Here is a 288,358-nt window from a genome sequence, read left to right on the forward strand (position 1 = left end):
TCTTTTGTGTTCAGACCAAAATCTGGGAGGTCATTTCCAAGAAGACAATCAACGGGAGGTCCTGTCTATCACCCTCTGGCAACTAAGGGACCCAGCTATCTCTAAGGGTACTAAGGCCACAGGCCTAACAGTACGCTTACCCTGGACAACCCTTACTCTCCTAGTCTCTCATGGCAAATACTGGTCTAGGGATACCAACTTGTCATGCACAATGGTGTGACTGGCACAAGTATGCCTCGGGAAACAGCACTAATAACGCGGTCAATGCAACGATATGCATTGACCACGCTGCCATTATCACGCATATGCGTTTACTATGCATGTGTTTGAGCAGTCGGATGGCAGGAAGGAGCAACGATCAGAGGAGAGAGGTAAGTGGGCCATGGGTTGGGGAGGGAGGGTTGTGGTTGTTTTCAGGACAGGGTGGGGGTTCGGGTAGGTTTTAGGACAGGGCAGGGTAGGTTTTAGGGTTAAGGGCGAGGCGGTGGGATGTGGTAGTTTTTAGGACAGGGCGGGGTAAGTTTTAGGACCGGGTAGGTTTTAGGATTTAGGGTGAAGGCGGGGGTCAGGTAGTTTTGAGGACAGGGTGGGGTAGGTTTTAGGACAGGGTAGGTTTTAGGGTTTAGAGCAGGGGTTGGGTAGTTTTTAGGACAGAACGGGGTAGGTTTTAGGACAGGGCAGGGTAGGTTTTAGGGGTAGGGTGAAGGCAGAGGTCGGGTAGTTTTTAGGACAGGGTGAGGTAGGTTTTAGGACAGGAGTAGAGTAGGTTTTAGGGTGAAGGCGGTGTCAGGTTAGTTTTTAGGACAGGGTTAGGTTGGTTTTAGGAAAGGGCCGGTGTTAGGGTTTAGAGTGGAGGTCGGGTAGTTGTTAGGACAGAGCTTGGTAGGTTTTAGGACGAGGGAGGGTAGTTTTTAGGGTGTAGGGCGGGGCAGTGGGATGGGGTAGTTTTTGGGACAGGGTGGGGTAGGTTTTAGGACAAGGTAGGTGTTAGGGTTTATAGAAGAGGTCGGGTCATTTTTAGGACAGAACTGGGTAGGTTTTAGGACAGGGCAGGGTAGGTTTTAGGGTTTAGGGTGAAGGCGGGGGACGGGGTAGATTTTAGGACATGGTGGGGTAGGCTTTAGGATTCAGGGTGGGGGACGGGGTAGTTTTTGGGACAAGGAGGGTAGGTTTTAGGACAGGGTGGGTGGGTTCTACGATTCAGGGTGGGGTGGGGATGGGGTAGGTTTTAGGACAGGGAGGGGTAGGTTTTAGGAAAGTTCAGATTTTAGGGTTTAGAGCGGGCTAGGGTAGTTTTTAGGACATCGCAGGTATGTTTTAGGGTGGGGTGGGGTGGGGTGGGCGCGGGGTAGTTTTTAGGACAGGACAGTGTAGGTTTTAGGGTTTAGGGCTGGGGGTCGGGTAGTTTTTAGGACAGGTGGGGTAGGTTTTAGGACAGGGTAGGTTTCAGGGCAGGGGGTCAGGTTCGTTTTTAGAACAGCACGGGGTAGGTTTTAAGACAGGAGTAGGGTAGGTTTTAGGGTGAAAGCGGGGGTCGGGTAGTTGTTAGGACAGGGTGGGGTAGGTTTTAGGATAGGGTAGGTTTTAGGGTTTAGAGCCAGGGTTGGTAGTTTTTAGGACAAAGCGGAGTAGGTTTTAGGACAGGGGAAGGGTAGGTTTTAGGGTTAAGGGTGAAGGCGGGGGTCGGGTAGTTTTTAGGACAGGGTGGGTAGGTTTTAGGATTCAGGGTAGGGCTAGGGGGACGGGGTTGTTTTTAGGACAGGGCAAGGTAGGTTTTAGGACAGAGGAGGCTTTAGGGTTCAGAGCAGGGTTGGGTAGTTTTCAGGACAGAGTGGGGTACGTTTTAGGACAGGGCAGGGTAGGTGTAGGGTTTAGTGTGGGGCAGGGGGTTAGGGTAGTTTATAGGACAGGACAGAGTAGGTTTTAGGGTTTAGAACGGGGTTGGGTAGTTTTTAGGACAGAGCGGGGTACATTTTAGGACAGGGCAGGGTAGGTTGTAGGGTTTAGGGTGGGGCAGGGGGTTAGGGTAGTTTTTAGGACAGGACAGTGTATGTTTTAGGGTTTAGGCCTGGGGTTTCGGGTAGCTTTTAGGACAGGGTGTGGTAGGGTTTGGGACAGGGCAAAGGTAGCTTTTAGGGTTTAGGGCAAAGGCAGGGGATTGAGGTAGTTTTTAGGACAGGGCAGGGTAGGTTTAAGGGTTCAGGATGGGGGCTTGGCTAGTTTGTAGGAAAGGGTGGGGTAGTTTTTAGGAAAGGGTAGGTTTTATAGTTTTTATAGGTTTTAGGGCTTAGGGCAGGGGCTGGGTAGTTTTTAGGACAGGGCGGGGTAGGTTTTAGGACCGGGTAGCTTTGAGGGTTTGGGGCGGGGGAGGTGTAGTTTTTAGGACAGGGCAGGTTATGTTTTAGGGTTCAGGGCAGGGGGTCGGGTAGTTTCCAGGAAAGGGCGGGGTAGGTTTTAAGACAGGGAAGATTTTAGGGTTTAGGGCAGGGAGTCGGGGTACTTTTTAGGACAGGGCAGGGTAGGTTGTAGGTTTCGGGGTGAAGGTGGGAGTCGTTTTTAGGGCAGGGAAGGGTAGTTTTTAGGCCAGGGTAGGTTTTACTGTTTACAGTGGGGGTCGGTAGTTTTTAGGACAGGTGTGGTCGTTTTTAGGCCAGGGTAGGTTTTAGAGTTTAGGGCAGGGTGGGGGGTCGGGGTAGTTTTTAGTAAAGGTTGGGACAGGTTTTAGGACAGGGTAGGGTAGGCTGGAGGGTTAGGACTCTGGGCAGGGGTTGGAAGGGGTAGTTTTAAGGGCTTGGGCAGGTGGAGTATGATGTCAGGAAGACTTTACCATGCATGTTACTTTACCAAACATGCTTTTACAACTAAATTAGTTGTAAAGGCATGCGTGGTAAAGGCATGCATGGTAAACATGCGGTCGTTGTAAAGACTGCGTTGTAAAGGCATGCGTTGTAAATGCATTTGTTGTTCCATCATACATCAGTATGCCTCAGGGTAGTGGCTGGGATTCTATTCACCTGAATGTGTTGGGAGTGTCTGCTTCTCTCTGGAATCGTTATCTCACCTTCTGGCCCTACTTCCCAGTTGAAGTCTAAAAGGATGTGCTCATCCGAGGAGCACTCCTCCAAGGCTACACTGACAACCTCAGTGTCTACCTTTTTCTTGGGACAAGCTGAGTCCCCTTTGTAGTGCCAAACCTGCTGACAGCCAAAGCAGGGCCTACCTTCTAGGACTTGTTTGAGCTTAGGGTCTCCACTACTCTGCTTCCCACTGGATTTGGGTGGAATGCACTATCCTCTTTTTTAGGAACCTGGGTCCCTAAAATAACTTCTTTGGAGGACTTACCTCCCCCTTCTTTTCCCTTGAGTGGACCTAAACTTGCTTTATTGGGCTCTCCCGTCTGTTGCTTTTTGGGAATCCTAGTCCTAACCCATTCATCAGCTTTCTTAGCCAGTTCTCCGGGACTAGTAACCGGTGTATCTACTAGATGCTGATGTAACTTTTCTGATGTACAGTTTGGCAAAATGTGCTCCTTCATAATCAAATTATAGTGCCCTTCATAGTCCTACACTGTGTTACTTTTTTTAAAAAGGCCACCTAGTGCCTTGACTGAGAAGTCAACAAAATCTGCCCAGGTCTGATTCAAACTTTTTTGAGTCTCCCTCAACTTAGGGCCTGATTAATGAAAAGTCAGTGCAGCCGTTGTGTCATTTTTTGATGCAAAAGCAGCGCAAACTTACAAAACTGACGAAGCAGAAAACCACTTGGTTATGTCATCACCCTCAACATAGTTGGGGTCAATCGCTTTGGGAAGTTAAGGATCAAAAGCATCACCTGTCTCCCTATTTAAAATGTTGCTGCCACCGGAGATGGGCCCTAGGCCCACCTCAGTCCTTTCCTTTTCTATGGCCACGATTTTGGCATCAAGGGTTACTTTGTTGGCTAGTTTCTCGACCTCCAACTCTGGATCCTCTAGTCATTATCTGGGCCTGGCGGAGCCTGGCTTACCTCCAGGTACAGTTTTAGGGTAGAGGTTTGTACTGTTCTCCACTCCCTCTAGGGTACTGGAAGGGAAGTCTTCCCCACGAGTACAATTTCCAGTCTCATCTTCAGACTGGGTCATGCTCAGGATGGTCAGTGTTTTCTTGTAGTGCCTGGGCCATATCAAACTCAGCAAGCAACTCCTTGAGTTGTGTTTTGGTTGGTTGAGGCCCAGGTACAATCTTACAAGCCTTGCAGAGGTCATTTAGGTGCATCAAACTAAGAATCAGGTAAGGAGTGCGGTTGAGCTCCTCAATTCTGTCCTGCGAGGTTGACATATTTTAGATTCGTTTTTTAGAACCTACACAAACGTCTAAGCAGTTTTAAAGGCCTAATTATCTAGTAAACGTTTTTAATTTCTTACATAATAGGACTGGGGGCTTAAGACAAGGCCCCATCAGTTTAGATTAAAATTTGGAAATCATTTAAAATAAAATTGAAAATCGAAAAATATTGTTGGCAACTAAAGTCAATTGGGGAAAGTTTAGTAGAAACATTTCTTGACAGAGTGGTACAGCAAATTCAAAGCCTTGTATCCCACCGCTGTGCCACCTATGTAGGAAGCTGGCTATTTACATAGTGTACCAATGTAAGGGGATACTATTCAGATAGTCTAGGGCAACCCTTACTGACTGAAAGGAGTTAAAAGCTCTCTTTTGAGGTAGTGTGGGCGAACAGTTAAGCTTATTTGAGAACAGTGTTAAGAATGTATTGCACACACAGAGCCAGTAAGTGAGCTACACACTCATTAAAGCGTACAACAGCAATTTATAAAAATAACACTTGTTTGTATATGAATTTAGATACCAAGATCATCAGAATCAGGTAAGCACTTTTTGAGATATTAATGTTCATATGTTTCAAAAATTGACAGTGCAATTTCTGGATCTGTAATGTTATCCTATGGGGAAAAGACATATACTGCTTTCAGGCACTTAACAACAACTTACAGAACTGTTCTTCTGGAGTTAAGGTAAGCATGCTATCTACGGACATTATTCAGATAGTCTAGGGCAACCCTTACTGACTGATTGGGGTTAAAATAATAACCCTAAAAGCTCCCTTTTGGGGTAGTGTGGGTGAGCAGTTAAGCTTATTAGAGGACTGTGTTAAGCATTTATTGCACACACAGAGCCAGTAAGTGAGACACACACTCAATAAAGAAATACAACACCAATTTATAAAATTAACACTTATTTTTCTATGAATTTAAATAATAAGATCATCAAAATCAGGTAAGTACTTTTTGAGATATTAATTTTTACATGTTTCAAAAATTGACAGAGCAATTTCTGGATCTGTAATGTTATCCTATGGGGAAAAGACATATACTGCTTTCAGGCGACGACTTGCAGAGCTTTTCTTTAGGAGTTAAGGTAAGTATGGGGCACGGTCCACAGCAGCACAAACAGGTCACTTTTTGAGGCACGTAGGATTCTGGGTGCAGAGGTGCTTTACAGCCTCGGGTGCCGTAATGTTATCCTTTGGGAAAAAACAAACAGTACATACAGGTACTTGTCAACGACTTACAGGACTGTTCTTCTGGACCTGCGGTGGGTATGGGGCAAGGCCCAAGGTCACAGCAACAGGTCAGGTGCAGAGGTCTCTTACTGCATCGGTTGTCACATTCACTTTAATAGAGATTGGGCCGGTTAGAAAGTGGCTGCAAGCAGGGACTAAGGGCCAGTCCAAGTGAACCCACAGGGGGGCTCAGGTCTCACAAGGCTCAGGGATGTGGAGACACCTTTGGTTCTCTTTTCCTTGGGCCGGGGTGGCCAGGTACAGAACTGTCATGAGGTGACAGGTTTTTGGCACTGGAGGCACGAGCGGTAGAGGGGGCCTGCACAAAGAGGCTGCAGGCGGTTTTGGGAAGTCCACAGTTGGCAAATCCAAGGTGGCCTTTGGCTTTGGAAGGTCTGGGGACCACAATGGCACCATTGGCCCACTTCTACTCGGGTTACGGGGCATGGGTGCAGTGGTGCTGTTCAGTGTCGGGTTTTTGTGGTCCGGAGTCCTCACAGGCCTTCTTTGGTGCCTGCAGGGTGCAGGAAAGCAGCTCCGCTACACCACGGGAAATCCTGGTTACTTCTCAAAGTGCTGGCAGCCCTTCCAGGCTTTTGGAGGCAGAATCGGCTGCAGGACAAGTTGTCTTTAGCACAATTTAGCAGGCCGGCAGGGTTGGGGCCAAGTCAGTTGCTATGCCTCGGTTTTTGCTTTTCGCTGCTCTTCTGGACCCTCTTCGACTTTAGTCCAGCAAATCTGAAGTCCTGGTACCGACAGTTAAGGGGAGTGAAAAGTAGTAGCCAATGGGCGTTTTACCCCAGGGGTCACTACACCCCCAGATGACCACTTCATTTAGGGAGTGGCCATCACACTGTCCCAGAAATCCTAATTCCACCACACACAAAATGGTGGAATTCCTAATTTCGTGGTCACCAGGGGCGGCTGCTGACAGAAAAAGCTGGTGGGGCAATAATAAATTTAAAAAATTGAACTTACCTGCCCCCTCACCTCTAATGCTCCAGCTGCCTCGGTGTCTGCCTTCCTCCCCTCCCCACCCAATCCAGATATTTCTCTCATGCTGTTACACAGCATGAAAGAAGCACCAGGGTTGGCTTGAGCTGGCTGAAATGCCGCGCGGGGAGGGAGAGGGAGACTGTGTTTGGTCTCCACCTGGCTGTAAAATACAGTTCTGGTAGAGAGTTCCAAGTGTGCATGTCAGTTTGGCTGACCTCAGACAGCCGGCCATACTGACATGTGCACTTAGAGTGCACCACTACTCCTCCTCCCTGATGATGCGGAGGAGACTAGCACTACACCCCATTTGACTCTGCAGAAAAATAAAATGATAATTTATTATTGTTTAGTTTTTCTACTGCTTTTTAGCAGTGGGGCAACCATCCTCTGCCATAGCAGAGGGGCCGCCTCAGCTGGTCCTCCTAAAGGTGTGTTCAGTCTGGCAACACGCCACCTGCATAGCTAATTTTCCTGCCTTTCCTGATGCCAAATGGGCCTCAGGGCAGGGAGTTGCCTCTCCCAGGTCTGAGGGAAGCAGGGATCGCCTACAAAAGGTGGTAAGTACTTTGATGTTTCTGGCCTTGGTATGAAGATTTACTAGCCATCCTGCTGATGGAGGTGATAACACCTCCTGCCAGAACAGACATTGGTTCTGACCTCGGAGAGCAGAGGCTCTGACCTCCAGAAGGTCAAAAACTCAACTATGGTGGCAGGCTGGTTGAAACCAGTCCGCAAGCACACTAGAGGACTAGGTTTGAGGGGCACCTCTAAGGTGCTCTCTGGGTGCATGTCATAATAAATACAATACTAGCATCAATATGGATTTATTAAGATGAGGTTCTTGATGCCAAACACCACTATTTTCTGTGCGGCCATCATGAAGCTGGGACACCCGCAGGCACCAGTGTCCAGTACATGCTTTAAGATGGCTGCCCGGTCACTGGCAATGTCTAGGAATAAAAGTAAACATCACGAGGGCGTATCTGCTAATGCAGGTATATCCTCGTATGTATTATAATGCACCCTGCCTTAGGGCTGTTAAGGCCTACTGTAGGGGTCACTTACATTTAATACCTACAGTGACTTTGGCATTGCACACAATGATTGTGCCATGTTATGTTTTCACTCAGGGTTTGCACCCTAATACGCTGTCTACAATGACAAGCTGTGTGCAATTTGTGTGTGGGTCCATTAGGGTGAAATAAGTTATGCTGCAGCCCTTAGGGACTCTCTTTAGTATCCATGCCCTCAGTACCAGGGGTAGCATTTGCTAGGGACTTCCACGGGTGCCAAAGTCCTGTGCCAATTGTAAACATTTAGACATACCTTATTTTTAAGGAAGGAACACCAGCACTGAGGTCTGATTAGCAGGCCTGAGTACACTGTCAGAGTCGTAAATCATCATCTAGTAGTTCTAAAAGGGGGCAAAAAGTGGGGGGCTCTGCAAAGTAGCTCTGTTTCCTTCAAACAGGGTCCCTGAGGAAGATTGGGGACCTAGTCTCTGGGGGCACATTCCCCATGAAGGAAGGGATGCACACTTATCCCTAGGAAAAAGGAATAGGAAGAGATATCCACTCATGAGGGATGCGCTTATCACGAAACATGGTCTCACATCTGGGAAGTAGGGGCAGACGTTTAGGGACAGTCAGAAGTTACTCCAAAAGCCCTGGGTGGATTTTGTTGATTTCTTTTGCAAGACACTGGATGGTTGGTTTAAGGGCAGTGATGTAAGTGAATATAAAGGGCTGTACAATTTTGATTGCCAGAGAGCACGTGCTCAACTACTGTTTTACAGAGCTGCGCCAACACCTATTGGATAGTAAGCTTATGGATCCCAGGGAGCTCGTTAAAGAGGCAGACCACTGGGTTAGTACCTAGGTCCACAAGAAAGTACTAGGGAGTGACCCCAAGAAGGCTAGTTCAGGTTCCCACGAGCAGAGTGATGGGGAGATCCAGGAGACACAGATGGGTCCCAGAGCGTGGTGGGGTGAAAGGGTTCCCTTGCCCTTTCTGAGAAACGGGGGAATGTTCTGGTGGATGTGGTCCAGGGCATCCCATTTCCAACCCTGTTGCTTTGAGTGTTCCCAGTTAGTACACAAGCATGGGGGCTCTGTTTGTCCCAAGAAACCATCTATTTGTGGAAACTCTACAGGGGTACCAATTTTTCTTTAGGGGTAAGTAGCCCCTGGAGCAAAGGGTAGAACATGCCTTGATCTATCTCAGTTGGGAGATAGACTCAAAGGAAAGGCTTGTGATCCCTGAGGGTGAAAATCATTTCTTCCATCACATCACAATGAATGGGATGCCCGTCACCACTTTGAGGTATACTGATGCCAGCCAGACCTTTGTGGTTGAAAGATTGGTTTCCCCAGATCAATGCACTAGACAGGTGTTCAGGGTAAGCCAGGCACTCGGGTAGGACCTTTTGCAGCATGGTTCTGTTACCTCTAGAAGGGGGTGGGAAGTGGCCCTGAGGAGGGTCATAGTTAGCCCCAGATGCACATTGACTGCATTCTAGGAAATTAGTTACCATAGTGTTAGAAAAGCTGGGAGGGGCAGCCACCCAGGGTGCTCTGAAAGCTCAGGATTCTGGGAGTACCACTCCCAAACTGAGGACCTGAGAGCCCAGATGGAGGGGCAGGTGGTGGAAGGATTCCCATGTACCATGCTTAGGCTCAGGGTACAGACTATGAGCTGGAGAGCCAGTCACAGGCTACCACCTTTGACTGTTGGGAGGGAGAGTGGAAGGAGAGTGCCCATTATCCGGGTCAGTGGCCCCCAACTCTGAGTAACCTCAGAGGTCAGAGAACCCTCAGGAGCATCTAGGGGACTCTTTGTAAGCCCCAAACCTGGAAGTGAGTCCTACCGGCGGACCCCGCTTAGAGCCTCCACCTGGCAGTGGATCATCTGGGGCCTGGATCTTGACACTGACAGCTGTCAGTGGCCTCTTCTAATTGATGTCTTTATGGGCAGGGAACAGATGTCTGATCCAAGGGGTAGAATGGGCTACATCACTTATTTGGCCATGGTGGTACTGCCTGCCTTTTTAAGTGCATCTGTAAGCAAGGTAAGGTTAAGAGCTTCAGAGAGTAGGTCCACAGGTGAGGTGAAGGGTTCTCCGTGCATCAGCCCAGTGGCTCAGAAGAGTGTTAACAGAGGGATCCAACTGAGTTTACAGGGCCATAGAACTGACAAGTGGTACTGCAGAATGGAGCCCTTGCCCACGCTTTATTGCCTAAGCAGGTAAGCACATCAAGATATTGAATAGTCTACCTTGGCTTCTGGCTGGAGAGAGGTTGTGTTGGACTTGGCCTTCTCTGCATGGTGACCTCCCAAATGTTTGCCATCACTCATCCTCTCTCTGAACCCGGTTTTGTTGGCTTTTGAGTTCTGTGCACTTTACCACTACTAACCAGTGCTAAAGTGCTTATGTTCTCTTTTAAACATTGTAACATTGGATTACACCCAATTGGCACATTTAATGTACTTCTAATTCCCTGGTAAAGTCTTGCAACATGTACCCAGAGGTTATTGTGACACCCACTCGAGTAGCCCTTCAAGCCAAGTCTCATGAATGACACTGTAGTCTGTGTGCAGTTTTAAACTGCCAATTTGACCTGTCAAAATAACCTTTTGCCAGGCATAATCCTCCTGTTGTATTACATATAAGTGAAGGGTAGGCTAGGCTGTACTGTCTTTAAAAAGTTGTGCATGTACTTTTAAGTTTTATATGTCCTGGTAATGAAAAACTCCTAAATTTGTTTTCACTGTGGTGAGGCCTACCTCTCTCATAGGATAACATTTGGTTACCTTATAAAATTTAAAGAGGATAACTTTTGGTTGGGAAATTGTAGAAATATCATGTTTGGTCTCAAAAGAAATGCAATTTTGACATCTCTTTAAAGGTAAAGTCTGATTGTAAGATACCATTCTGAAAATGCCACTTTTAGGAAGTTGGCATTGTCTTGCCCTAACCATTTGGTGTCTGCAGCCTGTGTCCTGGGTCAAATGATTGTAATTAGAGTGACAGTTGGCCTTTGTGTACTCCTCCCAGACAAGTAAGACAAAGGGGGGCTAGGTACTGGCAGCATGGGTGATCCTACCAGGATTGGGGGCGGAGCTGTTTCCTGCCCCACTCACATTTCAAAGGGGCTGCTTAAGCACACTGATAAAGAACTTCACACTATTCTTTTGTCACCCCAGGCCACTTGGAGCCTGGACAGGGAGAAAGGAAATTCCAGAACCATCTGTGGGGTGAAACTCAAGAAGTTTCTTCTACCTCACAGCTTGCAACAGATATAAACCAGGTATCCAACGCCCTCTCTTCAGTACACTCCTGGACCTGTGGACATTACAGAACGACGGCTTAGTTTCCCAAGAGGACTGCCCTGCAGCTTGAGGCCTGTATTGTTCAAAAAGGTTTGCCCTTCTGCTTGTTGCTTGCCTTGTTCTTCAAATGACTGACCTGCTGCTTGATGCTGTAGGAGGCTGTCTCTCTACGTAGTATGCAAAGCTGGGCCCACTGTGCAGAGAGTCCGGGCAACTGAGTCTGTTTGCCCGGGCAAACACAATGGTTTACAGAGGTACAAACGAGACCACATAATACACTAATTTTTATGGTAGTTTGGTCGAGCAGTTAGGCTAATCTTGGCGAAGTGCAAAGCATTTGCTGTAATCACTGTATTTATAAATGAAGACACACACTAAAAGGAATAATTTGAGGCCAATTTACAAAAATACTTCAGATTTTTATAATTTTTTAATACCAAGATCAGCAAAATCGGATAAGTACTTTTTAAGTTAGGATTTTTCAAAGTTTAGCAAAAATAGTCTTTTGTGTGTAATTACACACCATAGGAATAAATGGGACAAAACTTTAAAAATGCATATAAAATCAGGCAATGAGTTTACTAATCTCTCCTTTTGTTCTTATGTCAAGGCCATTGAGAAGTCCTGTGGGCCAGCAGGAGGAGTTCAGGCAGTTCCTGATTTTAGCAGGAAGAGCTGCTGAAAAGTCCTTGGAGCTGGTGCAGGACCACTGCTGGGGACCACTTGGAAAAGCAATGCACAGATGGACTTCGAGGTAAGTCCGGTGGGTCCCCTTGGAGTGTAGAGGTCGCAGGGCCCAAGGAGGCCGGGTACAGAGCAGATAGATGAGCCAAGAGCTGTGCGCAAAGCAGGAGGTAGGTCACTTTGAGGGTCGCTTGCAAGACAGCAGGGCCACTCTGGTGGGTGGTTCTGGTGGTTTCTGAAATCCCTCGACTTGGGCTTCCTCCAGGTCCTTTTGGAATCCGGGGAGGACTTTCCTTCCTGGTGTCTGATGTTGAGTGACCAGTACCAGCTGCTATGGCACGGTTCAGCCATTGGAGGTCGCAGTGCCACCAAACTTGGCACACTTGCAGGTTTTGTCCTCACGGTCCGTCGGTTGAAATTTGGTTCATCTGCAGCGTTCCTTGGTCAGCAGCCGGTCAGTTAACTAAACTTCACTGGTCTTTTGGTCTTGGTTGCAAGAGACTGATGCTTTCACTCTGGAGGGAGATCTTCGGTGATTTTTAGAAGAGTGGAGGTCCTCTTGGAACTTTTAGAATCCGTCTGATGTTCGAGCAACCCCTAAGAGACGATTGTTGAGTCCTGGGTGCAGCAGGCAGCGTTTGGTCCCTTTTTCTTGATTCACCAGGACTTCAGTTCTCGAACCTTGTGTCTTCTTTGTTGCTGGTCTTTTTGTGTCCTTGGAATCAGAATCTCTGGTCTGGGGTGCCCACTAAATACTGTATTTAGTGGGTGTTTAGGGGTGTACCTATTAGTGACCAATGGGTCGTCTACCTTACTGTGGCTACACCCACTATGTGACCACTTCCTGTGGGCAGAGGTAATTTCCCTATCTCTAATAGGCTATCTTCCTACCATGCAAGATGAAGGAAAATGAAATAGATGAGTCACCTCGCATGCACCACCTTAGGGGTGGTGCAAGCTGGTGGTGGCTACTCCTCCTATCTTTTGTGTTTTCCCACCATTGCTCCTGCCAGAAGTGGGGGTTTGCAAATGGGTGTCCATCTGCAGCTAGCAGCAGACCTGGGGGTCGAGTTCCAAAGGCAGTAAGCCCTTTGAAGCTTTCTAGTAGGGCATGCACATTCCGGGGGGAGAAGGTGTAACACCTCCACCCAGGAAGGGCTTTGCCCCTGGACCTGGAGAGCAGAGGCTCTCACCACAGGGTTCCAGAATCTTGTCTGGTGGTGGCAGGCTAGCTGTGACCTGCCAGCAACCATGCTAGGGTCAGTTAGATGTGAAGGGGTCACCTCTAAGGTGGCCCCTGGGTACATTTTGCAATTAAACCAATACTGGGACCAGTTTGGATTTAGCATTCTGAGTTGTTTGATACCAAGCAACCCAGGGTTCAGAGTGGCCATCGGGTAGCTGGGAAACTCGTACTGACTAGTCACCAGCACACGCATTTGAAATTGCTTCTCTGTTCAATTACTATGTCCCAGGTTTGGCAAGGACACAGTAGGGGCATATTGCTAATGCATCTATGCTCACACATGCTTTATAGTGCACCCTACCTTAGGGCTGGAAGGCCTGCCAGAGAGGTGAACCATCTATATTGCCTGTAGTGTGCCATGTCAGGTTTGCATTTTAGGACTGCACCAGGATGCTCTGCCTGCATTGGCAGGGCTGGGTGCACTTCGATGCATGGACCCTGAAGGTGGCACAATCTGTACCGCTGCCCTCAGGGGCCTACCCTTAGTACCCCATGCCCTGGGTACCTAAGTACCTTTTACTAGGGACTTACAGTGGCAGCTAAAGGTGTTGCAAATTGTATCAATATATTTGCAATTTTAGGGAAAGAACATTGACACTGGGGACAGGGTTATAAGGATCCCAGTGCACTCCAGCCCACGCTGCATCCAGACCCCATGCAAAAAATGTGAGGGGTACTGCAACAGGATGCCAGTTTCCCACAGATGCCACTCTGCTCTCTGTGAAGGAAGAATGGACCTGCTCTCTTCGTACCATGCTAGCTTAAGTGTCTCCAAGGGTCAGTTGGCTGACCTCTCCTCTGAGCTACAGGGGCACAAGCTCCAGGGCCTCCCTGCAACTGCCCAGCTGCCTTTCTGCAACTAGTCTGCATGGACCTGGCTGGATCTGCAGTGGACCTGGCTGAGCCCTCCTGGCCTCTGCTGTAGTGAGTTCCTAATCCCCAAGACGTGCATTCCCGAGTCTTTGGCCTTTGTCTAGTATCAGTTGAGCTCCTCTTGTGAAATCATGAGGTTTTGAACTCTGCACGCCAAACTTTTGAAGGTAACTTTTTCAGCATGACTTATCTGGTCCCTGTATCTGGCTTGCATTCCATCGCAGTCAGCCTGAACTTGTGACTTTGTCCTGGTCTAGAGAGAACAGATACCCACAGTTAGCACTTTCTGCTTCTTTGCACTATTTTTACTTTAACCTTTAAAATTGCATAACTATGGTTCTACTCCTTGGATTTTCGTCATTTTGGTCTTATTTTATTATTTAAATTTCACTCTGTTTTATTTTAATTGGTGTGGCATATCTCTTGTGTTTTCACTTTATTACTGTGTGTGTGCTGAATACTTAACATAGTGCCCCTAAGGTAAGTCTGACACCTCTTGTGCCAAGCTGCCAGAGAGTTAGAAACAGGTTAATCTAATGACTTCCGTGGTTCACCCTGTCAAGGACTGTGGCTCTTGTTTCAGAAGGGTTTTACCCATTCTCAATCAAAAACCCAATTTCTTACAGGCACCAAAAACAAATCTTCTCCAAATGATGATCCCTCTCTCTGCTATTCCTTCCAATTAAAACTATATGAGCATCATTGCCTAAAGCCCTGATTTCCTCAGAGTGGCATTTTAATTGCAACAGGTATGCGCACGTCAGTTCTGTGATTGCTCTGCTACAGGATGCAAATGGTACCCTACTTTCGAGGCCCAAACCGGTCAGTGGTTGCTTGTGCTTCCATCCAGAGGGAATCTGGCCTACAGTTCGGGCTGGACTGTTCTATTTGCAATAGTACCACAGCTGATTTGCATATGGCTGGTTCATGTCTGAGATGGCCTGGTGGGCAAAAAAGGGATGGACTGGAGTGAGGTCCAGAATAAATACAAGATGCTGAGATTAACTCAAGCAATCAACCCATTACTTTTTGTTTCCTCAGTGCTAAGCCCTAAGTGCAAAGGGTATATGCCCAGGTATGTGTGTTGCACTCAAGTGCCTTAAGACTCCAGCTGCTGCTTACAGACAAGACCCAAATACGGCAAAACAGGTCTGGGGTTGCTTGTGTTTCAAATGAAAGGGGATCTGACTGGGTAGTTCAGGATGGACTGCTTCTACTGCAGCAGGACCAAATTGGATGTGCATAGATCTGCTTCCTGTCTGATGTGGCATGACTGGCAAAGAAATTATAAACTGGATTGTTCTGTCAAATACTACTATCTGTAGATGGAGAAATACCGACTCATTCTTAAGTCTTTGAACTAAAAGCAAGTGATGCATATCTAAATTATTTTTTGCCTGTGCCTGATAGTAGCCTTGTGGAAAAGATTTTGCTCAATACAATAGACCTGAATGGTTTATATTGCTGAACCAATGACAAAGGCTGTAAGCCTGATTGTTTCATTGGGAAAAGTTATGGCAGATAGGATAGGCATAGGGCCTGATTCTAACTTTGGAGGACGGTGTTAAACCGTCCCAAAAGTGGCGGATATACCACCTACCGTATTACGAGTCCATTATATCCTATGGAACTCGTAATACGGTAGGTGGTATATCCGCCACTTTTGGGACGGTTTAACACCGTCCTCCAAAGTTAGAATCAGGCCCATAATCTGTTTATGTCAGATGTGATAGCTACGATCTGTTTATTAAGAAAAGCAAGCCTTAGGCCTGACATTTATTGGAAAAATCATATTCTTTTAAAGCCAATAAGCCTTTTCGGGTGGATAACTATTTGTTGTGAAATGGTCTATATACAGGTATTTTGTTACACGGAGCCTCACAGATTACTATACTAAGTAAATCTTTTGTTGTTGGTAAGACCCCTGACAAACCCTCAGGGTAGAACTCCTGCAATGTTTTCTCAGGCAGTGCCACCACAACACTCTTTTTCAGCTCCTTTCACCTTCAGTTTGCCACATCCCAGGAAGATATTGCTTCTTTACTGTGAGGCCATTTTGCATGGCATTGTCCATAGCGCATCACTGTTTTACCGTTCCAAGATGACCACCAGGTTAAGAAGCAGAGCAGTACAAAATGATACACAATGCACAACACTTTTCCATGAGATTACCCAGAGTGATGTTTACTGAGAGGCCTTTGTGGAATGTGATTTTGCAGATTGCATCATTGTTTTACCGTTCAGAGACAGCTAGCGTGTGGCTTCTAAAAGCGGTGGCAAGTGGGAACTTTAAAAAAAAAAGTATTCCAAAATGGCACCCAGGTTTAGAAACATTGGCTGTAATGGATGTGGCACACTGCAGATGGAACTGTTGGCATTGAAAGATGGCCACCTTCTGCAATGCTTAATTGTATTTCATTATTGCAAGCATATGCCTTTAAAGTTTAAACAGCAGTATGTTTTCTTTTTTCTAATTTTATTTTCATTTATCTTGAATACGCTTGTTGAGTTTGCGAATGCAAGAATGAGTCACTGGGTGAATGGATGCATAAAGGCAAAGAATGGACGAACGTATGACGACTTGTCAAGTGCCTGAACTCACCAGTGACTGAAGAGGCACTTTCAGTGATTTACATTGCAAACCTGTTGATGTGTCGGCTTATGCGTTTACTCTGAAGGGCAAGGCATATCCCTTGGTGGGCTGTCTCTATAAAATTGCGTGCTTGCCCTTTATTACTTTCTGCCTTACCTGGGGGACCCCCCCCCCCCCCCCCCCCCCAAGGCGCAGGGGCAGCTCTTGCGCATAATTACAAGCCTTCCTACCGACGAGAATTCAGGAAGGAGTGTTGGCATTCCCAACTGGATGAACCAGTCGTGTCATCTGCCTGATGTTTACCCGACACCCAAAATGGCTTCCCCGTGGCGTGCTATCTCTGACTCCGGGCTTCTTGCATCTCATTAGGCCTCGGAAGCGCGACTCTCCAGGCCACCTGGAAACTGCAACCGCTTCCCGAGCTAGACCTCACAAGTGAACTCCCTAACAGGGCCACACGTAACCTTATCGGGCAGGTGAGGCTGCTAGCACTTGGCCGACGGTGGCCTGATCTTCCCCTCCCGTACGCAATCAGAAAGCTCTAAGTCCGGGCCCACGATGATGTGCCCTGGCCCTCAAGGGGCCCACTTGGTTAGAGAAGGCTGCAGCCATGTATGTAAACAACAGGAAACCGGGGAACAGGGGGCATGGGTGACTTCCCTACATATAGAGCACGGAGTACTGACAGAGCAATAAATACACTTTGAGCACAGCAGTATGTGAAAGGCAGAGTACACGAGGATCAGTTATACAGAACAGAGGAGACTACACATAAGAGTAAGCAAACGTTTGCACGCCTGGAGCACACAGTACTGGTAGAGCAACGAGCACATAGCGAGCGTAACAATGGGAGTAAAGCACGGCGCATGCGGAGAACACAAAATGGCAGAACGCACGAGCACACTCAGAACCCAGGGTGAAGTACACGATGACAACAAAGCAAAGTTCTTAACGCGCAGACAGTACATAAACGAAGAAAATAAACAAAGAACATAGTGCATAGACGACACACAGCACAAAGTAAACGTAAAGCAAAACAAAAAAACCCTCAAATACAGGCAGACCATAGTACATTAAGCTCAGAGTGTATGTTGAGCAGAATGCATGCGTGCACAGCACAGAGGAAGAATAGAAAACAGAATATGCACTGCACAGAAGTATACGTGGAGCGCTGCACGTGGCAATATGTTGTAAAACGTGTGCAGAGTAGAGTTTACCTAGGGCCCATTTGTTACAATACATGCTTAGTGCACGCAAAGTACGGGTAGAAAGGGTGCACGTAAAACACAGTAAACGTAGATCGGGGACGTAAGGGCACCGAGACCACAGAGTACGACAGACCACGAACTAGAAGAAAACACAAGGCGATGTGGAGCACAGAAAAGATGGCGAGCACAGAGTATACGCAGGGGGCTGCCAAGACGTACAGCAAGAGAGTACACAGAGTAAAGCACACAGTACAAGGTAAACTGAGCACATGGCACGTGTACAGCACCGAGGAACCAGAAAGCGTGAAAGAATTAGTGGGCGTGGAGTGAGTTAGCATGATGGGGTGTGAGGGAAAAGAGTGAGTGTGTCTGAGTGGGAGTTAGCTGGGGAAGAAGAGGGCGAGGAGGTGGTGTGGTTGGTGGAAGAGGGGTGAAGAGTAAAAGAGAGTGAAGGTGAGGGAGGGAATGGGCTCAGCTACGAAGGACGCGGTGAGGTGGAAAAAGAGGGCACGAACAATGAGGGAGGCGAGGATGGGGCGGGAAGAAAAAGGAGGGGATGAGTGCGCGTGGGAAGGAGCATGAGGGGCGTGGAAGTAAGGTGAGGACCCCGTGGGGGCTGTGGAGGCAGGTGGAACTCAATACAAGAATTGGCGTGGCGGGGGCAGATGAGTAAGAAAGGGAAGTGAGGGGGGGTGAGAAGAAAGGGGTGGAAGAGTTGGAATATATTTTCAGGGTAAGGGGTAGAAGTAAATATTGGGAGAAGTGAGGAGTGGTTTGGTGGAAGCGACGTGGGAGGCAGTGGAGTAACAAAGGCCCCCGGGGGGGGGGGGGGGGGGCTCTGCACAGTACAATGTGCACGAGGGTTCCGGGGGAGGGGGACCCCCTCCAGGTACTTTGCAGGGGCTCCCTTCAAGTTTCGTTACACCACTGGGAGAGGGGAAGTTAGGGGTTTGAACGTGGGCTAAGAAAGTATCTATGACCGTGTGGGGTGAGAGAAAGACTTGTGGGGCCGAGGGGCTGAATGGAGGAAAGGGAGGTCCGAGGTGGCCATTTCTGAGGGCGAGTTAGGATTGAGAGGGACATGAGTGGCCAGGAGGAATTAGGATGAAGGGAAGTCTATATATGAGTGAACGAGACGGGACTGATAGAGGAGGGAGTTTGCGGAAAGACAGAAAATGAGGAACGAGATGAGGAAAGGAGCTGCAGTAACAGAGAGTTAGAGGCAAATGAGAAAGAAAGGCGGGTGTAAAAGAGATTTGAAAGGAAGCGACGAGGGTAAAGGCGTATCGGGATAATAATTGAAGATGTAGAGGGAAATCAAATCGAGGAAAGAGGCGGAAGTGAGAGAATACGGATGGGAAACTTCTAAAAAAATAAATTGCGAGGAAGGGGAAATAATCAAGGCAAAAAAGGGGGTGCAACAGGAGGAAACCGAACAGGTGTCGACTGGGAAAAAAAGGGGGTGGGGGGGCTCATAAAAGGTATTGACCGAGAAAAGTTGAGGGCACACGGGCGGAGAAGGCGGGCGAGAGAAAGAAACTAAGTGGGATAAACACAGAGGAGATGGGGGGATGGGTGGGTGATGCGGAGTGAGAGACACAGAGGGCTAAAGAAGAGTGGGGATATTGAGAAGGGTATAGAAAAGAGAGGAAGCTGAGGAAGGAAGACAAAGAGTGGGGAGGTAGTTTCAAGGATGGAAGCGAAAAGGGTGGAGATCGAGGAGGGACAGGTTCAAAATGTGGAGGAGTGAGGTTGGGGGGAGGGGTAAAATGGGAGTCGATGAAGGGAAGAGGAAACGGTGGGGGGGGGTGAGTAAAGAGACAATGGAGAAATTATTGAAGGGGGTGTACAAATCGAGGGGAGAAAAGTGAGTGGAGCAAAGTGAGAACAGCGCGAAATAACAAGAGATTTTTTAAAGGGAGGAATCAGATGTGCAGAAGTGGTGAGGGGAGCAAATGGGAGGGAGAGAAACGGGCGACAACAAAAATAAAACGGGCGAAAATATTCGTCGGATTCCACCCGCGAGGGAGTGTGGCTCAAAAGAGGAGGGGTTGAGGGAGTGTAGGGGGGCCCGACAGGTGTCAGAGGCCGGTTGGGGGCACGAGGCAGGTGGGTGAGACCAGGGGAGAGGTTACTTTTTTTTGGGGTGGGTTGGCGGGGGGTGGGGGGGGGTCCTAACAAGAAGTTTGCGAGGGAGAGGGTTCTGAGGCAGGAGGCAGAGGTGAGTACTCATATGGTCTGGGGCAGAGGGCAGGAGGGTTGCTGGTGAGCCAGAGGGGAGAGTTTACAAAAGGTGGGGGTCACAAGTACAAGACTGGGGAGTGTGAGGTACGGTGGGGGCTGGTATGCTGCAAAAGGATGGGTCAGGGAAAAGGTTCCTGAAGAAAATAAGTGGAAGCGAGAAATGCAAAAGGAGCGGCTGGTGAGGGAGAACAGTGGGAGGGAAGAGTCCGACAAGGGAGGGTTGCATAGGAGGAGGCTAGCGAGGCGCAGGGGCTGAGGGAATAAGCAGAGGGAGAGGCTGGTATGGAGGACACTACGGGGGCAAGAGGAGGCTGGTGACAGCGCGCGGGGAGCCAGAGGAGGCATTTCAAGCAGCTCGGGCGGGGGTGGAGGGCACGGACCTGAGGGGGCAGGTGAGGGAGAGCTTATGAGGGCACAGGAAGACACACGAGGGGGCTGGCGAGAGAAGAAAGGGGCAAACAAGGAGCCTTTGGGGGTAGAAAGGAGATCAGGGCACAAGAGGAGGGAGGGCGCGTGAGTGGGTGGTGTGGAAGAGCTACGTGTGAGGGAGGGAGCGAGGTGGCTCTGAGGGAGAGCACGAAGATAAAGGTACAGGAGTGAGCTGCGAGGGAGGGCAGAGAAGGGCACGTGAGGTGGCTGGTGTGAAAGCAGCGGGGAGGGGGCAGAGAGGAGGCTCTGAGGGCGAGCAGGAGGGTGCTGGTGAGGGACAGTGAGAGAGTGCAGAAGAGGAAACGTGAGGAGGCTGGTGTGGAAGAGAGCGGGGGCAGCAAACGAGGAGTCTGAGGGGGAAACGAGTTAAAGATACAGCGGGAGGTTGGTGAGGGAGAGCAAGGGAGGGTAAAATAGGCTGTTGTGTAAGAGCAGTGGGGGAGGGGGCGCACCAGGAGGCTCTGAGGGAAGAGCGAGAAGGGAAAGGGTACAGTAGTGAGGGGAGGGTATGTGAGAAGGCTGGTGTGTAAGAGCAGTGGGCGGGGCATACGAGAAGGCACTGAGGTAGAGCAAGAAGGGAAAGGTACAGGGTGAGTGAGTGGGTGAGAGATTCAAGGGAGGGGGGTCGTGGGGAGATTGGTGTGGAAGAGCAGCGGGCAGAGAGTGGTGAGGGCGCAGAAGAATATTGAGGGGGTGCCCTCAAAAGGGATGGGGTCATGTGGCTAGAATCCCACGGTGAAGGGCACATGAAGAGGCAGGTGAGGGAGCGGAGGAGGGCATACTAGGAGGCGAAGAGAGGAAAAGGGGACATTTGAGGAGTGGGGTACCACAGGGCAAGAGAGAGAGTGCCAGGAGAAGGCTGGTGAGAGACGGCGGGGCAAAGGAGGGCACGTGAGGAGAGACGTGGGGGCAGGAGGCAGCTGAGGGAGAGGAGCAGAGCACGAGAAGGGGGTGCACGCCGTCCACGAGGCTGGAGAGGGAGATCAAGGGGAAAAGGGCAAAGGGGGCTATAGAGTAGAAGAGGGGCGGGGGGTGGGGGGGGGGGGGAAGGGCACCCGCAGAGTCTGATGAGGGGGAGGAGGGCATGCTCACATGCTGGTGAGAGAGAGCACAGGGAAGTGGAGGGGACAGTGGGCTGGGAAGGAGGGAGTTGCAGAGGCTGGTGAGGTAGTGGAGTGCATAGCAGGAAGCTGATGAGGAAGATCGTAGGGAGGGAATAGGAGGGCACAGCAGGAGACTGGTGAGAGAGAGGAGGGGGAGGGGAGAGGCTGATCACCAGCTCTGGTTGAAGGAGGAAGGTGGAGGAGGAGGGGAGAAGGAGGGGCAGGGTCCGGCCCCTCTCCCTGCAGCAGCCTGCCTCTCTCCACACCGCCAGCCTCATTGTGTGAGCAGGAGGCAGAGTGAGTCGGCACTCTCCCACCAGCGACTGCCCTTCCCTCCCCAGCCCTACCTGCACAAAGAGACCCGTGAAATCTGACACCGCCAAGCAGGAGAGGGAGCTCTCTCCAGCAAAGGGTGAGCCTGCGACCCTCACAGTTTGAGCTCAGGTCCCCACTATCAGGAACAAGCGCCGGAGCAGAGTGAGCACCCACCCTCAAAATAACGCCCCCTACCTCGGATGCTCCTTTTTCGCGGCGGATCCTGGAAGTAAGCGCTTTTAGATTTTTAACCATCTTTTTATATCTCAAGAGTGGTTCATAGCCCTCTTTTTTTTTGGACACCACTTTTCATTCTGCAGGGGGCTGGAGAACCCCAACCCCCACGGGGATATATCAGAATTTTTTTTTTTTTTTTATCTCCCCTCACGCCGTTTGCCTTTCTCCCTCACATGTGCAAACTTCACCTACTGCCCATTTTGTGCGGGGGCCCATGGACAGAGGCATCCCCCCCACCCCCGCCGAACTGAGAGAGGGCCATCTACGGCTTTTTAAAATTTAAATATCTCCCAAGTTCCACAACCTGGTGCAGCCACACGCCTCGTTGTTCCTGCTACCCTTGCACGTTTTTTTGAGGTAGGTTGATATCTGGTAGGCGCCCTGTATTTTTTTGGGAGCACGCAGGCGTGCCCTAGATGTCTCGAAGATAATGTGGGCAGATTGTTTTTTTTGTAGCTGTCACTTTGGCATTTATTGGTGGTGTGTGTTGTGGGGGGTGGGGGAGCTCTTGTGTTTTGCTCCTGCTAGTTATTTGAAAGGGGGGGGGGGCAAGTCTTGTAGCTAAATGTTGCCCTTGAAGGGTGGAAGGACCAGTGCTTGGTCATATTTTATCTGTTTCTGAATGTTTTTAGTGTTGGGGGGAGGGGTGAAAGTGAATGAGACACTTAATGTTGCTACTGTATATTTTTTTTTTGGGGGGGGGAGGCAGGGCAGGAACAATGTAGTCATGTGATGATTCTGGCTTTGCAGGTTTTTGCACGCTGAGGTGAATACATGGCAGTACTTTCATTGCAGTTTTTGTGTGGCAGGTGAGGTTGTTGGTTCGCCAGGTTTTCCCACTCGTGTGTGTGTGTGGATGTACGGCTGGCTGGCTAGGGGCCTTGTCTTCCAAGGGTGCAGGAAGTAGGCTAGGACTGGTTGAGACTTCCTTTGCGGGTTTAGTGTCAGACGAGAATCCTGGTTGGTGGCTGCCCTTTGCAAGTTTTTGTGAGGCGTACTAGGACTCTGGTTTACAGTTTTCTGAAACTGCAAAATAATTGCCACTTCTTCTGTTTTTAGTGGAAGTTGAGGACTTTGCTTGATACTGTCCCTGCAGGCTTTTTGTGTGCAGCTGACGACGACGCCATGCCTTCGGTGATGGAGAAGTCGGTGACCTCGGGAATCCTATCCCGAAGCCGGGCCAAGACGGTGAGCAATGGCTCGAACCCTCACTCGGAGGAGGACAGCAGCGAGGAGGAGCACTTCCAGGGTAAGTAGGCATTTCCTTGCAGTGTTCAGTCTGGCTGGAAGGCCTAGTGATGTCTTCCTGTTGCAGGGGGGTGTCCAGCTCGCTGATGCGGACAGTGCTACAGGGTGCTAGGGTGGGCATTTCCTCCTGTTGTACTATCTAGCAGGGGCTCTTAATAGTCCTTACTTTGAGGCTTGGGCGACTGTCTCCACCTTGAAGCCTCTCATCCTACTGGGGACCTAGAGTGACTGTCTAGTCCAAGGTTCTCTCTACCAGGTGGGGTTGGAGTTGGTGTTTTGTGTGGTCTGAAGTGGAACCTGAAAATAGTTGTCTGTGTCTGAAGATGCGGTGTTGTCTACTTTTAGCAATTAATTGATATTTGTGGGTGGCCTCAATTGATGGTCTCCACCTAGACCAGGGGGTCTTTTTTGTAGTAAAAGTGATCTGGAGTGTATTTCTCGTTCTGTGGGATGGTTAGGCCAGTCTATCGGTCCACTTCTTTGGGCTGTGGGAAGACTTCTTAGGGCTTTAGGAAGCATGCCAATTGACTTCTGTGTTGACTATGTCGGAATGAATCTCCTTTAAATAAGTCCCTCCATAGGGCCCCCCGGCTTTAGAAGAGAATGCCCGAGTACCAAAGATACTACTGCATTAACAGACACATGGGTGCTTTTGGGGGAGAGGGTTCCGCAAAGGTTCTGGGCTACATTCCTTTGGGTTTCAGAGGGCAATCTTTAGGCCTGTGATTGGCCTGACAAACACCTAATGAGCAGATGACAAAAGGTATACATGATGTGCAGAACTGCAACTTTTACTGGGCCCACACCGTAGCCAAGTCTGAATGGTGGCACATTTATGTTCTTTTCCATTCAATGCATTCTGACTACACTGACTATCTCTCCTAATCATGGTTTGGTGCATCCATATATACACGGTATAGGTGCAGTCGATTAGACCCAAGGCCAACAGCAGTTAACATGGATCTTGCGCCACACCTTGAAACGTGGCCTTGTCGGGTCAGTCTGGAACACAGGCTTTGTTCTCTTCAGCAGTTCGGCCCAAGGAACCACCAAGGAAGGCTCTGTAAGTAAGGCAAATCCTGTGGCTGTATCCCCACATCACCAGAAAAGTCTGTTGGGTTTTTACAAGTGCTTAGGTTGCTTTGCTGTATGCTAGAGCAGCTGTTATGGGTTGCAGTCACCACGTAGTGGTAACATCTCCAGTGTATTAGTTTGAACGTCAGCCTTAGATTAGTAGGTATGTGATGGAGTGGCTGCGTTGGACTGCCGTGGCTTGACTGCATCAGACCTAGCTGCCCAATTGCAGTGGGTTGTTTCTGAACTGGAAACCCCAACCTCTGGGAGGCCTGCCTTCTCTCCTTTTCTATGTAGACGGCTAAATTTTAGGAATCTGACCTTCACCTACAGAAAAGCTAATCAATTTAAGGAAGAACTTGAAGATCTTGTGGCAGGGTTTCATCATATTCACATAAGATTGCAGTGGAAGATCTGATGAACCTGAGTAGTCCTCGAAGTCAATACATTGTTCATCTTGGATAGGTAAACGACCTGTTTACTCATCCTACACAATGTCCCAGTCCAGTATCAACAAATCTGCCTCTTAACCCCTCTCTGTAGGGAGTGATCATAACACTGCAGTAAAACTAGTAGAACCAAACTGAATGACAGACTGGTACAAGTGCCATCCCAACATCTGCTTGGAGTGCAGGAAACAGGGGACCTCAGGCGAAGTGTTGCATGGAGTAGACACTGCATCACAGATTGTGTGGAGCACTTCAGAAGATGAGATCCCATATCTGTGATAATTTCTGCAAAGATGAAGCCAGCATAGCATTAGCTGTCGTTCTGGTAACAGCATTGCTGTACTTCTAATGGGTGCCAGGTGGCCTGATCCAGACCAGTTAGGCTGTGTTGCTTATCACTGGCACAAGGAGGTTGAAGGGAACTGGGCACATTTGCTCTCGTCTTGCAACAGATACCCACAGTTGAGATGGAACCAAGGGATTCTGGTCTCTCCTTAACTTGCCCGACTGCTAGCTGGACTTGTATGCCTGGAAACAGATTCTTGCATCTAAACTAATGATGATCAAGTAAAATTGCTGCAAAGGCTACAAAGTTGTCATTGCTTTTCTCTGGTGGCCATAACAGGCACGGCAACTCAGTGATTCACTACTAAGATGTGGTCGTGGTTTGCTGGGGCACTCAGAGGGTCAGGTCCATCTTAATGATGGGAGGTGAATCTGTCTCAAGGGCCCAGGTTTGTTTTAACTTGGGCTTTTGCACAGTAGTGACCCACTCCATTGTTGTTGGCACTCATGGCCACGTAAGCAAGCATCCACGGTTCTGTGACTGCTTACAAAGTTTGCCAGTTTTTACACCACATCTTATGCTTACTATAGGATATTCCTAATGCCTCTTTCTTATTTGTGGGGCTGCTTGAAATGTCCAGAGCTGGTCCCATAGCACAGTGGGTTCCATTCTCTGTGATTCGTCTTCTGATCATTTTTCTCTGATATACTGTTCCAGCGTGGCTGTTTGTCCAACGAGGATTTTGACCAGTTCATAGAGGTTGCTTCAGAGCCCTTCCTCTCAAGTGCTGTGTATTCTAGTAGGATACAAAGTCTATGTGAGCATTACTTGGTTGCAGCACACCTCTTCTGACCTCTCTTGAGACATCTAGCCCTTCACTCCATAGTCATGGCATGCTTTTGAACTGTATTGGATCCTGTGTTTTGCCAACAACTGAAATAACAGCGGTGACAACTACTCCACTGACTGGCGTGAGAACCATCAATTCTTTTCTCACTTCCCCGCCTTTAAATACCCCCTCATCTAGCTAGTGCTCATCTTAGACTCCTGAAGGATCGCTTGCCGGGTTTCAAGGTGGATGAAAGTGAATAAACCAAAGACAGAGATCAACACCTCTTGAGGTTACACTCAATAACGGCTTGTTTCTGGAGATCCATATCAACGTGTTGATATCATCTGCCGGCTAACATTTAAACATCTATTTGTAGATGTCATTCCTAGAGTTAAAATATGGGGCCTTAATCCCCAAAGGTATAATCGGAGCGAACCTAGATGGTTGCAAGGCCGTCTATGTGGGGAGGTTCTCTTCAAACATTCTGAAACTACAGGATCACAAGAGGAGTGCTGATGGGGACATACCCCAAAGGTGTTCTTGTCTCCCTAGATCTAATAGAAATGCCCTGATTCCTTCTTGAGGAAATAATCAACTTTAAACCAGCAACACAAGTTTATAAAGTTCTAGGCAGAACAATCCCTCAGTGTTTGTAAGAGACCATCTAGGCCTTTTAAGAGAGCTGAGATCTAGATGAAACAATAAAAAAGGCAAAGGACGTGAGCAGGTCCCAAACTTTTTCTTAGGAGTCTGTTGTCAGTACTACCGGATGCTCTGGTTACTGTACACCAAGCTGCCTAGTCTTGATCCAACTCCCTGCCCCTTCATTTCTGTCTCTTATCTCACTCTTTCAGGTTATTTTTCATCTAGGCTTTCCTTCTATGTCACTGTTTTCCTAGTTTGCTTTGTGTCAGTCTGACGGTGAAAATTAAGTACTGGTCCTCAAAAAATGAACGCAAACCCCTGTGCAAATGAATGTAAAGATGTAAGTCAGTACAAGGGGATTGCTGGGGCAGGTAGCCATCCACTAAGGACCCACTTATTCCAGGGTGTAAGTGTGGAGGTCAGGTGGCTGGGGACTGGAGAGGAAGCTTGTCCAGCGGAAACCCATAAATATTGCCGAAGGGAAGAGATGGGTGACCATATTGGCCAAAACGTGCATGCAGATACATTGCTAAAATGCTCAGCTTTTAGCTAGGTGGCAGGCGGTGGCTCAGAGGTAGCTGAGATTCTGCAGAGAGGTTTCCCAGCCGGGAGTGACACTTACCAGTTTAATAACTATGAATGGTAACCCGAAGCCACCACTTTCTATCCCACCCAGTTTCATCTGACTGTGTCAACTATGGCCCCCACCAACCACAAAGTGTTCTTTAGCTCCCTGTGGGGCTCAAGATTTTGCACTTCCTTTGACGTGGCCTGCTCCCCCTCTCACCAGTGGTTTCAGAGCAGTATGCATGGTGTTTGCCACCGGTGTCATAGGTCACCTGGTACTATTGCCTCCAAATGGCTAATCACCCGCATTTGGCTAAAACTGAGTAGCAAGTTGAGGCTTGTTTAAGAAGGTGTAGAGCATTGGAATTCATTTACTGCATGGCACGCTTAATCATACTGCTTACTGATATCTGGCCAGTTTCAGTTGCTTATAGTTAAACTAAATTTGTGCGCAGGTCTAGAAGTTTGTAGCACTTCTGTGACAGATAAGCTTGCAAACTCTACCACTGGGCAGTGTTCCAAAAGACTGGAGGAAGAACTGTCAAGACAAAGAATGCTACAGTGTATCACGTATGTAATTATATATATCTCTTCTCTGTACCATGGCCTTTTGGTATCACTGAATGTGAGGCTCAACGCTGGGTGATTTTTAGTGGCTTTCCAGCAAAATAAAATAGCTAGAAATCCCATAAACCCATAATCCCTACTGGTACAGGGATCTCACCCAAGTCCAAGAATGTTGCACGGACTGCCAAAAGACACTTTTCATGGTGTCTTGTTAAAGGGAATACCAGGGATCCGATAGTAAATAATTCTGCTGCTTTTAAGACAGAGTGCTACTTTGGTATAGGCACCCTTAAGCGCCCCAGTAGTACTAAGTTTTATGGGATCGTTACCCCAGAACTGTCAGGTTGTGGTCAGGTTTTTCGGTTCGCTTGGGCATCCACTAGACCCACCAGTTGAGAACTGGGATTTTCTATTGTGTGCCAACCTCACAGTTACTTGGAAGTAATATCTGAATGGTGAGGGTTAAAGAGACTTTCCAAATGGTCCCAGCATCGGAACAAGGTGTTGGATTCAACACAACACTTCCGCAAGGTCCGAGGGGACGAGGACAAGCCTCACTTCCTCCTGGGGCTGGAAGATAAATACAGGCTTGCCCTGTCTCAGTGGTAGTGTGCATCTTGGCAGGTTCTCAACCTCTGGTCACACTGATGCTTCATGATTGATCCTAGGCAGCTCTGCTTTAAGGTCCCTGTGGTTCTTGAGGCTCATACCCTACAAACAACATTCAAGGAGGCTTCATCCAAATGGCCCTTGCTGCTTACCCTCCCGAAGGGGCCAGCTTCTTCAGCTAACACCAGGTAGCTTTTAGGAGTGTTGGTCCGGAGGTATGACTCAACCGATGGGGATCCACCATCAAAACCTGAACTCTCCCCTCTCAGGGCACAAGGCACCTTTTCCGTTTTTATTGTTGCGGCTAGTAGCGCTGGACATGGTTTTGTGTTCTGACCCAAATGGGTACCAGACAGAATCACCTAAAGGGTTCTTAAGGGATACTTAGTATTTCATCGGATTGGAGGGTTGGCATGGGGGCACAGATCATGCGGTTGACATAGATGTTCAGCGTCCGAAACAAACATTTGAAGTTTCAGACATGGACAAAGGGATAATGTAAATGCAGGTTGTCACGTCAAGCTGAAAGGAAGACATATTTTTGTGCAAGCATGTATATGAATTTGTTGGGGACGCACATGTGTACAACTCAGGGTGCTCTCCCATCCTGGGTTTCAGGCTTGTGTTCCTGATACTGTAACTGGTTGTCGCAAGTTGTCAGGTACCCGTAGCCTGGTTGGGTTAGACCTAGTCGCCTTTATCCTGGACAGGGTTCTGCTATGTGTGCACTATCACTCTTTGCTTCACCGTGCATCTGGCAACGAAACTCGGCTTGTAAGAGGCCATGCAAGCGGCCACACTCGCTGGCAGCATGACTACACCCTTGCGCCGATACCAGTGGCCGTGAACTCGGTGAGGCTCTTCGGGCTTGATCTTTTTGTCACTGGCAGCTCTGAAGCATTGAAATTTGGTCGTAACTTTACTCAGCCCTATGGCGTCTCATGGGTGAAATAGGTGTACAGAGGGCCTGCCCTGAGATGGATTCCATGATGAGTAGGATTGGCGCCTAGCTGTGCCAGGGAAGATTGGAGGGAGAGTGCCCGTCATCATGGAGTGACTTTGTGTTTGATCTAAGCACCTTGGAGTGTTTTGACGGGGCCTATTCTGTCTCCCCTGGTCACCGAGGAGAACGGACGCCGGTACACCATACCTCGCTAAAGGCAGAGGAGATATGTAGCAGACTGTCAGACAACTCACCAAATGCTGCTAGAATACATTTAAATAGTACCTTTATTGTTCATTCGGAGAGTGTACGGTCACAGTACTGGATCTCAAGGGAGAACCCCTGAGCACTGCAGATGTGCAGGGGGGCCCTGGGGGCGGTCTGAAAACGAGGCTCCAGAGGACACATCTCTAGCATTCAAACACCCAGGCGGGGAGGAGGGGCAGAAGGCCAGCTGCCGGGGCCTCCCACCCCCGCCATCACAAAGGCCTCCTTGCACTACCAGCTTCAGGGGCCTGTCGGCTCACCCCTCCCATGCCCTGCACACAGCCGCTCTGTGCAACGCCATCCCTGGAGATGCAGTGCTCACAGTGGCCCGCGCCCCCTCCCTGCAGTGTCTGCTCCAGTGTGCCCTCTGCTCGCACCGACCTGCTCACCCCTCCCCGCAGTGCTAGCTCCGGGAGGATCTGGGCTGAAAGCCGCATGCACCCCTCCCTGCAGTGCTAGCTCCAGACGGCCATGTGCTCTCGGCGGTCTAACCCCCTCCCTCCCCGTGGCACCGGCCCCAGGGGGTACTCTGCTCACACAGCCTCCCCTTCCTCCCCCGCCACGGTGCCGGCCACAAAGGGTGCTGGGCTGAAGCAGCCATGCCTTCTCTTGGTAGTACCGGCTCCGGGGGTGCTGTGCGTAGGCACCCTCCCTCCTCTATCGGCCGGAGAAGGTAGTGTGCTGTAACCGCCCTGCCCCCCCCCCCCCCCGGTAGTACCGACCACAAAGGGTGCTGTGCTGAAAGGGGCCAAACCCTCCTGCAGAGCTAGCTTCATGCGGCCACGTGCTCTGTGCGACCGAACCCCTCCCTATTGTACCGGCCACTAGTGGCGTGATGCAAAATGGTGCCCCTTGCAGAATGTGATGGCCCCCGCGTCTCCCATATCGTACACAGAATTGTCTTTGTGCTGAATGCCTCCCCCAGGTGTTACACCGCCCCCCAATCCCGCCAACCACAAGAGGTTTGTGGAACCGCCCTGCCCCTCTTCATTTTAGTACTGGCCAGAAGAGGCAGTGTTGAGGGGCCCACTCATTCTCTGTTCTGAAAGAGACCCCCCTAACCCCCAAGATACCGGCTCCAGGAGGTGCAGTGTTCAGATCTCCCCCCCTGTCACCCCCCCCCCCATCACCGCCCCAGTACCGGTTTTAGCAGGTGCAGTGTTGAAAAAGACCGCCCACCCCGTAAAACCTGGATCCAGGAGGTGCAGTGTTAAAATGCCTAACCCCCCCCCCCCCCCCCCCCCCGCAGTACCGGTTCCAGGAGGTGCTGTTGAAAGCGCTGTATCTCTCCCTACTGTACCGCGCGCAGGAGGTGCTGTAATGATGTGAGCACTATTCCCTCCCCCCACCAGTTCCATGATATCTTGGGCTCACGTTGCCCCCCCCCCCCCCTCATTCTCTGTTCTGAAAGAGACCCCCCTGACCCCCAAGATACCCCCACCAGTTCCATGATATCTTGGGCTCACGTTGACCCCCCCCCCCCCCTCCGCCGCTGTACATTACACGGGAGTGGAGAGTTTGAAACGTCTTGCCCTCTCCCTGTAGCACCGGCCACGGGAGGTGCTGTGCTGACAGTCCCTCTTCCTCCCTATGTTACCGGCCACAGAGGGTGCTGCCCTTAAAGCGCTTTCTCTGCACCTTTCCTTATTTTGCCGGCCAAACGCTGCGCTCATGATCGGCCCACCCCCCTCCCTGTAGTACCGATGCCAAGTGGTGCTGTGTTGAAAGCGCTCTGCCCTTTCCATATGTCACCGGCCACATGGAGTGCTGTGTTGGGAGCGGCCTGCCCCCTCCCAATATCAGTCTCCAGGGAGGGTTGTGCTGACGCAGCCTGCCCCCTCCCTCTTGTATCGACCACGAGAGGTGCTGTGCTGACGGCGGCCTACCCATCTGTACAGCCTAATACTCGAGGAAGTGCTGTGGTGAAAGCGTCCTATTGCCTTCCGGCAGCACGGGTTCTAGGGCAGGCTACGTTCGCACAGCCTTCCCCTCGCTATTTTACCGGCTCCACGATGTACTGTGGCCACGGAATCTCCTGGTTGTACGGGTCACGGGTGGGTGCTGTACCGAAATCGCCCAGCTCCCTCACGGTTTTACCGGCACCGGGAAGTGGTGTGCTCAAGCAGCCACCCCTTAGCTTCTCTGTTGTGCCGGCCACAGAAGGCGCCGAGATGAAAGCCCCCCCCCCCCCTGACTCCAGGAGGCGCTGTTCTGAAAGCGCCTTGTCTTTGCCTCGTAGTACAGGCTCTAGGAAGCGCTGTGCTGAAAGCGCCCCGTCATCTCCCTGCATTACTGGCTCTAGAGGCGCTGTGCTGAAAGCGTCTTGCTTCGCCTAGTAGTACTGGCTCCAGGAGGCGCTGTGCCGAAAGCGGCTTGACCTCTCTCTATAGGAGGCACTGTGCTGAAAGCGCCCTGCCGCCCCCCCCCCCCCATACTGACTCCAGGAGGCGCTGTTCTGAAAGCGCCTTGTCTTTGCCTCGTAGTACAGGCTCTAGGAGGCGCTGTCCTGAAAGCGCCCTGTCATCTCCCTGCATTACTGGCTCTAGAGGCGCTGTGCTGAAAGCGTCTTGCTTCGCCTAGTAGTACTGGCTCCAGGAGGCGCTGTGCCGAAAGCGGCTTGACCTCTCTCTATAGGAGGCACTGTGCTGAAAGCGCCCTGCCGCCCCCCCCCCCCCATACTGACTCCAGGAGGCGCTGTTCTGAAAGCGCCTTGTCTTTGCCTCGTAGTACAGGCTCTAGGAGGCGCTGTCCTGAAAGCGCCCTGTCATCTCCCTGCATTACTGGCTCTAGAGGCGCTGTGCTGAAAGCGTCTTGCTTCGCCTAGTAGTACTGGCTCCAGGAGGCGCTGTGCCGAAAGCGGCTTGCCCTCTCTCTATAGGAGGCACTGTGCTGAAAGCGCCCTGCCGCCCCCCCCCCCCATACTGACTCCAGGAGGCGCTGTTCTGAAAGCGCCTTGTCTTTGCCTCGTAGTACAGGCTCTAGGAGGCGCTGTCCTGAAAGCGCCCTGTCATCTCCCTGCATTACTGGCTCTAGAGGCGCTGTGCTGAAAGCGTCTTGCTTCGCCTAGTAGTACTGGCTCCAGGAGGCGCTGTGCCGAAAGCGGCTTGCCCTCTCTCTATAGGAGGCACTGTGCTGAAAGCGCCCTGCCGCCCCCCCCCCCCCATACTGACTCCAGGAGGCGCTGTTCTGAAAGCGCCTTGTCTTTGCCTCGTAGTACAGGCTCTAGGAGGCGCTGTCCTGAAAGCGCCCTGTCATCTCCCTGCATTACTGGCTCTAGAGGCGCTGTGCTGAAAGCGTCTTGCTTCGCCTAGTAGTACTGGCTCCAGGAGGCGCTGTGCCGAAAGCGGCTTGCCCTCTCTCTATAGGAGGCACTGTGCTGAAAGCGCCCTGCCGCCCCCCCCCCCCATACTGACTCCAGGAGGCGCTGTTCTGAAAGCGCCTTGTCTTTGCCTCGTAGTACAGGCTCTAGGAGGCGCTGTCCTGAAAGCGCCCTGTCATCTCCCTGCATTACTGGCTCTAGAGGCGCTGTGCTGAAAGCGTCTTGCTTCGCCTAGTAGTACTGGCTCCAGGAGGCGCTGTGCCGAAAGCGGCTTGCCCTCTCTCTATAGGAGGCACTGTGCTGAAAGCGCCCTACCCCTCCCTGTAGTACTGGCTCCAGGAGGCGCTGTGCTGAACGTGTCCTGTCCTCTCCCTGTAGTACTGGCTCCAGACAATGCTGCAAGCGCGCTGTGCTGAAAGCGCCCTGTAGCTCTGGCTCCAGGAGGCGCTGTGCTCAAAGCCTTTCCCTTCCTTTTTTACGGCCACCGGCGGCGGTGTGCTGGTGGAGGCAGGACCCTCTCTGCAGACAATTTTGCCTCCGTGGGGCGCTGTTTTGAAAGCGTTCCGTTGCATGAGGTGTTGTACTCGAGCAGTGTACGCCCTCCTTGTTATACCGGACATAGAAGTCGCGGTGCTTCCTTATTTAACCGGCCACATAGGGTCCTGTACTGAAAGCTCTCGCATCCCCCCTCCTCCCCCGAGGTCAGGCCAAGGGAGTTGCGTTGCCGCACGCAGCCTACCCCCTCCCTCCCTGTTGTACGCGCCTCAAGAGGCGCTGTGCTTCTCCCGCCCCCCATATTTTTCAGGCCGCTTGAAGTGCTGTGCTCAAGCAGCCTGCTCTGCCTCCATGTATGTAGCACTACCGGTCCAGGGGGTGCAGTGCTGACGACTGAATACCCCACCCTGCGGTGCAGTACTCCGCCGCGAGGTGCTTTGCAGAAAGGGGCCTGCCCTTCCTGTGTTGCTCACTTCCAGAAGGTTCTCTGCTCAGTGGCAGCACCCTTCCCTGCAGTGCCAGCTCGGTACAACACAGACCTACGCCCCGTAGCCTGCAGATCCAGCCCTGTGCGGAGAGGAGACCGGCCAGCACGCCTCCTCCCGTGCCCGGTGCAGTGCCAGCTGCAGCGGCCCCAGGGTGCCCCCGCCATTCCTTGCGCTCCAGAACGCTGCGTCCTTCCTCAGTGGCCGGGCTCCCCCCTCACTCCCGCCTTTTCCCTGCAGTGGCAGCCCCAGAGGGCCCCGACCTCATGGCCGGATGTGAGCTTTGTCCTGTGAACAGATCAGGGGTTGTCCTGGGTTGGGGGGGCGGGGGCACTTAGCTGCCTCTTGCGGGCAGGTTGTGTCTTGTGATTCCCCAGTGAAGGGGACAGTGTTAGGGACAACAATGACAGATCACAGGACTTTTCGGAAACCCCAGGGAGTACTGCCTGAGGTAGGGCCTGAGCATACACATCAGACAGGCCCTTCCGCAGAAGGTCTTGTCAGAAGGAACCTCAGTATCACCTGCAGGGAGGAGGGATTGTAATGCCTCCTCAACCCTCGTTCCTGCCGAGGGAGGTAGATAGGCTTGTCTACATTAAGTCCAGGCCTTTTGTGCAAGAAAATACCTATCTTCAAACGCGGATCCCAGTTAGCAAAAGGGCTGGATCACGAGCCTTAGGCCTCCTGCAGATGGGCTTATCAGCAGGATGCCTGTGACCTCTGGGGGATCTGCATGAGCTGTCTCCTGCACAAGAATTGGTTATCCTGAACTTGACCTGTGTGCGGGGGCGGCTATATCATGTCAGGGCCTCCTATAATTACATTTTCATTGCCTCTTGCAGAGCAAGGGGAGCACTCAAATAATTTGGCCTCCTTGTATGTAGGGTGTCTAGGGGATGGGCCATATATCCCACGGCTCTTGCAGGAGGATCCCATGATCCTGAGCCTCTCCCACAGAAGCATGGCTTGACCGCAACCACAGGGCTCCCTCAGGAGAGGGCTTTGGGAACGTTGACTCTAGGGCTGCTGCTGGGGGAGGGCTTATCACGGACCCCGTGGCCTCTTCCAGAGGGGGATTATCGGCTGTAGCAGAATGTGCTTGGCTGGAGCGGACATTGGAAATGTGTGTGACAAGGGGGCGGGGCGTTGAGCGTGGGGAGGTGGCGCGATGGGGGAAACAGGGTCACCACCATTTTGGAGTGTGTGCCGCGAGCTCGGGCCAGGGGCCTCTCTGCCCACTAGCGAGGAGGGGCGAGTCGCGCCATTATTGTGTACCTCCTACCCATGGTTCCCCCTCCCCCCTCCCCCCCACGCCACCTCAACTGCAAGCGTGGACAAACATTGAGAACCGTGGGCACTTGCTTTATGTCGCGTTATTTTCGTCAGGTTCATGTTGTATTATGGGTAGATGTTTTATTTATTTATTTTTATATTTTTTTTATACAGCTCCTTGCTCAGTTTCCAGTTGCTTTTAGGCGCTTAGCTACTGTAAGGTAGTTCAAAATGAACATTCTCATATAGGATTGTATTTTACAATGCTGGGCTTCGTGCATTTTGATCCTGTTACACGCCTCTCCATTTTGGGTCACCCACTCAATCGGCATGCTCTCAACGACCAACAGCGACAAGGGACTGTTCCTGAGTGCATTAGTTTTTGTTAAATGCTGACAGTGTCTGACTGGGACAGAAAATCCACAGTAAAAACCTGCCCAGCAGACGATAAACAGGCCCACAAACAGCCCAAAAAAACGGCCACGCTGACCTGGGAGAACTGCGCATCGCCCTAAATGCTGACCGGGGCACACAAATCTTACAGCCCAGTAAAACCCGAATAACCGCCAAGGCCACGGTCACCATATCACTGTACAAAAACAATTAAGTGCCTTGGTTGGATTGTGGGTTAAAACAAACTGATATTTTTCAGCAAGCGGTAACGACCCGTATAATTGGTTTTCTTTAAGGGAACTTCAACTATGCATACTTCACGCCCGTGGAAAACCACATAATTTTAGACTTTCTACTGCCCAGACTGAACTGCAATCAGGAACTGGGACAACACTTAACGGGAAACGAAATCGATGTTTAATTTGTCTCGAACTTCTCCTCGTGCCTATGCCCCTGTGCGGGTAGGGATGGGCGGGCCCACATAAACAGATGGTGGTAATGTAAACTGCCGCTTTCTTAACCCGTCTATGACCCACCGAAGGTGCCACAATACTACTCCGTCAACCCTGCTGGGGAAAACTATTCTCATTGTACGCACATACTGGGGTGTGTGCCCCCGTTGGTGGTATTAAAGAACGCTTACACTACGTTGTCACTTCTGTTACAGTGGAAGTTAGCACACGCCGGACCACATTTGGAGGACACCCCAAAAGTCAGCCTACCGTCAATTACTTGCCACGACCTGCAATGTACATGAAAATATAAATTTTGTTCTGTTTAGTGCAATTGAATCACAGGCTGGTAGAGTTTAGTTGTTTACAGATCCACTGTTACTAGTGCATAAGTATTTTTTCTAGCTATCACGTCAAGAATTTTCAATTCTATTGAGGAGAGGGAGGAGAGGATTATAGTTCTCTTTCTTTACTGAGAAATAAACAGCAGCCAGTCGAAAACGTATCAACACTAAACTACTTTTCCCAAGATCCAGAGTAGTCCATACTGCTATCCAATCATAGGTCTGCTCCATGTATATATGTTTCTGAAAGCACAGTCATTCCTCTTTTCTTTGCAAACAATAGAGAATATATCAACATGAGTCCTTAGAAACTGGAATCCAAACTAAGTTCTGTCACGGAGAACTCTAAACCACCAACTGGCCTAGAAGCGTCAACGCAAAGCTGTTCTACCTAGACCCCCCAAGGTCATTCATGTACCCTTGCTGTCCAAACCTAAGGAAAGCATGCAAATAATAGCAACGCAAATCAAATAATTTAAACAGGCGGGTATGTTTTATATCATTATGCATACACATCATCATCTAGAAATTGGAGTTATACCAAAATTCGCCTTACGGGTGGGATAATACTTGTTTCCGTGTCCTTAATAGAATTGAAAATTCTTGATGCAATAGCTATAAATAGCTAAGTTTTGTTCTATGTCAGTACTGAAGGCTTCACATTATGCTAGTTTAAAGCTGATCCACTGCCGTAGACACCACATCAACAATGGGTTTATGATAAAATACCTTGAAGGTAGAATTCAAAGACCAGTCTGCCGCAGGCATGTCCTCTAGACAAGAACCTGTACAAAAAGCTTTAGATGCCTTGGCTCCACGAACAGAATGTGCACCAAATTTAGAAATGTCTACCCCAGCTTCCCCCAACAATCACTTGACCTATCTGGCCAGAGTAGCCGCAGGTACCAGACCAAAGGGACTTTGTAAAGAAATGATCAGTTGCCCGTGGGCATCTTTACGAGTGCAATCTTCATAAGCATTCAAACACTTAATCATACATAATTTGTGATTATGAGGAAAGGCTGGATAGGAAATGCAACACAATGCAGTCTTTGTACATCTAGAAACAGTGAAAGAAACTCCTGAAGGAGTAAATACTCTAACCACTAAGTCTAGAGCATGTACATCCGAAATACATCAGCATGATATGATACAAAGGAGAAGTGTGAGCTTTGCTGACAACTGGTTGTGTGAAAGATCCTTGTTACAAGGCCAGGCTCTCAATAAGCGTAACACAACGTCTACATCCCATAATGAAGAATATCTAGGCTATGGGGGTTTGACCATCCTGATATCCAGCAGGAGCTTACAAACTAGCAGATGTTCTACTGGTCTGCCTTCCAGATCAGGGTGACCCTCAGAAACAGCGGACCTGAAATTATTAATGGTTCTCTAAGCCAAACGCTGGGATGCCAATTCAGAAAGAAAGAAAATTGACAATCACCCTGATTTTTGCTCCCAGGGGATCAACACGCTGTTCACACCAACAAACCCATCTCCTCCAGGAAGTCTGATAGTGTTTATGCGTGGAGGCGGCCCAAGATTGGGATAGGAAAACATTTTGTTCTCTGAAACTCCCCGCATTTGCCAATTTCACTGGAAAGTCTCCATGCCGTCAGTGACAACTGCCCTGCTATTATCAATGGATGAGGCAGTCCTGCCGGATCCAGAAGCAAGGATGGGCAGAATGGGATTCAAATTGGCAGAGCACATGACAGTAACATTACCACCGGAAACCATGAATGAGCCTTCCAGAGAGGCGTCACCAAGATGATCTCCGCTGTCTGCCTCGTCACCCGAGAGTGCCCCTTGAATCATGGAGAAAGATGGAAATGCAGAGTAGACCCGAAGTCCATGTTTGAAGGAAGGCATCTGATCCTGCTGCTGATCTGGTCTCCAAGTGAAAAACCATGGAAGCTGGGGTTTCATTCTCTTTGCAAAGAGGTCTATCGAACACTGATCCCACCAGCGCTCCAGACTGTGAAACACTTGTGGATTGAGTTTTCTTTCGCTGCCATCCCTCAAGAGGCGAAAGTTCCAGTCCGCCACTATGTTGGAACGTTCCAAAATATACTTCACCGTCACTGAAATATGGTGCTGGAGACAAAAATGCTAACAATCCTTGGCAGTCTCCAGTAGAACTTGCAACCCGGTCCCTCCTTGGCAATTTGTGTACCAGACTGCTGAGATGTTGTCCATGTGAAGCAGGATGCAACAGCTCGCTTTGCAGGGAGAGAGAGATCTAATCACAAAGGCACCTATTTAGAAGCTCCAGGCAATTGATATGGAGGTTCAGCTCCTCCGAGTTCCATTGCCCCCCACCCCCAGTCACCAATGATCCGCAACGAGCACCCCAGCCCCATCGGATGGCATCTGATTCTATCACTATCTCCAGGGCAGATGCGAAAATGGTCCTGCCGTTCCACGCATCCATATGATCCAACCACCAGGTTATCTCTGCCCTGACCTTGCCTGACAACAGTAACTGTTGAGTCCGAAATAGGACAGCCCCATGCAAAGATGCAAGATTTTTAAATGCTGAAGGGCTCAATAGTGAAGAGAACCTGAAAAATCTCTTGGATCAAGGAAGCCAACAGACCCACCAGTCATGCAAGAGTCTCCAATGATATAGCTGGTGAGGCAAGGGCTCTCCTTAACTCTTTCTTGATAGAGCTCTGTTTCGCCAAGGGTAACAGAAGCTGGGCTCTGATAGAATCTACATGTGAGCTTAAAAATTCTATTGTTTGAGATGGAGTCATGATCGATTTTGTCTGGTTTTATCAGAAAACCCAGATCTTGTAGAATCTGTATGGTCCAGAACAGACAGATGCATCAAGACTAACTCTTCGCTTTGAGCCATGATCAGAATATTGTCAAGATAAAGAATGAGGCAGATGCCTCTTTCCCTGAGGAAATGCACTACCGGCCGCAAGAGCTTGTTGAAACACTAAAGGGCGGAAGAAAAACTAAAGGGGAGGACGGTAAATTTATACCATCGGTCTCGCCAACAGAATTGAAGATACAGACAGTGAGGGACATAAATGGGAACAGTTAGATAACCGTCCTTGAGATCCAGACGCACCAGATAGTTGCCCTCTTGCAAGAGATCACTTAAAAGATGAATACTCTTTGTCTTGCGGTACATTATCCAAGAGTTGAAAGCCTTCAAATTGAGAACTAAGCGGGAGACCCCTGCTTTTTTTTTCTGCACCAAAAAGAGTGTTCTGTCATACCCTTAGGGATGGGAGCTCGTCCTAGTTATCACATGTTTGCAAAGAAGTGAGCCAATTTCTTCATCTATGAAACTGCTCTCTGTTTGTGGAAAAATGAATGGGATATGGAGGAGATCTCTGCTGCAGGGAGGAGTAAAACTCTAGTCTGTACCCCCTATCTATCTGTAAGATCCATGGGTCTTGAGAAACGTGTTCCCAGGCTGGGAGATGCTCATTATTTCACCCCCACCAGAACAAACTCTGAAATGGGGATTCCTCTCATCTGATGGGGCACCTTTTGCTGCGTTGAAACCGCCTTAGTTACTGTTTCTGAAGCCACAAACCCGATTTCCCCAGGGACCAGGTAGGGTAGAATCTGGACATAACGTAGTTGTTACTTCGTCCCCCGTTAGGGGTATCCTCCTGAGGCCTGGTAGAATCCACGACCTGGCACTCGGCCTCTATAGTATCCTGCCCTTGCAAAAAGGCCTCCACTGAACATCCTTTTCATGGGTGACTGGGCCTTGTCTAACAGGGAGAAATCGGTTATCTACTTTCCTAAATCTTTCACATATTTGTCCCCAAATAACAGACCATTCACTAGAGTGCCAGCCTTAGTCGGGGTCAGTTCTGCCTACTTCTGGTCGATTCGCATCAAGAAATACTTTCTGCGTTTGGTGGACAAAGCACAGCTGGCATTACCCAAGTGACATATGTCTTTTTGAGCCCATTCTAACACTGTTTTGGGGACACGTTGGGAATTGGAATATTGCTTGCATAGCGAGTTCCAGGATCTTCGTAATATGACCAGAAATGGCCAGGAGCTTGTCCTGACATCCTTTCCATTCCCGGTTCAGGTCATTCTTAGGGTCCTTAGCAAAACCTTTTATTAACGTTGCCATGTTGGGATCTAATTCAGGCGTGTCCTCCACCTTGCCTAGGAGAGGGGGCGAGGATATTCCCAATGCAAGGTGTTTCATACGTCCCAGCCAAAACCTTTCCTTAACCTGTCTTGCACATAGTGTGCTACTTTCATTCATGGCACCCACTTGGTAGAGCGTGGGTGTATAATACTCTTTGGGTCAAATAACAAGGTGCATTGGACCTGAGCGTCTTTGTTTAGATTGCAAGTTTTACGCTTACCCTTAGGATTGGGTTCATCCTGCGCCCGATCAGAGTTGGAAGAATGAGATGAGGTAGAGAGAGGTGCCTCTGCCGTTTGTGTAGAGGGCAGAGAAAAGGACCCAGAGGAACCTGGTGATGCGAGCGCCCATACTCATGATCTTTAAGAACTGATGCTGCCATTGCGCAAGGATTTCGGCCGATGAGGCAGGTCCCAATGTAGCTCTCTGGGCAATGCCCAAATCAGATGTCTTGTCTCTGACCGAAGTCTAGGGAGGGGTACTTCCTCACAATTCTCAATGTCAAAACCTCCCCCTAAGAGGTTGAGTAAAAGGCTTCAGGCATTTAATGAGAGCTTGGTTTACGGAGTCCTGAACATGGCTCCCTAGGGCCTCCACTAAAATCTCATCCATTTGATGTTCGTGGGGTACATCAGGTAGCTCCTAATTTTATTTGTCCTTTTCGGCATAGTACGCGATGGCTAATAAACAGGAAGTATGAAGGAGTTTTGCTTTGCTGGGGGGGGTAAAGTGATAAAGTTGTGAGACAAACAGCCTCTGTCAGCCAAATTAGATGTAGGGGAGCAGCTGCAAATGAATCCCTACGACAGAGCCCTACAATGTGTAAGCGCCCCGTCGGGCGTTCTATGGGATTAGTTATTCATGGAGGATCGTCAGCACAGCACTCGGGCCGATCCGAATATCGTCAGCACAGCACTCAGGCCGATCCGAATGCTCAGACATGGAGAAACGGCACCGCACGCATGTGCGATGATGGAAACAGCTAGAGTACAACAGTCTTCTACACCCAGCGGTCGCATATAGGGCACCCGCTCAGTCTGTGGTGCACTGTTTAACAAGGGCAGAGCCCTTGGCGTTTATGTGCCCTGTCGAGCATTCGTCAATAGACAATGCAAGAGTAAACTGTTGGCAGCAAGACTATAGCGCAAGTCAATCATCCACACACTACGGATCAGTCTCACGCATGCATGACACATCTGGAAATGGCACTGCAACTGGCTGGGCATTAAACAGGCTCCTGCTCCACGGCTGACTTTAAAAATGTGGTATTCGTTGGAAATCCCAGAGAGAGCAAATGTCACATTGAAACAATAATCACAACAATCGTATTATTTTATGTATTGATCGCAATAATAAGAATATGGGGTTCTACTTATCTCTGGCTGCAAGCTTCAAAGAAAGAGGAAGGACTGTGCTTTCAGACATGGAGCAGACATATGATTGGATAACAGTATGGACTACCAGGGATCTTGGGAAAAGTAGTTTTGTGTTTAAATCTTTTTGATTGGCTTCTGTTTACTTCTCAGTAAAGAAAGAGAAGCATAATCCGAAGTCTTCGGTCCTGACATAGAATCTTTAAAGTTTCCAAAGGCTGTCGTGTGACATTATTAGTCTATTCAGAAGGTTAAAGTGACTGGTGCAGTCCGAGGGTCTGTGACTACACCTGAGAGAATTTGTTTTTCTTTAAGTTCATTGTAGGCTGTACCAAATCCCAGGTCAAATCGAATACTTCCAATATTTACCTACAATGTACTGCAGTAAAATAGAAGGAAAGGAAGAATGCATACTACAACGACCCACGGAGTCCTGTGAAATTGGGTCCAGCAACCAAAATTGCTCGCCTGGACATGGGGCATGAGTAATCATGTCACACGTCTTGTGATTTGAACAAGAATGGCAGAGGTCACCCTCGAAGGGGGCATTGGAGGCTGTGCTGGGGCCCAAATAAACCAGTGCTGGCCACCATAGCGTGTCAATGAACAAATGGACATCTTGATAATACACCTGGGCTGCAACAGACTCGCACAGCTCTGCAGCATCGGGCTGAGGCTAATAGAAGCAGCCAGTTTCTTCAACAGCACCACCATCATATGGTCAGATCATCCCCAGACTAACATGGTGAGGGGCCCTGCTAAACGGGGGAGTGGATTACTCCAGAAGAAAATTAAATATTGCAATCAGCAAGTATTGTAAGGTGAATAGCTTTGAGAGAATTAGGCTTGGCCTGATCAACCCAAGATGCCTATAATTAAATGCAATGGATGAGGTACACCTGTCGCAGGAAGGAATAACAGTGTTCTGGGCCAACCTGTGGGCAGCAATGGCAGGCTGTGCCTTACTAAAGATCAAGAAAACCCGAAGAGGGGAGGAGCCACCTGGGGAAGTGAGCCCCACAGGCAGTGTGGTGGATAAAGGGATACATTTGTTGGTAAAGGGGGCACACTGGCAAGGCAATGTGCTGGAGGAAGGACACTTACCTGGGGATGCTTTACCACAGGGGGAGTGGGCCAGTGGTGGGGAGTAAGCAGAGCATAGCACTCGCAGCCCAGACCCACTGGACGGCAGGGCACAAAAATGGACAAGGTAGTGTTTGGGGCCTAACTGCACTGAGAGGCTACTCCCCCCTTGCGATCAGAGAATAAAGCCAGCAAGAAACTGTATAACCCCAAGAAAATGGCATGTATGATTGCCTCAGCAGCAATAAAGTGTCATAACCATGACAAGCAAGTTACAGGACTTGATTGATATATGGCACATGTGATTTATGATCCTGTCAGAAATGATTTATGACAGAATGATTTACAACACTGTAATGATGATTTATGGCCCTGTCATCTTGATTTGACAGGCCCCTGTAATTATGAGGCAATGCCATAAATATAGATCATTCATGTTAATAAAACAGTGGCCAAGAATTACCCAAAAAAAACAACACATGGCTAGTGGAATTTGTATTCACAATTGCAAATGTGGGATTTAAACTGGTTGGAGAGAGAAGTGCGGTGTTATGGTAGTGGCCGAACTCGAAGGGGGTAATATGAGTTGGCGCAATAATATCTGCCGGGGCCCAGATAAATCAGTTCTGGCTGCCACAGAATGCGAGTGAACTAAGGGGCAGTGACATCCTTTACCCTACCACCGAGGATCAGGAAAAGCGTGCTAAACTTGGTGCAAAAACGCCGGGCCAGTGGTGGCCCAGGTAATCATTTGAACCCCTCTATTAGGGGGCACCGCTATACCTCAGCCGGGGAGAGGGAGGGAGAAGGGTTGAAAAGGTAGCACTGCCCCTGGAAAGGATCTATTGGTGGAGCAAGGGCAATATGCCAGGATCTGCAAAACTCATCTGCACCTTTAGCAGCAGCATTGTCACAGTGCTGGAAGGCAGAGAGGCGAATAAAGGGATACAATTGTGGTAAAGGAAGCATACCAGCAGGGCGGTGTGCCGGAGGAAGGCCACTTACCTGGGGATGCCTTACGATGGGGTGAGTAGGCCAATGGGGAGGAGTAAGGCACTCGCAGCCCAGACCTGCCGGACAGCAGGGCACTAAAATGGACAGACAAGGTAGCGAGTTGAGTCTAACAGCAGTGAGAGACATTTCTCCCCCCCCCCCCACCCCCCCTCTGCAATCAGAGCATAAAGGCAACAAGAAACTATATGACCACAAAAAAACGGAAAGGATGATTGCCTCAGCAACAATAAGGTATCATAAACACGACAAGCAAGTGACAGGACTTGATTGATACATGCCGGACGTGATTTATGACCTATCAACGTTTATAATTTATGATCCTGTCAGAAATGATGTATGATACTCTAAATGATTCATGACACCATAATTATGATTTATGTCCCTGTCATCTTGATTTAACTGGCCTCTGTAATTATGAGGCAATGATGTAAATATAGATCATACATGTTAATAAAACTGCGGCCAAGAATTCCCTTGAGAAAAACACAAACATGGCTGGTGTAACATATATATATATATAATAAAATTATTCTCTCCCTCTTGCCAAGTGAAGATGTTGTCACCCTATCAGTCCATATTCAGGCCTATCTGAATTGCCAGTTTCAGGTCCCGTTCTGAATAGCTGGAAGGGTGGCCCATCTGTTTGCTGTAACTTCCTCTTCAATAGCGTTTTAGCCAATAAGAATCGGTCCATGTGTTGGAGCCATATTGCTTGTCTACCAATCAAAATTGCTTGGGCCTCCCTGAACCGCGTATTGCCATGCAGGAGAAACATGTGCAGCCTGAACACAAAGTGCATCTGTTTTCAGGCATAAAAGATGCCCTATTCACCTGCCTGCCAGAAGATCAGATTTTGGCAGTTCTCCAAAACAAATTCTCTGCAGGCAGACTACAAAAAAGTATGGATTTTTGCTCTGTTCACATTTTAGCCAGTGTTTTTTCTCCACCTTTATACGCGGTCTGTCTGGTTGTCCAGTTATTGCTTTCAGGTGGATGGAGCTTGGTGCTCCTTTGGTTTGAGCAAATTAGTTGCATGTTTACTAACAACTTGTCTCTGACTAGTCCCAGAGGTGAAAGAATGGATTGACCAATAGACACTGTCTGTATAATATTTATACTATGTGTACTACAGAGATGTGACCATACATCTGCAGTTTACGTAAAGTTACCATCTCCAAAGGAAATCCATTTTTTTTATCCTCTTTCACCAACCTACACCTCATATGAGAGGTGAACCCTTCAAAGTTCAACCCTTAAGCTTTATACATTTGGTGCAGCTTTATTGAAGGGATTAAAAGTTAAAAGAAGGGGGTCCCAAAATAGGTCACTTTTCGATCTAACGTGGAACTTAACTGCTGATGACCGTCACTGTGCAAAGCTCAATAACAGCTAAAAAGGTCATTTTTAATGTGGGGTGGCCTTTTCTCTACGCGGTGCCTTTGTCTTGGTTTGGCCAGTCTTCATCCAGCCCTTTTTGGAGTTAAGAAAAAACTAACTGTCCGGTGCACAGCATGCATCATTGCTGCACATTGTCCTCAGCAGAAAAATAGAGATAATCCTTTTCAAACAATGGAAATGGACACACATCTTGCAAAGGATGAGGCAGGGAGTGCAGTTTATCGATCTGCCGGCTTGAACAAGTGTGGTAGCCACTAGAAAAGAAAGCTGGGATGGTCATAACACTCCCAGTGCTGTCAATTGACTTGGCGCTAGAGACGTTTTCAAAGCTCCTTGAGCCGCAAAATTCCGTGGAAATGTTCGAACCCTACGCAGATAACTGCTGACGTGGTCTCAAACAGGGCCTCCATTTTTCGAGGGCGAAGGAGGGCTGGGAGAGATGGCAGCAATTGCAACCAAGGTGAGTGAGGTTAAGAAAGAAAGAAAAAAACAAACAAACAAAACGTGCAGTTAGCTGACTGGTGCCGTTCTAAAGTGGCTATTATGAATGGGGTGAGGTAAGTGTTGTTGGAAAAAAAATATATAAAGATTAAAAAAAATTCGCCCGTCAGGTGCCCCATCACCTTGGGATTCACCTTAACTTCTCTTTAACTGTAGTTTTTTTATTTTTTTTATTTTTTATCAGCCAGATGAGCAATAGCTCAAGTGTAAACTATGATTATGTTGAAGTTGCGTAGAAAACAAGTTTTATGAGGTCTTAACAATTTATAACCCGTTAGGCCCACCTGTTAAAAAAATGTTCCGAAGCTGATTGTCTCACATCTTTTGAATTTTTTCCTCCAAAAATCTTTTGAATTTCTGTCCAAAACGAGGCACAGTTAAACGGGTTGATTACAAAGGTACATTTTGTCACAAGTTGTAGAAATCCACAGCAATGCCTGGCAAAAACTGCGAGAAATAAATGACACCAATATTCGCCCTAAAAGAGGGTGTGGTGTAAATCTTGTTCTCTTTGATTTAACATGTTTTTTGGGGTTCGGTGTAGATTTGTAGAGTCATTTTCAAGCAATTCAAACAGTGAACATCAGAAACCTAAGAAACTACCAGTACCAACTGTACTATTGGGGTTTTCCTGTGCATTTGAACCTCTTTTAACAAAAGCTTTAATGTATTCATATTTGACAATCAACCGCGTCTTAATGACTCAAGAATGAGATTTTTTACTTGGTCACCAATATGTGGTTACTGGAATCACAGCCAATCTCACTCCACAAAAATGTAGAAGCAATGTGAGGCTTCATCGTGAACATGCTTCAACTATAGAGGGTATGATGGCAAGCCACAGATGAGTCACACATATTGTCCTTCCACTGTTTCCTCAAAGCTAAATCAAAGCTAATACTAGTTTCAAGAAGTCGCTGGCCATGATTCAAGAACCAAAGCCTGTTTAGTATAGGGAACCCAGTAAGTTTTTCATTGATACTTACTAATAGTATGTGTTTCACAAGGCAAACTTTATGATGCGAAAGCACAAGAAAAAGGATGAAAAAAAGGGTGAGGAAAAAATGTAAGATGAAAAAAATTGCAAGGCATACAACAAGATCCCTAAAACTCACTTTATATATTATATTAAATTAAATGGCTTACATTATAAAAACTAAAAACATCTAAAACTGTTTTTTTCTTATGGTCACCACTAGAGCATATAGCTCACTTACCGGCAAAATAGAAAACCGAAAGAAGCGTATATTTGGGGTGCAGTAGAATAGAGGTGTCAAAATAACCATAGTTACCAGGAGGGCGTGGAGATGGATTTTGAGACTCACCTCAAACATTTTAATATATGTTTATCTGGTGAGTGATATCTGTGATTCTGAAAATGCTTATATGAGGTTTCAAAGCCACAAAAGATCCAAAATGTGCCAGTGTAGGGACTTAAAATTGTGAACCTATGATTTAAGGAGATGCAGGTGATAGCACATTTGAGTTGCTTCAGTGGACCAACTTGTACATTTTGGGACTTTTTAACTTCAAAAGTTACCCCCTTTTAATCTCCTTCAGCATACACATCTTCAGGAGATGTGAAGAGTTTCTTGTACTGGTTTGGCCCAACATTCTTTTCAATAGGATTTTGGTCATTCTGTGGTCATAATTAAAGGAGTCTGGAAATAAGCAAATTTGAAAAAATCCACTTTAGCATTAGTAAGTTCTTTATTGTACAAGTTCAATGAAGACATCTGCAGTATGCTACAACAAACTTTCAAATTATAACCTGTAGCTCTTGCGTCTTTGCTTTAATTATTGTTGCTTCTTCACACAGTGAAATGAATGGAAAGTGATGGAATTGGCCTTTTTGCAGGATTATCCGCAGACATTTTGCCTCTGACCTGTTTTTTGATTATGTGCTGTATTTCGTTTCTGACGGCTTTAGGACACTGGGCACTGCTAAAGTGCTAGTGCTCTCCGTCTAAATTGTACTGGTGATTGGTTCATCCATGACTGGCATAGTTGCTTTGCTATTAAGTCCACTGTGTGTGCCTAGGGCCTGTAAATCAAACACCACTTGTGAGTCTGCAGCACTGATTTTGCCACCCACAAGAGTAGCCTTATAAACATGTCTCAGTCCTGCCACCTCAGTGTCTGTGTGTGCAGTTTTGAACTGCCAGTTCGACCTGGTAAGCCCAACTATTCCCTTTTACTACATGTAAGTCACCCTAAGGTACGCTTAATGCTGCCCCAGGGGCAAGGTGCAGTGTATTTAAAAGGTAGGGCATGTACTGGTGTGTTTTATATGTCATTTGTTAATCACTATTGGAAGGGCTATCTCTCCTATAGGGTAACATGGGGATTGCCTTGAAATATCTTTTGGGTATAATTTCCCATTGGGAGCAGATTGAGATTTGGAGTTTGGGGTCTCTGAACTCACAACTTAAAAATACATTATTTTGGTGAAGTTGGTTTTTAAATTGCAAGTTTAAAAATGCCACTTTCAGAAAGTGGACATTTTCTGTGCCTCTGCCTGGCTGTGGAGTACACGTCTGGGTCAGGATGACAGTTGTGAATTCACTCTAGACAGTCACACAAAGGGAGCTGAGGACTGCCCTGCATATCCTGTTGGGTCTTGGGCTAGAGTATTGGGAGGAGCTAACACTCGCTCCTGAAAAGGGCTGCGACTGTCCTTATACAAAGCAAACTCCAACACCCTGGAGGTGGTCTGGGCAGGAAAGGCAAGGTCTTGTGCACTACAAAAAACTTTCTTTTGAAGTCTGCCTACTTCAAAGGCAGAAATGAGTATGAGTGTTGGACCACTAGAATCACAACTTTAGAAGCCTCCTGGACTGAGAACATTCTGCCAAGAAGAAGAACTAGATGCTGTAGGAAGGGCTGCAACTCTGCATGTTGCATTGCTATTGCTGTGCTGGCTTTCTGCTTCTCTCCTGGGATTGAAAAGAACTGGACTTCGCTTTCTACATTCTGCTTCAAAATATTCTCCAAAGGCTTGGTCTGAGATTGCCTCCTGTTAGAACTCTCAGGGACATCAAAGACTGCATCTTCCAGCACCTGGGTTCTCTTGCTGAGAGCCCTGACTTGCCAAGTGGTACCAAATCCAGTTCCTGGGATCATGGGAGTGAGTTCTGGTGTTACTCAGAAGAAACCAAGTGCATCGACTCCAGAGCGACTTTGGAACCAGCACTGCTGTCCGACTCCACACCTCTGCCTGCACTGAAGCCGTGGTCCCCACTGAGTGAAGCGACCACAACTGATGCCGTCGGCCTGAAGCCGCCACAGCGCCTCCGAAGTCCCAACACAGAGTGAGTCGTGCAGGTCGTAGCCCGTGGCGTGATTGTGACACTGCAAAGTTGACACCTCACGTCTTGACCTTCTGGATTTATCGACCCCCGCTGAATCATAAGGAACCAACACCACATCACCTCACCTGCATCTGTAAGGAACCAACGCCTCACCTCCCCAGTAGCAGTAAGGAACTGATGCTGCACTGGCTCCAGTGACGCCTCACCTCCACGACTCCGTGCAACGTCTTTGTTTCATCATTTTCAAAGGTACTGTGCCAGGTGTCCGTGTGGCGTTGGATTGCTGGTAACGACTCGATCAAGATGTCGTGATAGCCCCAGTTTTAGCTGTTGAGTTTCTAAGCTCTTTACTAAGATTCCATCTTTAAGCAGTCATATCTTTGCTTGTTTATGTTGGATTTATTTTTTGTTTTACTCAGATAAATATTTGTGGTTTGTCTAATTTGGTATGGAGTACTTTTGAGATGTTTTCACTGTGTTCCTGTATGCGTACAAATATTTTACACATTGCCTCTGAGATAAGCCAAGCTACCAAGGGGGTGAGCGGGGTAATCTTAGCTGTGTGACTTCCTTACCCTTACTAGAGTGAGGGTCCCTACTTGGATGTGGTGCAAACCACTGCCAACTAGACTCCTTTCTAACAGAAAACAATTGTATAATCTAAAAACGTTTCACAAAGAAGGCCTCTCAAATAATATTAAAGAACCACATCTTATCCAGGCTGTCCAAGGACATTTCTTTCAAACAGTTAGGTAAACTCTCAGTTACCAGTGGTGCCCTGCTTTATCAATGAGCCACTTATCTAGGGCTGGAAGTGTTCCCACTTGCCAGGCCCAAACCTTCCCTTCTACTACATGTAAGTCACTCCTAAGGTAGGCCCTAGTTAGCCCTATGGGCAGGGGGCAGCGTATTTTAAAGGTAGGGCTTGTACTGATGTGTTTTACATGTCCTGATAGTGAAATACTGGCAAAATCGAGTTTCATTATTGCAAGGCCTAGCTCTCCCAAAGGTTCAGATGGGGACTGCCTTTTTGTCTATTTTTCTTTTTATTTAAGAAAAAGCAAAGGGCAATTATGGATACAAATTAAAATCAAAACACTGAAATTTGCAGGTTATGGTTAATATCCTAACCCATAACTTACACAATTACATTTTGCTTTTTGGTGCTTTTATTTATTGGCTACATATAGCGAGAGTTCGTAAGTGTTTCATGGCTATTATGCGAGTTATGTATTGTGGTCCTAACCATATCCTGCAAATATCAGTTTTTCTATGTTAACTCATAGCCAAAATTGCACTTTAACTATTTATAGGTGGTGTCTACTGCACAGGCCATATGTCTGGTTGCAAAGTCCTATTGTGTGCGAACTTACTAGGAACATCAAGGTGCTTGCAACTCAAACTTTACTTATCATTTGCTGTGTTGGTATCCATCTCATTTGCCTGCTTCTACATTTTTGTCTGTCCCATCCATGAAGCAATATCTATGTTTGATAGCATGTGTGGCTGTACATACACATGCTCTGCATACTTCTACCATCTAGTGTTGGGTCCGGATGTGTCCAATTTGTTTTTTCTCAGAAGAAGTCATCAGAGTCACTAGGTAAAGTGACCCCTCATCTCAGTGATACTGCGCTTGGGCATTGACTCCATTGTTAAGATTGTTTACTTCTCGTCAAGTTGGAATGTGTTCTTCGGTGCTCTGTTTCCAGACTGTTTCGGGCTCCCTTTTGGAACAACTTACAATCCCATACTCATTGGTATTGTTTTCATCCCATTCACATTCAGTGAACACAGGAAGCAAATCACCCTTCGGCAACTTTCGTTCCCAGCCTTCGGGCCTTGCCCGGTTGGGCCTCCATTATTTCATAGATCGGTACGCATAAGAAATCTGCTGCTGATGGAACGGAGACTTTTTGTTTTTGTCCAAGGTGTCACTCCAAATATCCCCACGCAGACCTCTAATCAGTTTGCAAACTCTGCTTATCGCCTGATAACAAGAAAAATTGTGAAGCTTGTCAATCGTTTCGATTGATGAAAACGTTGTGGGATTGTCGGGCTTGTTAGAACGAAATGCAGCAAAAAGAACTAGAAGAGACACCGGACATCTTTGGTCTCCGAGACGTCAAGCCGCAGGAAGAGAGTTCCATAAAGCTTCTGTGGCAGAAGGGGGAAGCCTTATCAATTCCAGACTCCGAATCGACTCTGACAATGAAACCAGCGTGCAGACACAAGAAGTTCCATCAGTGCAGCATGCAGTGAATACAAAGGCCCATATTACACCCACCAAAAAACGTTTGGCTTGACCAGACATAAACCGTCGAGATTAGCCAAGGATGCCCCGCCTTCTAGCTCGGCACTGAAGGCCAAGCCTAAAGACTCTGCCCATAAAGTGGCTCAAAGTTCCAGCATCGACCCAACCAAAGCTGCCTTTGGTTCCGACAATATCAGCACCGAAACTCAAGCCCTCTTCGACACTTGGATCGGGAATGACTGTTTCGGCATCAGATCATACCTTACAAACTATGGCAGAGAAGCTTGATCCGAAACAATTGAAATTCAACCAAATACTGGTTGGATCCTTGCAAAACCATCTCTTTCGAAACATCTGACTTAATTTGAGGAGGCTACAGATGTACAGACACCTCCTCACAAGATAAATAGAAAGGACGTGGCCACCTGTCCAGTACCTCCATCTTTACCACCCTCTCCTCTACCTACGTCACCACATCATTCACACTCTCAGCCTGGAGATCTAATAGGGGGAACTCCACTAGGATCTCCACAATCCTATTTTGAAGAATGGGAGGAGGGGGTGGGTCATGACAAACCGCAGCGTCCTTTAGACCGTTGGGACACATATGACAATGACCCACCATTGGATGCGGATCCAGATTTATACCCAGCTAAACCATCTCCACAGATGACACCACATCCTTCATTGAATTGGTAGCTAGGGCGGATGCATATCATCAGGTCCCATTACACAAGGACCCTATAGAAGGTGATTTCTTATTCAAAACCCTTTCCCCCACCACTAGGGCACCTCAGTATCCGCCCAAGTTAAAGGGTATGACATAGCACGCAGGCGAAATTGTTAAAGACCCTGTCTGTGCACAACTAATTAAGCCTAGAGTTGATGAAAAAAAAAAAAAAATACAAGGCAGCCTCTTTAGATCCTGCTTATATTATTCCTCCAGGCTCCCTGGTAGTTTCAAATGCTCGTAAATGCGCTAATTCTCAGACTTCCAGGGATGCACCTCCTCCAGACAAAGAGTCAAAACTTATTGATGCATAGGCAAAAGGGTGAAAGTTCAAGCAGTCAACCGGTGTACAATTGCCAACACCCAAGTACTGCTGGCATGATACAATAGAGCACACTGGGTTGAGATGGAAGATCTTATTCAACAACTCCCAGAAGAGTTTAAAAAGAAAGGACACCAGATTGTACAAGAGGGCAAGTTAATATCTAATAACTCTATTATATGTGCTCGTGACGCAGCAGATGGTGTTGCAAGGGGTATAAACACTAGTGTCTTATTATGATGACACGCCTGGTTGCGTATATCCGGTTTTAAACCTGGGGTTCAGCAAACACTTCTTAATTCCCCTTTTGATCAGAAACACCTTTTTGGTCCAGAGGTGTACCAAGTGTTAGAGAAAATGAAAAAGGACACTGATGTTTCAAAGTCTATGGAAGCCTTTCGAACTCCTGGTAATCGAGGCTCCTTTCGCAAACCTGCATTCAAACAAAGCAATAAACAGACAACATCAGACTCCTACCTCTTTCAGTCATCAACACTGTGCATCCCCTTCCAGAGGATTTTATAGAGGCTCATATAGGTGAAACGACTCCAAGGGTCGAAGAAGAGGTGTCTCCTCACGTACCTCCCCTTCCATTTCAAAGCAGTGACTCTCTTTTCATCCCCCTCACCCCCCTGATCACACAACGCCTATCGGGGAGCACCTATAACAATTTTTTTTCCCAACTGGCAAAACATAACAACAGACCAGTGGGTGTTGGATATTATCAGCATTGTTATTGCCTGGAGCTCAACACACCTCCAAACATACCACCCAGGAAGCACAAACTATCTGCAAAACATTTTAAACTGTTAAATTAAGAAGAACAAGCTCTCCTTCAGAAAGGAGCAATAGCGTTAGTTCCTAGTCATCAAAAAGGAAGAGGGGTATATTCCCTGTACATTCTTATTCCCAAAAAGGATGGCTCCTCCCACCCAAATGTAGATCTCAGACCACTAAACCAGTATATTCTGTCAGAATACTTCTAAATAGAAGTATTCATGTCTTCCCATATCTGGGTGATTGGCTTATCAAGTCCAATTTACTCCAGCAGTGTCTTCACCATACACAAACAACCATTCATCTCCTTCACCACTTAGGGTTTACCATCAACATACAAAAATCTCACCTCTAACCATCTCAAATACAGCCCTATCTAAAAGCTGTTCTAAACACTCAATTTGGGTTAGCCTAACCCAATGCTCTCACGATTCACAATATAACAACTCTTTCTTGAGTCAAATACTCCCCAGCCAGCAGATTCAGGTACGAACAGTTAAGAGAATTCTAGGGATGATGGCATCTTGTATTGCACTTGTGCCATATGAATGCCTACACATGCATCCACTGCAGGAGTGTCTGGTGACTCAGTGGTCATGGTAGTCAGCCGCACGCACTCTTCTCTGCAATGTTGGAACTCACAAAATCTGACAAAAGGGCGGCCATATCTAGGCCCTGCTCCCCAGATCACTCTCACAGCTGATGCATCCCTTACAAGTTGGGGTGCCCATCTACACAATCTCTCAATCAATACAAGTCTGTGGGACACCATACAAAGCTCTACACATCAATTACTTGGAGCTTCATCCAAATACATAAGGATAGGGTAGTCCTTCATACCAACCCAATATTTATTCCAAAGGTTGTTTCTACTTTTCACCTTACTCAATCAGTTGAGTTACCATTTTTCTTTTCTCAACCTTATTCAGTTGCAGACAGAGCTCTACATACTTAGGATGTTAAAAGAGCATTAATGTACGGCAGTGGTTCCCAACCTTTTGACTTCTGTGGACCCCCATTTTATCAATACTGGAGCCCGGGGACCCCCACTGAATCATTATTGGTACACGGGGACCCCCAAGGAGTCATTACTGATAGCTGGGACCTAATATTATTACATTTTTTAAGCAGCTGCGGACCCCCTGAGGAGGCTTCGCGGACCCCCAGGGGTCCCCGGCCCACAGGTTGGGAACCACTGATGTACGATATTGATAGGATCAAAGACTTTTCGTAAAACTAAACAACTCTTTGTTGCTTTCTCACCTCCACGTACTGGGAAGGCTAGTATATCAAGATGGATAATTTAATGTATCCAAATATGATATAATAAAGCTAAAAGAGTTCTACCAATACCTCATAGAGCACACTTAACTCGTATATTAGGTGCATCTATAGCTTTTTTTGGGATACATACCAATAGTTGACATCTGCAAAGCAGCCACATGGTCAAATCCACACACATTTACTAAACATTATTGTGTTTTTGCACGGCAACAAGCAAATGTTGGACAAGCTGTGCTCCGTACTCTTTTTCAGACCACTGCACACCCACCGGTTAGCCACCACTTTTGGGACGGCGCTACTTTACAGTCTATGCAGAGAATGTGTATTTACAGCCACACATGCCATCGAACTGATTATGTTACTTACCCTGTAACCTTGTTTGTGGTATGTAGTGCTGTAGATTCACATGCACCCGACCACCTTCCCAGACACCTGTGGCCGTGCAGTATTTTATTACACTTCATATGCATGAACATCGTTCTTAAAGTACATTTACACTCCTTTCTCAACCGACTGTGGGAAAACAATCTACCAGTAGACACATCTGGACCCAACACTAGATGCCAGAAGTATGCAGAGCATGTGAATCTACAGCACTACATGCCATGAACTGATGCTTATAGGGTAAGTAACAAAATCCTTACTTACGTTCCTCTACTGCTCACTTATAGGGAACCAAGTTTTTATTTTTTAATTAGGCACTCCACAAGAGTGCATGTGTTCTGTAGCTGTTTGGACTTTCCCCCCACCCCTTGCTACTCTGTCGCTGTCTTTAGCCCATATGCTTCTCCCTGGTCCCCAACCTCTTGATGCGCCCACCATTGTTTGCTTCTCTCCCCTGGCTGCTTTCTTGCTTTATGTGCCTCTCTCTCTCGCTCTCAGGTTTGCTTTTACCCACCCTGCACTCAACATTACTCTCTATTCTCCTTGTATTTCTCCACTACTCACCTCCCACTGTGTTGCTTCCCTCATCCGCTTTAAAAAAATAAAAAAAAGAAACCTTAAAAAAAATGATGGTAGAGTGAAGTTATTGTTAGTCTTAGTTATAGCACATTAACATTTGCTTCTTTCCAGCATCTTTTTAATCATATACCACATGCAAAAGTTCTTTGCATCCTGTGGATGCGCCCTTGTAACAACTGCCTATAGTCAGTCACCACCCACTGTGCATGGCCTTTACTATGTATAGTGGAGTTGGGATGCAACACTTGGCTTCTGGCAAGACCCAGCATAACTCTCCCCAGGAAGCTAGCTCCCCCTCTGCATACAGACTTGGGTCATCTACAGAGGGGGCAAGCCACATGCACCTGGCCTTTGGTCCAACTTGCAGAGTGCGCCATCACCCGCTTGCCCATTGGCCAAGTACAGCAGTAGTGCACTATCTTTTTCACCATTTATTTATTTTGGTCTCACGATAAGGATAGAATCACACTGCTCCTTTAGGCATTTTTTGTTTTTGTTTTTAATTTATCCAGCACAGTGCTTAGTGCACAGCGCTGGGTAATGGTGGCCACAATAGTAATTTTATTGTGACAGCCAGTTGTTCAGAATAAGGAGGATTCACAAATCATGCTGCGTATCCAAAAATCTGCAATGAGAGAGAAGGAAATATAATTCTTGAAATCCCAGTGGTGGGGAGTGCCAATTTGACCCAAATGTTTGCTCATTCCCTACTGTTAAAAATTGGGTTTTTATTTGACTGGGGTGAAAGTCCTGGCCAAGCAGCAGTCATAATCGTAAGTCAGGATAAGGCACAAGCAAACCCTAAATTAACCTGCATTCACCCTCTTGTAGATTGGCACCGAGCAGTTAGGTTTAACGTAGAGGCAATGCGTAAAGTATTTGTGCAACACTAAACAGTAAAAAAAAATCCACACCAGGTTAGAACAATAGATCTGAATTTAATAAAGGACATAAGACCAAGATGACAAAAATCCAATAAGTAGAACCGGAGAGATTGCGTTTCAAAGTTGTAAGTAAAAGTAGTGCCAAGAAGCAGAAAGTGGTATTAGGGATATAACTGGCCACACCGGACCGGGACAAGTCAGATGTTCAGGCTAACTGTAATGGAGTGGACTGGCTATATGGATCCAGTCAGGTCCACTGAACCAAAGTACCTAAATCTTGGGTGGAGTGGTGGACAGAACTGCAACGAAGATGCGTCACGCAGCTGAGGTGATGCATCGGTTCCGAGATACGGCAAAGCTGTGGTGGGATGTCCTGGTGTGTTGACGTTTATGATCCTGTCGATGGGGCCTTGCAGTGCAAAGGCCGGTGTTGAAGATGCATCGCGCAGTTGAGATGATGCATCTGTTCAGATGAATGGTGAAGGTGTGATGCAGAGTTTCGGCGTCCTCCTCGAGGCCCCTGTTGACAGGGGATGCGTGGAGCTTGCCCTAGGTATTAAGTTGCACAGTAGCGGTTCAGAAGGCGATGTGTCGAACCTAAGATGCGGATTGCAGTGGCAATGCGAGTCTGTTGTGATGGGTCCAATCCAGTGAGTCGGTTTTGCTCGAGGATGTGCTGCTCAGACAAGGAGATGCATCGGTTCTGCTCGGGGTGGCACTTGGTAGGGAATGCAACAGTTCTGCTATGAAGGCACCTTAGGCCAGCTTTCAAGGATTGAGAACTGCGGTGGCACCACTTTTCAGGATAGACTCGCAGATGGCAGAGTTCAGGTGCAGAAGCATGATGGTTGGAAGTCTTTTGTGTCCCTTAGACTTCAGCTCAGGAAGCCAGCCAGCTAGCCCTTGGAGTCACTCTGGGTTTAAGTGATGCAGGTCCAGTCTTTCTCACCCAGGCAGGGGAACATTAGGCAGCAGGGCAACACAGCAAGGTTGGAGTTCAGAAAAACAGCAGTTCAGCTGAGTGGCATTCCTTCAGCAGCACATCAGTCCTTCTTCCTGGCACAGTATTCATCTATCCCGAAGTGTACTGAAGTGGTGGTGTCAGAGGCCCAGTACTTGTACCCAGTTGGGCCTTAGAGGAGACTTCAGGGAACAGCGTTTGAAGTGCACACAGGTCCTGCCCTTCCTGTCTTGTCTCCAGACTCACTACAAGGGGGTATGGAGCCTTTTGAGTGGGGACGACAGGACATAGCCTATTCAGGTTTAAGTGAGGTTCGGCCCAGCTCCTCCCTCCCATCCTGCCAGGAGGACCCATCAAGTCACACCTAAGCTCCCATTGTGTGTGACTTTCTAGACGGAATACACCAAGCCTAGCTGTCCCCCACCCTAGACATATGCTCACAGACAGGCAGTAGGTACCAAATGGCTAAAGTAAGAAAATCTATCTAACCATAAGAGGGCCAGGGAGATTATATGATCCAGTGTACAGCCTCCCTACTAGTAATGCAAATCAAAAAGGTACACTGTTCACAAGAAAAGGCAAGGATCCACTAGGCACTTCTAAAAATAGAAGCAAGAGCCCACACACATCCATTGGATGTAGTGCTTCATCAAAGGGTTTGCTCCTGGTCAGACTGGTGCTGCAATATCTGATGGGCCCCACAAGGGGGCTCTTTGCCGGAGATCTTAAATTCTAGTGCGTGCCGTGGTGTAAGAATGTATGAGTGAATTTGAACCTACAGTTGGAGAGGAGCTGAAGAAAGAGAAACTAAAATTGGCTTGTGAACCTCAAAAACCTGTATTTTATTGATCATAAAGGATCTTGGTCAAGGGTAAAAACATAAGGGAGTGGAATGGAGATAATGTTCCGCCACTCTACCAACACAAAAGGGTGAAAGAAAAGTCTTCCTTCAACCACTAGGTCCACATGTTTCACGCCTAAGAAGTCCCTACGGATCAAATGGCGTTTCATTAGGACCCCAAAAAAAAGAACGTCTCCTAAGCTATACTGCATACCAAATTGTATAGGGGGATTTGTGAAAGAAATTTTGAGTTAACTTACTCAAAGAGCTATGCATAGAACAGTCTAGATAGATGAGGACCCTCCTCTGTTAGAGATGGGGCTCCATGGGAAAATGCTTACCAATGGATTATCGTCGCTTTATTTGAAGCAAAGGTCTGAACCCTGTGACCTACCTGGCGGCTGCATTCCCAAAAATGCAAACTTTCTAAAAGTGGGATTTTCAGAAGTGCAATTTAAAATCCGACTTCACCATAAGTTTGGATTTTAAATTTGTTTCCAGGGACACCAAACTTGAAGTCTCTCTTTTCACAATTGGGAATTACACTTATAAGATGTAATAAGATGGTAATCCCAATGTTATCCTATGGGAAAGATAGGCCTTGCAGTACTGAAAAAAGAGCTCTGGGAGTTTTTCACTACTGGGGCATGTAAAACGTAAAAGTATATGATGATTTTTTTTAACTACATCGCGCCCTGCCCTTATGCTTGTGAAGAGCCTATCGTGGGGGTGAGTTGTATGCATAAAAATGGAAGGCTTGGGCCTAGCAAAAGGGTCATTTTGCCAGGTCAACATGGCAGTATAAAACTGCACATGCATGCCTTGCAGTGGCAGGCCGGAGACATGGTTAAGGTGCCACCTATGTGCGTGGCATAATCAGTGCTGCAGGCCCACTAGTAGCATTTAATTTACAGGCCCTGTGTTCCCATAGTACTACTTTACTAGGGACATATAAGTTAATTAACTATGCCAATTGGGGATAACTCAATATTACCATGTTTATGGGAGAACACAAACACTCTATCACTGGTTAGCAGTTGTAAAGTGCACAGAGTTGTAATACCAGCAAAAATAAGGTAAGAAAAATGAGGCGGCAGGCAAAAAAGCTGTTGGGACTATCACCATCTTCTATTTCAGTTTCAGCTATTTTTTGTAAGATTCTCTGGTGATCATTATTCACATAATTGTACTGAGATTACTCGTGGAAGCCTAGCATTGCCCTGTTTCATAGTTACCTAGTTGCTAAGAGTGAAGACAGACAATAACTTTAGTGAAAACTCAAATGTTCCCTACTGGAGCACTCCATACACACTAACAAACAATTGGTCTGTCTGTAACATACAACAAGCATTTGCAATGCAATTGGTCTCGCAATTGTGAAAGTTGCAGCTCTTGGCGTGGGAAATAGGCATTTTTTCACTTTTATTTTCGTTTCTTGTATGCAGTGAAGTGATGATATGTGCATAACACTGTTACCATTCGTATGACCAGGCAGCACTGGAGAAACAGAAAATGGGAAATAGGTTATGAGGGAGGGATACAAGAGTAATATGCTGGCTGAGAAAAAAACACAAGAAGTAATATCCTGTAAAAAGCAAACGCTCTTAGAGAATGCAAGATTAAGTAAAGCATGTGAAATGTAAGCAGGAAAAACACGGTTACATTAACGCTTTTTCGCTTATAATATGCTGGCTAAAAAAAAAAAAACCTGCAACATTTAGGGGGTGATTCTAAGCTCCGCCCGCCAGGCGGGAACCGCCAGAAGACCGTACCGCGGTCAAAAGACCGCGGCGGTCATTCTGGGTTTCCCACTGGGCTGGCGGGCGACCGCCGAAAGTCCGCCCGCCAGCCCAGCGGGAAACACCCTTCCCACGAGGACGCCGGCTCAGAATGGAGCCAGCAGAGTGGGAAGGTGCGACGGGTGCAGTTGCACCCGTCTCGAATTTCAGTGTCTGCACAGCAGACACTGAAATTCTTTGTGGGGTCCTCTTACGGGGGCCCCTGCAGTGCCCATGCCATTGGGGCCCCACGGCACCCCATACCGCCATCCTGTTCCTGGCGGGCGAACCGCCAGGAACAGGATGGCGGTATGCGGTGTCAGAATCCCCATGGCGGCGCAGCAAGCTGCGCCGCCATGGCGGATTCCCATGGGCTGTACCGCCGCGGTCAGAATGCCCGGCGGTGCACCGCCAGCCTGTTGGCGGTGCTACCGCCAACCTCCGCCCTGGCGGTATTTACTGCCAGGGTCAGAATGACCCCCTTAATGTTCTAATATGCACGAAGCAGGGAAAGGGTGCAGTACCACATGCTGTCCCTATGTGTTCCTATGTGAAAAAAATAATGCAAAATTACTCAGACATAAATAATACTCCATATTATGGACGGCACCTCTGTGATTGGGGGGGCACTACTCACAAGAAACAGCATTGCAGATTGTATGAACCCATTTCTATGGATTTTTCTTATGCCGCTCATGTACTCCTCAGATCACGGCTTTGTACAATATCCATACCAGCATTATGTGGCATTGATGTGTGATCACCAGATCTTGCACTACAAGGGAAGAAGACTAACATTGAGTAGCATTCTTCACCTATGGGCAAAAAACTAATAATTGACACCTGATAAAAGATTGGCCTAACAGTCCTGGCACAGAAGAGGACTAAACTGTTGTGCAAGGACAGTAAAGTGTGTGTGTGTGTGTGTGTAACAGGTACTGAGACAGACCAAACACTGCCAAGAGACCAGACAAGGTGGTAGGATCAAAATACACTGCGTAGCCCGTTTGTACTTAGAAGCGTGCCTATGTCAGAGTTCTGCCTGCAGCGACCAGTGCGTTTGGGCATGCCCCCAGTGCTTAATTTGTAAATAAAAAGGTGCCGGTGCTCAAAGCCCTCCTCATCAACATGCGGCTGCTGCAATTAATTCTGCGAACACGGAATACTGAGGCAGCATAACCTCGATGCCATCTCTAACCTCCTCAATCCATTAAAGCCACTCCCTGCCCCTTCAGCTCACACCTGCTGCTTTCTGCTTTCTCTTGTCATGACCCTTTTTCGTTTTCTCTTCCTCCGCCTTTCCCAAACGTGTTTTTTGCTCGCAGCGAATGCTTGAGGCAGAAGTCTAAGCGCCGGCCCTCAAAAATAAGTGAGCACCGGAAACAACAAGCACAAATTAAGCACTGCATGCCCCAGAGCAGTTAGATGAGTTCGTGAGCTTGCAGTGGAGCTGTGACGGGAGAGGGTCATTGTGAGCACAAAGTGGTCGCCGGAGATGTAAGGGTACAGGCCTACGGTGCCTTTGATATTGTAAGTGAGGGTACGAGGCCTCATTTGACGGACAGCTGAGATTATTTTCCGTTGGGCTGCATGACACCTGCAGATTGTGCGGCATGCATATGTTTGTCAAATAAAAACTAAAAATTGACAAATCACATAAATAAATTAAACGAAATTAGAGATTAGCTTCACAGTCTTGGCACTGAAGGGGACTACATTGCAGTGCAAGGACAGTAAAGTGTGTGTGTAACAGGCACTGAGGACAGACAGAACACTCTCAAGAGACCAGGGAAGGCAGTGCCTAGCTGTCTGTACCTAGAAGCGTGCTTAAGCCAGCGTACAAAAGCGTTTCTCCATGATAAGAATCCAGGTTATATGAAGGATGCAAATGATAAGTGACTTGTCTCTTAGAACAGCAGTGACATTATTATCATCAGGGTGGGGGACACGAAAATAGCTACATAAATGTTAATAAACAACGACTTTCCATAGATGCCTTTCAACGATGTTGTCCTTAAGTCTGTTTTACGAAGGTGTCACTGAAATGTAATTGTTTTAATTTTAAAGCGACTATCATATTTTTATACAACGTTTGCTGCATGATTAAATCAGTTACGTGTCTGGACCCTTAGAGCCAAGCCAGAGTTTGGGTTGGCTCTGGTTCAACTCTCATGCTAATTTCTTCACTTGCCCACCTCTGGAGTAGAAGAGGCCATTCTACCAAGCAGGAGAGAGCAGTCGAAGGCCTGCTCCCCCACACCCGGGTTGTAGTGGTAAGTCACCCGGCTGCCCCCATCGCTTCCATGGCAGGCAGTGGATAGGCAGAAGCAGAAGGGGACAAGAAGTCTATCGATGGGCCGGCAGGGGCAGTCATGGTCCTTGCAGAAAACAAATGGACAGTCAGAGGACAGGCAGGCGAGGCTGCTGAGGCAACCAGAGGCCAGGCAGAGTACGAGCCATTGGGGTGAGGAACATTTAATGGAGGCAAAAGAGAGTTGGGGACAGCCAGAGGCTGGACAGGCAGAGCACCCACACGGAGCAGGCATATTCCAGGCCCTGCAGTCAGAGAGCAGGAATAGAACAAGCATTTGCAATGCAACGGGTCTCGCGTTTGCTCATGTTAGAGCTGATAGCGTTGTAAACTCCTAACCCGACTTTTCACCTATCGGGCAAAAGTGCTTTTATATACGTAACCGGAAAAAGTACAGTTAACTATGTAAAGCGCTCAACTTCTGCTAAGCGAGATCGCGCTCGTAAATTAGAGAAAAAGAAGTCCACAAGCCCGATGGAAAACAGCGAGCCTCGCATGTTTTCTGTACTTGGTCGCTGCGCTCGAGGAGGGCTTGACTTATGCGTGCCTTCGACTAATGAAAGCAAGCAGATTTTATTAGGCAAGCCCATGAACCAATAAAAAACACTGACGTGATGTTGACAGGGCTCCGAGCCCTTTTCTGAACACTAAAGAGTCTCGCTGCGATACGCATGCGCGAGCGCATGCAACGCAGGCTCGACCCTAAAAAGGGAAAATGTGTTGAAAAGGCGGACCCTAATTAGTTTTCTGTAAGGTACCGAGAGAGAGAGTGCCAATGTGGGCAGCCTCAACCGAAAGCGACGACTGTAAATACGTACATGCTCAGGGCCGCAGATCACATACTCGCTGCACCGTAGCTGGTAGATTTAGCCGTTTATTCGCAAATCTAGATGACAACCAACCTTTCTCAACAAATATAGTACACTACACGTGTGCCATTAATTTAGAAGTGGATTCCGAGAGAAAACTGGTTATGTTACCATTTTTATCTTGACAAATTATTTTCACTGTACCGTTTTTGTAATGAATTTTTTTCTTGCTCGGCCAAATAATTCTATAATTGAAAAACTGTTTGTTTTTCAAAGAGATATAAAGTTTAGTCTGACCTAATTGAATATTTTAATCCCTAAAGACAAGATGTAGACTATGGGGGGCTGCTCGCTTGAAACGGAAGAATGCTCACAGATTTAGCAACGCCTTTATTTGCATATTTCACCTTTTCTGTGCAATCTCTGACCTTCATCTGATCAAACTGCATTTTCCAGGACTCCTTTAAGTCCAATGTTACCTCGCAGCTGTCTTAACCATGCTGCCCAGGATCAAGAGTGAGAAGAGAGATTGTGGCACTTGATGTTTTGTGGGTAAAAGATTTTCGGTTGCAAATCTTTGTTCATCACCCTGCTCAGCAATTTTCCACCTTGAATCAGGTAGCGAAAGTCGAAAAGACGGATGCCTACAGGCCGTCATTGGTTGCCTACAGAAGCTCAGCTTCTAGAAACTTATGAGAAGTCAAGCAAACTCATTTAGAATGGTTGCTGTGGCTAATCTATGTCCCAGGGCATATATATCCACAGGCATTTGGTAAAACCATGAATCTAAGACTCATGCTGAGGCTGTTAACTCACTCCCTTTATCAACACCATTAACTAGTCCGTGAAACTCTGAATGTAGGCTTAAATCGGTTAGGTATGTTCTAGACTGAGGTTTAGCGAATAAAATTGGATTCCTGTAGCCATAAACGAAGCAGCTTTAACTCCCGAGATTCTTTCCCTGTACTTGGATTTCTTGTGAGCTTGATGCTGTTGACTTGGGAGGCATTCCAGAATATGTCTGATCCTTAGTAAGGAAACGGAAAGTTAAATTTTGGAAACGGATATATGTAGATCCTCTTTCTGTCCCAATGAGAGCGGCTATATTCTGTGCTGCTTGTATCCACTCAGCTGAAGGCCAGCCGGTGGGACCTGCAAGGAAGTTACTAGAAGGAGACCGGATACGAATGCTTGAGAAATACACTTCTGGGTTTATCTCCTGAAAAGACTCAATTTTTATCATTCATGGAAAAAAGGACTACTTTTTCCTGTCTTAGAACTGAAGTAAAGGGGTGTTCCACAGACTCCATTAGTGCCTAGTTTTAAACATGCCCCACAGACCTTTAGCTTGTTACCCTGTCTCTGGCAAGAAGGAAGATAAAATATCTCCCTTTGCCATAGGTCTCACAAGTTAAAGAAAAGAGTCCTTCAGATTTGGGTTTGGTGGAAGGTTTCAAGAAAGCGGCACCTTTTTATTTGTCTGAATGGTATTCCTGCTCCTCCAGCTAGAAGATAGTGTGTTGGTGGCTAGTGGGGAATTAATTTCAGATCACTTTGCAAAATAAATATTTGCACCTTGATGCTAGTGTAAAGTTTCCTGTGGGGGAGTTTTATTGCACTAGTCAGTATTAGTCTCTGATAGCTGTTATCAGAATCTTGAAAATGTAGAGCAACCCAGTAGATGACCAGCAGCGGAGGGTTATTTTTTCTGGCTTCTGGAGAGCTTTTGTTTTGGCTCTTGTTCTTTCTTTGGGGAATTAAACACTCCTATGTGGTCCTCTGAATCTGCACTGAGAAGGTGCTACAGGCATCCGCATATGAAGGTCTGGAAGGTATACAATCATGATCTTCCAAAAAAGGGTGTTTGGTTGAATCCCTTTTTGTATATTCTCATAGCAGTCTTAGCGGAAAACATTACTCTTTCTTGTCAATGGTGTAGTTGGTAAGCTCTTTACAGTTTTCTCCGTTTGCATCTAATCTATATGTGCCATCTCCGAATGGTTGCCAGTGTTTCATCTAAGTATTCTTTGGCTTTGACCAATGTTCTATGCATGAGTGCTGCTTCCGCGAGGTATGAGTCACGGAATATGACTTCTGTCTGTGTCACACGGTGTGACTAGGATTGCAGCTGTTGTAGTAGGATTTAGTCTTCATTCTAGCCGTAGTGATTTTTATCTTTCTGGAAGGTGAATCTGTAGTCTGCAGTGATTAGGCTTTTTTTTAAAATATATTTTATAAATTACAAGCAGTACCATTCTACCTTCAGAAGATGCCAGTCCACTTTGGAAGGATATTGTCGTGCCTTTATCAGCAGATGCTCAGAGCAGATGGCGTTGGGTGGAGGGCACCAACCTGTGATATCATCCAGATTACAGGATGTCTGGGATATAATAACTCGGAGGCTAATAAAATATTACTGCGATGGAACATTGTTCAGGACCCTCAGGTGACACTTGACTAAAATAAGTCAGGAAGCGCGTGAATCAGTGGAAAGAAGAATGTCTGGGTCAGAGAGGCTCTTGCCTTTACAATGCCTAGGTTTGGAAAGTCCTCCAGGTAGCCAGGCGTGTGATCAGGGTATAGAGAGAGGACATGAATGTATGGATTATGGTTCAGGCGGCCTGATTTCCATCCTCCGGTGTCTCACAGAAGGAAGATATCATTGGGTTTCCCCCATCTTTTTTGATCCATGTGCTTGTGGGGTTTTGGTGACAGCCGCTGTATCCATTAGGTGTTACTGAAATATGAACCCTCTGCAACAGGACAAGAAGGGTTCATTTCCAGTAATGCTAAGTGCCTTGGATAGTTTGCATTTCCCTAGTGCTGTTTGAGGCATCTCGCGGTCCTTCAAAGTTCTTTCCCGTTTCGCGTGGCTGGCATGTCCTCTTCCTGCCCCGGAAATGGTAGAGACTGCATTTTCCCGATCACTGTGCAGTGTACCGTTTTTACCCTTTGAAGCACAACACTAGATTCGGACTTCCTAATATATAACGATGTCCATTGAACCCTCTCCACGCAGGGCAAGGGCTGAAACTCCTGCTGGCAACTTCGTCCTCAAAGGATTGGGGACAGAGGTGGATTCTGTCAGAAACGAACTTCTCGTCTTTTCTAAAAACATAACGTGCGCCGTTCTCTCCTATCTCTTTCAACCATTGTCTCGTGGCTGGGTGCAGTGCTCCAAATGTGGCTTTCAGAGGTGCCCACATTGCTGCAGATGAGGCAGTAAAAACTGGACACAGTGCTCCGGTTGTGACCCCTTAAGTTAGATATAGTACACTAGCACATGACACAACTCTCTAGACAAGGACTCACCGGTAACCTAGGACCTTTTGCCTATTTATTGCCAGGACCACTGAAAAAAGCATGATTTTAGGGTCGTAACATTTTATTTCTGTGTAGTTAGTGGTTTACCGCACTTGCCACATATTCCACCCTCTGCTGCATACTTTTCTGGTTCCATATGCATTTCTCGCTCAGATTGATTCGAAGGTAATAAAACACTATAGATACATTTGACATGTGACACTGGCAAACATTTTGCAATGGCTAACTGGCCACCTTTCGAGATTCGGTTGTGATATTCCAGTATTCAGCAGATAAGAAGGTGTGATTTTAGGCCTAGTACCCATTTAATCGCCTGGAAATAGTTTTTTTCTAAAACGTAAAAACTTTGGCCCATGTTTATATGGGCCCAATTGTATTTTGTAAGTTTGCGCCGCTTTTGCGTCAAAAAATGACGCAAATGCACTGTTAAAAATATAAATATGGGCCTTGCTGTATTTCAAAATAGCTCTGACAGAGGAGGTGTACCGCTTCGTCATGACGTTTCACTTCCGTATTTGTGGATGTTAATGTCCTCATACACTGTTACCAAATCAGTTAGATTAGGAGTGTTCTCAGAGTACAGAAAAGTCCCATTTTACTTGTTAGTTCTAGTGTCTTGAATGTTAAAGTACCTCTGGCGAGTCGCTTGAATTGTACACGAGAAATGTAAACTGCTGTAGTACAAGGCTGTTTATTAATGGAAAGAGCGACTTCTAGAGGCCAGTAGTGTGCATTCAGGGCAAAACCAATACTGGACACTAGATCTACAATCTAACTGGGCTGCACAGAATATAGGAGGCATGCCTTTTGCTGCCTGAAGTATGCACGTGTAGCAACCACTATTTCTGCTGAGTACAATATGTTAGTTGCACAGAGCCTCACTCTGGGAGTGCTTAAAACTCTCAGCCCATTATCCTGTCTTCTTCTTTCAAGTAGAATACAGCCCTTATCAACACTTTAATGAAATAAACACCCTAAACACTTTATTCCGGTAAAGTCTAACTGCGGACACCCAGTGTTAGCCACCCTGTCACATTTACTCATGTACTTTTACGTTTTCTGTTCAACAACCAATTTTATTATTTCCTGATGTCGTACTAGATTGCATCATGTTGGAAATTGTTTTAATTAACATAAATAAATGACTTGCTTAGAAGGAATAATGGTAAAGTAATTATGTTCATGTGCTTTCGTGCATTATTTGGGAATAAATGTTTCAAAAGGATCTGGTAAATGTGTAGAGTTTCCTTAAAAACGCTCTCTTTGCGTAGATGCTGAATCCCTCTGGCATCAGCGTGTTCAAATAAAAATAGGGAAATGCTGAACACTTGAGTCGGCAGTGCCGCATAATTTGGTATTCCACTGCCCAATATTTCGTGTGCCTTGGTTCTTTTTCAGGCCTGTGCTACAGGCCATGTGTGTGGCAGGGAGCAGAGCATTTTCAGTGTTGGTACTGTTGTTTCTCCTCGGCGTTCCGTTGTTCTGTAGCCTGTTACTTGCAAGGTTTAGCCAGGATTCCCGTAGGTACCTTCACTGTGAGTGGCTGAACAGTCAAGGCTTATTTCAGGTCGTTGTTAGGGGCTTGGGCTCAGATGTAGCAGAACATATTAGTTAATCGCAAGTAAAGAAGATTAATTTGCCAGCAGAGACAGGACTTGGAAAAGGAGTGTCTGTGTATTATAACAGTAGAACAATGAGCAGCAAAGCACAATGATAAAACTCCAAAATGCCCTAGGTGAGTAGATGGTACCCCACCCATTTTATTGGCTGTTAATAGAGCCAAAATACAACTCAATGTAAGGCCATAGGGTTGCTATTTTAAGTAATTTTGGATGGTTTAGGACTTTTGTAATGCTACTAGGTTTAAGTTTCACGTCTTGTCCCTGAATTTCTACAGAAGAGCGAGCTTTGCTAGCCCAGCATACCATCAAAGTTCAGGTCCAACTCAATTCACAACAGCTCAGAGCATTTAAGGTCCCACAGATGAACACTAGAAAGAAGAACAGTTAGGTTCCCGGGAGGGAAAATTAATATTGGTGTGGGACAGTTAACGTTTCGAACTGGTCACAAGATAACCTTTTTCCAAGGTCAGCTGGTGCCCCAGAAACTCTCCCCACTCGCAGTTCATGGTTGAGCTGCTAGATTTACTTCAATGACAAGTTTTTAAAAAGTGTACAGCTGCAGTTGCCTTTATTTCATACCCCTATAGCCAGGACCACTGGATTTATGTGATTGTGCGGCCACAGCGTTTTTCACATGATAATAGATTTGCCCCATTTGCACATAATCCGTCATCTGCCGCAGAATATGCACATATTAACAAAATGTTTAAAGCTCAAACGCTAGAAAAGTTGCTGAAAATCCAGCGACGCATCATACAGCGCAGTGGTAGGCCCTCTGCCAAGGTGGACTGGTCACCAGTCTGTTGCTTATTGCTACATTTGGCTGTAAGACTGGTACTAAGGAGGTGCAACCAATGCCCAGACAGTGGTAACAAGTGTACATATGACAGAATAATGAAGTACTACTACTAAAAATGGGCTGCGTTATGCTGCATTATTTGCCGCCTTTTGATGCATAATTTAGTCAATCCTGCCGCATAATTTGGCTCTCCCCTGCCACATAATTCCAGTGGCTGTGCCCATAACACCGTACTTCTATGGAGCCATGGCTCAAAACGGGGGCTATTGCAGGCCAAATGTATTGGTGCCCACTGTTTTGCGTGTTGATGAATCTGTTGGTAGTGGTGATGGTAAAGGGGAACATTTAAATGACACTGCGCTACCCACGGGACAAAAAAGTTCTTCTTGGACTGTACACTTACAGCTTCTATTAAAAGCTTCCAGGGTAACATAACTTGACTCTGCCAAAAAGATTTGGGAGGATTCGATACAAGATGGGGTGCGGTCGAAGCTGCTGTTCTGGGGAGCCCCTGCGTTTCCATACTCTCAGAGCACACAAGGTGGTATCCGCACAAGACCACGATCCATTGAGGACACTAGTTCACCCTGGGGTTATCTCGGCTTTGTTGGTGTTGGAGAGGAAGCCTGTCGAACAGGATCATTACTCAATGACTGACTCACCCGCAGTTCTGTCTAGTTTCTCTCCGGGTTCACTGCATCAATTCCTCCACCATCACTTGTCCAACATTCAGGCAACGTCCGCAGTCCCAGGGGCGAAAATGGCCCCTTGACTAGCCCCTGAGATGGGGTTTGCTTCTGTATCACCAAGCTGTGAATTGGCAGAAGTTCCTTCGCTTTTAGGAACTTAAGCCTTTGATTCTTAATTCCTGCAAGAATAATACTTGGCAATCACCTAGAATTTCGAAGAGCCTTAAAACCGGTCTTTTCCAATCCATACTGTGTGATACACACAATAGAACAGAAGGGTAGGAATGCAAAACGGTGTTTATTCTCATACATTTAGCAACATATTTGCCATACCGTGTCTAAAGTAGAGTGACTCTCGCCCACATCCTCCCATAAAGGACAAATTACATCCAGCACCCTATCAACCACGCACACTCAAATGGCGCCTGGGAACTGGTGTTTTGTGGCCTTGAAGCGCTACACAAATAATTAAATAAAATCTCTTCAGAAGTCAGTTAAGCACCTAGACAGGACTTCAGCTAGAACTTTGTCCTAGCTGGAGGGTGACTGGCCACAAAGTGGTTCTGTGCAGAGAAGCACCAACACAATAGTCCAACAGACCAATGAATTGCAGGGCCATTCTACCCTTAATGCGGTCCGCTAGCTAGGGCCCACCTTCAACTGGGAACTTGGTTTCAACAGTTCTGGTGTATTTTATTGACTTGTAATGACGACAGATTTTTAAAGCTATTATAGTGATATTGTGGTCTATAATGCTGTGCCACGCATTAATAGGCTGCCCTTAAAAAAATGATTTGTTAGTTTTCGTTTCTTGCTGACAAAATAGATTGGTTGCAATCTGTTGATTCGGGGACACCCACCTGTGCGGGCTGTCTGGTAGCATCCCAGAGCTGGGACGTGGGTGGTCTCTGGTTCAGAGTTCACTGGATAAAATACTGAAAACTATGAAGCTCAAATTCGAAAATGCAACGAACAATAGAACTGGGACAGAAACAAATATTCTGTGTGAACTCCCCCTCCAACCCCCGCAAATAATACTGCCCACTGATAACATGAATATTTCGGAGGATTCCGAAACCCTCATAACTGAGTTGAGCAAAATTAACATGTTTCCTTTGAGTGCCAAGAGACAATGTTGCGTTTGGTGTGAGCTACTTATAAGAGGTCCGTATGATATTTTTGGCAATGCCTTCAAATGCTGCCTTCCTTCACCCCACACTGATTGTTCAGGTTGCCCTTGTGGATCCAGCACTTAATATAGTGCCCAATCTTACAGGTGACCCTTACAGGGAGTCTCAACTAGGCTTTTGCCTCAGAACTACATAGGATGTCGTTGATATCTACATAACCTATTCCTTTGTCCTCTTTGGGCAAACTATGTTTTTTCAGGACACTACTGGCAAGGCCGGTGGCTAGACAACCTCGAACATTTCTTAATGCTCATAAATCCTCGATCTCTCCGATTACATCCAACATTCAGAAAAACCCTCTTTATTGGAAAGCGCAAATGGCGTCCTTGTTGCTAGATCGCTAAACATTGCTACTCCTCAATACTGAAAATCAGAGTACACTGTTCCAAATAAAAACAACAGGGAAACCTAAATATTAGGAGCAAGAGCCCTCACACATCCGAACAGATGAAGCATGACATCCGTTCGGATGTGTGAGGGCTCTTGCTCCTAATATTTAGGTTTCCCTTTCGTTTTTATTTGGAACATTGTACTCTGGTTTTGAGACTGATAATACTTGGGAGACTGTACACTGGACCATTAATCTCCCTGAACCTCCTTTTTCAGTATACTCCTCAACTCTGCCAGTGTTTTTTTTTTTAACGGAGACCACTCCATCATGACACTGAGATTCTAAAGAGTCTGAAGAATTCTGCTCTTTCCCTACAGTGTGTAAACGTTAGGTTCCAAAGGAGAAGTTCAGGTGGTAAATCGCTGAAGCAGGCAACAACAAAGTATTTTTCCTTGAATCTCCTAGCACCCTGCTATGAAATGTCACAGTAAAAAAATAAAAGGCTTTAAAACTTTTTTCTATTTTTCTGGTAGAGGTTTTCCTCTGTTAAGTCCTCTTTCAAACTCAGTGGAGGATTCCATGACCTTAGATACTATAAAGATTTACTCGGACATGTTCTATCTAGCTTCTGCATTTTTGCAGGGAGGTGGGCAGCATTTCGGATTGTGTGTGGCTTTGAGAAACTAACAAAAAATCTGAGCAAAAATGGCAATAAATATGGTTTGTTCATCATAGTTAGCTCGAAGACCTTTCAAATTCCTGAACCAATAAATACAGTATGTCCCCAAAGAGATGGTGGAATGGTGGAATTCAACTACAAAATGTAGAATAATTCCTACAAAACTGGTGTGACTTCACTGATATTGCAAATTTTTCAGAGCCCATACTATTCAGCTCCAGTGGCAAGATTTAGAATTAACGGAATGATAAATCCCTTCCCAGTGTCATGGGGAACTCAACAGGGTTGCCCCCTCTCACCACTGCTATTTGCAGTGGCGAAAGAGCCTCTTGCCGTGCACTTGAGACCGCATCATAATCACAGGGGCTTGGCGTTTAGACAACGCCCGGTTGTGGTCTCTATGTATGCTGATGATGTTGCTTTATATGTACAGGATCCACAGCTTCACCTTGACATACTAATAGACAAGATCGTACGATTTGGTCAGTCCAAATCAGTGGTTCTGCCCCTGTCAGCTGCTACAACACTGTAGCGCTCAAAATACCCCTGAGCTGGGCTGATGGCCCGGTGCGCTACCTGGGTATATGGATCAGCAGGGAAGTGGATGAGTTGTGGTCGGTCAACTATGGCAAGGCCATACGTGGATAGAGGAAAAGGTAGCGGCTTGGCGCTCCCTTCCGCTCTCGCTGACTGGCCTTATAGCCATTGCTAAGATGGTAATCCTGCCAAAATTTCTCTCTGTTCACCAATATTCCTCTCACGCTTACGGCTAATTTCCTGAAGTGACTTAGGTTCTTACTTATAACACTGGTCTGGGCCGGTAAACAGCCCAGAATCGCATGGGAAATGCTAACACAAACATTCAAATTGGGCTGCCTGGCTGCTTCGGAGCTGGAACTCTATTATAACTGCGCACAGGTGCATTTTGTGCATTTCTGGATGCACCCCATTAAATATTTACCACATCTGGCTCCGGAATATGATTTTGTCTGGCCTGATGGACTTACTGGGGTGATCTATGGACCACCCAGATCAAGGACACGGAACGTTGACACAGTAACATGCACAGCGTGGGCCCGGCGGGTGCTCCTGCGGCGGGCTGGGACTGAGGAGCCATTTGCTCCCTCATTGCCGCTACGGGACTTTGTGAACCTGCGAACACTGGAGGGCGGACGGATATGCGAGCATCTGCGTGATTTGGGGATGACGACCCTGGGGTCCTGCTTTCCGGAGGATTCTTTTGTATCCCTAGAAGCTGTGCTCGGTGAACCACATGATACTGCGCTTTATCTGTTTACTTTTTTACGCATCAGGGTGCTTATGCAGGCTAAATACCCCGGCTTCCCTGAGGTGCCCCCGGTTAGCCGTACTCTGGAGCTGGCATACAGATCCCCTTCTCCCCGTGGCCTTATTGCAAGCTTTTATAGTTGCATGCAAACGATTGTGCCTTCGACACCTGGAGCCAGGGCGCAGTGGGAGGTAGATCTAGGGGAGACATTATCGGATGATGTGTGGCAATATTGCTTTGCACACATGTGCAAGCCTTCCCCCAATTATAGACTGCACCTAACACATTTTAAATTTCTGCATCGCTTGTATTATACGCCGAGGTGCCTTAAAAGGATGGGTGTCTGACTGGATGCTAGCTGCGACAGATGCTTAGCACCGGCGGCGGATTTTCTGCATCTGGTGTGGAGCCGTGAGACATTACAGAGATACTGGATGAATGTGCTGGGTGCACTGGAAGAAATAGTCAAATTAGAGTTGCCGGGGTCCCCCAGATTTGCACTCCTGGGATATGTCAAGGAGGTTCCCTCCGAACAGAGGACATTAGTGGGGCTGTTGTTGGTGCTGGTGAAGCACAGAGTGGCGATGTGTTGGGTTAGGGGACAGACACCCCGCTGTCAGGATTGGCTGTGTGATGCTGCGTACTGCCAGGAACAACTTACGGCCTACTGGGAATTAATGCTGTCTACCTCTCGGCCACAAGATATGGCCTCCCCTGCAGGCCTACCTTGAAGCCCAGCCGAGGTGGTGTGCAACTGTTACACGTATACAGAGCCAGATGCAACAGCAATGGCCCCCGATGTGCCAAGCCTACGCCCTATGTGTCCGAAGGTGGTTGTAATGGTAATTGCTTGGCTGCCCTCTTCACCATATTGCCACATCACTGAAGTGTTCATCTGTAGTAGTACTATTTGAAACACTACTTTTTACAGGACTTACTGTAGTTCTTACTCTACCTGTTACCAGTTCTGTTTCGATAAAAGACCATGCACAATAAATACTGTACAATTAAACTATTGCTCGCTAGTCCTCAGAGCACGTAGGTTCTTTTGACCATTAGCCCCTCATGAATCACTTTCCACCTCAGCATAGGACCCCATTCTAAGCTGGCACAAATAAATCTCACTGAATTCCATCAGATGCAGCCTTCCAGAAGCCCCTCCCTAGCCTCTTCCCACATGCAGTGTTCTACAGGGCTCCATGCTATCCCCAATAATCTTCAGTCTAAACATGGATCGCCCTGTAAACAAGGACTCACCATACTTCAATAGGCCAGCGAGACACTGCTCATGGTGTTGCTGGCCAAAGACATCTAACAACTAACTTCCTGAATCCTGCTTCTCTGTAGACGTGGGTGTCTGCCATCTGTCCCCCATAGAGACAACATGTTCAATCCCCAAGTGCAACTAACTCTTTCTGAACAGATTTTCCTTTGCTATCAGTTGCACACCCTGGGTCAAATTCCCTGGCTACCATATTGACTCTCAGCCTGCATTCAAAACGCACTGAGCAAAAAGGTACAAGTGGCTTGGCATCAACTTACCCTAAATGTACAAACGCTTCTCTTCCTGAACATAGAACGGGCAACTAGCCCAAGTGGGCTCGTGGTCTCCACCCTCATTCCCTTGTAAGCAGTCTTAATACAACTCACCCGATGAAGGTCCAAGAAAGCTAGGTCATGTCGCCCTTATTCGCGTCAAGCTCCGTGGCTTTCCCCAAAAGTCTTAACGCATTCCACTTGAAGAAGTTGCCACAAAGAAAGCAGACTACCTTGGAAAGGCACTCTCTGGCCAATCCTGTTAGCAGCACTTGTGATTCAGAGATGCAGAACATAAGACAGAGAAGTCACCTGAGTACATGACCCCAGATTCTGGAACTAAGACTGCCTCCTATCCCCATTAACCCAAAAATCTCATCTGCTCAGACAGTTCTGATTTCTCTCCAGCAGATGCGTTGTCCACTACTGATCCTTACAAAGGCTTTGCTAGTGATCCAATCTACAGTTGATTCTACTCTCTCTTACTTTCTCTTGCTTGGTTCAGCACTCTTGCTCCCAGAGCATAAGGCTCTGCTTTAAAAATATTCAAAAAAATAACCCCACTTTACTGCTTTCCCAGCTCTACTCCACTGACCTAGCTTTAACACTCCAGTCACTCTCAGCTTACCAGCACTGATAGTGCAGCTGCTTCTTGCTCAGCTACACAAGCCTCACCAATACTCTCCTCGCCACCTGGAAGTATTTCTCTTTCAGCTCTGCCACTTCCTTGTCTGTAACCTCTCTCCACCACTAAACACCATGATCTCAGCTCTACCACATCCATACCTCTAGCGCTGCACCTCTCTCCACCAATAATGTTTCTTCCTGCGCTCTTCCACTAGCATATCTTGATCACTTCTCCTCTCCACCAATACCTTTTCCCATTTTGGTCCTCCGACTTCTAACCCTAAATTCCTCTCCACTTATAAACACTCTTTCTTGTCCTAACCGCACACCCCTAGCGCTACATTCCTCTTCACAGTAAACACTTCCTTCTTGGCTCTACCACATCTGTAAACCTTTCCTCCCATCCACTTGTGACCATGCCCTTCTTGGGTGTACCATCTCCACAACTTGTACACTATGCTGTCACCTCTTTTAATTAACAATACTTTCTTAGCTCCCATCACATTATCCTCTTAAGCTTAACTTCTACTAGACCTCGTTCTAGGCCCAACATTAGCCTTCTCACTACTGTTTCTGTTTTGTCGCTATCTAGTCAATATAGCGTCTGACTTATCCGCTCCACCGCTCGCCACAGTCTGCCACCCAGTATTGCTGTACCCTTCGCTTGCAAACCTTGAACATCTGAGGTGGCCATTTTCTTTTCTCTTGTTCCTGGATGATAGAGCACTCATGAATTGTGTTGTTCTGTGATCTATGACTGTACTAAGAATGGAGAATATGAGCAGTCTGTACGGTATTAATCCTTTCCTCTTCTCTTCCTTTCAGACAGCATGATCCGAGTGGGCTGTGATTTCCAGGCGATGATTCCCGAATGCAAACCAGGTATGCAGCCAGCTTCAATTTCTCTGTGACCTGTCAGAATTGCTATTTGCTGTCTGGGGAAGACACATGGGCTTCTGATGAGGAGACAGATCTGGCAGCAGGGACTCCGGGTTCCTCCGCTTTCCTCTACCATCTGCGATAGAACTGTGGTACAGCAAAGGTGGATGTCTGTGGGTGTTCTGTATTCCAAGCAGTGATGCAATGAGATTGCAGTGATGTGAAGGCCTGGGGTTGCTCCCTGTTCTTTGCAGTGACACAGTATGAGAGAAGAGATAGACCATGTGGGTACTTTCTCAAATGTATGAAGATGTTGCAGGAGATCCATCGACGCCTGTCCTGTCACCATTAGACGACAGAAAAAGAAATGGGTGGAATGCTTGAATTAAAATTAGCCAATGCTAATTACTCATACTCTGTGTCACATCCTATTCTAGCGTTCTTAGCTCATCTGTTCCATTTCAGAAAGGGGCCAACAACATGTATATCAGCAATGGCCATGACCTAAAAACCATAGTCACACTAAACGACCAGGGCGTGTAATGTCGGCCCCTTTTTATTCTTTGCATGTTTTTGGTTACTGGTTATTCCTATGTACAATGAATGAACGTTCAATGCATTCGTTGTATTGCCTAACTGCAAGCAGATAGTGAGGCTGTTTTTTCTTGAAGTTGATGATGGCACTACCTTACCTTGAGAGTAACAGACTTGTGGTTATGATTGTTCTTTTAGGGCTGGCACTCTTTTCCTTCTCTGGGATTAAACATTGGTTGTGCAAATGTGTGTTTCGGGGGCTCTATCATATGGCCTTGAACTTTAACTCTCGCCACCCTCTTCCCTATTTCTTTATTGCTGTCCTGTAGCTGCCAAGACTTTTGGCCGGAAGGGGAGGATACCGTCTGCAAGGGACCTTGCTGGCTCTTTTATTCTGCTCTTAGCATTTTACCTAAGCTGCTGATCTGCTCTATAGTTGAGGTTAAGCCCCAGCTTTTTTGCATTTATGCGCCAATTCCGTGTCCAGAAAGGCTGCGTATTCCATTGTGGGTCTGTTTTAGATTCGCACAGTAGGTACCCCAACTACCTAGTGGCTGAAACCAAAATTACCTTCAGTATTATTCAAGCGAAACAGTAGAGTGCCTCGACTCGGCCTGGCCCTGAATGGGACCTCCAGTGACGTTGAGAGCAGAGACGTGACGACCCAGAGCTCCAGTGCCTTAATATTTATTTTTCTTCCTTTGCACTGGGCACAGTGATTCACAGTGTGGGAGAAAACTTGTTTCATATGAGATCACTACAAATAAAAAGTAATTTCTAAATAACCAATGTGCAAAAAAATTAATTAAATAAAAAAACACCTTGGCCTATGATTAGACCACGTTCTGTGCTGGTGAAAAAAAGCATGTTGGGTTATATATGTCATATTATCGATAGAGCCTTCAGGAAAAATGTTGAGCAAATTCAAAGCTGGCCCCCATTCACTGTAGGTGTAAGAACCTACAATAGCCAACAGCAGATGTGGATTTAGAGCAATATACAACGTATGAAGACTGTTTTAGGGCCCAGATTAAGTAGCCATGTAACCCCTATGCATCCTATAGCGGAAGTACTTGCCGCATATGGGTTATAAGTGTTGTGCAAATACTGCTTGGGTGAGTTTTCACCTGAACGTTTGCCTTCTCAAAATAAGAGGGATATATGGGTGAAAATTGCCTGGTGTGCGGAATAACATAAAGGACTAAAAATCACAGCATTTTTCCTCAGTTTCTTGAGGGCATCCTTGCAATTGCTTTGTAATCCCAGCAAGCAGAATTGCTGAAACCTTCAGTGATGATAGATATGTGTATATATATATCTCAATTTATTAGTATTCTTATTGCAAAAAAATGCAGCGTTTATGAAAAATATGTCACGATTCACTGTGAAATATTGTTTTCATTATCACAATGACAGCCCCTTAAGTATTACTCCACATTAAACAAGGTAAAGCTTGGGTACACTTGATATGGATTGCAGAAGTACGTTTCAAAGTAGGCTGTGGCTTAAAGCTAAAATCTGTGAGAAAAAAACTAACTTTCTGTTGACAAAAGATGATCCACCAGTGAATATCTGGCCATGTGCCCGGGTTAAATAGTGTAATATAGTGCTACAGAAAAATTATACATAGCAACAGCATTTATATGGTATGAATGTTTATTTCTATAACTTCTCTTAAGATTTTGAGGCTTTGCAGTTTTAATAATGTAGAGGGACCACTGACATTGTAAACATAGACCTAAGGTTGTATGCCATTGTGCCCATCTCCAGAATGTGCACTGTATTTTTGCCAAACTAGGGAGTTTCGACCATTGGGCCTGAAAGAAGGTGTCTTTTCAGGGGCAAATGCATACCTGTTAATCCCTTGACTTAAATTTGCAGGCCATTTGAAGTCTTAAGAAGGTAATCCCATTAAGGTGAATAGAAAATTGGCCACAGGTGTAGCCTGTTGAATTAGTTAGTCCACATACCTTGTAGGATGCTGTCACGACTTGATAATATCCCCAGTGATGTCATGAAAGATGTCATGGGTGATGTAATATGTGAGGCCATAAGCGCAGTGCATGGCTGAGTGCAATTAATAGTTAATTCTGTAAACTACAACTGGTAATTTCAGCATTTTTTAAAAATGTGTAAATCATTAGTTGTACTTTATTTCATCTCTTAACAACAACTTCACTGTAAAATTTTTTTTTACTTTTTTTGTTTTAGCTAAGATCCATATCCAATTATAACTTTTTTTTTTCTCAATGAGAAAACACGTTCAGAGGGCGGGTATGGTGCATGAATATTTGACAATCCAGGCAAAACAAAAACAATGCTGCTGGAGCATACCCTTGCTCCCAAACTACTGATTAGAACAAGCCAATGTTTAGCCCTTTTGTTGTGGTTTTACACCATCTAGTGGTGATTCCATTAGGCTGCTACATTAACCTATCATCATCAGCAGCAGGCTGGACTACAGCAACATTATTTAGGCCAAAATCTTTAAACTACTCCTACACAGACTCCAGACCATTCGCAACACCGCCACAAGAATATTACTAGACCTCCCACACCACAGCCAGATCACACCGCACCTCAGGAAGCTTCACTGGTTCTCCATTCACAGACCGAGCCAATTCAAGCTTCGCACACACACACAAAACCCACATAACACAGGACCAGAATACCTGAACAGCTACATACACTTTTATCAACCTAGCAGACACCTACGCTCTGCCTCACTCTCACTCACTCCCAGCATCCACAAAAGCAAAACTGGAGGTCGCTCATTCTCCTACATCGCACCTAAGACATGGAACGACCTCCCTCAACACATCGGAGCCTCCTCCTCACTTCTTGAGTTCTGCAAGAAATTGAAGACCTGGCACTTTGCATAAGCACCTTCGGGATGATACACCTGCCTAAGCGCCTGGCTACCCTCTCGGGTGATTTGTGTACTATACAAATCAACATAACATAACCTTAGAGGCCCCAATTGCCTATCTCAATCTACACATTAATAAACCTCATATAATATTCTGCGCCTCAAAACACTTCACGAATATGCCTCAGGACCATACTGTCATTACACTTTAATGCCAACAGCCTAAAAACAGGAAAAGACTGCCACCAGGTCACCTGAGGCGTGAAGTTTCAGACTGGGAGTCTTTCATGACCATGAGCAGCTACCTGGAAGGCAAAGCCAAAGTTTAGGTTGTAGAAGCATTCTACTTAAGTCAGAAAGATAACATCTAAAAATGCAGTTATAGAATGCAGATCCAACGTTCAAACTAAGTTCCAATGTGTGATTGCAACACTGGGTGCCTGAAATGTATCCTTCACATGTAGGAATGTAGTCCCTGTCATGGCATCACATTGAGTTCAGCCTTAAGTGCAAAGATGCACAAAGCAGCAGAAGCTAATTGAAGGTCTACAGAGGAGTCTGAATTGAAACTAGTGTCCTACCCTAGCCTCCAGAGCCAAAATAAGCAGCTAGTGCTTTTTGATGCTCCTGGTACTACAACCAGTCACTTAATAGATTTTACCATCAGGTCAGAAACACCTGTGGTGGGGGACAAGTGCCAGCATCCATCCCTGGATTGGGCTTTTGTTAAGGGATATACCATAGTACACCTCGTAATTCTCGTAATTATTACAGGAGGTTTGCTGTTCCAGAGGGTAGAAGGTGTATACAGACTGCTCCAACAACTGCACTGAATGTGCTTAGACACTACAGACATCAAGTAAAACGAGTACATCAGGGTTAGCCTTAATACAAACTCTTGGCTATAGATTCCCTTCTTAGCTTTACTGAGCAGGTCGATGGTCTCAATGCAACATATAATGAAGAAACTTAAGGTTTTAAAAGCTGGGGTGCTCTCAAAAAGGTTATGCTGTGTCAGATGATGGGGGTGAATCCTCATATTTTTCTGCACTGGGTGGCCACACCACGCTTGAAAGTATTAAACCTCACAGAATGAAAAGGGAACTTGCCAGGGGCGGCTCCTCTGTTAGGACATATACTATGTTTATTATCCCCTCGTTGTGAAAGGGGCAGGGCATCTGGGGTGAGGAGCTGTGAGGGGGAGTGCTCAACACTCTCCCTTACTGCGCATGTATGTTTGGGCAGGCAGCTTGGGCCGGCCAAACACACATGCGCAGTAGGCTCTCTCCAGCCCGGCAACTACCATTCTTTAACACCATGTGTGTGCTATCAACCATGGTAAAAAATATTGGCTACTGGAAAGATTTCAGCATCTGAATTGTGCCCAAGACGAAAAGTTGAAGTCACCAGAAACCCCGAACGAATCGGCACCTTAAATAGCAATTGACTCAATTACAGTCTAAAAACGTAAATACAAATGCATTTTTGGGAACAGCCACTGCCTCTGTTTCGCTTTAGTAGTTCCAGCCAAGTCTGGCAGCGTCAAAGCACAGATCCAGTAAACGGGTCTAGAAGCAGATACCGAAAACAAATACGCGCTTTAATTGCAGATGAACAAATCTATCCATGCTTTACCACCATGCGGCATTGGAACGAGACTAGAAGTGCTTCAATAAACATGGCATGAAGGACAGCCTCGAGAGTCAGAGATCTGAGTGCTGTGCTTAGTTTGTGCCAGAGGTTTTAGATCAGAGTTCTCCAACGAGTAGATCGTGAGCTACTCGCAGCTCTCTAGCTACCTGTGAGTAGCTTTTGTGTGTACCACCCAGCCAAATCAGAAACTTAGCTTGTTTGAATTAATATATGCTTACCAAAAAGGAAAAGCATGTGTTTGAGACGAAGATGTATGTATTTTCAGAACTCTTCAGCTGATGTTTGTAGAAAGTAGTTGAGTTTCCAAAATATATTTTAAACTGATATTTACAGGTCAATCATGCAGCGCTGAGGCGGCATTACTAATATTACTCCCTTGGTTCCAAGAGCACTGCAGCTATGGCTGTTAGGTATTTCCCATGTAGAAGCATTCCACATTGACAAAGCATTTTTTTACATTTTTGATGGCAGCCTGCCTGGTGAACTGAGGTGATCACTATTCATAAGCTTTCATATGGTGGCCATAATTATAATCTTGCTCTGATGCTATCACCATTATAACAGTAATAATATTAGTAGCTCAGGATGATTTTCCTTTGAACATAAGTACTCTTATTACCAACACGATTGGAGGCCCTGGTTTTATATGGTCGACACCAACACCAATTTTTACTCTTGCCTATAGACAGTTTGTGGCTGTCTACTGTTAACTGAGTTCTTGGGGACCATACCGAGCTTGCCCTTGGCTTTGGGCCCATCCATTGCTTACCTCTGGCTGGCTGACTTTTCACCTTCATTCGCTGGCTTCTTATTCAATGGCTTTCCATCCTCTTCTTGTGTTTGTCCCTCCCTCGGGCAGCATGGCATCTTTACCACCCATGTGATTGGATGACTTGTGAATGGAGTGAATGTGGTCTTGCTGTCACCTTTGTGTGCCGCTTTTCCCGTCAAGTACCCCCACCCCGTGCTCATGGTGTTGCATTTTCCCCCTGCTTCCCAGCTCACCAGTTGCTCCCGGCCTAGCTAGTTTTTAAAAAATATATATTTTATACAGTTTCGTTGTATTTATATATTTATTTGTTCAGTTGTCATCTTCTTCACTTCGGCATGTCTGTTGCTCCCCGGCATCCAGATCCCCTGTCTTCTACTCCCTCCCTGCTCCTCCCTTGCGCGCCTGCCCATCCTGTCATGGTCTGCGCTTTACTCAAATGCTTTGTTGCCGTCCTGCATCGGCAAATGAGCATTTTGTTTTTAATTTATTTGGGCGATGTGGAACACCCTTAGTAAAAATCGTTGACAAAGCCAAAAGTGTTGGCAAGACCTGTTGGATTTGCCAGTGATTGACTGGGGACTGAGACTTACTTTCACATCATCAGACTTTGACCCCGAGCAAGAGACCGAAAGCCAGAAAAGGAAGAAACAAGGAGGAAGAGAAATATGGGGAAAACGGTGGCAGAGCAGAAGTAGGGATGCAAAAGAACCTGCAAGAGGAAGCTCCAGAGATGGGAAGAGTAGCATGATGGAAGAAAAGTTTGAGGTGGAATCAAGACTAGGCAGCCTTGATGTACGGCAGCACTGGCGGCGGGCTCCTAAGATACTGTGGAAGTGTATACTTCATTTATTCAAAAATTAAGCTCTGCCTTAGTGCGTATATTTAGCTGTATGCAGACCTAAAATGTGGCTTGCATCATAATTCTGAAAAGGTTGTCTGCCAGCACAAGGTAAAAGGTAAACTTAGGATTGTTCATGTAAGCCCTACTCTTCACAACTGCATCTCCTGGTGTCATCCTTGAGCTGCCTGATGGTAGAAACGTGCTAGACCCCTTATTTGCTTCAAAGGCTCTAATGAGGAGAAGTCCTTTACCCTTTCTCGAAAATTGGAATGACCCGATTTGCATGTTTCAGTGGCGAGATTCGAGCCACAAGAGTTCCATCAAAGGTCATTACCAGTGGCTTTTATACGTACCGCACAAGCCCGAAAGTGTTGCTTTCATGCTGGCAATTCTTTATATTTGAATTGTCCTGTGCATTGAGCTAAGAGTCCAGCAGGTATAGATTTGGATGGTTCAGGCTATCCATAAGCTTAAGCCTTGGGACGGGGATAGGTGGTAGGCACTACAGTAACATTTAAGGGGCCAGCAGGGCAATTTTGGGCAACAACCAATTATATTTGTAGAACACTTTTATTAAACAATAGGGTGCCAGGCCTCAGCAGCCACCACAGTGTTTTACATGCACCAGTTAAGGAAAGATTTGAGCTGAGAGGCCATACCATGGGAATGGGGTACACCAGGATCTGGACCCACTTTTACGTTGATTGCTCAGGAAGCCTGAGCTGGACAGGTTCCAGAAAGGTTTAAAACCCCTTATGAGAAACATTCTCTTACCCGGATGTAGATTGCTGATTAAGGAATATTGTTTACTTCCTCCAAACGTGAGACCTTCCTTCTGACAGATTATCAGGTCTTTACCCCAAACACAAAAAGTAACCAATGGAGGATGCAAGTGGTAAAGCCTTTGCAATGTGACTAAATAACATTGCATTGGTCAATTAAAACATTGCCCCATACAGAAAAAAAAACAAGTAGTAGATGACTGTTCGAAGCGACTCTCTTGGATCTTCTTGAGAAAATTGAAGGTGGTCATCCACTCACTAAGTTGCTAACCTTAGAATGGATTTTAACAACATCCAGGTTAATAGGATCACCATTTCAATACATAGGGCCATATGTACGAACACTTTTTCCCATAGACACAGAATGGATAAAAACCTTTGCTACATCTGGCCCATAGTAACTAAGCATCTGCCACAGATCATTGCTTTTTAGTGGCAATCCCATTTGCATGTAGCAAGAATGAAATTCAGACCCTGGTGGCAAATTTATCATTTGCAGAGGCATAACACAGTAAGGTGATGCAAACTTTACATCTAAGTTATTTGCTAAAGGTGATTTAAATTTTTTTAACTGCGACTATTTAATTATTAATGCTCATTAAATATCCACAGTGAAGCGAAGTTATGGCATTGCAGAATTAGACCGAATTCAATTATCCATTGCTCTTTCATTATGTTCATCTCACCTGGTGCCTCTTGACTGTGTGGTCTACCAGGGATCCTGAATGCTGTATGTTCTTTTGAGTACCCGGGACCTACTTCCAGCTGTTCTGATAGTGTCTCGCTTCATCAAATATAGGGTGTGTGCTGGCAACTCAAAACTTGTCTTGCAGGCCTCAACAGTTGGCTTTCATTAGGACGACTGAGGTTGTGGCATTGGGTATACCACAGCTTGCTGGACCCACACCTTCTCAAATAAGTCAGTGGGTGCTTGACCTTCAACAGTTCTGCTCATGAGAAATCTGCTCATCAACATCTAACTGTTCTTGAAACTTCAGGTTTACCCTTTTTCTCAGCCTTGTGCCTTATTGGTGAGCCCTCTACATTGTGGAATGCGCTACACTTAGTGATTTGCTCCATATTAAATTATTTTTCAAACTTTGAAAATGTTTTCTGTACATATTTCTACCCCTACATGAATTTTTAAATCACTTCTTTTGTTAAAAGTCCTTTAAAAATCACCCCAAAACAACCTACACTGAAACCAGATGCAGGATCTCACTAGGGAGCAATATAGATATGTCAAGAGCGTTCAGAAACTTACGGCCACTGTGTCGGTTTTGGGCAAGCATCTAACAGCAGACCTACATACCTAAGGTGCATTCTGTCAGGAGAATAGCGGAGGCTGGTTTTAGAGGTTATATTCAACAGCAAGAGATGTATAGCATAGCTACGTGCAAATCAAAGCATAGATTTACAAGACTTTCTGTCTTCATTTAGATTCAAGAGAGCACATGCGCCCCCAGTGTAGCAATCTGTGCTTAGGAAATATTTAGCACTTCTTCAACCCCTAACCCTCCTTCCTGTTAAGGGGATATTACTTGGTAATCAATACACAGCGTGAGTCTAGCACAGTATGCTAAAAAACAAAAACAAAAAAGTTACTTATGTTATATTAATAGCTTTTAGTAACCCTTTTGGAAACGAACGAGAATCTCAGTGTTGCAGCAAAGCAGCTGCTTTCTCTCAAATACTATTTGGTAATTGTAAAAAATACTTTGTATGTCATACTGAGAATCTTAAATCTGTACACTGTGCCATGGGCAACCAATGAAGTGCTCAGATGATTAAGTGATTAGGGCTGTTTTATCTTTTTTTATTCCATATAAAAAAATGACAGAGCAAAAAGATAAGAAAAAATATTGCCCCTCAACGATCGCAATTATTTTTCAATAAAATCCCCAAAACAACCAGGAATATATTTACATGTCATAATCAATTGATTGTGAATGGTTATCAAACTTTCTGCAGCAATAAGGAATTGTAAAAAAAATGTCCCTTTTCGCAGTATTTGCATGATTTGTTTACTTATTCTGGTAATTGTATTTATCAACTACCAACAGGCTTGCAATTCCCTTGAGGGCGTCTTAATTAATGCTGGAGTCTCTGAAGACAGTCAAACTGATATTCTGGAACCCTCAATTAAACACCATGTTTAGGTCATGAGGATGATCACCACAGAAACTCTCTGAAGGGAAAGCTAGGTATGGGAAAGATGTTTCAGTGACCACAGATCACTGTGTTCTTCTTTGACCATGGCTGATTCCCCGCAGCCCACAGAGTGATCTTGATGAAGTATGTCTCCAATGTTCTCCCTACCTGGTAGCACAGGTCCACATCCGGTGACCAGAGATTGAGGAACCACAGGTTCAATTAAGCCCTTACCAAGACCTTAGTCTTAGAATTCAATTTTAGTTTATTTTGTTACGATATATCGAGATGTGAGGCCTTCACAGGAGTGCATTTAACAAAACACAGTAATTCCACTCATTTTATTTTTCCTAATTTCTTCGTGAAGTGTCACATTCAATATGCCTGCTTATCCAAAATTCCCATATTTAGTTCTCATTTCCAAAAGATTGTGCAGTTAATCGCCATATGTTTCGTCCTTTTCCAAGAATCTCATGTGGATTGTAGTCCATTTTACCTGAAGTCACCTGAATCCATAATACAGGTCATATCTCCAAGTATACCTTGGGAAGACATCTAGCCCACAGAGTTCAGTAAAATGATCATGATTGAAATTTAAACTAGTGCTTGCTTCACTTGATTGTAGCATCTTTTTGCTGGATGCGCTGCCGACTGATAGAGTAACCACAGGCGCTGGGTATGATAGTTATATGTTAATAAACAAAAAGATTGCATCAAAGACAATGAGGAACGCAAATAAATATTGAGGAATAACCATGCATTCACTTGTATGTGTGAAATTCAACAATGCAATGGAACAAAAGAGGGTCAGCACTGTGGGCAAATCTCAGCAGAGGTACATAAGTAAGACAAGGACTTACCAGATTGGCTGTCTGCTAATTCAGAATATTGCTGTGTGTTCCATCAAGACTGCAACGCGTAATACTGAATGCTTGTAGCATCAGGGAGTTTGTATTACTCAAGTCCCCTACCTGCTGTAGATCACACATTGTTACTGCAGCAACTGATTTAGTTCCTCATTTAGGCCTAAATGAGTGTACGATCGAGGTTTAAAAACACAAAGTACCAATAGTAGTGGACGTCCGTTTGTGTTGCAGAGTGGATTTACATGCCTCCGCCCTGACCTTGCCATGTAGCACAGAGCAGTCTTGGTTGAAGGTCGAACTCTTAAAGGAAAGGCCTTGGCCGCAGAATATGACAATGGCTGGGGAGTAGAGAAGCATTTGGGTTTCCAGTTAGTTATACGAGCTCCACATTACAGACTGTAGGAGGCTGGCCTGGCTTGTAGTGGGTACCAAGGGGTACTTACACTCTGTACCAGGTCCAGTTATCCCTTATTAGTGTAGAAGAGGTGTTTCTAGCAGCTTAGGCTGATAGAAGGTAGCTATAGCAGAGCAGCTTAGGCTGAACTAGGAGACATGCAAAGCTCCTACTATACCACTGGTGTCATATGCACAATATCATAAGAAAACACAATACACAGATATACTAAAAATAAAGGTACTTTATTTTTATGACAATATGCCAAAAGTATCTCAGTGAGTACCCTCAGTATGAGGATGCCAAATATACACAAGATATACGTACACAATACCAAAAATATGCAGTAATAGCAAAAGGAAGTAATGCAAGCAATGTAAAGTTACAGTAGATTGCAATAGTAGCACATAGGTATAGGGGCAACACAAACCATATACTCCAAAAGTGGAATGCGAACCACGAATGGACCCCAAACCTATGTGAGCTTGTAGAGGGTCGCTGGGACTGTAAGAAAACAGTGAGGGTTAGAAAAATAGCCCACCCCAAGACCCTGAAAAGTAGGTGTAAAGTACACCTATATTCCCCAGAGAGCACAGAAGTCGTGATAGGGGAATTCTGCAAGGAAGAACAACACCAGCAATGCAACCAAAGGGGATTTCCGGACGAGAGTACCTGCGGAACAAGGGGACCAAGTCCAAGAGTCGCGACAAAGTCGAGATTGGGCAGATGCCCAAGAAATGCCAGCTGAGGGTGCAAAGAAGCTGCCGCTGGATGGTAGAAGCTGTGGATTCTGCAAGAACGAAGGGGGCTAGAAACTTCCCCTTTGGAGGATGGATGTCCCACGTCGTGAAGAAGCTTGCAGAGGTGCTCCCATGCAGAAAGACCGCAAACAAGCCTTGCTAGCTGCAAGGGTCGCGGTTAGGGTTTTTGGATGCTGCTGTGGCCCAGGAGGGACCAGGAGGTCGCCAATTGCGTGAGGGGACAGAGGGGGCACCCAGCAAGACAGGGAGCCCTCACAGAAGCAGGCAGCACCCGCAGAAGTGCCAGAACAGGCACTACGAAGAACAGTGAACTGGAGCTCACCCGAAGTCACAAAAGGAGATCCCACGACGCCAGAGGACAACTCAGGAGGTTGTGCACTGCAGGTTAGAGTGTCAGGGACCCAGGCTTGGCTGTGCACAAAGGAAATCCTGGAAGAGTGCACAGGAGCGGGAGCAGCTGCAAATTACGCAATACCCAGCAATGCAGTCTAGCGTGTGGAGGCAAGGACTTACCTCCACCAAACTTGGACTGAAGAGTCACTGGACTGTGGGAGTCAGAGTTGCTGAGTTCCAGGGACCACGCTCGTCGTGCTGAGAGGGGACCCAGAGGAGCGATGGTGCAGTCTTTTGTTGCCTGCGGTTGCAGGGGGAAGATTCCGTCGACCCACGGGAGATTTCTTCTGAGCTTCTAGTGCAGAGAGGAGGCAGACTACCCCCACAGCATGCACCACCAGGAAAACAGTCGAGAAGGCGGCAGGATCAGCGATACAAGGTTGCAGTAGTCGTCGTTGCTACTTTGTTGTGGTTTTGCAGGAGTCCTGAGCAGTCAGCGGCCGATTCCTTGGCAGAAGGTGAAGAGAGATGCAGAGGAACTCTGATGAGCTCTTGCATTCGTTATCTAAAGAATTCCCCAAAGCAGAGACCCTAAATAGCCAGAAAAGGAGGTTTGGCTACTTAGGAAGGAGGATAGGCTAGCAACACAGCAGCACCTCTGTTTCCAAGATGGCAGAGGTCTGGAGCACACTGGAGGAGCTCTGGGCACCTCCCCTGGGAGGTGCAGGTCAGGGGAGTGGTCACTCCCCTTTCCTTTGTCCAGTTTCACGCCAGAGCAGGGCAGGGGGATCCCTGAACCGGTGTAGACTGGCTTATGCAGAGATGGGCACCATCTGTGCCCATCAAAGCATTTCCAGAGGCTGGGGGAGGCTACTCCTCCCCAGCCCTGACACCTTTTTCCAAAGGGAGAGGGTGTAACACCCTCTCTCTGAGGAAGTCCTTTGTTCTCCCTTTCTGAGCCAAGCCTGGCTGGACCCCAGGAGGGCAGAAACCTGTCTGAGGGGTTGGCAGCAGCTGCAGTGAAACCCCGGGAAAGGTAGTTTGGCAGTACCCGGGTCTGTGCTAGAGACTCGGGGGATCATGGAATTGTCTCCCCAATGCCAGTATGGCATTGGGGTGACAATTCCATGATCTTAGACATGTTACATGGCCATGTTCGGAGTTACCATTGTGACGCTATACATAGGTAGTGACCTATGTATAGTGCACGCGTGTAATGGTGTCCCCGCACTCACAAAGTCCGGGGAATTTGCCCTGAACGATGTGGGGGCACCTTGGCTAGTGCCAGGGTGCCCACACACTAAGTAACTTGGCAGCCAACCTTCACCAGGTGAAGGTTAGACATATAGGTGACTTATAAGTTACTTAAGTGCAGTGGTAAATGGCTGTGAAATAACGTGGACGTTATTTCACTCAGGCTGCAGTGGCAGGCCTGTGTAAGAATTGTCAGAGCTCCCTATGGGTGGCAAAAGAAATGCTGCAGCCCATAGGGATCTCCTGGAACCCCAAAACCCTGGGTACCTCAGTACCATATACTAGGGAATTATAAGGGTGTTCCAGTATGCCAATGTGAATTGGTGAAATTGGTCACTAGCCTGTTAGTGACAATTTGTAAAGCAGAGAGAGCATAACCACTGAGGTTCTGGTTAGCAGAGCCTCAGTGAGACAGTTAGTCATCACACAGGGAACACATACAGGGCACACTTATGGGCACTGGGGCCCTAGCTGGCAGGGTCCCAGTGACACATACACTAAAACAACATATATACAGTGAAATATGGGGGTAACATGCCAGGCAAGATGGTACTTTCCTACACAACCCCCCTCCTCCACCCCCAAAAGAAGGACAATAAGACTAGCCATGACCTGATGAGTCTTCATTGTCTAAGTGGAAATATCTGGAGAGTCCATCTGCATTGGAGTGGGTATTCCCAGGTCTATGTTCCACAGTATATTCCATTCCCTGTAGAGATATGGACCACCTCAACAATTTAGGGTTTTCACCTTTCATTTGTTTTAGCCAAAGTAGAGGATTGTGGTCTGTCTGAACAATGAAGTGAGTGCCAAACAGGTATGGCCTCAACTTCTTCAGTGCCCAGACCACAGCAAAGGCCTCCCTCTCTATGGCAGACCAAAGCTTTTCTCTAGGGGTCAACCTCCTGCTGATAAAAGCAACAGGTTGATCCTGGCCCTCAGAATTGAGTTGTGATAAGACTGCCCCTACCCCTAATTCGGATGCATCAGTTTGAACAATGAATGTCTTGGAGTAACATGGGCTTTTTAGGACAGGTGCAGTGCACATGGCCTGTTTCAGCTCCTCAAAAGCTTTCTGACAGCTAGCTGTCCATAATACCTTTTTAGGCATTTTCTTAGAAGTGAGGTCATTAAGAGGGGCTGCTATGGAGCCATAGTTCTTTATGAACCTCCTGTAATACCCAGTGAGGCCTAAGAAGGCTCTCACCTGGGTCTGAGTTGTAGGGGGAACCCAATCTATGATAGTTTGGATTTTCCCCTGAAGTGGTGCAATCTGTTCTCCACCTACAAGGTGTCCCAGATAAACCACTTTCCCCTGCCCTATCTGGCACTTTGAAGCCTTGATAGTGAGGCCTGCCTTTTGCAGGGCCTCTAAAACTTTCCATAGGTGGACCAGGTGATCATCCCAGGTGGAGCTAAAGACAGCTATATCATCTAGATATGCTGCACTAAAAGCCTCCAACCCTTGCAGGACTGTATTCACCAACCTCTGAAAAGTGGCAGGTGCATTTTTCAAACCAAAGGGCATTACTGTGAATTGGTAGTGCCCTCCAATAGTCGAAAATGCAGTTTTTGCTTTAGCATCCTCTGATAACTTGATCTGCCAATACCCTGCAGTCAAATCAAAGGTGCTTAGATACTTGGCAGATGCCAATGTATCTATGAGCTCATCTGCCCTGGGTATAGGGTGAGCATCAGTTTTAGTTACCTGGTTGAGACCTCTGTAATCTACACAAAACCTCATCTCTCTTTTCCCATCTTTAGAGTGAGGCTTTGGTACAAGCACCACAGGAGAGGCCCATGGACTTTCAGAGTGCTCAACCACTCCCAGTTCAAGCATTTTCTGAACCTCTTGTTTTATGCATTCCCTGACATGGTCAGGCTGCCTATAGATCTTACTTTTGACAGGTATGCTGTCTCCAGTATCTATAGTATGCTCACACCAAGAAGTGGTGCCTGGCACAGTAGAAAAGAGTTCATAAAATTGACCCAGGAGATTTTTGCAGTGGTCTTTCTGCTCAGCAGTAAGACAATCTGCCAAACTACATCTTCCACTAGAGCATCTTGTTCTGTGGAAGAGAGGAGATCAGGGAGAGGATCACTCTCTTCTTCCTGTCCTTCAACTGTTGCTATGAGCAGGGTGAGATCAGCCCTGTCATAGTAGGGTTTTAGGCGATTGACATGGAGCACCCTAAGGGGACTCCTGGCAGTGCCCAAGTCAACCAAGTAGGTGACTTCTCCCTTCTTTTCAACAATAATGTGGGGACCACTCCATTTGTCTTGAAGTGCTCTTGGGGCCACAGGCTCCAAGACCCACACCTTCTGTCCTGGTTGGTACTGAATCAGAACAGCCTTCTGGTCATGCCATTGCTTTTGGAGCTCTTGGCTGGCCTGAAGGTTTTTACTGGCCTTTTTCATGTACTCAGCCATTCTGGATCTTAGGCCGAGTACATAGTCCACTATGTCTTGCTTAGGAGCTTTTAAAGGTTGTTCCCAACCTTCCTTCACAAGTGTTAGGGGACCTCTTACAGGGTGTCAAAATAGGAGTTCAAAGGGGCTGAAGCCCACTCCTTTCTGGGGTACCTCCCTGTAAGCAAAAAGGGGGCAAGGTAACAGGACATCCCATCTCCTCCTGAGTTTTTTCAGGGAGTCCCATTATCATTCCTTTGAGAGTTTTATTAAACCTCTCTACCAGTCCATTTGTTTGTGGATGATAAGGTGTGGTGAATTTGTATGTTACACCACATTCCTTCCACATGGCCTTCAAGTATGCAGACATAAAGTTGCTACCCCTGTCTGATATCACCTCTTTTGGGAAACCCACCCTGGAAAAGATTCCCAGGAGGGCCTTTGCCACTGCAGGTGCTGTAGTGGTCCTAAGAGGAATAGCTTCAGGATATCTTGTGGCATGGTCCACTACCACCAAGATAAACCTATTGCCTGAAGCAGTAGGAGGGTCAAGGGGGCCAACTATGTCAACCCCTACCCTTTCAAAGGGAACCCAGCAGTGGAATAAGGGGAGCCTTTGGGGTGCCACCAGTCTTGCCACTGACTTGACAGGTGACACAGGACTTACAAAAATCTTTTGTGTCCTCTGACATTCTAGGCCAATGAAACAGGGGGACAAGCCTTTCCCATGTTTTAATTTGCCCTAAATGTCCAGCCAAGGGAATGTCGTGGGCTAGAGTTAGGAGGAACTCTCTGTATTGTAGGGGAATGACCAATCTCCTGGCTGCTCCAGGTTTAGGGTCCCTTGCCTCTGTATACAAGAGGTTGTCCTCCCAGTAAACTCTGTGAGTCACTGACATCCCCATTTTGCTGTTTGACAGCTTGCTGCCTTAGACCCTCTAATGTGGGACAGGTTTGCTGTGCCACACTCAGCTCCTCCCTGGCAGGCCCCCCTCCACCCAAAAGCTCAGCAGCGTCTGCTTCCAGCTCCTCTGGTGAAGGTTCTGCACAGGGGGGAAATTCTTCTTCCTCAGAAGTTGAATCATCTGTAGAGGGAGGGATAGTAGATAGGGATTTACCTTTACTAACCCTAGCTTTAGGGAGCACTTGGTCCATTGTTCCAGGATCCAAGTCACCCTGTCCTTTTTGCTTTTTGGCCTGAACCCTGGTTAAAGCAAAAATATGCCCAGAAATGCCCAGCATTGCTGCATGAGCCTCCAACTCCACTTCTGCCCAAGCTGATGTCTCTAAATTGTTCCCTAGTAGACAGTCTACAGGTAAATCTGATGCAACCACAACTTTCTTTGGACCAGTAACCCCCCAACCCCCCCCCCCCCCCCCCCCCCCCCCCCCCCCCCAGTTGAGATTCACAACAGCCATGGGGTGGCTAAGAGTGTTGCTATGAGCATCATTCACTTGGTACTGGTGACCAAGTAGGTGTTGTTCAGGGTGGACCAGTTTCTCTATTACCATGGTAACACTGGCACCTGTGTCCCTGTAGGCCTGAACCTCAACAGCATTTATTAGGGGAAGTTGCTTGTACTTATCCATATTAAGGGGACAAGCAACCAAGGTGGCCAAATCAATGGCCCCTTCAGAGACTAACACAGCCTCTGTGGTCTCCCTAACAAGACCAACCCCAACTAAATTACTAAATTTTTTTTTTTTCATTCACTCAAATTAAAACACTAGATGAAGGATTAATGACGATAAGTCTGTTAATTCTCTCTCTGGGAGGAGGCTGAATCAAGAACATACCTGGTAGAACAAATCTTCCTAGGCGTAATTGTTTCTCTACCATCGATTATATTTCCTGGTATTTTCATTGCTGCCCCAGTGCGACGCTCCATGACTGTACTGACCCGCTCCCCTTTGTTGTCAGAGGAATCTATGGGCATTACAGCAGGTTACGGGCCCCATAACAGCTTAAACAAATACATTTAATTCGGACTCGTGGTCACTGTTTTTTATTAACTGTGTGCAATTGTATTGCTTCTTTAGGCCTGTCTGTCGTATTCACATCCTGGGCCCCGCCAAACAGACGTTTGCAGCATAAATAGTGCAAAGATTCTCATACTTTGCATATTACTGCCATCTCGGTGCCTTGGCTCTTCAGCCAAATTTGACAGATTTCGCCTAATGTTTAATTACCCTGCATTAAGTACTAACGAAAAACCTAACCGTGCCACCGTGAGGTAGAAGGGAATACTCTTTGGGCCAGGTGTATCAAAGGGTTTTTACCCATTTTGTGCCTATGAGAAAATGTGTTCATACTTATGGCCCTTTACTCTATGCAGAGGTACTGAGGAAATGGAAAGACGTGTCTAGGGGTGTTCTTTGTTTTGTGTGGTGGTATTGGATCGGAATGTCTGAGGTTGCTCTGTATTCTATGCAGTGATGGTAGGGGCAGAGATGCCTGAGAATACCCTATACTTCCTGCAGTGATAGTAGGAATAGAAATGCCTGGGAGGGCTTATTCTGTGCAGTGATAGTGAAACGATGAACTGAAACGTCGGAGGTGTTTATTTTCTGCAGTTGTAATGAAGGGAAGGGGGGTGTTGTATTCTGTACAGGGGCAAAGTAACAATGTAGGGAGGGATGGAAATGTTTGGGGTGTTCTTCATCCCAAGTAGTGGCAATCTGGGAAGGAATAGAAATGTCTGGGTGGTCTTTTTTTTCATGTAGGGATCAACAGACCCGTCTGGGGTGGTCTTTATTCCTTTTGGTGATAATGTAGGGAAGGACAGAACTGTCTAGGTGATCTTTACTGCGTGTGGTGGTAACGTAGAGAAGGATAAAAATGTCTGGGGTGTGGTATTGTGTGCAGTGGCAATGTGGTAATATAGGGAGGGATGGTAATGTTTGGGGTATTCTTTATTCCGTGTAGTGGTAATGTAGGGATGGGTAGACGTGTGGGTGGTCTTTATTCCATGTAGTGGTAAAGGAGGGAAGGCCAGAACTGTCTGGGGTGTTGTGTTGTGTTCGGTGGCAATGTGATAATGTAGGGAGGGATAGATATGTATAGGTGGTCTTTATTCTGTGTGATGGTAATGAAGGGAAGAACAGAACTGTCTGGGGTGGTCTTTATTCCATGTAGTGGTAATGTAGGGAAGGACAGAACTGTCTGGGATGTTGTGTTGTGTGCAGTGGCAATGTGATAATGTAGGGAGGGATAGAAATGTCTGGGGTGGTTTTTATTTCGTGCATTGATAATGTAGGGAGGAATGGAAATGTATAGGTTGTCTTTCAGGCAATAGTAATGGAGGGAGGGATAGACATGTCTAGGATGGTGTCTGTGCCATGCAGTGGTAATGGAGGGATGGATAGACATGTCTAGGGTTGTCTTTATTCTGTGCAGTATGAAATAGGGAGGGGTAGAAATGCCTGGGGAGATCTTTAGTCCATATAGTGATAATGTAGGGAGGGATAGAAATGCCTGGGGATATCTTTATTCCATATAGTGATAATGTAGGGAGGGATGGAAATGGTTGGGGTGATCTTTATTCCATGCAGTGGTAATGGAGGGATGGATAGACATGTCTAGGGTTGTCTTTATTCTGTGCAGTATGATGTAGGGGGGGGGGGGGGGGGGGGGGATAGAAATGCCTGGGGAGATTTTTATTCCATATAGTGATAATGTAGGGAGGGATGGCACTGTCTAGGGTGATCTTAATTCTTTGTGGTGTAAATGTAGAGATGGTTAGACATGTCTGGGGTGGTCTTTGGTCCGTGTAGTGGTAATGTAGGGAGGGGCAGAACTCTTTGGGTTGATCTTTATTTTGTGTGATGGTAATGTAGGAAAGGATAGAAATGTCTGGGGTGTTGTATTGTGTGCAGTAGCAAAGTGATAATGTAGGGAGGGCTAGAAATGGTTGGGGTGCTCTTTATTCCATGAGGTGATAATATAGGGATGGATAGACATTTCAAGGGTGGTCTTTATTCTGTTCGGTGGTAATGTAGGGAGGGAGGGAGACGTCTGGGTGGTCTTTATTTCACGTAGTGGTAGCGAAAGGAGGGCCACACGTTTCTGTGCTGTATTCTGTGCAGTGATGCCATTTCTGAAAATAATCCTTATTCTTCATAGTGATACAGTGAGGAGAGGGGAGCTAACTAAATCTAGGGGTGTTCTTTCTTCCATCCACTGATGGTGAAAAGAGTGATAGAAAAGTCTGCGATATTCTTTATTCTGTGAAGTTATGCGATAAAGTGTCTGCGAATGTTCCTTACTTCACAATTTTACAGTGAGAAAGGCTTATAAATGTGTGGTCTGGATGTGTTCCTTATTCTGTTCAGTGATACCGAAAGATGAATTGAAATGTCTACTGAGTTCTTTATTCAACGCAGTGATAGTGAGTGAAAGTAGGAATACACATGTATGTGGCCGTTCTGTAGTCCGTAGAGTGTCTGATATGATAAAAATGCCTGAAAATGTTCCTGTGTCCACATGGCCATACAGTGAGGTGGTGTCCTTGATTCGCGAGTGGAGGAGGGATATATGTGTCTGCAGCTGTTCTGTATTCCGTGCAGCGATTGTGATGGAAATGTCAGAAAATGTCCCTTATTCCAAGGGGTCATACAGAAGAAGAGGGGTCGAAATGTCGGGTGTCTTCTTTATTCCAACCAGTTATAGTGGAAGGAGGGCTAGGCCAGTGGCGGGAGGTCTATTAAGTGTGCAATGGGTGATTTCTGCAAATGACCCTTATCCCACGAAGTGATGCAGTGAAGAAGGGTTAGAGATGGCTGGGGTGTTCTTTATTCTACCTAGTGATGGTGGTGGGAGGTATACACCTGTCTGCGGCTGTTCTGTATTCTGTGCAGTGATTCTGATACCTCATAGAAATGCCTAAAAATATTCCTTAGTCCACATGGTGGCACGGTGATGGTGGTGTTCTTTATCCGCGAGTGCAGCTGTTCTGTATTCCTTGCAGTGATGGCTATTTCTGAAAATCATCCTTATCTCACAAATGGATACCGTGCAGAAGGGTTAGAAACGTACTGATAGTGAAAGGAGGGATCTACACGTCTATAGGTATTATCTATTCTGTATAGAGATAGTGATAGAAATGTTTGAAAACGTCCTCTACGCCACATTGTGATACAGTGATGAGTGCCAATGTTTAGGGTGTTCTTTATTCACGAGTGGGGGGCGGGCTAGGAATGCCTGGTTATATTCTGCGTAGAGACAGCCATTTCTGAAAATGGTCCTTTTCCACAGATTGATACAGTACGGGAGGGACTGAAATATCCGGGGTGTTGTTTATTTCGCACAGTGATACACTGAGGGGTGCTGTGACTGTCTCCATTGACAGTGCGGGGGCGCAAATGACACGCAGTGTATTTTTTTGTATTTTAATGTGTGCAAGGATGGCGAGAGGAGTGCTAGGTGTGTCTGGGTGTTGCATCCTGTGAAGGGATGGTGGCACAGGTCTGAAATGTTCCTCGTTTCGTGCAGATTAGCCGGTAAAATGAAAGCATGGGTGAGGTAAAGAATGTAGCGAGGAGTGAGGGCCGCATTCTCTTGAAGGGGTGGGTGGGGGGGGGGGTGTTCGAAGGCCCTCTTTGGACCCTGGCGTGCGCCGCGGTGAGGTGCTGGCTCGCAGCGTCGCCTGTGGCTGAGGGGGTAGGCCTGGCTCCTGGTGTTCAGGGCCTGTCGCTTCTGACGTGGAGCGGTCTGAGGCCGAGCTCCAAGACACACACATGCCTGCTCACACATCTCTCCTCTCTCTCTCTGCAGACAGCCCAGCCCGCTTCAGCAACAAGGAACTCAAAGGGATGCTGGTTTGGTCTCCCACCCCCTGCGTCTCTGACACAAAGCGTGAGTATGCACTCTTCCCGCCCTCCCTCTCCTTGCATCATCTTCCCTCAGTGTGTGTGTGACTGATACTGTGCCTGCACCCTGCCGGCCTTCTCACCTGCTATCTCTCACGTTACCTCCACCTCTCACCTGACGATCTCGCGCCCTCGTTTTGTGTCTCTCGTTTCCCCCCTCTCTTCGCCACTACGCCTTCACCCTCCCTTCTCCGCCACGGCTACCTCTGCTGGTTTGTACTTTCCCGACACTCCCATCTCTCCGGCTGCTCTTCTTCTCCGACTCCCCTTTATTCTTCTCTTGTCCCCTTGTTCCTCTCTATCCTGGGCGCCCTCGCGTTTCTTACTTAACTGGTGACGTATTGAAAAAGGGGTCGGGTTTCAGCGGGCGCCCTTCTTTTACTCCATGGATGCGGACTGAGGTAATAGTCTCTACCTCCTTTCCTCTACCAAAACGAGGCAAGATTTGGGCATCGAGAGTTGAAGCCCTGGCAAGTGTCCCGTGCCCATGCGTGACTAGCTGCTCCAGTCCAAGTTTTTTCTCTTCCAGTTCTGTGCCTTGTAGTCGTATTCGTTCATTCTTAAAACCAGAACTACAAGTTCCAGAATTTAAAATTGAGAGAAAAAAAAACTTGGCCTGGGGTACCTCAACACGCATGGACCTGGGAAACTTAGTTATTATGGGGATTGCCTACCGTCTCACTGGTTTCTGTACTAAGTGCCTAATGCGATCCATTTTGTTGGATAGAGTTTGTAAAGAAGTATTTTGCTGTAGAGATTCTTAAGACTAAGTCCAGCCAGCCAGCACTTTCTTTTCCCCCACATCATCCTACTTCTTGTAACTCGACAGTGGCAATGGACTGGTACAAGCCGTGCCATTACAAGCAATGACATAAAATGGCAAGCGGCAGTGCATCTTGAGTCTTAATTGCTCAATAACACCATTTTCTTTCGGGCCTGGTTTTCCGTTTGTTTGGCAGATGTGCGAGGGGCTGGTGCATTTTAGACTAGAATCAGCGCAGGCTCTAGGTCTGGAAATCACGTACAGTTATATAATGTAAATTTGATTTTCAGAGGCCCAGCACGTCCCTGCCATTCACATGTGCATAGCAGCCCTGATTGCTGGCTTAAGGCCTTAGACTGGAGTAACAACGTCCCTTTACTATTGTAAGACTCGCTTCCACGCTCTTACTGTTCATGCCCTGGATTCATGCCATTGTGGATGCCCTAAACCTGCAGAAGCCTGTTTTCTGCCTTTGTCTGCCCGGTTTGTGCCATTGACTCTTCCTTACATTTAACAAGAGGGCCTGTTTCATGCGAGGCCTCAGTCATCTATTTTTTAGAACATCTGCATGTCGGGATATTTGAGCCCATATTTAAAATGTTAACATCGAAACTACACGTCATAGCAAACAATGTACAATTTGCTAAACGCCAGGGCCCGCCGAATGTCACTTAAGTGGAGTGGTAAATGTCCAGCTATAGATTGTCTTTTGTCTGTTGCCGAGGTGCGCGTCTTATAACCCTACATTTTTAATGTCTGGTTTTGAGGTGCATGGGGTTGGCTCCCTCAAGCTGACATGGACACCTAGTGTCTTTTTTTTATTAATGTTGTTCAGAAAATGATGACAGAGAAACCACTTACCAGATACCGAGGCGTGCTTCCCAGATGGCTCCCTTCAAATCGTAGGGAAACTGATTACACTCCGGAAGTGGTCATAGACCACCATCTGCCGTTCATCGGATCAGGGAATATAGGGCCAGATGTAGCAAAGGGTTTTTCCCATTCTGTGTCAATGGGAAAATGTGTTCGTACATATGGCTCATAGTCCTGCGTATTTTAGGATTGCTGTACCTCTCTGCGGCTGGCTGTGTCGAGGCAGACAGAGGGCAGTTTTTTTTTTTTGTTCTTGTACAGAAAGAGGAGGTCGCCATTTAAATCGTGAAAGGGGGAGACCCTGCCAGGCTGCCACCAAGCCATGAGCTTCTAAGACATCGACTTCAGCGCGGCAGTTTCCGAGAAGTAATCCAGCCCATAGTCGCTAAAAATATATATTTCACATTAGTGACGAAGGATGCAACCGTTCTTATTAAAAAACTACTGGTTATCTTTTTGTTTTGCTGTTATGTAACAGCCAAGGGCCAGTAAATATTTATGGAAAAAAATATATGCGCAGTACCGCTCCTCAGTCCTCCCAGCAGGCTCCCAGCAGCGTGAAAGCAGCGTTAGGATTGGGCGGAGCGCCATGGCCTGCCATTCCAAGGCAGAGTGGGAGCCTCTGCCCGCTGTCTCCAACCAAGCAACACAGTGCCAGGTTGGAGAGAGCCCAGTGCGCATGTGTGTTTGGCCGGCCCGAGACAGCCGGCCAAACATACATGCACACTGAGGGGAGTGCTGTGCACTCCCCCTCCTTCCCTGCAACACCCCATGACTCCGTCCCTTCTACAACAAAACAATAATAAACATAGTTATTATTCAAAGGTTTGCAGCTGCTGCTGGTGGGGGGTGGGGGGGGACGCTCCTCCAGCATAGTAGAAGAGCCAGTGCTGCATATATCCGGGCACTACTATCAAGTTTAATGATTGTATGCTGGAATAGGTATCCAGTGCTGGTTTTCGTTTTTTAGGTCTCGCCTACTCAGGCATGCACGTGCTGCAAGACATATTGTTTACAATTTAGTGGGCTTACAACCTACCCACAGCATGCCATTAGTTTTCATTGTCACTCTCATTTGCAATCTTTGTATTGCTTAGCTCCCACAGGCTTCCCTTTCTTTCGTTAGCTCCTCCCTGGAGCATGGACCAAACACACTTTTATTTTATAAGTGTTTCACTATTATTTATGGATGTCAAATGTTCTTTCTTACTTTTATCACAGACATATGGCTTCTTATTTATGTTGCTTTCACCCATTCTGCTGTCTTTATTAATGCTTTAGTTACTTACTCCCTCAACTGTAGTACTCTACACCACTATATGCTACTCCACCCTACGCTACTCCACCTTATGGTACTCCACCTTATACCAGTGTACACCACTCCACTTTAACACCACCTTGCAGGGATGTGGAATTACTATCCCCCGGGACATCTTGTTTGGGGTCAAGGGCAACAAGTTTTTATGTTTACTTTGTCCTTGGGACAAGTAGGCCCAACCCTCTGCAGCACAAACCCTTTGGCTGCCTGTTTACAGAGAGTGGAACTCTCTACAGTTGAGGTAATGTGTTTCTAAAAGATAATGCTGTTCGAACTTGTATTTATGGTTCATTATTTGAAAACCTTCATTATTAGGGTGAGTGCTGTAAATAAATGTTTTAAGGTCACACTTCACTACTGACGTTGGTTCCAGTACAAATAAAAAAAACGTGTATACACATGTTTGAAAAGTTTAGGCTATGAGGCTAAGTATAATGCTCCCAGAATGCTCTCTGATTAGATGCAAATGAGGTGTCATTTAGTAAAATGTTTTGATGCATGCTAATATTTCCCAAAAATATTTCTAATGGAAAATCAGTGTAACCATTTTCAACACGATTATGGGAAGCATGAAAATAAACAAACACTGACAAAGCCAACTGATCTGACATATTTTTATAAGTCTTTTAGTTTCATCAATGCGTGTCTTGTTTTGACATGGCTTTTGTAACACTTTATTGTTGTGGGAGCTACCAGGCCCTCAACATTGTAACAAACACTGGCAAAAAAAACAAAAAACGTTTTTGAACTCTAAAAGCACACGTTGCCACCAGTGGCATAACAAAGGCCCCGCAGCCGCCCTCCAGGGGGCCCCTTCAGCACAGCACCTGCCCTGAGTGAGTCTGGAGAGGGGGCTCCTCCATGTTCTTTGCAAAGGGGCACCCTCCAGTTTCGTTACGTCACTGATTGCCACTGTAGTTCCTGACACTGAACAAAACTACTTTGTGTGCCAATGTGCTCCTTGTGGAAGAGAAGAATGCGATCACTCACAGTAAAGCCAGCCGAAAGAGAGAGAAATAGAAGTTTAATAAAAACAAAATGTCTTTAACACCAGACCTAATTAGGGACCAAGACCCACATGTAGGTAGCTTTTTGCATGTCGCAAACAGCGACTTTCGCTATTTGCGACGTGCAAAAAGCACATTGCGGTGCACAAACCCAGTTTTGCGATTCGGTAACCTGGTTACCGAATCGCAAAACGGGTTTGCGACTCGCAATTAGGAAGGGGTGTTCCCTTCCTAATTGCGACTCACAGTGCAATGTAGGATTGTTTTGCGAACGCGGGCGCAAACCAATAGCAGTTTGCACCCATTTCAAATGGGTGCTAACAATTACACAAAAGGGAAGGGGTCCCCCTGGGACCCCTTCCCCATTGTGAATGTCACTGTAAACATTTTTTCAGAGCAGGCAGTGGTTCGCAGGACCACTGCCTGCTCTGAAAAAATGAAACGAAAACGTTTAATTTTTCATTTTTGTAATGCATCTCGTTTTCCTTTAAGGAAAACGGGCTGCATTACAAAAAAAAAAAAAAACTGCTTTATTGAAAAGCAGTCACAGACATGGTGGTCTGCTGTCCTCCAGCAGGCTACCATCCCTGTGAGGCCGCCATTCGCAAGGGGGTCGCAAATTGCGACCCACCTCATGATTATTCATGAGGTGTGCATTTGCGAAGCCCTTGCGAATCACAGATTGTGTCAGGGACACCATCCTACATTCGGATTTGCGACTCGCAATTTGCGGGTCGCAAATCTGAACCTACCTACATGTGGCCCCAAATTCTTAAAGAAAGTCACAAAAGTGTACCCATGGTATATGTCGTACCCCTCTAAAATATTTGTGAACTGTATTTTAGCATGGGTAAATACGCATGTGTAGATTTGCTCATGTGAAAATCTATTGAGCATTTGCAAGTTCATTTTCCCTCCAGCCACTTTCTTCCCAACCCTGGAAGAAGTTCTAATTCTGCCATTGTCAGGAGTAAATGTCCAACCTTTCTTATTATGGGAAAATATTAGAGAGAAGCTGGTGAAGATCTTTAAAACATGCAGGTTAGTAGGTTTGCAGACTCAAAGGCATTCCAGCCCTGGAACTATTGCTTACTGCTTCCTCCAGCCCCAGTATGCAGATCTGCAGAAAGGTGGAAAAATAAGGAAATTGCTACAGTAGGGATTGAAACTGCAAGTATTCAAGCCCTACTATGGTAGTAGCCCTGGCATAATCAGAGAGGCTATTATCAGAGCTCTTACATAATGAGATTGCTGCCATAATTTGGCGCCACACTACATGGCACCAAAGGGACAAGTAGATCTTTTTACAGGACAAGTAGATTTGAGAAGCAACCTGTCCTGTGGACAAGTAGATATTTTAATAAATTCCACACCCCTGACCTTGTGCCACTCCGTTCCATGCCTCTCCACAGTGCTGCTCTACTCCATGCCACCATGCACCAATTTGCAGCACTCTATGCCACGCTACACCACTCTACTCCACCCTTCTATGCGCCACTCTGCCATTCTACTCAACAAAATGACACACTATGCCAATCTACACCCTTCTACTCTATGCCACTCTGCTCAACGCTATACCACTTTACTCTATGCCACTCCATTCTACTCAGCACCACTGCACTCTATGCCACTCCTTTCCACTCTATGCTGCTGTACCTTATGCCACTCTACCGTACACCATGCTACTCTCCTCTAGGTCACTCTCTTCTATGCCACATCAATAACTTTAAGCCACAGTAAACAGCAACCCCACTGCCACTGCTGAACAACGTGGCTAAAACACATTGGCAAAGCCAATTGCTCTCACACAGGTGAGACCTACTGGCTTTGCTAATGCTTGGTCCTTTCTGGAGTGTTTGTAATGGAACTATGAAAGTGCAGGTACTCCCTATGACAGGGTACTTAATTGCTGCTAAGGGGCTAGTCTTTCATTATAAGTATTGCAGAACGTCTGAGAAGTGCAGGCATTGATCCTGCCCAGTTATGGCACTGCTTTCGGATACTTGTAGCCATGCTTATATTCTGAATTAAGACCTCAGGTTTGCCTGGTCCACACACAAAGCTTGGCCAGCCCAATTTGTTTTCTTTCATTCTGGGACCTCTTGTCCTGGTTTTATTGTGGATCTAATAGAACTACAAATCCTACAGTGCCATGCGTTCTGGATGAGGTACACAAACATGTAACTAGAAAACTCAAAAGCGGTAAATTAAAGTCGTGTACTAGAAAGCAAAGGAATGGATTAGAAGCGCTGCTTAGGCATGGGATCTGGAGTTCTAGCAAAGTTTGTGCCCATCATAGACCTTCAGGAAATGGGTGCATTCTGGGCGCTATAAACGGGGTCAGTTCAAGTGAACTATTTGGATTAACAAACCCGACATCAATAATTTCGAACGGTTCTGTTCCAGTGACGCAGATTGTTCTGGTGACACCTGCCAGACTCCAGACGCTGTTTTGCTCATGGGTCAGAGAGACATCCGTGGAGTCAGATATACACGTCTAAATCAAGCAGCTGAGGTTCTGAGCCTCGTGTGCTGGCTCCCTTGGGACCCAAACTGCCAGCATAGACTCGCTGTAATGCGAGCTTTGGGGAGTCCCCCGAGCTTGCCGCCTGAACGTGTTCCAGTGTTTGGTGGACAACGTCTTGTGTGTGGTTCTCACCCCTGCAAGCTTCAATTTCCCGCTGAGTAGAGGTCTCACAACACACAGCACCCCTTCGTGCCAGTGGGCAGCGCTTGCCTCTTCCTCCTCTCTACATAGCCCATCTGTCTGACTGAATCTTCCAAACAAAAACGGAGCCAGCGGGGCTCATATTTCTGCGTGTGCGTTGGCCTGGCTGCTTTCCATACTTTGCCTGTCCCACTCTCTGCCGCCCTGTTTGTTGTCCCCACTGTCAGCTGCGTTCCTGATCTTCCCCTCTCCATTTTAGGGGTGTATTGTAAGTAACCTAGATGAGATGCTTTTAAAGGGGCGGGAATAACAAAAGGGGGCCTAATCTAGTGTGGGATTATGACGCAGTTATTCTGAGTGGAGTTTCCCGGCGCAGGGGTCTCGCGGGATTTTGCACGGGAGTATACGTCATGCCACTGCTTTCGTTTTGTTGGGTGACGTCACAAGAAACAATATCACAGTCGTTATCATATTCCTCACTTAAGCATTTAGACCAACCTTACAAGGCTGAAATTCGAGTTGTTACGAATGTCGTGCTTAAAAACTGCTGTTTTTACTTCCTTTCGTTAAGGAACGGTGGTGTCATGGCGGGCAGTTCCCTGCTCAGTCATAACCCCCCTCACCCCCCCCCCCCCCCCCCCCCCCCCCCCCCCCCCCGTGCCGCACTTACGGCTGAGGAGAATGTTCCCTTGGGGTTAAAACACCTGGTGACGCCACATTGAAAGCGAATGTAATTTAAATTTAATCGCAGCCGGGTACTAGCAAGGTGACATCACGAGTTCCGGTTTCAAATGATGGTGACATTTGAACTTCTTTCTGCCTCAAACTAAGGGTCTGGGCCCCCTTTAATAAGATAAGCGGGGGCACACCCACTTCGACTTGCTTGCTGCGTTTTGCTGTGTCTCTGCCTAGTATCTCTTTGCAATTCTGTTGTCTCTGCCTTTCCAAAACACCTTGACCGGATTCCATTTCTGCTTGCCCCTTTTCTCTACTTTACGCCTTCGTGTCGCTGCGCCCCCCCCCCGCCCCTCTCTCCTGGATACCCTCTACCTGGGTTCGGAATGCCTGCTCCTCAGGTCCTGCCTCCTTCTCTGCTTGCCTCTGGTTGAACGTCCGCTACACTCCATGTCTGGCCATCTTTGTGTTTTCCTAACTGTGCCCCCACTCGTGTTCTCCTGACACGTCCCCTCAATATCTGTCCCTTTTTGAATGGCAGCCATGCTTCTCGTGTTTCCATGTTTTTTGTTTCCTGCATATCTCCTCTGATCCTTTCTGTCTGCCTGGTTGTGGTATTCATGTGTTTACATGTTGCACGCCTGTGCCTGCTGTGCATCTTGCCCCTCTGTCTACTGTTCTTCCTCTCCATCTGCCCGTCTCCATGCGTCTCAATCACCACCGAGTCGGTCTCATCGTCCGTCTTCTACTGTCTGTATTTCCACGACTCGGATGCCTTGTTTCCCCATCTTTCTAAGTTTCTTCCCGTCTCATTGCCCACCTCTCCTCCTGCCTCTGTTTTTTCCTCCCTTTCTTTCTGCCTCGTGGTGAATATCAGTCGTGCTCCCAGTCTGGCTCTCTAATTTTCCCGCTTCTTCTCCGGCCTGCCTTTCCCTGTGCCTGGCCCCACGTGTGCCTGCTGCTGGGCCTCAGCCTGGTTAGAACTCTTTGACGCTGTTCCTGCCCCTCTCTCCACTGATCTGTGACTGCTGTCAGTCTGCATGCCCTTCCTTCTTTATCTGCTTCTGACTACTCTTTCCTGCATCTGTCTCTTTCTCAGCCTTTCTGTAGGAAGTTGGCTCTGTATGTGCTATTTCAAAGTAAGGAATAGCATGCACAGAGTCCAAGGGTTCCCCTTAGAGGTAAAATAGTGGTAAAAAGAGATAATACTAATGCTCTTTTTTGTGGTAGTGTGGTCGAGCAGTAGGCTTATCCAAGGAGTAGTGTTAAGCATTTGTTGTACATACACATAGACAATAAATGAGGTACACACACTCAGAGACAAATCCAGCCAATAGGTTTTGTATAGAAAAATATCTTTTCTTAGTTTATTTTAAGAACCACAGGTTCAAATTTAACATGTAATATCTTGTTTGAAAGGTATTGCAGGTAAGTACATTAGGAACTTTGAATCATTTCAATTGCATGTATACTTTTCAAGTTATTCACAAATAGCTATTTTAAAAGTGGACACAGTGCAATTTTCACAGTTCCTGGGGGAGGTAAGTTTTTGTTAGTTTTACCAGGTAAGTAAGACAGTTACAGGGTTCAGTTCTTGGTCCAAGGTAGCCCACCGTTGGGGGTTCAGAGCAACCCCAAAGTTACCACACCAGCAGCTCAGGGCCGGTCAGGTGCAGAGTTCAAAGTGGTGCCCAAAACGCATAGGCTCCAATGGAGAGAAGGGGGTGCCCCGGTTCCAGTCTGCCAGCAGGTAAGTACCCGCGTCCTCGGGGGGCAGACCAGGGGGGTTTTGTAGGGCACCGGGGGGGACACAAGCCCACACAGAAATTTCACCCTCAGCGGCGCGGGGGCGGCCGGGTGCAGTGTTAGAACAAGCGTCGGGTTCGCAATGGAAGTCAATGAGAGATCAAGGGATCTCTTCAGCGCTGCAGGCAGGCAAGGGGGGGCTTCCTCGGGGAAACCTCCACTTGGGCAAGGGAGAGGGACTCCTGGGGGTCACGTCTGCAGTGAAAGTCCGGTCCTTCAGGTCCTGGGGGCTGCGGGTGCAGGGTCTTTTCCAGGCGTCGGGACTTAGGTTTCAGAGAGTCGCGGTCAGGGGAAGCCTCGGGATTCCCTCTGCAGGCGGCGCTGTCGGGGCTCAGGGGGGACGGGTTTTGGTACTCACAGTCGTAGAGTAGTCCGGGGGTCCTCCCTGAGGTGTTGGTTCTCCACCAGCCGAGTCGGGGTCGCCGGGTGCAGTGTTGCAAGTCTCACGCTTCTTGCGGGGAGATTGCAGGGTTCTTTAAAGCTGCTCCTTTGGATAAAGTTGCAGTCTTTTTGGAGCAGGTCCGCTGTCCTCGGGAGTTTCTTGTCGTCGTCGAAGCAGGGCAGTCCTCAGAGGATGCAGAGGTCGCTGGTCCCTTTGGAAGGCGTCGCTGGAGCAGAGTTCTTTGGAAGGCAGGAGACAGGCCGGTGAGTTTCTGGAGCCAAAGCAGTTGTTGTCTTCTGGTCTTCCTCTGCAGGGGTTTTCAGCTAGGCAGTCCTTCTTCTTGTTGTTGCAGGAATCTCGTTTCTAGGTTCAGGGAGAGCCCTTAAATACTAAATTTAAGGGCGTGTTTAGGTCTGGGGGGTTAGTAGCCAATGGCTACTAGCCCTGAGGGTGAGTACACCCTCTTTGTGCCCCCTCCCAAGGAGAGGGGGTCACATCCCTAATCCTATTGGGGGAATCCTCCATCTGCAAGATGGAGGATTTCTAAAAGTTAGAGTCACCTCAGCTCAGGACACCTTAGGGGCTGTCCTGACTGGCCAGTGACTCCTCCTTGTTATTCTCATTATCTTCTCCGGCCTTGCCGCCAAAAGTGGGGGCCGGGGCCGGAGGGGGCGGGCAACTCCACTAGCTGGAGTGTCCTGCGGTGCTGTGACAAAGGGGTGAGCCTTTGAGGCTCACCGCCAGGTGTTACAGCTCCTGCCTGGGGGAGGTGTTAGCATCTCCACCCAGTGCAGGCTTTGTTACTGGCCTCAGAGTGACAAAGGCACTCTCCCCATGGGGCCAGCAACATGTCTCTAGTGTGGCAGGCTGCTAGAACCAGTCAGCCTACACAGATAGTCGGTTAAGTTTCAGGGGGCACCTCTAAGGTGCCCTCTGCGGTGTATTTTACAATAAAATGTACACTGGCATCAGTGTGCATTTATTGTGCTGAGAAGTTTGATACCAAACTTTCCAGTTTTCAGTGTAGCCATTATGGTGCTGTGGAGTTCGTGTAAAACAGACTCCCAGACCATATACTCTTATGGCTACCCTGCACTTACAATGTCTAAGGTTTTGCTTAGACACTGTAGGGGCACAGTGCTCATGCACTGGTACCCTCACCTATGGTATAGTGCACCCTGCCTTAGGGCTGTAAGGCCTGCTAGAGGGGTGTCTTACCTATACTGCATAGGCAGTGAGAGGCTGGCATGGCACCCTGAGGGGAGTGCCATGTCGACTTACTCATTTTGTTCTCACTAGCACACACAAGCTGGTAAGCAGTGTGTCTGTGCTGGGTGAGGGGTCTCTAGGGTGGCATAATACATGCTGCAGCCCTTAGAGACCTTCCCTGGCATCAGGGCCCTTGGTACCAGAGGTACCAGTTACAAGGGACTTATCTGGGTGCCAGGGTGTGCCAATTGTGGAATCAAAAGTACAGGTTAGGGAAAGAACACTGGTGCTGGGGCCTGGTTAGCAGGCCTCAGCACACTTTCAATTCAAAACATAGCATCAGCAAAGGCAAAAAGTCAGGGGGTAACCATGCCAAGGAGGCATTTCCTTACACAACCCCCCCCCCCCCCCCCCCCCCAAACGAAAGAGGATGAGACTAACCTTTCCCAAGAGAGTCTTCATTTTCTAAGTGGAACAAGCTGGAAAGGCCATCTGCATTGGCATGGGCAGTCCCAGGTCTGTGTTCCACTACAAAGTCCATTCCCTGTAGGGAGATGGACCACCTCAACAGTTTTGGATTTTCACCTTTCATTTGCATCAGCCATCTGAGAGGTCTGTGGTCAGTCTGAACTAGGAAGTGAATACCAAAGAGGTAGGGTCTCAGCTTCTTCAGGGACCAAACCACAGCAAAGGCCTCCCTCTCAATGGCACTCCAACGCTGCTCCTGGGGGAGTAACCTCCTGCTAATGAAAGCAACAGGCTGGTCAAGGCCATCATCATTTGTTTGGGACAAAACTGCCCCTATCCCATGTTCAGAGGCATCTGTTTGCACAATGAACTGCTTGGAGTAATCTGGAGCTTTTAGAACTGGTGCTGTGCACATAGCTTGTTTCAGGGTGTCAAAGGCCTGTTGGCATTCTACAGTCCAGTTTACTTTCTTGGGCATTTTCTTGGAGGTGAGTTCTGTGAGGGCTGTCACAATGGATCCATATCCCTTCACAAACCTCCTGTAGTACCCAGTCAAGCCAAGGAATGCCCTGACTTGAGTCTGGGTTTTTGGAGCTGCCCAGTCCAGAATAGTCTGGATCTTAGGCTGGAGTGGCTGAACTTGGCCTCCACCTACAAGGTGTCCCAAGTAAACCACAGTTCCCTGCCCTATCTGGCATTTGGATGCCTTGATAGAGAGGCCTACAGATTGCAGAGCCTTCAAAACCTTCTTCAGGTGGACCAGGTGATCCTGCCAGGTGGAGCTGAAGACAGCAATATCATCAAGATAAGCTGCACTAAAGGATTCCAGCCCAGCAAGGACTTGATTCACCAACCTTTGGAAGGTGGCAGGGGCATTCTTTAAACCAAAGGGCATAACAGTGAACTGATAATGCCCATCAGGTGTGGAGAATGCTGTCTTTTCTTTTGCTCCAGGGGCCATTTTGATTTGCCAGTACCCTGCTGTTAATTCAAAGGTACTTAAGAATTTGGCAGCCCCTAATTTGTCTATTAGCTCATCAGCTCTAGGAATGGGATGAGCATCTGTCTTGGTGACAGAGTTGAGACCTCTGTAATCCACACAAAACCTCATCTCTCTCTTTCCTTCTTTGGTGTGAGGTTTGGGGACTAAGACCACTGGGCTAGCCCAGGGGCTGTCAGAGTACTCAATTACTCCCAATTCCAGCATCTTGTGGACTTCCACCTTGATGCTTTCCTTAACTTGGTCAGACTGTCTAAATATTTTGTTTTTGACAGGCATGCTGTCTCCTGTGTCCACATCATGGGTACACAGGTGTGTCTGACCAGGGGTTAGGGAAAAGAGTTCAGCAAACTGCTGCAGGACCTTCCTGCAGTCAGACTGCTGCTGGCTAGAGAGGGTGTCTGAGTAGATCACTCCATCTACTGAGCCATCTTTAGGGTCTGATGAGAGGAGATCAGGGAGAGGTTCACTCTCAGCTTCCTGGTCCTCATCTGTTACCATCAACAGATTTACATCAGCCCTGTCATGGAAGAGCTTAAGGCGGTTCACATGGATCACCCTCTTGGGGCTCCTGCTTGTGCCCAGGTCCACCAGGTAGGTGACCTGACTCTTCCTTTCTAGTACTGGGTAAGGGCCACTCCATTTGTCCTGAAGTGCCCTGGGAGCCACAGGCTCCAGAACCCAGACTTTCTGCCCTGGTTGAAATTCAACCAGTGCAGCCTTTTGGTCATACCACAACTTCTGGAGTTGTTGGCTGGCCTCAAGGTTTTTACTTGCCTTTTCCATGTACTCTGCCATCCTTGAGCGAAGGCCAAGTACATAGTCCACTATGTCTTGTTTAGGCTCATGAAGAGGTCTCTCCCAGCCTTCTTTAACAAGAGCAAGTGGTCCCCTTACAGGGTGGCCAAACAGAAGTTCAAAGGGTGAGAATCCTACTCCCTTCTGAGGCACCTCTCTGTAAGCGAAAAGCAGACATGGCAGGAGGACATCCCATCTCCTTTTGAGTTTTTCTGGGAGCCCCATGATCATGCCCTTTAATGTCTTGTTGAATCTCTCAACAAGGCCATTAGTTTGTGGATGATATGGGGTAGTGAATTTGTAAGTCACTCCACACTCATTCCACATGTGTTTTAGGTATGCTGACATGAAGTTGGTACCTCTGTCAGACACCACCTCCTTAGGGAAACCCACTCTGGTAAAGATACCAATGAGGGCCTTGGCTACTGCAGGGGCAGTAGTCGACCTAAGGGGAATAGCTTCAGGATACCTAGTAGCATGATCCACTACTACTAGGATGTACATATTTCCTGAGGCTGTGGGAGGTTCTAGTGGACCAACTATGTCCACACCCACTCTTTCAAAGGGGACCCCCACCACTGGAAGTGGAATGAGGGGGGCCTTTGGATGCCCACCTGTCTTACCACTGGATTGACAGGTGGGGCAGGAGAGGCAAAACTCCTTAACCTTCTGGGAGATATTGGGCCAGTAGAAGTGGTTGACTAACCGCTCCCACGTCTTGGTTTGTCCCAAATGCCCAGCAAGGGGAATATCATGGGCTAAGGTCAGAATAAACTCTCTGAAACCCTGAGGCACTACCACTCTCCTAGTGGCACCAGGTTTGGGATCTCTTGCCTCAGTGTACAGGAGTCCATCTTCCCAATAGACCCTATGTGTTCCATTTTTCTTGCCTTTGGACTCTTCAGCAGCTTGCTGCCTAAGGCCTTCAAGAGAGGGACAGGTTTCTTGTCCCTTACACAACTCTTCCCTTGAGGGTCCCCCTGGGCCCAAGAGCTCAACCTGATAAGGTTCCAGCTCCATAGGCTCAGTTCCCTCAGAGGGCAGAACTTCTTCCTGAGAAGAGAGGTTCTCTTTTTGGTGTTGTGTTGCAGCTGGTTTCCCAGCTGACTTTCCTTTTCTCTTGGTAGGCTGGGCCATTTTTCCAGACTCCAGCTCTACTTTTTCACCCTGTGCCTTGCACTGTGCCCTAGTCTTGACACACACCAGTTCAGGGATACCCAGCATGGCTGCATGGGTTTTCAGTTCTACCTCAGCCCATGCTGAGGACTCCAGGTCATTTCCAAGCAAACAGTCTACTGGGATATTTGAGGAGACCACCACCTGTTTCAGGCCTTTGACCCCTCCCCACTCTAAAGTTACCATAGCCATGGGATGTACTTTAGTCTGATTGTCAGCGTTGGTGACTGGGTAAGTTTGTCCAGCCAGGTATTGGCCAGGGGAAACCAGTTTCTCTGTCACCATGGTGACACTGGCACCTGTATCCCTCAGGCCCTCTACACTTGTCCCATTAATTAAGAGCTGCTGCCTGTATTTTTGCATGTTAGGGGGCCAGGCAGCCAGTGTGGCTAAATCCACCCCACCCTCAGAGACTAATGTAGCTTCAGTGTGACACCTGATTTGCTCTGGGCACACTGTTGATCCCACTTGGAGACTGGCCATTCCAGTTTTAGCTGGATGGGAGTTAGAAGTGGTATCTTTCTTGGGACAGGCATTGTCTCCAGTTTGGTGTCCAGACTGACTACAGTTACGACACCAGGCCTTTTTGGGATCAAAGTTTTTACCCTTGTACCCAGAATTGTTTTGTGAAGAGGCTCTGGGCCCACCCTCCTGTGCAGGTTTTTGGGGGCCTGTAGAAGACTTTACTATCTTTGTTTTTGGCTGTCTCACCACCTTTCCCCTGGGGAGGTTTTGTGACCCCTTTCTTTTGGTCACCCCCTGTGGAAGTTTTGGACACCCTAGTCTTGACCCAATGGTCCGCCTTCTTTCCCAATTCTTGGGGAGAAATTGGTCCTAGGTCCACCAGATGCTGATGCAGTTTATCATTGAAACAATTACTTAATAGGTGTTCTTTCACAAATAAATTGTACAGCCCATCATAATCATTTACACCATTTCCTTGAATCCAACCATCTAGTGTTTTTACTGAGTAGTCTACAAAGTCAACCCAGGTCTGGCTCGAGGATTTTTGAGCCCCCCTGAATCTAATCCTATACTCCTCAGTGGAGAATCCAAAGCCCTCAATCAGGGTACCCTTCATGAGGTCATAAGATTCTGCATCTTTTTTAGAGAGTGTGAGGAGTCTATCCCTACACTTTCCTGTGAACATTTCCCAAAGGAGAGCACCCCAGTGAGATTTGTTCACTTTTCTGGTTTCACAAGCCCTCTCAAAAGCTGTGAACCATTTGGTGATATCATCACCATCTTCATATTTAGTTACAATCCCTTTGGGGATTTTCAACATGTCAGGAGAATCTCTGACCCTAGTTATGTTGCTGCCACCATTGATGGGTCCTAGGCCCATCTCTTGTCTTTCCCTTTCTATGGCTAGGATCTGTTTTTCCAAAGCCAATCTTTTGGCCATCCTGGCTAACTGGATGTCCTCTTCACTGGAGTTATCCTCAGTGATTTCAGAGAGGTTGGACCCTCCTGTGAGGGAGCCAGCATCTCTGACTATTATTTTTGGAGTCAGGGCTTGAGAAGCCCTGTTCTCCCTAGATAGGACTGGTGGAGGGGATTCTTCCTCCAGTTCACTATCATCTTCCTCTGTGTTATCCACAGAGGGGTTGGCTCTATCATACTCTGCCAACAGCTCCTGGAGCTGTGCTTTGGTAGGTCTGGAGCCCATTGTTATTTTTCTTATGTTACAGAGTGACCTTAGCTCTCTCATCTGGAGATGGAGGTAAGGTGTGGTGTCGAGTTCCACCACATTCACATCTGTGCTAGACATTATGCTTCTAAAAGTTGGAATACTTTTTAAGAAACTAAACTGGTTCTAGAATCTAATTCAAACTTTTACAAACTTTTAAACTCTAAAAGAAATGCTAACAGGGACTAACACAAGGCCCTAGGAGGACTTTAAAGAATTTAGAAAACTTTTCAAATTGCAAAAATCAATTTCTAATGACAATTTTGGAATTTGTCGTGTGATCAGGTATTGGCTGAGTAGTCCAGCAAATGCAAAGTCTTGTACCCCACCGCTGATCCACCAATGTAGGAAGTTGGCTCTGTATGTGCTATTTCAAAGTAAGGAATAGCATGCACAGAGTCCAAGGGTTCCCCTTAGAGGTAAAATAGTGGTAAAAAGAGATAATACTAATGCTCTATTTTGTGGTAGTGTGGTCGAGCAGTAGGCTTATCCAAGGAGTAGTGTTAAGCATTTGTTGTACATACACATAGACAATAAATGAGGTACACACACTCAGAGACAAATCCAGCCAATAGGTTTTGTATAGAAAAATATATTTTCTTAGTTTATTTTAAGAACCACAGGTTCAAATTTAACATGTAATATCTTGTTTGAAAGGTATTGCAGGTAAGTACATTAGGAACTTTGAATCATTTCAATTGCATGTATACTTTTCAAGTTATTCACAAATAGCTATTTTAAAAGTGGACACTTAGTGCAATTTTCACAGTTCCTGGGGGAGGTAAGTTTTTGTTAGTTTTACCAGGTAAGTAAGACACTTACAGGGTTCAGTTCTTGGTCCAAGGTAGCCCACCGTTGGGGGTTCAGAGCAACCCCAAAGTTACCACACCAGCAGCTCAGGGCCGGTCAGGTGCAGAGTTCAAAGTGGTGCCCAAAACGCATAGGCTCCAATGGAGAGAAGGGGGTGCCCCGGTTCCAGTCTGCCAGCAGGTAAGTACCCGCGTCCTCGGGGGGCAGACCAGAGGGGTTTTGTAGGGCACCGGGGGGGACACAAGCCCACACAGAAATTTCACCCTCAGCGGCGCGGGGGCGGCCGGGTGCAGTGTTAGAACAAGCGTCGGGTTCGCAATGGAAGTCAATGAGAGATCAAGGGATCTCTTCAGCCCTGCAGGCAGGCAAGGGGGGGCTTCCTCGGGGAAACCTCCACTTGGGCAAGGGAGAGGGACTCCTGGGGGTCACGTCTGCAGTGAAAGTCCGGTCCTTCAGGTCCTGGGGGCTGCGGGTGCAGGGTCTTTTCCAGGCGTCGGGACTTAGGTTTCAGAGAGTCGCGGTCAGGGGATGCCTCGGGATTCCCTCTGCAGGCGGCGCTGTCGGGGCTCAGGGGGGACAGGGTTTGGTACTCACAGTCGTAGAGTAGTCCGGGGGTCCTCCCTGAGGTGTTGGTTCTCCACCAGCCGAGTCGGGGTCGCCGGGTGCAGTGTTGCAAGTCTCACGCTTCTTGCGGGGAGATTGCAGGGTTCTTTAAAGCTGCTCCTTTGGATAAAGTTGCAGTCTTTTTGGAGCAGGTCCGCTGTCCTCGGGAGTTTCTTGTTGTCGTCGAAGCAGGGCAGTCCTCAGAGGATGCAGAGGTCGCTGGTCCCTTTGGAAGGCGTCGCTGGAGCAGAGTTCTTTGGAAGGCAGGAGACAGGCCGGTGAGTTTCTGGAGCCAAGGCAGTTGTTGTCTTCTGGTCTTCCTCTGCAGGGGTTTTCAGCTAGGCAGTTCTTCTTCTTGTTGTTGCAGGAATCTCGTTTCTAGGTTCAGGGAGAGCCCTTAAATACTAAATTTAAGGGCGTGTTTAGGTCTGGGGGGTTAGTAGCCAATGGCTACTAGCCCTGAGGGTGAGTACACCCTCTTTGTGCCCCCTCCCAAGGGGAGGGGGTCACATCCCTAATCCTATTGGGGGAATCCTCCATCTGCAAGATGGAGGATTTCTAAAAGTTAGAGTCACCTCAGCTCAGGACACCTTAGGGGCTGTCCTGACTGGCCAGTGACTCCTCCTTGTTATTCTCATTATTTTCTCCGGCCTTGCCGCCAAAAGTGGGGGCCGGGGCTGGAGGGGGCGGGCAACTCCACTAGCTGGAGTGTCCTGCGGTGCTGTGACAAAGGGGTGAGCCTTTGAGGCTCACCGCCAGGTGTTACAGCTCCTGCCTGGGGGAGGTGTTAGCATCTCCACCCAGTGCAGGCTTTGTTACTGGCCTCAGAGTGACAAAGGCACTCTCCCCATGGGGCCAGCAACATGTCTCTAGTGTGGCAGGCTGCTAGAACCAGTCAGCCTACACAGATAGTCGGTTAAGTTTCAGGGGGCACCTCTAAGGTGCCCTCTGCGGTGTATTTTACAATAAAATGTACACTGGCATCAGTGTGCATTTATTGTGCTGAGAAGTTTGATACCAAACTTTCCAGTTTTCAGTGTAGCCATTATGGTGCTGTGGAGTTCGTGTAAAACAGACTCCCAGACCATATACTCTTATGGCTACCCTGCACTTACAATGTCTAAGGTTTTGCTTAGACACTGTAGGGGCACAGTGCTCATGCACTGGTACCCTCACCTATGGTATAGTGCACCCTGCCTTAGGGCTGTAAGGCCTGCTAGAGGGGTGTCTTACCTATACTGCATAGGCAGTGAGAGGCTGGCATGGCACCCTGAGGGGAGTGCCATGTCGACTTACTCATTTTGTTCTCACTAGCACACACAAGCTGGTAAGCAGTGTGTCTGTGCTGGGTGAGGGGTCTCTAGGGTGGCATAATACATGCTGCAGCCCTTAGAGACCTTCCCTGGCATCAGGGCCCTTGGTACCAGAGGTACCAGTTACAAGGGACTTATCTGGGTGCCAGAGTGTGCCAATTGTGGAATCAAAAGTACAGGTTAGGGAAAGAACACTGGTGCTGGGGCCTGGTTAGCAGGCCTCAGCACACTTTCAATTCAAAACATAGCATCAGCAAAGGCAAAAAGTCAGGGGGTAACCATGCCAAGGAGGCATTTCCTTACACTTTCTAACACTCACTGCCCTAAAACCATCTCTACCTGCCCCTCTCGCTCTCTACCCCACCCCCTTGTCTCTGTCTGCCCCCATCCCCGCCTGTCTGTGGTGGTCTCCGTTAGCTTCTCCCTCCTTTTTATTTCCCTTCCTCTCCTTTGATTTCTCCCCTTCCCCAATTCCTGTCCCCCTCTGTATGCCTTTTTACGAATCAGCCATGCTCACCTTCTGCCCTTTCTGCATTTCGTATCCTGTCCGTCTTCCTGTCTGTGTTTTCCCTCTGCCAGGTGGTCCTTTTCCCTGCCTGTCTCTTTGACGCTCTCCTAGCTTTGCCGGGTTTTGGACTCTGCCTGCTGTCTTTTGTCTTCGTACGACTCTGCCTCGTGCTCTTCCTGTCTACTGTTGTGCCTCTGTCTGCCACCCTCCATCTGTCTCCTGTGTCTGCCTCTGCTGCTGTTCCTGTCTGTCGTCTCCCTTTCACGTGCCTTTGTATCCCACTCTCCCATTGTCTCTTTTCATGGCTGTTGCTTGCCTGGCGTGGATTTCTCCTTGCTTCGCTCTATTCACATTGCTTGTGTTCCCCTGTCTCACCTTTTTATCTTATTTGACCTATCTCGCCTTCTTCAGCTCCCCGCGCTCTCGGGCCTATTTCTCTCTTTCGATATCTCTCCTCTCCACCGCCCCCCTCCATCCCACCCCTTGCTTAGTGTGGCTGTCGGTGATCTGATACCTGTCTCTCTGCTCCACTGTCTCATCCTCTGGCTGCCTATGCTTGATGTGTCTCCCCATCCCTTCTCCTGTTAGCCCCCAGGACCATGCAGTTAGAACGCTGTGCTCTTCTCCTCCCTCCCAGTGCTCCATGGGATGAGCTGTCTGACACCCTTCCCCCTGTTGTCTCTCTGCATCTCTCCCCTTGTATTAACCTAGTGTTCTCCCCTTGCACTGTCCCGCCTTTTCCTACACAGACCTCCTACTTTCCTGTTTATTAGCAGATGCCCTTCCCCCATCCTTTCACCCATCTTCCTCTCCCTGTTTTTTTCTGTTACCATCCTTTTCACCCCTTCCTCCATTAATGTGTCTCACTTCTGCGTCTCCCATCTTCTCCATCCAGACCTCTTCATCGCTCCACGAACCTATTTTTCCCCAGTCTCAACCACTCCCTTTGATCTCAGCGCGCCCTCGTGTTAACCTCCACTTGTCTTCTCTTCTGCCGAACCTTGCCTCTAATAGGAACCAAGTCCCCTCCATCATTCCCGCCTCTCATCTCGGCTCCCCTCTTTTATGTTACTGCCCCTCTTCATCCGTTGCCATTCCGATTTCCGCCTCGGGCCCTGAAAGATAGGAGTATTCCTCGCCTCAAAATGAATGGCGGGCCGCCATTTTGGGTTTCTTTGTTGCTCTGTGATTATAGTGCTCCTCCATCACACGCTCTTTCAGTCGCTCAGCACAACATTAAAATGTCCTAGAGGCCTCGACCACTTTGCAGGACTCAGGTTTTCAACCGGGCCTTACAATGTAAAAAAAATTCAAGTCCCAGAAAGCATTTTGCTGCTAGCTAAGAAGCCACAGCTGACAACATCACCAGAGGGCCCCGTTTCAGCCGCTCTTCTTCCATTGGGCCCTGCAAGACTCATCTCCCTCACAACCTCCCTTCCCTCGCATATTCCAGTCGCGGCCTGTCCACAGCTCCCCACCCTGGTTCCTCTCTAGGGATTCCCCATCGTGCCTCAGTCCGACATCTTCCTCCATTAAATGTCTAACATCGTGTTTTCTCTCCTGCCCTGCCTTTGAGAGGCTCCCATCTCCATCCTTTGAAGCCCACGCCTCCCATTATGCAATATGCCTTTCCCGTTCATGTCTAACCCTCCCTCTCATTTCCTTTCAGAAGCTGCTCCACTCTTTGTGAAGACGGTATTTTCTTGTCACAATTCCGCCCCCCTTTCCTTGAGACATGCCTTACTCCACATTAATAATCTCGCCCCTCGCGCCCTTATTCCTACCCCCTTCCTGAACCCCCTCTTTCTTTTTTGGGAATCACTGCCCCATCTCTCCTTCTTTCTCCGGTATTCACCGCCCCCATCACTTCCCGGGCCCGTCGTGTCTCCTCTTCATCTCTGCTGTTCCTGGTAATCTTGTTGTATCCTCCCCCTTTCTTTGAGGTTGGATTTACCCTCTCGCCTCATGTTCTCTCTTTTTGAGGCTTCCATTACCTCTGTCAGCGTATTTGCTTCTCCCTAGGTTCTTTCTAAAGCTTACGTCTCTCTTCCTCGACTGCTCAACATGGTCTTTATTAAGGTCCCTCTTCCTCCTCACTCCCCTTCCTTCCCTCTTCTATCATCCCCTTCCTTTCCTCTTCTCTCTGTCCTTTCTATGAACCTCATTTGAGCAAAGATGGGGCACAAAATAGACCACTGACTCCCAAATCGCGTGTGTGTAAAAGGCTGCTTTATTTAAACAGGTGTGCATCAGAAAGGAATACCCTGGCCTGTGGCCTTACAATACCAAACACCGCACTATACATAAGCTGCCTCGTACTCTTTAACCCACCCTCCCCTTAAACCTTCAAACCACCGTGTACAACATGATCTAATGCACTGCAATAATTTGTAATCTCGAAAGTGTCCAATTGTAACCATAAACCTTTGAAGTACCTACAATAAGCCTCCTGTGAGGTAACTTAACACTGTGAGATAACAACATTCTGCTCTGGTTCTGTTGTAAATTTTCTGATCCCTCCTTTCTTGTCTGCTCTTCTTCTGGCAAGGAACCCCAATAACCTTCTGCAAAGCCCTGCAACTTGTGAGCCACCCGCCTGAGCAACACCTGCTTCAGCGACACCAACTACAGCTAAAACACCTTGCACACCTTTCCCCTTCAAGCTGCCCAAGATGTCACCAAGAATGTTTTCACCCAGCCCTTGATACCTGAACAGGAGTGATGGGTGGGTGGGGAAAACCGCTAAACTAATGGACACATAAGGGGCTGCCACCGTGTACACCTACCCAACAAAATGGTGGGAGGCGAGCCCAAAATGGAGAATATATTTTGGTTGGGCTACATCCTTTAACGGATGTAGCCCGAAGGTAGCACAGTCGTCTAGACTGATCCACCCCGCGCCCAAATGCCCCCGGGGGACAGACCTTCCCCTAAACCCCCATTTTGAATCTAAGCACTCGCTCTCAATCTCTTTCCCTCTCTGAATCTCACCTCTTCACCCCTCTCTCTGTGAACCTCTGCCCCCTCCCTTCCCACGAATGGCCTCTACATGCTCCCCGCTGTCTGTGTCCTGGGCTCACAGTTCCCTCCGTTAAAGGGGCCGGATCCTTTCCCTCACTATTCCCATCCTCTCTTAGGGCCTGTATTTACTCCACTAACTCTCGGGCTCCCTTTACGAAGCCCCCGTCTTGATCTTGCTTTGTGGTTTACAGCTTCCTCTCCGAGCCTCCCCCTCCCTCCTCATAGTACTTCCTCTGTTAATCTGTCTTCTACCCCCCACCCCAAAATGCCTAGGTCCTCTGCTTTTTTTGTTTTTTCTCTTTTCCTTCTATTAAGGCGAGCTCTCAATTGTATGTCCTGAATGCTATATGGTATGCCACCCTCGAGTCTCTGAAGCCCAGACCTCCATGTCACCCCCTCTTCATACTTTCAGAGTTACCTCTGCCTTTCGCCCCTAAAGCATACCGCCCTGGAACTATTAACGCCCGAATTTCGCTCTCACGTTTAATGCTCCTACCTTACTCGCCAATACTGACGCTCCCCTCCCCTCTTCTTTATACAATGAACGCCCACCTTGTTGCTTTCTTGCCACTGACGTCCCCTCCTCCACCTGATGCCCATCTCTTTCACCTCCCTCTTTCCATTGACTTCCCTATCCACCTCCCCACTAGAATCGTTGCCCTTCTCCATTAAGGCCCGTGTCTCCATCTCACCACTAATGCTCCTCAGGGGCGTAACGCAAAATGGTGTCCCCTCCACCCCACGTGAGGAGCCTCCGAGTTTCCCATGTCTCAAAAAATATTCAGTGGCCTTGGGCAGAAGGCAGCCCCAATCGCCCCCCCACCCGCAATAGGAGTTACTCTCTGATCATCCCTTCTCCATTAACGCCGTCTCGCTCTTACAGCGCCCCCGCCGCCTTCTCCCTCCGCCGACCCCCTGCCTCCCTTCTACCATATTGCCTCTCCGGTCTCGCTCCTACTGTTACCATCTTCGCCCCTCACTACTCAGGCCCCGCCTGCTTCTCATCACTAACGGCCCCATCTCCCTCTCTCCCTCTCTAGTGGACGAGTACATTGTGATGGCGAAGGAGAAACACGGCTACAACATCGAGCAGGTGGGTGCCACGCACAGCTCGGCCTTTTCGCTGCCAAGTCAGCGCGCTGCAACCAGGAAGCGTCTATTTTTAACGGCGAGGGAACCGGAACTGGGGGGACGGTCTCCTGCCATCCAGCGGGGGCTGGTCTCCAGACAGCCTCTGTAAACAAGGATCTTTAAAATAATCGTGTGCGGGAGGCTTATGGTGGGGCCGCTGGCGGGGGCGAGGTAAACTCGTTTAGGGCTAGATGCTGACGTGAAGGATTGTGGTTATGTGGCTCTGGAAAAGGGGGCACGAGTTGGTCCGGCTGAGGTCATGTCTTGATGCCGGTTGTGTGGGCTGCCATTGCTGGTCTGTAACCTAGGCCCCTTCATAATATTAGATTATCCAGCTTGTCCGTCCATACAAGGTTTGAAAAATCACTACTGCAAGTTACACAAAAAACCTGGACTCAAATGTCATAAAAATATGGGTCTTCTTTATAACCATGATCGATGCAAAAAACCACAGATGCTTCTAGGAATATCACACAGCGATAACAGATCAGAGCATCAATGAAAAGGGCCAGGTGATGTTTTTCGCTTCTCCGAGTGTGGTTGTGATAAGCCTGAGCATTGTCTCGTTCCCCACTCCGAAACGCATGAGCAAGTGTCTTGGGATGTCCTTTGTCACAGGGACAAGTGACCTACATACCGTGCTCTGAGCCCACAGGGTCTGGAGACACCTCGCCGAGTCTGCATCGTGGCGTCCACGGGCTTGGTCAGCAAGAAGCAGTTGCTGGGGAGGGAGTGGTCTCGACCTTTCTTCCTGCCGTTCCCTTGAGGGTGAATAAAGGGGAACAAAACCGCCATCTGTTTCTCCCTTAAGTAGAGGGTATTGTATACCGTTTCTCAGATACTCAACGGCCATGTTGGGCTTCCGCCTACCAGGCGAGTGCTCACTGGCATAGTCCCTGATAAACACCAGAAATTGTGGAGAGACTGGAAGCCTGAGTGAATGCTACCACATCAAAACCCTAAGGGGAGGCCTTTGATCGGACTTTACTGTGTGGTCTCGGGCATTTATAGAAAAGACAGTTTCGCATTCATGCATGTGTAACATGAAACTCGCTCATACTCATTGGTGGCTCCCCCCGTGGCGCTTGTGTGCTCCTGAGCGTAGCATTCTACTTCACGAAGCATTGGGTCATTTACCTATTTTGGAGAGAAATAGAAAAAGGTGGGAGGGAAGGAAGCACACCTCGGGGTGAATTGAGAATAATCTAAGCTAGGACAATAAAAATAAAGTTTTTCATTGGGTGGTATGTGGCTTTGCCTTCAGGAGAGGTGTTGGTTGAAGAGAAGCGTTGTGCTGGTGATAAGTTGCTGCCATATGTGGTTGATGTTCGAAGACTATGGCTCTTGGATTATGGCTAGGACTGGCTGCAGACTGGGTTTATGGTGGAATAGTTAGCCTTTATTGGAGTAGGAAGCGGGCTGTTGTCAAGGTATTGTGGTCAATGCCTGGGGTTGGTTTTGGTTGCAGATTCGTGTTTGGCTCTGGCTGTTGACTTGGTGCTAGTTGTCTCTACTTATGAATGTGAAGGCTGGTAGAAGTAGCCTGTGGCGGCCTTTGTAGATGGATTTAGGGATGTTGCTGAATATGGCCTGGGGCTGTCTTGGCATATGGCTCATAGATTGTGTACTGTCCATGGTGATGGCTCTAGAGATGGTTTTGTGTGGAGGCAGTTAACAGTTGTGTTTCTAGACTCGGTGGCTGCCTTTAGTTATGGTGTAGGACTGGTGCTAGTCCAGGGTCCTAGGGCTAGTTCTGACCGACTGTGGTTGTGGTTCCAAGGTTCGTTTTTGGGCTGGAAGATGCCTGGTGATGTTATGTCAAGTGTATTCATTTAGCATATGCCTCCAGAGCTTCCTGCATTTTAGAGAACTCCTAATCATGAATTAAAACTACAACAACAAGAGTTAAACACTTCACATTACAAAGAGTATAGAGGGAGAGACTTAGACGACATGCTGACTGAAAAGCCAGTGTTTGAGACCCTGTCTTAACCTCATCAGACTAGCAACAGCTCACAAGGAAAGAGGAAACAGGTTCCAACCTTAGACTGTGAGTAAAAAGCCAGACCTCCCTAGGTAACGGTTCTACTTTTAGGCACACACAGTGTACATTAATGAGCAGGATGTAACGCACCACCTTATTTTATTTGGCCAAAATTAGCTGTGAGAATAAACTGCTGTTGGTAACGGTCTCCAAGGTGATCATACTCAAAAAACTAAGCTAACATGGAGTTCTGAGCCTCTGGCCATGTAGTCCTGCCTTATCAGGCGCACAATCGGCATTGGTGTGGCTTTCTGAACTACCTGCAAACAGTGTTCGACTTTATAACAGTAGTCCTGTTGAGACTGAATTAATGTGTTTATTACTACTACAGATAGCTGTGCCTCAGTGAAGATTACCACTTTCTTGGGTATCTTCAAATGAAGATCGTGTGCAATAGAGACTTTAGAGACCTGGGTCTCCAACGGGAGACCATACTCCGTTAAGAGGTCCAAATTGCTAACTGCCTAGGTTAGGTAGTGTGGTGGTGGGGGTGAATATAGCAGTGGGCTGGTGGTGATTTGGTCTTTATAAATCTGTGGCTGTTTAGGAAAGGCTGTAGAGTTGGTTCTGCATTGAGTTTTAGTTTGTGACCGAGCGCCGGACAACCCGAGAAGATGACAACTTCATCGATACAAAGTGATATACTAAAATGCCCCAATAAGGAAAAGGTGTTCCCCGTTAGAGGTGTAAAATGAGGAGAGATTTACCCATTTTAACATATCAAACAAAATGTTGTTGGACCATGTTCCTGTGATTGTCAGATGCTGTTAGATCAAGCCAAGGATACAACAGCGGATCTAGAAAGAACATGGAGGCTAGCATCCTTTTTATTCATCCTCTATAAGAATCTAGATGAGGAAAGGGTGATTTACTGCAACATTTTAGAGTGATGATATATGAATTTTCCACTGGGGAAGTGATAACATTTTTGTCCTGAGGAAGACAGTTGTGATTGCAGTGTACCATCGAAACACATCAATGACATATTGTCACAATCTACAATACACTGGATGTTTTTATACATGTAAAATTAATACATAGAAACCCAGGGATGTATTGAGTAGAGGTGTCTGATGTAGACTAAGGGCCTGATTCAGAACTCAGCAGACGGGTTACTCCGTCATATTGGTGACAGATTTCCCATCCACCGAAATTTGAATCCCAAAGGACATAATGGGATTTATATTTTGGCAGATGGGATATCTGTCAGCGTTGTGACGAGTAACCCATCGGCAGAGTTCTAATCAGGCTCTTATTGTGTTGGCTACAAATATTTCCCCTGAAAGTTTTCAGTATGCTGAAACATATTCTTCTAGATTTTTTGTATGGTGTTATTTTAATTTTGTTTTAACGCGGGAGAAGCCCCTTTTTTAAATAAGTGGAGTATAAATTATTAAAAGCCATGTATTTTTTCTAATACCTGTGTGGTAGATTATTATATACTTGAAGGTTGTTTAAAAAAAAGAGTGGGTTGAGTGAAGGAGTCAGATTGATGTGGGGAGTTTTGATACAAAGTAGAGATACCTGCTGGAATCCTTGTTTTTCTGCTGTATTGAGTTACGTCTAAAGGGTGGGTGTTGGCGCTATCTATGGATTAAGACTCCAGGATTGATATGATGTCATGGATTATAACCCTGGGCTCGGTCGATGGTTGTTGGTGGTGACATGTTAGTTTTGACAGTTCATTTACAGGGGCGGTTTCCAGTGGTGATTGGTCAGAGAGATTTGACTAAGATTTCACGCAACTGGCTCCTAAATTTGTCAAATGTTTGTTCATTATTTGGCTTTTTTATGTTGGGCATAAATCAAACTTTGTTCAATTTTTGCAAAAAAAATTCTTCCAAAGTTGTGCACATTTCCTGCCCGTGAAAAAGGAGGCCAGGGAGAAATTTTGGGTATTTCACGTCATTAAGCATAGTGGTAGTGGAAGGACATGCATTTTTCAGACACTGTTAGTCCAGACCACCCATGCACTCCGAGGCAGAACATTTGGCTGTTGAAGAAGCAGAGTTTCTATTGACTCTGAAAAGATCATTTGGGGCACAGAGGAATGGGAGATTTTCATGTTTCTTTTTGATTCACAGGAAACTTTTCGTGGTCATTTTGATTAGACGCCAAAGCCCACAGTAACCCCTGAAATGTGGTTAAGGCACCGAAAAGTAGAAGCTCCCAGAATAAGATTGTCCTCTTCCATGCTGTATTGACACTTATTGACTTCAGTGCATTAGATTCAAAGCATTAGGGCTCGAAGCAACTCAATGGAGTCCATGGATTTGTGGCCCGTTTTACAACGTAAACTCTCTAAGTTGAAACTGGATCCCAGGTTCACCATGGAGCCAACATCAAAGCTCGGTTGGATTTAGGCTTCAGTAGTAAAACAAAACCTTTCAACACTCACATAACAGTTAAAATGAATTTTGGTGAAAATGAGGATTGCTTTTAATAGTAGTTCCTTTAGTGCCAAAAGCACCCTAGGAAGCAGCCCACAGAAGAGTCTTCTACATTGAGGGGCTGCTTGCAACACCTTTTTGCAAAAGCAGCACAGCTAAACCAGTTACTGCTGGAAAAGGTTTTGGATTTCTTCATGTTAAAACTGAGTCCACTGCAAAGGAAGAATTAGCTTGACAAGACTAAAGAATTTATTAATCCTGAAACTACCATTTTAGTGACTCGAAGTCAACCATACCAGGACCTGGTATGCATAAAAGGCATGCTGAGTGAGACTGTCATTTTAGCAACAGTGAGAGAAAGATCTTTAAAACCGGGAGTAGCAGCAAGACCTATTGCAGGCAAAAAGTTTAGAGATTAGAAGCAGTGTGTGTAGCGGTGGAGGGGCCTTTGAGGAGAGAGATGTTTTAGGAAGCTCTAATGCCAGGGCAAATTGCTAATTCAACTTCAAGGCTGGGTAAATCATCATAACACCAGAAATATGACATGAATGAGTTTATAAAGCTCATTCCAGAAGGGTGTTCAAGGAAAGTGAAGGTCCTGGTGGAGGTAAGAAATGTGGTGATGAAATACATGCAGTAAAGAGTTACTAGATAAAGCAGGTTACCAGCTTGATCTTGGCTTAGTCCTCACAGACACTTGTGGCTGAAGGTGTCTGAATTTCGGCCAGAGGCACACACACACACACTTGATCAATGTGCCTGTCGGGGGGGGGGGGGGGACCTTTTTAGGTAGATGAAGCTCTAGTGGGGATAGAAATTGTTTTTGCAAAACATCTGTGGGTGCTACAGCAGAAGAATGCCTTCTGCAGTGTACTCCACCCTCAAGACTACAAATGTGCAGCAAATTCTCTTTTATCATAGCTGTCTGCAGTCTTATCAACTATGATCTTGGCTACCCACATCCAGCCGACAATAGAATTTCTTTCAAGATGCATATAAATGGTAGGATGGGGTTGGGGGAGTCATACTCCCAAAAAAGTAGTGGCAGATATGGTTGGGTGGAATATCATGTGTTGGTGGCCTTCAATTATCAGTTGGGAAAATAATTGAAAAAAGCTTTCAGTTCTCTTTTTAAACTGGGCATTGGATTTTAATCTGAGTTCTTCTATGAGGCAGTTCTACCTGCAAAATCCTTTTCTGATGGCTACCTCTGCAGATACCTCACCTTAATAACATTCTCTTGGTGTCAAACTAGTTTGGCAAAGTTTCTCCCCAGCAGCAGCTTTCCTGCACACAACGTGGCGCCATGTGGCTCCATCCATCACCTGCCTGTCAGACATGCCGTCAGTGGCGTATCATGGGGGGCAATCTGCCCACTGTCATCAGTTCAGTTTCTGCCCAGAACTCACTGGCTCACCAGTATAAAATCCTCAGCTTTCGACATGACTAGGTTAAATGTCTTCCCTCTTAGATTTCAGGGTTCAGGCACTGTCATTAGTGCTACACGAGATGTCTATACAACTGGAACCATACCTGCATATGGATTCTTTAATCTGACCTTGACACACTCTATGCAATTTGTTCCCTGACTCACCCGAAGGTCATGAATGAGTAGGTGGCCAAGTTAATATTGAGAGAAACCTATCTGCTAAGACAATCCAAAGTGTGCTTCGATCAGTCTACTGTGAGGGCACAATCTTCCAAGATGTCTTCCCACATGAAACACAGAAAGCTCGATAGGAAGAAGTTCTTCTCTTCTTTGTGGATTATGTCCCTTTCCCAGTTAATTAGGAATAAAGCTGCTGGTCTGCGAAGTAAGGCTATTCCTCCACCTCTGAAGTGATTCCAACATGTACAAGATTCAGCTAGAATTTCGAACTCAGATGCCTGACACAGCACAGGTCAAAACACTGTCAGGCCATGTTGGGATCTTCAGGATGGTTCTGGTACCCTCCCTGCAAATCCTGAAGTATGAATCTGCTACTTGAGGCTTGGCAACTCCAGTGGAACCTACCCTGACACCTCCAGACTCTGATAGGCTCCAGCCTTGGAATCTGAAAGTTAGTCACATCCCACTGATTCATCCCCTGTCTGCCAGTCACCATTTATGGCATCTCTCTCAGACTAGTTAGTTACTGGCACCGCCCTCAAAGTCTGAGATTATCCCAGTGGTGCAAGAGAGAGGCAAATCTTGCCTTGATCAATAGCTCCATTTTAGGGTGCAGACATTTGCTCAGTTAGCGGACTAAATTGAATCCGATTCTGAAGCCTTAACAACACCTGATAGGGAGTATTCTGAGATCGACAATCTGCTTCCTCCATCTTATTCTAATGCCAGCCTTTATCGTCATTTTGAAAATGCTGTACACCTGGACACCTCTCCATAAAGGGACATGCTTTACCCTTGTGGGTCCCTGCCAGAAGAGGGTCCCTCTCAGATGAAGATTCTCCCTTCACTGCAGTGGCGCGTAAAGTGGTGGAAACCTTGGAACATACTTGATCTTCTGGGGAGCCAGAATACTTTTTGACTAAATACTTTTGACCTGCTTCCTCACCTGCCATACTCCCATTCAGTGTGGCTTTACTGGAACCTGTCTTATCTGCCCTGAAAAAACTCTTTTTCGGCCAAGCAGTCTTCTGTCCAGTTGTTATGAAGCATAGACCAGCTTCTGGTGACCCAAAATTCATATCCATACACCTATCGCCAGAAAGTCTGTAGGTTTAGGGTTCGTCCTCTAAACTGAACCCCTACGACCTGCACCCAGTTATGCACTGAAAACGGCTGAATGCTATCAGCTGGAAGCTTTTTGTTTTAGGCGGCCTCTCTGTACAACAAATGCTACATGCATACCCGGCTGCTGTGCCCATGCCTTGTGGGCATTGGCAAAAGTGACAGTTGTAAGCCTAATGAAACACATTAAGGAACAATTTTTCAACCTGGACATTGATGGTTTGGATGACCTAAAACAGATCTCAAAGTGCTGCTTTGATTCTACGGGAATCGTGGCCTGGTCCATGGATACTGCTGCCACTTTATGCAGTCACATGTGGATTCATTCTACTGGCTTTTTGTGAGATGTCCATGCCCCTCTAGTGGACAAGCCTCTTTTGATGGCAAGGAACATTTCTTTCGAAAGGTCAACTTCTTTCTGGAGCTACTCTCACCTGCATGCCCGTTCCAACAGAAGTACAGGAAGTTCAGGGACCACACCTTCTGATGGGTGGGCCTCCCAGTTTTCTATCAATTGGTAGTCAATCGCGATGGACTTCTGGGTCATACAGTTGAATGATAAAGCCTAAATTGAACATGTTTTGAAGTCGTACATGGTCAGTGAGGGCCGTTCTTGTGTCATTTGTAGCTGCACTTCAATGTGAAATTGAGCAAAGACCAGAGAGATGATTACTGATGGTTATTTATACTATTGTGCCTGCTTGGTAGATAGTGGGTTTATAGGGTAGGCTATGTGGGAAATGTTTTGATGCTCTGCGAGGTGAACAGTAACTTTAACGTGCTACAGCAGTCTTCGAGCTATGTTTAAGTGTGGTGTAGAACGAGAAGTGAGAGACAGGTTAAAATTAGGCTGATACCTACCGTTCATTAAGATGAGATGAGTGGGTTGATCCTTGTAGAACGCAGAGGTCCAAGTCATCTATGGTTGAATGAAAATTATTCAGTTCGGAGCTGGCTGAACTTAGAAAAAGATGGCGTAAGCCATGACAGAAAGACTCCATTCATTCTTGCAACCATAGGACGACTGTGTAGTAGTAGATAATGATTCACAGCATCAAACACCATGGACAAGCCCAATAAAATGATCTGGTCCTTCTACACAATCCAGCAAATGTTTAAAGTTGCATATACTAAGGTGGTCTAAGTCTCCTTACTGGACTGGACGGGAAACCTGACAAGTATCAAGTCAATTTGTAGTATTCAGAAGAAACTTGCTGTTTGGGAACCACTTTTTTAGGGCTTTGCTCAGGACCAGTGGCAGGGCTTCTTCATCTAGACAAAATGTACAGTCCTCCTGAACGCAGCACTCCAGGTGGGTGGGGGCTTGACTAAGGATACCATCTGGTGTTGGGCGCCATTGCTGTAGACACCCAAGTGCTTCAGAAAATCAAAACTGAATACTAAATAGAATTAATTTAAAAAGCCGAATGCTTACATCTCTAGTTGATGTAAGCACTCCTGTCAAAGGACATCAAAGGATGTTGTACTTAACATCACTTGCGAAAAATCAACTTAAAGGTGTCTAGAGGCCATAATATCAAGCCTTGAAATCTTACAACTGAATTAGTAATCTACATTTACTTCGCCAGTATCTCCAGGAGTCAATATTATGGGCTTGGTATATCTGTAGGTTATGTTATTTCAGGCCATCGATCTTGTGACATGCTCACAAAATGGAGAAGGCACATTGAGAACAATTCTCAGTTTGAATACATTAGATTCCAATGTGAAGAAAGAAACTCAAGGTGGCAGTGCTGGATAGGGGTCATATGTTGTTAGAGTATATTTTCCTGGCAGCTATCTACACCAGAGGTACATTTTTAATATACCAATATACCAAAAGTACAATAAATGTCTACGCTGTGTGTTATATCGAAAACATTACCTGTCTATGGTTATTCCTTTTTGGCGCAAAGTAGTCACCAAGATTGTTTACAAAATATCTGTGGGTGATGTTGGCGCATCCACAAGAGATTCAAAACGTGGCCATATTTTTGTGAATTAGGAAGGGCAGTTGGTTCCTACAAGCTCGAAGGACTAATTCTGAGGAAGACAACTTTTTGTCCCTTGAGGGTTTCCTCCCGGGATGAGTACGACGTTTCTAGGGGTACGCACAAGTACAGCCAATCATTATTGTTCCAAAATACAGACAAAACCCTGACATTCCAGAGTAATGTTAGGATTTGCTAGACATACCTGCTTATGATGGAGAAAAGATGGTGGCGATGATGGTGCGTACTGTGCTTGCTTTTACTGCTGTAATAGCATCATTTGTAATTGGATGCATAGGATGAATGTCTCAGCAGTCAAAAGATACAAACGTCTTAACCTGCGAATATCTGGTACATACCAAAGAGAAAGTTCACATGAGGCTATATTAGTGAAAAAAATGTATGTAAAGTAAACATTTGCTCAGTCCCAGTACTTCTGGTGACCATTCTAAACCATGCATCCCTCATAGGCACATATAATGGACATGATAATGTGGGGCAAATGTGACCTTCTTGAATCCATACTGCGTTGCAGTATCCTAGTTCGACTATGCTCAACGTTGTGTGTCTCGCAGACACTCCGGCATGTAAATGTAGTGCTGCTCTTTACAGAAAATGCCACAAAATTGCATCACTTCTTGAAACAAGAGTGTTGGCAGAAGACATTGGTCAGTGTGTGTAGAAAGAGGAAACGCACATTGTGGCAGACGTGTGGCAAGTATCAGCAAAGACTTGGTTGATACCCTTAGCAGTGTACAACATGTCACTGATGAACGGAATGTACCTCGGGCAATGAAAAGTAAAACCTTCCAGGAATGGGCATTCCGAGAAATAAATGTTAGCCACAAAAGAAAACCAACATGCCAGGATTACACCTCCAGGTAGCCACAGAACGTTTTGAGGGGCAACGCTTACATGATGAGTTGGTACAGAATTTTTTTTTTTTTAGTTTTTACATCAATTCCTCCGACAGTCAGGTAGTCTGGGAAACGCAGACGACTATTCTAATAACCCCCTTCCCGCCCCCCCCCCCCCTTCTCCCCCCCCCACGAGGCCAGATGGACTTAGTTCGCCCACTTGAGAGAGAAGTCAGTCATGCAGTATGGAAACTGACAATCAATTATCTGTTGAGGTATGGATGGTTTGACAGATCTAAGCTTAGCAGCATGGAACAAAACCATCTTCATATAAAAATACAGGACATTTCACAATGCAGATAACGTTTAGTGAATACTGGATTAACTTTTGGCACTTAAAAAGGCAATGAAAGCCTGCTTTATGTTTCTATTTTGGCTACTGTTAAAGGATGCTTTTCTGGCGGGACTGAAAGTATGATCCCACATGTTGAGATCTACAGACAGTGAGTCTTCAACAGGTACTAACAATACTAAAATTTGCCTCCATTCGAATCAACGGTGACAACAATCTCTCATTCATTTGGATGTGGGATTTCTTATTTAAGTTGACTTTGATGACTGTGTAAATTGCAAATACCAGCAGTGAAGGAACCATACTTTCAATACACCAGACTGGAGGAATTTTAGGAGGACCGCATAATCTACTAAAAATAATCTCACCTTTTCACGTTAATCATGCTTCAGGATTATCAACAATATTTCCAGCCCTCAGTCAAGATCTGAAAAATTTCATACACAGGATGTTCTAAGAGACTTACTTGATGTACTATGTGGATAAGATTGACTGTAGGGAAAGAGAAGAGCTGTTCATAATATGCGGTTCACAACACAAAATGAATCTGGTCACAAAGGAAGTTGGAAGGAGCAAAGTCACCAGCATACAACTGTGCTGCAACTAAATTAGACTCGTATCATCACAGAATGACCCAATTCTGAAATCATGATCTCCGCCTTGAGGCACCCCAGACAATCAGTAGCATATCCTGATCCTAATAATGGCAGAATATGCTATGGAAATACGGATACCATTACATAACCCAACCTAACTTTACCCTGAGACCCAAAACACAATTCAGCACAATATTTTAAACAACACTTGGAACACATAACAGTACTTTGTAGCATGTCTGGCTTGCAGGAGACCTTCTCAATCCGTGTGAGGTGGAGATGTAACATTACTGTACATCGTTACACACATTTGCCTCTAAACAGCTAGAAGAATTTGAAAGTTTCCACTTCTGCAGTTGGGGGAGCACTTATGGTTGATTAATATAATAAGTGATTTGAAACAAGCCTGTGGATTTAATTTGACAATATAACCGAGGAATTACATTTTCTAATTCTCAGTTTTTGCGTGCTTCGGTGGCAGATATACTAAATACTAATTCTCAGTTGACCTTACGGACCCTGTACCAGTAGTTATGTAGATTGGTATTTTGAGGCTGGTTGGTGGTCCCTTCAATGTCTTAAACCCTGTTTGAAGGGGGGGGCGTACCAATGTTTTAAACAGCGTTTAAGGATTTGTGACAGAAAAGAGGCTGCTAGCATGTATGAATAATTCGGGGATGCCATTCTCTATCTTGAATGCTTTGTTGCAATGAACGCATTTCTTTTAAGGGACAGATTAAGGTATGACTTTCTCTTGGTGTGTTAGCTCATTATTAAAGGACTTTTGTTTAGATTTTCTTTCCAGTAACAATATATGTATTGCAACACTCTAGTTTAGATATAGCTACTGTTTTCTGCAATTCTCACGGTCTTCTGTCTCCAGGCCCTAGGGATGCTGCTCTGGCACAAACACGACGTGGAGCGGTCCCTTGCAGACTTGGCGAACTTTACCCCGTTCCCAGATGAATGGACTGTGGAGGACAAGGTGCTCTTCGAACAGGCCTTCAGCTTCCATGGAAAGAGCTTTCACCGCATCCAGCAGATGGTAATAGTGCGTCTTGTCCACCTTCCACACCTTTTTTTTTTCTTTCTCTTTCTCTCTCATTCCCGACCCGGATTTAATGACCTTATACTTCCGGTGTTCCCTCCCAACACAGTGGCCACACTCGTTCACTCACTTTTCTTGTACCCCCTCCCCAGCACATTCTTTGCAACCTTACTACTCACCTTTCCTCACCCAGCTTTCTCTCATTATCCCCGTCCCATCTTTACTCGGTCATCTTCCCCTACCTACCCATCCCCACCTCACCTGTACCCATTCATTTTTTACCAAATATCTTATTTTTTTGACGTTCTCATTGAGCTGAGCTTTGTGTGGGTCCCAGTACTGGGTACCAATTGGAAACTTTAAAAAGTGGTTACTGAAACACAATGCGGGTGAGATAGGAAGCCAATACTAGCAGAGTAGCGTATCCTACACATCAGAGTTTCGGTGTATGAAAATTCCAATACTAGAATGGTAGAGGCTACTGCTTGTGGGTTTGGTACTTGAGTCGGGTGAGTACCAAAAGAAGAAGCTTCATATCAGTATAAAGGTGTTGACGTTGCCAGTACTGAGAATAGTAGGGGATAGCGCACATCAGGTTTGAGGTGTATGACAATTCCGTTACTTAAATTGCAAAGTTACTATTTTTAGGTTTGGTGAATGAGAGTTCCACTATGAGCAGATCGGGATCCTGCATGTTTGGGCGCTAGTGTGTAAGGGTCCAAGTACTAAATGAAATGGAATTGGGTTCTACTCATTAGGCTTGGGTTGTGCGATTGTCTGAGTAATAGAATGAAGCTGCATGTTAGGGTTGACTTGTGCATACACCCTCTACTAGAATAGCTTCGGGTGTAAGAGCTCTACACTGGAGCAGCCTGGGGTGATAAAAAACTGTAAACTTCACACTTGTATAGCACACTACTCACCTGTTAGGGTCTCAAGGCGCTGTACGCATACCGCTGTGGAACCCCTCCTGGCTTTTCCCTGTGAGGAGCCCACTCCTGGACAGCCCCAGGGTGAAGCCAGGCATCCAAGCGATGTGAGGGCTGTTCCGTTGTGGAGATTAAGCAAGCTATTGCCCAGAGTTACAGAGTGGGACCCATTAATTAGATTAGGCACCCAGGTGAGAATTATCTGGTCCAAGGGAATTGAGCCCAAGACCCACCGAGGCGGGAATTGAACTCTGGTCCCGGGCCAGATCTCTGCATCAGGGTCTGCCACTCTAACCATTGTGCCACACTTCTCCACATTACGTGTCTGTGCACTGTACAACATTGATGCGCTTTACAGCTCACATGCGATGACCCCAAGGTAGGCCACCGTCATACTGTCTGCGAAGGCAATGCTCATGATTCCCTCCTCTTGTTTTAGTTGCCGGATAAGGTTATTCCGAGCCTGGTGAAATATTACTACTCCTGGAAGAAGACCCGAATGCGGACGAGCGTGATGGACCGTCAGGCTCGCAAGCTCATGGCCAAGAAGGAAGAAAGGTGCTCTTTCTGTGCTCCTCTCTGGGTGGTAAATGGACACTTGATGTGGATTGAAATAAAACCAGGTCTAATCTGTTCTCATTTTCTTTTAGTCCTGAGGAAATGGAGGATGGCAAGAAAGAGCTGAATGCAGAAGTAGACCTCCTGGATCCTAAAAAAGAGGTAAAAAGGGAGTTTCAGTGGCAGTTTGAAGTCCATGGCTGTAAGCGCTAAAGAATGATGTAACCTGGTGGTTTTTATTTTTCATATTGTATTGAGTGCCCTCTAGTCTGAGTTGGCTGGTTAACTTAAATGTGTGAAAACTCCAGCAGAAACACTATTATGGATTTATTGTTAGAGCCTGTGAATGCTGTTCTAATTTATTTTTCCTTTTTACAGTTTTTATGTTTTTATTGCAATTTCATCTCATTTTCCCCCGATGTCAGAATAAATTATATTGATTTTCAGAATTATATAGGCAGATTGTTGACAACTGTAGCATCATTACGCAGTAGTAACAACTTATTTTGGCAAAGACCTCGTGCCGGATATTGTACATCATACTGTTTCGGAAGTCTACATGATTTGAGTTTGATATGGAGTTAAAGAGCAGAGTTGGCACGCATCAGCCCTCTTCATACCTACCTTAACCGCCTCACAAAGCAGTGCTAGTCAATTACAGGTGTGATCGCTCCAAGGAGCAAACATTGATTAAAAATACATTGATACCATACTCCTCTTCCATGCGATTGTTCCTGATAAAATTCACTACTTGATATAGGCAAGTGCAATGAAGAGCAGGTAGATTGCAGATTTGTGTTGGAGATTTCATACGCAAAGTTTCCATCCTTGTGCGACATCAGTGTCAAAGTCTTTGTTGATCCAGTCTTACTTTATGGGTTTTTTCTCTCTCCTACTCCTTTTCCTTCTTCCATTGCCTGTTTTTCTTTCTCTTCTATGGCTCCTGCCCTCTTTTCTCCGCCTTTTTTGTCGGATGTTTCTTTCCTCTCCTGGTACCCCCCCGCGATTCAACATTCTCTTCCACCCCCACTCATGCTACACTCCTGATTTTCAGGAACCCAGTGAGCCGAAGCAGGAGACTGTCAAAGCTGGTCCGATAAAAAAGGAGTCCCAGGTATCACAGTACCGACATCACCCACTGCGTTCACGAAGGCGCCCCCCCAAGGGCATGTATCTAAACCCTGATGACATTAGCACCATCTCTTCGAGTCCCGATATGTCTGCACTCGCCCTGCGACAGCTCGACTCTCAGCTGGTGTCCCTCAAGCGCCAGGTGAGCACCTCCGGGGTAAATTGGTGGGGTAGGGATGGGGTGAAAGGCACATGGCTGTAATTTTAATGCCTGTGACTCTTGTGTTGTGCCCCTTAATGCTAACAGCTACTTGAAGGCTACTTTGAACAAAAGAACAGTATTCTGCCTTCTAGTTTATGAATATGTGGGAACTAGAAACCAAAAACGTTGTCAAATTCTTACATATAGCTGGGTTATCTCTTGTATGTTTTCTGAGACCTGGATGTGCTGAGAAACAATCTCCTGTATTTTTGTGTATGTATGATTACGCTTTATAATGCTCTCTTTGGGTAAAGAAAACTCTACTCACACTCTTCGCATTCTCTACATGGATACGATTTGTCTTCTGTAAGCATTGTTTGTCTGAGACTTAGAGAAAAATACAAACTGTGGACTCCCTTTCCATAAATGGAGAGGTGTAGTCACAGTCTTATTAAACATATCAATGGCATGCGTTTTGTCGTACAAACTGAAATCGCTCTGCGTTCACTACACATATGTGCGTGTTTTTTTCGTGTGTATGTGTCTCAAATTTGGAAGCGTGAAGTGTCCTCTAGATCCATGTCCTGTGCACTTTTCCATCATCTAGTGGTTGAGTCCAGAAACATTTTCCTACTTTTGGTGGCCAGCTACATATGCGGTAGTGGAGCCTGAATTACATGAACCATAAGCCCAGAGTGCCCCATTATGTGACCACCATTTTAGATTCTTTTTCCCACCATTGTATTCAGAGGTGCACCGAGGGAGTTCCTGAGGAAGATACTAAAAGTTTTTGTCATATACTCTAAATATGCCAAAAAGCTGGATAGAAACTAAGAACTTGATACTGGATCAACGTTTTGTGATTATTTTTGGTTGGTCCTTAGATGTAGTCAGAGAATAATTGATGAAGGCATCTTTCCTAAGATTCCTCAACAGCATTTTGTAGTACGAGCACAGTCTTGAGTTTCTACCCCAACCCCAAATAGGAAGTTTGCTGTTAATGACCAACATCAAGTCTGTATGTTCTGCCTTTTAAGGGACCATACGTTGGAGGATTGTTTTGCTTTTGCACTTTTCATTTAAAAGCCCATCTACACAGGAAAAAGGTTTTACTTGCTTATTACAAAGTAGCACATTTTCAACTCTGATGCTCTCTCGAACAGAACCCATCACCAACATTAGGAGGACAAAGAGAACCTTGGGTCTCACCTTGCCAGGGAATACCAATAAAAGCCCAAGGCAGTCATAGAGGAGTGCAGAAACACTGCAGACCGGTGCCTCAAATCAGCACTAGGCAGCTCACGCGCCTAGTAGATAACCGACCACAGCCACTACGCAGAGAAGACAGGCGTGGCTGTGTATTCCTTGTTTTACACTGAAGGTATAGGCCAACATTGCCAACATGTTTCTTACAGGCAGTCAGATGATACTGTAATCCATGAATAAGGATAACAAAACACATAATACCATACAGGCTTGCATATATTTAAACCTGCAATCAAGAGGGGAAGCAGGACATACAGAGGAGGCCAGGAGAGAATACCCTATATTTCTGAACCGCAAAAGCTGCATACAGGGGAGCTTTGAGCAGTCAACACCGTAGAAACAACCACAACAAGCCAGAATATTTTTTCATAGCAGAGCCAGGACTTGAATCATCACCTCCAGAGGAGTAGCCTCACTGTCATCAGTGACTTTTTGAGTGCCCCTTAATTGTAGGTGAGAGGATAATTGACTTCCTAAGCACTCAAGAGCCTATATAAAAACAAGTTGGTACTAAACCTTATATGACACAGGTATTTGATAGAATTCATAAAATCACTACCATCAATAGGACCCAATCAACAATAGGTTAGGAAAAGATCTGGAACAAATACTCCAAATGGAGGTTCAAGAACAACTACAAAGGGAGGCAAAATATAGAGGAGATAAACTCTGGAGTCTAGTTAGTTTCTGTCCTAGTCCCAGAGCAAGCCATTACTCTGCAGCGAACACACAACCTATAGTTTGTCAACAAGTCTGGAAAAAAAATAATTAAAAAAACCAAGGTTCCAGATGAAAACACTGCAGCCGTACCCTGGCTGGTACAAGACCATTTGGTGAGCATAGGTTTACAGGACTCCCGCTTCCACATTCCTCTATTCCTATGCACCATTCACATAGGGGATACCTCAGGATTGTGATGTTGCGGGTACACTATCAGTTAAAGGTGTTGGCTTTTAGTATAAAGCTCAGAGTATTTACGACAACCCTGACTGTGGTAGCATCCCACCTCACGAGAAAGACTATTCATGTGTATCCTTACCTTGATGAGTGGCTAATAATTGAATCATGTTCGGACAATGTATGACAAGCATTCCAATGGCAGTGAAGCTACTTCATCAATTGGCGTTCAAAGAATTTGAAAAAAACTTCCTCCTACTCAAGAGATGAAAAGTACTTTTCTGGGGGCAGATCTGAATACAGTAGAAGCAAAGATACATACATTGCAGGAACAGGCTTGCCTTTCCCAGATGTGTCAATATCTGACAGTGTGGACGGTGATAAAACTTTTGGGTATGTTGGCATCTTGCAGTAATTTCCTCCTTTACAAGTGACTTCACATAAGACCTTTTCAGGAATAGCTAAACAGCCAGTAGTCACTCATGTTGGGAAAGTGAGGGGATCGAGTGGTTCTTACAAATCAAGTCAGCAGGGAGAAGAAATGGTGGCTCAGAGAGAACATATTGAGGGGGAGAACGTTCAATATGTCTCTACCCCAGGTTATCATTATAGATGATTCACACGTAGACAGAGGAGCACACATGGGACACCCAGGAGGGCTGTGACCCATCCTGGAGGCAGCCAAGCACATGCATTACTTAGAAATAAACTGTGTTTTCCTGGCACTGGAAGCATTCCATAGCCAAATTCAGGACAAGAGAATAAAAAATTTGATACCACACCATTGCTATGTTTTATTTGAATGAATAGGAGCTGGGCAGTAACCTACCAACTCTCAAGACTAGCACAGTCTATCTACAAGAGGGCACTTTAAAAAAAGTATCTGTTGGCAAACTGTGCCCCACAGGTAAACACTCACTCAGAAGTACTCCCTATGAATGAGATCTGAGAAAGACTTTGGTGTTCGATAGTATGTGTAGCTGCAGATACACATGCTTTGCATAAGTCCGCCATCTAGTGTTGGGCTCAGAGTGTTACAAGTTGTTTTTCTTTGAAGAAGCTGTTTCGAGTCACAAGATTGAGTGTGACTCCTGCTTCGGTGATAGCATGCATGGGCATCGAGTCCTTTGTTAGATTGTTTTCTTTCCGCCGTCTGTTTCAGACGTGTTTCCTCTCGCTCTGGTAGATCTCGGTTCGGTACTAGTTTAACTTCCCTCTTATTTCTATAAACATCCGTATAGTTTTTTGATTGCGTTTTCTTATATTCGATCTGATTGTAATGGTCTGGGTCGATTAAACGCCCTTATCGGGTGACCGTGCCCTTCCTGGGCCTACTTCGATTTGTGGTTGTCGAACAATCTCAGGCTGATGGAACGGACTCCGTTTCACTTTTGCCCTCTGTCACGCCAAGTTCCCTTACACCGACCAACACTTGGTGTGCAACCTCTGTCCTTTCTCTGGACCATAGAGAAGAAAGCTGTGAAGCGTGTCGATTCTTCTGTTCGAAGAATACTCTGAGGGATCAAAGAGCACGCTGGTTGGGGATGGCGTTCAAGTCGACAGAACAAATGCCTGACATTTTCAGAGAAGAACAAGCTCAGGCTGCAGTTCCCACTGCAGACTCTGAGTCAGACCGAGACTTGGATGGAGACAGCCAATCGATTACAGCGGCGCAGTACATGAGTACATCAGCCCCTTCCCATCACCTAAAGACAACCAAAAAGATATCAGCACCAGTCTTGGGTCCACCACTGCTTGGCGGCCATGGTCGAACCCAAAAAAACACATGCGGTTGACCAACCCTCGGGTTCGGCACCGAAAAAGACCAAAGTGCATTCGGTGCCGACGAAACAACGTGCCACACCTGTTTTGAGATCAAGTTGAAAAGCGCAGACTTCCACCTCAGTGCTGAAAAAACTACCATCAACTTCGGAGCGGACATTCTCGGCCTGACTAAAACATTCATTCTCCAAACATTTGGAGCTGAAACCTATGGGTGGAAAATATGCTCCAACTACTGAGGAGTCTTCGGACATAAGGCCCATACTTGAAGTAATGGATGCTAAACAGTGCAAAATCCAGATCCACAAAGACACTGGAAGCATTATTGCTTCTCCTCCTCCTACAACCAAGAGAAAGTTAACTTTCCAAGAGATTCTAGAAGCTGGGCCTCCACCTGCTAAAATATTTAAGCATAACGAGAAACCAAAGGCAGTACAACAGCCTTCATCACCACATTCTCCTTTACCCATCACCAATTCCACCACCACCTTCACTTACACAGTTTTCTCCACAATCCCTTATCTCTACACATGGGAATGATTTAGTTGACACTCATTAGAACGTAGTCCCATGGGATTTATATGATCCAGACCCTATACTGTCCACTGCTCCCGATTTATACCCGACTAGACCATCTCCACCTGAAGATACTACTGCCTACAACCAGGTCATAAGTAGGGCAGCTGCATGTCACAACGTTCAGTTGCATACAGATCCCATAGAAGAAGATTTTGTATTCAACACATTATCACTCACTCATAAGGAGTATCACTGCCTACCCATGCTCCTAAGCATGCCTAAATGTACAGATGACATTTTCAAGGAGCCAGTGAAGTCTATGGTTATTACACCAAGGGTAGACAAAGTACAAACCTGCATCTTCAGATCCACTTTTCATTGCACAAGTGCCACCTGACTATATAGTTGTCAGTGCAGCGAGGAAAAGGGCAAATAGCCAATGCACAGGGGATGCTCCTCCCCAGACAAGGAGAGTGTCAAGTTTGTTGCAGCAGGGAAGAGAGTAGCAATTCAAGCTGCTAATCACTGGAGAATTGCAAATTCTCAAGCTCTATTAGCAAGATATGACAGAGCTCTTTAGGATGAGATGGAGGAGTTCTTACAGTACCTTCCACCAGAACACCAGAAAAGGGCACAGCAGATATTTACAGAGGGCCAGACTATCTCTAACAAACAAATTAGATCTGCCCTAGATGGAGCAGACACAGCAGCAAGGGGTCTTAACACCAGTGTGGTTATTAGAAGGCACGCATGGCTAAAAACTTCAGAGTTCAAACCTGAAATACAATAGGCAGCACTCAATATGCCTTTTGATAAGCAATACTTATTTGGCCCAGAAGTAGATACCACCATAGAGAAACTAAAGAAAGACTCTGCTAAGTGTATGGGTGCCCTTTACACTACCCCTGCTTGGGGAACTTTTCGTGGGCCCCAGTTTAGAGGTGGTTTTAAACATCAACTTCAGAGCCGTCCACATCCCAACAGAAGCGAGGACAACAATTTTACACCAGAGGTTCTTTCAGAGGATCTAACAAGGTAAACAACTTTAAAGGTAGAGGTAAATCCACCACCACAAGAGGTTCTTCCACCTCAACTAAACAGTGACTTTCTGCCCATCCCCACACAGTGTACATCCTCTGTGGGAGGAAGACTGGAAAATATCTACCAACAGATCAATGGGTGCTGTCAATTATCTAGAATGGGTATTGCCTAGAACTCATCTCTATTCCACCAAACATTCCCCCCTGCTCGTACAGGCTTTCTCTGGAACACCTAAATTTATTAAAACAAGAGGTACAACCATTGCTACTCAAGGGTGCAATAGAGATGGTATCTATATCTCAACAAGGGGCATGATTATATTCTCTATACTTCCTTATACCAAGAAAGGATGATACTCTCAGACCAATCCTGGATCTCGGACCCCTCAATCAGTACATCCTGTCAAAGCATTTCCACATGGTCACTCTTCAGGATGTCATTCCCCTGCTACAAAAACAAGACTACATGACAGCATTAGATCTAAAAGATGCTTACTTCCACATCCCCATACATCCAGCACATTGCAAAGTACTAAGATTTGTGATAGCAGGCAAGCACTACCAATTCAAAGTATTACCCTTTGGAGTAACAACAGCACCAAGGGTATTCGTCAGATGCCTTGCAGTGGTTGCAGCATACCTCAGAAGGCAACACATACATGTCTTTCCCTATCTGGACGACTGGCTCATAAAAGCCAACACCATTCATACCTGTCAATAGCACACACAGTGGATACCCTACACAGTCTAGGGTTCACAATCAATTACCACAAATCTCATCTGCAACCAGCACAAATACAACAGTATCTGGGAGCAATTATCAACACTCAGTCAGCATTAACATACCCAAACCCACAGAGAATTCAAGATTTCCACAATCTCATGTCTCGACTACAATACATTCACACTTACACAGTAAGGTTTACCATGAAACTTTTGGGAATGATGGCATCATGCATAGCAATAGTACCCAATGCACGTCTAAACATGAGACTCCTAAAACATGGTCTCTCGCAACCATGTCTCAAGCACAGGGTCAACTTCACGATCTAGTGTTGTTGGACCGCCAAACTTACAACTCTCTGCAATGGTGGAATCACACCAACTTATCAAAAGTGCGGCCATTTCAGGACCCCGAACCACAGACCATGACCACAACTGATGCATCAATGATAGGTTGGGGAGCCCATCTCAACAACCTTACCATACAAGGGGACTGGGACTCAATTCAACAAACTTATCACATAAATCATTTAGAATTGCTAGCAGTGTTCCTGGCTCTCAAAGATTTCCAATCACAGATCACCCAGAAGACAGTGTTGATAAGGGAAGACAACATGACCACAATGTATTATCTACAAAAACAGGGGAGTGGGCACACTCATCTCAATTATTCCATCTAGCACAGACAATTTGGAAATAGGCAATTCACAATCATATTCAACTACTAACAGAGTATATCCCAGGGATACCCAACCAACTAGCGAACCTCTTAATCAGGACGCAGCAACAAATGCACGAATGGGAGATTCACCCACAAGTGATTCAAAAGTACTTCATGTGGGAAACCCCAGACATAGACCTCTTCGAACAAGCGAAAATGCAAAATGCCCAAACTTTGCATTCAGGTACCTGCACCCTCGATCAAGGGCAATGTTCTATGGATCAATTAGTCAGGGATATTTGCTTACACTTGCCCCTCTCCCATTAATTCCATTTCTGGTCAACAACATCCATCACACTGATCTCACTATGATACTCATAGCTCCCATGTGGGCACGTCAACACTGGTACAAAACACTGTTGGATCTCTCTGTAATACCACATCACTAGCTCCCAAGCAGACTGGACCTGTTGACTCAATACAATGGTCAAATCAGACATCCCAATCTTAGTATGCTCGACCTGGTGATTTGGCTCCTGAGGTTATGGAGTTTGGATATCTACAGCTTCCAACAGAAAGTATGGACATTCTAAAAGAAGCACGCAAACCTGCAACCAGGCAGTGTTATGCAGCTAAATGGAAACGTTTTGTATATTACTGTCAACCCAAAAACATTGATTCACTCAAAATGCCAGAACAGGATGTGTCTGTTGTTTGCTTCATTTACAAAAATTTAATTTTACATACTCATCTATTAAAAATCATTTAACAGCAATGGCTGGTTAGCTACAAAATAGACAGCCTACTTCTCTCCTTAGGATTCCTGTCATAAAAACTTTTATGGAAGGCCTTAAAAGAATTATTTTACCTACAGCTCCACTGGCTCCTGCCTGGAATCTCAACATCGCCCTCACAAGGCTTATGGGTCCACCATTTGAACCCATGCATCCTTGCACTCTGCAATTTCTCTCATGGAAGGTTGCTTTCCTAATTGCAATTACTTCTTTAAGGAGAGTTAGGGAAATTCAGGCATTCACTTTAGAAGAACCTTTCTTCCAAATTCACAAAAATAAAATAGTACTTAGGACAAACCCACAATTCCTACCTGAAGTAGTTTCACCATTTCATATCAGACAGCCAGTAGAATTAACAGTCTTCTTTCCACAGCCAAATTCAGTTGCTTAGAAAGCTCTCCATACTCTTGATGTCAAAAGAGCTCTCATGTATTATGTGGATAAAACAAAAGACTTCAGGAAATCTAAACAACTTTTTGTGGCTTTCCATCTAACTCATAATGGTAATCCTATTTCAAAACAGGGATTAGCCAGATGGATAATAAAGTGTATTCAAACTTGCTATCTTAAAGCTAAAAGACAGCTCTTAGTAACTCCTAAAGCACATTCTACTAGAAAGAAAGGAGCTTCAATGGCATTCTTAGGAAATATACCAATGGCAGATATATGCAAAGCAGCCACATGGTCCACACCACACGTATTTACTAAACACTACTGTGTGGATGTCTTATCTTGCCAACAAGCAAATATTGGTCAAGCAGTGCTTAAAACACTATTCCTAGCTACTACAAATCCTACAGGTTAGCCCCTGCTTATTCAAGGAGGGGACTGCTTTTCAGTCTATGCAAAGCATGTGTATCTGCAGCTACACATGCCATTGAATGGAAAAGGTGACTTACCCAGTAGACATCTGTTCGTGGCATGTAGTGCTGCAGATTCACATGCGCCCTCCCTCCTCCCTGGAAGGCTGTAGCCGTTGTAGTACTTTCTTTATGTAAATATGTATATATAATGTACACATACATTTCTTCACTCCTTACTTCACCCTCCTGCGGGAAAACAATCTAGGACTCGATGCCCATGCGCACTATCATGGAGAGGAGGAATCATTTGATTTTGTGACTTGAAACAGCTTCTTGGAAGAAAAACAACTTACAAAACTCCGAGCCCAACACTAGACGGCGGACTTATGCAAAGCATGTGAATCTGCAGCACTACATGCCACGAACAGATGCCTACTGGCTAAGTAACATTTTCCATACACAGTATTTAAACAGTGGGGAACACTTGTAGGAGACCTGTTTGCAACAGCAGAAAATTATTTAAAAAAAAGTCTATCACATCAAGGCACTACCATCCCCATTTCCTGGAGAATGCACTGTAGATAAAAGAAGTTTATTCACACTTTTCCCCCTGTACCACTGATTCCTCTAGAGTTGGAAAGGTTCAAGACATCTACCATGACTGCTTCTAGTGCCCCCCAATAAATAACAAACCTTTTCCATTTAGTGGCATAGCATGCTCTAGTTGTGGGTTTGCATGCTTCCTTAATAATGGTCATGCATTCAAGAGGTAAGGGGAAAAGGTTTGTTATTTATTGTCAAAACAAAAAATTGATCTGTTTAATGTAATTATTCAAGATATTGTTTGCTATTTGCTCGACTTGCCCTAGCATATACCTTAATAAAGCTGCATTTGGCAGCAGTAGCAGCTTATCTACAAAAATAGGCAGCATTTAACATTATTCAAAATCCTAGTTATTAAAGCATTTTTGGAAAGTCTTAGGAGTGATTCCACCTACGGTGCTTCCAGCTTGTGCTTACCAGACTTATGGGAACTCCATTCGAGCCTTAACATAAATGTCCAATCCAGTTTCTTTCTTGGAAAGTAGCTTTTTTTGGTGGCAATCACTTCACTATGATTGAGTGAACTTCGGCCATTAACTTTAGAAGAACCTTTTTTCCAGGTACATAAGGATAGGGTAGTGCTTCGTAACAACACAAAGTTTCTTCCAAAAGTGTTTTCTGCTTTTCACCTGAACCAATCAGTTGAGCTTCAATTTTTGTTCCCTCAACCTGATTCATTGCTGAAAGAATTCCACATACCTTAGATATTAAAAGAGCATTAATGTACTACATTAATAGAACTAAAGAATTTTGTAACACTAAAGAACTTATTGTGGATTTTTCACCTCCACATACAGGAAACGCTATATCTAAAGCAGGTCTATTAAGATGGATAATTTAGTGTATCCAAACATGCTGTACTAAAGCTAAAACATCTTCACCCATACCTCCTAGAGCACACTCAACATGTAAAATAGATGCAGCTATGGCTTTTTTGGGAACCAATCATTGATATATGCAAAGCAGCCACATGGTCAAATCCACACACATTTTCCAAACATTAGTGTGTGGAAGTCTTCGCACGGCAACAAGCAAATTTTGGGCAAGCTGTGCTTCATACTCTTTTTCAAACACCTGCAACACTCACGGGTTGGCCACCGCTTTTGAAGCGGCACTGTTTACAGTTTATGCAGAGCATGTGTATCTACAGCTACCCATGCCACTGAACGGTACTTACCATGAAAGCATGTGTTTGTGGCATGTAGTGCTGTAGATTCATGTGCACCAGCCCACCTCCCCCAACACCTGTGACTGTTGTAGTATTTCTATTACACTTCACAGGCATGGACATCTCTTACTAACACTATATTCACCCTCCTTTCTCACCTGACTACGGTAAAATAATCTAACCGTGGATTTGATGCACATGTGCAGTATCACCAAAAGGAGGGAGTCACTTTACCTCGTGACTCTGACTTCTTTGAAGAAAAACAACTTATATCCATCTGGACCCAACACTAGATGGCAGAAGTATGCAGAGCATGTGAATCTACAGCACTACATGCCACGAACAGATGCTTACATTGTAAGTAACATAATCCTTACAGAGGCTTCTCACGTTTTACCATTAAGAGGTGTGATATTTAGAAAAGATTTAGACTGACCGCTTACTGTGTAGAGTTTTGGCTGCAAATAAGAGACCTGTAGTAAACAACGATGTGGCTATGGGTGGAGGGTTAAAGTAAGTACCTCACTCAGACTTCTAATAGGTTGATTATAGATGATTGTGCAGAGCTCAAAGCTACAGATTTGTATTGGCAACCATCTTGAATTGAATGCTTGCCGACTGTAGGACAAAGAATGCACAAGCCTATACAAGACAGAAGTGGTTGGCAGTTGTGTGTGTCATGCGGCTAGCTGAAACCAGACTAGAAACAGCATGGGGCAGAACGTAAAATCATAGGAGAGACTGCTGGAACAGTGAGAATAGGTGGTGACCACTGTGACCAAAAAAACACATTTCCAAAAGAGGAACCAACGGAGCAGGCCTCTGGGTGGACCTCATGGACAAAACAGGGCACCACAGGGGTTGGCACTGGTCTTTAAGAATATTTTGGCTGGAAGTTATTGACCACACTAACTTCCACTCACTGTGAACTTCAACCCAGAAGGATCAGTAAAGTTCAGAAGCTGTGATCTGATCCTGCATGTACAAGGTAACAAACTCATCCAGCCCCTTCAGTTTGACTAAAGACAGGAGACAACCTGGTGCTGGGATTCATGGTGTGGTATTGGGTTGGGAGAAAGTTTCTAGTAGCAGCATTTTGTTGTTCTGCAGCATAAATCTCTTCTAGAGACACGTGCTATGCCCTGTCCTTCAATTTAATCATAAAATCCTTTTTACTGTTACTGAACTGTCATTTGATTTTTACTGAGTGGTTTCTTGGTTCAGGTGATCTGTTGGTACTGCTGATCCTTAACATCTGTTCTCTGAAATAGACTTTCCTCTCAGTTCTCTGCTACGAGATGAGGCTGTTTTAGAGAAAACGTATTGGCCTGTCTATGAGCTAGTTTTGCACAATGGTGAGAAAATTTGCACCACCCAGTAATCACAGCTTCCTCCATTTTCCTTCTCTGTTTTATATGTTCTAGCTATTCCTCCCATGAATGAGAATATGTGATGAGAAACTGAATATGTCCCATAGTTAGTACCAGCATATGGCATCTCTATAAGGTGGTATCTAGGGGTGGGTAATATATTCTCCTCCACCAGCAGTTCGGGCCAAATTCTGCCAACTGCTGAGTGGCAGAGTTTTTTTTTTTCTCACACTTAGCTCATCAATGGTAAGTTGGTGAGCAAGATTTGGCGTCCCCCAGCACAATTTAACGGGTTGCTAGGAGGTTGCGGTCGTTTGCGGTCAGAAATTTGCCACTCAAGTAGAAAATCTACTTTGGAAAAATCACCTCTAGAAGCTGCACCCTCTGGCACGCCGCATGGTGCTGTTAATGCTGAGTTTTCATCATACATCGACCTCCTGGCACTAAACAGTGTGAGCAGCACAACATGTCTGTTTCTGCCTGTTGTGTACTGCTGCGGAATCTCTGGGAGGTTTTTTTCTGTATACGTGTTCTTATACTTGATACAGGGTTTGTTGGTTCTCACTACATGGTTGTCTTTCATACGTTATTGCCACGTAACCTGTTTATACCGGTCTCACAAAATTTCTGCTCCTTACCTCTCAGGTCCAGTGCATGAAGCAGATCAACAGCAGCATGAAGCATTGCCTTGAAGGTGGCATTGAAGATTTCCGACTTCCTGAGGTAGCATTTGCCATTTGTCATGCTTAAAAGGAATGTGTGATGGTCGATCTTTAAAGTGAATAACTAGTTGGTCTTGTATCTCCTCTTTCCTGATACTCATTCCGAAGTTGATGCTTGTGCGTCTTTTAACCTAGTTGTAGCTATTCATTTAGAAGTGGTCTAAAATTCCTCTAGTTTTGCAACATTAAGCTTTTCTGGATTAATATACTGTCCATTATTCTACCATCAAATAATTGGGTCCATGATTGTCTTTTTTTCTCTCTTTTTTCATTATTGTTATCGTGGGCATGGTCATTGGCCACATTGGCTGATATATCTGTCCCCTTGTGACTCCAGCTGTGTGAACCAGGATGTCCTGTGTGTGCTAACTGTCTTCAGATTCTTTTTTTCTACCATTGGGTCTAGATGGTAGATGGAGGAGGTCTGAAAGCATCACGGGTAAAATTGACAAACCTTCAAAAATGCTTGAAGATCAGGCAGACATCCAAAATCCCACTACACCAGAGCTGCATGAAGAACACCATGAGGAGTTCTTTGGCTACAAGGATGAGGGTAACACTGTAACCCTCGGGAACCAGGAGCCACAGAAGAAACACTGGCAAGACATCAGTGCTGACTTCTCAGAGGAAGGTGTAGACATATACCCTTCAGGGCTTTCACCCCTGGATGACCTAGCACTGTACAACATGCACATAAAGAGTTTGGGGCATTCACGGGGTGCATCTTGTGGAGGAGCAGGCTGAATTTTTTTTCTCCTTAAAACACTAATGCTGCCTCGAAAGAGGAACCTCAACTTGATGATACTTCCAAACCTTCGCCACCAAATAGGAAGGCTTTTTAGAGAATAAGGCCCTTTAAAGGTGGTGACTGTCTTGAGTTGAGAAAAAATATACACTCCTCGCAGGACCAGGAAGATGGTAAGAAAAGCATCCACCCAATAGAGAATAGCCAGTTTCAGTGCACTCCTGAAATGCTGGGGCCAGCAGCAGTTGAAAGAGGTTAAGGACCACATGCAGCACCTTCCTGATGGATACAAGAAGAGGTAAAAAAACATAATATACAGGGAAAAGTCATCAATTATTAAGTCGGGCCCGACACAGCAGACAAGGCAAACAGGCAACTGCGAGAAGGCACTCCCGGCTGCATGTCTATGGGTTCAAGCCACAAGTTGCCAGACTTGGTCATCAACGTGCATTTTACAGGCGACATCCTTTTGGGGCAAATGGTGGACGAAGCCTTACAGCAAGCAAAAAGCGACAATGAAACACCAAAGGCAATGGGTGCACCTAAGGGCTAGGATCTTTCAAGAGGGGTGCCATAATGACAGGATGAGAGAATTCGTCCAGGAATGGAGGTCAGTCACCTCAGACAAATGAATATTCAATAGAGAATAGGTATTGCATCAAGCTGCTGAAGAAGCAGTCCACAGACCCACCAAGGGTAAAGACTCACTCAAGGAAGAAGTTACTCCATCTGCAACAGGAAGTAAAAGAAGTACTTCAAAAAGGGGCAATAAATAAGTTCCCCAAAAACAAACTTAAACTTAAACGGGCTGTTCTACCCAAGTTACTTCCTCATACCAAAGCCAGATAAGTCCTTGAGGCTGTTAGACTTCAGACTGCTAAGCAAGTGAATGAGAAACCAACATTTCAAGATGACAACACTAAAGGATGTTGTACCTTTGCTGAAAGGTGGGGACTATATGGCCATGGTAGACCTAAAATAAATCTTCAAGTTGCAAAACTATTCCTACAAGTAAGTAACAATTAAGTTCTAGGCAGGATAAATTGGTTGCATCCCCAGGGGGTAACTTCGGGACTGGAGCTTTTCAAATCAAGCTGTTAGGATTCCATGGTCTAATCTCGCAACTCTTCAAAAAATATTTATGAAATTAATATTAAAGAAAATACTTCTTCAGTTGTTATTAGCCACAGTGCTCTTCCACTAACAATTGTTATTCTGATAAACTTCTTATAGTACTCGGAGCATTTTGAGCTTGAGCAGTCCTTTGCAAGGAAGTCAATTGTTAACATCCAATATTTCTCAGATACAGAACTACTTTGGAATTTGATTTGTGCCAGTTGCTATGAGATTAGTTGCTGAAATGCTAGACTTTCAGGAGAAACGCAGTTTCACGTCTGGGAAGGTGGAATTCCTTACAGGCAACCACCTCCTGATGAAGTGCTACATAACCGTGAAATTACATTAGGTTTATAAGAACATAGATTGTTAATACAATGAAATATAGATTATTGTAATCAGATGGCAGTCTCTTTAATCTTTGAATAAAAACATAATTTTAGAGCTCCAAGTTAGTTTGCACAAAAGAAGGCTCCATCTGGATTGGATAAGATCTGAGCCGTACGGTAATTAGTGCTTACACCTTAACCAGGGAGGGTTCTGCTGAGCCACCTAAATGTTTTAATAGAACAAACTTGGAAAGTGGTGTGCACCTCCATTTACCTAGGAGGCACAATCAGGAGCTCGGGCATCAAGTTGGAGCTCATAGGTGAAGGACAGATGACCCTAGTCCCTACAGTAAAACATTAAAAAACAGACCCAACATAGGAGATATATATATATATAGGAGATCACTTCTCTGGTTAACTGGGCTCTGATGGTGGTGCCTTGGGACGTCTGAGTGCCTCTGGGGCAAACTGCTGCCACATCGCAAGATGGTCATCTTTGTCTCTCTAATCTTGATGGGTGAGCCCCACTCCTATTTCTTTGCAACAGTTGTGAAGTATATTGTATGGAAGGTGTTTCAACACATGCTTTGTTTCTCTTCCAGAACAATGTAAAGGTGAATTCACGGTGGACCACCGATGAGCAGCTGTTGGCCGTGCAAGGTGAGCGTTTGCTCGAAGTGTTAGGGCAAAGGTGGTATCACTCGCAGATATAACACTATCAATATAATTTATAGTTTGGTGGACAGGATACTCGGTCACAAACATGGCGGACATCCTGTCGGTCTTATTACGAGTGCCATAGGATATAATGCACTTGTACTATGGTGGACACAATATTGGTCACGTTGGAGATTGACCATCCTGTCGGCAAAACTCTAAATCTAGCTCTGTGTTTGAATACTGGCAGGCAGAAATATAGGGTGATCTCATGCTTTTTTTAGAGAACACAGGCTACGGTTTGTCAGTGTCGGTAGCTTCATAGACAAAAGCCCGCTAATTGCTGAGACAGAAGCCCTTCTGTGGCTTGTAGAGAGGCCTTCTAATTACTGTGGGACCCTTTAGTTTGGAGGCATTAAAGATGTGGCTGTTTGGTAGATAAGTGGACCAAGCGGATGGGGCTTGTATCGGCAGTTGGAATATTAAAATGGAAAAAAACGAACACTTATTTTGAGTGCTACGTTAGGGCCAGGCATAAAAGCTGCATGTGAAATAGTGTTTTTACAGCATTAATCTTTTATGGATTCACATGGTGTCTTATCCTGCTTTCTAGTGGTATGGGGTGAGCTGTCCCTTTTTCCTTTTATACCCCAGATGCACCCCCAAACCCTTTAGCCTGGACCATTAGGTGGGTATTGCCATCCACCAGTGAGGTCAGCATACTCCCTCAGTGCCCAAGACCGTGGTCGCCATATCCATTCTTTTTCTCTTTCCCTTTCTTGGTGATCTGTACTGTTCTAAGACCCGTTATCTACTCAATGTAGTATTTGCTTTCTCTTTTGGTTTAACCAAACTGCTTCTTTAGGTCGATGGGAAGGTCGCATGTAATTTTTTTCTGAATTCACCTGCTATGCAAGGATTACGTAGCTGTACTGCCTTCATGTGGGAGACAGGGTTGAAGTTGTGGTTTCAAACGGGTGTTTATAAACTGTCTGTCTCCACTGAACCACTGTATTACCATGCAGTAGTGTTTTGTGAAGAAGTGCATTTATGATTTTGTTACGGGCATACATACAGATCATCAAAAAATGTATTGAAAGTTTAAACAATCTCAATACAGACCCAAGTAAATTGCTTATGCTTTTAAAAAGGATGTGTTAAAAAATTACATTAAAACAAAGGCATGCATTAAATTTAGTTTGAGCCATTTTCTATAAAAGCCAAAGTAATCCCCTTTTCCCTGGTAGAGTGTGCTCTTGGTTTGCTGTCCATCGTTTTCATCACTAGATTGTAGCAAATGGGGACTTTTCCAGACCCGCCCACTAGATGGCAGAATAATGCACAGCATGCCACTGTCATGAAGGGCACACAGGCCAAGAGTCCTTCCCAGAGTCAAGGCTCAGGTTAATTACTCTTACTGGTGGCAATTCAGTATGAAGCCTTGGTCCCCCAGCGCCAAGACTTACAATTGTGTGGTTTTTTTCCCCCCAATATATAACTTTTAGTCCTGGGTAAAATATTAAATCAACAACGTTAGAATGCACACATTTTACAGTATTTTATGCAGCCTGTACTCCTCGTTAAACGATTTGCAAGGAAGCAAATGAGGTGGGAAAGCACACGTAGCTCAAGTTCTCTATTGCATGTTTTTTAAGCAAAAGGGAATTTAACCAGAGCTCTTGTATTTGACACAATTTTAACATAAGAGACTATACTTTATTGCTATTACTGAAGCTGCTATGCTTCAGTTCCGATAAGGACATTTTTGTTACTTAATTTGCTTTTTCCATGGATAAATAAACCACCACCTGTGAGAACATAGTCAAAATGCCCCTATCAATTGAAATAATGTACTTGTGAATGGCCCTCTTTTTGATGATCAAGGAGACCTATTTTGCTATTGTGATTCAGCATCAGAGGTTACTAGTCTTCGACCCACACAAGTCTCTGGCCGTTATCCTCCCACATGGCAGTGACGCCTACTTTTTCTTAAAGAACTTCCATCTCTGATTCTAGGACCAGAAATAATATAAAGAAGATGTAAAGGCAGATGAGGGAAGCTTGACAAACATGGCGCAACTGCCCTCGAGCGGTTAGACATTCAGTTCATGCCTTTGATGAAGTGGAAGATTGTGTGGAAGATGAGATGGCTCCATCAAGGTGGCCTCTTGTAATTAATGACTGAGCATGATCAAAGACCATTATGCTATCTTTTTTGATGGTTGCCGGAGTTCACATCAAAAAATGTTTGCCAGATGTGCCATATTTTGGCGGAGATCCAAGAAAAAAAAAACTGAATATGTAAGCATGGTACAGAATAATCTATTCTAGATGATGTAAGCACAAATGAGTAAAAACGTCTCTAGTACTCCAGAGCTCTCTATAAACCTAGCTCACTCAGTTTAGCCAATTGACCCTTGGTTGGTATTGGTGGTGAGTGCTAGAAACAAGTGTTAAAACTCCCTTAAGAAGGGCATTTGTCCAATGCTTTTGCTTCCTGCACGGGACATCTGAATCAATTTTCACCTGTCTGTGGCCTGAGTCACTATTTACTATGATATAGCTACCCAGTTTCTGTCCCTCTTGTTCTCAGTACATTTGAAGAGTATTCTTATGGTGTGGTGTAAATGCATCACTGATTTTTATGCGGAGGCTCTAGCTATATCTGAGCAAAAGAAAGGCTTTCAACCTTCCATTTTATGTTTATCCTCAAGTTGAGTTTCCTGCAACTGTACAGCCTCTGCTGTAGCCTCACTCTTATCAAGTGCTAAAACAAATTCTCTTGTTCGTAGTACTGAATCTCTTAACATTGTCAACACCTTGGTTGTTCTTGTTCCAAGTAATTAATTTTTTGCTACAAAGCTATTCCTCATGCTTCCAGCATTCTTATGTTGTCTAATCCAGATTGTTTGAGCAAGAAGAGAAAGGCAGAGAGAGTACGTTCAGCCTTGCTTCTGTAGATATTTAATCACTGTCATATTGTCTGTCAGGACTAGCACTACCTTGCCTCATACCTGAGGGAGGTAGGCTTTGAGGGCAAGCTAGATTGCTAGGAGTTTGAGATGGTTCATGAAGTAACCCTGCTGATGCGGGGTCCATAACACCTCTACTACTGAGAGATTGAGATGTGCCTCCATCCTGCTTGTGATGCGTCCGTGGTGATGGTGACTTGTAAAGGATCTTTAAAAGGACAGCCCTGCAACAAGGTGTTGCTGTTCAATCACTGCAGAGAGCAATGAATACTTGCCTTTCCAACACTTGATTCTCCATTTGTGCCTCAGCTTGGGTCTGTTGTGGTGCAAGGCACTGTTAACGCGGATGCGTGCAGCCTGCATTGAGGCAATATGGCGATACAGGAGGCCAAGATGTCAAGGAGTTGCATAATTACTCTGACTGGTAGATGACGATTTGGCTGAAATAGAGGGACAAGCTGTTGGAAAGCCATGACTCTTTGCAAGCTGGGGTAGACCGGTCACTGAATTCAGAGCTGACCCTGGAAAGGGTTTAATCTGCAGCTGGATTAGATAACACTATAGCAGAGATATAACAGTTTGCGTATGGGCGAGACCTTGTTCGCTTAAGCTCTTGATCAACCAGTTGTACAAATAAGGGGAAATGTGAATGCCCCGTTGTATTATGTGCAGCGACCAACACTATGCATTTGGTGAAGACTCTTTAAGCAGTGCTTATGCCAAAAGGTAAGACCTTGACATTTTAATGCTGGCCACTTACAATGAAGCACAGGTAGGGTCGGTGAGCAGGATGACTGTATAAATATGCATTCTTAAGGTCCAGTGCAGCCATGAGGTCTCCTTCCTGCAGCAGCGGTATAAGGTCCTGAAGAGTTACCATTAGAATTGTTCTCACAATGTGTATTGGTTGAGAGATCTGAGATCGAGAATTGGTCTGAGGAACCTGTCCTTTTTGGTGATGAGAAAGCAGAGGAAGTAAACCCCTTTGCCCTGGTACCAAAAAGGGACAGGTTTGAGGGCCTCTTTTTGTAGGAAGACTTTTACTTCCTCTGGAAGGCATATGTGGTTCTTACTGAGGTGATATGTTGGGGGATATGAATGTAACTCTAGACAGTAACGGTGTGGAACTTTTCTTTTGGCAAGAGATCTCATACCCCCCTCCTCACACACACACACACACACACCACACACAAACACTTTATGTGGTTGGATGGCAGTTGTAGGTAGTCAGTGTTTTGCAGTAGCAGAGGCTCCCTTACTGGAAACTCCTTTGGCTCTTCCTTGTTGTTGTGACCTCAATACCACCCCCCACTTATGTGTAGCCTATCGAGGTGTAAGGCTGTAGGGTTGCTTTTGCCTTTTGCATCTGGAGAAATGGTCTCAGAACCTGAACGGTATTGCAGCCTATGAAATGACCTCCTTTGACTGGTGGTTTAAAGAGCCCATCCCCCCCATGGCCTTAACCGTATTAGTATCCTTTTTAAGTTTCTCTAGCATTTGGTCGATCGATGGGTTGACCAAGGGTCCTCCATCAAAGGGTAGAGTAAGTAGAAGTTGTTGCGCCTCAGGCTTAAATCTTGAGATACAAAGTCGTGTGTCTGGCAAAGAGTTTTCTTGTATTCACCCATCTTGCTGTTGTGTTTGCTGCATCTAGGGCACAACGTATAGTTGTGTTCAAGATAGTCTTAACCTCTGTAACCACTTCCTCTCCCCTTTGTCTGTTTTCAGGCAGCAGATGTTAAGGTAATTTCTTCTTTTGGTCCCAGTGAGTTCTGTCATATCTTGCAAGTAGGCCAACAGAATTGGAAATTGGCCAGGGGTTAGCTGTCCTCATGGCTACCCTCTTGCCTGCTGCTTCCAGCTCCTTACTCTCCTTGTCGAGTGGCAGGGTGTCCCTTGAGAGTTTGTACACTTACATGCAGAGTGGACGGCTAAGTAGTTGGCTTCAAAATGTCCCCTGATGTATGAAGGGTCAGAAAGTGAGGCCATGTACTTTCTACTTTAGGGGTTACCACCCTGGCTTTGAACAGCTTCTAAAATGGTTCTGTGGCTGGTTTTAGCATGCCCCTTAACATGGGTTAAAATTAGACCTTGCACTAAGAAGCCGTCCTCCTCCTGAACTACATGAAGATCCACTTTATGGTGTTTGGGCTGTCCACTATACTATCACATGGTATGAGCTTGTGTCCTCTTTTGGGAAGACTTTGGAAGGCTACAGATCAGGGTCAAATTACCCAGGAGAGTCTGCAGAGTAAACATCCCCTCACCTGGCTCCCTAGCTATGTCATATGGCTCTTCCTCCTGGTAAGTGCTGTGTGTTCATGCTCAGGATTGTGGTGAATCCACAGATGTGTATGCCTTTGCAAGTGTGTCTGGAGGGGGCAGTTGAGGGATGGGAGAAGCGGAAGGGGCAAAGTGGATGGTACTGGTGCCCTTGCATCTCTTTTTATGCTTGGGAGCCGCTTCTGGCACTGAAGCTTAGTCCTCAAATTGTGGCTTCCTCATGTGGTAGGTTGTTGACAACCTTGGGCAGTGGTTTATTAGCAAGATTTCCTCTCTGAGGATGTATGTGAAATTTCTTGTGCCATACATCGAGCTCTACTTGGAGCCATTTGAGAATTAGATGTTTTGATTCATCTGGGCTTTCGGAGCCAGTGGTCCTCAGTTTTGATGGTTAGCTGGCTGAAGAAACATCTTCCAGGTTTGTAGTCCCGACCCGAGGGTATGTTTTTGGCTCCTGTAGTTTCAGCACCAATGGTGGTGTCAGCCCCAAGAGGGATTTCGGTGTCATCTTAGAGCCTGTTCGTGTTTTCATCCACACGGTGGCCTTCAAAAATGTTGAAAGCTCGTGGATGTGTGGGGTGTCCTGTCTTTTGACTTCTCGTGGGTTTAACTTGTCAGAGCAATGTGGTCCCTGGGGAAGCTGGCTCGATTTTGAGGAGCTATTGGCTATGGGATGGACACCGCCTCGTGGGGCTTTTGTGAGTTAGGTATAGGGCCTGGGATACTTGCATCCCATGGTGTTGATCATGTGCATAATCCGTGGGGTGGGAATGTTCTGCTCTTCTTTAGAACCAGAGGAGAAAACTGGCTCCTGCAATGGTTGGAGGGCTGTAACGTCTCAAAGCTAAAGTCCCTTGATGTCCTTGGGCCCGAGGTGTCCTCCTTAGAGTGTCTTTACATATTGACAAAGAATTTTATTGGACCTAAACACCAGACAGGCCTCACACTTGGTGTTGATGTGTTGAGGCATCAAACGCAAATTACACAACAGCTGTAGTCAGACCAGGAGTATTTTGCATTACATTGGGGGCAGTGTTGAAATGGGGTGTGTTTCATCATTAGTTGTCCATTCTCAAAAGAGAAAATGTTGAGTATAAGCTTCGTTGCTTGAGGCCTCTAGCTGGGCCCGTGGCCCGCGGTGAAAAGTCTGGTGATCCTCTGCCTCTTGGTAGCGAGTTGGCCGTAGTAAGTGGTTTTCCACTTTGATTAGTGTCAAAATGAGATCGGGAACAGTGGAAGAAAGCGTTGAAGGGTGCCTCAATCCTGGAGCTCCAGTCATCACAGCTGAACCCAGTGGCAGAAAAAACAATCTAAAATGGAGTCTGTGCCCATGAGCAATCCACACATAAAAATAAGTCACAATATACCTTGTGACTTAAGATAATTCTTAGAAGAAAAACAAGTTGCAAATGTCCAAGCCCAACAGTAAATGGTAGGAGTATGCAGAGCATGTGAATCTACAGCACTACACACTATGAACAGATGCTTACTAGGTAAGTAATATTTTCCTGTTCTTGCATTTCATCTGATTAACTATTTGGTTAGCATAATAACTGCTCTTTTCCATAGTGTATGTTTTGTGGCAGGTTCTAAGAAATGTAAACTCTTGAGCTCAAGTTGAACCGAGACAGTCTTTAAAGATATTCCTTGCTTTTATGTATTCGTGCCTCTTTTTGTTGACTGTGTATGATCTTCCAGTGCATGACACAATGCCTGCTCCCTCCTTAGTGGGTTTGTGTTTAAAAAAAAAAAAATAAAAAATCCTACGTTGAGCTGATCATGTCCTCATTTTCATTTTCCGGGTTTATTTTTCAGACAGATGTTTTGCTACCTTGACCGTACCCGCCAGTTTACACTCGTTGATTTCACATATGTACTTCTGTTCCCAGGAGTTTTCTCTGCTTTGTGTTTTATCCTAGTCATAGCCAAGTTTTGAGGGATTTGCTTGCTGGTGTTTGCATTATTCCTTTTGAAGACGTAAGATATTATTCCAGAACTGGTGTGTGAAATTTAGGGGACTACTCTTGATATTCTTGGCATAAGATCTGGGCATAATGTCTTAACTATTTTCATCATTCTATTGTTTGTTTGTCCCCATCCAATTTTGTAATCTTGCTGTGGGACTATGGTCTACTTAAAGCATTGGCACAAGTTCTCTTATTGTTTGTTATGCCTTACGTATTAAAATTGGCATCACCTCGGTCCCCTGCCTCCCAGTCTAGGTAGGTCAGAACTTCTGGATGGTCCTCTGTGTTGCCCCAGGTCTACCTAATGCCATACTGATAACATTGTTGCTACTGGTGGATTGCTCATTTCAGTTCTTTACTAATGCCTCTCTACTACTGCCACTGCTCCACGGCCCCTCTCAGCCCTTTAAACCCCACTTACACATTCAGGAGACAAGAAAAGCAAACCTAGAGCTCGCCCTTAGCAGCCTCAGTTGTGGATATTGAGGCTGACTTTCACAGCAACCAAACTGTTGGAGATGTCCTCCGTACTTTAGTGTGCGGCTAGCCGTACCACATTGCAACGTTTCTTTTTCACAGTTAATGTCTTGCAGCTCAATGTCTTGGCTCTCTCTAAATTAATTCTGCTTGCAACCCCTCAAACGGCCGAATGCATGTCTGTCGCCTTGCCATAAACCCTGTAATATCACTTTTTCTCGAGAATACTTATTCTCACTTATGAGTTCCATGTGAATGTTTAAATTGGGAGTATTTATTATATTCTGGGTGTCCAATATTTATTCATTTATTTTAGTTTATTTTCTATCTGAGTTGTACAGTCTGGTAGGGACTACAAAGGATCATCTCCTCATTTTTAAGGCTCCAGGTAAAGCCCAGAATGGTTTCATATCTAAATTAATTATGGGATACAAAAAACACATTAGTTATCCATCAAAAAATTAAAACTTGACAAAAATAAGAAGAGGTAATTGCATTAAAGTTGCGAATGACTAATTTCTAAAATGTATTTATTAAACAAAAGTAAAGAGTGAAAAGTAGAAGCCCCTGAAAACAACTCCAAATAAAAACTCACTGAAAAATATTACAGCAGTCAGTGTCAAAAGATTGATTGAAAATATGGAGAGTATATACATTACCACTTGGGACTAACGACATTCACATCAGGTAGTTACTTGTGCTTTCAGTAGTAACTAGTTGTCATTGTGATTTGTTCCAAGTGTGGCGTTCTATAGCATTCATCCATAAGTCGTAGTTTAATTGACATTTATAGAGGGTTCCAAAGAAATTTCCACTTGGTCCTTGTCTTTGGAATTCTTTGCAAATATTGACTAGCCAGAGAAGCCTCCTGACCTTTGTTTTTATCTTTTTTCTCCCCCCACCCTTCCACTCTGACCAGCTGTTCGCAAGTATGGAAAAGACTTTACAGCTGTGGCCGAGGTGATCGGGAACAAGACCCCCGCGCATGTGAAAACGTTTTTTGTCAGCTATCGCCGTCGCTTCAACCTTGAGGAGGTGCTGCAGGAGTGGGAGGCGGAGCAGGATGTGCGCGGGCGCCCTGAGGAAGGCAAGAGCACAAGTGCCTCGCTGGCTAGCAGTGAGGAGGAGGAGGAAGAAGTAAGAAGATATTTTGACTTCATCCCTTCCCTGTAACAATGTGGTAGGCGTCTATCCGGGAATTGATTGGGGGGGGGGGGGGAGAGTCAGGTTTGAAAAGGAGGAAGTAAAGATATCCTATTTGTAATTTACACACTTTAAGTAGACTTGGTACAAGTGAGCCAATCTGAGCTGTGCTTCATGTCTATTTGATGTGGATGGATTTGCTATCAAGCTCTGTCAGCAAGACACCATATTTCCAGTCTTTGGCTTTTGTTTTTCACATCTTTATCAGATGGGTCAGTCTAATTAGTCCACTTAGAGCAATGCTTACCTTCAACTCCCAGAATATATCAAGTGTTCAAGAAAATCCAGGACTGGAATAATGTTGAGATATGGAAGGAACCATGGACTTGGTCTTAAATTGCAGTATTCTGCCATATGGCTTTCTCTCTAGACCCAACCATTATCCAGCAGCCAAGCAAGCGTTCATAAAGAGTTGTCCTGTTTGAGACATTCAGCATTTTTCATGATTCCCTTAATCTATTCCATTCCTCTTTTCCTTGGTGCTTATTTCTGATTCAGATCTGTTTCTCCTGGTTTTTAATCCCAATTCTCCTTGGTGATTTTTTTTTTGTTCTGCCCCAACCCCAGTGTTATGGCTTTTTTTGGTGCTTCATGTTTCCTGGTTGTAAAACATATACTGTTGCTTGTTATTCTTGCTCCAAGGGGTCCCCTTTTGCTCTTTATTTGCAGTGTTCTTACCAGTTTCAGAACTTCATCCCTCAGTCCTTCCCTGCTCTAGTTCATGTATAATAGCCCTCTGCCTCTTTTGCTCTTACTCACTGTTCCTTTCTGTTTCCTGTACCTGTGCCCAACTCTCAGCTGTAGTCCTTTTTCCTGTTTTGCTCTTTATTTCCTTGTCTTTTTCATTTAGTGTGTTCTTTTCTTCATGGTGTCTGGTGGAGCCCTAAGAAGATACTGAGTGCATCTCTCCCAATGTGCTTGTAGTAAATGCTTTAGAGCAGTGGTTCCCAACCCTGTGGTATGAGGACCCCTGGGGTCCGTGAAGCCTCCTCAGGGGGTCTGTGACTGCTTAGAAAACTAAATACTGTTAAAAGATTAGGTCACCATCTTTCAGTAAGGATTCAGTGGGGGGGTCCCCTGATTACAGTAAAGATTCAGTGAGGGTCCCCTGCCTCCAATAATAATAAAGTGGGGGCCCACAGAAGTCAAAAGGTTGGGAAGCACTGCTTTAGAGGCAAATGAACAATCAAAAATATGATCTAAGTTATCTATATTAACATTTGTATCTAGTTGTAAGCAGTTTTTTTGTGCTCTGTTGAACCCATCAGCTGCTTCTGGCCCACCAAATAAGCATTGGCTGATTCGTAAGGGTTGCCGGAAGGGTTTTCAGCATTAATCAGTTTCTGGATTCACATGTTGTGCATCATTCCACCATCTAGTGGTTGGATATAGAATTGTGCTGCACCCCCACACAAACACACAAGATTTTTTTTTTTAGGGTCGAGCATGCAAAGCACTTTGACTGTAATCTCTTTGTGGGCTTTTAACCACACCCATGTCATTCCCATCAGTTCGGTTGGTTCGTGGGCTTGCCTTTTAAAGTTCGCTTGATTTTATTAGTGAAAGGTTTGCATTCGTGTTACCTTTTCTGGTGTTTAGCCCTCCTCCAGCGCACCGGCCAACTACTGAAAACATACGAGGCTCCATGTTTTCAGCATGGTTTGTGGACTACTTTTTCTTTTTATTTCCTACACAGCGCTATCTCGCTGGTTTGCATGACATCAACCCTGTTACATGGATATTTGCACTTTTGCCGGTTATGTGGATAATTGCACTTTTGGCGGTTACATGGATAATTCGACTTTTGCCATATTTTTCACCGCAATTGAACTTCTGTTTCCTTTTCTGTGTCTGCTTTGTGCTCATGACAGCCGTCGGCTCGCTTATGTGAAACTGTTTCACTTTTCGTTTTTCGTTTATGTGGCAAGAAAAGTCCGGTTAGGAGTTTACAACATTAATAGCTTTAAAACGTGAGACCCATTGCATTGCAAATGCTTCTTTTTCTTTGGCATTGTCAACCACCATTTCGTAAGTCCATCCGCTCTTGTTATAAACGACATGCGCCCTGGAAGTTCCGGTGCATGGTTGCCACCTTCAGATTTTTTTTCCCCACCATTGGGGCTGGAAGCAAGACAGAGAAGCCCTAAAGGAATTTCAGGAAAATACAGTTCATTGTTGAGGAAGAAAACAAAAGGTTGGACCAGGAAACAGCAGACTAACATGAGACAAAATAAGATGACAAGTTAGAGTTTGGTAAGCCCTCCAGCCAGGATGGGGAGTCCCGTGGGACCAGAAGCACATGGTCGAAAAATGCACTGAGGTGAGGCAGGAAAGGGAGTTTGAGAATACCACAGTTTGATGGCATGTGTGACTGTAGATATATATGCTCTGCATACTCCTGCCATCTAGTATTGGGTCCAGAGTGGTGCAAGTTGTTTTTCTTTGAAGACGTGTTTCGAATCACAAGATCAAGTGACTCTTCTCTTCCTCTTGGTGATATTGAACATTAACGTCAACACCGATGGTAAATTCTTTTCTCTTCATTGAGTTCAGACGTGTGTGCCTTCACTCCGTCTTTCGACTCAGTTCGGTTTTCAGTCTCTTTTCTAGTTTGACGGTATTGCATTCAACGTACTTCTCCTATCTCAGAACCCTCTCTGCTTTCGGCGGTTTGGCCTTCAACCTACCACCCTTCGGGGCACCAGTACCCATCTCAAACCTACCTTTCATATTGCTCCGGCATCAACCGGAATGGTTCTCTGATGGAACTAACTCCATTCCGCTTCTGCCCTTGGTGCCAAGCTAAGTTCCCGCACACTGATCAATACCTCGTGTGCAACGTTAACCTCTCTCCAGACAACCCTGAGGCCGACTGCGATGTGTGCAAGTCTTTTCATTCAAAAAGACCCTTCGGGATCGACTGGCTTGTCGCCTAGAAATGGCTCAGAAGGTGCTGGATGACACCCTGGACCTCTTTGGGGAAGAGTGTGCTAAGGTGGAACCGACAACCCAGGAGAAGGAAGCCCTTTCGATTCCAGACAGATCAGAGTCCGATGCGGAGTTTGACAATGAGAGCCAAGAACTTTCCTGTGCCCAACCTGTGAGCACTTTGGCCCCTGCTCTCCCACAGAAACCCTCCAAAAAGGCCCTCCAGCCTATTGTAGATGTCGGCAGTCAGCCATGCTCTGGACCCTGCCTTCAAGCTTGGTGTTGAAAATGGCAGGAAAGGCTAAAGCCACAACATTGGCTTCGACTTTAACCAGCTGGGCCAAAGAGATCATTTCGGTGTCGAGCCAAACCTTGGGACCCAGCTGGCAGCTTTGGCTTTGCACCGACCAAGTCCCAGAAGCACAAAACTTTGGCACAGAAGCCTTTGAAACCGAAAATTTTGGAATCCACCGGCCCTTCTCTAATCGAACCTATTCTGGAAAAAATAGGACAGTGCAAACTCCAGATTCAAGAAGGCACAAGTTGAATTATAGCTACACCTTTTTCGGGAGGCCCTGGATGTTCCTGTCCCTCCAAAAAGGAGGACAAAAGGCAAGGCTACTAGCCCACCACACTGGCCTTTTCCAACACCTGCTCCTGTTTCACTACCGCCACCCTATAACCCCACCATTCTCCACCTCAATCACCCATACAAGGGGAGGACACACCTCAGGGGTCACCACAGTCCTACACTGGGAGTTTAGGGGGTCCTCCTGATGATGTAGACCCATGGGATGCTTACGATCCCTATACAATTGCATTAAATGACCCTGATCTCTACCCTGCTAGCCCCTACCCCTGGAGGATACTACCTCCTATCAGCAGGTAGTTTCTAGGGCAGGTGCATTCCACTATGTAGAGGTGCACATAGAGCCCATAGAACAAGACTTTTTGTTTGTCACACTTTCCTCCATGCATAGGGACACCCAATACTTTCCATTGCTCCCTGGCATGCTTAGACACGTGGAAGGCATATTTAAGGAACATGTGCGCTCCAAGGTAATCACACTACGGGTAGACAAAAAAATATAAGGCAGCTCCTTCAGACTTACTTTATATCGGGGCACAGGTACAACCAATTCTATAGTGGCCACCACCGCCTGTAAGCGAGCTAACAGTCAAGCCATCAGGGACTCTTCTTCCTCAGAAAAGGAGACCAAAGAATTGATGCTGCAGGAAAGAGGGTGGCGGTGCAGACCACAAAATATTGGCATATTGCCAATATTCAAGCCCTATTGGCCAGATTTAATCGGGCACATTGGGATGAGATGGACTAACTGCTGCAATACTTCCCTGAAGGGCACCGAGAAGGGGACAACAAATTGTCTCAGAGGGCTAAATCATCACTAACAACCCCATCCGGTGCTCCCTCGATGCAGCAGATACTGCAGCCCGGGGGATTAATACATGGATCCTTCTAAGAAGGCATGCCTGGCTTCGATGTTCCGGCTTGGAGCCTGAGGTCCAACAGGCAGTGTTGAATATGCCTTTTGACAAAGAGCACCTGTTTGGACCACAGATGGATAATACACTTGATAACTTGAAGGACTCAGACACCGCCATGGCCATGGATGCCCTCCAAACTCCCACACGGAGGGGCTCCTTTCGTCGCCCAGGGTACAGGGAGACATAAAAGTCCTCCCCACCAGAGGCTTTTACATCACAAAGCGGACAACCACAGACTTCTTACAGTAGAGGCTAGTTCAGAGTCTCCAATAGGGGGTCCAGTAACAATAACAAGCAGTTCCTCCTGTATAGCCAAGCAGTGACTACCTACAACTCAACACCCCTCCCCCCAAATCATCCAACACCTGTTGGGGGAAGACTAACATTTTCACACCGACTGGGACACCATTACCATGGACCAGTGAGGCCTTGCCATTATCCAACATGGCTATTGTCTGGAGCTCATTACTGAACCTCCCAATATCCTCCCTCCTACTCACAAGCTATTGCAGGAACATTTAACCCTTCTCAAGCAAGAGGGCCAAGCCCTTCTTCTCAAAGGGGTCATAGAACCAGTTCCTACACAACACCAAGGCTCAGGAGTATACTCCCTATACTTCCTGATTTCAGACCAACACTGGACCTCCAACCTCTAAACAAATACATTCTCTCAGAACACTTCCACATGGTCACTCCTCATGATGTCATTGCAGCTCTAGATCTATAGGATGCCTACTTTCACATACTAATTCACCCTACATATCAAAATTACTTAAGGTTCTTCAAAGTCCTTCCCTTTCGGAGGCGGTACTTCTCCCAGGGTGTTCACAAAATGCCTAGCTGTAGTCACAGCACACATGCAAATGCAGAACATCCATGTTTCCTTACCTGGATGAATGGCTCATCAAAACCAGTACAATTCACCAGTGTCAACAACATACCGAGAAGACAGTGGATTACCGTCACAAACTGGGATTCACTCTCAACATTACCAAATCCCATCTCCAGCAACTAAAATGTCAACCTTACCTAGGGGTAATTTTGAACGCACAGTTAAGATTTGCGTACCCCATTCCAGCTCGCATCCAGAGTTTGCAGACACGTATCCCTCAATTACAGGAAAACCAATCCTACACATTAAGGACCATTATGCTTCTGTTGGGGATGATAGCTTCTTGCATCACCAATAGTTCCCCATACCAGACAACACATGTGTCTCGTACAGCAGAGTCTGTCTTTTCTTACCAATGGTCTCAGTCACAGGGCCATCTGGAAGATTTTGTGTTGTCAGAGTGCCAAACTCACCATTCTCTGCAGTGGTGGAACACCCAACAACCTCCCGAAGGGGCGGACAGCCTTTTCTAGAACCTGTGCCTCATCACATTGGCCACAGATGCATCCTGGACGGGCTGGGGTGCTCACATCCAAGAACTGACAGTGCAAGGTCTCTCTGATGCCAAACACCCTCCCCTACACATCAACTACCTGGAACTTCAGGTGGTATTTCTAGCCCTGAAAGCTTTTCTTCCTCATCTGTCTCACAAGATTGTTCTTGTCTTGACTGACAGCCTTGTATTACTTACAAAACCGGGGTGGGGGCAAGATCTTCACAAGTATCACACCTGTCTCGGACCATATGGGATTGGGCCCTTCACCATCACATTGAACTACTGGTGGAGTATCTGCCGGGAACAGGCAATGACTTTGCAGACCTGCTCAGCAGGATGCAGCAAGAAGTCCACAATTGGGAATGCCACCCGCAAGTCCTCCATACATACTTCAGAAAGTGGGGGACTCCTCATATAGATCTTTCCGACACAGCAGAAAACACAAAATGGCCAAACTTCACCTCCAGGTATCCACATCCACTATCTAAGGGCAACGCTGTATGGATGAGTTAGCAGGGATATTTGCCTACGATTTTCCACCCCTCTCTCTCATTCCTTTTCTGGTTCTGAGGATTAGGCAAACATCTCACCAAGATCCTTGTGGCTCACACCTGGCTACGCCAGCCTTCATTCACACACTCCTGGATCTTTCTGTAGTCCCACACGAGAAGCTCCCCAACAGGCTAGACTTCCTCATCCAGAATCAAGGACAGATCAGGCATCCAAGAACCCAAGACGCTCAACCTTACAATATGGCTCCTGAGGTCATAGAGTTTGGCTACCCAAGTTTTGCCTGCAGTGTGTATGAACATTCTCAAGGAATCCCATGGACCCCCCAATAGAGCTTATTATGCTGCAAAATGGAAACATTTTCTTTGCTACTGCAACCCAAATGCATTTATCCTATGAAAGCCACAGTACAAGCAATTGTCTACCACCTGCTCCTCTTGCAGAAAACAAATCTCACCCAGTCACTTTCATCTTGCAGCTGTAGCTGCATATTTCCAAAACAGACAACCTATTTCTTTATTCAGAATTCCAGCCATAAAGTCTTTCATGGAATGACTCAAAGGCATCATTCCACCTAGTATACCCCCAGGTCTAATGTGGAACTATAACATTGTACTCACTAGACTCATGGGTCCCCCGTTTGAGCCACTTCACTCATGCACACTTCAGTTTCTTTCATGAAAGGTAGCTTTCCTAGTCGCCATCAGTTAACTCCGATTTGTTGGTGAACTCCAGTCACTAACCTTAGAAGAACCTTTCATCCAAATTCATTGGGACAAAGTAGTTCTTCAAACTAATCCCAAATTTCTACCTAAGGTGATTTCTCAATCTCATCTCACCTAAATCAGGCTATTAATCAATCAATCAAATAATTTCTTAAGCACACTACTCACCTGGTAGGGTCTCAAGGTGCTGGTACAGGGTTTGGGGGTTGGGGCGGTTACTGCCCGAAAAGCCATGTTTTAGGTGCTTTCTGAAGATTAGGAGGTCCTGGGACTTGCGTAGGTTGGTGGGGAGGGAGTTCCAGGTTTTGGCAGCGAGGTGGGAGAAGGATCTGCCACCGGAGGTGGTGCTCTGGATGCAGGGGACTGTAGCGAAGGCGAGGTCGGCGGAGCGGAGCTGGCGAGTTGCTATGTGGAAGTTTACTCGTTCGTTGAGGTAGACCGGTCCAGTGTCGTGGAGGGCTTTGTGAGCGTGGACGAGGACTTTGAAAATGATCCTTTTGTTGATGGGCAACCAGTGTAGGGATCTGAGGTGGGTGGATATGTGTTCGTGGTGAGGGAGGTTGAGGATGAGACGTGCAGCTGCGTTCTGGATTCGCTGGAGTTTTCTTTGAAGCTTGGCTGTGGTCCCTGCGTAGAGGGTGTTGTCGTAGTCCAGTCTACTGCTAATGAGGGCGTGGGTGACTGTTCTTGTTTCTAAAGGTATCCATTTGAAAGTCTTGCGTAGCATGCGAAGGGTATTGAAGCAGGAGGATGATATGGTGTTGATTTGTTGGGTCATGGAGAGGGATGAGTCCAGTATGATGCCATGGTTGCGTGCGTGGGTGGTGGGTTTAGGGGGTGGCCTGAGAGTGGTGGGCCACCATGAGTCGTTCCATGCTGTCTTGTTGGGGCCGAAGATGATGATCTCTGTTTTGTTTGAGTTCAATTTGAGTTGACTTGTTGTCATCCATTTGGCGATGTCGAGGAGTCCGGCGTGCAGGTTAATGTTGGCGGTGGCTGGGTTCCTGGTGAGGGAGATGATGAGCTGGGTGTCGTCAGCGTATGAAATGATGGTGATGCCGTGGGGACGGAGGATTTTGGCGAGGGGAGCCATGTAGATTTTGAAGAGGGTGGGACTGAGGGAGGATCCTTGGGGGACCCCACAGATGATCTTGGTGGCTGTAGACTGGAAAGGAGGGAGGGGAACTCTTTGGGTTCTTTCGGAGAGGAAGGGGGTGAGCCAGTCCAGGGCCTTGTGGCTATTTAGCTATCAATTTTCTTCCCACAACAAGACTCCTTTGCAGAAAGAGCACTTCACACACTGAGAGCACTCATGTCATATAAAGACTGAACTAAAGTCTTTATGAAGCCCAAACAAGTATTTGTAGCCTTTCCCCACCTCACAAAGGCAACCCAATAAACAAATCAGGCATAGCCAGGTGGATAGTCAAATGCATACAAATTTGCTACATTAAGGTCAAACAACCTGTACCCCAGCTCCCAGAGCTCACTCTACTTAAAAAAGGGAGCTACATTGGCCTTCCCTGAAAATAGTCCCACAGCTGACATTTGTTAGGCAGCTGCATCATCTACACTACACACCTTCACAAAACATTACTGTGGATGTTTTAGCACACCAACAAGCCAGTGTAGGTCAGGCAGTGCTGCATTTACCTTTCCAGTCATCTGCAAGCCACCGCTTACATGGAGGGACACCTTTACAGTTTATGCAGAGCATGTGTATCTAAGCCACACATGCCATCAAATGGATTATGTTACTTACCCTGTAAGCATCTGTTGGTGGCATGTAGTGCTGTCGACTCACATGAATCCTCCCTCCTCCCCAGGCGCTTGTGGCCGTTGCAGTTGCATTATACTTGTATATATTTGTACATATGTAGTTACACTTTCCATTGATCTCTTTTCTTATTCATTCCTTTTACTCCTTTTCTCACCCGCATGTGGGAAAACAGTGTAACAAAGGAGTCTATGCCCATGCATGATATCGCCGAGAGGAGGAGACACTCTGGGGGTCATTCTGACCCTGGCGGCCGGTGGCCGCCAGGGCCACCGACCACGGGAGCACCGCCAACAGGCTAGCGGTGCTCCCACGAGCATTCTGACGGCGGCGGTTCAGCCGCGGTAAGAAGTGGAAAGTCGGCGGTCCCCCGCCGACTTTCCGCTGCTCGGGGGAATCCTCCATGGCGGCGGAGGGCGCTCCGCCGCCATGGGGATTCTGACACCCCCTACCGCCATCCTGTTCCTGGCGGGTCTCCCGCCAGGAACAGGATGGCGGTAGGGGGTGCCGAGGGGCCCCCGTAAGAGGGCCCCGCAAGGTATTTCAGTGTCTGCTTTGCAGACACTGAAATACGCGACGGGTGCAACAGCACCCGTCGCACCTTCCCACTACGCCGGCTCCATTCGGAGCCGGCGTCCTCGTGGGAAGGTAGATTTGCCCTGGGCTGGCGGGCGGCCTTTTGGCGGCCGCCCGCCAGCCCAGGGCAAATCTCAAAATACCCTCAGCGGTTTTGTGACCGCGGAGCGGTATTTTGACGGGGGAACATTGGCGGGCGGCCTCCGCCGCCCGTCAATGTCAGAATCACCCCCTCTATCTTGTGCCTCGAAACACTTCTTAGAAGAAAAATAACTTGACCCACTCCATACCCAACACTAGATGGTAGCAGTATGCAGAGCTTCTGAATCTACACCACTACTTTCCGCGAATAGATGCTTAAAGGGTGAGTAACATAATCTTTTAGGTTCCAGCCCAACTGCCACCGTACGTTTGTGCAGAGGGATTTGCGCAAGGTCTGCAATTTGTGCCTCCTCGAGGACCCCACATAACTGTTGTGGCACTGGATACTGCAGGTGGTGCCTAGTTTTATATCACACTGATGCTTGGTCCCCTTTCCGGTTTGACACAGTTTGGTTGAGTGGCACATCGGTAAACGAGAAATGACCGAGATCTTTTCCAGCTGGAAAGCTGCTCTGTGTGAATTGTAATATTGAATGCAATATTCTGAGACATGGTGAGGCACATTCCGCTCCATTGTTCTTAGCTTGTCTGTGTCATTACAGGCAGGTACAAACCAGGTAAGAATTAATTTAGCCCTGTCATTCAATGGGCGTTCTGTTGGAAAAGCTGGGCCAGGGAGCGGTGCAATTTTCAGCTCTTCGTGCAAAACAGAACTGTGCCAATGGTGTAGTTCCCATACAGGGTTTTAAGGTAAATTAGCAATAATTTCACCTAGCCACTAGGTAACTCCATAAGGCACCTTCTTTACCCTACAAGACTTAGTTAGACCATATAACCTCTGAAGGGAAACTTGTGCATTCCCAAAATGCAACAAATATAAAGCATACAGCATTAGTGTACTTCTCATATGTGGTCGTAGAACACACAATGAGAATAAGCTAAGACAGTCATGTCCCTTTCAGGTAGTGACTCAGCTCTGACCTCTCTTAAAGTCAAAGAAGATGTCCAGAAATAGCCTGGTCACATGACAGGAATATTTGTGTGTATGCTGATTCTTGTGGTCATGGGTTAAACTATTACTAATAAGGAGAAATCTTTGCTCAGACAGTATTACTATGTGTTAAATGACAAAACAGCAAAATAATATTGCCATTTAATGTGCAGAATTAAGCAACATAATTTGTACTTTCTAGCCACATAATTCAAGCACCAATGCCACATACTTGTGCCCGCCAATAGCTACATAATTCCAGTGGCCCTGATAATAGGTGACCTGAAGAGAAGACAGAGGTGCACAGCACGAGGCAGGCAAATGCACATGTTGAAGCATTTATTACCATGTAAATCAGTATAGAAGGTAGGCGATAAGTCATGTATGTGGCATTGTCCCACTAGCAGCGTGATTTTATCACCTCATTCCGTCACTAGCTTCTCCTGTTTCCAGCTGACATACAAAATCCTGAGGAACCACATGGCATCACACACAAGACCATGACAAGACATGACTCCAGGACAAGGAACGGACATCAAGATGGACACAAGATAATACATATATATATTCTTTCCACAGTTTGTTTTGCACACTTTTGCCTTCTATATGGCGTCATCTGAAGCTGTGGCACCCCTTCCTCTGGGTTCTGAAAGTCCTCACTAACTGGGATAGTGGTAGTCTGGGCTCAGTGTGTTAGTTGAGTGACAGCGGGTCTCTTCCATGCCGTGATGGTGTGATCTATCATTCAAAGACTCGGGTGGTATCACCCTGGATAATGAAAGGCCAGACTAGCCTCTCTGGGAATCAAACATGTAATCCTTGCTGCCACACCAGGCTTTGCTGAAGACACATTAGGCCTGTGGGCTACCTTAGCCCATATTTAGGTTACCTTCAGTTAAACACCGGGACCTCAAATTTCAAATATTTGTAATGTGAACGAAATGTGTGCTGCAGTTATGTAAAAAACCCACTTGATGTACACAATTTCAATGGTCTGGGGTCTTTCCACGGACACCCTGTGCGAGCCATATTATAATAAGCTATCAATGTTGTGCCAGTGACAAATCTGGACTCGTCACATCATCTATTTGTAGTCTTTCTTTGTTGTCTTGTACAAAAAAAAAGTCTTGGGTCACAACAACACATTTGGGTTACATAAGTACAAGCACTGGCTGGTCCTTGTGGCCACAGTTTGTGAAACATCAGTTCCCCTGTTTAAACATCTCTTGCTCATGGAGTCTTTGCTGTCCAGGACTGACTTTGAGATGTAGTCCTTGGGGTGTGTACCCATATAAACAAACACGTGTACATTCCTATAGACACTGGGAGGCGTGGTGAAGCACTGAGAGGTACACCAGTAGAAGCAGGAGTAAGAAAAGTACCACATGATAGGGTCAGAAAGATATTGTCTTGATTTTTCATGTACTTGGTAACCACAGGAATCAGAAATAATGCATAGAGTTTACATCAAATGATGCATGGGAACTTAGTGGAGTGGTTACATGAAGCCTGGGGTTGGAAGAGAGGTGAGCAGGTTAAACATTACTGGATTGTGACAGACGATGCGTGGATCATTATACATAGGAATCCAGAGGGTGATGGGGAAGTGCTCTGCATCTGTGAAAGTGACTGGGGAAGTATTCGAGGTGGGGTCTCTTCAAGCAGGAAGTTGTGCTTTTTGAGTGCTGTTTTATACAGCGCTTCCGGAAGTGCCATCTGCAAGGTCACAGTAGCTGTGAGGGACTGTCAAAGCCATAACACCAGTGAATTCCGAGAGGAGGAAGTGATAGTTTGCTCCACTTTTGTGCTCTGATATGCGGCTCCTCTCACTGTGGCACCCTTGTGTTAGCTTCTTTGCCTGACAGGGTTAGGGAAATGACTGCCTCTTCTAACAACTCTCTTTGAAGAACCCAATTTACATCCAAAGGCTAGATGTTTGTTGCTATTAAGCTTGTTGCTGTGAAGTGCTTGGGTCTGGAGTCACAGCTACTTTCCCACCATATTCGAGACAACACCTTTTGCCATCTTCTTTCCTAGAACTAACCTATGTGCTTGGTTGGTGACCCTCTGGAGGTTATCAAGAGCAAGTGCTATCACCTAGTGTTAAGCTCTACTCAAGTTAGTTGGTTAATGCACCCACTGCAGAGGTCTTGACAGAACGCGAATGTCACAGATTACAATCCTGGCTCAGCTTTTTCACCTGTTCATCTTTGCAAGGTCGATCCAAGTGAATTATAGCGATTTTGTTAAGAATGACACCTGCTTTGCAGCACTATGAAATGGCTGGACCTGTATTACCAAGGACTATATAAAAAGAGTTATTCCCAGACTGCTCCAACACGCATCATACAAAGAACTCTAGGGGAGAGGATATGGTGTGAGGGACAGAGCTTCTGATTTTGGACCTGGGGAACACGTTTGAGTCTCTGTGCCGGCTCAACATCTTGTGATTCTGGGCATATCACTTAATCTCCCCTAGCTACCAAAAATGTATGGGTACTTGTGTGACATAACTGGTGCTCATGTAAAGCACTATAATATCTTTGTATCGAGTTGGTGCTAACTGAACTCGATTTTTGCTATTAAACTTGAGGCCGTGAAGTGCCTGGGCCTGGAGTCACGACTCCTTTTCCACCATTTTGGAGACAACACCTTTTGCCATGTTCTTGCCTATAACTAACCTATGTACTTGGTTGGTGGCCCTCTGGAGGTTATCAAGAACACGTGTTTTCACCTGGTATTAAGCTCTACTCAAGTCAGTTGGTTAATGCAGAGGTCTTGACCAAACGAGAATGTCACAGATTACAATCCTGACATAGCTTTTCACTGCTTCATCTCTGCAAGGTTGCGGCAAATGAATTCTAGCAATTTTGTTAAGAATGGCACCTGCTTTACAGCGCTATGAAATGGCAGAACCTGTATTACAAAGCACTATATATATATATATATATATATATATATATATATATATATATATATATATATATATATAAATAAAACAAAATTATTGCCAGACTGTCCCAACACGCACCAGACAAAGGACCCTAGGAGGCAGGATATGGCTAAGGGCCAGAGCTGCTGACTTTGGAGCTGGGGCACACGGTTCGAGTCTCCGCACAAGCTCAATATCCTGTGATTCTGGGCAAATCACTTAATCTCCTCTTGCTACCAAAAATGAATGTGTTCTGGTGTAATGTAACCAATGCTCATGTAAAGTGCTCCAATGTCTTTGTGTTGAGTTTGTGCTGCATAAAACTGCAAAAAAAACAAAATTAAAAAGACCCCGCAGACATAGCAGAGAAACTGCAAGATGACGAAAAACGAGGAAGAAACAACATACCGCCATGAGCCTGAAGAAAAAATAGTGTGCCACACTCACGTATATGTCTGATGCAATAATCCATGTAACAGGGTCAGTGTCCAGGATGGTAACAAAACAGCCTCGGGGCAAGACAAACATAAAGCATTTACTAACGACATTAAGGGATTTTTGAAAGGCTGGCCCAGGAACGAATGAAAGTGATGGGCGTGAGATCGACGTGGTTAAAGCCCACAGAATAGATTACAACATGTCGAGAAGAGCAGCGCTTGTGGGCTGCTATGCTCGACCTAAAAATGGTTTATCAATTTGGAATGCCTCTCCACGGTTAATACATGAAGACCATAGCTGGAATGCCTCTGGCATCAAAGTAACAGCACTAAGTAACCCCAACTCACCTCATGCTTTATCACTCAAAAATCCACTTTAAATATATTTTGGAAATGGAACAATTTTTCTTCAAACATCGGCTTATAAATTGTGAAATACACACATTTTTGTCTCACTGTTTTGAAGCGTAGGCTGGTGCAGTACCAGTAGCTCACGAGTTTGAGAAACCTGCCAAGAACAATTCTTCATAGACACAGACTGGAAAGAATTACCTGTTAGTCCAGTGCCAACTAGGATTGTGTCAGTGTTTTACCACTATGACTATTTAAATTTTTGTCATGCCAGGAAAGCTGAAAAAAATGTCACAGCCTGTAGGCTCATGTGGTCTTGGAATAGCAGCAAATTATATCACCATAAAACTGGTAGTCTGTGCTAAATGAAATTATATCTTTCTAAGTCTTTAGTCTTGTGAGCACTTGTGATGCTTTTCTTAATACCACCCTGGACTTTAGGGCATTCACAGATCACGGTTATTTCAGGATTATCAAGCCTTGCAGAGCCTGATCGTGCTGGATTTTCAGACTGTCTCCATAAGGTACATTTGCATAGGCTGAATCTGAGTTCATCTCATTTACATATCAGTAGTTCTCCTGAAAATTTGTCAGGGATCCTGCTTCTGGGCCCTATGCTGGACCTCCTTGTCTAGAGGCATGCCTAGTGATCTAGTGTTGGTAAAGGCCAATGCTCACTGAGTTCTGCTTTTTAGTGGACAGCAACACCTTTATGCAGGACATAATCCACCAGAAATTACTAGCAGATCATTTGGGGGCAGGTAGTCCTCCTCCACATGGACTAAATGGCTGCCATGTACTACCTCCTGAAGCAGAGTGGCACACACAATACCCACTTATCCACACTAGTGCTGGTGATTTAGCATTCAGCTATTTGCCACAACATATAACCTTGAGTGGAACATCTTCTGGGGGTGGACAGGATGCATAAACAAGTCCACGAGTGGGAACTCCACTACAAGTCCTACACAGATACTTTCAGTGTTGGGGCACTCAGCAAACAGACCTATTTGCCACCCTCCAAAATGCAAAATGTCCAAACTGTGCCTCCAGGTACCCACACCCACAACCTTTGGGCATCCTTGACTTCCACTTGAGCCAGCAACCCTGGTACTCCATGCTCTTGGAGATGTTCATCACCCTTCACAAGAAGCTCCCGCACAGACTGAACCTTCTCATGGAGAGCCAAGGCCAAATCAGATACCCATATCCCAGACAGCTTAACCTAGCAATCTGTCACCTGAGGTGTTAAGATTTGGGCTCCCTCAGTAATGTATGACCATTCTGCGAGAAGCGGTAAAAAGTATGTTCACCACTGTATTTCCAAAGACTTAGAGCCCCCTAAAGCATAACTTCCAGAACATCATTTGCTACCATAAGTCTGGCCTTGTATACACATCAGTATGCCCACACTTGAGTGCTTTTGCATTATATGTGCAAAACAAACAACATTCATCTCTATTTAGGATCCAATTGACATAGAGGGTTTAAAGAGGGTCATACCTCTCGGAATACTTTTGACCCCATGTGGATCCTCAATGTAGTCCACATGAGACAACCCTCTGAACCTCAACAGTCATGTCCCCTACAGTTCCTTTCATGGAAGGTGCCTTTCTGGTAGCCATTATTTGCCTCAGAACTACTAATGAGCTACAAGCGCTCAAATTACAAGAACCTTCCATCCAGGTTCACAAGGATAGGATTGTTCTTTGAAGCCATTCCTATGTTCCTCTCCAATGTAGTATCATTGTGTCACTTTATTCAGACTTTTCCACAGCTTGATTCAGTAATGGAGAGAGAGTCCTACATATGTTAGATGTCAAAAGAGCTTGGACCTATTACATCAAAATGACCAAGCTCTTTCATAAGTCTGATCAGCTCTGTTGTCTTTGCAAGGACTCAGAGAGGTCATCCCATCTGTAAAGTACAGTGCATCCAACCCTGCCACAAACCAAAGAGGGTCATACCTGTGCTGCCCAGGACACACACCACCCATAGGAAGGGACAACCATAGTTTTCATAGGGATCACCCACCCCCCACCTCAGCAGATATCTGCAACACAGCCACCTGGTCAACACCACACACCTTTACTTAGGACTACTGTGTGGACATCATTGCCCACCTGCAGGCTATGGCTTACCAGACATTTCTAAGGACCTTGTTACTTTATAGTCTATGTAGAGCATGTGTAGCTACAGCCCAACAACCATGTGCTTTAATCTAAAAATATTACTTACCCTGCAAGCCTCTGTTCGTAGTTCTGTAAATTCACCCCATAAGCCTGTATTGATTGCAGATCTTTTAATAATTAATACACACTGCATAATAAGCATAGTACTCCATGCTACACAGATAGGACACCTCATACACTCTCAACTGTTATGTGAAAAACAATCTGAAATGGAGTTGGTGCCCATGCACATTGTCCATTAAGAGAGGATTCAAATCACATCTCATGAATTGAAAAAAGTCTTAACAAAAAAACAGTTTGCAAACATCTGAGTCCAACACTAAATAGGAGGATATGGAGAGCTTATGAATCTACAGTCTTACACTCTACAAACTGGTGCTTAGAGAGAACGGAACATTTTCTTTGCTAGTTTTCTTACCTGCTATTGATATTGCTGCAGAGGACACAGTGGTATAAAAGGCAAGAAACAAGTATAAGATTCTTATAGCAAACACTGACCTGAATTGTCGCCAGCCACTTGGAATTTAGGCACATATGTATACTTTTTTAGCACCGTGTTTGCGCCATTTTTTACGCAAAAGCGGCGCAAACTTACAAAATATAATTGTATTTTGTAAGTTTGCGTGCGCCGCTTTTGTGTCAAAAAATTATGCAAATGCAGCACTAAAAAAGTATAAAAATGGGCCTTGGTGCCCATAAAATATTGTTCATTAAGTACAGTGGGGGCTAAATGCCTCCTAGAAGTTTTAAGCTTCCTCAGTCTGGCCATGTGTGTTCCTTCACACCCTGGTGGGTAAAGAAGAGGCTTTACTCGAACCAAGACGTGGAGAGAGAGTTTACAATTCTATTTTCCCTGACTTGCAAAATCTCTTAGTGGGCAGATGTCTTAATGTGGTGAGACTAAGGGGAAGATTTAAGAGCCCCTAGCGCCTCCTTGCGCCACATTAGCATCATTTGTTTTACGCTAATGTGGCTCAGTGAGGCCAAAATCACCAGGCCAAATTTACACAGTGACGCAGTGCATGCATTGCGCCACTTTGTAACCCTTTGCTCTACATTATGCCTGCACCAGGCATAATGTATGCAAAGGGCTGTTCCCCCATTAGGGGGGCTGAAAAAATGGCGCAAAGAAATCTGAGATTTCTTTGTGTCATTTTTTTCGCCACTGTTTGTCTGCTCAGCGCAGGCGTTAAAAGAAGGCACACCATTGTTTACAATGGGCTTTGCAGGATTAGTGTCAACCCTTTTTACGCTAATCCTTCAAAGCTCCGAACTAGCATCAAAAATGTTGACGCTAGTTCCCCAACTAGATGGTGCACAGATGTTGACGTTAGGGGGGCACTAAAGGGCGCAAGAAAAGTGGCACTGCACTGGGTGCAGCACCACTTTACTGAAATCGGGCCCTAAGTGTTCCAAGTAAACCAAAACTAGGGCAGATGACTTTCGGAATGTAAGATCTGAAGAACTTAAAAGTTAGAGGTCAGACCCTCCAGGTTCAGCTTGGGAGAGTATTTCTGGTGTGTTTGAGGACAACATGGAAAACCTGTGTGTATGTGTTGGTACTTTTAGAGAGCGCAAACCAAGCTCAAATACAAAGGAACGCTGAAAACAGGGTATGGCCCCGGGAGGAAACATTAGTTTGGGAAACGTTAAATAATAGATGGCCGGGGTTAGTGTTCCTTCAAGAGTGGTGTCTTCAGCTTTTTTTTCCCCAGTTGTAAGAGTCAGTACTGATCTGATGTCCATTTTGCTGCAGATCCTGAGAACATTATCGAAGGCTTGCCTTCTTGAATTTCTTACTATATTTTGTCTTTATTCTGGCGATATTTAGACTCCTAGGCCCATATTTATACTTTTTTAATGCCGCATGTTGCGTCGTTTTTTGACGCAAAATCAGCGCAAATTTACAAAATACAATTGGCCCATATTTGTACTTTTTGACGCACAACTGCGTTGCAAAAATTTTACCGCCGGCTAACGCCATTCCAAAGCACCATGCAGGCGCCTTATTTATTGAATGACGTTAGCCGTCACACCAGGCAGCGCCGGCGTAGGGGAAAATGGAGGTTGGGCATCAAAAAATGGGGCAAGTCAGGTCTGAGTCAAAATTCAGGCCTCAACCCGGTTTGCGCCATTTTTGTTTATGCCCAACCCCCATTGAAATGACTCCTGTCTTAGCAAAGACAGGAGTCATGCCCCCTTGCCCAATGGCCATGCCCAGGGGACTTATGTCCCCTGGGCATGGCCATTGGGCATAGTGGCATGTAGGGGGGCACAAATCAGGCCCCCCATGCCACAAAGAAAATACGAAAAAAAATACTTACCCCAACTTACCTCTACTTCCCTGGGATAGGTCCCTCCATCCTTGGGTGTCCTCCTGGAGTGGGCAAGGGTGGCCGGGGGTGTCCCTGGGGGCATGGGAGGGCACCTCTGGGCTCCTTCCGAGCCCACAGGTCCCTTAACGCCTGCCCTGACCCAGGCGTTAAACAACGGCGCCCATCAGGCTGGGCGCCGTTTTTTAAGGCCTGCCCCTCCTGTGCGTCAAAATGATGTCACAGTATAAATATGGGGCACAGGCCTTAAAGTCATTTTTTGGAAGGGAACGCCTACCTTGCATATAATTAACGCAAGGCTGGTTCCCCCTTCCAAAAAATGACACACATGGTGGAACTTTGACGCCCGCGGGGTCGGACGTCAAAGTATAAATATGGGGCAGGGTTTGCGCCGATTGTGCGTCAAAAATTTTGACGCACATTCGGCGCAAACAGAGTATAAATATGCCCCAATTGTATTTTGTGAGTTTGCGCTGCTTTTGTGTCAAAAAATGCCGCAAATGCGGCGCTAAAAAGTATAACTATGGGCCCTAGTGTGGCGTTGTCTTCCAAATGTGGCTATAACACAGATGTTATGTTGCAAATAACAGGTTTTATATATTCTTTTTATTGGATTTTGAGTTTTTAAAATATACATCAAAAGAAGAAGCAAAACTCGGAGTTCATCTCCACTCCATGAAACGGGGATTACTGTAAACATAAACACACCTGGTGCTTGAAACAGGTTCAGCCCACATTACATGCAACATGTTAACCACAAGAGTAACCAGTAATCCGATGCTATGTATCCAATACGTTTTTTGGGACACTCTTGGCTTTCAGTAAGTATGTCTTTTGCCTCTGTGCTCCCATCCATGTCCCTTATCTAGCCCTCATGTAACATCCCCATTTTCTATCATTATTGTGTCTGGCAATCCCCAAGACCACATTGAGATTTCGAAGTATAATACGATATTTGTTAGAGTGGTCCAAAATCCCCAGTAGCACAATTGCTGTAGAGAGTGGACAGGGAGTACCCATCACTAAGTGTAACTTTTCCGCTACCTGATTCCAGGGTTGTAGGATCCTGTTGCACCGCCATAGAGTATGACAGAATTATGCCCTCACTAACCATGAGCTTGGTTTTTGAGTCACTGACCGAAATCCAATTGTTGGGCGTCTTCTTTTGCATTAAGTGCCCCTGGTTATCATCTGGAGCGCTGTGGTCTTGGCGACCTGCAAACAGGGTCTTAGCTTTCATCACAGTTGCAGATGAATGGAAATTCAATTATAGGAGAGACTGTTGATCATTCATGCCTTTCTGGCTTCTGCTGATATATTCTTTCTAGATCATGCCATCTCATCCTGTGCTGACCAAGATTATTTCAAATTACAGTATCAAAGCTCACCTTTCTCTGCCTTTGTTGTAGACTGTTTACCATTTTAGCCTCTACATTCAGGTTACAGACTGCTTTCACGTGGTACTTTGCGGTGTGTATTCATGAAACAGCTGTGTTGGTGAAACAGAGTGCATTCTTTGTGTTTAGTGTGTCTCTTTTTCTCACCAGGTGCAGATCACCGCTGTAACAAAAACGTCTGCCCAGACCACGCCTTCATCTTCTGCTGTAACACCCAATGCTGCTGCCGCGGCTAACAATTCCCTGTCACAGCCACCACCGCTCCTAAGACCAACTCTGCCTACAGCCCCAACGCTACTTCGCCAACCTCCACCTCTCCAACAGGGCCGCTTCCTCCAGCCCCGACCTTCACCCAATCAGCCGCCACCACCTCTCATCCGCCCAGCAGTAGCGGCCTCCCGCCAGAACACCAGATCCTCTCTTCAGTTAGCCACTGGCACACCACTCCCCCCTTCCTTGGTGGGTTTGCAGGCTGAGGCACCAACATCTGTACCCTTATGATGGCACCTTTGAAACTCTTGGACCATGAATGTTTGCCTTCCAGATGGAGCCAGCCAGCAGCCTTTGACTTGGGAGGGAGGGATGTGTGTTTGGGGGGTGGGGGGGTGTGGGGAAGGATTATGAGAAAAGTTGCTGGTAGTTAACGGATTAATAGGCCTGATGGTGTGTTTTCTCCACCCCTTTTGTTATAAAAGCTCTGTGAACCTCTTGAAGACACATTGGTTCTCTTGGATGCTTGGTGGAATTAGAATTCATCTGGGTAAAGTAACTACTTCCATCAGCCGAAGAATTCAGATTGGAATCTCTTGGCCACAAACCAGTCGTGCTGGTGCCTGCGCTTGAAAGTTGATTGCACTGCTCGAGGATGTAGGAGTGGGGGGGCATTGGGTGGGGAACCATGTGGGTAGACTAGTGTGTAAAGTTGTAGCCAGTGGATTGGAACTAGGCCATATCTGTATCTCCCACCACACTGTTATCAACCAAATAATGTACCAGTGGACCTGGAGGAAGGGAAACCTTGTCTCCATCAGTCTTTCCACTAGATGTTCTTTGAATTTTAGCACAAACAAGTCCCAGCCCGTCTTCTTCCTATATATATATGTTCAGCCACAATGTGCTCAGGGGCCGGTGCCGACTATAAATGACCAGAACCTTTCAAAATGTACAATTCTACAAATCCAGGTTAAAGAGATGGGCTAGATTGGCACGAATTAGAGGGTTTTCTCATGAGGGTAGGTGGCTTTTAACACCTCGCTAGCAAGTTTGAAACTAGCATGCGTGGGATGCCTGAATTTCTCTACTTTGCCTTGATTAGGTCTCAACACACAATAATACAGACATTCTCCAAAGAGCACGCCTGAAGCTGTGGACATGAGTCAATGTAAAGTACTTGGCCTGAGGCTGCATTTGACTGTAGTGTGAGTGTACAAATTACTATAAGGGAGAATTTGATTTTTTTATGTTTCATTTGCCGGTTAGATTTGCTGGCACAATTATTTCACTACAACTTTAATAACTATGGAGTAAACTGCATAAAAACAATGTACTCTGATGGAAACAATGTGAAGGGCCATAGCGCTCCAGCAACACATCTCAATCCTAACTTGCAGCACCCTGTTGTTCCACTGCGTTCTTTTCCTAGTCTAGAATCCCTGCACAGCTCTTCCGGTTACATGTAAACTAGCACCTGCAAAGCTCACTGCTGCCCCTGCCCCCCCACACACACAAGGATCTGTCGGTGACTCTCGGTCCTGGGCTGCCACGTTACTGCTGTGCCAAGTAGGACCCACACAGTGTTGTCTACGTGCCCTTCGCTAGTCCCTCCTCACTGAATTGAGGCAGGTTTTTTGGCGCACTGAAATCTCAGCCTTATTTTGGGGGGTTGGGGTGGGGAATCAGGTGTTTTAAATTAGTCACAAACTCTACAGGCAAAGGTAGCACTGAACACGAGTGCCGTCCGGGCTTGACTGACGTTAGGAGTGTGTCCACTTCTAAGTCTGGTATCATTGCCAGTACCAAAACATGCACATGCAGGCGCACATCCTTTGAGGCCTTGACGAAGGGCTGTGTTTGAGACCTTAATTAACATACCCAGCCCTCAGTTAGAAGGCCTTTGGACATTTTTGCATCTGGAAATGGCTGCTAAAGTTAAAGCTAAGATGGATGCGTCACAGGGTGCATGTCTGACTCTTCCAGAGGTGGGTGGCAGGCAGGTATTTTCAGGTCCCGGTAGGCGGGAAGTGTGTCAGATTGTGTACATTGAACATTTCGGTCACAGCAAAAGGGTGGATTTCACATAGGACATTGAGTAGGTGTGATCGTGAACCAGGGCTGAAGACCTTGTCTAGCTTTATGGATCCTAAATAAGAGGTCCACAATGTGCAACATGACTCACGGAGGTCGGAGCTGGAGATGGGGTGGTATACCACTTGCCAATCTTTGAAACATCTGAAGAATAGATGTCTAGCTGCTAGGTCCACCTGAGAAAGCTGAGAAAGCTGCTTGCCGTGCACCCAGGCCGTTGATGTAGTGCTGAAAGTTTGAGCCCAGAACGATGATGTTCCATCAACGCCTGCCCACGAGTCCTTTGGCTGGCCACATTAACCATTTCCACACAATGAGAATATGACATCAAATGCCCAGGCCAGTTGCACAGCATGGTTTGCCTGCCCCAGGTTATGGCATCATACTGTTTTTGGTTTTTTTTTTGTTTTCTTTTTTTGCAGGGTACTTGCACAACACAGAAAGAAGTATTCGCTATTTTTACTGACTCTGCTAATATTGGGCCTGTCGTATTTTTAGTTGGAAATGTAATTATCTAACTTAAGAGTTAGACAAGACAACTGTACTTTCACGATGAAGGCTACACCAGTCACGATTTCAACACTTACAATGTTCTCTGTCTCTCAAAGCTCCCTCTCATTATGACAAGCTGACCATTGTAAAACGTGAAATCTACAGACTAGAAAGAAGATGGAAGACTCAAAACACTGAATTTTTTGTATTTTCTTCTGTTAAGTTATTTTTGTTATACCGTGTAGATTATTTAAATTGACGTTTTATCTTCCTCTTTCAATGTTGTTACTGTGCGAAGTGATTACCGAAGCATTCCTTTTTTGTGTTTGCAATGCATTTTCAATAAAAAAATATTTTACTAGACTTGTCTGTGTGAAGATTTTTTCTTCCTATTTTATGTTTTCTCCTTCACCGTTTGACCAGGGCACAACAAGCTCTGGTACAAAGCGCGTCCTTCTTTTAATGTGTTATTATGCCATTTATTCAAAGTTTTGCTGAATGGAGATAGATGGCTGGATGATGGTTTGAGATTTCTTTTTTTTTTTAGAATCGGTTCCTGAAACGTTGCTTGCATGCCTAAGTTTGAATACAATTGTTGAACTGCGAAACGTTGAAAGTCAGACTTTTCCCAATTAGCTTATAGAGTAAATTTAGGCAAAAAAATTAGATGCATTTCACTGGTAACCAATAGCACAGCAAGTCACATTTTGTACATGTCATGTGGTTCCCCCAGGCCAACAAAGCATCGTTCAAGGAGAACCACAAATTGACCTTCCACACGTCGGTTTGTGGATTGTACTATGATTTTCAGTTAGCTTTCGCATTTTTTCCTTTGTAGCAAGTGGAAGCAGATGTGCAAAATATTAAAGATTGGCACAGTTGGTTTCCACTTGCACAGTATAGAGAAAAGCTTCCCTCTGAGGCCTAATAATTTGACAAACACAAACCCCTTCACAATGAGGGAATTTCTTCGATATTCCTCTTGCATAAAGTGTGGCAGAGACTCTCATCTTCAATTTTGAGTATTATTGACCATATTGCAGTAGGTGGCATTGGATATCACCCTTCCAATCCGTATATAAGTAATTTACCCTGGAGAACAGCCTTTGCGAATGACCAAAAATTAAATTCTTTGCTTGGTTGGAAGTTGTGGGGAAATGGGGTGTATTATAATGCATTGCTGTGCAACCTCGCCATGTAATACGCCTACTAACCCCTTCAGGACCAGAAGATTTTGTTTGTGGACCCCTTAGCTCAGCATTTCTTAACCTTTTGACTTAGGAGTACCCCACCGAATCATTACTGGAATCAGAGGACCCCACAGAATAATCATTAGATGTAGGGGGCCACCAGCCTAAGCAATTTCTATGATTTGAACCTCAAAACAATGCACAAAAATATAAAAACCAGTGTGTACCAAACTTGTCCTTGAATATTTAATTATTTTGTTTAATTTGTGGTCAAAAATCGAAATATTTCTAATTTGCTTCATTTGTACATACTTTAATTCTAATGTATTAATTTAAATATTTAATTTTGTAAACCATTGGCAGACCCCCTGAGCAGGACTAGCCGATCCCCACCAGGGATCCTCAGATCAGACTCACCTCAATTCTGGGTAGTTGTGACTCTGAGCAATCAGGCTTACACAAGGTAACGTAAAAGGATCTGAACAGCACCAAAACAACTGAAGAGGAAACAGACACTCAAGAAATCCAACACCAATTTTAAAAATAAAGCAGATTATATTTTTCAACACCCAAACGAAAAAGATCCACCAGAGTGTTCCAGAGATACAGAATTAACAAAACACATAGTACATTTGCACTTTTTACTTAACTGGGGAAAAGCATTTGCAAATTTGACACACTTTTTTTTAGGAAAACATAAGTTAGTTTTATTGTGGTTACTTAAGAGTTACTTAAGGGGGCCACCTCCGCCTGGTAGCCAGTTAGGGAAACCAGAAAGGTCCTCAGAAACAGTTACCTCAAGAAGGAAAGCAGTCTTCAGTTCATTTCCAGTGTCCGTGGTTCCTTGCCATTGACTTCTATGGAGTGTTCCTGATGCAAGGGATACAAGAAACTGAAGATGCTCAAGGATGCTGAAGATTCTGCTGTCGAAGGGAGGGGGCTTTCTTTTGCTACTGTTTGGGCCACAGGCTTGGTGATGTGATCCTGGCCACTGCGGTCGACGTCCCTCATAGTCCACTTGAGCATGTCAGAAGTCCAGTTGCCAACGGGCTACCAGCCACCCGATACAGTGCTTTCAGTGGTTCCTTTCTTTTGGTGGTAACTTAGTTGTGGGGGACCAAGCTGCACTCTGACCCTCCTGGGTCCACTAGATTGAGGCAACTTTTGAGTATTGTGTCCTGGGCCCTGGTGCTGCACTGCAGCAAGGAGCAGTGATTTGAAGATCTGGGTTACCAACTTGCCCCAGCAGGCTTCTTCATCTGTTTTGGCCCATGTTGCGAACAGGAGGTTACCCAACTGACTCTTGGGGTCTCTTGCTTGGGCTGGGCTCATAAATCAACTTCTCCATGCGGAGGACACAGTAGGCACTTTCAGTTTTTCTTTGCTAGCCACCAGGTTCATAAGGTGCGGTCTACGTGGGTTCAGCCTCTCTTTGCTGGGTCAGTGGTGCAGCAGGAGAGTCCTTATTCGATCCTCTTCTCCAGTCCAATGAAATCTGAGTTCAGTGCCAGCTGTGCACTTTTTATGCCCAGAAAATGCCCTCTGGGAAGTCGCAGTCACTAGCTAGTAGGCAACCAAGTTCCCTCACTCCTGGCATCTAGCTATCCCAGAAATCTGTTCTGCCTACTCTTGAGATGGCAGAACCCCTCTCTCAGCGTGTAGATCTCCCTAGCCCAACACAAAGGTGTGGCTACCAAATGGGCTACACATCCCTGGGAAAATGATTTTCAAACCTGGCTTCCCCTCGATGTCCCTAGTGCCAGCCTGTTTGCCTAAACAATAGAGCAGCCCTTCTCCCAAGTGTACCCCATTTCCCCCTCAAAAGTGGCTTCTTCATTTGAAGCTCACCTTTGGGCTAACACCTGTGGCTTCCTGCCAGGGAACTGTGTAACACCTCTGTCCCTTGTAGGCTTTTGTTGTGTACTTTCCTGGGAGCTGTTCACACATCTCCCCAGGAGGGCAGAGGGATGTCTATGAGAACAGTCCTTGTGTGCAACTTTAAAAGGGCACTGGGCACCTTGAGCAACTAAAGTGAGAAATGGAGGAGGAGGATTGGCAGATGGCCCTGAGCTTCCCTGCAGAAGCAGCAATTAATGCCAGCTACAGGTTGATCCAAATGAAGGGCCTGCATAAGACATACTACACAATGTTGCAGCTATATAAACTGGGGAGAGTGAATGACACAACATGCCTCTGGAAATGTAGGATGGAGGGCTCTTTCATGCAGGCTATGGTCATGCCCAGGGGTACAGACCTTCTGGAGGGAAGTCACTGAATCTGGAGGAGGCAACTGGGGTTAAAAATGAGATCCTGCCTAAAGTAGCACTACTCGGGATTTACGGCCTCACAGATGCAACGTGATACCAGAAACTCCTGGTGAACATAGGATACATGGTGGCAAAGAGGGACAATGCCCAGCAGTGGGGAAGTGAAACAGGTCCTAGATTGAGAGAGTGCAAGAAAGGCGTTAATAGTTGCATCATAATGGAGAGAGAAGTATACAATGGTAGAGGATGTCTATAGAAATGTGAGAAGAAATGGCGAGGAAAGGGGTATGTGTAGTGAGTGCTAATTTGCGCAAAAATACATGTTGCAGCAATATTACTGACAGTTGAGATGATGGCCGAGGGCTGGTCCCGTAGGTGAGAAGTGAGACTGCACATGCATAAGTGTCACAGGCTACTCGTCGTTTGTCTTTGGCCTACTGGAACTGCAGAAAGGTCTTGAATCTTGCAGGTTCTGCCTCGATCCAGGTAAGGGTGGCCCTTTCTGGTAGCCACTCTGCTGCCGACGGAGGAACGGCAAAAAGCAGTCCTTGCCCCCCAGAAGGAGTCCCAGAGGAAAAACACCCAAAGGGAAAAACCTCTAAAGCAGGAAATCCCTGGAACGAAAGAGAAGCAAAAAGGTAAGTCTTTCAACAGGAAAAATAATACTAGAAGAAGCTGAAACAGGTGAGGAAAAATAACTGGAGAAAAAAGTAGCCAGAGCGAAGATCACCACCAAAGGAAGTGTTGCAGCGCAAGGAGAACAAAAATCACTCCTCTTATATACCCAAGAACAGGAAATGACCAACAGGAAGTAGAAGGCGCCATATTGGATTGGGAAAGAAACATAGGAACATATAGAGAAAAGACACTGTGTTGAAAAAGGTTACTAAAGCATGCAGGGGGGAAAAAAAGGCATGCTGGGAAAAAGAAAGAACATGGCTTCTGAATATGCTCATGAAAACACGAGGAAAGGAAGAAAAAGAAAGAAAGAAAAAGGACGGGCTCACCAGGTAAGTGAGGGGTGTGGAGGAAGGTGCCCAAGTGATGTTCCAGATGTCATGATTGCGGGAACACAGCATTGAGGATGCTGTACTATGCGAGGTGGAGGAAGCAGGCCTGGGTGGGAGGAATTCTGTGGAAATTAGTCTTTTCATTGTTTAATGATTGTTACTCTACATGAAAATAATAACAATAATCATACAAAAAAGCTCACAAACTAAAAACCCAAGTCATATTTGGAAATCCTCCTGAAGGCCATATTAAAGGAGATGAAAGATATCAAATCAGTGCAAGCTTTGCATGTTCCCAATACAGGACATTCGTTGGACTGTCTGAGAAAAATGATACATTAACAAAGTCATGCAGACCCACTGACTTGAAGACATCATCCAACCTGTAGGAAGCTGGTCTGGTGTGTGATGATCACCTGTGGTTTTATAACCTTATACCAGGTCCCGGTATCCCCTATTAGTGAGGTGTAGACAGTGTCTAGAAAGCCAGGGCTCTCTAGAGGTATCTGTGGATAAGCAGCCAAGTCTTAGCTAGGAGACATGCAAAGCTTATGAAATATCACTACAGTCACACAGCACTTACACACATGAAAGAACCACACAGTGGTGCTCTGGATGCAGGGGACTGTAGCGAAGGCGAGGTCGGCGGAGCGGAGCTGGCGAGTTGGTATGTGGAAGTTTACTCGTTCGTTGAGGTAGACCGGTCCAGTGTCGTGGAGGGCTTTGTGAGCGTGGACGAGGACTTTGAAAATGATCCTTTTGTTGATGGGCAACCAGTGTAGGGATCTGAGGTGGGTGGATATGTGTTCGTGGTGAGGGAGGTTGAGGATGAGACGTGCAGCTGCGTTCTGGATTCGCTGGAGTTTTCTTTGAAGCTTGGCTGTGGTCCCTGCGTAGAGGGTGTTGTCGTAGTCCAGTCTACTGCTAATGAGGGCGTGGGTGACTGTTCTTGTTTCTAAAGGTATCCATTTGAAAGTCTTGCGTAGCATGCGAAGGGTATTGAAGCAGGAGGATGATATGGTGTTGATTTGTTGGGTCATGGAGAGGGATGAGTCCAGTATGATGCAATGGTTGCGTGCGTGGGTGGTGGGTTTAGGGGGTGGCCTGAGAGTGGTGGGCCACCAGGAGTCGTTCCATGCTGTCTTGTTGGGGCCGAAGATGATGATCTCTGTTTTGTTTGAGTTCAATTTGAGTTGACTTGTTGTCATCCATTTGGCGATGTCGAGGAGTCCGGCGTGCAGGTTAATGTTGGCGGTGGCTGGGTTCCTGGTGAGGGAGATGATGAGCTGGGTGTCGTCAGCGTATGAAATGATGGTGATGCCGTGGGGACGGAGGATTTTGGCGAGGGGAGCCATGTAGATTTTGAAGAGGGTGGGACTGAGGGAGGATCCTTGGGGGACCCCACAGATGATCTTGGTGGCTGTAGACTGGAAAGGAGGGAGGGGAACTCTTTGGGTTCTTTCGGAGAGGAAGGGGGTGAGCCAGTCCAGGGCCTTGTGGCTATTTAGCTATCAATTTTCTTCCCACAACAAGACTCCTTTGCAGAAAGAGCACTTCACACACTGAGAGCACTCATGTCATATAAAGACTGAACTAAAGTCTTTACGAAGCCCAAACAAGTATTTGTATAGCCTTTCCCCACCTCACAAAGGCAACCCAATAAACAAATCAGGCATAGCCAGGTGGATAGTCAAATGCATACAAACTTGCTACATTAAGGTCAAACAACCTGTACCCCAGCTCCCAGAGCTCACTCTACTTAAAAAAGGGAGCTACATTGGCCTTCCCTGAAAATAGTCCCACAGGTGACATTTGTTAGGCAGCTGCATCATCTACACTACACACCTTCACAAAACATTACTGTGGATGTTTTAGCACACCAACAAGCCAGTGTAGGTCAGGCAGTGCTGCATTTACCTTTCCAGTCATCTGCAAGCCACCGCTTACATGGAGGGACACCTTTACAGTTTATGCAGAGCATGTGTATCTAAGCCACACATGCCATCAAATGGATTATGTTACTTACCCTGTAAGCATCTGTTGGTGGCATGTAGTGCTGTCGACTCACATGAATCCTCCCTCCTCCCCAGGCGCTTGTGGCCGTTGCAGTTGCATTATACTTGTATATATTTGTACATATGTAGTTACACTTTCCATTGATCTCTTTTCTTATTCATTCCTTTTACTCCTTTTCTCACCCGCATGTGGGAAAACAGTGTAACAAAGGAGTCTATGCCCATGCATGATATCGCCGAGAGGAGGAGACACTCTGGGGGTCATTCTGACCCTGGCGGCCGGTGGCCGCCAGGGCCACCGACCACGGGAGCACCGCCAACAGGCTGGCGGTGCTCCCACGAGCATTCTGACCGCGGCGGTTCAGCCGCGGTCAGAAGCGGAAAGTCGGCGGTCCCCCGCCGACTTTCCGCTGCTCGGGGGAATCCTCCATGGCGGCGGAGCGCGCTCCGCCGCCATGGGGATTCTGACACCCCCTACCACCATCCGCCAGGAACAGGATGGCGGTAGGGGGTGCCGCGGGGCCCCCGGGGGCTCCTGCAGTGCCCATGCCAATGGCATGGGCACTGCAGGGGCCCCCGTAAGAGGGCCCCGCAAGGTATTTCAGTGTCTGCTTTGCAGACACTGAAATACGCGACGGGTGCAACAGCACCCGTCGCACCTTCCCACTACGCCGGCTCCATTCGGAGCCGGCGTCCTCGTGGGAAGGTAGATTTGCCCTGGGCTGGCGGGCGGCCTTTTGGCGGCCACCCGCCAGCCCAGGGCAAATCTCAAAATACCCTCAGCGGTCTTGTGACCGCGGAGCGGTATTTTGACGGGGGAACATTGGCGGGCGGCCTCCGCCGCCCGTCAATGTCAGAATCACCCCCTCTATCTTGTGCCTCGAAACACTTCTTAGAAGAAAAATAACTTGAACCACTCCATACCCAACACTAGATGGTAGCAGTATGCAGAGCTTCTGAATCTACACCACTACTTTCCGCGAATAGATGCTTAAAGGGTGAGTAACATAATCTTTTAGGTTCCAGCCCAACTGCCACCGTACCTTTGTGCAGAGGGATTTGCGCAAGGTCTGCAATTTGTGCCTCCTCGAGGACCCCACATAACTGTTGTGGCACTGGATACTGCAGGTGGTGCCTAGTTTTATATCACACTGATGCTTGGTCCCCTTTCCGGTTTGACACAGTTTGGTTGAGTGGCACATCGGTAAACGAGAAATGACCGAGATCTTTTCCAGCTGGAAAGCTGCTCTGTGTGAATTGTAATATTGAATGCAATATTCTGAGACATGGTGAGTGTAAGGAAATGCCTCCTTGGCATGGTTACCCCCTGACTTTTTTGCCTTTGCTGATGCTATGTTTACAATTGAAAGTGTGCTGAGGCCTGCTAACCAGGCCCCAGCACCAGTGTTCTTTCCCTAACCTGTACTTTTGTATCCACAATTGGCAGACCCTGGCATCCAGATAAGTCCCTTGTAACTGGTACTTCTAGTACCAAGGGCCCTGATGCCAAGGAAGGTCTCTAAGGGCTGCAGCATGTCTTATGCCACCCTGGAGACCTCTCACTCAGCACAGACACACTGCTTGCCAGCTTGTGTGTGCTAGTGAGAACAAAACGAGTAAGTCGACATGGCACTCCCCTCAGGGTGCCATGCCAGCCTCTCACTGCCTATGCAAGTATAGGTCAGTCACCCCTCTAGCAGGCCTTACAGCCCTAAGGCAGGGTGCACTATACCATAGGTGAGGGTACCAGTGCATGAGCATGGTACCCCTACAGTGTCTAAACAAAACCTTAGACATTGTAAGTGCAGGGTAGCCATAAGAGTATATGGTCTGGGAGTTTGTCAAACACGAACTCCACAGCACCATAATGGCTACACTGAAAACTGGGAAGTTTGGTATCAAACTTCTCAGCACAATAAATGCACACTGATGCCAGTGTACATTTTATTGCAAAATACACCCCAGAGGGGACCTTAGAGGTGCCCCCTGAAACTTAACCGACTGTCTGTGTAGGCTGACTAGTTCCAGCAGCCTGCCACACTAGAGACATGTTGCTGGCCCCATGGGGAGAGTGCCCTTGTCACTCTGAGGCCAGTAACAAAGCCTGCACTGGGTGGAGATGCTAACACCTCCCCCAGGGAGGAGCTGTGACACCTGGCGGTGAGCCTCAAAGGCTCACCCCTTTGTCACAGCCCAGCAGGGCACTCCAGCTTGCTGGAGTTGCCCGCCCCCTCCGGCCACGGCCCCCACTTTTGGCGGCAAGGCTGGAGGGAACAAAGAAAGCAACAAGGAGGAGTCACTGGCCAGTCAGGACAGCCCCTAAGGTGTCCTGAGCTGAGGTGACTCTAACTTTTAGAAATCCTCCATCTTGCAGATGGAGGATTCCCCCAATAGGGTTAGGATTGTGACCCCCTCCCCTTGGGAGGAGGCACAAAGAGGGTGTACCCACCCTCAGGGCTAGTAGCCATTGGCTACTAACCCCCCAGACCTAAACACGCCCTTAAATTTAGTATTTAAGGGCTACCCTGAACCCTAGAAAATTAGATTCCTGCAACAACAAGAAGAAGGACTGCCTAGCTGAAAACCCCTGCAGAGGAAGACCAGAAGACAACAACTGCCTTGGCTCCAGAAACTCACCGGCCTGTCTCCTGCCTTCCAAAGAACTCTGCTCCAGCGACGCCTTCCAAAGGGACCAGCGACCTCTGAATCCTCTGAGGACTGCCCTGCTTCGACGACGACAAGAAACTCCCGAGGACAGCGGACCTGCTCCAAAAAGACTGCAACTTTGTTTCAAGAAGCAGCTTTAAAGAACCCTGCAACTCCCCGCAAGAAGCGTGAGACTTGCAACACTGCACCCGGCGACCCCGACACGGCTGGTGGAGAACCAACACCTCAGGGAGGACCCCCGGACTACTCTACGACTGTGAGTACCAAAACCTGTCCCCCCTGAGCCCCCACAGCGCCGCCTGCAGAGGGAATCCCGAGGCTTCCCCTGACCGCGACTCTCTGAAACCTAAGTCCCGACGCCTGGAAAAGACCCTGCACCCGCAGCCCCCAGGACCTGAAGGACCGGACTTTCACTGCAGAAGTGACCCCCAGGAGTCCCTCGCCCAAGTGGAGGTTTCCCCGAGGAAGCCCCCCCTTGCCTGCCTGCAGCGCTGAAGAGATCCCTTGATCTCTCATTGACTTACATTGCGAACCCGACGCTTGTTCTAACACTGCACCCGGCCGCCCCCGCGCCGCTGAGGGTGAAATTTCTGTGTGGGCTTGTGTCCCCCCCGGTGCCCTACAAAACCCCCCTGGTCTGCCCTCCGAAGACACGGGTACTTACCTGCAAGCAGACCGGAACCGGGGCACCCCCTTCTCTCCATTATAGCCTATGCGTTTTGGGCACCACTTTGAACTCTGCACCTGACCGGCCCTGAGCTGCTGGTGTGGTAACTTTGGGGTTGCTCTGAACCCCCAACGGTGGGCTACCTTGGACCAAGAACTGAACCCTGTAAGTGTCTTACTTACCTGGTAAAATTAACAAAAACTTACCTCCCCCAGGAACTGTGAAAATTGCACTGTGTCCACTTTTAAAGTAGCTATTTGTGAATAACTTGAAAAGTATACATGCAATTGAAATGATTCAAAGTTCCTAATGTACTTACCTGCAATACCTTTCAAACAAGATATTACATGTTAAATTTGAACCTATGGTTCTTAAAATAAACTAAGAAAAGATATTTTTCTATAACAAAACCTATTGGCTGGATTTGTCTCTGAGTGTGTGTACCTCATTTATTGTCTATGGGTATGTACAACAAATGCTTAACACTACTCCTTGGATAAGCCTACTGCTCGACCACACTACCACAAAATAGAGCATTAGTATTATCTCTTTTTACCACTATTTTACCTCTAAGGGGAACCCTTGGACTCTGTGCATGCTATTCCTTACTTTGAAATAGCACATACAGAGCCAACTTCCTACAGTGAGGCGCATTCCGCTCCATTGTTCTTAGCTTGTCTGTGTCATTACAGGCAGGTACAAACCAGGTAAGAATTAATTTAGCCCAGTCATTCATTGGGCGTTCTGTTGGAAAAGCTGGGCCAGGGAGCGGTGCAATTTTCAGCTCTTCGTGCAAAACAGAACTGTGCCAATGGTGTAGTTCCCATACAGGGTTTTAAGGTAAATTAGCAATAATTTCACCTAGCCACTAGGTAACTCCATAAGGCACCTTCTTTACCCCACAAGACATAGTTAGACCATATAACCTCTGAAGGGAAACTTGTGCATTCCCAAAATGCAACAAATATAAAGCATACAGCATTAGTGTACTTCTCATATGTGGTCGTAGAACACACAATGAGAATAAGCTAAGACAGTCATGTCCCTTTCAGGTAGTGACTCAGCTCTGACCTCTCTTAAAGTCAAAGAAGATGTCCAGAAATAGCCTGGTCACATGACAGGAATATTTGTGTGTATGCTGATTCTTGTGGTCATGGGTTAAACTATTACTAATAAGGAGAAATCTTTGCTCAGACAGTATTACTATGTGTTAAATGACAAAACAGCAAAATAATATTGCCATTTAATGTGCAGAATTAAGCAACATAATTTGTACTTTCTAGCCACATAATTCAAGCACCAATGCCACATACTTGTGCCCGCCAATAGCTACATAATTCCAGTGGCCCTGATAATAGGTGACCTGAAGAGAAGACAGAGGTGCACAGCACGAGGCAGGCAAATGCACATGTTGAAGCATTTATTACCATGTAAATCAGTATTGAAGGTAGGTGATAAGTCATGTATGTGGCATTGTCCCACTAGCAGCGTGATTTTATCACCTCATTCCGTCACTAGCTTCTCCTGTTTCCAGCTGACATACAAAATCCTGAGGAACCACATGGCATCACACACAAGACCATGACAAGACATGACTCCAGGACAAGGAACGGACATCAAGATGGACACAAGATAATACATATATATATTCTTTCCACCGTTTGTTTTGCACACTTTTGCCTTCTATATGGCGTCATCTGAAGCTGTGGCACCCCTTCCTCTGGGTTCTGAAAGTCCTCACTAACTGGGATAGTGGTAGTCTGGGCTCAGTGTGTTAGTTGAGTGACAGCGGGTCTCTTCCATGCCGTGATGGTGCGATCTATCATTCAAAGACTCAGGTGGTATCACCCTGGATAATGAAAGGCCAGACTAGCCTCTCTGGGAATCAAACATGTAATCCTTGCTGCCACACCAGGCTTTGCTGAAGACACATTAGGCCTGTGGGCTACCTTAGCCCATATTTAGGTTACCTTCAGTTAAACACCGGGACCTCAAATTTCAAATATTTGTAATGTGAACGAAATGTGTGCTGCAGTTATGTAAAAAACCCACTTGATGTACACAATTTCAATGGTCTGGGGTCTTTCCACGGACACCCTGTGCGAGCCATATTATAATAAGCTATCAATGTTGTGCCAGTGACAAATCTGGACTCGTCACATCATCTATTTGTAGTCTTTCTTTGTTGTCTTGTACAAAAAAAAAGTCTTGGGTCACAACAACACATTTGGGTTACATAAGTACAAGCACTGGCTGGTCCTTGTGGCCACAGTTTGTGAAACATCAGTTCCCCTGTTTAAACATCTCTTGCTCATGGAGTCTTTGCTGTCCAGGACTGACTTTGAGATGTAGTCCTTGGGGTGTGTACCCATATAAACAAACACATGTACATTCCTATAGACACTGGGAGGCGTGGTGAAGCACTGAGAGGTACACCAGTAGAAGCAGGAGTAAGAAAAGTACCACATGATAGGGTCAGAAAGATATTGTCTTGATTTTTCATGTACTTGGTAACCACAGGAATCAGAAATAATGCATAGAGTTTACATCAAATGATGCATGGGAACTTAGTGGAGTGGTTACATGAAGCCTGGGGTTGGAAGAGAGGTGAGCAGGTTAAACATTACTGGATTGTGACAGACGATGCGTGGATCATTATACATAGGAATCCAGAGGGTGATGGGGAAGTGCTCTGCGTCTGTGAAAGTGACTGGGGAAGTATTCGAGGTGGGGCCTCTTCAAGCAGGAAGTTGTGCTTTTTGAGCGCTGTTTTATACAGCGCTTCCGGAAGTGCCATCTGCAAGGTCACAGTAGCTGTGAGGGACTGTCAAAGCCATAACACCAGTGAATTCCGAGAGGAGGAAGTGATAGTTTGCTCCACTTTTGTGCTCTGATATGCGGCTCCTCTCACTGTGGCACCCTTGTGTTAGCTTCTTTGCCTGACAGGGTTAGGGAAATGACTGCCTCTTCTAACAACTCTCTTTGAAGAACCCAATTTACATCCAAAGGCTAGATGTTTTTTGCTATTAAGCTTGATGCTGTGAAGTGCTTGGGTCTGGAGTCACAGCTACTTTCCCACCATATTCGAGACAACACCTTTTGCCATCTTCTTTCCTAGAACTAACCTATGTGCTTGGTTGGTGACCCTCTGGAGGTTATCAAGAGCAAGTGCTATCACCTAGTGTTAAGCCCTACTCAAGTTAGTTGGTTAATGCACCCACTGCAGAGGTCTTGACAGAACGCGAATGTCACAGATTACAATCCTGGCTCAGCTTTTTCACCTGTTCATCTTTGCAAGGTCGATCCAAGTGAATTATAGCGATTTTGTTAAGAATGACACCTGCTTTGCAGCACTATGAAATGGCTGGACCTGTATTACCAAGGACTATATAAAAAGAGTTATTCCCAGACTGCTCCAACACGCATCATACAAAGAACTCTAGGGGAGAGGATATGGTGTGAGGGACAGAGCTTCTGATTTTGGACCTGGGGAACACGTTTGAGTCTCTTGTGATTCTGGGCATATCACTTAGGGGGTTATTCTAACTTTGGAGGAGGTGTTAATCCGTCCCAAAAGTGACGGAAAAGTGACGGATTTACCACCAGCCGTATTACGAGTCCATTATATCCTATGGAACTCGTAATACGGCTGGTGGTATATCCGTCACTTTACCGTCACTTTTGGGACGGATTAACACTCCTCCAAAGTTAGAATAACCCCCTTAATCTCCCCTAGCTACCAAAAATGTATGGGTACTTGTGTGACATAACTGGTGCTCATGTAAAGCACTATAATATCTTTGTATCGAGTTGGTGCTAACTGAACTCGATTTTTGCTATTAAACTTGAGGCCGTGAAGTGCCTGGGCCTGGAGTCACGACTCCTTTTCCACCATTTTGGAGACAACACCTTTTGCCATGTTCTTGCTTATAACTAACCTATGTACTTGGTTGGTGGCCCTCTGGAGGTTATCAAGAACACGTGTTTTCACCTGGTATTAAGCTCTACTCAAGTCAGTTGGTTAATGCAGAGGTCTTGACCAAACGTGAATGTCACAGATTACAATCCTGACATAGCTTTTTCACTGCTTCATCTCTGCAAGGTTGCGGCAAATGAATTCTAGCAATTTTGTTAAGAATGGCACCTGCTTTACAGCGCTATGAAATGGCAGAACCTGTATTACAAAGCACTATATATATATATATATATATATATATATATATATATATATATATATATATAACAAAATTATTGCCAGACTGTCCCAACACGCACCAGACAAAGGACCCTAGGAGGCAGGATATGGCTAAGGGCCAGAGCTGCTGACTTTGGAGCTGGGGCACACGGTTCGAGTCTCCGCACAAGCTCAATATCCTGTGATTCTGGGCAAATCACTTAATCTCCTCTTGCTACCAAAAATGAATGTGTTCTGGTGTAATGTAACCAATGCTCATGTAAAGTGCTCCAATGTCTTTGTGTTGAGTTTGTGCTGCATAAAACTGCAAAAAAACCAAAATTAAAAAGACCCCGCAGACATAGCAGAGAAACTGCAAGATGACGAAAAACGAGGAAGAAACAACATACCGCCATGAGCCTGAAGAAAAAATAGTGTGCCACACTCACGTATATGTCTGATGCAATAATCCATGTAACAGGGTCAGTGTCCAGGATGGTAACAAAACAGCCTCGGGGCAAGACAAACATAAAGCATTTACTAACGACATTAAGGGATTTTTGAAAGGCTGGCCCAGGAACGAATGAAAGTGATGGGCGTGAGATCGACGTGGTTAAAGCCCACAGAATAGATTACAACATGTCGAGAAGAGCAGCGCTTGTGGGCTGCTATGCTCGACCTAAAAATGGTTTATCAATTTGGAATGCCTCTCCACGGTTAATACATGAAGACCATAGCTGGAATGCCTCTGGCATCAAAGTAACAGCACTAAGTAACCCCAACTCACCTCATGCTTTATCACTCAAAAATCCACTTTAAATATATTTTGGAAATGGAACAATTTTTCTTCAAACATCGGCTTATAAATTGTGAAATACACACATTTTTGTCTCACTGTTTTGAAGCGTAGGCTGGTGCAGTACCAGTAGCTCACGAGTTTGAGAAACCTGCCAAGAACAATTCTTCATAGACACAGACTGGAAAGAATTACCTGTTAGTCCAGTGCCAACTAGGATTGTGTCAGTGTTTTACCACTATGACTATTTAAATTTTTGTCATGCCAGGAAAGCTGAAAAAAATGTCACAGCCTGTAGGCTCATGTGGTCTTGGAATAGCAGCAAATTATATCACCATAAAACTGGTAGTCTGTGCTAAATGAAATTATATCTTTCTAAGTCTTTAGTCTTGTGAGCACTTGTGATGCTTTTCTTAATACCACCCTGGACTTTAGGGCATTCACAGATCACGGTTATTTCAGGATTATCAAGCCTTGCAGAGCCTGATCGTGCTGGATTTTCAGACTGTCTCCATAAGGTACATTTGCATAGGCTGAATCTGAGTTCATCTCATTTACATATCAGTAGTTCTCCTGAAAATTTGTCAGGGATCCTGCTTCTGGGCCCTATGCTGGACCTCCTTGTCTAGAGGCATGCCTAGTGATCTAGTGTTGGTAAAGGCCAATGCTCACTGAGTTCTGCTTTTTAGTGGACAGCAACACCTTTATGCAGGACATAATCCACCAGAAATTACTAGCAGATCATTTGGGGGCAGGTAGTCCTCCTCCACATGGACTAAATGGCTGCCATGTACTACCTCCTGAAGCAGAGTGGCACACACAATACCCACTTATCCACACTAGTGCTGGTGATTTAGCATTCAGCTATTTGCCACAACATATAACCTTGAGTGGAACATCTTCTGGGGGTGGACAGGATGCATAAACAAGTCCACGAGTGGGAACTCCACTACAAGTCCTACACAGATACTTTCAGTGTTGGGGCACTCAGCAAACAGACCTATTTGCCACCCTCCAAAATGCAAAATGTCCAAACTGTGCCTCCAGGTACCCACACCCACAACCTTTGGGCATCCTTGACTTCCACTTGAGCCAGCAACCCTGGTACTCCATGCTCTTGGAGATGTTCATCACCCTTCACAAGAAGCTCCCGCACAGACTGAACCTTCTCATGGAGAGCCATGGCCAAATCAGATACCCATATCCCAGACAGCTTAACCTAGCAATCTGTCACCTGAGGTGTTAAGATTTGGGCTCCCTCAGTAATGTATGACCATTCTGCGAGAAGCGGTAAAAAGTATGTTCACCACTGTATTTCCAAAGACTTAGAGCCCCCTAAAGCATAACTTCCAGAACATCATTTGCTACCATAAGTCTGGCCTTGTATACACATCAGTATGCCCACACTTGAGTGCTTTTGCATTATATGTGCAAAACAAACAACATTCATCTCTATTTAGGATCCAATTGACATAGAGGGTTTAAAGAGGGTCATACCTCTCGGAATACTTTTGACCCCATGTGGATCCTCAATGTAGTCCACGTGAGACAACCCTCTGAACCTCAACAGTCATGTCCCCTACAGTTCCTTTCATGGAAGGTGCCTTTCTGGTAGCCATTATTTGCCTCAGAACTACTAATGAGCTACAAGCGCTCAAATTACAGGAACCTTCCATCCAGGTTCACAAGGATAGGATTGTTCTTTGAAGCCATTCCTATGTTCCTCTCCAATGTAGTATCATTGTGTCACTTTATTCAGACTTTTCCACAGCTTGATTCAGTAATGGAGAGAGAGTCCTACATATGTTAGATGTCAAAAGAGCTTGGACCTATTACATCAAAATGACCAAGCTCTTTCATAAGTCTGATCAGCTCTGTTGTCTTTGCAAGGACTCAGAGAGGTCATCCCATCTGTAAAGTACAGTGCATCCAACCCTGCCACAAACCAAAGAGGGTCATACCTGTGCTGCCCAGGACACACACCACCCATAGGAAGGGACAACCATAGTTTTCATAGGGATCACCCACCCCCCACCTCAGCAGATATCTGCAACACAGCCACCTGGTCAACACCACACACCTTTACTTAGGACTACTGTGTGGACATCATTGCCCACCTGCAGGCTATGGCTTACCAGACATTTCTAAGGACCTTGTTACTTTATAGTCTATATAGAGCATGTGTAGCTACAGCCCAACAACCATGTGCTTTAATCTAAAAATATTACTTACCCTGCAAGCCTCTGTTCGTAGTTCTGTAAATTCACCCCATAAGCCTGTATTGATTGCAGATCTTTTAATAATTAATACACACTGCATAATAAGCATAGTACTCCATGCTACACGGATAGGACACCTCATACACTCTCAACTGTTATGTGAAAAACAATCTGAAATGGAGTTGGTGCCCATGCACATTGTCCATTAAGAGAGGATTCAAATCACATCTCATGAATTGAAAAAAGTCTTAACAAAAAAACAGTTTGCAAACATCTGAGTCCAACACTAAATAGGAGGATATGGAGAGCTTATGAAACTACAGTCTTACACTCTACAAACTGGTGCTTAGAGAGTACGGAACATTTTCTTTGCTAGTTTTCTTACCTGCTATTGATATTGCTGCAGAGGACACAGTGGTATAAAAGGCAAGAAACAAGTATAAGATTCTTATAGCAAACACTGACCTGAATTGTCGCCAGCCACTTGGAATTTAGGCACATATATATACTTTTTTAGCACTGTGTTTGCGCCATTTTTTACGCAAAAGCGGCGCAAACTTACAAAATATAATTGTATTTTGTAAGTTTGTGTGCGCCGCTTTTGTGTCAAAAAATTACGCAAATGCAGCACTAAAAAAGTATAAAAATGGGCCTTGGTGCCCATAAAATATTGTTCATTAAGTACAGTGGGGGCTAAATGCCTCCTAGAAGTTTTAAGCTTCCTCAGTCTGGCCATGTGTGTTCCTTCACACCCTGGTGGGTAAAGAAGAGGCTCTACTCGAACCAAGACGTGGAGAGAGAGTTTACAATTCTATTTTCCCTGACTTGCAATATCTCTTAGTGGGCAGATGTCTTAATGTGGTGAGACTAAGGGGAAGATTTAAGAGCCCCTAGCGCCTCCTTGCGCCACATTAGCATCATTTGTTTTACGCTAATGTGGCTCAGTGAGGCCAAAATCACCAGGCCAAATTTACACAGTGACGCAGTGCATGCATTGCGCCACTTTGTAACCCTTTGCTCTACATTATGCCTGCACCAGGCATAATGTATGCAAAGGGCTGTTCCCCCATTAGGGGGGCTGAAAAAATGGCGCAAAGAAATCTGAGATTTCTTTGTGTCATTTTTTTCGCCACTGTTTGTCTGCTCAGCGCAGGTGTTAAAAGAAGGCACACCATTGTTTACAATGGGCTTTGCAGGATTAGTGTCAACCCTTTTTACGCTAATCCTTCCAAGCTCCGAACTAGCATCAAAAATGTTGACGCTAGTTCCCCAACTAGATGGTGCACAGATGTTGACGTTAGGGGGGCACTAAAGGGCGCAAGAAAAGTGGCACTGCACTGGGTGCAGCACCACTTTACTGAAATCGGGCCCTAAGTGTTCCAAGTAAACCAAAACTAGGGCAGATGACTTTCGGAATGTAAGATCTGAAGAACTCAAAAGTTAGAGGTCAGACCCTCCAGGTTCAGCTTGGGAGAGTATTTCTGGTGTGTTTGAGGACAACATGGAAAACTTGGGTGTATGTGTTGGTACTTTTAGAGAGCGCAAACCAAGCTCAAATACAAAGGAACGCTGAAAACAGGGTATGGCCCCGGGAGGAAACATTAGTTTGGGAAACGTTAAATAATAGATGGCCGGGGTTAGTGTTCCTTCAAGAGTGGTGTCTTCAGCTTTTTTTTCCCCAGTTGTAAGAGTCAGTACTGATCTGATGTCCATTTTGCTGCAGATCCTGAGAACATGATCGAAGGCTTGCCTTCTTGAATTTCTTACTATATTTTGTCTTTATTCTGGCGATATTTAGACTCCTAGGCCCATATTTATACTTTTTTAATGCCGCATGTTGCGTCGTTTTTTGACGCAAAATCAGCGCAAATTTACAAAATACAATTGGCCCATATTTGTACTTTTTGACGCACAACTGCGTTGCAAAAATGTTACCGCCGGCTAACGCCATTCCAAAGCGCCATGCAGGCGCCTTATTTATTGAATGACGTTAGCCGGCGCTGCTGACTGGTGTACGTCAAAAAAAATTACTCACACCAGGCAGCGCCGGCGTAGGGGAAAATGGAGGTTGGGCATCAAAAAATGGGGCAAGTCAGGTCTGAGGCAAAATTCAGGCCTCAACCCGGTTTGCGCCATTTTTGTTTACGCCCAACCCCCATTGAAATGACTCCTGTCTTAGCAAAGACAGGAGTCATGCCCCCTTGCCCAATGGCCATGACCAGGGGACTTATGTCCCCTGGGCATGGCCATTGGGCATAGTGGCATGTAGGGGGGCACAAATCAGGCCCCCCATGCCACAAAGAAAATACGAAAAAAAATACTTACCCCAACTTACCTCTACTTCCCTGGGATGGGTCCCTCCATCCTTGGGTGTCCTCCTGGAGTGGGCAAGGGTGGCCGGGGGTGTCCCTGGGGGCATGGGAGGGCACTTTAACGCCTGCCCTGACCCAGGTGTTAAACAACGGCGCCCATCAGGCTGGGCGCCGTTTTTTAAGGCCTGCCCCCTCCTGTGCGTCAAAATGATGTCACAGTATAAATATGGGGCACAGGCCTTAAAGTCATTTTTTGGAAGGGAACGCCTACCTTGCATATAATTAACGCAAGGCTGGTTCCCCCTTCCAAAAAATGACACACATGGTGGAACTTTGACGCCCGCGGGGTCGGACGTCAAAGTATAAATATGGGGCAGGGTTTGCGCCGATTGTGCGTCAAAAATTTTGACGCACATTCGGCGCAAACAGAGTATAAATATGCCCCAATTGTATTTTGTGAGTTTGCGCTGCTTTTGTGTCAAAAAATGCCGCAAATGCGGCGCTAAAAAGTATAACTATGGGCCCTAGTGTGCCGTTGTCTTCCAAATGTGGCTATAACACAGATGTTATGTTGCAAATAACAGGTTTTATATATTCTTTTTATTGGATTTTGAGTTTTTAAAATATACATCAAAAGAAGAAGCAAAACTCGGAGTTCATCTCCACTCCATGAAACGGGGATTACTGTAAACATAAACACACCTGGTGCTTGAAACAGGTTCAGCCCACATTACATGCAACATGTTAACCACAAGAGTAACCAGTAATCCGATGCTATGTATCCAATACGTTTTTTGGGACACTCTTGGCTTTCAGTAAGTATGTCTTTTGCCTCTGTGCTCCCATCCATGTCCCTTATCTAGCCCTCATGTAACATCCCCATTTTCTATCATTATTGTGTCTGGCAATCCCCAAGACCACATTGAGATTTCGAAGTATAATACGATATTTGTTAGAGTGGTCCAAAATCCCCAGTAGCACAATTGCTGTAGAGAGTGGACAGGGAGTACCCATCACTAAGTGTAACTTTTCCGCTACCTGATTCCAGGGTTGTAGGATCCTGTTGCACCGCCATAGAGTATGACAGAATTATGCCCTCACTAACCATGAGCTTGGTTTTTGAGTCACTGACCGAAATCCAATTGTTGGGCGTCTTCTTTTGCATTAAGTGCCCCTGGTTATCATCTGGAGCGCTGTGGTCTTGGCGACCTGCAAACAGGGTCTTAGCTTTCATCACAGTTGCAGATGAATGGAAATTCAATTATAGGAGAGACTGTTGATCATTCATGCCTTTCTGGCTTCTGCTGATATATTCTTTCTAGATCATGCCATCTCATCCTGTGCTGACCAAGATTATTTCAAATTACAGTATCAAAGCTCACCTTTCTCTGCCTTTGTTGTAGACTGTTTACCATTTTAGCCTCTACATTCAGGTTACAGACTGCTTTCACGTGGTACTTTGCGGTGTGTATTCATGAAACAGCTGTGTTGGTGAAACAGAGTGCATTCTTTGTGTTTAGTGTGTCTCTTTTTCTCACCAGGTGCAGATCACCGCTGTAACAAAAACGTCTGCCCAGACCACGCCTTCATCTTCTGCTGTAACACCCAATGCTGCTGCCGCGGCCAACAATTCCCTGTCACAGCCACCACCGCTCCTAAGACCAACTCTGCCTACAGCCCCAACGCTACTTCGCCAACCTCCACCTCTCCAACAGGGCCGCTTCCTCCAGCCCCGACCTTCACCCAATCAGCCGCCACCACCTCTCATCCGCCCAGCAGTAGCAGCCTCCCGCCAGAACACCAGATCCTCTCTTCAGTTAGCCACTGGCACACCACTCCCCCCTTCCTTGGTGGGTTTGCAGGCTGAGGCACCAACATCTGTACCCTTATGATGGCACCTTTGAAACTCTTGGACCATGAATGTTTGCCTTCCAGATGGAGCCAGCCAGCAGCCTTTGACTTGGGAGGGAGGGATGTGTGTTTGGGGGGTGGGGGGGTGTGGGGAAGGATTATGAGAAAAGTTGCTGGTAGTTAACGGATTAATAGGCCTGATGGTGTGTTATCTCCACCCCTTTTGTTATAAAAGCTCTGTGAACCTCTTGAAGACACATTGGTTCTCTTGGATGCTTGGTGGAATTAGAATTCATCTGGGTAAAGTAACTACTTCCATCAGCCGAAGAATTCAGATTGGAATCTCTTGGCCACAAACCAGACGTGCTGGTGCCTGCGCTTGAAAGTTGATTGCACTGCTCGAGGATGTAGGAGTGGGGGGGCATTGGGTGGGGAACCATGTGGGTAGACTAGTGTGTAAAGTTGTAGCCAGTGGATTGGAACTAGGCCATATCTGTATCTCCCACCACACTGTTATCAACCAAATAATGTACCAGTGGACCTGGAGGAAGGGAAACCTTGTCTCCATCAGTCTTTCCACTAGATGTTCTTTGAATTTTAGCACAAACAAGTCCCAGCCCGTCTTCTTCCTATATATATATGTTCAGCCACAATGTGCTCAGGGGCCGGTGCCGACTATAAATGACCAGAACCTTTCAAAATGTACAATTCTACAAATCCAGGTTAAAGAGATGGGCTAGATTGGCACGAATTAGAGGGTTTTCTCATGAGGGTAGGTGGCTTTTAACACCTCGCTAGCAAGTTTGAAACTAGCATGCGTGGGATGCCTGAATTTCTCTACTTTGCCTTGATTAGGTCTCAACACACAATAATACAGACATTCTCCAAAGAGCACGCCTGAAGCTGTGGACATGAGTCAATGTAAAGTACTTGGCCTGAGGCTGCATTTGACTGTAGTGCGAGTGTACAAATTACTATAAGGGAGAATTTGATTTTTTGATGTTTCATTTGCCGGTTAGATTTGCTGGCACAATTATTTCACTACAACTTTAATAACTATGGAGTAAACTGCATAAAAACAATGTACTCTGATGGAAACAATGTGAAGGGCCATAGCGCTCCAGCAACACATCTCAATCCTAACTTGCAGCACCCTGTTGTTCCACTGCGTTCTTTTCCTAGTCTAGAATCCCTGCACAGCTCTTCCGGTTACATGTAAACTAGCACCTGCAAAGCTCACTGCTGCCCCTGCCCCCCCACACACACAAGGATCTGTCGGTGATCCTCGGTCCTGGGCTGCCACGTTACTGCTGTGCCAAGTAGGACCCACACAGTGTTGTCTACGTGCCCTTCGCTAGTCCCTCCTCACTGAATTGAGGCAGGTTTTTTGGCGCACTGAAATCTCAGCCTTATTTTGGGGGGTTGGGGTGGGGAATCAGGTGTTTTAAATTAGTCACAAACTCTACAGGCAAAGGTAGCACTGAACACGAGTGCCGTCCGGGCTTGACTGACGTTAGGAGTGTGTCCACTTCTAAGTCTGGTATCATTGCCAGTACCAAAACATGCACATGCAGGCGCACATCCTTTGAGGCCTTGACGAAGGGCTGTGTTTGAGACCTTAATTAACATACCCAGCCCTCAGTTAGAAGGCCTTTGGACATTTTTGCATCTGGAAATGGCTGCTAAAGTTAAAGCTAAGATGGATGCGTCACAGGGTGCATGTCTGACTCTTCCAGAGGTGGGTGGCAGGCAGGTATTTTCAGGTCCCGGTAGGCGGGAAGTGTGTCAGATTGTGTACATTGAACATTTCGGTCACAGCAAAAGGGTGGATTTCACATAGGACATTGAGTAGGTGTGATCGTGAACCAGGGCTGAAGACCTTGTCTAGCTTTATGGATCCTAAATAAGAGGTCCACAATGTGCAACATGACTCACGGAGGTCGGAGCTGGAGATGGGGTGGTATACCACTTGCCAATCTTTGAAACATCTGAAGAATAGATGTCTAGCTGCTAGGTCCACCTGAGAAAGCTGAGAAAGCTGCTTGCCGTGCACCCAGGCCGTTGATGTAGTGCTGAAAGTTTGAGCCCAGAACGATGATGTTCCATCAACGCCTGCCCACGAGTCCTTTGGCTGGCCACATTAACCATTTCCACACAATGAGAATATGACATCAAATGCCCAGGCCAGTTGCACAGCATGGTTTGCCTGCCCCAGGTTATGGCATCATACTGTTTTTGGTTTTTTTTTTGTTTTCTTTTTTTGCAGGGTACTTGCACAACACAGAAAGAAGTATTCGCTATTTTTACTGACTCTGCTAATATTGGGCCTGTCGTATTTTTAGTTGGAAATGTAATTATCTAACTTAAGAGTTAGACAAGACAACTGTACTTTCACGATGAAGGCTACACCAGTCACGATTTCAACACTTACAATGTTCTCTGTCTCTCAAAGCTCCCTCTCATTATGACAAGCTGACCATTGTAAAACGTGAAATCTACAGACTAGAAAGAAGATGGAAGACTCAAAACACTGAATTTTTTGTATTTTCTTCTGTTAAGTTATTTTTGTTATACCGTGTAGATTATTTAAATTGACGTTTTATCTTCCTCTTTCAATGTTGTTACTGTGCGAAGTGATTACCGAAGCATTCCTTTTTTGTGTTTGCAATGCATTTTCAATAAAAAATATTTTACTAGACTTGTCTGTGTGAAGATTTTTTCTTCCTATTTTATGTTTTCTCCTTCACCGTTTGACCAGGGCACAACAAGCTCTGGTACAAAGCGCGTCCTTCTTTTAATGTGTTATTATGCCATTTATTCAAAGTTTTGCTGAATGGAGATAGATGGCTGGATGATGGTTTGAGATTTCTTTTTTTTTTTAGAATCGGTTCCTGAAACGTTGCTTGCATGCCTAAGTTTGAATACAATTGTTGAACTGCGAAACGTTGAAAGTCAGACTTTTCCCAATTAGCTTATAGAGTAAATTTAGGCAAAAAAATTAGATGCATTTCACTGGTAACCAACAGCACAGCAAGTCACATTTTGTACATTTCATGTGGTTCCCCCAGGCCAACAAAGCATCGTTCAAGGAGAACCACAAATTGACCTTTCACACGTCGGTTTGTGGATTGTACTATGATTTTCAGTTAGCTTTCGCATTTTTTCCTTTGTGGCAAGTGGAAGCAGATGTGCAAAATATTAAAGATTGGCACAGTTGGTTTCCACTTGCACAGTATAGAGAAAAGCTTCCCTCTGAGGCCTAATAATTTGACAAACACAAACCCCTTCACAATGAGGGAATTTCTTCGATATTCCTCTTGCATAAAGTGTGGCAGAGACTCTCATCTTCAATTTTGAGTATTATTGACCATATTGCAGTAGGTGGCCTTGGATATCACCCTTCCAATCCGTATATAAGTAATTTACCCTGGAGAACAGCCTTTGCGAATGACCAAAAATTAAATTCTTTGCTTGGTTGGAAGTTGTGGGGAAATGGGGTGTATTATAATGCATTGCTGTGCAACCTCGCCATGTAATACGCCTACTAACCCCTTCAGGACCAGAAGATTTTGTTTGTGGACCCCTTAGCTCAGCATTTCTTAACCTTTTGACTTAGGAGTACCCCACCGAATCATTACTGGAATCAGAGGACCCCACAGAATAATCATTAGATGTAGGGGGCCACCAGCCTAAGCAATTTCTATGATTTGAACCTCAAAACAATGCACAAAAATATAAAAACCAGTGTGTACCAAACTTGTCCTTGAATATTGAATTATTTTGTTTAATTTGTGGTCAAAAATCGAAATATTTCTAATTTGCTTCATTTGTACATACTTTAATTCTAATGTATTAATTTAAATATTTAATTTTGTAAACCATTGGCAGACCCCCTGAGCAGGACTAGCCGATCCCCACCAGGGATCCTCAGATCAGAGGTTAAGAACTCGCCTCAATTCTGGGTAGTTGTGACTCTGAGCAATCAGGCTTACACAAGGTAACGTAAAAGGATCTGAACAGCACCAAAACAACTGAAGAGGAAACAGACACTCAAGAAATCCAACACCAATTTAAAAAATAAAGCAGATTATATTTTTCAACACCCAAACGAAAAAGATCCACCAGAGTGTTCCAGAGATACAGAATTAACAAAACACATAGTACATTTGCACTTTTTACTTAACTGGGGAAAAGCATTTGCAAATTTGACACACTTTTTTTTAGGAAAACATAAGTTAGTTTTATTGTGGTTACTTAAGAGTTACTTAAGGGGGCCACCTCCGCCTGGTAGCCAGTTAGGGAAACCAGCAAGGTCCTCAGAAACAGTTACCTCAAGAAGGAAAGCAGTCTTCAGTTCATTTCCAGTGTCCGTGGTTCCTTGCCATTGACTTCTATGGAGTGTTCCTGATGCAAGGGATACAAGAAACTGAAGATGCTCAAGGATGCTGAAGATTCTTCTGTCGAAGGGAGGGGGCTTTCTTTTGCTACTGTTTGGGCCACAGGCTTGGTGATGTGATCCTGGCCACTGCGGTCGACGTCCCTCATAGTCCACTTGAGCATGTCAGAAGTCCAGTTGCCAACGGGCTACCAGCCACCCGATACAGTGCTTTCAGTGGTTCCTTTCTTTTGGTGGTAACTTAGTTGTGGGGGACCAAGCTGCACTCTGACCCTCCTGGGTCCACTAGATTGAGGCAACTTTTGAGTATTGTGTCCTGGGCCCTGGTGCTGCACTGCAGCAAGGAGCAGTGATTTGAAGATCTGGGTTACCAACTTGCCCCAGCAGGCTTCTTCATCTGTTTTGGCCCATGTTGCGAACAGGAGGTTACCCAACTGACTCTTGGGGTCTCTTGCTTGGGCTGGGCTCATAAATCAACTTCTCCATGCGGAGGACACAGTAGGCACTTTCAGTTTTTCTTTGCTAGCCACCAGGTTCATAAGGTGTGGTCTACGTGGGTTCAGCCTCTCTTTGCTGGGTCAGTGGTGCAGCAGGAGAGTCCTTATTCGATCCTCTTCTCCAGTCCAATGAAATCTGAGTTCAGTGCCAGCTGTGCACCTTTTATGCCCAGAAAATGCCCTCGGGGAAGTCGCAGTCACTAGCTAGTAGGCTACCAAGTTCCCTCACTCCTGGCATCTAGCTATCCCAGAAATCTGTTCTGCCTACTCTTGAGATGGCAGAACCCCTCTCTCAGCGTGTAGATCTCCCTAGCCCAACACAAAGGTGTGGCTACCAAATGGGCTACACATCCCTGGGAAAATTATTTTCAAACCTGGCTTCCCCTCGATGTCCCTAGTGCCAGCCTGTTTGCCTAAACAATAGAGCAGCCCTTCTCCCAAGTGTACCCCATTTCCCCCTCAAAAGTGGCTTCTTCATTTGAAGCTCACCTTTGGGCTAACACCTGTGGCTTCCTGCCAGGGAACTGTGTAACACCTCTGTCCCTTGTAGGCTTTTGTTGTGTACTTTCCTGGGAGCTGTTCACACATCTCCCCAGGAGGGCAGAGGGATGTCTATGAGAACAGTCCTTGTGTGCAACTTTAAAAGGGCACTGGGCACTGGGCACCTTGAGCAACTAAAGTGAGAAATGGAGGAGGAGGATTGGCAGATGGCCCTGAGCTTCCCTGCAGAAGCAGCAATTAATGCCAGCTACAGGTTGATCCAAATGAAGGGCCTGCATAAGACATACTACACAATGTTGCAGCTATATAAACTGGGGAGAGTGAATGACACAACATGCCTCTGGAAATGTAGGATGGAGGGCTCTTTCATGCAGGCTATGGTCATGCCCAGGGGTACAGACCTTCTGGAGGGAAGTCACTGAATCTGGAGGAGGCAACTGGGGTTAAAAATGAGATCCTGCCTAAAGTAGCACTACTCGGGATTTACGGCCTCACAGATGCAACGTGATACCAGAAACTCCTGGTGAACATAGGATACATGGTGGCAAAGAGGGACAATGCCCAGCAGTGGGGAAGTGAAACAGGTCCTAGATTGAGAGAGTGCAAGAAAGGCGTTAATAGTTGCATCATAATGGAGAGAGAAGTATACAATGGTAGAGGATGTCTATAGAAATGTGAGAAGAAATGGCGAGGAAAGGGGTATGTGTAGTGAGTGCTAATTTGCGCAAAAATACATGTTGCAGCAATATTACTGACAGTTGAGATGATGGCCGAGGGCTGGTCCCGTAGGTGAGAAGTGAGACTGCACATGCATAAGTGTCACAGGCTACTCGTCGTTTGTCTTTGGCCTACTGGAACTGCAGAAAGGTCTTGAATCTTGCAGGTTCTGCCTCGATCCAGGTAAGGGTGGCCCTTTCTGGTAGCCACTGTGCTGCCAACGGAGGAACGGCAAAAAGCAGTCCTTGCCCCCCAGAAGGAGTCCCAGAGGAAAAACACCCAAAGGGAAAAACCTCTAAAGCAGGAAATCCCTGGAACGAAAGAGAAGCAAAAAGGTATGTCTTTCAACAGGAAAAATAATACTGGAAGAAGCTGAAACAGGTGAGGAAAAATAACTGGAGAAAAAAGTAGCCAGAGCGAAGATCACCACCAAAGGAAGTGTTGCAGCGCAAGGAGAACAAAAATCACTCCTCTTATATACCCAAGAACAGGAAATGACCAACAGGAAGTAGAAGGCGCCATATTGGATTGGGAAAGAAACATAGGAACATATAGAGAAAAGACACTGTGTTGAAAAAGGTTACTAAAGCATGCAGGGGGGGGAAAAAAGGCATGCTGGGAAAAAGAAAGAACATGGCTTCTGAATATGCTCATGAAAACACGAGGAAAGGAAGAAAAAGAAAGAAAGAAAAAGGACGGGCTCACCAGGTAAGTGAGGGGTGTGGAGGAAGGTGCCCAAGTGATGTTCCAGATGTCATGATTGCGGGAACACAGCATTGAGGATGCTGTACTATGCGAGGTGGAGGAAGCTGGCCTGGGTGGGAGGAATTCTGTGGAAATTAGTCTTTTCATTGTTTAATGATTGTTACTCTACATGAAAATAATAACAATAATCATACAAAAAAGCTCACAAACTAAAAACCCAAGTCATATTTGGAAATCCTCCTGAAGGCCATATTAAAGGAGATGAAAGATATCAAATCAGTGCAAGCTTTGCATGTTCCCAATACAGGACACTCGTTGGACTGTCTGAGAAAAATGATACATTAACAAAGTCATGCAGACCCACTGACTTGAAGACATCATCCAACCTGTAGGAAGCTGGTCTGGTGTGTGATGATCACCTGTGGTTTTATAACCTTATACCAGGTCCCGGTATCCCCTATTAGTGAGGTGTAGACAGTGTCTAGAAAGCCAGGGCTCTCTAGAGGTATCTGTGGATAAGCAGCCAAGTCTTAGCTAGGAGACATGCAAAGCTTATGAAATATCACTACAGTCACACAGCACTTACACACATGAAAGAACCACACAGTGTTGCAAAAATAAAGGCACTTTATTATACTAAAATACTGTATAGGCAATACTCCACTAGGAGGTGAGTAAACAACCTATTATATAAAGATAGAAGTCCATGACTAGCATAGAAAGCAATAGCAAACAGTAAAACGGTAGGAAATAGTGAAGGCCCCGGGGGTGAACATACCATTTACTAAGTAAGTGGAATGTGAAAGGTAGTCCACCCACAACCCAAGGAAGTGGAATCTGTAGAGGGGAACTGCAGGAACTGGGAACCCCTAAAGTTAAGTACCAGGTTGCCCCCCAGCGATCAGAAGAGAAGATGTAAGAACCTGTTGTTTTCCCCAAACCCACAGGTAAATTTTGGAAAAGGACTGTGCAAGACCCAAGCAAGACTGGAAGAAACCAAAGGTGGATCCTGATGGAAGAGAACCTGCAAAAGAAGGGGACCAGGTCCAGTCAGAGTTGGAGTGTCCGGTTGGGGCAGGAGCCACTACCCGCCCTTCTGGAGTTGCAGAACCAAGTTGACGGTGGAGACAAGGAGTCAGCTGTGCAGCACTGGAGCAGGAGAAGAGTTCCAGAAGTCATGCAGACAATGTCCCACGACAGAAGAAGAGTTGCAGTCGGTCAGTGGTGTTGGAGAACCACCAACAAGCCTTGGTAAAGGCAGAAGTCGCAGATGCAGAGGTGCTGGGGGACCAGCAAGGTCCAGGGCGACTCAACCCAAGGAGGGGAGTTCCAGGTGACCCTCAGCAGTGAGGAGAGTTGGAAGATTAGGAGGCAGCCCCTACAGGCAACTCACAGGCAGCAGACACAGGAGTCGCAGTGAGTCCCACTCAGCACACCTTGAGAGGAGTCCCATGTTGCTGGAGCAGCAGGCAGGGAACTTTGCTTTGGAGGGAAGAGTGTTGAAGGCTGGGGATACCTGGAGCCTCAAGATCTCTTGGAGGAGGAGCAATCATGCTTGGTAGCTGCAAAAATCGTGGTGCACAAGGGTACTGTCCTGCAAGGAGAGGCAAAGGCTAACCGTCTCCCAGGCTGAAAAGCTGGTAGAGAGGACCACTCCAGACCACCACCTGTGTTGCAGGATCCATGCAGTTTTGCAGGAGAGAAGATCGGTTGATGCAGTTGGTGCCTGCGGATGCAGGGGAGTAGCTTGTTCACTCCAAAGGAAATTCCTTCTTGCTTCTTGTGCAGGCTGAAGACTCGTCGCCCTCAGACGATGCACAGTCAGGGAAATGTTGCTGGAATGAGCCGGAGAAGGAATGCTGCAGACTGGAGTCGTCACTGTAGTTGCAGACTGCCTGTTCCTGGAGGGTCAGTTGCAGTCCTGCTGGTTAGAATGATGCAGAGGAGTCCTGCTGGAAGCCTGCACCTTGACTCTTAAGACCCACCCTAGAGGGAAGTCCTAAATAGCCAGGAAGGGGGATTGGTCACCTAGCAGGGTGACCACCTATCATGAGGGGGCTGTGATGTCACCTGCCTGACCTGGCCACTCAGATGCTCCCAGGGACCTCTGCCCACCTTGGATTCAAGATGGAAGAATCAAGTGGCTACTTGAAGGCGCTCTGGACACCACCCCCTGGGGTGGTGATGTACAAGAAAGTGGTCACTCCATTTTACATTGTCCAGTTTTGCACCAGAGCATGGACCGGTGCAAACCGGTTTATGCAAGGAGGGCACCAAATGTGCCCTTCAAAGCATACCGGTGACTTGGGGAGGCTATGGCTATGCTTCCCAAGCCATGTAACACCTATTTCCAAAGGGAGAGGGTGTTGCCTCTCTCTCCCAAAGGAAATCCTTTGTTCCAGCTTCCTCTGCTTGACCTGGCTAAGCAGCACGCAGGCAGAAACCTGTCTGTGGGGTGGCAGCAACGTTGGCTGCCTGGAAAACCCCAGAAGACTTGTTGGAGGTCCTCTAAGGAGCCCCCAGAGTGCATGGAATCATACAACCAATACTGGCAACAGTATTGGGGTATGATTTTGACATGTTTGATACCAAATATGCCCAGGTTCAGAGTTACCATTATGTAGATGGACACAGGTAGTGACCTGTGTTCAGAACACGGGTAAAATGGCTTTCCTGCACTTATAAAGTCCAGGGAAATGGAGCTGGAGTTCCCGTATGCCAATTGTGGGGTGTGCTAGGTCCTAGGGAACCAAATTTAGGGGGGAGGGGGGAGCAGAGTCACTATGGTCCTGATTAGCAGGACCCCAGTGAACACAGTCAAAAAACACTGACAGCAGGCAAAAAGTGGGTGTAACCATGCCAAAAAGAGGGTACTTTCCTACACAACCAGAGAAAGCACACCAAGAGAGCAAGGTCAAGAAACTAAAATGAAAATGTGAAGGTGAGATAAACAGACTACAATGTTCAAATATACAGTTTTTAGGCGTCTCAGGAGGACTGAAAGTGAGGAACAGATACATGCACTGAGAATACCATGATAAAACAGTGACTAGATTTCTTCATAAATGGAAAGAAACCTATTACATTGGGTATACAAAGACTTACACTTCTATTTATACTCACTTGGGCCATGGGCAGTAGTGGCCCTCCTACCATGCATTTTCCATCATGATGCCCAGAAGTCCATCACCAAGAGAGGGAACTATGGAGTTGAGAGAATGGAAGTTGGTAAATTGGGGGTTATTGGCCATGGTGGGAAGAGGGGCGCTGGGAGAGAAAACATGGGAGGAAAAAAAGGGGGATGACCCCCTCAGTCAAGGCGGCTGCCAAGATTTGGTCCATTTAATGACAGCTGTATGAGACATGTTAGTCGATCAAGATGACAGAAAAAATGAAAAGGGACAAACAGAACTTGTCTTTGTATGTGACCGAGAGGGCGAGAAATCCAGGGACTTGTCCAACAGAGAGTTCCCACATGGGCAAAGAGAAACAATGGGAGCAAACCATGAAGAAACTGGAAGAGGCAGAAAAATCTGTGGTGGCTGTGGCTCTAGGATGAAGGTGGACGGTTGACTGATGTGAGTAAAGAAAGCAGTGTAAGCCACAATCTCATGAGTGCAAAAGCAGCAGGAGATCTCAGCCCCCTGACCTTGGAACTCTAAAGAAATGGCAGCATGCCAACAGCAATCCATGAAAGCTTTGGTGTCGTTGGAGGGGGAGATATGAAGTTTTAGACAATGCAGCAAGAGCGCCTAACATCCATGTACTGGGATTTCCTATTCTGACTCCAAACTTCACAGGCCATCTTTTCAGATCACCTTCCTACTCCTGACTACACATACTGACCCTTGGTGAACAAAAGCGCATTGATTACCCTTGAGATCTAGATCAAGGGAAAAGTCCTCTGGTGAAATGATAATAGTGGTACTTTTGGATCCGGAGTGTCCTTGAACTCTTCCTTATTGAGGTGGCCCAGAGTAATTATCAGTGGCTGACATTAATTTCAGCATTTCAGAACCAAGCAGTGAGAGGGTCCAACTGCACCGCAATCACTGCTATATTTCACTGGCCAGTGGGGGAACAATGCCTTATGCTCATTGCATGTATTAGCCCATTGCATGCTTGCTCCAGGAATGCACTCAATGAAAACAATGGCCTGATTGAGAAGTCAAGTCTGTCCACTAAGAGGCCTGAAGAGAGATACACACTTCTACAGCCTGCATCTCAGAAGTAGTTGACAGTGGTAAAGATTTCAGCTGCTGGATCACCACCCAATGGCCACAGGATACTGTCTGGAAGGTGAGCACTTTAGAGGGCAAGATGCTTACATTTTGGAACACTGCAGCCTGGTTCCTAAGGCGCCTTTTGTCAGGGATCACTTGAACAGTTGAGGCTAAACGTAAGTGGCCATGGTTCTGGAACCCTTTCAAGGGGCCATTGGCAAGCAAAGGCACAGCACGGGGCTTGCATACCAAATGCCCTTCAAGGGGATTCTTGATCCTGTCCATCTGGGAAATGTTGTCCCCTTCAAGTTAAAAAGGAGATCTCCATCCCACAAAAGATCTAGGAGAGAGGGGGGAAGTCAATCACTCCACATCTGGATCCTACAAGATCAAGGACCAGGAAAGTGGACTGTCTCACCACTTCTCGATGCCCTCCTAATATCACAGTGCAGACTTTTCTGGGTTTGGGCAGTTCGCAGCACATTCTGGCCTTTTGCTGGCCTTATTTCTTCAGGGTCTGGTTCAACCAGCAGGTGTCCTTGCAGCTGGGCCTCTGGTCAGGGTTTAAGGCTCGGTTCCTCACTACAGCAGACCGTCTTCTCCACAGATGCAGTAGCTTTGGCCATTTTGCCAGTCTTTGCTTTGAGAATCAGAAGCCATCCAAAGGTAGTAATCAACCTTTGTGTTGGACAGTTGGAGGGGGGATATATACTCCAATTAAGAGGACTTTTATCTGGGGATTCACAGCAGCCACCTTGGTATTTTGAAGTGCATCCTCTTCCAGGCCTTTTTAGGAAACAGTTGGGTGGTGAGCTGGAGCAGAAGCTGACATCAGCTACAGATAAAATGTTTATTTTATTTACACAACTGTTTTGTCCACTGCGCCACAGAAACTGCATTTCTCCAATTAGGACAAAGGAAATACAAAATAGCAATAGGGCCTCCTTTCAGCTTTAGGTGTCACTGAAGCAGGGGTGTTGGTGTCTTTTTAAACCCACCCTAAGTAGTTGATGCAAAGGGGCCTTCTCTCTGGGGTCACTGCCTTTGTCTATTTGTACAGCAAACCAAAGACTCCTGAAATACAGGATGGTGTGCAAAGTGAAGTGCAGGGGCAGAACCAAGGGATCTAAATAGGGGCAGAAGCGGTACAGACTCTCACACATCGAGAACCACAATGTGGGCCTCTTCCAGTGACCCCCAACATGGTCCACAGCCTTTTAAGCAAGCAATGCACTCAAAGAGATCCATGTGCACTTATTGGAAAAAATGGTCAAGCAGACACCTAGTATTCACTTTCACTAGATTATCAGATTAAATGCTGGGTATCCCTGAGCTACTTTGTTTAAATATATTTTTTCTTGAGTTTTTGGATGACAAACAGAAACCACTACACTTCAACAAGGCCATTACTTGATTTCCAGCATGCTACTAATTACAACGAGCAGGTTTACTGCATATACACCGCGATCAACATGTTCCGTACAATACCTAGCATGTATCTTGGAGGAAAACAAAGTGACAGCCCACCAACCAACAAAGCCGACTGTAGACAAAATTATACGTTGCTGTTTCGGCACCTGACCTTTTATAACCTTGGGGAAAAACGTAGATCTGAGCTTACTTTGGGCCGTATTTATACTCCGTTTGCGCCGAATTTGCGTCGTTTTTTTCGACGCAAATTCGACGCTAAACTAACGCCAACTAACGCCATATTTATACTATGGCGTTAGAGGCGTATAGCGCCAAAGTTCCCGGAATGTGCGTCATTTTTTAGCGTGAACCCCTTCCTTGCGTTAATGATATGCAAGGGAGGCGTTCCCGTCTAAAAAATGACTCCCAGGCCTTTACGTGGTATTTATACTCCCGGGCAAAAGAGACGCCCGGGAGTGGGCGTGGCTAAAAACGGCGCATTTGCGCCGCTTTTTAACGCCTGGGTCAGGCATGGCGTTAAGGGACAAGTGGGCTCAAAATGAGCCCAGAGTGCCCTCCCCTGCCCCCAGGGACCCCCCCCTGCCACCCTTGCCCACCCCAGGAGGACATCCAAGGACGGAGGGACCCATCCCATGGACATTAAGGTAAGTTCAGGTAAGTATTTTTATTTTTTTTTTGTGGCATAGGGGGGCCTGATTTGTGCCCCCCTACATGCCACTATGCCCAATGACCATGCCCAGGGGACAGAAGTCCCCTGGGCATGGCCATTGGGCAAGGGGGCATGACTCCTATGTTTACAATGATAGGAGTCATGTTGATGGGGGATGGGCGTCGAAAATAAATGGCGCAAGTCGGGTTACGACGATTTTTTCGACGTAACCTGACTTGCCCCATTTTAAGACGCCCATGCGCCATTTTCCCCCTACGCCGGCGCTGCCTTGTGTACGTGGTTTTTCTCGCGCACACCAGGCAGCGCCGGTCTGCTTGCGCCGGCTAACGCCATTCAATAAATACGGCGCCCGCATGGCGCTTCAGAATGGCGTTAGCCGGCGCAAAACTTTTTGACGCTAAACTGCGTTAGCGCAGTTTAGCGTCAAAAAGTATAAATATGGGCCTTAATCACCAAGAGGGGTTTCTCGTAACCTGGCCTGGTAGGAAAATAATGACTCTCTGCTAGTTCTCTTCTATGACAGCAATAATAAAGCAAGCACTGGGGCAAAGTTAAGAGGTTTTGCATGTGAAACCTACACGTGTCAGATCTGAGAAAATACATATATATTTTCTGAAAGCAGATGAAAATCTGTCCTGACATGACCACTTCGTATCCATGCACATCTGTTGTGGCCATCTTTAAATGGATTTTCTTAAAGCATTAGAATTTGTATTAAAAGATGGTGGCCGCCCATGCCAGCTTTCTATGCTTTCAAAAAATTCATCCACAGATGACCGCCGTGTCTGCGCGTGCATATAAGGCCGCCATTGTTTATTTTTTAGTTTACCATTCCAAGATGGCAGATTACCCTTTTAGGACACTATGATGAAAGAATATCCAGCGTATTGTAAAAAGCAAGTGGACCAGAGGTGTGAAGCTGCTGGACCCTCAGAAAAAGTCATTAAAAAAAGAGGGGGGCGAAGGCTGGGGAAGAGAAGACGATAGGGCAAGAAGCATGCATAGCTGCCAAGTTTCCCGGTCCGCCATTGATGTGCTGCTTTACTCCAGGTCTTGTCCTTTGAATTCTGGGACTTGTCCTCTTGTATAATAAAAAACTAAGAATACAAGTCCTAGAATTCAAAGGAAGAAACCTGGACTGGGACAGCACATCACATATGCACTTGAGAAACTTGGCAGGACTTAGCATGGGTCCAAATATGAGCGTCCCAAAACTGTATGAGCAGCTGGGCGTTCACTAAGAAACATTTTTAAAAAGCGAGGGCGGAGAAGAGAGGAAGGACAACAATGTGGTGTGGTGGAGTGCTGCATTTGGGACCTATTGGCTTTACCAATAGCTTCAGCCAAGCTTCACAGCAACCCCGAAGCGGTGACACATGGCTAAATAATTTATTAAAAAGAAGCTTTTGGCACAACCAAATGTCCCATTTTGTAGGCAACCACAGCACATATTTGTGGTGTGGTTGTGCTTTTTTTTCTTTTTAGTTACCAATCCAAGATGGATGGCAATTTAAAAGAAAGTAAATGAGTGAAAGCTTTTTTTTTGTTTTGTTTTTTAAGTGGGTGGGGGAGCGATGGGGAGAGGAAAGTAACACAGGGGTGCTGTTTAGAGGGAGGAAACAACACACAGGGAGCAAAACAGGCACAGGTGGGAGGCAGAAGAAAAACAGAGGTCATTGGTCAGGGCAGCAAAATGGGAAGGGGATGCGAAGGGTGCAATCAGATGTGGGAAATACAGCAATGTGGAGCCGGCATGGAGAAAGCACACAGGCGAGAAGACAATGTGTGTGTAGTGGGAGAGTACTACAAGTAAGAGAGAGGAACATAGATTGTGGGAATGGGGGAGAGAAGCACATGAGAGAGGGAGCTGGAAAACACATGGCTCTTGCAGAGTGCTTAAACAAAAAGAAGAGAGTAGTGCCTGAAAAAGCGAGCAGAGGAAGCACACAATAATGCATCCATGCTCTAGGGGAGAAAAGCTCACACAGGCTAATGAATAAGAAGGAAACAGATGAGAGAGACAATGAAGTTAAACAATGATAAGCGATAGACAGATGCTAAGCCCACTTAAGCTAACAATACGTCTCGCAACAGACTGTGCATGCACATACTAGTAACTGAGACATAAAAGGTAGTCCCTGCAAATCAGCAGTAGAAGAATATAATGAATAAGTAAGAAGCAGGGTCAAGCAAAACAAATGCTATATAGATGGATCAAACACAAGAATAAAGAGGGGAAGCCATCGATTTATGGGCATGGAAAGGAGATAGACAACAAAGTTATACAATCAGGAAAGGTTGTGGTGATAAGGCCAGAGCTGCTGAAAGTGAAACTGGAGAATTAGGTTTGAGTCCTGGCGTCGGCCCTACATCCTCTGATTCTGGGCAAAACATGCAATCTCCTTGGGCCTAAAAATTGAATGTGAACTTATGGAATGCAACTGGTGCTCATGTAAAGCGCTCTAGTACCTTTGGGTCGAGTTCATGCTATATAAAACTGCAAAATATAAATTAATTAACCCAGGGCCCAAATAAAGTATAATTGTGTAGGGCATACGTCTTCAACAATAAACACCTAAGGATGGCTGTATGTCAAGAACTAAAAACATGGATTACTTGTCAGGAAACATGTCAGACAAGTTCCATGAGCAGCAAAAATACAAAGTGTCAGAATCAGGAAAACGAGGTATGAAAGGCGCCCATCTGGGACATGTTCGATCCAGAACACATTTCTTTGGTAGCTGTAAATACTGCTTGAACCTTATCACAACTACATGGACTGTTTCTCAGTTGGAACACTGCTTCCTTTCGAACAAGCCTAACAAGCTGATCCTCAGAGCTGTAACATTGCTTTAAAGACAAGAAACTAATACACGTTTTGACAATGCCAACAGGTCTGGCTTATGTAATGAAAGAGTTGTTTGTGTATTGATTGATTTAAACACTCAATAAGCCATCATGTATGCTCTCATCCCGCATATTTGCACTCATACATTGAGGCCCATATTTATACTTTTTGACGCAAAACTGCGTTAACGCAGTTTTGCGTAAAAAAAATTAGCGCCGGCTAACGCCATTCTGAAGCGCCATGCGGGCGCCGTATTTATTGAATGACGTTAGCCGGCGTTAGCCGCCGGCGCCGTCTGGTGTGCGTTAAAAAAACGACGTACACCAGGCAGCGCCGGCGTAGGGGAAAATGGGGCTTGGGCGTCAAGAAATGGGGCAAGTCAGGTTGAGGCAATTTTTTTGCCTCAACCCGATTTGCGCCATTTTTTTTCACTCCCAACCCCCATAGAAATGACTCCTGTCTTAGCAAAGACAGGAGTCATGCCCCCTTGCCCAATGGCCATGCCCAGGGGACTTCTGTCCCCTGGGCATGGTCATTGGGCATAGTGGCATGTAGGGGGGCACAAATCAGGCCCCCCTATGCCCCCCCCCAAAAAAAAAAAGATTTACCTGAACTTACCTTAATGTCCCTGGGATGGGTCCCTCCAGCCTTGGGTGTCCTCCTGGGGTGGGCAAGGGTGACAGGGGGTGTCCCTGGGGGCATGGGAGGGCACCTCTGGGCTCCTTCAGAGCCCACAGGTCCCTTAACGCCTGCCTTTTGCAGGCGCTAAAAAACGGCGCAAAAGCGGCCGTACGTCATTTTTTTTGACCCGCCCACTCCCAGGCGTGAATTTTGCCTGGGAGTATAAATCCGACGCACATGCCTCGGAGTCGATTTTTTAGACGTGAACGCCTACCTTGCATCTCATTAACGCATAGTAGGTGTCCACGCTAAAAAATGACGCAAACTCCATGGACTTTGGCGCTAGACGCGTCTAACGCCAAAGTATAAATATGGAGTTAGTTTTGCGTCGAAATTGCGTCAAAAAAAACGACGCAATTCCGGCGCAAACGGAGTATAAATATGCCCCTGAATCATCTATCCACTGTCTTATTCTTGCCTTCACCATCTGACTCAAATGCAATAAACACGCACAAATTAAACAACTTTTGCAAGATAAAATCATACAAGTACAAAAGAAACATGTTGCCGTCTAAACATGACATGCACATGCTTGCAATAACAAACTAAACATAGCAGCTGGTGTCCGCCTATCGTACATAGTCTGTCATTGTTTTAAAGTTCTAGCGTGGCTGCCACGTTTAAAACCAAGATGTCATCTTGAAATGGTAAAACAATCATAAAGTATGGACAATAGCATTCCAGAACTGTCACCTGGTTCAGAGGAAGTGCCCATGTGGGACACAGCACACTGCAGATGAAATGAGTGTCAAGCAAGTGACTCGTAAGCACTGTCTGGACAGCTGTAGTAGCTTCTTAAGGAAAACAAGCATTGAGCATTCTAGAGCATGGTAGCCCCAAAGGAGTGACCTCCAATACGCATTTTGAGAAAATTAGACCGCAAAAGAAGTCTGAGCCTGGCAGATGTGCAAGGTTGACATGGGACATTTGAGGTAAGGAGTGCCTTAAGGAGATGTCTACTACAGTAATCTGTAAGATCCCATGTAACATAATACTGATTCCATAGGCAGCGCTTAATTTGAGGTGGTGGTTGCAGATGGTGCCCACTGGAACTCATTTTTGAAGACCTGACCTTATTTTTCCGAAACAAAAACACAAAAGGAGAGAAGGAAGAAGGGAAAAGTGAAAAACAGTCAAAAAGGGAAAAGGCAGGGGTGGAAAAGATCCTGCGAGTGTGTGATAGAGGCAGAGAGTATCTAGTCGTGGATTAAAGAGGCATCAGGTGAAATCAAGACTATGAAGCCTTACCAGCCACAGCCCTGTGGGTAAGAGAAAGGGCCCTAAATTGAATTATTTTCCGACTAGGCTGCCAATACAAAAGTGTCAAGATGGCAGATACAGACTGGCATTTGGGAATGTTAGGAACCGATCTTGGAGCTGTATTTTGCACAGTCTGGGATGGTTGCCCAGAAATATGGAGGCACCCAGAAGGAGGGAGTTTCAACAATCTAATCTCAATGTTGTTATAGGATAGGTCACTAATTAATGGGTGGCAGTGGGGATAAATTCCAAAACTGTCCTCACAGCTTGTAACACAAGAAAGCAAGTGGCCGAATCTGTGGTAATGTGAGCAGAGAAGGATAGATTGAAATCTGTCCGGATGCCAAGATTTCTTGGCACCATAGAAGGGGCAACAGGAGGGCCAAGATCTTAGGTCTTCGGACTGGAGACATAGTGAAGTTGATTGCTCAAAGAGCAGGCTCTCGTCTTGTTGCTGTTTGATTTTCAGACAGGTAGACATCATCCATTGTGCCACTGTTGAAAGGCATTTCTTAAAGTTGGAATGAAGATCCGAGATTCCAAGAGTGTCATGATCAGTTGGGTGTCCTCGACATGAACATGATTTAGATGCCAAAAGATTGAAAGAGCTTAGCCACGAGAGCCATGCAAATATTAAAGAGTTTGGGCTTAAAGAAGATCCACGAGGAGTAGCTAGGGGGCTGAAACGGGTAGAGATACCTTTTGAGATAAGTAAGATAAAAGAGAGAAGATGAACTCCTAATATACTCCATGGGTAGCTATACCATGTCAAAGGCTCCTGAAAGATCCAATTATATGAGGGCAGAGGAAATACCTTCATCTATGACAGAATTAATAGACTCTGTGGCTGCCACCGAGGCTTTCTCTGTGCTGTAGTGGTTAGTAAAGCCTGACTGTGTGATTTGTATCCTGGTAACTGGATAACCGTCGGTTAATTCCCTTTTCAATCATTTTTCCCTGGAAAGGCAACAAAGATATTGACCTATATTTAGAAATTGTGATAGAATCAGCTGAAATTAGTTGTAACAATGGTGTTGCACAAGCCATTTTCCATGTGATGGACACCTAAGAACTAATTGACAAATTAAACATGGGTCACAAAATGGGATCGATGGTGGACAGGCCTCAGGCAAAAATAGCTGGAGAGCAAGGATCTGTACGAGATCCTCATTTGTAGGTGCAGATGTCTCTCACAAAGCTTCTTAGAAGGGAAAGTAAAGTTAGATAGATACATCCAATCTGGGTGCGGAGCAGTAGTTGCAGCTGATTTGAGTTTGGGGAACTGGGGGAAATTTTATGTAAACTGAGAATTTTTTCCAGGAAAAACATTAACTAAGCTGTCGTAAAATTCTTGTGAAGGGACGATTTTCTGATTGCGTGTCTATGGGTGAAGGAAAGAGTTAATTACCACTAAAATCTTCTTTGAATAGTTTGAGGAGACTGTGGAGTTATCCAAAAAACTCCGACAATCTTCCTGAATCAATTTGTGATAAATGTTGAGAGCTGTTTAGAATTTATCTGTTGGGTCTTAGTTGCGGCGCCATGGGTGCTCAAGATATCTGCAGATCATTTTGGCCTGATTTAATGGGTTATTAAACCAAGGCACACTAGGGGATAGGCAAATCTCTTTGTGAGCCTTAAGAGTGTATATTTTCTCAAGTGCCTGTGAGAGCCAAAAGTTAAAATTGGTAGTATCCAAGGAAAGGTTCCCTATAGGTGGGAAAGGGGTATCAGACAGGGAATTATTAAATGCTTGTCCAGTTACTTTGCCCCAAGATCTGATCGGTCTAGAGGAAGCCAGGTAGGAGAGGTTTAAAGGAGAGTTTGACGATAAAAGCTACTACAGTATGTTCTGTCCATGGAAGAGGAAGTTGACATAGGTTAGAAACATCATGGGTATTGCTAAACATATGGTCTACATTGTGACCTGCAGTATGTTTTGTCCAGTTTTATTGACTGTTTCAGGTTTATAGTGAGAACTGATGAAAACATTGGGCATATTTATACTTTTTGATGCAAAACTGCACTCACTCAATTTTGCATCAAAACCTTTACCACTGGCTTGCGCCATTCCTGAGTGCCAGCTGGGCATCATATTTATGGAATGGGGCAAGCCGGTGCAAAGGGTGAGCTAGCGAGAAAAAATAAACTACGTTAGCCAGGTGGGGTGGCGGTATGGGAGAAGGGGGTTTTGCACCAAAAAATGATGTTAGGCTGGTTAGAGGCAAAAAAATGCCTCTAACCAGTCTAGCATCATTTTCTGACGCAAAACCATCCATACCATATGACTCCTGTCTTAGAAAAGGCAGGAGTCATTCCCACCACCCCAATGGCCAGCACAGGGGGCCAGTGTCCCCTGGGCATGGCCATTGCACCTGTGACATGCAAGGGGCCCCATGTTGGGCCCCCAATGGCACTTGAACTTTAAAAAAAATACTTACCTCTACTTACCCTGCTTACCTGGGATGGGGTCCCCCATCCTCCGGTGTCCCTCTAGTGTGGTTGGAGGTGTTCCTGGGGCTTGAGGAGGGCACCTGTGGACCCATTACATGGTGTTTAACCAGGGAAATGGGTCCACAGATCCCCTTAAGCCTGGCCTGACCCAGGTGTTAAATAATGGTGCAAAGCAAACTTTGCACCATTATTTAGCCCCTCCTCTCACCCGTGCATCATTTTAGCACGGGGGATAAATATGGGCTAGCACAATATTTTAGATGGGAGCACCTACCTTGCATCTCAGTGACACAAGGTAGGTAAACACATCCAAAAAATAGTGCAAACTCCTATATTTTGACGTTAGACGTGTCTAACTTCAAAATATAAATATGGAGTTAGGTTTGCGCTAAATTTGCGTAAAAATAAATGACGCAAATTCGGCGCAAACAGTGTATAAATTTGCCCCTCATTTTCTCTAACATATGCTTTTCACAATCAATAGGTTATGCCTACTGCCTTTACCATAATGTTTCATAATAAACAGATCAGACCCAAGGAATCTGAAAAATACTTTCCTAGTGAACTTATAAGGTCTATGCCTGTTATCTTTGGCTTATCACCATAATCAACTCCGGCCTGCCATATTGAATTTAAGCTTTCCCAGAAGGCAACCATCAGGCATAAAGTCATAAACTTACAAAAGTAGTCAAAATTACAGTAGGCAAAGCAAATTACTATCTCTCTGAAAAAGGTCTAAAAATGGATTTATACTCACTGTTTGTCAGAGGGTGTAACCAGCATCAAAATAGTTGCCTACTATAGTAATCTATCAGATTCCATGAATCAAAATACCTCTCTGTATATGTTAATATCCAGCAATAACAATCCACCTTTAAATGCTTTTTGAATATATGATTTTCACAATTAACATGTCAGATCTAGTGCCATTCTCATAACTTTTCATAATAAACAAACATGCCTATAACCTTTATAATTATCTTGTCCCCATAACCAGCTGAGACCACTATGTTGGTCATAACCGTTCCCACAAAGCAACCATCAGGTGTAAGGTAATACTATTACAAATATGTACAAACGTACAGTTGTTAAAACAATATAAAAGTCACTGGTAATAGAGCCCATTATGGATTACCATAGTTCAAAGCTTCTATCCCCATAGTTTGTTTGAGTGGTTGACCAACACCAAAACAGTTATTGAACACTAATTTGCAAATTTCCATGTAACAGAATGCCTGCCTATAGGCTTTTGTACAGTGTAATAACAATCCACCCTTAAACGCCTATTTCCCTTAACATATGCTGTTCACAATAAGTAAGTCAGACCTACTTGCCTCGTCATATCTTTTCATTATAAACAGATCACACTTAAAGAATATGACATAACTTTTTCCAAGTGCACTGATAACACTTAACTAATGGCTTTACATTATAACTGATTCAAGCCTATTCAAGTGCGCATAAACTGGCAAAGCTCATGCATACTTTTAAATATTTGTACAAATGCAGTTTGCAAAACAATATATAACCGTTTCAATAGGGCCTAACAAGAATCATCATGCTGAAAACCCCCAGGATTTGTTAGAGTGGGTTGAACCCTTATGTGCTATGGTAATCTGTGAGATTACATCCAACACAATATCTGTCTATAACTTGTAATGCAATTTGATGACAACCCATTGTTAAAGGTTTACTGGCTTTATTTTAACAAGTCCTTTCACAATATACAAGCTAGACCTACTGCCTTTGTCACAACTTTTCATAATAGGCAGATCAGACCTAGGGCACTGGACATAAAGTTTCCAAGTGCACCAATCAGGGTTCTTGCTTGCTGCCATAACCATCTCAGGCCTACTGTTTTGAGTGTAAGCCATAAAGCAAACATTGGGCACACACACACATTATGAAAGTATACAAAATAACAGGTGGTTAACCAAAATACTACCTTTCCTGGCAGGGCCTTGGAGGAATTCTCAGACAGCAAACCTTCTATATCAATGGTTTGTAAGAAGAGTTAACCAACACCAAAAGACATGCCTCCTACAGTAATCTGTAAGATCCCATGTAACATAATACCGATCCCACAGACAGCACTTAATTTGAGGCAGTGGTTGCAGGTGGTGCCCACTGGAACTCATTTTTGAAGACAAGAACTTATTTTTCCGAAACAAAAACACAAAAGGAGAGAAGGAAGAAGGGAAAAGTGAAAAACAGTCACAAAGGGAGAAAGCAGGGGTGGAAAAGATCCTGCAAGTGTGTGACAGAGGCAGAGAGTATCTAGTGGTGGATTAAAGAGGCATCAGGGGAAATCAAGACTATGCAGCCTTAGTATTCAGCACCCCAAACTTTGATAGTGCCGGCCGCTGGCTTCTAAGCAAATCTTTGGCCTTAGCTCTGTTTTTTTTGTAAATTAAGCACTGCCTGTGGGCTTTCATGTAAAGTAATGACAATCCACCTTTAAAGGCCTATTGACTTTAACATGTGCTTTTTACAATAAATACCTCAGGCCTACAGCCTTTATGATAACATTTCATAACACACAGATCAGGCATTTAGCCATGATATTTAGCATGCTACCATAACCAATTCTGTTCTGATATATTGAATATAAGCTTTGCCGCAAGCCAAAAGGTGCAATCCAAGCATTCTTTTGAGTGGAGGCATACAATTGTGGCTAGATAAAATCCTGTATTCAGGGTGGAGATTAACTCCCTCTGTCAGTGCTTCTCTGAACGCCCTGTTTTGTTGACCTCATGTAATAACGAGGATCCAGCGTGGTTGGATTGATGTGTATTTCTTTGTTAGCTTTCTGGTTCAAAACAGCTCATCCATCCAAGGCATAAATCCTTAATTTACTCTTGTAGGGCTCTCCCTTCACCCGATCGCCATCACCGTCTCCACGCGCCTCCTGACTGCCACTCACATTCCAGAATCCCCCATCATCAATACATCATCAATTCTAGAATACTACACCTCATGTGGTCTGGCAACCGTTTCCCTATTCTTAGAAGGGAAGAGACCGCAGGGCAGAAAGAGATGCTTTTTTGTTTTTTAAGCAGAGATGTATGCTAAGAAAGCATGGTTCAGGAAAACACACTGTAAAAATGTCAGGACATTAGTGGTGCAGCTTGACAAACAGTGGAGGTAAACAAGCATTGGCGAAGACAACAGGGTTTTGCCTTTGGGAGCCATTGGCTTTGTAAGTGGTTAGCCATGCTGCATAGCTAAAAATTTTAAAACGTCAAAAAAAGCCTTTGACACAGCCACGCATATAATTTCATAGGTTCTCACACCGTGCATACATGTGCCTATAAATTGACGCAAGCACTTTTCTTTTTATTTGCCAATCCATGTTGGATCTCTCAACAAAAAAAGAATAAATCACGCAAAAGCATTGTTTTTTTCAAAAGCAAGGGGGTGGAAGCAACCCAGGGGGATAGTGGGAGAATGTCAAAGTAACAACATAGGGTAGGGCGGAGGGATATCGAAGCAACATGGTTGGGGGAAAAAAACTAGGAGGGCGCGGGTGAGGTGATCTAACAATGAGGAGACAGAAGGATGGTGCAAGTGGAGGAAAGCAACTCTGAGGGTGGGGGAAGCAATGGGGAGAAGCACACAGGTGAGCACAATAGGAGGAAGGGTGGGGGAAAATACCCAGTCGATAGAAAACAACACGGAGTGCAGGGGGAGAAAAGTACACGAGGGAGACTGCATGAAAACACATGCACTCTTCTGGAGCGCTTAACATGAAAGAACAAAAGTAGGACTTGAAAAGCACCAGTGGAAGCTGAGATGCCAATCTCTCAAAGAAATAGTAAAGAGGCAATGCTCCGTTGGAGAGACAAACACAAGATCGACAAGCTGTGACACAAATAAGAAGCAGGCAATGAGAGTGACAGGAAAGCCATCCATTTGTAAGCAAAGGTGTAGGGCTCAAAGCCCCTCTATCTAGCTCCAAGCCACAATGCCTTGCAACAGTCTGCGTATCAGCTATCAAATAGGCAGGACTTTAAAACAATGTGCAGTGGTGTAGCCAATGTGTCATGGGCCAATGTGCAGCAAGTGTCATTCCACAGGCTAGGGGTGGGAGAGGAAGATTGGGAAGCATGCTTTGGGGAAAGGCATAGCTGAGAAGAACACATTTTTAAGGGCAGGTTTGTAAGAAAGCGACACAATGCAGTAAAGAGAATACTCTTTATTCTAGAACGGGTTTGAAAGACATGAAGGAAAGAGTGTAATTTGTAAAGTACATAATTTGACAAATGATGAATGTAAAGTCTAGAAACATAAGCAGCATGTGAAGGTAGATAAAATATATTAGAGCTAAAAGAACATGAAGAGATGGTGTTAAGGTTAGAAGTGGAAAAGAAAGACAGAAGCAAGATGGGAGCTTAGAGAAAGACAAAGATTGGTGTTTATGGTTGTTTACAAATAAGACGGGTGACATAAAGCACAACATACATGTGTCAAAATTAAAAGTACACAGGACAGTGAAATGTGTTTCAAATCACAGCACCTGCTGCACCAATGGAAGCTATGCCTATGGGGATTCAGGAGTGTTAGACCTGTCACCACTTGGTGTGGCCTCCCCTGTCTTTATGGCTTCTGACCTCCTGTTTTTGATCCTCTGCTAAATTTTGTTTTGCTGGCTTTATGACTCAGTGCACTTTACCACTGCTCATCAGTGCTAAAGTGCAAGTGCTCCCTGTCTAAATGGTATTGGTGATTGGTTTATCCATCATTGGCATATGTGATTTGTTAGTAAGTCCCTAGTATAGTGCACCATGTGTGCTCAGGGCCTGTAAATCAAATGCTACTAGTGGGCCTGTAGCACTGATTGTGCCACCCACAGGTGTAGCCCTATAAACATGTCTCAGACCTGCCACCACAGTGTCTGTGTGTGCAGTGTTGAACTGCCAGTTTGACCTGGCAAGTGCACCCACTTGCTAGACCTAAACCTTCCCATTTACTACATGTAAGTCACCCCTAAGGTATGCCCAAGGCAGCCCAAAGGGAAGGGTGTAGTGTATGTAAAATATAGGATATGTACTGGTGTGTTTTACATGTTCTGATAGTGAAATACTGCTAAATCCAGTTTTCAATATTGCAAGGCATATCTCTCCCTATGGTAACATGGGGATTGCCTTGAAATATCTTTCAAGTGTAATTTCCCATTGGGAGCAGATAGAGATGTGGAGTTTGGGGTCTCTGAACTCACAATTGAAAAATACATCTTTTGATGAAGTTGATTTTTAAATTGTAAGTTGAAAATGTCACTTTTAGAAAGTGGGCATTTTCTTGCTTAACCATTCTGTGCCTCTGCCTGTCTGTGGAATACATGTCTGGGTCAGGATGAAGTTGGGCTGGTTGTGAATTCACTCTATACAGTCACACAAAGGGAGCTGACGTGTGCCCAGCATATCCTGATGGGTCTTCCTGAGCTAGAGTGTTGGGAGAAGGTGACACTTCCATATGAAAAGGGTTTTGACTGTCCTTACAAAAAACAGTCTTCAACCCCCTGGAGTGTGTATGGGGCCAGGTCAGGAAAGGCAGGGCCTTGTGCACTGCAAAGACTTTCCTTTGAAGTTTGCCTGCTTCAAAGGCAGTATGGGTATAAGTACTGGACCTCTGACCCCACAAAGTTAGAACACTTCTGGACTGAGGACATTCTGTCAGGAAGAAGAGCTGGATGGTGTAGGAGGGACTAACACTCTGCCTGTTGCTTTGTTGTGCTGTCCTGCTGCTTCTGTCCTGGGAGTGAAAGGAGTGGACTTTGCTTTCTACATACTGCTTCCAAAGGATCTGCAAGGGCTTGGACTGAGCTTGCCTCCTGTTAAGAAGTCTCAGGGACATCAAAGACGCCATCTGCCAGTGCCTGGGCTCTTCTGTTGAGAGTCCTAACTTGCCAAGTGGTGCCAACTCCAGTCCCTGGCCCCTTGAAAGTATAGGCTGGTAATCTGAAGAAGAAAATCCATCCACGAAGCGTCGCAGAGAAAACTTGATGCAGCGCCTGTCCTGAGGCTGGAGAATCGATGCAGCGCTTGTCTCGCAGCTGAAAAATCCACGCAGCACCTGTTTTCCTGCAGCTCCATCAACACAGCGCGTCTGGATTTCCCACATCGTCCCCAGGGCGTCTATTTCTCATTGATCCCAAGACACAGAAAGGAACCAAGGCTGCGTGTCTAGAAATCATTGCATCGCTTTTCCTGTGAGGAAGAATCAACGCATTACCTCCCCTGCCAGTAGGAACCAACGCATCTACTCTCCTGCGAGGAAAGAATCACCGCATCCCTTGTGGTCCACATCTTCTTTGTTTTTGACGCATCCTATGTACTTTGTGCTAAAAAGCTAGATACAATCATTTATTCCTATGGATTAAGACTTGTTTCCACTTTTAAAAAGTGATAATTTACTTCTGTATGTTGGATTTTTGTCATTTTGGTCTTGTTTAATTCAGATAAATATTGGCTATTTTTCTAAACTGCTGTGGAGTACTTTGTGGAGTTTTCACTGTGTTACTGTGTGTATGTGTACAAATACTTTACACATTGCTTCTGAGATAAGCCCGACTGCTTGAGCCAAGCTACCAAGGGGGTGAGCAGGGGTTATCTTAGCAGTGTGACTTCCTTAACGTGACTAGAGTGAGGGTCCCTATTTGGACAGGATCCAAACCACTGCCAACTAGAGACCCCATTTCTAACAAGGAGCAAAGGCGATGGACATGAGAGGAATACACAGATTTGGATACCACGATGAAACATCACAATTTGTAGACGGCAACCGAGACAAATATAAAACTAATGAAGTGTGCAGTTGGATATCCAGCGTGTGACGGACTCTAGTAAGGAAGGGAATTGGATCCTCAGCTTCTGTTTAAAACGTTAAATGAAGCAATAATCTGGGTTTGATTGATTCTGAGGCCTGTGTGTTCTGGAGGCACTGCACCTGATTTACCAATAGAAATGTTGCAGCCTGGAAGTGTAGGTGAAAGGCTAGTGTCAGGAATTGTAGAGGCATGATGAAGGGCCACAGAAGAGCAGTGATTAGGGGTTGGTGTTGTTACAGACATCTCTGCATAGTGTATGGATGACAGCGCAAGCAGATAAATTATAAAAAGTCCACAGTGGTGTAGTCAGTATGTCATGAGCTGTAGTGCAAGGAAGGAAATGGACTCCTGCTTGAATTTTAAAATACAGCAGTAATCTGGTTTGAATGGGTTTTTAGAGTATAGTACCACTGCACCTGCTCCACATAACGAAACTATTGTCCGGTAAGTGTAGTTGCGTAGACTAGGGGCCAGAGAGGTAGAAGAAGAATGTTAGATGGGGATGAGAAGAACATAACTTGCTAGGTTGGTTTCTAAGAAAAGGACATGGCTGCGAAAGAACATACTTTGGGGCAGTTTTAAGAGCCCCTTGAGCCACTTTAGCGCCGCCTTAGCGTAATTTCTTTCACGCTAAGGTGGCCTTTTCCCCACGCCATATTTACAAAGTGGCGCAATGCATGCATTGCGCCTCTTTGCAACCCTTTGCACCACATTATGCATGCGCCATGCATAATGTATGCAAAGGGGGCGTTCTGGCGCAAGGAGGCCCGCAAAAATGGCGCAATGAAATCTACAAGATTTCATTGCAACATTTATGGTGTCATTTTTTAATGCCTGCTGAAAGCAGGTGTTAAAAGGGCGCACTCATTGTAATCAATAGGCCTCCTTGCACTGTGCTCCACTAGCGTCAAATGTTTTGACGCTAGTGGAGCAAAGCACCACAATAGCATAAACAATGTTGACACTATTGTTCCTAATACCGTCATGGTGTGATGTATCATAAATACGGTGCACACATGGGTGTGTTAGGGGGCGCAAGAAAAGTGGCACTGCATTGGATGCAGCGCCACTTTTCTTAAATTCGGCCCTTTGTATTTTAGAACAGTTTGGAAGGGCATGAAGACTGTATTGTAATTGGTATAATGCATAATTTAGCAAATGGTGGAAGACAAGTCCAGCAACAGAACAGCATGTGAATGTAGATATAATGTAAATACCCATGGTGGTGGTGGTAAGAGGGTAAATACTAATAGAACATGAAGCCAAGGTGTGAAGCTCAGAAGTGGAAAAGGAAGATGGAGAGGTTGGGTGGGGTTGGGTTGGGGCTTAAAAAAGGCAAGAATAGGGGTTTATAGATGATTACAAATGAGAAGTGTGACAAAAAGTACAACATGCATGGGTAGAGATCAAAAGCACACAGGAGAGAGACAAGATTAGCACGATGGTGAGAAAATCAGAAATGTTAAAAGGTGTGTCCTGAGAAGAATAGGAAATGCAAGGTTGATGTTTGTTAACAGTAAAGCATGTGCTGGAGAAGTGTGAAAACACAGAGAACAAGGGAAACGCATGCTGTCTCACGGAGTGCTTTTAAAAAAGATATCTAAAATTCCCAAAAAAGCAGGCACTTGTAGAAGGATAAAAGGAGCCAATCAGAGTGATGGTAAGCAGGCCATGGTCCACTGAAGGGACAAACAGGAGATGGACAGGCTAAAGCAAATAAACCCAGCATTTAGAAAGCAAGAAAATAAACTAGCATTTGTAATCAAATAGGTCTTGCATTTGCTTGAGTTAGAGCTATTGGCACTGTAAATACATAACTAGACTTTTCTTGCCACATAAAATGGTCAGCCTGCCTCACAACTGGACTTTTCCTGCCATATGATTCCAGTGGCCCTGCATATAACTAAAGCACTTCCATTTACCTTCTTCCTCTATCTGCAGCAATAAAATTAAAATGTTGAAATTTAGAATCCTAATTAAAATCTGCCAAGCTAATTCCATTGGAATACCACTTTCACCACCCCACCAGCAGAGATGCTGGCTGGCTACACAATTCCTCAAGAAAGACACACGACAGCCACAGAGGAGAAATAAACTAGAAGGGTCTCCCAAACATATCAAGAGTGGTCGAACAGTTATAGTGTAATAAGGATGTTGAGTTGGCCTGAATTATGGTCATAGTTCTAATAAAGAGAGATTATTAAAACATATACAATTATCATACAAACATGTATCAGAAATAAACTTTTGGCATTAGACTGTAATGCTTAAAACAGCTCCTAGAGGGCACCATAAAAAATATAATTTGTAAGAAACATGGTCATATAACCATAATGATAGCCCCTAGAGGAGATAACCCCATAAAAAACAGGAGAAAGTAATGTAGTGTAACCATATACTCAGCTCCTAGAGAGTGATTTAGGACTAGCAGGCCTACAACAATATTACAATCAAGGCCTTTAAAACAAAACTTCTCCCAGATGTAAAATGAAAGTTGTAGCCATGAGAAAGATTAAAACACGCTGAATAGATGGAGGGCTTATTACTTTGGGTCCCCACTAACCTAGTGTGGTGATCCAGAGATGACGTTTACAGAAAGAGTGTTTTGAAGGTGGTCCCATTTTCCTAGGACCACCACAGGCTGAGTTATGAGCAAAAATGTTTTGTAAAGTAATGCCCTGCAAAGCATTATGGGGCGAGTTTTTGTGCTGTGAATATTATAGTATGTTGATTGCAAAGCTTAGAACAGCCCCTAGAGGACACCACAATAAAAATAGCATTTGGAAGAAACATGGTCAGGTAACCATACAGTCTGCCCTTCTAGAGCATCACTGAACGAAAAAGAATGGGAGAAAATATGACAGTTTAACCTTTTAGCTTCAGGGCCTCCCCCCCCCCAGAAAGTTCTGGAATCTGAGAGGATCCACAAATTTCCTAACACCCAGCGTTCCCCAAGTCTCCCGATGAAAATGTTACCTCACTTGTGTGGGTAGGCCTAGCGCCCGCAACAGGAAATGCCCCAAAACACAACATGGACACATCACATTTTCCCAAAGAAAACAGAGCTGTTTTTTTGGAAAGTGCCTAGCTGTGGATTTTGGCCTCTAGCTAAGCCGGCACCTAAGGAAACCTACCAAACCTGTGCATCTTCTAAAAACTAGACAACTAGGAGAATCCAAGATGGGGTGACTTGTGGGGCTCTCACCAGGTTCTGTTACCCAGAATCTTTTGCAAACCTCAAAATGTGGCCAAAAAAACACTTTTTCCTCACATTTTGGTGACAGAGAGTTCTGGAATCTGAGAGGAGCCACAAATTTCCTTCCACCTAGCATCCCCCCAAGTCTCCTGATAAAAATGGTACCTCACTTGTGTGGGTAGTCCTAGCACCTGCGACAGGAAATGCCCCAAAACACAATGTGGACACATCACATTCTCCCAAAGAAACAGAGCTGCTTTTTGCAAAGTGCCTACCTGAGGATTTTGGCCTCTAGCTCAGCCGGCACCTATGGAAGCCTACGCATTTTTGAAAACTAGACACCTAGGGAAATCTATGATGGGGTGACTTGTGGGGCTCTCACCAGATTCTGTTACCCAGAATCCTTTGCAAACCTCAAAATTTGGCCAAAAAAACACTTTTTCCGCACATTTCGGCGACAGAAAGTTCTGGAATCTGAGAGGAGCCACAAATGTCCTTCCACCCAGCGTTTCCCCAAGTCTCCTGATAAAAATGGTACCTCACTTGTGTGCGTAGGCCTAGTGCCCGAGACAGGAAATGCCCCGAGACAGGAAATGCCCCAAGACACAATGTGGACACATCACATTTTCCCAAAGAAAACAGAGCTGTTTTTTGCAAAGTCCCTAGCTGTGGATTTTGGCCTCTAGCTCAGCCGGCACCTAGGGAAACCTACCAAACCTGTGCATTTTTTAAAACTAGACACCTAGGGGAAGCCACAATGGGGTGACTTGTGGGGCTCTCTCCAGGTTCTGTTACTCAGAATCCTTTGCAAACCTCAATATTTGGCAAAAAACACTTTTTCCTTACATTTCGGTGATAGAAAGTTCTGGAATCTGAGAGGAGCCACAAATTTCCTTCCACCCAGCATTCCCCTAAGTCTCCCGATAAAAATGGTCCTCACTTGTGTGGGTAGGCCTAGTGCCCGCAACAGGAATAGATCACACAATGATTAATGTTGGTCCTAATATGAGGCAACTGTTGACCCTGGGGTGATCCATTCCTGACACAGGCACTAGGTACAGGCACTCAAGTGGGGTAGTGTTTTTATCAGGGCAGGTGAGGAATCACTGGGTGGTAGGAATTTCGTGGATCCCAGCATATTCCTGTAGTTTGTGTGACAGAAATGCAAGAAAAAATAGAGGGCCAGATGTATCAAGCGAATTTGCATTCGCAAACGGTGCAAATGGCCGTTTGCGAATGCAAAAATGCCTTTCATTATGTATGAAAGGCATTTGCTATGCAATTTTAAGGAATTGCTAAAATAGCGATTCCTTAAAACTGCGAGGCCATTTGGAGAATCGCAAATTGCGATTCTCTAAATAAGAAATCGCAAATAAGGAATCCTTATTTGCGATTTCTTAAGCACATGTATCAAGCTTTTCCTTAATGCGAATTGGGCATTAAGGAATCGCACTTACCACCAACTTGGTGGTAACCATGTGCAAATTTTAAAAATGCATTTTTAAAATTGACATGTAACGCACACATGCCCCTTTGGCATGTGTGCGCCTTACATGTCCTGAAATATTTTTTGGGGTGCAGCAGAGGGGGCCTTAGGCCCCCAGCACCCTGGGGTTTTGCATTTCCTAAATTGCGAATTCCAGTTAAGAATTCGCAATTTGGGAAATGCAAAAAATTCGCAAACATGGGCCTACAGGCCCTTAGGTGCGAATGGGCTCAGAATCGTTATTTGCGATTCGGTAATAGCATTTGCGATTTTTAAAAAATCGCTATTACCGAATCGCAAATATGATACATACCATTTTGTGAATCAGTAATAGCAATTTCTTAAAAATTGCTATTAGAGATTCGCAAAGTGGTTTCTTCATACATCTGGCCCAGAGTTTTTATTCAACATTGCAACTTTGCAGGGTATTCTGGGTAAGAAAACTTGGGGGATCTACACAAGTCACACCTTTGTGGACTCCTCCGGATGTCTAGTTTCCAGAAATGTCTGGGTTTAATATGTTTCCCTATATGACCACCGAGCCCAGGACCAAAAACACAGGTGCCTGCCTTACAAAACCAGTATGTTTTGTGATATATAATTTTGATGTCTCCACAATACAAATTGGGCGGTGGAATTTGGGGCTGAACTAAATTAGGGAGCTCCCAAGAGAGCACTCTCTCTCTGTGCTTGTTGTCAGGAATCCCCATGGTGCCTCCTGCGCTATCTGTCAGCATCCCCAGGGAGTAGGGTTAAATAATATCTCTGTTCTTGGTTAAAACTTTATGTTTCTAAGTAAACATAATGTGCTGTGTTACACAATTGGTTTTATCAATGCTTGTTTTACCAATGCTTGTTTGCCAATGTAAGCAGGTGTAGACATGTGCTTCTAATTGGGTGTGGTGTAGACATGTGCTTCTAATTGAGTGTGGTGACTCACCCACATGTGGAAACTCAACTGCTTTCCTGGTTGGCTATAAATAACAGAGTGAAGCATGCCTCCCTGCTTGGCTTTGTTTTGATTCCTGATCTCAGCATCTGATTTGGCAGCCCAGCCCCTGCTGTCATCCTCGTATTCAATACTTTTGAGGCAATTCTTTTCTTCGTTCCTATACCAGCTGACACCAGGCATTCCTCCAAAACTCCGGAAAAGACTGCAGCTAAGTGACTAGTATTCTCCAGGGAGTTTGTTGTTTGAGCGCCGCGCTTTCCTAGAACAGCTGGTGTATTTCAGACCTCGTATTTTGGCAAAGTGCTTATCTTGAAGAGACAAATGCATTTCTGAACATTCTACATTATTATTGTAGTTACTTGCCTAAATGTGGAACAGGAAATCTGCTTGAGCTCTAGTACTACAAAAAGTGACAGTGCAATTTTAAAAGAGCATTTACGTGACTTTTCTTTCTCTAATAGCATAACACTTGGATTTAAATTGTGTCATTCATGCCTGTGTTTCAGGTTTGAGGAATTTACTTTTGAAGGGTTTTTCACACACACAGTGAAACCAAACCAAACGGTGCCACCCTAACTGTTTAAACCCAGAGTGGACATTTGTAGTTCTTGGATTGTTTTTGTTCGTTTTAGTTTAACCCTATGCATGCAGGAAAGTTATATGTGATATAATTAATACCCTTGTTTTTCTTTCTTGTGCATGATAAGTGCAACCACAGTTCTAATTGTAGTGTGCAACAGTGAATCTCTGTAAAGCCAGCCCTAGAGTCGCAGTACTTATTGTTATGGTACTCAGTTTGGGTTTTTGGTAATGCAGTGTTAGTAATTGTGCCAACAGTTATTATTATCCAAGAAAAGTGCTGGAGCATCCCAGTGTTCTTCTACCGCTCCTGTGCCCATTTCAGAAAGAGAGATTCAGTTTCAAGGAAGTTGAGTGCACTAACTCTACTATCACTCTGTCAACAACGACCTGCCCCCTGAAGATAGAGGGTGTCCGGACCGGCAAAACGTGGCAGTGTTTTTTTCTCTTTCTTTTCCGCTCCCCTTTTCCTTTTGGGACACCTGCTGGGGTTTCTGTGTCCACCAGGAAGTGCTGAGAGGTGTTCCAGGAGGTCGGGATATACCATCGCCCATGCAGACATCCTGCTTTTCAGGTGAGAGGCCCCGTCTCGACATAAACCCAAGCCACAACATACAGGGCTGCCTGGGCGATGGATTCCTCAATGGGAACTTTCAAAGGCTTAGCACAGGCTTTAACAGCTGATCAGGATGCTCCATCTTTATTAGATTTAACTAGAGCCGCACGGGATTACAGAAGGAAGTTCTTTCTTTAAAGCAAGAGAACCTGGAGGTGCACACTGAACTACAGCGGTATAAACCACAAGACACCCCCTGGGGAGGAGTCAAACTAAAACAAAGATCTCCACTACTACAGGCCCCTCGGTTTGACCCATCTAATGATGTTCCTAGACCCGATTCAGGCCCGACGACTTCCACCACACAACCCATGCAGGTAATGGTCACAACAGCAACCCCTGTGCCCTTAGCTCCTCCAGAAAGGTTTTTTGGAGATAGTGCTAAGTTCAACATTTTTCTTAACCAGTGGCAGCTACAGTTTTTGTGTCGGGCAGCTGCATTCCCCAACAATGCTGCAAAGGTAGCTTTTATTATCTCTTATTTGGGAGGCAATGCAGCTAATTGGTCTATTCCGCTGGTGGAGCGCAATGACCCTATACTGTATGATTTCAACCGGTTCCAGGAAGCCTTGCGGAAACTGTTCGCCAAACACCTCTTTGAGCAAGCCAGTGACAATGAGTTGCTGAATTTGCGCCAGGGAAACAAGGATCTAGGGTCCTATATCACCTCTTTCAATCGGTTGGTGGACCTCCCTCTTCTATCGTGGCCTTCGGGACGATCTCAAGGATGTTTTAACCCAAATTGTAGAACCTCCTACAGAGTGTTCCGAGTTCATTGACCTGGTGGTACGATTGGATCACCGCTTGAGTGAACGTAAGGGAGAAAAATTCTGGGGTGCCACACACTTAGTGGTGCTCAAAACTGAGAAAAAGGAGTCCACCATTCCCACTCATGATACACCGGAGCCCATGCAAATTGGCAGTGTGCGGGGCCCACTATCTAAGGAAGAGAAAGAACGTAGGAAAAAATTGAAACTGTGTTTATACTGCAGAAAGGCAGGGCATTTTGCTCGGGAATGTCCTAACAAGCCTACTGCTCCAAAGAAAGCCATCGGAGCGGTAACAGGGCCTGAATCCTCTCTTCCTGACCAGGTGGAAAACTAACTGGCTCGATAACTTCTGAGACCATTTTATCGAGCACTTCTTTCAATATGGTCTCACATCTTCTGGCTAATACCACCAGTCCAGTACCTCGACATCTAACTCTTATTGTGACGTTAATGTTGTCCCCTCAGATTCGTAAGGCCATTCCCATATTGCTTGACTCTGGGGCTACCGGAAACGTTTTAGACTTGGGTTTAGCTACAACCCTAAATATTACGACTGTCAGAAAAGACGTCCCTGAACCAGTCAGAGCCGTGGATGGCTCAGAATTGTCCTCCGGGCTTATCGTTTATCAAACAACAATCTTGTCCATGCTTTGTGCAAACAACCATACAGAACAAATTCAGTTTGACCACATAGATACCCCAGTATTTGGAGCCATTTTGGGGATACCCTGGCTTCAGTTACACAACCCCAAAATTGACTGGGCAGCAAGGACAGTGACATTAGACTCTAAACATTGCTGGCACTCCTGTTATCAAGACAAACCATTACTATTGACACCCTTGCATTGTGGGTCCACACATAATACGGCTATCAAGCCGGACGACACATTGGGCATTCCTGTACCGTATAAAGACTTCCATGATGTCTTTAGTGAACAGAAGGACACCCAGCTGCCGCCACATAGGTCATGCGATTATCGTATAGGCTTGATTCCAGGGGCAACCCTACCATGTAGTAGGAAGTATGCTCTTTCTGAGCCTGAGAATCGATACCTGCAAGACTACCTGGATGATCTATGGGCTAAGGGTTTCATTCATCATTCAATGTCACCAGTATCGTTGTCTTTGTTCTTCGTGCCCAAGAAGAATCGCGAGCTGCATGCCTGTATAGATTATCACGCAGTGAACAAAGTGACCGTAAAAAAATCGGTATCCACTTCCGTTGATCCTGGTACTTTTAGATCAGGTACGTCAGTCGACCATTTATACTAAACTCGACCTCCGGGGCACCTACCACTTGATCCGAGTGATGAAGGGGGATGAGTGGAAGACGGCATTCTGAACTAAATTCGGACTCTTCGAGTACATAGTGATGCCCTTCGGGTTGTGTTACGCTCCTGCAGCGTTTCAATTTTTCATCAATGAAGTGCTGCAGGAGTTTCTGGATATCTGGTAGTGGTTTACATAGACGACATTTTGATCTATTCATCTTCCACAGAGGAACATATAGGGCATGTCAGAGCGGTTTTACAATGGCTTTGTGAGCATCATCTCTTTGCCAAGCTGGAAAATGTGTTTTTCATGCTACAACTGTAGAATTCCTGGGATATGTGATCACTCCTGATGGAACTTCCATGGATAGGTCCAAGGTACAGGCCATCCTGGATTGGGTAGCCCCAAGATCCATCAAGGAAGTGCATCAGATTTTGGGCTTCACAAATTTTTATCAGAGATTTATACCCCACTTTTCTACCATGGTATCTCCCATAACTTGTCTCCTACGAAAGGGGGTTAAGTTCCTCTGGGATGCAGAAGCTGAGAAAGCCTTCCAACATCTTAAAAACACATTCACTGAAGCACCCATTCTCCATCATCCCGACCCGGCTCAGCCATTTTTCGTGGAAGCAGACGCTTCCCAAATGGCTGTGGTTGGTGTCTTGTCCCAATGAGATACTGAGTCTGGGCATTTCCATCCAGTAGCTTACTTCTCAAACAACTTGCTACCCGCAGAGCAAAATTACACGGTGGCAGAGCGGGAACCTCTGGCCATCAAGCTTGCCTTCCAGGAATGGCATCACCACCTACTAGGAGCTAGACACACCGTAACTATTTACACAGATCACAGTAATTTACATTTTTTTCAAGCGACCAAGGCCCTGACACCTTGTCAATTACACTTGCTTCTATTCTTTAACGAGTTTGACTTCGTAATCACCTATTGGCCCGGTACTACACAACAAAAGGCAGACATGTTGTCTAGGATGGGTTTCTCCTCTGATGTTGCGCTAGAACAGGTCAGAAGCATTATACCCCCAGAAAGAATCGTGGCTGTGTGCACTTCCCAAGAGTTCCTTGAGAAAATACGGGTAGCCCAACACAAGGTTCCCTGTTCAACTGATGTGTATGAAAAAGAGGGTTTACTATACCATGCTGATCAGTTGTACGTCCCTACAAAAGAATTACGGGATACAGTGTTACATTGGGGACATGATTCTGTACTCGTAGGTCACCTCGGTGAGTAAAAAATGTTAGATCTCTGTCAAAGATGGTTTTGGTGGCCCCCACTTGGGCAGGATGTCAGAAGCTACGTCCAGACTTGTTCCACCTGTGTTCGGGCTAAAACCCCACATACTCCAGCCACAGGATTGTTACTTCCCATGCCAATTCCGGTGGCCCCATGGCATACCATAAGTATGGATTTTATTTCTGATCTCCCAGGTTCCAATGGACACACTGTCAAATGGGTGGTTGTAGATTACCTAACTAAAATGGCTCATTTTGTTCCATTAAAATGCCTCCCTACGGCTTCCAAGCTCTCTGATTTGTTTGTCCAACACATTGTAATGCTTCATGGGTTGCCCACCACAATTGTTTCCGATTGTGGTCCCCAATTTATATCACGGTTTTGGGGTAGCTTCTGTTCCTCTGTCGGTATGGACGTCCGCTTGTCCTCTGCATATCATCCACAAACGGCTGGGCAGATGGACCGTGCCAACCAATCACTAGAGCAAATCCTGAGATGTTACATTGACACATGGTCTACTGAGTGGGATAAGACTTTACCTCTTGTTGAATTTGTATATAACAACAGTGTCCACATGGCTATGGGAGTATCCCCATTTTACTGTTTGTTTGGTCTGCACCCAAGAAAACTTGGTCCCAACCATCCACAAGAGTCCCATCAGTACAGAAACACCATAAAGAGTTACAGGAGATTCAAAAACAAGTGCAACACCATTTAAAACTCTACCAAGCTCAAGTAAAAAAACAAGCAGACAAAAGAAGGAGACCTGCTCCCTCTTATCAGATAGGAGATCAGGTGTGGCTCTCATCAAAAAATCTCCATCGTGCAGGATCCAGAAAACTAAACCCCCGATTTCTAGGCCCGTTTCCTATTGCCAAAATCATCAATCTTGTGGTAGTATAACTGACATTGCCAGACGATTTAAAGGTACACCCCGTGTTTCATGTGTCGTTACTCCGTCCCTATTCCCCTGATACCCGCGATGCCCCACCACTTTCCCCAGTAAAAGTACACGGGCAATGGGAATTTGAAGATGCCAAAATTCTTGACTCCAGGCGTGTCCGTGGTGTTCTACACTATTTATTGGCTTGGAAAGGCTATGGGACTGAGGACAATTCCTGGGAACTCGTGTCCATAGTTCATGCTCCATGTCTTACAAAAAAATTCCATCTCTTGCACCCTTCCAAGCCATGCCCTTTGAGAGGGTCCTGGTGGGGAGGACTGTCAGCAATCCTCAAGGTGCCTCCTGCGTTATCTGTCAGCATCCCCAGGGATTAGGGTTAAATCATATCTCTGTTCTTGGTTAAACCTTCATGTTTCTAAGTAAACATAGGTGGTCATTACAACCCTGGCGGACGGTGTTAAAGCGGCGGTAAGACCGCCAACAGGCCGGCGGTAAAAAAATTGCAATTACGACCGTGGCGGAAACCGCCAACAAAGACAGCCACTTTAACACTCCGACCGCCACGGCGGTACAAACAAACAGCGCGGCGGTCACCGTCAACACACAGGCGGGAAACAATGTATCGCCCACACTATTATGACAGGCCAATCCGCCACCTTCTCCGGGGTGGATTCACCGCAGATAAAAACACAGCGGAAACAGGAATTTCAAAGGGAAAACGCTCACCTCTACACACTCCACGAGGAACGAGGACACCATGGAACCGGAACTCCAAATCCTACCTGCAATAGTCTTCCTGCTCCTCTACCAGGAGCACGAACGCCGGCGGCGAAGACCACAGTGAGTACTGCACCTACGACACAGGGGAGGGGGAGGCAAAAAATAGGGACACACACACGCAACACCCCCACCCCTATTCCCCTCTCACCCACTACAACACACACACTAATGCATATCAATACATCACAGTTACACCCCCCCAGAAGAATGCAAAGACCAAAGAAAATTAGTATAACCATCGGAATATATTAAAAACAAGTAGGCAGAAACATTTTTATATACACCATGTACAAAATAAATACCAGGCATAGTAGTCCAGGTACTGCACAAAGAAAGTCCGTGGAACACTGGGACCACACGGTATGGGCGAGGCCCACACAAGATCCCCGACCATGATGGAGAGAACACTGCAGGGGCATCAGATACCAAGAAAACAGGCACCTCAGGGGGAGGGAAAGGGGGGGCACCTCAGCCGCTTGAGTGCACGACGCCAAATCCACGAGGGGGCCACATGCCCACTGTTCAATCCTGGGGAGTGCAAAGCCACAGTCTCTCAAGTCTCTACAGTGGGTGGTTTGCCCACTGTTCAATCCTGGGGAGTGCAAAACCACAGTCTCTCAAGTCTCTACAGTGGGTGGTTTGTCCACTGTTCAATCCTGGGGAGTGCAAAGCCACAGTCTCTCAAGTGGATAACAGTCTCCACTGGTTCTGGAGGGGGCATGGTGCCCAGAGTGCTTCATCCTGTGAAGGACAGAGATAGTGGATGGATCTCTCCACTGGTTCTGGAGGGGGACTGGTGCCCAGAGTGCTTTATCCTGTGAAGGACAGAGGTAGTGGATGGATCTCGCCACTGGTTCTGGAGGGGGACTGGTGCCCAGAGTGCTTTATCCTGTGAAGGACAGAGGTAGTGGATGGATCTCTCCACTGGTTCTGGAGGGGGACTGGTGCCCAGAGTGCATCACTCCCCCCGTGACGGACCCAGTTGCGTCAGTTCCCCTGCTGATCATGGGCTAGCGGTGTTTGAGTTGGCGGTGCCCTGTTCAGCGGTGCTTGAGTTGGCGGTGCCCTGTTCAGCGGTGCTTGAGTTGGCGGTCCTTCATGGCCCAATGGGGCTTTTGCTTGCGGTCCTTCATGGCCCAATGGGGCTTTTGCTGGCAGTCCTTCATGGCCCAACGGGGCTTTTGCTGGCGGTCCTTCATGGCCCAATGGGGCTTTTGCTGGCGGTGGCCTCCTGGGCAGCTGGGCTGGTGCTGGAGGTGGCCTCCTGGGCAGCTGGGCTGGGGCTGGTGGTGGCCTCCTGGGCAGCTGGGCTGGGGCTGGTGGTGGCCTCCGGGGCAGCGGGGATGATGGCGGTCTTCTCCGCTGTGCTGCTCTTCCCAGACTTTCCGGGTTTCTTGTGGCCCCTCCCCACCTTGGAAGGTGTCACAGCTGACTCCCACCGGGACCTCTGGGAGTGGCTTTGGTGGCAGGAGTCTTCCCCTCTCCCGCTGGGCACTGGCCAACTTCTGATGCTTCACAGGTGGGGGACTGTCTGTGCTGTGGCTCCGTGCCACACTGGCTGTCCTGGTGGCCGGTGCACTACACATACCGGTGAGTACAGGCACCACTGGTGCCGGAGATGTTTTGGCTGAGGTGCTACTTCAGGACCTATGAGATGGACGGGGTGGGGGAGGTGTAGGAAAAAGGTCAAGGCTGGACAGGAAAAGTTTTTGGGACACACTGGGACGGGTAGCTGGAGGGGGTTTGGGATTGGAGGAAGAGGTGGTGGTAGTAAGAGGAGTTCCTTTGGTGACTTTGGGTGAAGGTGCATGCGCTGGAGGCTGTTGTGAGGTGGATGGCTGTTGGGTGGGTGTGTTCCTGCGTTTGTGTATCTTTGGAGGGCGCGTCGCAGACACACTGGGAGAGGACACAGGGGACGTGTGAATGGTAGTGGGGGTGGTGACTGCACGTGAGCGACGTGTGCTGGTGGGTGTGCTGGTGAGGGACGTAGTAGCTGTAGAGGTAGTGCATGCAGGTGTGAGTGTAGACGAGACTGGGAGGGAGGAGGGAGACGACGAGGAGGGGGACACAGTGGAGGCAGTGGATGTTGGTGTGTCTGCATGTGTGTGTTGCTTGCGTGAGTGCCTGTGGGATGTGTGGTGCTTATGTTTGCCTGAGCTTCCCTTGTGAGTTGAGGTGTGTGCAGGCTGGTCTGATGGTGTGCTTGGGATAGGCAGAGGTACAGGGGATTGGGTCTGGGTGGAGGAAGTTGGAGGGGGGAGGCTAGAGACGGGGACAATTGCTGCCATCAGTGCTGAGGCCAGAGTTTGAAAAGCTCGGTGAAGGGCTGCCTGACCAGAATGAATGCCCTCCAGGAATGCATTAGTTTGTTGCAACTGCCTTTCTACACCCTGGATGGCATTCAAAATGGTAGACTGCCCAACAGTGAGGGACCTGAGGAGGTCAATGGCCTCCTCACTGAGGGCAGCAGGGGTGACTGGGGCAGGGCCTGAGGTGCCTGGGGCGAAGGTGGTGCCACCCTCCTGAGTGAGCGGGCACGGGGCGAAGGCTGAGGGGCTGCTGGGAGGGCGGTGCTGGTAGGGGGGGTGGCGGCTGTACCTGTAGATGCGGGGGGCACAGATGTTGCCACCACCACAAGGGAGCTCCCATCAGAGGACGAGTCCGTGTCGCTGGTGTCAGCTCCTGTCCCTGCCGTGGAGCTCCCCTCGCCCTCCGTCCCACTGGTGAATTCCGAGTCCGTAGTCTCGCCTTCCAGGGCCATGTGGGATGCAGCTCCCTCGTGCTCCGGTGCCACTGCTCCTCCGCCTGATGATGCTAATGCACACAAGAACAGGGAGACCACAAAAAGGGGGGGGGCGACAGAAGAAAGACATGTTGAGTGCATGGATTACCGCTACCGTTGGCGGACACGACAGACACAGAAGCCCCCTGCACTACGCCACGCTCTTGGGCTCCAATGTTCAATTCCTGGGAAATGGCCTACAAGGCTATGGACGACATCTGCACATATAGATGACACAGGGGCATGACTAGCTGTACTTGGCACTCTACAGAGGTGGGCTGGGGTGCCACATGGCGTGCCTTATGGAGGGGCCTTGCCTACGGAACTCGCCCTGTCCTAGGGAAACCCACAGCCCTCCTCCCCCACCCAGACACCTCCACTGCGCGCAAAGTCAGCAGAATGAGAGTGTACTCACCCCCTTGTGTCTGCTGTGATGCCCTCAAGTGCCCATCCAACTCTGGGTAGGCCACCGCCAGGATCCTGAACATCAGGCGGGTCATGGTGCGACGGGCACCCCTCCCACGTTGGGAGGCCATCTCCAGCTGAGCCTCTGCCGTCTTCTTGCTCAAGCGGCGAATGTCCTCCCATCTTTTCCGGCAGTGGGTGCTCCGTCTGTGGTAGACCCCCAGGGTCCGGACGTCCTTGGCGATGGCACACCAAATATCTTTCTTCTGGTGGGCGCTGACCTACATGAAATGTACAAGGGAAGAAGAGAAGTAATTACCAACTGCACTGTCAAAGTGATTGGCCCCCATCCCTACCCTTGCCATGTGGCACATGCATTCACTGTCTTTCATGCATGCAGCACTCTGCCCCCTTCCTTCTTACATCCAGCCCTCTCCAAACAGACATAGCCCATACAACATGCTCCCAGTGTACTTAGCTGTTTGTCTGGAGGACCGTAGAGTAGCGTGTACTGGGGGAGGACCCCATCCACGAGCTTCTCCAACTCCTCCGATGTGAAGGCAGGGGCCCTTTCCCCAGACGCACAAGCCATTGTATCTTCCAGACCGAGGTCAGAGCAGCACTTGCAGTGTAGGTCCTCTCCTGTCGAAGATCAGGTATCGAGTGATTGAACAGATAGAAAATGGCGGTCACGTCCGCGGCGGTGCGTACCGTCACCGCCGGCGTACATCGTCATTGGCTCCTGGGACCCATAGGGTCCAATGTTAACCAATGCAGCATTGCGCCGCGGTCTTCGACCGCCTACCGCGACGGTGTACAACGCCAGCGCAGTTACCTCACATCCCATTGTCCCACTTTAGAGGTCAGGCAGCCGCCATTACAGGGGCCCACATGGCTTAATTTTCAACTGCGTCACACATACCTAGGCCTAGACTCAACACACATACAGGCCACCTTTTGTGTATGATTGATGTTCTGGGTAAACTGTGGGTACGTACATCTGAGTTGTTTGACTCTGTGCTCGCTGTTGTCCTTCATAGGCACCGTCCGCTGGGACATGTGAGGAGATGGCGGCATCCTCCGGTGTACCGACCGTTGGTGGACCTGTCGACAATGGAGGAGCGACATTTAATAATCACCTACAGGCTTGACCGTGCCACAATCCAGGAACTGTGTACCCAGTTGGAGCCAGACCTGATGTCAGCAATCCGCCATCCCACAGGAATCCCCCCTCAAGTGTTGTCTGCCCTTCTGAAACACATGCGCAGCTACATCGTTTTCCCTCAGGTGGAGGATTTCCCTACAGTGAAAGGTGATTTCTATGCCCTGGGACACATCCCCAACATCATAGGTGCCATTGATGGGACCCATGTGGCTTTGGTCCCCCCACACAGGAGTGAACATGTGTACAGAAACCGGAAGAGTTATCATTCGATGAATGTACAGATGGTATGTTTGGCAGACCAGTACATCTCCCATGTGAATGCCATGTTCCCTGGCTCAGTGCATGACGCCTACATCCTGTGGAATAGCAGCATCCCTTATGTGATGGGTCAACTCCAGAGGCACCGTGTGTGGCTATTAGGTGAGCACCTGGAAGCTAGTCAGTGGGAATGGTTGTCTGGGTCTGGGGTTATCCCTCCAGGTTAGTGTGTGTCTAACAGTTGCCCCTCGCCATTTGCAGGTGACTCTGGTTACCACAACCTGTCATGGCTACTGACTCCAGTGAGGAATCCCAGGTCAAGGGCAGAGGAACGCTACAATGAGGCCCATGGGCGAACTAGGAGGGTGATCGAGCGGACCTTCGGCCTCCTGAAGGCCAGGTTCAGGTGCCTCCATATGACAGGTGGATCCCTATTCTACTCACCAAAGAAGGTGTGCCAGATCATCGTGGCCTGCTGTATGCTTCACAACTTGGCTTTGCGACGCCAGGTGCCTTTTCTGCAGGAGGATGGTCCAGATGGCGGTGTTGTTGCAGCTGTGGAGCCTGTGGACAGTGATGAGGAGGAAGCAGAGGAAGAAGACATGCAGAACAGGGACTCAGTGATCCTGCAATATTTCCAGTGAGACACAGGTAGGAATACAAACCTGCCTACTACATGTACTTTGACACTACTACCTCTCTCCTGTCTGTCATTTTCACCCAGTGTATGGTCACTGAGTTGTCACTTTCCCTTACGATTTCACAGATGTGGGTCCCACTGTGTGACATATGCTTAGATTCCTCATGGACTAGAGCTGTGTGACATAGGTATGTTGACATTACTATTTAAAAAAACATTTTAGCACTGTAATTGCTAATACACTATTGCGAATTCACAGACAGACTCCAGATCATTTTGTGCTTTAGGTGTGTTTATTTAAATGCTCAATATTGGAGGGGGTAGTGAAATGGTGAGGGGTGATGGCGGAGGAGTGTCCTTGGCAGAGTCCAGTCTATTAGTCTCACAGGTGCATTGCCCATATGGGCATAGGAAGTGGAGCTGGGGCAGTTTAATTATGGACAGGATGACAAAGTGGGACAGTAGGATGACAATCAGGGTGGTCTAATTTCTTGGCGGGGTCTTGGCATCGTGCTCTGTCTTTGTCCTGGATCTCAGGGACCGTTTGCGGGGTGGTTCTCCGTCTGCAGGGGGTGGGGTGCTGGTGTGGTGGTCCTGTGGCGGGGCGTCCTGTCCACTAGCGCCGGCGGAGGTGGTGGGCAGTTCATCGTCCATGCTAGTGTCAGGGGCCCCTTGTAGTGCCACAGTGTCCCTCCTGGTGTTGAGTACTTCCTTCAGCACCCCTACAATGGTGCCCAGGGTGGAGCTGATGGTTCTGAGTTCCTTCCTGAAGCCCATATACTGTTCCTCCTGCCTGCGCTAGGTCTCCTGAAACTTGGCCAGTACCGTTGCCATCGTCTCTTGGGAGTGGTGGTATGCTCCCATGATGGAGGAGAGGGCCTCGTGGAGAGTGGGTTCCCTTGGCCTGTCCGCCCCGTCGCACAGCAGCCCTCCCAGTTCCCCTGTGTTCCTGGGCCTCCGTCCCCTGGACCGTGTGCCCACTACCACTGCCCCCAGGTCCCTGTTGTTGTTGGGGTGGTGGGTTATCCTGGGTTCCCTGTAGTGGTGGACACACAGCTGATTGACGTGTCCTGGGGACGGAGGTATGGGCCTGCTGGGTGAGTGCTATGCTGGTGTTTCCAGAGGGGGGAAGGTCTGTGGTGGCCTGTGACTGGGTGAGGGGAACCGACTGTCCCGAGGTCCCCGATGGTCCGGGCTGGTCATCTAGATCCAGTAGGACAGAGGTGCTGTCATCACTGTGGGCCTCTTCTGTTGGTGGTGTGGACATGTGTGGACCCTCCTGTCCGGTGACATTGGGTAGGGGTCCTGCAGGGGTATAAAAGGATGTTTGTTAATTCTGTGTGTGTAATGGTGTGCAATGGGTGGGTGACTGTGTACCCCAGTGCTAGCATTCCTGTGTGGGAGCTTGTGCGATGATGGTTTAGGGGGGAGTATGGGTATGTGCAGTGGGCATGCTTTGGTGATGGGTGTCCATGCTTTGTTGTTGCATGCAGGGCTTGGTGTTGGGATGTGTGGTTTGTGATGTTGGGACATATGTGAGGTGTTGGGGTGCTGGGGGTGAGGGTGAGGGTGGGGGTATGTGATAGCATGCAGGTAGGGTGGGGGATGTAATAGTAAAGCTTTGTCTTACCAGAGTCCATTCCTCCACCTACTCCTGCGAGGCCCTCAGGATGCAGAATCGCCAAGACCTGCTCCTCTCATTTTGTTAGTTGTGGGGGAGGAGGTGGGGGTCCGTCGCCAGTCCGCTGAACCGCCAGGTGGTGTCTTAAGACCACGGAACGCACCTTCCCCCGTAGGTCGTTCCACCTCTTCCTGATGTCCTCCCGATTTCTTGGGTGTTGTCCCAATGCGTTGACCCCGTCCATTATTCTTCACCATAGCTCCATCTTCCTTGCAATTGAGGTGTGCTGCACCTGTGATCCGAATAGCTGTGGCTCTACCCGGACGATTTCCTCCACCATGACCCTGAGCTCCTCCTCCGAGAACCAGGGGTATCTTTGCTGTGCCATGGGGTGGTGTAGGTGATGTGTGGGGTGGAGTGTGTGGTGATAAGTGTGTTGATGTGTAGTGGTGTGTTGTGTGAGGTGCGTGGAAGTTGTGTGGTTGATGGTGTTGTGTGCCTGTGGAGTCTGTTGTTCTTGCTGGTGCTATCTCTCTCTGGCCTTCTTTCTGAATTTTTGGTCGGAGGGGTTTGTGGGTGATGTGGGTGTATGTTTTATATTGTATTGGGTGTGTGGGAGTGGTGTGTGTATGTGTATCAGGTGTGTGTATTTTGAATTGTCTAATGTGGCTGTGTTTTGTAAACGTGTGTGTATTTTGAGCGCGGCGGTGTGTACTGCCAATGGAATACCGCGGTTGAAAGATCGACGTGTGGATTTGTGTGTCGTGATAGTGTGGGCGTATTACTGTTGGCATGACGGTGTCGGTTTTGTTTTCGCCAGTTTATCACTGACCTTTGGTGTGGCGGACTTGTGTGGGTGTCTGACTTTTGGCGGATTCTGAGATGTGGGTCATAATAGCTGTGGTGGAATTCCGCGGCCGCGGCGGTGTGTTGGCGGTCTTCTGCACGGCGGTAAGCGGCTTTTACCGCCAATGTTGTAATGACCGCCATAATGTGCAGTGTTACACAATTGGTTTTATCAATGCTTGTTTTACCAATGCTTGTTTGCTAATGTGAGCAGGTGTAGACATGTGCTTCTAATTCGGTGTGGTGTAGACATGTGCTTCTAATTGGGTGTGGTGACTCATGTGGAAACTCAACTGCTTTCCTGATTGGCTATAAATAGCAGAATGAAGCATGCCTCACTGCTTGGCTTTGTTTCGCTTCCTGATCTCAGCATCTTATTTGGCAGCCCAGCCCCTGCTGTCATCCTCGTATTCAGGACTTTTGAGGCAATTCTTTTCTTCGTTCATGTACCAGCTGACACCAGGCATTCCTCCAGCACTCCGGAAAAGACTGCAGCTAAGTGACTAGTATTCTCCAGGGAGTTTGTTCTTTGAGCGCCACCCTTTCCTAGAACAGCTGGTGTATTTCAGACCTCGTATTTTGGCAGAGTGCTTATCTTGAAGAGACAAATGCATTTCTGAACATTCTACATTATTATTGTAGTTACTTGCCTAAATGTGCTTCAGGAAATCTGCTTGAGCTCAAGTACTACAAAAAGTGACAGTGCAATTTTAAAAGAGCATTTACGTGACTTTTGTTTCTCTAATAGCATAACTCTTGGATTTAAATTGTGTCATTCATGCCTGTGTTTCAGGTTTGAAGAATTTGCTTTTGAAGGGTTTTTCACACACACAGTGAAACCAAACCAAACTGTGCCACTCTAACTGTTTAAACCCAGAGTGGACAGTTGTATTTCTTGGATTGTTTTTGTTCCTTTTAGTTTAACCCTATGCATGCAGAAAAGTTATATGTGATATAATTAATACCCTTGTTTTTCTTTCTTGTGCATGATAAGTGCAACCACAGTTCTAATTGTAGTGTGCAACAGTGAATCTCTGTGAAGCCAGCCCTAGTGCCACAGTACTTATTGTTATGCTCAGTTTAGGCTTTTGGTAATGCAGTGTTAGTAATTGTGCCAACAGTTATTATTATCCAAGAAAAGTGCTGGAGCATCCCGGTGTACTTCTACCACTCCCGTGCCCATATCAGAAAGAGAGATTCAGTTTCAAGGAAGTTGAGTGCACTAACTCTACTATCACTCTGTCAACAACAACCTGCCCCCAGAAAATACAGGGTGCCTAGCTGGACCAGCAAGACGTGGCAGTGTTTTCTCTCTTTCTCCTCCACTCCCCCTTTCCTTTTGGGACACCTGCCGGGGTTTCTGTGTCCACCAGGAAGTGCCGAGAGGTGTTCCAGGAGGTCGGGGCATACCATTGCCCCTGCAGACACCCTGCTTTTCAGGTGGGTGGCCCTGTCTCGACACTTGCCGTCGCATTCACCTGCTCTCTGCGTTGGGCTAACCAGCTATTGTCCCTTGCACAGACTGTGCTTGCGAAGGGACAGCAGGACTGTCCTCATCACCTCCATCATAATTACTGGAAGAGAATTTATTGAATGGGGCTCCTCCAACTGAAAAGTCACTCCCAGAGTCTGCTCCATTGTCCTATCCCTCAGATGCTGTCTCAGTATCTGCTGTCTCAGTCTCTGATCCTTTGTCAGAGCTGTCCTCTATAACCCGAATGAGGGCGTGAGCAGCAGTCATCCAACGAGATGCCATCTCTGCTACTGGCTAAACTGTAGCTCTAAAACACTAGCCTACGTAGACAGTCACAAAATTGCTAGTGTGTGTGTGATACCTGCAACAGTAGAGGTCACCTTACCTGCGCTTGTTCCCTCAATCAGCACGTTCTTTCAAGACACTCAAAAAACACCTTGTCACATACCAATCATCACAGTCTTTAGCACCTCTAGCGCCCAGTCCAACAATCATTATTGGTGCTCACACTCCCATGTCCTCCTCCTCGGATTCCCTCACTACCACCCAGCAAAAGTGCCCTTCATCTCTCCATAGCCGCCCCGCACATACATTTCATTTGTATTAAAAGCGCAGTTAATGGTTGACTTTATAATGTACTCAGCTATTTTCATAAAATACAGATTTGCTCTTTGCAGTAGGCATATAAACCTTCTGCACTTCTTTATGGCACCAAAACTGCCACTAGACAAAAGTCTGATCCTTTTGTAGCACAAACATAATCACAAGACTTACTTGACTTTTTTATTGCTGCCTAAAAGCCACAGTTGAAACGCGTCAGTTGAAGTATGTGCATTGCTTTGAAGACGCAAGCTGCAACTGCAAGACAACTGGTGAACTGGTGGAAAATATATAGGGCTTGGTGGGGGTGCCAAGGAGACACAGAAGATCTTCCGGGTTTCCCAGGGTTAAAAAAAAAAAATCCTCGGGTGCGATTTTTTAACCCCCTTCCCTGGTGTCAGCCACTAGTCATGACCTGCACCACGGAGGTAGTGTGGGCATTGGCCAGTGGCCAACACCCACACCAAACAGATTAACCATATATTTAATCCTTACAGGGCATAATACATTACACATTTTCAAGGCTAGCAAGACTATTGCAATGATATTGCAAACAAGGCCCGTAAAACATAACTTCTCCTAGCTGTGAAACAAAAGTTGCAGCCATAATGAATGGTGGCAGAGGTTATTATTTTGGGGTCCCCACTAACTTAGTGTGGGGATCCAGAGATGATGTAGACAGAAAGAGCACATTGTGGTCAAGGTTTTGAAGGTGGTCCCATTGTCCTAGGACCACCACAGGTTGAGACATGAGCAAAAACAATTCTAAAAGTAATGCCCTGCAAAGCATAATGGGACAAGTTTCCATGCCACAAATATTCTAATATGTTGAGATGGCTGTAATGCTTAGAACAGCCCCTAGAGAACACCACAATGAAAATAGTATTTGTAAGAAACATGGCCCAGTAACTGGAGGACCCAACCACACAAAAAGAAAATGCCACAAATAATGCAGTGCAACCATATATTTAGCCCCTAGAGAGCATAGTTCATTATATATATTCAGCAGTAGCAGGCCTATAACTATGATATTACAAACAAGGCCCTTAAAACACAAGCTACTCTGAGCTGTAAAACAAAAGGCTCCAGCCATGAAAGACTTAAGCAAACCCTGAATGGTGGGATAGGTTATTATTTTAGGATCCCCACGAACCTGGTGTGGGGAACCAAAGATGATGTAGACAGAAAAAGCACATTGTTGTGAACGTTTTAGTGGTGGTCCCATTGTCCTGCGACCACCGCAGGCTACGTTATGAGCAAAAAGGTTTTGTAAAAGTAATGTCCTGCAAAGCATAATGGGTTGAGTTTTCCTGAGTGCAGCAAATATTGTAGCTTTCACTTTGAGGTTTTCTGTTTTACGTAAAGCATTCACCAATTTCAGGTGTTTTAAGGGGAGAGCCACAAGAAATGACTCTGAATAGGTAACTCTGAACAATGTGACCAGTGCTCCAATAGCATTGATCGAGTTCACGCCGTTGTGCCTGTGAGTGCCATAGTCGCCATGCAACATGAAGGATAGAGACAAAGGGAAAAAAAATAGCTCACCCACGCTGAAGTATATCGACAATCGTGCAATAATTCATGTTAGAGGGGCAGTCTGCAAGGTGTGACAAAAATAGCCTCAAGGCGGGACAAATGTAAAGCATTTACCAATTACATCAAGAAAGTCAAGCCAATGATCAAGTGAAAGTGATGAGTGTGACATGGACGTGGTTAAAAGCCCACAATACTTACAAAAGGTCCAAGCGCTTGCGCGCTAGACTTAAAAATGACAAAACAAAAAAGCCAATGGAAAACAATGGACGGTGTTACTTTTTAGGTCAGCAAGCAACATGTCCCCAGTAAGTCTTTTGCAACCAGACATCTGTGCTGTCTGGCAGCCTTCGACTTAAAAAAGGACATGTTTCCATAATGAAGCTTAAACAGCAGCAGGGGTGCACATGCTTATAAAACAGTGGTAATGTTTTCATAAGGGCGAATTTAAGTATCATAAATTGATACGTGTGTGTGTGAAATCCCATGAGGCACCCAAGCATGAGTGTACATTTATCGGCTACAAAAAAGGAGAAATATACAGGTTGCAGCTGTTTTTGCCAAAGCAAACTACATTTTGATAAACACAGATACATTTAGTGAAATATAAATGTAAAAATTGCCATGAGATCCGAGGCCAGCATGGGAAGTACAGGGTTGCAGGAGGTAAGGCAAATTAAAATTGTATTAGTACAGTTTTTGTTAACGCGTTACTGAAATTATTACTTTTTCGGCCATGAGAAGGTAAGGGTGTCCTGCAAGATGCATTTGGCAATTTTCTTTAGGACTGAAGAGATGGGCACAGCATGTATTCTTGCCTGTGTCTGGGTGTTGCACCTTTTTCAGAAGTGAAGCTGTATTGTTTTTAACTTTACTGTACAGCACAGAGTCCATTAATAGCTACATGAAGGTAAATATATTGGGCAGTTAACTTATCAAAATGAAATTAATGATCATGAGTAGGGAAACAACTTTTAAAGTGGAGGTTAAATGTTCAATTAAAAATACAAATAAGTAATTTCTTGATTTTTTTAAAAACAATTATTTCTATTGATATGCTTTTTGTAACAATTGTGTTGTATTGTACTGTAACTACCTTCAGGTAGTGGGTCAGACCCCTGACAAGGTACTGAAGCATCGTAGTGGTTGGGCAGCATGCTATATAGTGTGGGATGGGAAGTATATGGTTGGAAGAGAGTTGAACTGCAGTATGACCAATGTGGAAAGTGTGTTGTCTGCGAGTAACCAGAGTGGTGCTCTGTTCTTGACTTAGGTCCCTCTGCCTAGGCACGTAATGGCTGGAAAAGTAGTGCAATATAGAACACATGCATTTTATCTTGAATCATCGTATCAGTGGACATCTAAGGACCAATGAGACAGGTATTATAAAATACGATAAAATCTCAGACCAGGCATTATAAAAGTCTTTCCAAGCGAAAAACACCTCAAACAATGGACCTCTGTGGCCACACTTTTCCTTCTGTGAAATAACATTGATATGAGGGACATTTAGCTTTCGCTGCTGGTTAATTGTAGCAGATCAGCCCACGAATAACAATATGAAGGCCACCAAGCACTTTGTTATTCCTTGCTAGCTCAAATTCCTAAGTGTAACTTATTGGGTGGGATGGACCCCAGGGAACACATAAGGTGACACTTGTGGTCACATGGCGCGTACTTTATCGGACCACTCGCCGGTCAAGCTAGTGCTGGAGGTGCCTGGTGGGCACGGGCATGCATATACGTGGCGTCTGCCTCATGGGGCGCTTCAGGATGGGCCATTTCGTGAAGAGGTCCTCGAGGCCATTACTCATTATTTTGCTGAGAATAGTGGGTCCGTGAGTTCGTCCGGAACATTATTGGAGGCTTTTAAGGTGGTCATTCGTGGGGTATGCCTCTCGAAACAACATGGTGTATTACGAACGCTGCGGCGGGAGTTGGCTGATTTAGAGGTGCAGATAGTGGACTTGGATGTGCGCCTGGTGGCAGACTGGTCTGGTTCTACGTTTGCGGCTCTGCAGAGTGCTGTATCTCTGTTCGAGGAGGCCTCCCTGCGGGAGATTTGTTTTTTGGGGAAGTTTGCCAGGGCAAGGCGCTATGGGGAGGGTGAGAGGGCCGGGCGCATGCTGGCGAAAATGTTACGCAAGCCTTGGGCCAGTAATTATATTACCGAAATAGTACGCAGGGTGAGCGTGTGGTGGGGACGGATGGTGTCATGCAGGTTTTTACCAAATTCTTTGCGGATCTGTAGGCAGTGCCTTCCGAGCTGGATGACGAGGCGGCACAGGATTACTTCTCTGAGATTAGCTTACTCTGGTTTGATGATGCTCATAGATCTTATTTCGATGCTCCCTTCTCAGTTGAGGAGGTCAAATCGGCAATTCGTAGTCTGCCTGGAGATAAATCCCCCGGCTTGGATGGACTGACTCCTGCATTCTATAAGGAATGCTCTGATATTCTTGCTCCTTAACTCTTGGAGGTTTATGCAGAGGCTATGAAGACTGGGGTTCTCCCCGCCTCCCTCCGTGATGGCCTGATTATCACGATTCTCAAGCCTGGCAAGTATCCACATTGCTGTGACACGTATCGCCCGCTCTCTATGATTAACATAGATAATAAAATATTGGCCAAGAAGATAGCGGCACGGCTGCAGCCGCTGCTGCCGAAGTTGGTGCTACCGGACCAGTCTGGGTTTGTGCCGGGCTGGTCTACGTCTCATAATTTGTGTACGTACTTTGCGGTCGCAGGCACGATTATTTGGAAGATTAGGATAAAGGATGGATAGAGGAGGGAAGAGTTTGGAAAGAGTTGTTTGGGAGTTCATAGTAGTGAAACAGTTTTTGGATGAGAGAGTGGAGGTAAATTATAGTTTTGAAGAACAATAGGATGAGTTGTATTATAATTGCATCTATATATCACAAGTCTTTGGAATGATACAGGGCCACTCCACCCCACTCCACCCAACCCCACCAAAGCCAATAGTTCTCATGTAGGACAGACCTACTGGCTTTGGCAATGCTGTTCAAAATGGGGAAATGAGCAGTAAATAAAAATAAAAGCATTGTAAACCTAGGTAGTACACAGCAGCAAGCCAGGCCAGCAAACCAAACTGAAAAAAACCACAAAAAACTTTTTTGTTAAGATGTACTCCAATGGGAGCAGCGAGTGTGGGGGGTGAAAAGTTGGGAAGAGGAGGTCAAGATGTTGGGGGGTGGTGAGAAAGCGACATTGGGGGAAGAAATACAGGGGATCAATGGGTGAAGGGGCATCAGTGCAAGAGGAGAGTAGGATTAAAAATAAATCAGTCAGGAGGAGACAACAGCATAGGGTGCACTATTGGAAGAGAGAAGCAGCACATGAGGGATAAAGTGGAAACACACGCACTCCCACAGAGCACCAAAAGAAGCAAAAAGTAGTTCCCTGAAAGTGAAGAGTAATACAATGAAAAGTTTGATAAAGGAGCTTGTGCCCTGGGAGGGACAAACAAAAATAGCAAGGAAAGCATTCAAATAGGATGAAGCAGTGACATTGACAAGAAAGGCCAACCAACTGTAAGCAATGGGCCGGCCCAAAGCCCAACTTAAGCATTGGTATTCCCTAAAATATCAGACAGAAGTGGTCTATAGGCAAAACATAAACATTATGGCCCTCATTATAACATTGGTGGTAAGTGCTGCTTACCGCCATGCTGACTGCCGCCAACATACAGCGACCGGGGCAGTACACTGCTGCGCGTATTATGACCCACACATAGAAATCCGCCACTATACAGACACACACACAAGTCCGCCAGCCCAAAGGTCAGTGATAAAATGGCAGTATCAAAACCTACACCGTTACGCCAATAGAAATATGCCCACAGATTCATGACCCACGAATCACCGTGGCGGACATTCAACCGCAGTAAACCATTGGCGGTACATACTGTCACGCTCAAAATACACACACACTAACAAAACAACACCACATTGGACAATTCAAACAACACATACCTGACACACATACACACATCACACCCACACCAATATGAAACACGCACACACACACTACCCACAACCCTTTACGACTACAAACAATTGACAACTGAGAGAGAGAGACAAGCCAGGAGACCCACTGAATCAGAGCCACAATCACCAATACACCATCCAGGCAACTCACAGCACACACCTCAACACATCACCCCACACACATTCAAACACACCACGCACACTACACCCATGGCACCACAAAGACACCCTAGCTAAGGGTCATGGTGGAGGAAATCACCTGGGTAGAGGCACAGCTATTCAGATCACAGGTGCAGCAGGCGTCCATTCCTAGGAAGATGGAGCTATGGCGGAGAGTTGTGGACAGGGTCAACGCCGTGGGACAGCACCCCAGAACAAGGGATGATATCAGGAAGAGCTGGAACGACCTACGGGGGAAGGTGCATTCCGTGGTAGCAAGACACCAGATAGCTGTAGAGGAATGGCGGTGGACGCCCACAAATACCAACATGGGAGCAGCAAGTATTGGCGATCATGCATCCTGAGGGCCTGGCAGGAGTAGCAGGAGGACTGGACTCTGGCAAGTCAAATCTTTACTACTTTATCCCTCCCTACCTTCATGCCATCACAAACTCCTACCCCTACCCTCACCCCCATTACTCCACCACCTCACATACACCCTACCATCACAAGCCACCCATCCCAATACCAAGCCCTGCATGCTACACAAATGCATGGACTCCATCACAGACCTGCATGGACACCCATCACCACAGCATGCACACTAATGACAATCACTTAGCCAACCAAATCACAACTCACACAAGCCAAAGCTGCCTTGGTAATAACAACCACAGAGGGGTGCATACCCATGCACAAGATGTCACAAGCTGAAAGAAAACCACTGCATTTACATCCCCACAATGTCATCCACACAATGTCACCGGAGAGGAGGTGCCAGCAAAATCCAGTCCCGCCACAGAAGAGGTCCACAGTGATGACAGCAGCTCTGCACGCCTGCATCTCGATGACCAACCTGGCCCATCAGGGACCTCTGGACAGTCGGTGATCCAGCCACATTCTCAAGCCACCACAGAGCCTCCCCCCTCAGGAAACACCACCACAGCAACCACCCAGCGGGCCCATCCCTCTGTCCCCAGGGCATGTCAATCAGCAGTGTGGCCACCACTACAGGGACCCCAGGCAACCCCACAAACACAGGACAGTTGAAAGGTTTGCGATTAGCACCCATTGTCACCAAAGAGTCAGTGTGGCAATTTTTTTGGTAGAATATTATATGTGTAGTCTTAACATGAATTGAAAGAATAAAAATGGTCAAGATGAAAAAAAAAAAACAGGATATTGATTTTTTCTGGAGTTGCAAAGTTTAGGAAGAGTTTGATGGGAGCAATGGTCTCTATTTTGCCTCCACATAGCCACCAAACGTTTCTTCCACTGAGGACTTTAACACACATTGGGCCTGATTACAACTTTGGAGGAGGTGTTAATCCGTCCTAAAAGTGACGGTAAAGTGACGGATATACCACCAGCCGTATTACGAGTCCATTATATCCTATGGAACTTGTAATACGGCTGGTGGTATATCCGTCACATTTGGAACGGATTAACACCTCCTCCAAAGTTGTAATCAGGCCCATTATGTCAACCTTAAGGACCTGGGGTCAGTGGCAGTGGGCACACGGTCCAGGGGACAGAGGCACAGGACAACAGGGAAGCTGGGAGGACTGATGTGCAAAAAGGGGGAGGACAGGCTCAGGGAACCGACTCTCCACGAGGCACTCACCAACATCCTGGGAGCATACCACCATTCCCAGATACTGGCCAAGCTGCAGGAGACCCAGCGGCTGCAGGAGGGACAGTACCTGGGGATCAGGGAGGACCTGAGGGATATCTACACAACCCTGGTCACTATTGCAGGGGTGCTAGCAGACATAGCCAACATCATGAGGGAGGCAGTGGCACACCAACGGGCCCCTGACACTAGCCCCACCGATGAACAGCCCTCCACCTCCGCTGACGCTAGTGGACAGGAGGCACCGCCACTGGAACAACAGGCCACCAGCACCCCAACCCCTGCACAAGGAGAACCACCACGCAAAAGGTCCCTGCGTTCCAGAGAACATTGCCAAGACCCCAGCCAGGAAATAAGACTCCCCTGAATGTCACCCTTTTGTGTCCCACTCATTCACCCTGTCCACCTTCAACTGCCATTGTCCAGTTCCTATGCCCCCTTGGACAATGCACCTGTGATACAAATAGACTGGAACTTTACCCTGGACATTCCTCCACCATCAACCCAGCCCATTGCAATACCCCCTACACCTATTATCACATAAATAAACACCCTTGGAACTAATACAAGTATGGAGTCTGTCAATTGATTGAAAAATGTATTAGTCTAACAAGCTGTAAACATTGCAATTCAAATGTACAGTTACATATACGTAGGTATGTCCTGTAGTGGGCAGCAGTAAACACACCAGGAGCCAGACTGGGGCACAGATATCTGAAAATAGAGATGCCAAAGGGTACAGTAAGTGGCCATAGAAATTGGAATTTCAGGCGGCCATGTACAATGTCCAACACAAAACCGCAATGGAAGGTGAAGTTACAGTGTCTTACCTGTGTGTGGCTGGAAGTACTGTTGAATTATAGTAGTTCTGTTGTCCATATCCTCTTCCTCTGCCTCCTCTTTGTCACTGTCCACAGGCTCCACCGCTGCCACACAACCATCTCCAGCCTCAGCCTCCTGCAGAAAAGGCACCTGGCGTCTCAAGGCCAGGTTGTGCAACATGCAACGATGATCTGGCACACCTTCTTGGGTGAGTAGTACAGGGATCCACCTGTCAGATGGAGGCACCGGAATCTGGCCTTCAGGAGGCCAAAGGTGCGCTCAATGATCCTCCTTGTCCGCCCATGTGCCTCATTGTAACGTTCCTCTGCCCTTGTCCTGGCATTCCTTACTGGGGTCAGTAGCCATGAAAGGTTGGGGTAACCAAAGTCACCTGAAAATATTGAGGGATACCTGTTAGCCAGACACTCACCCTTAAGGCCAAACCCACACCCATATACCTACATCAACTGGGTGGGGACCATGGGCTCACCTATTAGCCACACCATGTCCCTGTGGAGTTGAGACATCACATATGGGATGCTGCTATTCCTCAAGATAAAGGCATCATGCACAGAGCCAGGATACTTTGCATTGAAATGGAAGATGTACTGGTCTACCAAACACACCATCTGCACATTCAGAGAGTGAAAGCTCTTTTGATTTCTGAACACCTGTTCATTTCTCCGGGGGGGAGGGGGGCAAAGGCAATATGGGGGTCGTTCTGACCCCGGCCGGCGGCGGAAGCCGCCGGCCTGGCTGGGCCCGCCAGAATACCGCTGCGCGGTCAAAAGACCGCCGCGGGTATTCTGGGTTTCCCGCTGGGCTGGCGGGCGACCGCCAGAAGGCCGCCCGCCAGCCCAGCGGGAAACACCCTTCCATGAGGATGCCGGCTCCGAATGGAGCTGGCGGAGTGGAAGGGGTGCGACGGGTGCAGTTGCACCCGTCGCGATTTTCAGTGTCTGCATGGCAGACACTGAAAATCTTGGTGGGGCCCTGTTACGGGGGCCCCTGCAGTGCCCATGCCATTGGCATGGGCACTGCAGGGGCCCCCAGGGGCCCCACAACACCCCATACCGCTATCCTGTGCCTGTCGGCCAAAACCGACAGGAACAGGATGGCGGTATGGGGGTCGGAATCCCCATGGCGGCGCAGCTTGAGATTCCCCAGGGCAGCGGGAAACCGGCGGTACTCCGCCGGTTTTCCGTTTCTGACCGCGGCTGTACCGCCGCGGTCAGAATGCCCAAAGGAGCACCGCCAGCCTGTTGGCGGTGCTCCCGCGGTCGTTGGCCCTGGCGGATTTTACCGCCAGGGTCAGAATGACCCCCTATGTGTACCATCAATAGCACCAATAATGATCTTGGGGCTATATCCCATTGCATAGAAGTCAGCATTCACTGTGGCCAAATCCTCCACCTGGGGGAATACAATGTAGCTGCGCATGTGTTTCATCAGGACAGACAACACTCTGGTCAGCACGTTTGAGAACATGGGCTGTGACATCCCTCATGCCATGTCCATTGTCGCTTGGAAGGAACCACTTGCCAAGAAATGGAGCACTGACAGGACCTGCACTAGAGGGGGGATACCTGTGGGGTGGCAGATAGCTGAAATCAGGTCTGGCTCCAATTGGGCACACAGCTCTTGTATTGTGGCCCTATCAAGTCTGTAGGTTAGGATAATGTGCCTGTCCTCCATTGTCGACAGGTCCGCCAGGGGTCTGTACACGGGGGTATGTCTCCATCTCCTATTCATCCTCAGCGGTTGAACTCTGGGGTGAAAAACGGTGAGCAGAAGGTCATATTCAAACATATACTCAGATGAATATGCTATTTTTGTTTTACAGAAACAGTATGTGAACTTGTAAGTCCGTTTATGTGCCTAAATCTGCTCTGACGCAGTTTAGTGCCATGGCCTGTGCCCCCCTGAAATAGCGGCCACCTGACCTGTGAGGAGGGACAAGTGGAAATGAGGTAATTCCGCAGGTTTTGTGCGCCTTTGCGGGCGGCGGGTGACGAACGCCGTACAACATCGCATTGGTTATCATTGGGGCCTACAGGTTCCAGGAGCCAATGAGGATGTACGCCGGCGGTGACGCGGTTTCTATCTGTTCACTCACTTGCTACCTGACATTCAACAGGAGAGGACCTACACTGCGTCTGAAAGCAACCATGGCTCGAATATCTGCCTTCACTGAGGAGTTGGAGGGACTGGTGGATGGGGTCCTACCCCAGTATCGTTTACTTTATGGCCCTCCAGACCAACAGGTGAGTACACTGAGCATGATGCATGGGGCATGAATGTATGGAGTGCTGTGTGTGTAAGCCTCGTGTGGGAGGGGCTGAGGGGTCCTGGGCAGAGTGCTGCATGTATGGTGATCAATGTATGTGCGTAAGGGGATGGAAGGGATATGTTGGGCCATGAGTATGACAATCCGGACGGTATGAATAATACCTTTTCTGTTGTATTTTTTTCTGCAGGTCAGCGCCAATCAGAAAAAGGGTATTTGGCGTGCCATCGCCAAGGAGGTGCGGACCCTGGGGGTCTTTGACAGGCAGAGCACCCACTGCCCCAAACGGTGGGAGGACCTGCGCCGCTGGGCAAGGAAGACAGCGGAGGCCCATTTGGGGCTGGCCTCCCAACAAGGAAGGGGTGTCCGTCGTACCCTGACCCCCTTGATGTTCTACATCCTGGTGGTGGCCTATCCAGAGTTGGATGGGCGCTTGAAGGCATCATAGCAGCCACAAGAGGGTGAGTAGATTCAGAATCATGACTTTACGTGCGTTAAGGTGTTACCTGGGTGGGGGATGTGGGCTGTGGGTGCCCCTAGGCCAGGGCGAACATGGCAGGTAGGTTCCATGATGGGCAAGCTCAGATGCACTCCAACCCCAATTATGTTTGTGGGCATCTACTACTGAGCAGGGTCCTGTGGGTTTCAGGTGTGCAGCTAATGGAGTTAGGCATTGTACCCCATGGCCTGGTGACTAGCATTGTAAATGGTAGTGCATGGCCTAGTGCATAGGGCTGTTCCCTGTGAGTTGTGTACGCCAACGGTAGTGTTGTTGCTGGCATTGACCAAGTGTATCCTCTGTCTCTCCCCCCCTTTTTGTTTTGTCACCCTGTCCTTGTGTGCATCAGTATCATCTGGCGGAGGAGCAGAGGCACCGGCGACGGAGGGAGCTGCATCCCACATGGCCCTGGAGGCCGAATCCACCAACAGTGAGGGCACCAGTGGCATGGAGGGTGAGGGGAGCACCACGACGGAGACAGGAGGGGACAGTACCGACAGTGACTCCTCTGATGGAAGCTCCCTGGCGGTGGCGGACACCTCTGTGGCCACCCCAACTAGAGGTACAGCCGCCACCCCCCTTACCAGCACCGCCCTCCCAGCAGCCCCTCAGTGTGTTTCCTGTGCTCGCTCACCCAGGAGGGTGGGCATCTCCTACGCCCTAGGCACCTCAGGCCCTGCCTCAGTCAGCCCTGCTACCTTCATTGAGGAGGTTTTTGACCTCCTGAGATCTCTCTCTGTTGGGCAGTCAACCATACTGAATGCCATCCAGGGTCTAGCAGGGCATTTGCAACAAACAAATGCATACCTGGAGGGCATTCACTCTGGTGTGGCAGCCCAACAGAGATCATTCCAGGCTCTGGCCAACTCACTGATGGCAGCCATTGTCCCTGTCTCCAACCTCCCCCCTCCAACTTCCTCTACTCAGTCCCAATCCCATTAACCCCAGCCTATCCCAAGCACCCCTTCAGACCATCATTCACCCAAACCAAATCAACACACAGAAGTGGCTCAGGCAAACACAAGCACCACACTTCATCCCACAGGCACTCACACAAGCACCATCCAGATGCAGACACACCAACGTCCACCGCCTCCACTGTGTCCCCCTCCTCCTCCTTGTCCACCTCCCTCCCACTAGCGTCTCCACTCACACCTGCATGCACTACATCCTCATTCACTACCTCCATCACCAGCACACCTATCACTGCACGCCCCTCACTGGCAGTCACCACCCCCACATCTATGCACACGTCTCCTGTGTCCTCTCCCACTGTGTCTGTGAACCCTCCTCCCAAAGTACACAAACACAAGCAATCAGACACCCAACAGCCATCCACCTCACAACAGCATCCAGCCCATGCACCTGCACCCAAACACAGCAGACAGACACCTCCTAAAACCACTCCCTCATCCTCCACTCCCAAACCTTCACCCTTTTCCGTGCCCCAGTGTCCCTAAGAAGCTTTTCCTCGCGACCCTTGACCTATTCCCTACCCCGCCCCCGTCCTTCACTTTGGGCCAGGGTGGCCAGAACCCAGCCCAGCACCTCAGCCACCCAGTCCACGGCCAATGTAGTTTCTGCAGCTAGTGCAGGTGTGTGAGGCTCCAAGGAGACACCCGTCACCACAGCCAGTGTGCCTGCACCACCTGCCAAGGGCAAGAAGGGGACACCAGCTAGCAAGGGGAAGGAAGCACCACCAGCCAGCAAGGGCAGGAAGGGAACACTAGCTGGCAGAAGCAAGGAGGCACCACCATCTGCCAAGGGCAAGAAGGGGCAAACAACACCAGCCATGGCACTTCAGCCATCCGGGGCTGCAGGGGAAGGGCTGAAGCATCCCCCCAACCACTGACAGCACCGCCTCCTGCACCTCGGCCAGCACCGCCACCTGCACCGCTAGCAGCACCACTGCCAGCAGCAGCAGCCCCAGTGGGCAGCCGTCCAAGGCTGCAGGGGAAGGGCTGGAGCCTCCCCCCACCAGCACCGCCACCTGCACCGCGGCCAGCACCGCACCTGCACCGCCACCTGCACCACAACTACCATCCCTTCAGCAGCTGTCACCGCCGGCGAGCATTGTGTAGTCGTGACTACATGGGCTGCAGTGAGTCCTGGCCCCTGCAAAACCTGTAGGTGTGACACCCAGGTGAGAGACTGTGACCTTGCACCATCCAAGGTGAAGCACACTGGGCACAAAGTCCCCTCCAGAACCAGTGGAAGAAGGCATCCACTCACCCCCTCCTTTCCAGAATGAAGCACACTGGGCACACAGCCCCCTCCAGAAACAGTGATAGAAAGCATCCACTAGAGAGACTGTGCCTTTGCACTCCCCAGGACCAAGCAGTGGGCAAACCACCCACTTGAGAGACTGTGGCTTTGCACTCACCAGGACCAAGCAGTGGGCAAAGCACCCACTTGAGAGACTGTGGCTTTGCACTTCCCAGGACCAAGCAATGGGCAAACCACCCACTTAAGAGACTGTGGCTTTGCACTCCCCAGGACCAAGCAGTGGGTAAAGCACCCACTTGAGAGACTGTGGCTTTGCACTCCCCAGGACCAAGCAGTGGGCACGTAGCCCCCTCCAGGAGCAGTGGGGTTGTACCATCTTCCGGCTGAGGTGCCTGTGTGTTTTCAACCTGATGTCCCTGCAGTGTTCTCTCCGTATTGAGGCAGGACTCAGGTGTGGCCTTGGCCTATGTGTTATGGTCCCGTGGGCCACGGACATTTTGGAGTGGGCATTGTCCCTCCATTTGTATATATTGTACATACTGTTTATTGCTTTAAGGACGTATTTATCTAATATTGTTCTATTACACTCAATTTAATCAATTCCTTTTGTTCCTGCATTATTCCTGAGGGTTACGGGGTATATATGTAATGTTGTTGCATCTGTTTGTGTGTATGGTGTTGGGGGTGTTGCGTGTGAGTGTCACTCTCTTTTTCCCTCCCCCGTCCCTTGTGTGCTAGGTGCGGTACTCACCGTGGTCGTCTTTGCCGCCGTTCGTGTTCCTGGTGTATGACGAGGTAGGCCAGCATTGGAAAAATTTGCAGCTCGGGCTCCATGGCGTCGTGGTTCTTCCCTGAGTGTTGAGAGGTGAGTTGTTTACCTTCTGTGTACTGTTTCCGCCGTGCTTTTGATGGCGTTGGTACCGCGCCGGAAAAGCTGGTGGATTAGCCTCTCATATTACTGTGGGCGGTACATTGTCTTCCGCCTGGCTGTTGTCGGTTACCGCCGCGGTGTTTGTTGCTACCGCTGTGGCGGTCGGAGTGTTAAAGTGGCTGTCTGTGTTGGCGGTTTCTGCCATGGTCATAATTCCATTTTTTTTTACCGCCGGCCTGTTGGCGGTATTACCGCCGCTTTATCACCGACCGCCAGGGTTGTAATGAGGGCCTATGTAGCAAACCACCTTCTTCAGGATAGAATCAACTTTGTAACAGACGAACTTCCCCATTATACTGGTGCACTTTTAACATTTACCATCAATAACAACTTTTCTTGAAAATTCTGAAAAAAAGCTTTCATGCCAGCCTGCTAGTCTTGGGGCCACATGTACGAAGCTAAAATAATTGCGAGTCGGCAATAGCGACTCATTGCGAATCGCTATTTCCGACCCGCACAACGGGATGTAGGTAGAAATCCTAATACCTATTTGCGATTCGGTGCAGAGTTGCACCGCAATTTGTGAAATCGCAAATTGCGATATCACAAACTGCACAAGGGTGTGGTCCGAAGTCACAAATTGCGACTGCCTCGCAAATTGCGAGCAGGTGCAAATAAAATAGGAGAAAACACACTTCCTGGCTCTGAGTGATGACATCAGAACCAGGAAGTACCCCCCATGGAACAGGGAGGAGTCTACCTAGCACAGACAGCAGAGGCACACCCAGCTGAGAGGAGCAACTACAGCTATGTCAGCTCAGGACAAGGAGACACCCACTGCAGGGAGGAAGAGGAAACTAAAGTTTTCAGAAAAGGAGCTGGAGGTGCTGACTGAGGAGTGCGTTAAGGTGTTACCTGGGTGGGGGATGTGGGCTGTGGGTGCCCCTAGGCCAGGGCGAACATGGCAGGTAGGTTCCATGATGGGCAAGCTCAGATGCACTCCAACCCCAATTATGTTTGTGGGCATCTACTACTGAGCAGGGTCCTGTAGGTTTCAGGTGTGCAGCTAATGGAGTTAGGCATTGTACCCCATGGCCTGGTGACTAGCATTGTAAATGGTAGTGCATGGCCTAGTGCATAGGGCTGTTCCCTGTGAGTTGTGTACGCCAACGGTAGTGTTGTTGCTGGCATTGACCAAGTGTATCCTCTGTCTCTCCCCCCCTTTTTGTTTTGTCACCCTGTCCTTGTGTGCATCAGTATCATCTGGCGGAGGAGCAGAGGCACCGGCGACGGAGGGAGCTGCATCCCACATGGGCCTGGAGGCCGAATCCACCAACAGTGAGGGCACCAGTGGCATGGAGGGTGAGGGGAGCACCACGACGGAGACAGGAGGGGACAGTACCGACAGTGACTCCTCTGATGGAAGCTCCCTGGCGGTGGCGGACACCTCTGTGGCCACCCCAACTAGAGGTACAGCCGCCACCCCCCTTACCAGCACCGCCCTCCCAGCAGCCCCTCAGCGTGTTTCCTGTGCTCGCTCACCCAGGAGGGTGGGCATCTCCTACGCCCTAGGCACCTCAGGCCCTGCCTCAGTCAGCCCTGCTACCTTCATTGAGGAGGTTTTTGACCTCCTGAGATCGCTCTCTGTTGGGCAGTCAACCATACTGAATGCCATCCAGGGTCTAGCAGGGCATTTGCAACAAACAAATGCATACCTGGAGGGCATTCACTCTGGTGTGGCAGCCCAACAGAGATCATTCCAGGCTCTGGCCAACTCACTGATGGCAGCCATTGTCCCTGTCTCCAACCTCCCCCCTCCAACTTCCTCTACTCAGTCCCAATCCCATCAACCTCAGCCTATCCCAAGCACCCCTTCAGACCATCATTCACCCAAACCAAATCAACACACAGAAGTGGCTCAGGCAAACACAAACACCACACTTCATCCCACAGACACTCACACAAGCACCATCCAGATGCAGACACACCAACATCCACCGCCTCCACTGTGTCCCCCTCCTCCTCCTTGTCCACCTCCCTCCCACTAGCGTCTCCACTCACACCTGCATGCACTACATCCTCATTCACTACCTCCATCACCAGCACACCTATCACTACACGCCCCTCACTGGCAGTCACCACCCCCACATCTATGCACACGTCTCCTGTGTCCTCTCCCACTGTGTCTGTGAACCCTCCTCCCAAAGTACACAAACACAAGCAATCAGACACCCAACAGCCATCCACCTCACAACAGCATCCAGCCCATGCACCTGCACCCAAACACAGCAGACAGACACCTCCTAAAACCACTCCCTCATCCTCCACTCCCAAACCTTCACCCTTTTCCGTGCCCCAGTGTCCCTAAGAAGCTTTTCCTCGCCACCCTTGACCTATTCCCTACCCCGCCCCCGTCCTTCACTTTGGGCCAGGGTGGCCAGAACCCAGCCCAGCACCTCAGCCACCCAGTCCACAGCCAATGTAGTTTCTGCAGCTAGTGCAGGTGTGTGAGGCTCCAAGGAGACACCCGTCACCACAGCCAGTGTGCCTGCACCACCTGCCAAGGGCAAGAAGGGGACACCAGCTAGCAAGGGGAAGGAAGCACCACCAGCCAGCAAGGGCAGGAAGGGAACACTAGCTGGCAGAAGCAAGGAGGCACCACCATCTGCCAAGGGCAAGAAGGGGCAAACAACACCAGCCATGGCACTTCAGCCATCCGAGGCTGCAGGGGAAGGGCTGAAGCATCCCCCCAACCACTGACAGCACCGCCTCCTGCACCTCGGCCAGCACCGCCACCTGCACCGCTAGCAGCACCACTGCCAGCAGCAGCAGCCCCAGTGGGCAGCCGTCCAAGGCTGCAGGGGAAGGGCTGGAGCCTCCCCCCACCAGCACCGCCACCTGCACCGCGGCCAGCACCGCACCTGCACCGCCACCTGCACCACAACTACCATCCCTTCAGCAGCTGTCACCGCCGGCGAGCAGTGTGTAGTCGTGACTACATGGGCTGCAGTGAGTCCTGGCCCCTGCAAAACCTGTAGGTGTGACACCCAGGTGAGAGACTGTGACCTTGCACCATCCAAGGTGAAGCACACTGGGCACAAAGTCCCCTCCAGAACCAGTGGAAGAAGGCATCCACTCACCCCCTCCTTTCCAGAATGAAGCACACTGGGCACACAGCCCCCTGCAGAAACAGTGATAGAAAGCATCCACTAGAGAGACTGTGCCTTTGCACTCCCCAGGACCAAGCAGTGGGCAAACCACCCACTTGAGAGACTGTGGCTTTGCACTCACCAGGACCAAGCAGTGGGCAAAGCACCCACTTGAGAGACTGTGGCTTTGCACTTCCCAGGACCAAGCAATGGGCAAACCACCCACTTAAGAGACTGTGGCTTTGCACTCCCCAGGACCAAGCAGTGGGTAAAGCACCCACTTGAGAGACTGTGGCTTTGCACTCCCCAGGACCAAGCAGTGGGCACGTAGCCCCCTCCAGGAGCAGTGGGGTTGTACCATCTTCCGGCTGAGGTGCCTGTGTGTTTTCAACCTGATGTCCCTGCAGTGTTCTCTCCGTATTGAGGCAGGACTCAGGTGTGGCCTTGGCCTATGTGTTATGGTCCCGTGGGCCACGGACATTTTGGAGTGGGCATTGTCCCTCCATTTGTATATATTGTACATACTGTTTATTGCTTTAAGGACGTATTTATCTAATATTGTTCTATTACACTCAATTTAATCAATTCCTTTTGTTCCTGCATTATTCCTGAGGGTTACGGGGTATATATGTAATGTTGTTGCATCTGATTGTGTGTATGGTGTTGGGGGTGTTGCGTGTGAGTGTCACTCTCTTTTTCCCTCCCCCGTCCCTTGTGTGCTAGGTGCGGTACTCACCGTGGTCGTCTTCGCCGCCGTTCGTGTTCCTGGTGTATGACGAGGTAGGCCAGCATTGGAAAAATTTGCAGCTCGGGCTCCATGGCGTCGTGGTTCTTCCCTGAGTGTTGAGAGGTGAGTTGTTTACCTTCTGTGTACTGTTTCCGCCGTGCTTTTGATGGCGTTGGTACCGCGCCGGAAAAGCTGGTGGATTAGCCTCTCATATTACTGTGGGCGGTACATTGTCTTCCGCCTGGCTGTTGTCGGTTACCGCCGCGGTGTTTGTTGCTACCGCTGTGGCGGTCGGAGTGTTAAAGTGGCTGTCTGTGTTGGCGGTTTCTGCCATGGTCATAATTCCATTTTTTTTTACCGCCGGCCTGTTGGCGGTATTACCGCCGCTTTATCACCGACCGCCAGGGTTGTAATGAGGGCCTATGTAGCAAACCACCTTCTTCAGGATAGAATCAACTTTGTAACAGACGAACTTCCCCATTATACTGGTGCACTTTTAACATTTACCATCAATAACAACTTTTCTTGAAAATTCTGAAAAAAAGCTTTCATGCCAGCCTGCTAGTCTTGGGGCCACATGTACGAAGCTAAAATAATTGCGAGTCGGCAATAGCGACTCATTGCGAATCGCTATTTCCGACCCGCACAACGGGATGTAGGTAGAAATCCTAATACCTATTTGCGATTCGGTGCAGAGTTGCACCGCAATTTGTGAAATCGCAAATTGCGATATCACAAACTGCACAAGGGTGTGGTCCGAAGTCGCAAATTGCGACTGCCTCGCAAATTGCGAGCAGGTGCAAATAAAATAGGAGAAAACACACTTCCTGGCTCTGAGTGATGACATCAGAACCAGGAAGTACCCCCCATGGAACAGGGAGGAGTCTACCTAGCACAGACAGCAGAGGCACACCCAGCTGAGAGGAGCAACTACAGCTATGTCAGCTCAGGACAAGGAGACACCCACTGCAGGGAGGAAGAGGAAACTAAAGTTTTCAGAAAAGGAGCTGGAGGTGCTGACTGAGGAGTGCTGCCTGCACCATGATGTCTTGTTCGGCAAGGCATCAATGAGTGTCCCTGACACATAAAAGAAGAAGATCTGGCAGGACATCCTGAGTAAAATCAATGCGATTGGAGTCAGCCATCGCACCATTGATGAGGTCCGCAAAAGGTGGTACGACCTCAGGTCCAGGACCAAAGAAAGGGTGGCAGAGCGGATGAGGGAGGTGCATGGAACTGGAGGAGGACCATCCACACTACCACCTCCTACAGCCATTAAGAGCATGGTGGAGACCACTCTGGAGCCGGAGGCTGTGGTAGGAATTGGAGACCTGGACAGTTCTGCACCGGTAACATCCAAAAGTAAGTAGCAAAAATCACTTATTTACACCACTCGATGCACCATGCACACAACCACAGTACACAAAAGCATGCATCGTCCAGATTTGCTCGATGCCTAAATTGCAACCTACAGAACAATGCATTATGGGCAATGTAGTACAGTAGTCCAAATTTTGCTGAATATTTATTGTGATACACCACACATATGAGAGGCACTGACAGTGTATCCCCTGTGTCCCACAGGTCTCCCACAAGTACCCACAAATTACCCTAATGTGCACGGTGAAGAATCTGCCACCATCACAGCAGACGAGACAGCAGGGGAGTGCATGACCACACCACTTGTCCACCATGCACGTGAGACCACCAAGGAGACAGATATCGACACTGAGACGGGCAACCTAACACCGGGGCCACAGACGAGTGTGAGTCGGCCACATAGGTCAGCTGGGTCTGGGCAGAGACGGCAACGTCAAACACAGTCAGCAGGTGAGGAGGATTTCACAGGTGAACAATTTCTAGGATTGGAGGCATCCTTACTGAGCAGTCACCGCCTGCAAAATAAACATATGTGAGTCATGAACAGGAATCTGCACAGACTGCAACAGACCCTCTCACAGGGTTTTTCCAATGTTGAGACACAATTCACTACTATGAACAACAACATGGCAAACTTCACCACCTCCATCAGTGACCGGTCAAGGAAATGGTGGCAGATAGGGCCCATGCAAGGCGGAGAGAGTGCAACACTTGTGCCCGTTTGGACCGGCTGAGTCAGTCGATTGGCCGCTTTGCAACCACTACTACCTGCCTGTCAAGGCGCACTATAAAGCTACAGGTGGAACTTGGGCATTTTGCCGGTGATGTAGCAAGGGGACTAGGGCGCATCAGTCATGCAGTGGACTTAATAGAGACCAACCAGGCAGCAAGGGGCATTGGCGATACCCCTCAGGATAGTGAGGACATCTCCAGCATGAGCAGCGTTTCTGCCTCAGATGCACGCATCCTGTGGAGTAGCAGTACCCGCCAAGGATCAGTGGACCAACCAGGATCGGGCCATGGTGGCCATAGTCACAGGAGGGTGTGATTTTGCTAATCTTGGATTTGCCTGAGGCACATGATGTAAATGCGTCAGACATTACATTTTACTTTTTTCTTGCTGTTCAGACATCAACAGTTCATTATTACACTCCTGACATTAAAGGGATTATTTTTTGTACTGCACAACCTGGCTACGTGTGTCTTACATTTGTGAGTGTTGTCACGGTTGCCACGTACCTGCCAAAGTAGTGAGTTGCAATGTGGTCCCGTCTCTGTCAGTCCTCCAATGAGATGCTACCATCCCCAGGCTATCGGTGTGGTAGCTCTTGCACCTCATCCTCCGAATCTGTGTCGTCAAGGGTGACATGTAGCCCACATCTGGTGGCGATCTTGTGGAGGATGGCACATGTTGCCACGATCTTGCATGCAGTCTCTGGGGCATACTGGAGTGTCCCTCCACTTTTGTGCAGGTATCGGAAACGTGACTTCAACAAGCCAAAGGTCCTCTCAATGATAGTTCTGGCTCACCGATGTCCTATGTTGTGGCGCCTCATTCTGATTGGCAGGTGTTAGGTATGGGGTGAGTATCCATGGCCTCAGAGCATATGCACTGTCAACTGTGTGACAAAAGAGCAGATATGAGCATGGCTTCACATGGTTATGCAGTGACATGTATTTATGACATCAGAGTGTACTACACAGTACCTAATAAATATCCCTCGCCAAACTCCCCACGTTCTAGGCGTCGGTGTATCCCACTGTGCCTAAATATGTATGCATCATGTGTACTCCCTGGAAATTTAGCCTCTATGTCAGTAATGACATTATGGGCATCACATACCACCTGGATGTTTAGTGAGTGGGTACATTTCCTATTACGGAACACATATTCCAGATTAGCTGGTGGGCAAATTGGTATATGTGTCCCGTCCACACACCGTATTACATGGGGGAAGTTGGCAATTCTGTAGAAGTCCAACTTGGTGCTGTTAAATTCCACCTCATTTGTGGGAAGGTATACATATGTATGTGGACATGTGTGCGAGTATGACATCTAAGAACCGTCTAAAGAATCGTGACAGGGCACTTTGGGACACCCCACCATCAACAGCAATCACCCCCTGGTAGCTACCCGAGGCCAAGAGGTGCAGTGAGCAGAGCACTTGTACATGTGTGTGGGGATAGAGCAGCTGTGCATTGTCTGGAGTTCTAGCTGTGGTTTAAGCAGTTCAATAATCTCTAAAATAACTGCGCTGCTCAGTCTGTATTTATCATAAATCTCGTCCTCAGTTTGTTGAAATAGGGTCTGCCTGGTTAGGTATATCCCCTCCTGTCTCTGCCTCCACCTCCTCTGCTGGGCAGCCTGGACGCAGCCTGGACTCTCCTCCTCCATGCAATCACGTATAGTGCAGCCATTTTGAGAAACCCTGATGCCTTATGGGACTTTTTCTCAACTTTGGTTCTGGTTACCACCTGTTTGGAATCAGTGCTAATGTGGGTGTGCAAAACGGGCTTTTTGCAACTACTCGCAATTTGCGACTGCCTTGTACATTCGGTTTGCGACTCGCAATTTGCGATTTCTTAATTGCAAGTCGAAATTTCAAGTCGAAATTTTTGCAAGTCGGTAATTGGTCACATTGCTATTTGGGACTCCGAAATGGCATTGGAACATACCATTTTGCTTTTTGTGAGGTCGCAAATAGCGCTGCGACCGATTTGCGACTCACAAAACTTTTGTGCATGTGGCCCTTGATCCTCACTAATTGCACCAGCCACTGGCTTCTGAACTGAGCTTCGTGCACCGACGCTCATTCTTTTACTAAGTAAGCCCTTTGTAGAGGTATTTGCGTTTGGGGAAGAGCCTTTTGAAGCTCAGTTTCATTGACATGTCAAAGAGAAACACTTGTTCATGGGTGATTCACAGCTTCTATCCTGACTTACTGTGTGACTGTGGGCGGGACATCACACTTCTGTCAGGCTATGGTAAACTGTAACCTATTTGTTGTACGGGGCTAAGGAGCTAGGCCTACTGGCATTAATCAGATAAAAGGATTAATCTGAATACCTGTTTAGAGGGAGAGATTTTAAGGGGGGAGGGGTTAATCCCTGTCGCTGTATGTCAAAGGGGCCCTTTTATGCAAAAATACGAGGGGCCCTGAGGGTGACGGTGATTTAAGCGGTGTCCCTGAATGTAAAAGGGTGACAGAATCTGTTAGCCTTGTCAGCTGTCTCCCTTGAAAGACGTAAAGAGGCCAGTCACAGTCTCTGAGCCTTCATGGACCTTTTCGTGGCCGCTGAGATTACCTACAGATGGCCCTGGCGGGGGGAGGGGTGAAAGCGCCTACTGCTCGGGCCTGGGCCTGGCCCTGGCTGGTGACACGCAGTTGCCGTCTCTGAGGAGGAAGGGGAAGAAGAGACTGCTGGAGTCTGCCTGCTCGGGACTGCGGGAGGGGGGCGGGCGACTTGCAGCAGCAGGACTGAGCGGGGTGAGGGAGGGAGAGGCTGCAGCTTCCACAGCACTCTGTGGGGAAGGGCAGGGCCGTTCACAGGGCCCAGAAGGGCCAGATTATTACAATATCGGGGCCTTCAGGCCCGCCGCATTGACACTTGGTAATTTACTCGGGGTTGGGGCAGGGTTCGCTACGGAACCATGGCGTGTTTTGCAAAGCGAAACAACGTCCCTCCTCAGGGGTCCTTGGCGCTATACAAAATGTTTGTTTCTGAAGATACACATTGTTTAAATCGGCAAAGAATGCTAAAAGACATTTTAGCTAACGACAGCGTTTTCAATCACCTCCAGTGGAAACATCCTCACACCTCTAGGGTTTGGAACTACTACCTGCATTTCATTAAAAGCTACTTAGAACATGGCACCAGTTCACGCCCTTCTCACTACTGTTGCGCGAGACAGCACAAAAGGCAGAGCTGGTCTGACCTTGTATCCCACTGGGCATTTCCCTGGCGGTCTGGAGGCACTGCAGGCCGGTTCTGAAAGCCCAGGGCCACTGCTGGTGTCTGTCACTTTCCCCAGCTACAGGTTAAATCCAGCAGGTACAGCGGACGTCAAGAGAGAGAAGACAAAGGAGAGAATAAGGTTGAAAGAGAGAGAGAGCGAGGAGCAGAGGGAGCAGGGCTGGTTTGAGAATTATTTTCAGGGCTGCTTTTGTTTTACCAGTCTAGACCTGAGAAAATGGCACACGAAATTGCAGAATGTTGTCAAATAGCAGAATATCATTCCTAAAAGCAGAGTGATAATTCACAACAAGCATTGGCAAAACCAATAGGCCTTGCCTATGCAAGAGCCATTGACTTTGCCAATGTGTGTTAGACATGCTGATCACCAGTGTGGCTGCTGTTCAAAATGGCTAAACGTTACAGATATAATGGAGAGTGACAGGGAGTTTCGTAGAGTGGAATGGTGAAGAGTGGAGTCGAGTGTTATCGAGTGGAGTGGCAGAGAGTGTCGTGTATTGGAATGACACAGTGTGGAGTTGTGCAGAGTAGCATACACTGGAGTGGCATAGAGTAGACTGAACTTGTGTAGAGTGCATTGGCGATGAGTGTTGCAGGGTATAGTAGCGTACAGTGCAGTGGCACTGAATTTAGCAGTGTACAATGTGCATCGTAGAATGCAGTAGCATAAATTAGAGTGGAACAAAGCAGAGTGGAGAGGCGCAGAGTGGAGAGGTGCAGAGTGGAGTGGTGCACAGCAAAGTGGCGCAGAGTAAAGTGTCGCACAGTACAGTAGAATGGCTTACAGTGCAGTGGTGTAGAGTGCAGTGACATAGAGTACAGTGGTGTAGAGTGGTGCAGAATGGAGTAGCATAGAGCTGAGTGATGCAGAAGGCAGTGGCGTAGAGTTGAGTAGCAGAGTGCAGTGGTATAGAGTGCAGAGTAGAGTCGAGTGGCATAAAGTGCAGTGGTGTAGAGTGGTGCAGAGTAGAGTATAATGCCATAGAGTGCAGTGGCATAAAGCGGAGTAGTGCAGAGTAGAGTTGCATAGAAATCACACTTATCTACCCATCATCATATGTCATGTCTCTATCAATCTATCCTCCATTCCCACTCTGACTCATCCCAAATCCATTCTACTACTTTCATCTACTAAATAACTCTGCCTAAGCTCTTCCCTCCGCTTCCACATCTAACTCACCAAACCTCACTACCAAACAACCCTACTAAATTCGCCTGCATTTATCTCACCCTGCTACTATGATCTCCCTAACCCTTCCAAAGACTCTTCCCTCCTCCATCCCCCTTTACTCATCCCAAACCTTTGGGATGAGTAAATGAGGGATATACTCCCAATTAACACTTCTGGATTTCTTTCCTCCTCCACCCCTCCATTACTCCAGTCAATCTAACTAACAAACTCTCATATCCGCGGTTCAAATTAACTCATAATAATACTAAAACTGTACTCATATTTCGCGATACTAATTCTTGTTGAGTTCCGGAGTAGCGTGCTACTCGCCGAAAAGCGCTTCGACGCCTCGTCAGGGGTAGTAAGCGTTATATAAATACTATTACAATACAATACAATAGAGGTCAGTGACGGAGAGTGCAGTTTTGTAGAGTATCAGAGTGCAGTGGTGCAGGGTGGAGTAGAGAATAAAGAGTAAAGTGATTCAGAGTAGAGTGGAGTGGCCTAGAGAGCAGTGACACTGAGTGCAGTTGTGTAGAGTGCATTAGCGTAGAGTGCAATCGTTAAGAGCACAGTGGAATAGAGTGCAGTGGCATAGAGTGGAGTGGTGCCAAGTGAAATAGAGTGGCATAGAGTGCAGAGGCGTAGAGTAGATTGTTTTGGAGTAGAATGAAATTATGTAGAGTGGAGTGGTGCAGGGTAGAGTGCAGTAGCGAAGAGTGGCATAGTGTGTAATGGTGTAGAGGAAAGTGGTGTAGAGTGCAGTGGTGCAGTGTAGCTTAGAGTGGAGTACAGTGGGTTGACAGAGAGTGCAGGGGCATAGAGTTGAGTTTTACAGAGTAAATTACATTGGGATAGAGTTCAGTAACGTAGAGTACAGTGTTGCAGAATGACGTTGAGTACTTTAGCGTAGAGTGAAGTTGTGTAGAGTAGATTGGTGTGGCCTAAACTGGAGTAGTGTAGAGTGCAGTGGCGAAGACTGCAGTGGTGCAGAGTAGAGTGACGAAGGGTGCATTGGCATAAAGTAGAGTGGTATAGAGAGTGGAGAGGTGTAGCGGGAAGTGGCGTAGAGTGCAGAGGCATATAGTGGAGATGTACAGAGTGCAGTGGCATGCAGGGGTGTAAAGTGGAGTGGTGCAGAGCAGAGTACAGTGGTTTGAGTGACGCAAAGTAGAGGGGAATGGCATAGAGTGGAGTATGTATGGTGTGGTAGCACACTGCCATTACAGACAACACATTTTCAATTGAAATGACCATTACATTTGCACAGATATTCAGCTTTACTAATAAAACTATACAGTGCACAGACGAAAATGTGTGGAAACTGCATCCCCTAGTTTAATGATTCATTTTGATCATATTTGTTTCCAACACACTTCAGAAATAACAAAAAATATGCTTCATTTGTGCGTTCATAATTCAGATATATTCTGAAATACTTGCACAGTTCATTTAAATGTTGTAGTGTGTTAGAAAAAAGCTCTTTTCTACCCAAAGTGTACAGCAAGATTGTCACATAAATCCTCTCACTTTGAAGTCAGAGAAAGAAAAATAAACAAGTCACCTTGGAAGACAGCTCCTGACATTTGACCTCGATCTTTGAATGCACAGCAAATGTGACGAGATGAGAATGACATTTTAAGGCCTGTAAACAGAAAGCTAGTCTGTGGAAGAATACAGAAAACATGGTTTAGGCAAGCGGAGGGACAAATTGAACCTACAGGGCCTAAAGCAAATAAAGCCAGCAAATGGAAACCCAGAAAGTGTGAGTTACAAACCACAAAGCTAATGGTAATCAACAAGCAGAATGCATTCTTAGGTCAACTTTCTGAAAGTCCCCAAGATGTCTTTCATAAACCAGACAGCTGTGCTGTATGGTCAGCTGCAACTTAAAAAGGGTGCCTTTGATGTACTTGACCCAAAGAATGAATGGTAAGCTAGGCAAAAACCTCTAAATCTCACTTTTACCAACCCCTTAAGTCAAATAGAGGTTGCCCCTCCACATTTACTTCCACTCATAGCAGCCAAGTTTTTGGACAGCTTAAGAGTGACATGTCTATGGTTTCATTGTGTGCATGAGTGACATTCTGCTGCCAAATGTGTGAAACTTTGAGTGACACTTTCTCATGAGTAAATCAACTTGATGACCAGTATTTGAATGCCTCTGAGTTTTTTTTTTGTGTGTTTGCACCCAGAAGCTTCACACAACAATATACGTACACCAAATACAAGTCAGATACATTGATGTTGCCAATGCGTGTTAACAATATCAACCAAATAAGTAATGCATATGAATTTGTTGTGAGTAATTAGAAGTAAAAATGTTTTGATTCTGAAAATATTGGGCTTTGAATCAAACATTACTAAAGTTCTCAGAAGGCTTGCAGAGTGTCTCAATTACTCCTGTTCTCCCCTTCGTACCACTATGTTATGCAGTCTCCTGCTCTCTGTTAGCCACTTCTGTCCTTTTCTCCCACAATCTTTCTGGAATCCTATACCTGAATATCTCACACGTCATCTTGTTCCTCTTTATCCTCTTTTCAATCTGCTCTTCTACATGCACTATCTTATTTTGCTCCCTTTATCACATCCTTCTGCTCTCTCTCTCTCCTCATCTGTAAACCCACCATTCATGTTCTTTATCTTTGGCACTGTTAAAATTTCAGATTTTAATAACCATGCACCCCCTTTGCACACTATCAAATTCAATGGTAAATACCAACGGCAAACCATCAATTTGTGTGCTCTGCAAAGAGGCCAAATATTGGGTGATCATGTAGTCTAAATTGCTTGTAAGTCTCACTGACGGGCACCGTGAGAAACTCGCACTGCCTTCAGCCTCAAATCCAAAGCTTTCAATCGTGTTCTGTCATGTGCAACCACCCACAACCCAAACTCACCCAGATACCTAGAGGTAACACAGTTTATATTATGCACTGTATGAAGAATCATAGCCATGAAACAAAAAAACAGAAACATAGCATCCGTGTTATGAAAAGAAAATACTTAGCTGCATTATAATAGTACATTACCTTAATGGTTTACAGTCACTGCTATCAGGGATGCCCTGGCTAAATTAATGCTGCAGTCTGGGAGCACTGACCCAGCTTGGGTTACCTCACTGCTCTTCTCAGTAGGAAAGTTTTATGGGCCTAGAGTTATTTACTATGGCAACCAGAGTCCTCCTTTATCTGGGCCTGCCTCACACTGCCTGGGACACTTTAAAAGATCAGTTGCACTAGAGCTGGCTTCACAAAAGTAGTGCTGAGATGAAAGTGCAGCTATGCCAAGTGCCACTCATCCTGGATAAGCACCTCGAGCAATGCAGAGGAACTAAATATGCGAGAAACGCGCGCAAATTATATTAACCCTAGATGCGTGTCACTTGGCAGGGCTGTCCACCCCAACTGCAGACTGGAGACAAGGATCTTCCTCCATATTCCTCTATTGGTCACACCCCACACAGAGATAAATTTAGTTTTGTTACTCCTCATACCGCCCTAAGTCAGTGCTGACACCGAGATCTACACCATACTCTGGATCCCACTGGATCACAGAACTCCCCTCTTGACCTTTCCCACTGCTGAAACTGAGCCTTCACATTACTAACTCTTACTGGGAGGTCGGCTCTTATGGCTGTGCCTCCACATTCCCCTTTCACCAAGCCCTGTGGCTAAACCCCTATAATCTCGTTCCCCAATCCAGAATGCGGAGGTAGGGCATACACAGTGGGCCTTCGCAGTGCTCTCTCAATAACCGTACACAGGGGACTTGTCCTGGAAGTTTGGGTTGGACTGTTGCTATTGAAGCAGGAAAAGCTGATATGCATATGGCTGGTTCTGGTCTAGGATAGCATGTTGGGTAAAAAATGATGGCCTGCATTGTGGCCCAGAGTAATTATCAGTGGCTGAAATTAATTCAAGCAATCCATCCATCATTTTTTGTTTTCTTCAGTGTGACTGGGGACACCCCCCCCAGCAGCAGCAGCTGCAAACTTTTTACAATAAAACCATAATAAACTGTGTTTATTATGGTTTTATTGTAAAAGAGGGGGGGCACAGGCGATGACAGGGATAGAGGGGAAGTGCATTTGTTGTATTCTTCAGTGTAACCTGGGACGGCTCCTCTGCTATGGCGGAGGAGTGACAACTTCTTCCCCCCCGCCGGCAGCTGCATACCTTTTACAATAAAACCATAATAAACTATGTTTTTTTATTGTTTTATTGTAAAAGAGGGGGCCAAGGGTGAAGACAGGGGTGGAGGGGGAGTGCACAGCACTCTCCCTCAATGCGCGTGTATGTTTGGCCGGACGTCTCTGGCCGGGCAAACACACATGCGCAAAGGGCTCTCTCCAACCCGGCACTGTGTTGCCAGGTTGGAGAGAACCTCTGCCTCAGAATGCCCAGCCAGGGCGCTCCTTCCAATCCTAAGGTTGCTTTCATGCTGCCAGCAACATGAAACAGCATTAGGATTGGCCGCAGGGCAGCCTTGGAGCCTGTACCTGCAAGTACTTGAGCCAGAATGAGCGAAGATTGGCGAGGTAGGCAAGTTTAGAATTTTTTTTTTGTCCCCCCCCCCCTGCCTGGTAAGATAGTTTGTGGGTTGAGTGATATTGCTGTTGTGAATGAAGGTTTTAATAATATCTGTGACCCAGATATGCGGTTACATTATTTTTGTCATATCATAGCAAATTATTTTTTGTTTTCTTACTGTATCATATTTTGCAAGGTGAAAAGCACAAGTATATTTGTATAGGTACTACATATTTGTCCATACACATTTGCTTATTTGGCATCTTTATGCTCCAGTGAGTGTTGTTTTATCTTCCCTTGAGCCTTTAGGCAGCCATTTTGTAGTTTTTACTGTTTACTCCCTAGCTTCTGCTGCCTAAGTAGCATCTTTATTCAGGGACTTTCAGGGACCCTCTTTTGAACGGGAGAATGTTGTCAGCACCTCTCGCAGAGCACAGCAAGTTCCAACATTTGCCTAAGGAGCTCGGGGGATATTGCTTTCCAGTCTGAGAGTAATGTCTTGGTACTCAAGAAGAGGAGGAGGTCCACCAATGGCGAGGAATGTTCTTTGAGTTCTGAGGAACGGGCATTAGTGTGTATGCCTAAGGCAGCCGTTGAAAAATCAATTTCAATTTTTACCCCTGAAATCTCTTGTATTAGTACTTGTATCTTCGACCACAGAGGGTGTGCCATCATGTAGTTAGGAAACACATGCTGAAGATCCCGTGTCCCGACCCGCCAACATGTATCCAAATCTCTTTAACGAAGTTTTTGTAATCTGGTGGGAGTTCAATATGTTTTATGAATGGACCAGAACCTCAATTGTGCCCTCGCTTGGGTGATTTTTGCAGAAAAGGAAGAATGACAATTATCTTGCCACATTGTGTCTGTGAATTCCGCAGGTCTTGTGGATTGTATATGGGATTCCCATTTTCGGATAATCTCGGAGCATACCCATTGGATGTGTCTAGAAACTTGTATGTGTGAGGCGGTGGGACCATTTCTTTTAAAGTTACCCAGTAGTCCTGGGATATTCGGAGGATGTGGAGACTTCAGTTTACCTAGTACACATGTCACCCTCAGAAATGTGTAAAAGTCTATATTGTGTAGGTCGAATTTCAGTTGCAAAATTGAGAATGGGATAGGGTTTGCTCATGACTCCGTCATTTATGGAGTTTATACCTTTGTTTTTTTAAAGATGTTTTATTGTCATTTTTTTCATATAGTGTTACAGTCTCAAGCCTTCATGACTACGTTTCTTGCATCTCATGTAGCATGCATTGGACAGGTGACAATATTCCGATACAATATTCTGCTGTGACAGCACCCCAGTTAAATGTCTCCCCTTAAAGCTTGTCTCCTTTGGTATGCAACTGAATGGGATATTAAATGGGTAGGCACCGTGCCAGTGAGGGCTTAGTATAGCTACCAGAACGGGTTAGGACTTGTGCGGGTTTCTGATTGTCCTCTGCAGAGCATGTCTGTGACGATTTGGGTGTGTCTTGCCCATCGGTTCATATGTGTGAGTGCTTATTGTGGGGAGAGGACTTCAATCGCATATGTTTTTCTTACTTACACTTGAACTACGAACTGAACTAAACATCTCTGTGGATAAGATACATAGTAAAGTGATATGGCCAGGAAGGAATCACTTGATCTGCGACTTTTTACAAGGCAGTAGTTATTGGTATTGTGAGAGTATTTGGGCGGGGTTTCGGTGGTGGCTCATTCCTGTCTCCTCTCAGCATGATATTTGCACGCATGTAGGAAGAAGAAGGGTTGCGTACATGTTCAAGGCTTCACCAGGTTGCTCCCTGTCCCTGCCCTTAGTTTGGTTTGTATGGTTCCCAATTCAGGTCTCTACTGAATTGCGCCCATCACTTGCACTTCCATCATCTGTTGTGTTGGATTCACTATCTTCCTGTAGCTCTGGCAGGGTGTCCCAACTATTCAGTACTTCCAGTCACAGCTCAGCCATTGGCTACTTCCTGAGGCCCCTCACATCCTCCCGACGGAGGACTCGTTCCTCTGCCCCAGCCCATGTGGAGACGTCATTTGCCCAGGCCTCGACTATAATCTCTGTCTGGGACTTCCAAGCCATTGCTATCTTGCTTTTGGCTAAAGCAAGGGCTAGATCTATGAACCTCATAGAAACCTTGCGCTTTACAGGTCTTGGGAAGCTCCCCAATAGGCACATCTCTAGTGTACGTGGTGGTGTCCTTCTGATCTTCTCCCCAAGATGTTTTAAGACTGACTCCCAAAAGATTTGAATTATGGGGCAGTCCCAAACCATATGTTTGAAGTCAGCGTCTGAAGCTTGACATTTCAGGCAACACTTAGGGCCATATTTATACTTTTTGACGCAAAACTGCGCCGGCGCAGTTTTGCGTCAAAAATAATACCGCCGGTTAATGCCATTTTGGTGCGCCGTGCAGGCGTCAAATTTATACTTTGACGCACGGCGTCGCAAACCACAGGTGTGAGTCATTTTTTTTTACGCATACCGCAGCGTCAAGTCGTAAAGCAAAACGACGTTAACGCGGCGGAAATGACTGTGGGTCTATTTACGACCCCGCAAACCGGATATGCAGAGTTTTTTGACGCAATAGCATAAAAATTCCTCGTGAACACAGCCATTTCAGCAGAGGAGAGCCAAAATGGATCCCAGATGCCCCTACAAACCCCAGAAAGATGAAAACAGACCAGGAACCAGCCAGGAGGACCCACACAAGAACCAGGACACTTCTAAGAAGAAAAGAAAGTGTTGCTTCAGTGCAGAGGAACAGGAAATTCTGGTTAAAGAGGTGACGGAACACCAGCACCAACTGTTTGTCACCTCAAAGTTGCCAATCAGTAGGAGAGAGGCTATATGGCAACAAATTGTCGACAAGATCAACAGTGTGGCAGAAGTACGCAGAACAGTCATCGAGTGCAAGGAACGCTGGCATGACTGCAAGCGCAGGACCAAGGAAAAGATGGCCAGGAACAGGAAGGCAGCACTGCAGACTGGAGGTGGGAGCCCAGCTCACCAGGAGGCCCTGGACCACATGGAGGAGATGGTCGCAGCCGTCATCCCTGAAGAGATCGTCACAGGGATTCAAGGACAGGACAGTGCAGACTACCAGGAGACAATGCACATGCAGGGTAAGTCGCATGGTGAATGAAAATGCACTAATGTTAACCGTAAGCGGGGGGGATACTGACAACAAAATGCATGGAAGTCATCATATACATGGAGTGGCATGGGTAAAGGGGTATGGCATGGGGGCATGGCCTGCACAGACAGAAGCTGGGGCACACCATTACACTACACCAACAACATTCCCATGGGGGCATGCTGCCATGCCAACGATGGAGCAAAAGTAAAGCCACGCCAGAAGGGAAGGGCAAAACGTCAAACTGACATCCTGGCACACGTCAGCCACTATACCCCCTACATTAACTAGGGCCCAATTAACAACCTCTAGCCATACCGACAACTGGAATGTAAAAGTGACAACAGTTGTCACTACCACCTCCGCTGTGTGTGCAGCTCAAGTAGCCAATGGCAGTAACTTCCCCATGGATCATACACACCTAAATTAGTGGCTTGAGGATGACAACTCCAATAATCCCCTGAAACAAGACAAAGGCCCCAGTCCTGTCAAATGTCAATGCCCATAGTTGTTGCAAACATCAGCCAATGTCATCAACAGTAGGAGCTACACAACACTAAGGACACACCCATGCTGCATATGTCAGGGTCCATCCTGGGCTGGGTCACAGTGTAACATCCCAAATGTCATTCTGCTCAGACAACAGCATTGAGGGGGAGGACACATGTAACTGGTCACTGAAATACACCTGCACAGTCAGAGGAGGAAATAGGACACTGCTACGACTATCAGGGCAATCCAATGTACCACACATTCCCAACATCAGCTGTACACATTACCAATGCCAACATCCATATTGTGCCATAACAATGCTATGCATAGGATATGCTACATGTCAAATACATATAAGTGGATGTGAAAGATCAGAGACTGGGGCAGGTCCTGATTGTCAAGTGTGCTGCCAGTGCCATCAGAGCACCCACAGCCAGTGAAAGGCCTCACCATGAGAATGGATGTAGATGGAGGGTTGAGTAGGACAAGAAGGTGGCAAATCCCTATTTGGCCAGAAGAAACACCTAGAGGAGATGATGCCGACAAGTCTAATAACTTACCACAATACATGTGACATGCAGGTAGGCCATATGCCTGGGAGAATGCCCATCTGAAAGACTGTAGCAATAAACACGAAACAAGATCACAATGTGAATCCATCACAAGGCAGGCATGTCACATCCCTAATGCCACAACACAGACACACTAATTGTACCCCATTTCATTGCAGAGGACAATGGATCTCCTGCGGATATGCCTATCCCAGAATATCCTGATGACATGGATGACGAGCTGACAAACATTCCCAAGCAGACCATCCAAGATGTCCTTGGAACCCTCCAGACCCCACCTTCAGTCACAAGGAGGAGCACAGAACAAGCAGCCATCACAGAGGTCCCACCCACCACCCCAATTGTAAGACCTGCCAGCTCCAATACAGCTGAGGACTCAGACGACACAAGCACCAGCTTTAAGAGAACTGTAGTTGGGGTACAGCGGGAGCTGGCCAATGAGGTGAGGGTGGGGATGCAAACCATGGCAGCCAGCCTAGAGGGGGTGCGTTCATGCATGATGTCATCTGCAGATCAGGCAGCAGCCAAGCAAGCCCTAACATCCAACCTGCAAGGACTACAAGAAACTGTCAAGGAATTCACCACTGCAGTAAGGGAGTTGCCACAACACCTTGCACCCCAAACCTTCCACTGCATGCATGAATGCAATTATGACTCCCTCAGGGCCGACCTGGCTGCCTACCATCGTGATGTGGCTGCTATTCTTAAGAATCAGCAGTACTGCCCTTAAGACCTTCACAGGTAGCAGCGACCGGGATGTCTGACTCCACATCTTCTAACACTGAGGTGTGTGTTGCCCCTTCACAACCCCCACCACCAAGGACAGAGGAGGCAACACACACATCAGAAGAAGAAGACATGGAACAGATCACATTCACACGGAAAAGTACCCGGAAGCACTAGTCCCTGCCACATGGCCAACTATTACCAAGGTCCTGCGTTTTGTAACATGCCAGTCTTACAATAACTCTACTCAATGACTGTTCTGCTTACCACTGTATATCTTGTCAGCCTGCCCAGTGATTGTCTCTCTTCTACTCATTGGCAAATCCTGTCCCTCTGCACTGTCTGAAACATCACCCCAGCATGTCAAAAGCATTTTCCTTTACCCCTTGTGTAGGATCACAATGGAAGATGTCACTATAATGGACTCACAAACAAGGACAACGTACATATAGCACTAGCACTTTTCAATAAATAGCACTTACACAACACATCTGACTCTGTGTAATGTGACACATCAACTGTGCAGTAGAAAACTGAAATGTGCCTCCTGTCAAATAACGTAGCTTGTCAATACAACTGTCCTGCAATTATGTAGTCAGATAAATCTGCACAGTGGCCAGGATTGCATCATACTCTGCCCTTCCTGAGGGTAATATCTGATGACGTGAGAAACCATACACCATCATGCTGTGTTGGACAGAATAATGCTTCCTCAAGGGATATCTAAGTCATCAAATAGTGGCAGCAAAATGTTGTCACCATGCAATACTAACACATATAAAAGTGCCCACAAATCTAAGCAAACACTACAAAAACTGCATGAATGAAGGTGTCTGAGTTTACATCCTAATAGGTAATCATGCTGAGCAGTGTCACAAATGATCTATGTGAGTCATGAAGACGATACTACAAGAGTGCTTACGAGAACTCATCTTATAAGGGTGTCCTTGAACATCACACTGCAGTCAGACCTAAAACTGTTCCCCCAATACCAAGTCTGGAAGCACTGTTTGTGACTTACAAAACATACTTATCGACAAAAACACGTTGGGATCCATATTAACTGTGATTGGTGGTTGCAACGAATGGTGGAATCTTTGCAAGGTAGCGCTGGGGTAGCTGCCAATCTTACAGCTCAGTTGGGATTTGTTCGTAGCATAGGACATAAATGTAATAGTTCAAATTTCATGTTCACTAATGCCAAGGCCATGATCAACAAGCATTTAACACATACTGTAAAGCAGTGGTTCCCAACCTTTTGATTTATGTGGACCCCCATTTTAACATTAATGGAACCCAGGGACCCCCACTGAATCATCACTGGAATACGGGGACCCCCGCCTGAGTCATTACTGGAAGCTGGGGACCTAATTTGTCAATATTTGTTAATATTTTTTAATTTTCTAAGCAGTCGCGGACCCCCTGAGAAGGCTTCGTGGACCCCCAGGGGTCCCCGGACCACAGGTTGGGAACCACTGCTGTAAAGGATTCACTATATATTTATTAAATGGTAATCACAGAAGAGGAAACTGAGGGAAAAGTCTTACCTACCCTAATCTACCCTGACTAATCATTACCCACAACTGTCCATAACTAACCTAACCTAAACTTACTTATCACATGTAACAAAACGTTCTAAACATCAACCCCCCACCCCCCTTATGAGACTGGACACATGGAGGACAACAGATACTAACCTAAACACATACTATACTATCCTAAACAAATATATATATTTTTTGTATTTTTTGATATATATATATATATTTTTTTTACTTTTTATTTTTATTTTTATTAAACACACAGAACCCCAACATAGCCATACCCACACACTTAATAAGTAAAAATAGAAAGAATCAGGACCCCCCACCCACTAACACTAACTAAACTAACAGCCTATACTAACCTAACACTAAGCCTCCTAAGCCCACTAAGTATGAGAACAAGGAAAGAGGAGGGAGGGGAGGGAATCATGTCCATCGTCATCAAAGTCTAGAGGTTGGCCCTCCGGAGGGTCCGCTTTATGGACCTCACACGCCTGTTCATATGGTGAACATCCCGGCTCAGATTACTGATTTTGTGCAACACACGGTCCATCTTACGTTCCATTACCTGGAAAGCTGCAGGGTCAACTGTTGGAACTGGGGCAGTCTGGGTACCGGCGGAAGAGGTTTGTGGGTGTGTAGAGCCAAGGCCTGTGGGCTGCCCTGAAGGTGTTG

At 46.5% G+C, this 288,358-nt stretch overlaps 1 protein-coding gene and 1 long non-coding RNA gene across 10 annotated transcripts; one reads left to right on the forward strand and one right to left on the reverse strand.

Moving 5' to 3' along the window:
* Positions 1 to 18,050: 18,050 nt before the first annotated feature.
* On the forward strand, positions 18,051 to 182,626 carry RCOR2 (REST corepressor 2). Of its 9 annotated transcripts, none has more exons than XM_069207125.1 (13): positions 18,051 to 18,086; positions 22,913 to 23,065; positions 75,703 to 75,759; positions 97,149 to 97,229; positions 120,372 to 120,424; positions 132,307 to 132,474; positions 133,840 to 133,958; positions 134,051 to 134,120; positions 135,013 to 135,231; positions 147,503 to 147,580; positions 150,372 to 150,429; positions 159,045 to 159,262; positions 179,624 to 182,626. In XM_069207125.1, exons 2-13 carry the CDS (start codon positions 22,942 to 22,944, stop codon positions 179,972 to 179,974), a joined length of 1,596 nt encoding a protein of 531 aa, XP_069063226.1. In that variant the 5' UTR covers positions 18,051 to 18,086; positions 22,913 to 22,941; the 3' UTR covers positions 179,975 to 182,626. The 9 variants fall into 9 exon arrangements, with proteins under 9 accessions (XP_069063226.1, XP_069063222.1, XP_069063221.1 ...); XM_069207121.1 differs by lacking the exon at positions 18,051 to 18,086 and adding an exon at positions 21,272 to 22,173 and having other exon boundaries at positions 22,876 to 23,065; XM_069207120.1 differs by lacking the exon at positions 18,051 to 18,086 and adding an exon at positions 21,272 to 22,173.
* Positions 182,627 to 271,680: 89,054 nt separating this feature from the next.
* On the reverse strand, positions 271,681 to 275,628 carry LOC138258632 (uncharacterized). The gene is made up of 3 exons (XR_011198467.1): positions 275,475 to 275,628; positions 272,777 to 273,156; positions 271,681 to 272,052 (listed from the first exon to the last, which is right to left on the reverse strand). It is a non-coding gene; the product is annotated as an uncharacterized lncRNA (long non-coding RNA).
* Between the last annotated feature and the right edge of the window lie 12,730 nt (positions 275,629 to 288,358).

Source organism: Pleurodeles waltl, chromosome 9 (genome assembly GCF_031143425.1).
Source record: "Pleurodeles waltl isolate 20211129_DDA chromosome 9, aPleWal1.hap1.20221129, whole genome shotgun sequence".
Taxonomy (NCBI): Eukaryota; Metazoa; Chordata; class Amphibia; order Caudata; family Salamandridae; genus Pleurodeles; species Pleurodeles waltl.

What these genes read in the sequence shown, in the direction of transcription:
- RCOR2 (XM_069207125.1), top strand. Translation starts at nt 22,942, where the DNA reads ATGCCTTCGGTGATGGAGAAGTCGGTGACCTCGGGAATCCTATCCCGA. An exon ending in CGAGGAGGAGCACTTCCAGG is followed by an intron (nt 23,066 to 75,702) that starts GTAAGTAGGCAT and finishes TCTTCCTTTCAG; the next exon opens with ACAGCATGATCCGAGTGGGC. An exon ending in ATGGCCAAGAAGGAAGAAAG is followed by an intron (nt 133,959 to 134,050) that starts GTGCTCTTTCTG and finishes ATTTTCTTTTAG; the next exon opens with TCCTGAGGAAATGGAGGATG.